Below are 241,326 nucleotides of genomic sequence, written 5' to 3' on the forward strand. Positions count from 1 at the left end.
GCCTGTAAGTCACATCTGGCCAGTGGTGGGTTACGACTGGTACGCACCACTATGGGTGTACCGGTGCCTGCCGGGAGCACCAGGTACCGTTCCGGTATCGTGCTCCAGAGGGCCGGCCTGCCCACCTGCCCGCCCGCCGTCCTTACCTCTATTTGAGCTCTTCGGGGCTTCCGCACATGTGCATGGAGCATCGCAGGCAGTAAGTATCGTAACGCACCGTACCGGTTGCAACGGGATCCGGAACCCACCACTGCATCCGGCCCACAGGCTGCTTAAATCTTGCTCGCGGGGCTGCCCTGGAAACAGTGAAGGACTGTCCCACAATGCTTCTACCAGTGAAAACAGAGCAAGCTCCATTTTCACTGGCAGAGGGTTGCAAAATTACATCACAGCTGAAAACAGCTGGCAAGGGCCGTGTACAGCCCTTCTGAGTTCCGTTTTTGCTGGCAGAAGGTTGCAGGCGGCTGTTGCAGCTGAAAACGGAGGTCGGGAGCCCATTTTCACTGGCAGAGGGCTTGGGCAACCACAGGTGCCCCCAACACGAGTGACAACAACACAAGTGATGTTGAGCAGACCACACCCACCCTGGCCATGCCCACCCTGGCCCCCCATGGTCAAACACAACCCTGAATGCAGCAGTCAATGAAATCGAGTTTGACAATTCTGCTCTAGACAAATAGTAGTTTCTCTAAACCAGGAGTCCTCAAACGTTTTAAACAGGGGGCCAATTCACGGTCCCCTCAGACTGTGAGAGGGGCAGACCAGCTGGGTGGGTGTGGCTAAGTGGTCACATGATTGGCTGGGCACGGCTAGGTAGTCATGTGACTGGGTGCACATGGCCAATATAGTAGTCTATTAAACAATACAATACGAGTTGGAAGGGGCCTTGGAGGTCTTCTAGTCCAACCCCTGCCTAGGCAGGAAACCTATAGAGTTTCAGACAAATGGCTATCCAACATCTTCTTAAAGACTTCCAGTGTTGGGGCATTCACAACGTCTGGAGGCAACTTCTGTTCCACTGATTAATTGTTCTCACTGTCAGGAAATTTCTCCTCAGTTCTAAGTTGCTTCTCTCCTTGATTAGTTTCCACCCATTGCTTCTTGTTCTACCCTCAGGTGCCTTGGAGAATAGTTTGACTCCCTCTTCTTTGTGGCAACCCCTGAGATATTGGAATACTGCTATCATGTCTCCCCTAGTCCTTCTTTCTATTAAACTAGACATACCCAATTACTGCAACCGTTCTTCATAATAATACACACAAATTAAACTTTAATTTGTTATGTTCCTGGGGGTGGAAAGCAGGTTAGTAAAGGAATGTGGCTGGTTTGTGGGGGCTGTGAGGAACTTCTATTTCTGTCTCTCCCTCCCCCCCTCTCTTTCTCTCCCTCCCTCCCTCCCTCCCTCCCTCCCTCCCTCTCTCTCTCTCTCTCTCTCTCTCTCTCTCTCTCTCTCTCTCTCTCTCTCTCTCTGGAGATGAGCTGGGGAGAGCAAAAATGGGCCTGTTTTGGCCTCCTGAGGCCTCCATGTGTCCCGTTTTTGGCCTCCCCGGCCTCCAGAAGGTGGGTGGGAGCTGGCAGGTAGTTGGGACCATATGGGCGAGGCAGACTCATGGTCCTGCCCCGGCCGGATTAATGTCTTCGGTGGGCTATGTCCGGCCCCGGGGCCTTAGTTTGAGGACCCCTGGTATAAACCAAGAAAATTGTGTACTGAAGGTTTCTTGAAACTTATTAGGATATTTTGTCAGACCAAAACTCTTAAATCTAGTATTTCTAGTCCAATATTTGGTGGGAAGTAGAGGGAAGAATTTGTTATTGAAAAGCACACAATACAGAATCATAGGGCTCAAGCAGGAGGTCTTATACCATCTCAGTCAAAAGGTTGTCCAGTCTATTTTGGAAAGCCATTCTGTCAATTAATTGTTCTTACCATCACAAAATTTCTCCTGACTTCTAGGTTCGACCTCTCTTTAATAAGCTTCCCCCCAGTAACTATTAATCTCACCACAGGGGCAGTTTCTTGTCCAGTCTCAGAAGCTAAGCAGGGTTGAGCCTATTTAATACTAGGATGAGGTATCTCCAGGGAACATGAAGTTTATAAGCTAGAGAAGGCAAAAAATATCCTGTTGTAGGTAAAGGCAGACCAGTTGCATACCTTTACCGAGAGAAATCAGAACCAGAATCGGATATAGAGCTTGAAGGGACCTCGCAGGTCTTCTAGTCCAGCCACCTGCTCAAGCAAGAGATTCTAGACCATTTCAAACAAGTTGCCTGTCCAGTCGCTTCTTAAAAACCTCCATTAATGGAGCACCCACAACTTCTAGAGGCAAACTGTTCCACTGGTTAATTGTCCTCCCTGTTAGGAAGTTTCTCCTCAATTCCAAGTTGTCTTCTCTCCTTGATTAGTTTCCCTTCATTGTTTTTTGTCCTGCCCTCTGGTGCTTTGGAAAATAAGTTGACCGCCTCTTCTTTGTGGCATCCTCTCAAATACTGGAATAGTTCTTTCATGTCCCCCCTAGTCCTTCTCTAGATTAGCCATACCCAAATCCTGCAACTGTTCTTCATATGTTTTAATCTCCAGGCCTTCAATTGTCTTAGTTGCTCTTCTTTGCACTTTTTCCAAAGTCTGCACGTGTTTTTGTAATGGGGTGACCAAAACTGGATGCAGGGTTCCAGGTGTGGCCTTACTAAGGCTTTATAAAGCAACACAAATACTTCATGAGTCCACAAGACAACTAAGATATCCGTTCTATAGTTCAAATATTCTATGTGCTTATTGATTTGGGTTAGCCAAATAGTCAGAATGAAATGTCTTATTCTGTACGAGTCGCTTTGAAACAATGAGACCAGATTTTTAAAAAGAACACCGAAGGATTAATTTGAAACCATGACTACTCTGATTTTTTTTAAAATGCTGCATTTTAATTTTTTTAGTCCATGATTTACAAAGGAATATTTTTGCAGCAATAATGACATGTATATAATGCCTCTTTTTCTAAATATCTATATTTTCCTATTCACTAAACCTGTCCATAGATTTGATTGATCTTAATGCTTTCTTTAGAAAGATAAAAGAAATATTACTATATATGCCAAATGGCCATTTCCCCCCATTAATTCCATCAATACTTTGCTAGTATATATGCCACGTTCCACATACTTTGTTTATTTCTTGTCAAAGCTGAGCTCATTCCTTGCACTACAAATTTACTTGCATGGTAAATAGATTATGTTTCTGGGAGAGGGGGGAACAGTAACTGGCAGGACATTGCATTAAAATGCATAAGCATGAACAAATCGTGCAATCCCTTGTACCTTATATTCTTCAGTCAATGCACGTCTGAAAACTGGCCACCTTTGAAATATATCAATGCAGTCACCGAATTGGTAAGCTGATACGAGTTCCAACGGGATAAAGATGAGAAGAAAGCCACAAAACTAAAGGAACTACCGATTTTTATTTTTATTTTTTTAGAATGCAGAAATTCAGGGATGGGAATGGGGGAAGTGGGAAAAAAAATCAAGATGGCACTTGCAAGCGAGTGATCAAAGCCTCGCCCCTTTGTGTCACGGTGCATGCAAAAAAGGGGTGGGGCATTGATGACACACTCATAGCTGCCATTTTGCCTTTTTTTTTCAATCTCCCCCAGGGGATAGCAATCGATGAGAATTCTGCAGAGGTCCTCAACCCTACGGGCTACAGCCCACAAGTGGGCCATGAGCCGTTCAGAACTGGGCTGCTGAAGCAGTGGGCATGTGTGTGTACCAGTGGTGGGTTTCAAAAATTTTTAGAACCTCTTCTGTAGGTGTGGCCTGCTTTGTGGGAGTGGCTTGCTGGACATGTGACTGAGTGGGAGTGGCTTGCCAGCCGTGTGACCGAGTGGGAGTGGCTTGGCAGTCATGTGACTGGGTGGGCGTGGCCAACTTGTAAAATGTGGTGAAACTCACTTAACAACGCTCTTGCTTAGCAACCAAAATGTTGGCTCAGGAACCTTGGCATTGAAGTGTGCAACTCTTAAAGCTGTCAAGTTGCAAGGCCCTTGCACCACGAACCCTTTAGAAAAAAAACCCAGGGGTGTTCAAACTTGACAGCTTTAAGACTTGTGGACTTCAATTCCCAGAATTCCTCCTCCAGTCATGTTGGCTCAGGAACTCTGGCATTGAAGTGTGCAAGTCTTAAAGCTGTCAAGTTACAAGGCCCTTGCACCCCTAACCCCTTAGAAAAAAAAACCCCAGGGGTGTTCAAACTTGACAGCTTTAAGACTTGTGGACTTCAATTCCCAGAATTCCTCCTCTCACTCTTCATCTTGATGATGTGCAGACAGGCGGGGGGAGGGAGCTGGAACCAGTTCTAAACGGCACTGTAGATTTGTAGAACCTCTTCTATAGAAGAGGTTAGAACTGGCAGGAACCCACCCCTGGTGTGCACCCCTCCCCCCCTAAATGAGCAACAGGTGAGCGCAGGGTGGAATAAATGCCCATCTGGGTTCAGTTCCAAGTGGGAAGAAAGACACTGGAAACATGGTGACTGCTTTTAATGGTGGAGAGGACCACATGGTTTGAGGTCTTGGGGGCGGGGGGGAGGGGAAGAGATGCTTAGAGTCCCCTGGTTTTATGCCCTCTCTGGGCTTTTGAATTTAAGCTTGTATTCTGATAGGTTGTCAAACTCCCATGGGCCCATGCAGGGGTAGCTTTGTAGGTTGACCGTGTCCCAGGCTTGGTTGAGCCTTGCTGGGTGATGATGTAATGAAGGTGCTTTGGGCAATTCCTATTATGGCTCTGCTATAAAGAGGTAGATCTTTGTTGTGTAGAATAGACTGGCTCAGGCCTTAATGGTCCATTGACAAAGGTGGGGGGCTGAATTTCTGCCTCCCTTTTAGGGGAAATAATCTGCCCTTTTAATATTTCCTAAAATATCTCATTTTCCTAGGAGAGGGATGGGAGCTAACTTGCGTGCTCCATTTGCACGAGCATTAGACACACATGCCCACTGCTTGCACACTGGAGCTGCATGCACATTGTTGGCCACTCACATGGAATTGTCCCCTCTCCCCTGCCACCCGCCTGTCCACAATGCCAGAAAGATTGGGTAACTCTGGTATAGTGAATCTGTACAGCAAGTTCAAGGGGGGGAGGGGGAGTCAAACAACAAAACACACCATGGCAAATGGTTCCTTAGCAGGAACCATACCTAACCTGGTGGCCAGGTTCAATACAGGCACATTTGCTTGGATGATCCGATTAACCACCGTAACTATTTTGGGAACATCTGTAGGATTATCGTGTGGGCATTTCTTTCTTTCTTTTTGCAAGCACGCTGGGAAAGCTTTAATGCAATGCAGGCTGCTACAACATACCGGCCTATTTTTCTCATGTAGATGGCGTTGCTTTTGTTGCTTCCTTGTTTTGGAAAGACTGGCTTTTTCTTTTTCTTTTTAATTAATTTTTTTTATTTGCAAACATACAAAATACACACACACAGAACTTAGACGTACACTACATTTACACAGTACATTGGAACTTCCTGTTCCTTCTAATAGCAGTTTCAAATCAGTACAATTCTCCTTATGTTATTTCCCCTTCTAATATATTTCATTTGAGTTACACCATTTTTAGCCCTCTTATTTTTACTCATCTATCTGATATATTGGGTGATTACCTCTAATAAGTTTAAACTCTCTTGAATGCATAGATAGATAGATAGATAGATAGATAGATAGATAGATAGATAGATAGATAGATAGATAGATAGATAGATAGATAGATAGAGACATAGACATATAGATATATAGATATATAGGTATATAGGTATATAGGTATATAGATATATAGATATATAGATATATAGATATATAGGTATATAGGTATATAGGTATATAGGTATATAGGTATATAGATATATAGATATATAGATATATAGATATATAGATATATAGATATATAGATATATAGATATATAGATATATGCTGGTTTTGTTGTATTCGGGTCTTTTCCCGTGTAAGGTTGAGATTGTCTTTGCAACGTTTCGGCAGGATCTCACCTGCCATCCTCAAGCGTGGGCTCAAAATGTGGGCCAGCACCCCATCCCCTCCCACCAAGACTTACAGAAAGACGGCAGCTCCGTTCCCATTTTAAGCCCACATTTTGAGCCCACGCTTGAGGATGGCAGGTGAGATGCCGAAACGTTGCAAAGACAATCTCAACCTTACACGGGAAAAGACCCGAATACAACAAAACCAGCATACCTACACCCGTGAAAATCTACGAATATATATATATATATATATATATATATATATATATATATATATATATATATATATATATATATATATATATATATATATATATATATATATATATATATATATATATATATATGTGCTGGTTTTGTTTGTTGTAAGATTATACATACAACATACATACATGCTGTTCAAATTTACAAAAAAGTTACTTACATCCAGTTTTTATGACTGTCACAGCATCCCCACAATTATGTGACCAAGCGGCATATATTTTCCACAGTTGTAGCGCCCTGGGGTAATGTGATCGCTATTTGTTACCTCCCCAGCCAGCGTCTGACAAACTCAATGGGAGATGTCAGATGCATTGAATAACTGCAGTGATTCACTTAAAACCATGGCAAAAAAAAAAGGAGTTTGTTCTGACCCAGCTCCCCAAACACGACAAGCCCTCTGTATTTAAATCAACGATTCCTTTATTAAGAGCTCCAGCAGCCCCAGCAAAAAGTCTCTCTCTCCACGCAGGCTAACATGTCCATTTTGCAGGGGTATTAATAATTGTCTGCCACATCTATTCATCTCCACCCTCTGCCTTTTATCCCCAGAGCTAAGGTGGGGCTTCGCTAGCAGCGGTGGCTCTTCTGTCCCAAGAATCGGCCCATAGATTTCCATTGCTCTCCTCTCCTCTTCCTTCTGCACATCCGTGTGTCAGGCACTGGACCCAGCTGTTCCTCCTCTTCCTCATCAGCCACCTCCAGACCTGGATGGCCCAGGCGCTCTCTCTCTCTCTCTCTCTCTCTCTCTCTCTCTCTCTCTCTCCCTCCCTCCCTCCCTCCCTCCCTCCCTCCCTCCCTCCCTCCCTCTCTCCCTCCCTCCCTCCCTCCCTCCCTCCCTCCCTCCCTCTCTCTCTCTCTCTCTCTCTCTCTCTCTCTCTCACAGCTCCGTTCCCTCTTCCACCTCGGAGCTCTCTCAGGTTACCTGGATGCTAACCCTGACTCCCACATCTCCTCCTCATCTGATTTGGCTGCTGGAGTGGCCAGAGGCTGACAGACCACAGTTGTAAAATTAGGTGAAATTCAGTTAACAACTGCATTCTTTCAGCAATTCTGGTCCCCATTCTAGTTGTAAATCAAGGTCTACCTGTACTAGAACAAAACGTGGTCCCTGGCTTCACACACAGACAGACCTTAGACTGTCAATTTCAGTGTTTTTTCAAACTTGCCATGTTTGGTCCGGACATTTTCAGCCTATAAATAAATATCCAAGCAATGCCAGGTTATCGGCTAGTCAATACTAAATAAAAAGAGTGTGTGGACATTATTGTGCGAGCAAAGTGAGAATTGTGAAATCTTTTACATTCTTAGTTTCTGGAGGGTTGAGACATTTCTTGCATCCTGGAAAGCTAACAGACTAAACTTTAGGCTGAGGTGGGAAATGAGTTAATTTACGGTGGTATGAAAGGTTTTCAAAAAGATGCACTTATTGAATCTGTTGATAACATATAAAGATATCAATATTCGACAACGCAATAGCAGGAAGCAGCCTTCCTTAAATTCATGTCTTTTTAGTAATCTCAGAGCATTTTCTACTTTGGTGAAAAGTAGAATTTTTCATGAGGGGAACTTTTAGGAGGTCACCCTTCTAAAATGGGTCGTTCCTCATTCCAACCTACATCAAACTAAACATTATCTCCATTGTTTTCATCCATTTCAGTCCATGGACCAGTAAATAAACCTCTATGTGGAAGTACAAAATAACGAAAGGGGGGAGAAAGCCTCTTAGGATTATAGTTTAAGAAATTGGCTTTACTCTTTTGGCTGAAAAGTACAGTTCCATCTGTTCGTTTTAAAAACTGAGACCTACTTTGGAGAATATCTCCTCTCTCCCTGGAACTACGCCAGAAATTCCTCTACCATTCTCGGAAAACATTCTTATTGAAAGCAGCATCACACAGTTCATATCTAAGACCCATAAAATTATATGAAGTTGGTGGTTGAGGCAAATGGATTTTACTCAGACAAATGCCTCAGTAATGCCTGAGTAGGGGGCTTGGATTGGAAGACCTCCAAGGCCCCCTGCAATCCGGTTATTCTATGAATTAATTCGGTGGAACGAAAGTTGCCACCAGAAGTTGTGAGAGCTCCAACACTGGAGGTATTTTAAAAGAAGACTGGGCAGCCACTTGTCTGAAATGGAATAGGGTCTCCTGCTTGAGCAGGGGGTTGGACTAGAAGACCTCCAAGGTCCCTTCCAGCTCTGTTATTTTGTTATTTGGTTTCCTAATGCATTAGCGGTGGTCAGAGCCATTCTTTCTGAGATCGCCTCCCACTGTCAGTCGCTTCTGAGCAAACAGGATGGACCATACGGCTTTGTTTTTCCTTGAAGATGTTTCGCTTCTCATCCAAGAAGGTTCTTCAGTTCTGACTCAATGGTGGAGGATGGAAGGATTTATATTCCTTGCAGTCATATGGTCATTAGTACTCCCTCTGAGATTCGTTGAGGCCACTTGGAGGCTTATCTGTACCTTCAGGGGTACACCTGAATATGGGTGTAGAACTTTCTTGAAACTTCTGAAAGGACTGTGTTGTAAACAGGAGATAGGTGGTGTTGTATCCCTCTCTACCTGTAATGACCAGATGACTGCAAGGAATAGAGATGTGGAGACTCTAGAAAGAGTGCAGAGAAGAGCAACAAAGATGATTAGGGGACTGGAGGCTAAAGCATATGAGGAATGGTTGCAGGAACTGGGTATGTCTAGTTTAATGAAAAAAAGGACTCGGGGTGACATGATAGCAGTGTTCCAATATCTCAGGGGCTGCCCCAGAGAAGAGGGAGTCAAGCTATTCTCCAAAGCACCTGAGGGTAGAACAAGAAGCAATGGATGGAAACTAATCAAGGAACGAAGCAACCTAGAAATATGGAGAAATTTTCTGACAGTGAGAACAATGAATCAATGGAACAACTTGCCTCCAGAAGTTGTGAATGCCCCAACACTGGAAGTCTTTAAGAAGATGTTGGATAACCGTTTGTCTGAAGTAGTGTAGGGTTTCCTACCTAAGCAGGGGGTTGGACTAGAAGACCTCCAAGGCAGGTGTGGGTTCCAGCTTCTTCTACTTCCGGTTCGCTCAGGGATGTGCTTTGGGCATGTGCCGCTTGATGTGTGGTAAGTGCACCCGCGCAGTAGGTTAAAAATGAGATGGTGCTGTCTATGCCACCACCCATAGAACAGGCTCGCGGGCATGGCCAGCCAAGTTATTACCTACTCAGCCAAACCAGTCCGAACCAGTAGGAACCCACCTCTGCTCCAAGGTCCGACACTGGAAGTTTTTAAGAAGAGATTGGACAACCATTTGTCTGGAATGGTACAGGAATTCCTGCCTGAGCAGAGGTTGGACTTGAAGACCTCTAAGATCCCTTCCAACTCTTCTATTCTATTCCATTCTATTCTATTCTATTCTTCCATCCTCCACCATTCAGTCAGAACTGAAGAAGCTTCTTGGATGAGGAACAAAACATCTTCAAGGAAAAGCAAAACCCAGTTGCCTTTTGAAAAAGCATCTTTGGGACAACCATGACATGGATGACTAAGGATCTCCATGAATATTTAACCTAACATGGTATTGATTGGCTGATTATATGCCATCTAGTCCTTGTCAATTCTTAGTGGTCAGGTATGTCCCCTGCCTAGTCTGTCCAGTCTTCAGACTGATCACCCATTGCCACTGTGTCTATCCCTCTTGATGCTGGTCATCTCCTCATCTCTTTCCACCCATGACTGGCTGGGGAATCCTGGGAGTTGAAGTCCACTCCTCTTAAAGTTTCTAAGATTGAGAACATACCGTAGAATAATAAGAGTTGGAAGGGAGCTCAAAGGTCCTCTAGTCCAGCCCCCTGTTTGAGCAGAAGATCCAATACCATTTGAGACAAATGGTTGTCCAGTCTCTTTTTGAAAGCCTTCAGTGATGGAGCACCCACAACTTCTGGAGGCAAGTCATTCCACTGGTTAATTGTTCGAACTCCCAGAAAATTTCTCCTTAGTTCTAGGTTGCTTCTCCCCTTGGTTAGGTTCCAACCATTGTTTCTTGTCTTGCTTTAAAACATTAGATGTAATCAATGTGAACCTCACACATTATTGGTGCTACAGTATATTGGTACACTTGTGTATTGTGTTAGCCAGTGACGTGCAGTCAGGTGAGGCAAATGAGGCACAGCCTAACCTCTCATCATCAGGGCAGCGAGTCATTCGATGGGAAACTTGCCTTTTGGGAGGAATGACCCAGCTTGGCTCCCGCTTTTCATCTGCCGCCCAACAACCGAATGGAGAAGCGAAAAGGCAGGAGAGGCAAAGCAGGAGCCAAGCCGAGTCATTCCTTCCAAGAGGCAAGTTTCCTATCGAATGACTCGCTGCCCTAGACTTGAGGCTCCAGTCCAGCCTGCGGTGCTTGCAGCCCCTGCCAGCTCCTCCAGGGACTCCCAAGCTCGGCACCAGTAAGCCGCTGCGAGAGAGGCCGGCCAGGTTGCCCGGGCGGCAGCAGAGGTTCCCTTTGTTCTTTTGGGTGCGGGAAGCGGGGGGGGAGAGGCTTCCTCCGCTCCGTCCGCTCTCCATCTGTTCTGCCCTCGCCCAACAAGCGCGCCCCGGATTCCGCGCAGCTCTGGCAGGCGGTGCCATGGCCGAATCCCAGGGCGGAGGGCGGCAGGTCACAACTGAGCATGCCTGACTGTGGAATTCTGGGAGTTGAAGTCCACAAGTCTAAAAAAATTGCTGCCTCACCAGGTATAAACCTCACCGCACGTCACTGGTGTTAGCTGTACTGTGGTTCTGATGGCCTCTAACTCTGTGACTAATATCTGAAGGTTCAACTCTGAGGCATTGTCTTTTCAATCTAATCAGATGCTTTGTAGGGCAGCTAAGCCAAATTTAGAAACCTGGCACTTCATTCCACTGACAGCTCACAAGGACTCCTTTGGGCAAATTTTCCCATTCATTCTAGCTGTGTCTCCGGTAATGACTTGATTGTCCACCCATGGTGCCATTTTTGGAGATCATCTTGAAGAAGATGCAATTTTCTACCCTAATCATTTATGCTTAGGGGGTACTGATAGCACTGACAGAACATAAACACTCTCTGTGCATACCCTTGCGCATTCAGAGAGGAAAACTTCCTAAAGGTTTGCAAATATGGAACATGGTTGCCTCAGAAGAGATAAGGGACTTTTTCGCCACCACCCCTCCTAGAAGAATGGAATATTTTGAGGAATATTTTTAGAAAGGCAGAATGTTATATTTTCAAAAGGGAGAAATGGAGAAACATGGTTTGTTTTAGAGGCAGAAAGCAACTCCCAACAGCAGATGTCAGCACTTAAGAGATAAAGAGCTTATTGAGAGGTACCGTATTTTCGGAGTCTGAAAATCTGGGTGCATTTTATACACTGAATACAGCAATTTCTTTGCATCCCGAAACCCCGTCCTTTCACCAAAATGGTCGTGCATAGCTTTTAGGAGGCTTTCAGAGAGCTCCTGGGAGCTGGGGAGGGCAGAAATGAGTGAAAAACGGGCAGATTTTTGCTCAGTTTTGCCCCCCCCCAACCCCCAGGAGCACTCTATAAGCCGCCTAAAGGCTATGCATGCCCTGTTTTTTTTACAAAAAATGGGCCCATTTTCATGAAAAAACGGCCATTTCTTGCTCGTTTGGGGGGGGGCACACCCCAGGAACACTCTACAAGCCTCCTAATGGCTAGTCATGCCCTCTTTTTTTAAAAAAAATAAAAAACAGGCATGTTTTCGCGAAAAACAGGCCGTTTTTGGAAGGTCTGCAGAGTGCAAAAACTTTTTTTTTTTTTGCCTCTTCAAAACCTTGGTGCGTCTTATACTCCGAAAAATATGGTAGGTAGCATTATTCATAAGCAGAAACCCTTACCCAGGAGCCAAAACAGGACGAAAGCCATTAAGTCACAAGAGGAATTGCCCTATAACCTTTCGGAGCAGTCCAAACTTCAACCAAACTTAGGTCAGACTAACACCAAGCCTTTGTATTTCCTCTTTGCCTATAGAGCCAGCTATGACCCCTACATAACCCTACATGACGCCATAGGAATCTGGCAACAGCCAATAGAATAAATGTTCTTGCACAGGAACAGGTAGCTCAAGTGCAAAGCCCAAGAGAAGGTATAAAAGCCAGTCACTCTCAATTCCATTTTGTCAGCTGCTCCAGAACTGTGTGCTTGGTGGTTCTGTTCATCGTTAAACCTTCTTTCCAATCAGCCTCCATCTTTCCGGTGTCTTCTCCCAGCTTGGAACTGAACCGGATGGATATTTCTTCCAACATGGCAGCAATCTCTTCTTTCATGCCAAATTTTTTGGTTGAAGTGAATGGTTCAAAGGCAGGTTAAAGTTTGGCAAACTTAAAGTTGAGATGGGCAGTGACAAAGGAGTAATGATGCTGCAGAGGAGTGATATTTTAGCCTTTCAGTGATGAGATTAATGTATGAGGTTGAACACAAATGGTCAAGATAGATACAGGTGATCCTCAACTTATAACCATTCGTTTAATGACTGTTCGAAGTTACAAAGCCTCTGAAAAAGTGACTCATGAATATTTTTCACACTTACGACCCATGCAACATCCCCATCGTCTTGTGATCAAAATTCGGACACTTGGCAACTGGTTCATATTTACCACAGTTGCAGGTACCCCATTGTCATGTGATCCCCCTTTAGGACTTTCTACAAGCCAGGTCAATGAGGAGGCCAGTTTCACTTAACAACCGTGTTACTAAATTCATCACTGCAGCAATTCACTTAACAACTGTGACAAGAAAGATTGTAAAACGTGGCCAAACAACAAATACCTCACTTAGCAACATAAATGTTGAGCTTAATTGTGGTTGTAAGGCGAGGACTACGTGTGTAAAGTTCAAATCAATGCGGGTGTCAGGCCTGTAGTTATGTTCTTTTTAGGATCTTTGGCCTGCCACAGTTTCTTATAATTTCCTATGTGTTTCATTAGTGTAGTAGTTGGGAGGGGGGAATAGAAAGGAGTAGGATTGTGGAATGTTTTGTTGTCATTCTTTTATAGAAGCCAAGGTCATCTTTTGTCTCCGCACCTCGACACCTGACCGGAAGCAGAGGGGTGTAGATGCCAGCGTGGAAGAAGATTGGACCATGTGATGGATTATGGATTATGGGGTGTGGGGATAAGATCATGAACTTTCAACTGGGTGGAATTCCAGGAAGAACATTAGAGTTGGAATTCCATAGACGTGCTAACTTGCCTGTATGAATAAACTGGACCTTTAAGGATGATTCTGCCTTGGTCTCTGATTGATTTCATGCATGGTATTTAGAACGCTGACATTTACACCTCTCTGCTTCCGGTCAGGTGTCGAGGTGCGGAGACAAAAGATGACCTTGGCTTCTATAAAAGAATGACAACAAAACATTCCACAATCCTACTCCTTTCTATTCCCCCCTCCCAACTACTACACTAATGAAACACATAGGAAATTATAAGAAACTGTGGCAGGCCAAAGATCCTAAAAGAAAAATAACTACAGGCCTGACAGCTGGAAATGTTTACAACAAGAAAGGTCATTTTATCATGCTTGGTGAACCTCCAAAAAAGACTAGAAGATTTGGGGTTCAAGTGCATACACTGGTTCAGAGGATTTGAAAAGTTAATATGTCAGGTTTCCAAAAGATGCCCTAATTGATTCATGGGTTTCGAGCCAAGTTTCGAAAGAAAACTAATCATTTATTAGAAGCACCAATTTGGGAAGACCTTATTGCAGTCAGAACTGAGCCTCATTCGAATTATAGCTGAACTTTACCCCTGTTCCTTCCCTTCCCTCAGTCTGTGTCATAAATCACATTCCCCAATGAGGTACACCCCTCCCAAGTCTGCTGCGGTAATCTGAGATTTGACTCTAGCCAAAAGTATGAGTGGAATGCACGCTCCCCTCCCCCTTTCCTTACCACGGCAACGTTATGAGTTGACATAATATACAAGTGAAATCATTTTTTTTCCTCTTGGGATTGATGGATGAACAGTCAGAAAAAAATCATGGAGCTCTGTTTGGCCAAATGTGATTGGATGCACAAGGAATTTGTCTCTGATGCCAAAGCTCTCAGTGTGATGATGATGATGTTTGTCCATCGTGTTCGAAGATGACCTTGACATCTAACAGGTGTGCGCTGCCCACGATGTGTCCACAGGTGACTGATAAGGTCTACATGGGCACAAAATGTTCTGCCACATGTTAGGCAGACATGTCTGGGCACCACTGATGCAGCATTCACAGCTCTGGCTTTGCGGAGTGCTCACTTCTCTTGTGCTGTGGTTGTTCTTCTGTCCTCAGATGACTGACAGCCTTGTTGGATCAGCATGTGCCATATCAATCGATCTTGTGCCAGAGCTCCCAGGAGGTGGTGTCAATTATCCAGGGACTTGAAGGAGGCTTTCAATGTGTCTTTGTATCGCTTCCTTTGTCCCCTGTGCGATCACTTTCCTTGAGACAGCTCACCATACAGGAGCTGTTTAGGGATGCGATGGTCTGGCATCCTTGCAACATGGCCTACCCAGCATGTCTGGGCTTTGATCAGCAGGGTGTGAAGTGATAGCAGGCCTGCTCTGGAAAGGACTTCTGTGTCTGGCACCTTGTCCTTCCACCGAATCCTCAGAATCCTACGGAGGCAGATCATGTGGGAGTGGTTCAATTGCAGGAGGTTCAAGTGCCTCCTGTATACCATCCAGATCTCCCTGGCATACATCAAGATAGTTACTGCTCGGTAGACTTTGAGCTCTGTAGCAAGGCTTATTCCATGTCAATCCCACACCAGTGGTGGGTCCCGGATCCCGTTGCAACTGGTACAATGCAAGGGCAGCCGGCGTCCACCAAATGAACATGTGCAGCAGGTGCACAAATGCGCACAGCATGCGCATGCATCCTTAGCTCCTGCAACACTCCGCAACGCCTCCATGATCTCCAGCTGCTCAGCAGAGCATCGTGCAGGTGCCGGACATTCCATGCACATGCGTGGAAGCGCCGAAGAGCTCAAATACAGGTAAGGAGGGCGGGCGAGTGGGTCCTCTGGAGCACTGTACTGGAACGGTACCCAGTGCTCCTGGCAGGCACCGGTATGCCCGTACCAGGGCATACCACCTGCAACCCACCACTGTCCAACACATTGGTCAGTAGCTTGACAAATGCAGAGCTTGCCTTGGCAATTCTGCAGTTGACCTCAATGTCAATAGTCATTGCCCAGGAGAGGGTGCTGGCAAGGTATGTAAATTGATCCACTGCTTGCAGCTTTTGTCCCTTCACTGTGATGGTGGGCTTTTGGTGTTGGGCTTTCGGCACTGGCTGATGTATCACTTCGGACTTCTTTATGTTGATAAGGAGGCCGAAGCTGTCATTGTACATACCAACAACAAAGCAATAAGTCATAGATCATAAATCATAAGATACCATTATAAATCATAAAATACAATCATAAATCATAAGATACAATCATAAATCATAAGATAACAACAGGAGAAGGTAGTAGGAAAAATGAAAAGGTGAGAAAAGATGAGAAACTTGAGAACATGAGAAGGATAATAGCGCAGCCATACTACAAAATAGTTTTAGGCATAAGACAGTGCTGAAGGGAATTAGGTGTTTAGTAGAATGATGGCATGGGGGGGGGTCTATCTTTGTGCCTAGTTGTTTTGGCATGCAATGCCCTGTAGCGCACAACTTCAGTGAGATCATTTTATGTGCAAAGATGAAAAGATCTGGCATTATCTATAATGGAAGAATGGTTGGTGAAGAGCATAGAACTTGCAGAGATGGATAAATTGACTTCTTTGATTAAAGAAATGACAGTATCTATGTTTATTGCTCATTTGAAAGCCCTTCTCATTTTAAAAGATCTTTTCTTTTAATGACCCCGTAATTCCTTACATCAGGGTGGAGTCGGGGCAACTGAATGGAGTTGAGTGTTTACTGGCCAGATGCCCTTCCTGTCGCCAATGCAGAGTTCACAACAGATAATTGCTCATTGTACCCAGAGAGAGAAATATCTGCCTCTACCTAGGATCGAACTCACAGCCTCCTGATTGTGAGGGGAGAGCTCCACCTCTAGGCCACTACACCATTCAAAAAGCCCTTATGGATCTTTTGCGTAAAACAGGGAAAAATATTTTGTCTAATCTATGGTTTTGTATAAATTATCAGAAGAAGAGAGACACAATATAACTTTAAAGAAAAGGATATACAGTGGTATCATGATACTCAACACATTTTGTGGCGTGAAACTTTTGTCCCCGGTACTCATCATTTGTTGGTACTCAACGCACAAGCTAGAACTTATTTAATGTCAGCTGCCTTGTGACTCACTCCATTATTCCTTAGAGGAAAAAATGGTTTGTTACTCATCATTTTTGATACTAGGCTAGCTTGATTGCTCAACAGTGAGACATGGTGAAGCAGGCATAACTGTGCCTGCATTTTCTACGTCGCCTGAGAAAAGCTGATCTTCCTCCCCCTGTCCTTACCACTTTCTATAGCGGGACTATCAACAGCTTCCTGTCGTATTGCATTACTGTCTGGTTTGGAAGCATTACTGCTTCAGACAGGGGCAGAGAGTGGTGAGGACAGCAGAAATAATTATAAGCCATGCTTGAGGAGAGTCTGTGGGATTGTCTGGGATGATACACATCGTCTTCACCACCTGTTTCCCTTGTTATCTTCCAGGAGGAGGCTTCGCGGTATCCAAAGCAGAACATCCACAGTCATAGTTTTGTTCCCTACAGCATCAACCTTGTGAATTCTCAAGTTTCTGCTTTCCGCTACGTATTCAAGATGGACAGTGATTAATATATGTGTGTCTGAGAGCAGGCAACAAAATGTCCTTTTTAATGTGGGCCGCTATGCTCACAATAGAAAGTGACAATAAAGTTTATCTTATCTTATCTTATCTTATCTTCAGAGGTGGGTTCCTACCGGTTTGGCCTGGTTCAGCTGAGCAGGTAGTCACTCGGCCTGCCACACCCGTGAACCGGTTCTATCAGCCGCGACGCCATCTTGATTTTCGGTTCTGCGCATAGACAGAACAATCTTCATTGCAAAAATGTAATTTTTCCCTTTTCTAAATCCTGTGCACATACACAGACCTTTTTAGGTGCAAATTTTTTGCATGCGGAACTGGTAGTAATGCCAACAGCAACCCACCCCTGCTTCTCTTCTCATCTCATCTCATCTTATCTTATCTCATTTCACTTCATCTCATCTCAACATCTCATCTTATCTTGCCTTACCTTATCATCTCTTATTTCTTATCTCTCACTTCACCGCACTTCACCCTACCCCATCCCATCCCATCCCCTCCCATCTTATCTTATCTTATCTTATCTTATCTATCTTATCTATCTTATCTTATCATCTTATCTTATCATCTTATCTTATCTTAATCATCATTGTGCTTCGCAGAACCAATTAACAACGAGTACCACTGTATCTACAACTGTGCTTATAATTACTACAAAGAAGATAGGAGTTGCTTTCTAAAATCTTTTTTCTTTCTTTTGTATTTTGCCTCTACCTGTTTTCAGTTTGGTTTTTTTTTTCTTTTATCCTTCCTTCTTTGTTTTGGCTGGTATTAATTTTTTACTTTTGTTTTAAAGGCTTTCAATAAGAAAAGGCATCTAAAAAAGAACTGTACAGCAAAAACGACATTAAAGTTTACTAATTCGATAATTCAATTTATTTTCTGCGCTAAATCACTCTGATTATACACCCAAACACATCAGCGCTTCAGCAATTCCGTGCTCTTATTCACTGAGCCACAACATATATTTATCTGTGACTGCCTTGCAAGATTGGGCCAATTTATGATTTACAGCCAATTGGAATTATAATAGCAATTCTGACAGTTCCTGTAAAATATATGGTATCACTGGACGTGAGATGCAAATAACAATCTTCAGAGTGATGAATTCTTAGTTTTCCTATCATCCTAGTGCATTACTTATCTCTATCATTTATTGACTTTGATTCTTCTCTTTATACATGATAATAGTAGGAAATGATCCTGGCCTAGATATGTAGTTAATGGATCTGAAACTGTCAGATACAGCTTTGCTATCCAAACCTCCATTCAAACCTCCGTTCGTGGAGCACAAATCCTGAATAGGATTCATACCTCACAGGGCGTCTGCCAGGACTCTCTGTATAAATTAGATGTTAGTTACTGAAGTCGTGTCCGATCCATCGTGACCCCATGGACAACATTCCTTTAGGCCTTCCTGTCCTCTACCATCCCCTGGAGTCCATTTAAGCTCATGCCTACAGCTTCAGTGACTCCATCCAGCCAACTCATTTTCTGTCGTCCCCTTCTTCTTTTGCCCTCAATTTTTCCCAGAATTAGGCTCTTCTCGAGTGAGTCCTTCCTTCTCATTAGGTGGCCAAAGTATTTGAGTTTCCTCTTCAGGATCTTGCCTTCCAAAGAGCAGCCAGGGTTGATTTCCTCTAGGACAGACCGGTTGGATCGCCTTGCAGGCCAAGGGACTCGCAGGAGTCTTCTCCAGCACCAGAGTTCAAAGGCCTCCATTCTTTGGCGCTCAGCCTTTTTATGGTCCAACTTTCACAGCCATACATTGCAACTGGATAAACCATAGCCTTGACTATACACATTTTTGTTGGCAGGGTGATGTCTCTGCTTTTTAGTATGCTGTCTAGATTTGCCATATCTTTCCTCCCCAAGCTTCTACATTTCTTGGCTGCAGTCCCCATCTTGGATCTTGTATAAATACAGAGGCCTAATATCAAAATCACTTGAAGTATTAGTACTCTTTATGAAACTTTAGTAAGACCACACCTGGAATCCAATTTTGGTCACCACATTACAAACAAGTTGTTGAGACTTTGGAAAAATTGCAAAGAAGAGCAACGAAGACGATTAAGAGACTGGAAACTAGCGGTGACATGATAGCAGCATTCCAGTATTTTAGGGGCTGCCAGAAAGAAGAGGGGGTCAACATATTTTCCATAGCACCAAAGGATAGAACGGGAAACAATGGAGGGAAACTAATCAAGGAAAGAAGCAAGCTGGAATTAAGAAGAAACTTTCTAACACTGAGGACAATTAACCAGTGGAACAGCTTGCCTCTAAAAATTGTGGGTGCTCCATTAATGGAAACTTTTAAAAAGAATCTGTTCAGCCACTTGTCTGAAATGGGATGGGTTGGACTAGAAGGTCCCTTCCAGCTCTTCTTCTGTTATTTATCATCTTAGTTGCTCTTCTCTGCATTTTTTCCGAAGTCTCCACATCTTTTTTGTATTGTGGCAACCAAAACTGGATGTAGTATTCCAGGTGTGGCCTTACTAAGGCTTTATAAAGCGGTGGTAATATGACTTGTGATTTTGATTCTATGCCTCTGTTTATACAATCAAGGATTGTATTAGCTTTTTTGGCTGTTACCACGCACTGCTGGCTCAGGTTTAAGTGATCCACTAGGACTCCAAGGTTCCTATTGAGTAGCAGGCTTTACTAGGCAAGAACCAGGCCAGCATAGCTGTAACAGCATTTATTGACTCAAAAATGGAACTGAGAAACTGAAGGTAAATGCCTATGATTTATAGACTAGGCCCACAGGGCCTTAACCAATCATAAAAATAGAAAAACCCCGCCCAAATATAAATGTTCTAATTTTATCTTCAAAACAGTTACGGTCATCTTAAGGTTAGTTTCACTTTAGCACAGTTAACAGTTAGGGTCATATAAAGGTTAGTTTCACTTTAGCATAGTTAACAGATAGGGTCATCTTAAGGTTAGTTTCACTTTAGCATAGTTAACAGATAGGGTCATCTAAAGGTTAGTTTCACTTTAACACAGTTAACAGTTAGGGTCATATAAAGGTTAGTTTCACTTTAGCATAGTTAACAGATAGGGTCATCTAAAGGTTAGTTTCACTTTAACACAGTTAACAGTTAGGGTCATCTTAAGGTTAGTTTCACTTTAGCACAGTTAACAATTAGGGTCATCTAAAGGTTACTTTCACTTTAGCAGTTAACAGTTAGAGTCATCTAAAGGTTTTGCCTAATCTGTTTTCCTGCCCAGGTGTAAAACGTTGCAGATCCCCATCAGCCAAACAATTCCGACTGGGGGAATGGGGGGTCCAGGAAAAGAACATTATCTGCTGCTGGAAGACTCTCCCTCCCCCCAGGACTCAGGCAAGCCCCCACCCTCCTGGCCTATCATGTAGGTGTAAAGATATGATTCTATGGCCGTGCTTAGGCAACACAAAGAAGCAGGCAAAAACAGAAACATCACATGACCCCAGGACACCGCAACCATCATAAATTTGAGCCCGTTGCCGAGTGAATTTTGATCACGTGACCTGGGGATGCTGCAATGAGGAATGAATTATTCCCATTATTCATAAAGTGCGAATGATGGTCATAAGTTGGGGGTTTTTTTCAGTTGTAACTTGGAACGGTCATTAAATGAACTGTTGTAAGTTGAGGATGACTTGTAATGATTATGATGGTATCTGTGAATTCAAGAGGCTCAGAAACAGCGACGGTCTTAGAAAGGAGAAAAAGCAACACTCAGTCACAACCGCTCAGACAATCTGATCTGTGCAGATGGTCTTTGGATGCCTGGGCTATTTTTAAAGCCTTCAAGAATTACTCATCTATGTTTAACTCTAAGAAAGGAGTGGGGGAGGGACTCCTTTTGCAATATGTCTCAGATGTTCATGTCAGCCAGGCAGCCTAGAGGCTAGAAAATGTTTTTTAAAAAGCCGGCTGTTCAGCCAGCTTCCCCATCCATTCATCCACCCTGGCATCAAGTGAGGGGAACCAACATTGGCAGCAGGACTCATGACTGATAGGAGAACGGTGATCTTGGTTGGTTAGGTCTGAAGACACAAGTGGCCATTTTAAGCAGGCAACTGTGGTGGTGGTGGTGGTGGTGGTGGTGGTGGTGGTGGTGGGGTGTGTGTGTGTGTTTATCTATATCTACATCTACATTTATCAAAATCTATATCTATATATATTCTATATAGAGAAATTTCCTGACAGTGAGAACAATTAATCAATGAAACAACTTGCCTCCAGAAGTTGTGAATGGCCCAACACTGGGAGTCTTTAAGAAGATGTTGTATAGCCATTTGTATAAAACGGCATAGGGTTTCCTGCCTAGACAGAGGGTTGGACTAGAAGACCTCTAAGGTCCCTTCCAACTCTGCTATTGTATTGTATTGTATTGTATTGTATTGTATTGTATTGTATATCTATATCTATATCTATATCTATCTATATCTATATCTATATCTATATCTATATCTATATCTATATCTATATCTATATCTATATCTATCTATATCTATATCTATATCTATATCTATATCTATCTATATCTATATCTATATCTATATCTATCTATATCTATATCAATATCTATATCTATATCTATATCTATATCTATATCATGTCTGTCTGTCTGTCTATCTATCTATCTATCTATCTATCTATCTATCTATCTATCTATCTATCTATCTATGTCTGTCTCTGTCTGTCTCTGTCTCTCTCTCTCTCACTGTAACTAACTCTCTCTCTCTCTTTCTCTCTCTCTCCCTATCTATCTATCTATCTATCTATCTATCTATCTATCTATCTCTATATCTATATCATCTATATCTATATCTATATCTATATCTATGTTTATATGATATATACACAAAGAAGAGGGGGTCAACCTCTTCTCCAAAACACCTGAGGGCAGGACAAGAAGCAATGGGTGGAAGTTAGTCAAGGAGAGACCAAGCCTAGAACTAAGGAGAAATGTCTTGAAAGAATAAGTAATGAGTTGCCTCCAAAAGTTGTGGGTACTCCAACACTGGAGGATTTTAAGAACAGGTTGGACATCCATTTGTTGGAAATCTTATAGGGTTTCCTGCCTTGAGCAGGGGATTGGACTAGAAGACCTCTAAGGTCCCTTCCAGCTCTGTTCTGATGTGATATTCCAAATGGGATTGCCCAGCATTGATTTACAGTGTTATAACATAACTTTAAAAGGGACATGGTGGCTCAGTGGCTAAGACACTGAGCTTGTTCAGCAGTTCGAGTCCCTAGCACTGCATAATGGAGTGAGCCCCTATTACTTGTCACAGCTTCTGCCAACCTACAGTACTTTGAAAGCACTCAAAAAAATGCAAGTAGAAAAAATAGGAACCATCTTTGGTGGGAAGGTAACAGTGTTCCGTGCACCTCTGCCGTTGAGTCATGCCGGCCACATGACCACAGAGACGTCTTCGGACAGCGCTGGCTCTTCGGCTTTAAAACAGAGATGAGCACGCCCCCTAGAGATGGAAATGACTAGCACACATGTGCAAGGGGAACCTTCACCTTATTGGCATCTCACTCTTGGTATCTGCATGGGCAACATATATAAAACAGCCTTCCCTGTTCCGCCTTCATAAACGCCTCTCAGCTATTGTAATATAAAACTTCAGGAACCACTGATGCAGTGGTTGTTGTCCAAGGTGATTATTGTTTCATAGAATCCAGAGGATTAGGAACCGTTAAGTCGTTGTACATTGCTTTGAGTAAGTGTAGCTTTCAAAATCAGATTACAACTAGGGAAGGTACATTGTGTTTCAGGCATAGCCTTGTCAGGCAGAAAGGGGTGGGGCGGGTGGGATTGAAAAAGGGATTTCAGATGAGTTCTTGGAAGAAGGTTTCCACCCTTCTTGGAAAAAGCAGGGAAGAAGCTGAACATCATAGCATAGGAGGAGGTGGAAATTCATTAGTCCCCTTTTAAAGCCAGATAGGACACAAACAAAGAAGATTTATCGTAGGGGAAAAAAGGTTAATGGAACAAACATCTTTTTTTTCCTCCCATTTATTTGAGCTGCCTCTGTGTCACTGTCATTCAGAGTCTGAAAAAAAAGACCCACCTTCTTTGAGTTGCACAAAATATCCCTTCTGCTTATATGTCCTAATTTATACTATTGTCACTCATGGGACGAGGAAGGGAGAGCAAGGCAGGGGAACAGAGAAGATGAGGAGGAGGGAAAGAAGTGGTAAGGGGAAGGAGAGGGGGAGGAAGAGGAGGACAGGAGGAGGGAGAAGGGAGAAGGAGGAAGATGAAGAGGGGAAGGGCAGGAGAAGCAGAAGGGGACAGGGGAAGGAGGAGGAGGAGGAGGAGAAGGAGGGGAGGAGGAGGGGGAGAAGGAGACAGAGACAGAGAAGGGGAAGGGGAAGGAGGAGAAAAGGGAGAAGGGGAACGAAAGGAGGAGGAGGAGGAGAAGGAGGAGGAGCAGGAGGAGGAGGAGAAGGAGGAGGAGGAGGAGAAGAAGAAGAAGAAGAAGAAGAAGAAGAAGAAGAAGAAGAAGAAGAAGAAGAAGAAGAAGAGAGGAGGAGGGGAGAAGGAGACAGAGACAGAGAAGGGGAAGGAAGCGGAGGAGGAGGAGGAGGAGGAGGAGGAGGAGGAGGAGGAGGAGGAGGAGAAGAAGAAGAAGAAGAAGAAGAAGAAGAAGAAAGGGGAGGGAGAGAAGGGGAAGACGAAGGAGAAAGGGGAGGGAGAGAAGGGGAAGGGGATGGAGAAAGAGGAGGAGCGGGAGAAGAGGAAGGAGAAAGAGGAGGAGGAGGAGAGGAGGAGCAGGAGCAGGAGAAGAGGAGGAGGAGGAGACAGAGAAAGAGAAAGAGACCGAGAAGGGGAAGGGAGAGGAGGAGGAGGAGGAGGAGGAGGAGGAGGAGGAGGAGGAGGAGGAGGAGGAGGAGGAGGAGGAGGAGGAGGAGGAGGAGGAGGAGGAGGAGAGGAAGAGGAAGGAGGAGGAGGAGGAGGAGGAGGAGGAGGAGGAGGAGGAGAAGGAGAAGAAGAAGAAGAAGAAGAAGAAGAAGAAGAAGAAGAAGAAGAAGAAGAAGAAGAAGAAGAAGAAGAAGAAAGGAGAGGGAGAGAAGGGGAAGGAGGAAGAAGAAGGAGGAGGAGGAGAAGAAGAGGAGGAGGAGGAGAAAGTAAGACTGGTAGTAGCAGAATATGAAAACAAATGAAAGACATCTTTTTTAAAAATAAGGATAAATAAAGTTACTATGTCCCTGCTGATTGCAGCCTGCAGCAAGAGGCTGTTACATTTTACAGTTTTCGGACAACAGTTATAAAAGAAAAAATATCAATAACTGGCACTTTGCTCATGACACTCCTCTGATTGCTGAAAACACACATGATCTCCCAGCTCTGAAAACGAAAGTCAAGGAGCACAATGGGGGGGAAACTAATGGCAACAGGCACAACAACTTGCCTTAGAAAGGACAAGGAGGAAATTGGGATGGCAAATGGCTTCTGCTTTTTAGGATCAGCTATTAACAGTAAAAGAACAAAAAGAAATACACCCCACACCAGCACTGGGTTGAGCAGCCATGAAGACCTTGGAAAAGGCATGGAGGTGCCAGGATGTGTTGTCAGAGTTTGTTGCAGCAATCACATCCAGAAAGCACACACAGGTAATTGATTCAGCAGGATTCATTAACTTCTTTATATACATAGCAACAGAGAAGGCATATATACAATACCCATGCTCTTTCTTCCAATGTGGTAGAAAGAAGAGATTGTAAGTAGGCAGAGGAGAGAACAGTTTCAGTTCAGAGCAGCAGACTAGTTTAGAGCTCAGCACAGACTCAGAGCTGCAGAGCTAAGCCACGCCCAGGCTCCAAACTGCTTCAGCTCCCATTGGCTGACCCTGTTACTAAGCCTATTCCAGTTCATGAATAAATCAACACTGGCATGTGTCTATGCTTGCAAAGATCAGAATTGTGCAGGCAACCGTTTTTTCCATGGCAGCAAAAGTTTGACTTTGAAGTGGCAGGACAGGAAAAGGATTGACGCTTTTGAACATTGGTGTTGGAGAAGACTTTTGTGAGTACTGTGGACAGGCAAAAAACAAACACATGAAATGTAGAACAAATCACTCTGAAGTTTTCATTCAAGGTCTACATGATCAGACACAGACGAAAGAGGGCTTTGAAAGAGACTATCTACATTCAGATTGAACAGGCATCTCTCAATGGAGGAAGAAGGATAAGACGCCACCGATCTCCTGTTACAGATTAACAGAGTTGGAAGGGATCTTGTAGGTCATCTAGTCCAACCCCTCCCACTCAAGCAGGAGACCCTACACCAGGGGTGTCCAAACTTGGCAACTTTAAGACTTGTGGACTTCAACTCCCAGAATTCCCCAGCCAGCTGGCTGGGGAATTCTGGTAGTTGAAGTCCACAAGTCTCAAAGTTGCCAAGTTTTGACACCCCTGCCCTACACCATTTCTGACAGATGAAAGTCCAATCTCTTCTTGAAAGGCTCCAGTGATGAAGCTCCCACAACTTCCGAAGGCAACTTCTGTTCCATGGGTTGATTGTTCTCACTGTCAGAACATTTCTCCTTATTTCTAGGTTAAATCTCTCCTTGGACAGTTTCCATCCATTATTCCTTGTCTGCCCTTCAGGTGCCTTGGAAAATAACTTGGCCCCCTCCTCTCTGTGGCAGCCCCTCAAATATTGGAAGATTGCTATCATGTCTCCCCTGCTCCTTCTCTTCACTAGACTAGCCATGCCCAGTTCCTGCAACTGTTCTTCATATGTTTGTTTCTTCCAATCCCCTAATCATCTTGGTTGCTCTTCTCTGCACTTTTTCTAGAGTCTCAACATCTTTTTTATTGTGTTGTGACCAAAACTGGGTGCAGTACTCTAGGTGTAGTCTTACTAAGGCTTTACAGAGTGGTATTAGTACCTCACTTGATCTTGATTATATCCCTCTGTAAATGCAATTGTGTTGGTTTTTTTGTTGTTGTTGTTGCTGCTGCACACTCCTGGCTCATATTTAACTGGTTGTCCACTAAGACTTCAAGATCTCTCTTTACAACACAGTCCTTGAAGCACTTCCAAGAAGATTCCACACACCCTTTTGCACTATTCAAAGGCAGAGATAAATCTCCAAGTGGCCTCCATGATTCTCAGAGGGAGTACTAGCAATCAGATGACTGCAAGGAATATGAATCTTTCCATCGCCCACCATTCAGTCCGATCTGAGAAAGCTTCTTGAATGAGAAGCAAAACGTCTTCAAAGAAAAACAAAGTCCAGTTGCCTTTGGAAAAAGCACATTTGGGATTAGGAAGCCCACTGCTTGTTTGTTTGTTTTTAATTAGATGGCTTAACAAGATTGTTTAACTCACATTCCTCAGCCTTCAAAGACCTCTGATGGCTACAGCAGCCAACATTTCCCCCTTTCAAGGCAAGAAACTCAGAAATGGAGCGTACCCAATAAAACGAATGTTAGATTTGAAAACCGAATTAAAATTCCAAGACTCCTCAAACCCAGGACAAAAAGCTATTGTATAATGACTACAATACCTTGCATCCTTTTTTTAAAAAAAGTTTTTTATTTGGTAAACATTAAAAACATTAGACATAGCGTGACATTTCTGGCATAAACATTTCCATGTAGTTTTTGGATCTTACAAGAATTACATTTTATATCCATTACATAGGTATGTAATTAGTCAGATTACTTGTTCATTAATCCCTTCTTTTCTCTGATTACTAACCATACAAATACATATCCCATTCCTACCTATCACACAATCTTGATACCATATTTTTCGATTCTTAACTTGTCTGTGTTTTTCTGTCCTGAAGTTTTCCCCTCATTTCTAACCATTTTTATCCTTTGTCTCAGATTTCGTGATAATCCATCTTGCCCTTGTCTTTGAACTTTAGAGTCAGTCTGTCCATTTCTGTGCACGTCAGTATCTTATTTATTATTTCTTGTTCCAAGGGAGTCTCTTTATTTTTCCATTTTTGTGCAAAAAAAAACAGTCTGGCCGCTGTTAAAATATTTAGCATTAAATATAGTCCACCTTTACCATATTTTTCTTTTGTGAGCCTAATAAAAAATATTTCTGACCTCAACTCCATCCTTTGATTTAGCATCTCTTCCAAATACTTTTTTATCTGGTGCCAAAAAGCCCTAGCTTTCGGGCACACCCACCATATGTGGTGGGAGTCCTTATTGCATCCTTACTGTTACCTTTGTGGACCGTTCTGCTTCCCAAAATGTTATGTGTGGCCTTCGACCATTGAAAGATTGTCAGCTTCTGCTGTAAAGAAAATAAGGATAGAAAATGCATCAGTAAATAAGATTCTCCATGAAAGAATTCTTAACCCCAGGGTGCTAAGTTTTTCGTGGCCTTTAAACTTCGTGCAGCAGAAAGTGTTTTGATAATAATCATAATGTGTCTGCTTGGGTCCCCAGTTCCCAATCTCCCTTAATGGAGATAGCAACCCTTCCCAGTAGATTGTGAAGATAAATTAGCTAATGGTTTTACAAGGGCACAGTATTAATTATTAGGCTGCTGCTAAAGAAAACTTGGAGACTTTTTCCCTGCCTCAGATATTCTCATTGCCTTCCACACAGATTTGTAACGCAAAGTAGAATCTCAGGGGAAAGGAAGAAGGGATTCAAAACTGAATGAACACAAACCAGAAATGTTTGGTTTGAGGGTCCAATATCGATTGATTGATTGATTGATTGATTGATCAATTGATGTCAGGCTCAAAAGAACAAGGCCACACCTTAACCTCCAATTAAACTGATTTATTGCTCAAGTCTAGACACAGGAATTTAATCAACTAATGATTAGTGCTATTTCGGTGCTAGATTTATTTTATTTATTTATTTTATTTCTTGGATTTCTAAACCGCCCCCTCTCCCAGAAAGGGACTCGGGGCGGTGTACAGTCAAATGCAGATAAAAATACAATAGTAAAGATAAAGATTAACGGAAGTGAAGGTGGGTTGGACATAGTCCGTTTGTGTCTATGTACTGATTCTAGGCTTATTCCTCTTTTGATTCCCCCTGCTGTGGCCTATCAGCTGCCAGCCTCTCCAGCAGCTGAATCAGAGAAGGAGTCAAGGTCAGCATCAAGGCAACCTGAGAGCTCCAAGGGGGGAAGAGGGAATGGAGCTGGCGGAGAGACAGACAGAAGCAGAGCCTGGGCCGACCGTCAGTCCTGAAATGGAAAGTCAACATCCCCCAGATCTGGAGGTGGCTGATAAGGAAGAGGAGGAACAGCTGGGTCCAGTGCCTGACACGCAGATGTGCAGAAGGCAGAGGAGAGGAGAGCAGTGGAAATCTATGGGCCAATCCTTAGGAAGAAAGAGCCACTGCTGCTAACGAAGCCCCACCCTAGCTCTGGGGATAAAAGGCAGGGGGTGGAGATGAATAGGTGTGACAGACAACTATTCATCTTTCTGCCAGACTTATTAGACTGTGGTGAAAAGGAAACTTTTTGCCAGGGCTGTTGGCGCTCCTAATAAAGGAATCATTGCTTCAACTACAGAGGGTTTGTCATATTTGGGAAGCTGGGTCAGAGTGCCACCCCTGACTCTGCCACTCCTTCTCCTACAATTAATAATGAATAATCGAGTCAATATTGACTGCTAACATTCCCATTGATGGACTTTTTCAGAAAGATCTGACTCCAACCTGATCCTTCAGGTCTTCCAGACATGCACCTAACATCACTGTAACTAAGTCCATCCTCCTTGCTGCTAATCATCCTCTTCTCTTCTTTCCTTCCAACTTTTTCCAGCTTTACAGGTAGTCTTCAGTTTCGCTTCACTTAATGTATTTTTCGGAGTATAAGACAGACCGGAGTATGAGACGCACCAAGAGTTTGAAGAGGCACATTTAAAACAAGGTTTTGCACTCTGCAGACCTCCCACAAACGGCCCGTTTTTTGTGAAAATGGACCCATTTTTTGCCCCCCCCCCCAAGGGGCATTCATAGACTTTAGGAGGCTTATGGAGTGCTCCTGGGGGTGGAGCAAAAATGGCCCATTTGTTCTCATTTTTGCCCTCCCCAGTCCCCAGGAGCACTCCATAAGCCTCCTAAAGGCTACGCATGGCCATTTTTGCAAAGGGGGCAGTGTTGGGGGGGGGGGCACAAATGTTGTATTCAGTGTATAAGATGCACCTAGATTTTCACCCTCTTTTTTGAGGGAAAAAGGTGTGTCTTATACTCCGAAAAATATGCTACTTTCCATTAGGGACGTGGCGGCTCAGTGGCTAAGACGTTGAGCTTGTTGATCGGAAAGGAGGATAAGGGATATGTTAATAAGATTAATATAGCTATGTACGATAAGTAGAAATTGTATTTGTTGTTATGCTAAAATGTGTATGGAAATGACAAAGCCAGAAAGATCGCTCTGTGTACAATGTTCTTAATGTTTATTCAATAAAAATGTTTTTTTTTAAAAAGAAAGGTCGGCAACTCAGTGGTTCGAATCCCTAGTGCCTCATAACAGAGTGAGTTCCTGTTACTTGTCCCAGCTTCTGCCAACCTAGCAGTTCAAAAGCATGTAAAAATGCAAGTAGAAAAATAGGAACCACCTTTGGTGGGAAGGTAATAGCATTCTGTGTGCCTTTGGCATTTAGTCATGCCGGCCACATGACTACGGAGACATCTTTGCACAGCAATGGCTCTTCGGCTTAGAAATGGAGATGAGTACTGCCCCCTAGAGTAGAGAATGACTAGCCCATATGTGCAAGGGGAATCTTTACCTTTTTACTTTCCATTCCATTGCTTCTTGTCCTGCCCTCAGATGCTTTGGAGAATAACTTGACTCTCTCTTCTTTGTGGCAACCCCTGAGATATTAGAACACTGCTATCATGTCTCCCCTAGTCCTTCTTTTCATTAAACTAGGCATACCCAGATCAGTGGTGGGTTCCTCCCGGATCGCACCGGATCGCGCGCGCTCCCTTTCAGCGCTCCACCTGGCTTGCGCGCTCCCTTTCAGCGCTCCACCTGGCTTGCGCGCTCCCTTTCAGCGCTCCACCTGGCTTGCGCGCTCCCTTTCAGCGCTCCACCTGGCTTGCGCGCTCCCTTCCGGCGCTGAAACCGGAAGTACAGTTTTGCCCGGCCCTGGCGAAGCAACGACGCCTGCCTGCGCTCCACCAGCTCGGCTGGGAATGGAGATGTTTCCTCAGCGGAGCGGAGCGCCTGAAAAGTCTTTTCAGGCGCTCCGCTCCGCTGAGGAAACATCTCCGTTCCCAGCCGAGCTGGTGGAGCGCAGGCAGGCGTCGTTGCTTCGCCAGGGGCGGGGCAAGACTGTACTTCTGGTTTCAGCGCCGGAAGGGAGCGCGAGAGCCAGGTGGAGCGCTGAAAGGGAGCGCGCAAGCCAGGTGGAGCGCTGAAAGGGAGCGCGCAAGCCAGGTGGAGCGCTGAAAGGGAGCGCGCGCGATCCGGTGCGATCCAGCAGGAACCCACCACTGACCCAGATCCTGCAACCGTTCTTCATGTGGTTTAGCAACTTTGCAGCCAAAAAGAGTTTTGGAAGAGCTGAAAACAATTTTCCCAAAGAGAATCCAATCATGCCAAATATTATTTCCCACTTTCAAGTATTTATTTTTCAAAATTGTCTCGACACAAAAAGGTACTAGTCGAACCTCAGAAGTATTGACTAATATGGTTTGTAGAATCAATTTTCCTTTCAATGAACCTGGAATATACATTCACTCCATGAATATTATTGAGTCAAGTCCATTTTGCTCACTCAGGGTCTCAAAGAGTTTGAATGTTCATGGAACTGCAGTGATTTCAACTCCTGCTGCATTTAAAAGAATGGAATGGGAATGGGAATGGGAATGGGACTGGAATAGAATAGAATGGAATGGAATGGAATAGAATAGAATAGAATAGAAAATATGGAATGGAATGGAATGGGATAGGATAGGATAGAATAGAATAGAATAGAATAGAATAGAATAGAATAGAATAGAATAGAATAGAATAGAATAGAATAGAATAGAATAGAATAGAAAATATGGAATGGAATAGAATAGAATAGAATAGAATAGAATAGAATAGAATAGAATAGAATAGAATAGAATAGAAAATTTGGAATGGAATGGAATGGAATGGAATAGAGTAGAGTAGAGTAGAGTAGAGTAGAATAGAATAGAATAGAATAGAATAGAATAGAATAGAATAGAAAATATGAAATGGAACATGATAGGATAGGATAGGATAGGATAGGATAGGATAGGATAGGATAGGATAGGATAGGATAGAATAACAGAGTTGGAAGGCACCTTGGAGGTCTTCTAGTCCAACCTCCTGCTTAGGCAGGAAACCCTATACCGTTTCAGACAAATGGCTATCCAACATCTTCTTAAAGACTTCCAGTGTTGGGGCATTCACAACTTCTGGAGGCAACTTCTGTTCCACTGATTAATTGTTCTAACTGTCAAGAAATTTCTCCTCAGTTCTAAGTTGCTTCTCTCCTTGATTAGTTTCCACCCATTGCTTCTTGTCCTGCCCTCAGGTGCTTTTGAGAATAGCTTGACTCCCTCTTCTTTGTAGCAGCCCCTAAATTTTTGGAACACTGCTATCATGTCTCCCCTAGTCCTTCTTTTCAGTAAAGTCCTTCTCATTAAATTAAATAAGACAACGTCTCCTTTGAGTCAAACTTTACTTCTAGAGACTTTGGGGACAGATCTCTGTGGGTTTCTTGGCGGATGCTAGAGGAGTGATTTGGCACTGTTTTCTTCCATGTTTCTCTGGTTGTCTGCCATCCAAGTGTTAATTATGCCCACCCCTGTTTAGCTGCTTAATTCAAGCAAGGACAGCCAGGTGCTTCAACTTCCTTAAAAGGTTTATTTTAGGTAACTTCTCAAGCAGCTTGATTAGGGATAGAAAACTAATTGTACGCAATGCATTTTCCTTTGGCATCCATTCGCCCTTATGTCAGTTTTGTATAGAGTTTGGAGGTGTTTTTTTTAAAAAAAAATACTAACTGAGAGGTACCTTCAAAAATGCATCTTTAAAAAGTTCCTTGAAGTCCTTCTTGAGTAATGAGCTGTATCAATGCATTGGGGAAGCACAAAGGGCAACAGATAACTCAATTCCAGTTGACATATCAGCCTGAGAGCTATAAAACGGATGATCTGACATTGGAATGTATCAAAGGCCAAATGCCTCAAAGAACTCTGAACTTGGATAATTCAGACCCATATAATTACTGAGTCATTGGTGTGCCAGTCTCAAGCTAACATCAATAATTTGAGAAACAACACTGCAGCAGTGTTTACTGATTGTTACGTGGGATAGATATGTTAGTGATCATGTTTTATATCCTCGAGTATGTCAAATTAACTAACTATCCCAGCAGCTACTTTCATAACATTTTATTATTTTACTAGCTGGATACCTGTGCTCCCCAATGAAACTATGTGATCAGCCTTGATAAATTGACGCTTACAGTTTGAAAATTAATGAGTAGTTATGATCGGCCTCTCCTCTCTCCTTTTCCCCCTCAGGCTGGTCCCACAGAAGCCTCTCCTATCTTATCCTCTTCTTTCCCTCAGGCAGGCCCCATTGATCCTCTCCTAATCCCTTCTCCCCCTCAGCCTTGCCCCACAGATGCCTCTCCTATCTTATCCCCTTCTCTCCCTCAGTCTAACTCCTTAGCATTACAGGTGGGGAGGGGGAGTAGAATGTCTAAACTCCCAGCCCTCAGGCCAGATGAGTCATGTGCTGACCACACCCATGCCCAAGTGGCAGTTGGAACAGAATTATTTTCATGTGGGGAGGGGGAGTAGAACATCTAACTCCCTAGCCTCAAAGTGTGTTAGTAATAATATGAGAAATAGTAATGATCTGATGGTCATTTGGAAAAAATCTTTTCTTAGTGAGCACCTAGAAGCCAGGAAGAAAATACGTGCCCAATTACAGGTTTGTAGGCTTTACGGTTCTGGAGATTTTGTGATGATGTGTGTGTGGTATTTTGCTTTTATATATATATAGATTTTATATTATTACAAGTTTATATGGCTGCTCAACTCATACATGGGTGATGCTAGGTGGCTTATATATTTCATTTTATCCTGATAGCAGTGTTCCAATATCTCAGGGGTTGCCACAAAGAAGAGGGGATCAAGTTATTCTCCAAAGCACCTGAAGGCAGGACAAGAAGCAATGGGTGGAAACTCATCAAGGAGAGAATCAACTTAGAACTTAAGGAGAAATTTCTAAGGAGAAATAACTAGAGCAAAACTCAAACCTCTCAGCAAACTGGTAGCAAACCAGTTAGGAACCCACCACAGGGACAGATGTACATAAACAATATTGAGTATCTGAATTTATTTCCTTGGGCTTTCTGGAGGAATATAGTATTGGATCTGCCTGGGGGTTAAGATAGACCAGCAACTAGATAGCAAGGGGAACCCTACTAAGTCTTCTGGCCTTCATTTAACAAACTGCATCACCGTTTGGTCTGGTGGCAACAGTGTCTCAAATAGAAAGTCCATACAGAGAGTAGTGACAGCCAAGAAGATTATAGGAAGCTTGTTTCCTGTTAGTCAGGATGCTGCTTATAAGCGCTATGTGCTTAGAGGCCAAAGCATTGTTGGAGACCCCACACCGGCGATGTAATCCTCTGAAGTCTTCTACCCATTCAGTGGATCTGCTACCGAGCGTGTGCTTTGCACAAATGCACGCTTGAGGCATGCCTGTGCAGCGCTAAAATTTGAAGCCTCTTCCGAATCTACAAAGGTAAATAGAACAGCGGGGGGTGGGATCTGCTGGTCCACATGATTAAAATTAGCTAGAAAGCAGGAAATCTGATGATTCTAGCTGATATAAATCATGCGTCGCAGCTGATCATCGCCCAGCTGATTGTCGGAAATACCGCTTTGCCCGAACCAGTAGCATTTTTTACTACCAGTTTGGGCGAAATGGTTCGAAACAGTAGCATTTCACGCCTGCCCCACACACTGTTGCTCCCCTCTGGGAGGACAAAGTATCTATAGCGGGGCTACTAGATTCTGTAACAGCTTTGTTCTCTATGCCATTCATTTGGTAAACTTGCAAGATTTGTTTTTCTCACCATATACATGTCTACGTGCGAACTGGATGGTGCTGTTTCTCCGTGTCATGTAATATATCTGTCAGGGTTCTAAGAAACACACCGATAGCACGGAAAACTTTGAGGCAGGTAGATTCCTCAAAGAATAGCTTTGTTGTGTTCCAGAATATAGAAGAAGAAAAGGGAGAAAATTTGGCAGAAGTAATGATAGAAATTCTGGCAGAAGCATCAGTGATAACCAAAGGGAAGATGATGGAAGGAACAGACGAGAGGTTTCGAGTCTTTACAAGATATGCCGTGAAAAACAAGTTGCCAAGAGAAGTCCATATAAGATTTACCAAGAAAGCAGTTAGAACACAAATACTACAAATGGCAAGAGATAAAAGATGGATACAGGATGATGTAATGAAATGCTATAATAAAAATGTATTTAAATTTAGAATATTTCGCATAAAATGAAATAATAATAGTTATAGTCAAATAAATGATTAACAATGATGATAATGTATACATATATACTAGATTGATAATATGAGATTTTATATAAATTGTAAGTGAGGGCTATGGAGAGGATGCGCAAAAGTTTTGTAACCAAAGAAACAATTTTATACAGAATATAATATAAAGATGTACTACTGCTGGATGGCTTTAGGATGATGTAACGAAATGCCATAATATAAATTTATTCTGAATTTAGAATATCTCACATAAAAGGAAGTAATAATAGTTATAGTCAAATAAATGTGTAACAATGATAATGATTGTATACACATATATTAGATTGATAATATGAGATTCTATATAAATTGTAAGTGAAGGCTACGGTGAGGAAGCACAAAAGTTTTGTAACCAATCGACACACTGTATGTAACTGGAAGATGGTTTTATGTTTGTTGGTGTTTGTTTCTTTAAAAATAAAAAAAATAAAAAAAGAATAGCTATGTTGGATATATCATATTGGCACAGCCCTGGTGAAAACCAACTCTGAAGGGTCAATCACATGGTCTGATCAAGGTGCCATCCAACTGACGGGTAACATCACTCCTCCTCTCTCTCTCTGACCATGTGTGAGAAAGTCCTTGGTTCCCAAGAGAGTCTTTTGTTTTGGCTACAAAACCCCAGCTATCTCTATTCCTCCCCCACCCACCCCCAGCCCTCAGCAAAATGGCTTTGGTCAGGTCAGCTTCAGGGTTGACAATATGTGGGTATATACATAATTTCGTATTTATTTATTTTGTCATGTTTATGTAGTGCTTATTGGAAGTGGTGACCCTTTGAGAGTTGTAGGCAACAAAATTTCATTTTAATGTATGCAGATTATTGTACAATAATAATTAATGTTTAATTACATTAATTGTAATTAAAAGTGGCAATAAAGTTATTATTCTGTTCTATTCTTCTGCATTCCTATTCTATTTTGCATTTCTGTTCTGTTCTGTTCTACTCTACTCTACTCTCTAAGTAGCATTTAATACCATTAACCATGGTTGGTGTGTACACTCTGGTAGGACTGAATCTCATGGACAGCGTTTTAATGTTTTTCATTTCAATTAGTTTTCAATTTCAATCAATTTTCAATCTTCAAACTCATTTGATTAACCTCCATGTGAATAATGCTAAGAGTCCCTAAAAGGCAAAGAGATAAAAACCACTTTCCTTCACTCCAAAACGGGAGTTCTCTAGCATTAAAATCCCTTTTTTCCCCTTTTGCTTTTCTTTTTATCTCTGTAGATTTCTCGGTTCCCTTCTTGCCACAAAGACTGGACTGACTGTGGGGCTTAGGAAGAGCCTGCCTTCAATTTCCTTGCTGTTTTTTTCAGAATGATTCATTCAGCCTAGCTTTTATCTCATTAGACTTACTCTGTCAACTGAGGTTAATTCCTGCAGGGACTTGGGAAAAGTGTTGGCATTTTTGCTGCTAACTGGGAGATAAAAAAATACACTCTCTTTTAGTCCCCCCAAAAAACCCCAAAGGAGTTTCAAAGCACCTGACTCTCTCTCTCCTTTTGGTGTGAAAGGAGATAGAATAAGCTAGTTCATGATACAATCCAATCTTGCGAATGATTTAACGATGTCCAGGTCTATCTGTCAGGGTTCCGACAGATGCCCTAATTAAATCATGAGCCTCAAGCCGGGCTTCAAAAGAAATCCAGTTATTTATTAGGAGCTTCATGCAGGCACGTTCCCAAGTGAAGCCAGCTCTGACCCCACATAATTTACGGCCCCAACCATGATCTTATTTCCCCTCTTCCCCCCCCCCCAGGGTGCATCATCAATCGCATTCGCCAACGGGGCAATTTCGTGGGTTGCAGAGATCACTCCCCTCCAGCTGTTGTAAGTAACCCTGGGATACAGCCTTGAGAGAGATAAGTCTGGAATGTGCATCTGTCTTTTGCTGCCGTGCTGTTTCATCGGTTTCCCGTCCCCCCCTTTATTATGGCAACTCGAGAGCAGGCCAGGGATGCTTTTCGAGCTGACATTATCTCTGTAACAGTGAAGGGCACAACACGCTCTGAGCCACTATGATGTTGTTTATTTGTGTCACAAGGACCACATTTAAAATACGGCATACTATACGACATAAAATTTATGCTCCAGCACGCACAGGCATGCACGCTCCAGTTTGAGCACTCAGTGCCGAAAAGGTTTGCCACCATGCTCTAGAGACAACTATAAAAGAAAAGGACCACAGTTCAGCCAACTTCAGGGGTGACACTAGTTTTGGTATGAAAAGGACTGGATTTGCTAATGTTTGACCAGTTATCCATTTCTACTTATTATATACTGCCTTACCTGGTGTGATTAAATGAAATGGATGTTCTCTGGTTTGCCCTGACTATCCCAGGTACAGGACTATGGTCTTTGATGAAGGTGTTGACCATAGATTATTTCATCCTTTGTTTACCCATGCTACAGCTTCTGCATGTCCTTGTGGTGGCACAAAGACTGGGAATTCAAATTTGTGAATGATAAGGCTTCAGCTACGTTACTAAGTGGCTCTCCATCAGTTCTTCCCCACTGTGATTGGCTGATCCAACATGGAATGTTCATAACAATGTCAAAACTAATCAAGGGGCGAAGCAACCTGGAACTAAAGAGAAGTTTCCTGAGAGCAAGAACAATTAATCAGTGGAACAACTTGCCTCCAGAAGTTGTAGATGTTCCAACACTGGAAGTTTTGAAGAAGAGATTGGGCAATCATTTGTCTGAAGTGGTGCAGGGTTTCCTGCCTAGGCAGAGGGGTTGGACTAGAGGACCTCCAAGGTCCCTTCCAATTCGGTTATTCTGTTATTAAAGAAAACATTTCAGTTGCCACTGCAACTCTCATGAATGAATTGAATAGGTTCCTTGGAAGGGCCAGCACCAAAACTAGAGGGAAAACAACCCTGATGCCAGGTTGAGGAAAAAAATTAAGAACACGAGAGAGAGAAACAAGTGCAGAACCCAGCTAATGAAGGCTAAACATAAAGGAAAGTTACAAGAACATATCGAATTTTTCAGAGTATAAGACACACCAGAGTATAAGACGCACCAAGGTTTTGAAGAGGCAAATTAAAAAGAAAAAGGTTTTGCACTCTGCAAACTTCCCCAAAATGGCACATTTTTCACAAAAACAGATCCAGGTTTTTTGCAAAAAAAAAAGGTACAAATAGCCCTTAGGAGGCTTGTAGAGTGTTTCTGGAGGGTAGTGGGCCAAAAACGAGCAAAAAATGGCCCGTTTTTTGCTAAAACGGATCCGTTTTTTTTGGTCAAAAAAAGGGCATTAGGAAGCTTATAGAGTGCTCCTGGGGGCTGGGGGGCAAAATTAAGCAAAGAATGGCCCATTTTTTGCTCATTTCTGCCCGCCCCAGCCCCCAGGAGCTCTCTGATAGCCTCCTAAAGGCTATGCATGGCCATTTTGGTGAAGGGGTGGAGTTTCAGGAGGCAAAAAAATGCTGTATTCAGTGTATAAGATGCACCCTGATTTTCAGCCTCTTTTTTGAGGGGAAAAGGTGCATCTTATAGTCCGAAAAATACAGTAAGCATAAGGAGGGTGAGTTGAAATCTGGTGTATTTTTAGCATCCAGAAATGCCTGTCAGCCAAATTTAAACATCTCACTTTTAAGCATGAAAAAAGGCATTCGACTAGAAATATAATTTGTTTCATCATCTATTGCTGTAGATAGGATGTTTTAGCAGGCCCAACTTCTTTGTTTATTTGTCAAGCTTACATGCCTAACGTAAAACATGGAATAATAGGGTTGGAAGGGACCTTGGAGGTCTTCTAGTCCAGGGGTCGGCAACCTTTTGGATCTCAGGGACCACTAAATTTATAATTTTAAATCCCGTGGACCGCCAATATGTATTTTATAAAAAGATAAATAGTATTTAGTGCATTATTAAAAAATGCAAATAATTTTTCTGGGGACCACCAAAATTTTCTCGTGGACCACCGGTTGATGAACGCTGTTCTAGTCCAACCCCCTGCCTATCTGCAGATGACTCTATACCTGTGATGGCAAACCTATGGCCCGCAGGCCACAGGTGGCCTATGGAGCCATATTTGTCGCACATGAGCTGTTAGCTCCAGCATGCATTCACGCAACAGCCAGCTGATTTTTGGGCTTCCGGAGGGCTGGGAGATGCCATTTTCACCCTCCCCAGGCTTCAGGAAGGCCTCTGGAGCCTGGGGAGAGCGAAAAACAGGCCCAACTAAAGTAGAATAAAATGTGGATTAAAATATAAGAATGAAGACGTGGCATAAAAGGAACAGTTAGAAGCTTGCTTAAAGGGACAGGGAAATGTCATCAGCCTTCAACCACAACATGTTCCAGCAAACGTCCCTATGTCAAAAGTCCAAAACCACAAGGTTCAATTAAAGTTTGTTAATGGCACGTAGTCCATACCTGCAACAAAAGGAGAAGTAAGACCCCCATCTCCTTATAAGGCTTTCTCCTCAAGGTAACCAATAAGAAATGAGTGAAGTGTTTCCGTGTTACACTGTCTTTGAGAATGTATAAGAATGCGTGCATCAATAATAAAGATGGTTCAGAATTTGCAATGTTAGCCATGGGCTAATGCTTCTGAACCTGGCTGCCAAATAAACTTTTCCTGTATCCTGAGAAGTCTAATGCCTGTCATTTTCTGCAACACAACGGCCAACTGGAAGTTTGGAAATGATCTGTTTCCGGCTTCCCAAGGGTCTCCAGGGGACAGGGAGAGCCCGTTTTCACCTTCCCCAGGCTGAAAACTCCCCCCGTACAGGGTGCAGGGGTCGCTCGCATACAATTTTGGCATGCCTTGCCATCACTGCCCTCTGCCATTGTGGACTTTCTCTGAGCTTGATGGGATGGATAATCATAGAAAGAATAACAGAACAAACTAAGGAAATTGGAGAGGATGCCGGAGATCTTCCAGTCCCAACTCTCCACCCAAGGAAGAGATTCTTTGCTAATTTAGACAGGTGGTTGCCCAATCTTTTCTTGAAAACCTTCAGGGAAAGGAGGGCTAGGCGGGGACATGATGGCAGTATTCCAGTATTTGAGAGGTTGCCACAAAGAAGAGGGGGTCAATTTATTTTTCAAAGCATCAGATGGCAGGACAAGAAGCAATGGATGGAAACTAACCAAGGAAAGAAACAACACAGAATTAAGGAGTAACTTCCTAACAGTGAGGACAATTAACCAGTGGAATGGCTTGCCTTCAGAAGTTTTATGTGCTTCATTACTGGAAGTTTTTAAGAAGAGACTGGACAATCACTTGTCTGAAATGGTATAGAGTCTCTTCCTTGAGCAAGAGGGGGTTGGACTAGAAGACTTCCAAGGTCCCTTCCAGCTTTATTCTGATTGGATTGATAACGGTTTCCAGTCTTAAGACTCATTATGTCATCTGAGGCAGTCCCCCGGGCAATCCGAAATTCCCAAACGTGAAGTGTTAATGCCACTTTATAAGGCCTTGGTAAGGCCACACTTGGAATACGGCATCCAGTTTTGGTCGCCACGATGTAGAAAAGATGTGGAGACTCTAGAAAGAGTGCAGAGAAGAGCAACAAAGAGGATTAGGGGACTGGAGACTAAAACATATGAAGAACGGTTGCAGTAACTGGGTATGTCTAGCTTAAGAGAAAGAAGGACTAGGGGAGACATGATAGCAGTCTTCCAATAGCTCAGGGGTTGCCACAAAAAAGAGGGAGTCAAACTATTCTCCAAGGCACCTGAGGGTAGAACAAGAAGCAATGGGTGGAAATTAATCAAGGAGAGAAGCAACTTAGAACTGAGGAGAAATTTCCTGACAGTTAGAACAATTAATCAGTGGAACAGCTTGCCTCCAGAAGTTGTGAATGCCCCAACACTGGAAGTCTTTAAGAAGATGTTGGATAGCCATTTGTCTGAAATGGTATAGGGTTCCCTGCCTAGGCAGGGGGTTGGACTAGAAGACCTCCAAGGTCCCTTCCAACTCTGCCATTGTATTGTATTGTAAATTGGTTGAAGATCTCTTGTTTGTCATTCCTACCAGCCGAATTGAACTGCCAACTACTTCTTAACGTGGACATTTCATATGGTGGTCCTGACGTATCCATAGACTGAATTACAAGTAGTCCTTGCCTTACAACAGTCCACTTAGTGGCCGTTCAAAGTTACAACATCACTTATGACCACTTTTCAAAATTATGACTATCGCAGCATCTCCATGGTCACATGGTCATACTTCAGACGCTTGCCAACGAACTCATATTTATGACGGTCGCAGTGTCCCGGGGTCACATGAACCCCTTTTGCGACCTTCTGACAACCAAAGTCAATGGGGAAGCCAGATTTACTTAGCAATCATGTTACTAATTTAACAATTGCTGTTGTGGTCCGCCAGTTGCCAGTAGGGCTGGCAGCAGATTCGGACAGTGAGGAGGTTGGGGAGGAACATGGGCCAGTCCTTGAGTCTGGGGAAGGCTCTGATGAGGGCTCTGCATTGGAAGCAGAGATGGGGCCAGGGCCATCTGACAGTTATCAGCTGCCTTCGGAGTGAGACATCAGTGAGGCAGAAGAACAGCTGCAGCCTGTTCCCAGTGTGCGCATGCGCCAGACGAAGGGAACAGCTAAAGAACAAGGGTCAACTTGGGAGTAAGACCACAAGTGGATGATGAATGGCCCCTCCCAGAGGGAATAAAAAAGGAGCGACAGGGGAGTGGAGTTTGCAGGAGACAATTAGTTCATTCCTGCATTCTTGCCAAGTTTTGCGGTGTCTGAAAGATATCGGCCTGGCTGCTCTCCAAGCCTGATAAAGGTCGGTAATTATAAACTATCTTGAAAGATTGTGGAAGAGGAAAGACTTTGCTGGAGTGGAATTCACTGTAAACTAAATAAAAGGACAAGGACTCGGCTTCGTGCTGCTGGGGGGAAGCCTATTTCAGAACAACTGCAGTGCTTCACTTAGCAACAATAAAATGTGTAAAATGTGGCAAAACTCACTTAACACATGTTTCACTTAGCAAGAGAAAATTGGCGCTCCACTGTGTAAGTTGAGAACTACCTGTATCTAATTAGGAGCAGTGTCATATTCTTGAAGCCAGAAAGCTTCATATATTTGGCTATGAAAACAATAGTAGGGATGCCTTTAAAAATGCAAGAGTGTATTGTCTCCTCAATCTTACTATGAATCATTCACGGAGAGCCGCTGGAGGAGGCTATGGTTTTTCACTCCCTGCACCCCTCAGCTTTGTCATGTAGATCTCATCGTAACATTTTCATTACTCCAAGGAAAATAGTTAATATTTCTTTTCCCAGCATCTATTCTTGGTACCACACTGGGACATTGCCATGGTAACAGCGATAATCTGGAATTAAAGGCACGCTTGATGTTTCTTATTCTGGATGTTCAGAAGATTATTTTTGTTCACTCTTCCAGCTGTAGGCAAAATTCCACAGTACAATTTCGGGTCATAGTCAATGAGATGTGAACTGTACACACCTTGCCACAAAGCGGATAACATCCAGTCCAAAATAGCCAGAATAGAGGGAATAACAGAAAAAGGAAAGCCTCCAGAGCCTGGGGAGGGCAAAAACTCCCTCCCCTTGTGTGTGGGGGTCACCTGTGCATGCACAGGGGGGAACACATACATGTGCAGGTCGGTGGGGCACACGTGTGCACACACACAGTTTTGGCACACCTTTAGAAATAGGTTAGCCATCACTGCCCTATATCATTTCAGGTAAATGGTTGCCCAATCTCTTCCTAACAACTTCCATTGTTGGAGCTTTCACAACGTCTAGAGGTAAGTTGTTCCCCTGATTAATTGTTCTGTCTGTCAGGAAATTTATCTTTAGTTCAAGGTTGTTTCTCGCCCTGATTAGTTTCCATCTCTTGTTTCTTGTTCTACCCTCAGGTGCCTTGGAGAATAGCTTGACTCCCGCTTTTTTGTGGCAGCCCCTGAGATTTTGGAAGACTGCTCTCATGTCTCCCCTCGTCTTAGTCCTTCTTTTCATTAAACGAGACATACCCACTTCCTGCAGCCAATCTTCATATGTTTTCGTCTCCAGTCCCCTAATCCTCTTTGTTGCTCTTCTCTGCACTCTTTCTAGAGTCTCCACATCTTTTCTAACATTGTGGCTGTTCTAGCTTGCGGAGAACACAGGTGGACAAATGGAGGCGAGCCAGGACTTAACAGAATGCTAACAGTTTATTGCTAACAGGTTGCCAACGCGGCAATTCACAATACACGCGCTTCGCTAACAGGCAACAGCCGAGCTCTGCTCTGACAGCCTTTATATATGCCGCTGTCAGAGCAGTCAGCCAATCAGCGCTTAGCACAGCACCCCCTAGCGTAGCGGACCAGAGGGAAAACTATATACACAACAGTGGCAACCAAATGTAGATGTATTATTCCAAGGGTAGTCCGTTTTCTGAACCAAGGAAGTCTGAATTCTACTCAGGAAACCACAGAAATTACACCAATTCAGTATGAAGCTGGTCCATTTACATATTCCATTCCTAACCGCCTATTTGAATTTACAAAATTGGGCAATGCATGCTTTTAACTTATTGTAGAGAACTCTGCAAGGCTGGAGGTCAGTAATTTTAGTAACCCTTTCATTTTTTCTTGATTTTTCCCACCCTTTTACCCGAGTTGTCGGAAAGCTGATGGAAACTACATTATCTTGGCTATACACTTTGTTATCATGTCAGGTTCTTCTTCATTATTCACTTCTGATATAATCTAATAGGACCACATGACCTGAGCTCCCTTGTCAAAGAAAAAGTTGAAATGAAGCAATTAACATTCTTCCTACGCCCCCCCCCCAAAAGGTCTCTGAATATCATGTTTGACATTTTAGGTTTGGACTTTGGAGTTGTATATGGCCCAGAAAGAATGCCAGTTTGGTGTGTCAATTAAGCTTTCAGGCTAGAAATCAGGAGATCTTGGATGCTCTCCAAAAATCGAACATAGAATAGTAGAATTGGAAGGGACCTTGGAGGTCTTCTAGTCCAAATCCAACCCTCTGCTTTAGCAGGAGACCCAACGCTATTTCAGATAAAGGTTGTCCAGTCACCGTTAGGAAATTTCTCCTTAGTTCTAGGTTGCTTCTCTTCTTTTTAACAGAGATTAACAGATTAACAGAGTTGGAAGGGACCTTGCAGGTCATCTAATTTAATTTTAATTTAATTAGCACTTCTAGACCGCCCCCTCTCCCAAAAGGGACTCGGGGCGGTGTACAGTCCATATCAAAAACATCATACATAATAACAATTAAAAATTATTAAATGGATAAATACATAAATAAGAGGAGGATAAAATAGACAGAACTGTAATTGCTAAATAAATAATTTAAAATATACAAAGTTTAAAATCCCAGTGTCTTATAAAATTAAGTCCCCTAAAAAACCAGTAGGAAATATATATGCCAGGAGGTAGACGTTAAGAATTATGCCAGACCAGCCAGTCGGAACAGGTGAGTCTTCAGTTTCTGCCGGAAGGAGCGGAAGTCAGTGGTGGTTCTAATGTCGGGGGGTCCCTTCCAATTCTAGTCCACCCCCACCCACCCCACTCATGCAGGAGACCCTACACCATTTCTGACAAATGGCAGTCCAGTCTCTTCTTGAAAGTTTCCAGTGATGAAGCTCCCACAACTTCTGAAGGCAACTTCTGTTCCATGGGTTGATTGTTCTCCCTGTCAGAAAATTCCTCCTTATTTCCAGGTTGAAACTCTCCTTGGTCAGTTTCCATCCATTGTTCCTTTTCTGACCTTTGGGTGGTTTGGAGAATAGCTTGATCCCCTCCTCCTCTCTGTGACAGCCCCTATCTGCTATCATGTCTACCCTGGTACTTCTCTTCACTAGACTAGCCATGCCCAGTTCCTGCAACCATTCATTGTAGCTTTAGTCTCCAGTCCCCTAATCATCCTGGTTGCTCTTCTCTGCACTTTTTCTAGACTCTCAACATCTTTTTTATAGTGTGGTGACCAAAACTAGGTGTGGTCTTACTAAGGCTTTATAGAATGGTATTAGTACAGGTGGCATGCGGAGCCATTATTGAGGGCACGCAAGGCGTTCCCTCTCACCTCCAGTGTGCATGTGTGCGCTGGCCAACTGGTTTTGGGCCTTGATTTTCAGCCATTTTTCACCCTCCGGAGGCTTCCCTGTAGCCTCTGGAGGGTGAAAAACCGGCCAACATGCAGACCAGAAGTTCAGGAACTGACTTCTGGTTTGTGCGTTGGGCCTTGTTTCGCCCTCTGGAGGCTTCAGGGAAGCCTCCTGAAGTCTCCAGAGGGAGAAAAATAGCCCAACAGGCAACCTGGAAGTCTGTTCCCAAACTTCTGGTTTGTACGTTGGGCCATTTTTTGCCCTCTCCAGGCTCCTAGAAAGCCTCAAGACCCTGGGCATACCAGAAGTCAGAAAATGGACCATTTCTGGCCTTTGGGGGGCCTCGGGGGGGCATTTTCACCCTCCTCATGCTCCAAGAAAGCCATAGGGAGGCACCAAGAAAGCATGTGCACGTGGGGCATGGCACGAGGGGCATTAAATTATGCGGGAGGGCACATGTGCAGGATGGTATGTGTGCGCATGCTTTTGGCACCTGAGGCGAAAAAGGTTCACCATCACTGATCTTTGGTTTCCTGTCTAAGTAGGGGGTTGGACTAGAAGACCTCCAAGGTCCCTTTCAACTCTGTTATTCTGTTCTGTTCTGTTCTGTTTTACTCTACTCTACTCTACTCTACTCTACTCTACTGAATGGCATGACTGGGACCATACTGAAAAAAAGTAAGGTCAGGTTAGTGGGAGAAGGTAAAGGTTAAATTCACCTTCATGCCTAACAAATTTAAATTCAATCAGTGAAATTGAGACCACAGCTTTGCTTCCTAGGTGATTAATAATTCTCTCCTCATGTGTCTTTTTTTTTAGATCACAATTATTACACTTGGAAGGTCTCTGAAGGACCAGGTGGGTGATCTCTTTTACAGATTCTTTAATCACAAAGACCGCCAAACCTTCTCTATCCAAAGAGCTGATTGACTCAGGAACCTGCTCCATTCTCAGCCCTCAAGACTTCAACTCATTCCGTTCCCTCCAAAGAAAAAAACCAGGCTCCAAATTGGCTGCTGGCTTCTGTACCTTTTGCTTCTGAGGCTCTCTGGTTCTCCCTATGCCCTGACTGCCCTTTCAGCTATCCTTTCTCTTCTAACCGTGTAATCAGACACTGACACTAATATTCAACCTGTTTGGTTACTGCAAGAACAAAATCCCCCCAAAAAAGAACTTCTGTACTTTCTGTCATTGGTCACTGAAGTCTGGAATGATTCATACTTGTCCAACTTATGTTTTTCTACGAATAAAATGCAAAACCACCTAAGGGGGGATTTTTCTGTGGCAAGGAAAAAGGACTTGTCCTGGTACCATAAAGGCACAAGGTGGCTGATCCTAAAACAGTACAGTACTAAAAAAAAACAACCCCCAAAAAGAAGGGTGTAACTAGAATAGACCATGGAGATATCTCAATCACCCTCGTCACGGTTGTCCCAGAAGTGCTTTTTCAAAAGGCAATTGGACTTCCTTGCTTTTTCTCCTTGAAAACATGTCACTTCTCATCTGAGAAGCTTCTTCAGTTCTAACTGAATGAAGCAGGGAATGGAAACGATGCAAAGAATATAAATCCTTCCATTCCACACCAGTCAGCTAGAACTGAAGAAGCCTCTTGGATGAGAAGTAAAATGTTTTCAAGGGAAAAAAACCCCAAGGAAGTCTAGTTGCCTTTTGGGAAAATAGCTTTGGAATATCTGGGAATTACAAAGGTTGGAAAACACCTTCAGCACTTCCTGTCGCTGAAGTCTTGTCCGACTTTTTTTTTTCTACGAATAAAATGCAAAACCATCTGAGGGGGGATTTTTCTGTGGCAAGGAAAAAGGACTTGTCCTGGTACCATAAAGGCACAAGGTGGCTGATCCTAAAGCAGTACAGTACAAAAAAAAAACCTGAAAAAGAAGGGTGTAATTAGGATAGACTTGAGAGACCACGACATTCCTTGAGATCTAAGTGCTACTTCAACTGTTGCTGGTAGGGAATGACTGGGTTTAGTTTGGGAGATATTATATTGAGGCAGCCTTAAGTATATGGGGGCGCAGATAACTACCCATTCAATTCGATCTAGAAAGAGTGCAGAGAAGAGCAACAAAGATGATTAGGGGACTGGAGGCTAAAACATATGAAGAACGGTTGCAGGAACTGGGTATGTCTAGTTTAATGAAAAGAAGGACCAGGGGAGACATGATAGCAATATTCCAATATCTCAGGGGTTGCCACAAAGAAGTGGGAGTCAAACTATTCTCCAAGGCACCTGAGGGTAGAACAAGAAGCAATGGGTGGAAACTAATCAAGGAGAGAAGCAACTTAGAACTGAGGAGGAATTTCCTGACAGTTAGAACAATTAATCAGTGGAACAGAAATTGCCTCCAGAAGTTGTAGATGCCCCAACACTGGAAGTCTTTAAGAAGATGTTGGATAGCCATTTGTCTGAAACGGTATAGGGTTTCCTGCCTAGGCAGGGGGTTGGACTAGAAGACCTCCAAGGTCCCTTCCAACTCTGCTATTATATAGGTTGGGCATGCTGCACATCCTCTCAGCCAAAGACTCTGGGACCTGGAAGCAGGGCCTTTTTAGCAGTGCCCCCTGCTGTGTGGAATATTTCCCTCAGAGATTAGAATAGCCCTAACCCTGTTGGCCTTTCCTAAGGCTTTAAAACCCTGGCTCAGGCAAGAAACCCTATACTGTTTCAGGCAAATGACTGTTCAGTCCAGTGGTGGGATTCAATTTTTTTTAACTACCGATTCTGTGGGCGTGGCGTGGTGGGCGTGGCATGGCTTGGTGGGCGTGGCGGGGGAAGGATATGCAAAATCTCCATTCCCTCCCATCTCCAGGGAAGGTTACTTCAAAATCCCCATTCCCTTCCGATCAGCTGGAACTCGGGAGGCAGAGAATAGATGGGGGTGGGGCCAGTCAGAGGTGGTATTTACCGGTTCTCCAAACTACTCAAAATTTCCGCTACTGGTTCTCCGAATTTGGAGGTTCTCCGAGCTGGACCTCACATTAACTATAGGTTCTCCCAAGCCCAGGTGACCCCGTGGCAGACCACCTCTGAAAATAAGGCCTTCTGGCTTTAGCTTGTTGACATCTGCTTTAAATAATTTGTTCTCGGACAGAGAAAGGTGTAAGATAATGTACCTTTTTTTCCCTCCAAGCATTTCTGTGGATTACAGTTTGCACAAACACAGTAGAGCAACTTATATGCATTTTTGCAGTAGGTTCCGTGAAGCATTCCCCAAGTGACCTTTGTTTTATTTCAGAATAAATATGATTGAAACAGGCAGGGTCAAAGTGTGTATCATCCTATGTGGATATGTGTCCCAATGCATTAAAAACACACACACAAAATGGGATACATAAGGCTTAATTTTAATTCGGTTTCTGCAGATCTCTTCCATCGGAGAGGATATTGCCAAAAGCAATGTTAATTTGCATGAGAAAATGTGTCCTAAATTAGAGATTGCTTTGCCTTTTAGCTCCCCTAAGGTATCCTGTTCATATTAGAAGTTGGGAGCCATGCCATTTTTGTTTCCGCATCTCTGTTGACACACGGAAAATAAGGAAGATTATTTCAGAGGACAAGATTATTTCAAATGCCATGACATGAATGTCAAAAAGCTTTCAGGGGACATTGATAACTACATGTGATGGATGACAGCAAGTCAGTTCATATAAGGGCTGGACAGATTAATTGACAGTTGTCCTTTTTAAGCTCAAGTGCAACTTTCTCTGCACTGTGCCACTCACTCCACTCGGCCAGTCTCTCCATTGAACTTGTTAAGAAAAAAAAAATCTCTGGTTTTATGAACAAGGTACCACATTGGGAGAGTTGTTCTGACCGAGGCTTCCCAAGAGCCTGAAGCAAACTCCTTGTCCATACAAAAACCCCTTTTATTAATTGGCTGTGAATTCTGCTCATTCACATCCAGCAAAGTCTTTCAAGGGAGGATTTACAGTCACAGATCTTATCTGGCTTGGAGAGCTGACAGGCCGATATCTGCAAAACTTGGCAAGGAGTCTCAGAGAGTCAAGAAATCAATTAAGCGAACTAATGGTCTCCTGCAAACTCCACTCCCCTGTCGCTCCTTTTTTATTCCTTCTGGGAGGGTCCATTTATCATCCACCTGTGGTCTTACTCCCAAGTCGACCCTTGTTCTTTAGCTGTTCCCTTCGTCTGACAACTCTGCGCATGAGCACACTGGGAACAGGCTCCAGCTGTTCCTCTGCCTCACTGATGTCTGACTCCGAAGGCAGCTGATAACTGGCATATGGCTCTGGCCTCCTCTCTGTCTTCGACACAAAGCCTTCATCAGAGCCTTCCCCAGACTCCAGGACTGGCCCAGGTTCCTCCCAACCTCTTCACAGTCTGAATGTGCTGCCAGCTCCACTGGCTGCTGGTGGGCAAAAACAAGAGTTGTTGGAATCATTCAAACACTAAAAGGGATGTCCATAAGATGTGACCAAAAGAAAATCAAGATGATACCCATAATAGAACAGCCAAGTGTCTACTGAGATGCCCTTGAAAATAGGCCAAGCTTCAATTATACACATCCTGATCTTTTCAGTATCACCTTGTAGACATCCCTGAGCAAAGAGGTGCTGAACCATTGGCTATCAATGCTGTATTCCCCAGGTCAAGATTTGTCAAAGATTGGGGTGGCAGGTGTTCATCCTTACTGTCAAGATTTGAAGCGGGCATCTGCTGTCGCAACCATTATCCCTTCTAGGCTTGCCAATGAAGCAAGGGGAAGATGGAATGTAGGCTCCAGACATCAAGAAGAAGAGCGTGGGAGCCAAGGACACTTCAGCAAGTGTTTGCCAAAGCCAAAGACTTTTTCTCATAACAATACAATGAGACCCAATTGGACAATGTGAGCTGTACTAATAGTGGGAGGGAGAATCCTTTACTTTAATTATGTGGGTTTGTGCAGGAATTAGCTAGATCTGGTTTTACCCTCATCAATAATGAAATGATGTACTCAATAAAAGTTTGCATTCAGAGATTGGATTGCCTCAACCGTGCTAGCTTTGTTTGGGTTCATCCATCGGAACGTCAACACTTACCTTCACTCCATATTTCAGGGGGCCCCAACCTTGTCAACTTTATTGTCCACAGTTCAGTTCCAATCATGGCTGAGGAATCCTGGGAGTTGTTTTTCTTTGAAGACATTTCACTTCTCATCCAAGAAGCTTCTTCAGCTCTGACTGGATGGTGGGGAATGGAAGGATCCTTTGGGACAACTGGATGACTGAGAATCTCCATAGACATTTTCCATGTTAAGGTGAAGGAACAGTGATGGGTGGACAGGTGAGAGAAAAAAGGAGACCATTTTTGTGATATCCATCCATCCATCCAATCAGTTAATCCTAAAGGAAATCAACCCTGACTATTCTTTGGAAGGACAGATTCTGAAGCTGAAGCTTAGATACTTCGGCCACAAAATGAAAAGAGAAGACTCAATGGAAAAGACTCCGATGTTGTGAAAGATTGAGATTATTAGATGATGTCATTGATGCAATGGACATGAGTTTGGGCAGATTCATGGAGACAGTGGAGGACAAGCGGGCCTGGTGTGCTATGGTCCATTGGGTCCATCCATGAAGTGATGGACATGACTTAGCAACTGAACAGCAACAAGCAACAGTCCTCACCATAGAACAAACACTGGGAGTTTGGAGATACCAGAATGTATCCATCTTCTGACCAGCAACCTTTGAGTTTCAGGTGTACAAATCACTACGTTAGTGTGTAACAAACATCATGGCACAAGTATCTGTGCAGATTCTCTGTCATCCAGGTCATGGTTGTCCCAAAGTTGCTTTTTTTCCAAGAGACAACCCGACTTTCTGATTTTTCTTTGAAGATGATTCGCTTCTCATCCAAGAAACTTCTTCTTGATGAGAAACATCTTCATAGAAAAGCCAGAAAGGCCAGGGACCTCTTGAAAAAGCACCTTTGGGACAATTGTGGCACAAGCACCACAAGCACCTCTTCAAAAAGAGAAACATTTTTGTGTGTCTCTCTGTGTGTGTACGTGTTTTCATGTGTGTGTGCAGACGAAATGCATCATTTTCTCCCAACAGAAGAGTATATTTTTAAAGCAGTTCTCCTTGAGATACACGCTTCCTCTTTCGCATCCCTGTTTATAAAATAAGCCCATATGCATTTGAAAACGTGCCATAAGATTTTAATGAAAAAATTAGAAAAAGTGCATTTATTTTACAACACTACAGTATGTGATTCTCTCTCTGCATTGGTTTTTTTTTTCTCTTGTTTTGTAAAGACATTGTAAAATATATACAGGGTTGCTTAGTGCATTCGTTACAAGAGAAAAGAAAGGAAAAGGAAAAAAGAGAAACGAAAAGAAAATATCCAATCCCTTGCATAAATTACAGATATTTTACAGGGGTTTACTGTCGACTCGGACTTTGTAAACATTGGTCTGGTACAGTTTCCTTTCTTCAAATAAGCTGAAAATACATTGTTGTCTGCTCATCTGCCCAGGAAGTCATTCTGCTGAATCAAGTATGGCATTGGAAGGCCATGTGTTAGGTCGAGATCTCCCAAAGTAGAGATGACCAAGAAAAAAAATGAAAGCAAGACACAAGAATTCATTGGGATCAACACAGTAACACAATTCAACTGGTTGCAACTTGATACATTTCACCCAACTCTTAGTTCATTGACAGCAGATTTAGTCATTCAAATCATTTTATCCACGTAGATCAGGTTTTTGTCAACCTCACCAACTTTAAGACAGTGGACCTCAACTCCCAGAATTCCCCAGTCAGCACTGCTGGCTGGGGAATTCTGGGTGTTGAAGTCCACCCATCTTAAAGTTGCCAAGGTTGAGAAACACTGATGTAGATCATTCACAGTAAAAACCAACCAAGAATGTTATGGCATCTCAAAGACTCATCTTTTAATTGGGTTCTAGCACGCCACGGCCTAGGGATTATATGCAGAACTCCATGGACATTTTGGAAGTTTCATTGAAATTTCTCTTCCCTTTCTTTGTATGTCCCACTTCGATCAGGAACATTCATATTTAAAATAAAATATTTCATTTATTTATTTTTTGATTCACATTCAACCTCTCTTTTAGAAACTCAAGGCAGCACAGCTAGTACATTTTTATCTAATTTTTTCTCCCCCAAAATGAGAACACTAACTGGTGGGTTTTTAACAAATCAGTGCTTGGAAAACAGACTGTCAGGCCTGCCACACTTTCTATTATTCTACTATGCATTTTCTATTATGGGAAAATGGGGGGGGGGGTTGTACGGAGTTAGATGATAGGTAGCCATAACCACATTCTTTCTAGAAAGCCAAGGTCATCCTTTGTCTTTGCACCTCTGCACCTGATCGGAACTGGATGAGTGGAACTGCCAGCATGGCAGTGGAAGATTGGACCATGTGATGGACTTGTGGGTGTGGGGACAAGATCTTGAACTGTCAGCTGGGTGGGGAAAACCGGGAAGCTTTCAGATTCGGGTTTTCCCCAGATGTGCCAATATGGCTCTCTTAATAAATTGGAAATTTGAGAAATACTTTGCCTTGGACTCTGATTTACTTTTGGATGCTATTTGGAACCCTGACACAGACAATGTTTCCTGCAGCAGTCCAATTTTGCAAAATTGTTATTACCATTAAGGAAGCTAATAATTTAGATTTTTTTAAAAAAAAATAATTATGTTTTGCATCAGTGTTTCTCAAAACTTGGCAACTTTAAGACATGCTGGCTACATGTTGAAGTCCACATGTCTTAAAATTGTTTAGTTCAAGAAACAATGATTTAAATGTTTATTTTCGCCATGCTCTGAATAGGAGTAATTAGTACCTACTTTCCTTCTTTTTCATGTTTTATTTTGTCTCTCTTCAATTGCATGTTATTTTTCCTTCCCCCCCCCCCCCCCTCTGCTGGGTTTTATTTCAGTTAGCTTCCATGGCTCATGGTGGAATTCCTAGCCCACATCCTGTCCCATCACTACAACACACAATTCCTTTGAAGCAACAGTTTGCATGGAGTTCGGGAGCATGCTCTGACTACCACACTTCAACTGTAGTAAGTTCTTGATTTAACTGGCCCTGATTTAGTGGACTTTGAATTGACAAAATTTACCTGTACAGTATATGCTTTTGAACATACAAAAAAAAATTCCTTCCAGTTTGCCAGACATAAAATACAAATGTAAAACTCTGGAATCATTTTTTATGCATGGGTGAAATGGATCATCATCTTCATTTAATGACCACATAATCCCTTGCAGGGTGGAGTCTGGTCAACTGAATAGAGCTGAGTGTTTACTGGCTAGATGCCCTTCCTGACGCCAATGTGGAGTTATATTCAGCAGATATATTCTCATTGTGGCCAGAGAGAGAAATACCTGCCTCTACCTAGGATCGAACTCACAGCCTTCTGGTTGTGAGGCAAGAGCTCCACCTCTAGGCCATGTGTGAAATGTGTAAAACGTACAAAATGCACCTGTTTTAAAGCCAATTCAGATATCAAAGGCATTCTCTTTTTAACAGACACCTTTCCATGCCTTTCTTGATTAAATCAAAAGTTTTCTGCACGTACTTTCTGATACTTTTGGAATTGACATCAGGCAAAATTGTATTTTCACACTTCTGGCTTTTAGTACCCAATTATTCACGTCGTGTAGAGTTGGAAGTCTTTTAGATGCCATGGGATTACACCCCATATTTGCTGTGCAAATCGCAAAAGCAGGGTTGTGTTTGACATGGGGAAACCATTATAAATATCTCTCCAAAATGTGAGTCTCTAGATGTTACAGATGCAGAATTCTGTTCATTTCTATTTTCTCTGTTTCTCATCATCTTCTTCTTTTTTTCTAAGCTCATTTCCACCAGATTTCTGCATCTATTTTAAGGCGGTTTTGAAAAAATACATAGGAAGCTTTATACTCATTTTCAAAGTCATATAGGCGATATGTTCATTGATTCCTTTTCCTGATACAACATTTTTCCCTAGTAAATAAAATTTGGTACACCTTGTTTTTTTAAAAAAAAAAACCTGGAGAACTAGATTGCAAAATTTAGAAAAATTCAGTACAACTGTATTGATTCCCATCAATACAGAAATAATGATGAAATATGTTTGCATTGACATATGAAATAGCTCACCTGGACTTAGCTAAAAAGTCAACAAGCAATTAAATCCATTTCTACCCAAAGTTCAGATAACTCCATCACCTCCTCGTTTGTGTTATTGGCTCATATGGTTATATTTCCAACCTATCTTTCCCCAACCTGGTGCCCTTCCAGATATATAAGGGTAACAAGCTCTAGAATTCTTAGCCAACATGCATGGAAGCTTGCAGAATACAGAGGTTTCATGAAAACGTTGAAACATGCATTATGACATCTGAACACATCTGGAGGATACCGATTTAAAGGAAGGTTGTTTTAACCCCTAAATTTACCTACATTGTGTTGCAGGCAAGGAAAGTCCACATCAGCATTTCAGTGGATGGTGGATGGTGTCTACAAGCTCCAGAATGGAGGTAACACCTTTTGTTCAGGATGGGGTCCTTTCAAACACAAACTTGACACAAACTTTGATATCTTTCATTGGATCCACATGGGAAATCATTTGATCTCTGCTTCTCCTGGATAGAACGAGGCGCTGAGACAAGAGATGGCAAACCAATAATTGGGAGCCTGCTGGATAATTTAATCCAGTCAATAAATGTCAGTAGATTTAATGGGTTCACCATCTGATGTGTCAGAAGCAACCCGAAGTTCTGTGGTGTCTTAAAACATAAAAAATTGTCGTTTATGAAATGAGCTCTGGACTTCAGGCCACCAATATTTATCCTGGGAAGTCGCAACAGGTCACTCAACAATGTCAGTACATTCACAATGCCCATCAGTTTTTCCTGTCTTCGCTTTCTTTCTCCGTTAAAAAATCTCACTTATTTGTTTTGTTTTTTTTAAATTTGGTTTGTTGCAAAGGAAAACATCGCCCTTGTCTTTATTTCTAAGAAAGTCTCCAGATGCCCAATGGGCATTATAAGAGTTCTTTAAGATTTTAGTTTGGAAATATTACCGTGTTTCCCCCAAAATAAGACAAGGTCTTATTTTCTTTTGACCCCCCCCCCCCCCCCGAAATTAGCGCTTGATCTTATTTTCGGGGAGGTCATATTATTTTTGAGGTGCAGGAGGTAGCGAGCGTGGTCACCTCATGGCTGCTGTTGTGTTGCAATATTTTCAGGGAGGGCTTATTTTAGCACATGCACTCAAATGGATGATTGGGCTTATTATCTGGGGAGGTCTTATTTTCAGGGAAACGGAGTATCACCTATTTGGGGGGGCGGGATAACAAAAAGAAATAACCTGATGATTGAAAGGATAAGGTAGGCAATCCATGCTTTGTAAGAACTGGTGGTGTCAAAATGGCAGCCATTTTGTGAGTGGAAGGGCACACAATACAGGTGGTCCTCGAGTTACAACAACTCATTTAGGGACCGTTCAAAGTGACAACGGCACTGAAAGAAGTGACTGACAACTGTTTTTCACACTTACGACTGTTGCAGCATTCCCCACCGGTCTTGTTTATGATGACTCACGTTTATGACGGTTGCAGTGTCCCAGGGGGTCAGATGGTTGGCTTTTGCAACCTTCTGATGAGCAAAGTCAAGGGGGAATCTAGACTCGCTTAACAACCCCGTGACTAAGTTAACAAATGCAATGGTTCACATAACAACCGCAGCAAGGAAAGTTGTAAAATGGGGCAAACTCAGTTAGGAAATGTTTCACTTAGCATCGATTTTGGGCTCGTTTGTGGTCGTAACTCAAGGACAACCTGTATGTTCATCCAAACGGCCAAATAGATGAGAGAGAGACAGAGACAGAGACAGAGACAGAGACAGAGGGACAGATGGACAGAGAGAGACAGAGAGAAACAGAGAAAGACAGAGACAGAGACAGAGAGACAGAGGCACGCACAGAGAGAGACAGTATTTAAGGTGCCACAAGACCAATTGGTTCTTCCATTCCTTTGTCTATCTGGATTCTGTGATGACTCCACTTGCCCTATTTAATGACAGGAAAATAGAGTGAACCCCATTGTTTGTTGGGTAAGGATGACATGAAAGATCCTCAATCCAACAACAAGCTGCATCAACACAAAAACCATCTCAGCTTTCTCCAGCTTGGTGCCTTTGAACTCTAACTATTCCAGTGTGGAATTTAGTTTGGACATCCTAAAGGGGAATTCCGGAGTTTTACACTACCACCACCACCACCCTCAATCAAATAAAGGAATAGATTGGAAAGGTGATATCTAACACATCCCTGCTCGGGGCAAGAATCCAAATTCAAGAATCCCTAATAGGTGGCCGTCCAGTCTCTGTTCTACATCTCCGACGTGTGACCCAATCTGAATCCAACAGATCACAAAGATGCTAGATTTAAAAAAAACAACAACACCCAGTCTCCTACTCTGGTTTATCAACAATGGTTCAGGATGAAGAATAGTGAATTGTTTAATCAAGAATTCCTTAAAAAAGAGCTTTGGCCATATCGATCCTTCCTCCTCTCCAGCATGGAGAGAATTTTTAAATATTTTGGTCACCTGGAGTAAAAACTAAGGCTTGTCAGTGCGCCCATTAGTGGTATGTGCTCTTGCAACTGCCTTCTCACCAGACAATTTTTGGAAGGTAGAAAGTTGTACATCTAATATTTAAGACTTTAAGAGCCTGAGTCAATGATAATATAGTAGCTAGATTTTTTTTCCTTTCACTGGAATTACAAGATAGGTCAACTGTGAATGGCTTTTTTTTTTAATAGAAAAGTAGAATATAACAAAGGGCAGGACAACAGACCAAATATGAACTCTCACCTCCTCAGTTCAGGGGACAACCTAGTGTTGTGGCCCCTCTAGCAGCCGAATCAGAGGAGGAGGAGGAGGAGGAGGAGGAGGAGGAGGAGGAGGAGGAGGAGGAGGAGGAGGAGGAGGAGGCGTGGCAGTCAGGGTCAGCCTCAAGGCAACCTGAGAGCTCCGAGGGGGAAAAGGGAGTGGAGCTGTCAGAGTGAGAGAGACAGACAGACAGAGGCAGAGCATGGGTCAGCCCTCAGATGGAGAGTCAACAATCCCCAGGTCTGGAGGTGGCTGATGAGAAAGAAGAGGAATAGTTGAGTCCAGTGCCTGACGCACAAATGTGCAGAAGGCAGAGGAGAGGAGAACAGTGGAAATCTATGGGCCGATCCTTGGGATGGAAGAACCACCGCTGCTAGCGAAGCCCCACCCTAGCTCTGGGGGTTAAAAGGCAGGGGGCGGAGATGAATAGATGTGGCAGACAACTATTTGTCTCCCTGCCAGACAGACTTGTTAGCCTGTAGTGAGAGAGAACCCTTTTGCCGGGGCTGCTGGGACTCCTCATTAAAGTAATCTTTGAGTTCATTTCAGAGGGTTTGTTGCATTTGGGGAGCTGGGTCAGAACACCTCATTTCTCTTAGTTCCTTCCCAAATAGTTGTTTGGGCCAAACTGGTAAGTAGTGAGATCACCAAATAAAATATGCTTTAAACACATGAGATGAGGAACGAGGTTGGACAGTGATTACTAAACTTTCACCTTAATTCATTGCTAGATCTAGGAAGAAATACGGAAGACAAGGAGAAAGGCTAACATCATCTGTGGCTTGCTGGTTGGTATCTACCTTGATTTTCGGAGTATAAGACGCACCTTTTTCACCCCTAAAAGAGGCTGAAAATTTGGGTGCGCCTTATACACTGAATGTAGGCCCACCCACCCAAAAGCCCTAACCCTTTGGCCTCTGCCTCCCAGCAATTTACCTCCTTGTAGCAAACCGGGGCTTGTGAAGGCTGCAATAGGCTATAGCAATCCCTGCAGCCTGAAACACCTGGTGATTGGGAGAAAGTGAAAGTGAAACTTGTTCTCTGCTCCAAGAGGCAAATTGCTGGGAGGCAGAGGCAGATTTTTTTTCTTGTGCTAATCAGGCTGTTTGCTGCAAGGAGGTAAGTCAATAACTATAAATGCCTATAGAATGTTCAAATTATTAGACTTGTTTTTTAAAGACTGCTTTATTATTATTCTAGACAACTTAACAAAATGAAGAAGCTTTTTAAAATAAATGCTTGACCTGAAGAGGCCCAGTGCTATTGTATCTTCTTTTAAATAGCAGAGAATAACTATACTTCCAGAAAGCCGCATCAATTTTAACAGCATCTGTACAAGTATAGTCTGAAATGTAACACTAGAAACAGTGTATATTGTCTGTACTGTTTGCTGTTTGTTGCAAGAAGGCAAATTGCTGGAAGGCAAAGGCAGATATTTTTCCCTTATTTTCCTCCCCAAAAGCTAGGTGCATCTTATACTTCGGAGTATCTTATATTCCGAAAAATACGGTACATACATCTGTTGTGTTGACATTAAAGGAGCACATTGGCTCCAGTGGTTAGGACACTGGGTAGGAGTTTAGCAAGCCTGCATTTGAGACCCAAAAGCTGCCATGTGGTGAAGTTTAGCTCCTGTCCTTTGCTCCAGCTGTGCCAGGGACATGAAAGGAAACCTCAACTGAGCATCTCTGGGGCAATGGTGTTACCACCGGCTAATCCTTTGAACCCGGAAGTGCCTCGGAGCTTCTGACACGAGTGCAGTAGTATTGACAGCAGAAATGTAGCTGATATATTGTATATTGAGTCTCTGCTTCAACCAGCAAATATGTTGTGGCCCACTGGCGGCCAGCAGAGCTGACAGCAGAATTGGACCGTGAGGAGGTTGGGGAGGAACATGGGCCAGTCCTGGAGGTTGAAGAAAGCTCAGATGAGGGCTCTGTGTCGGAGGCAGAGACGGAGCTAGACAGAAGAACATTGGAGCCTATTCCCAGTGAGCTGCCAGAAGACAAGAAAACAGGGTCGAGAAAACTTAAGAGTAAAGCCACACATTGGAGGTGATTGGCCCCTCCCATAGGAAATAAAAGTGGAACAAACGGGGAGTGGGCTTTTGCAGGAAACAATAAGTTCATTTGGTCCGAAAAGTTCTGTTTGTGATTATAAGAGACTCTGTGTCAAGTTTTGCTTTGCCCTGTGTTTGGAAACTAATTATCTGGCAGCGCTCCAAATGAGATAAGGTGCGTGTGGATAAACATTCCTCTGAAAGACTGTTTGCTAAAGCCTTGCTGACTGTGAATGAAAGGAATCCACAGTCGTGTAAATAAAAGAGGTTTTGTCGGGACTAAGACTTTGCTTCTTGCTTTCTAAGGAAGCCTGATTCACAACAAAATCATTCCTAGTTCCTGATAGACAAGGAAATCTACAGTCCAGGCAGGTTTTCATCACCCTTTGATTAAGAATGGAACTTCCCCCAATTTGGCGAAGAGGATTGAAAGACCATTCGTGGGAGTCCTGCTTTTCTTTGCCTCGGCTGGGCAAATTCATAATAAGTCCCGGATCAGAATCCAAATGAATTTTTTAAAGAGTAGAATTCAATTTGAAGAATTCTGTTGGGAAATTCATCGGCCTGCTTGGCCTGCAGTGAAACCTGAATGAATTCCAATCGTTACTTCAAAATGCTCCTCTAATAACATAAATTAGCAAGACAGCTTTTAAGCATCACATGTAGCTGTTTAAAGGGTTCTTTTTAATGCCTGACTGTGGCTTGCTTCCTCACCCTAATTCACACAAAACAGGTTGTATTTCTCTGCTATTCACAGCCTTCCTGCTTTCTGTAATAATGAAGATTTGGGCAAGGAAGTCACCACCCTAACATAATTGCTAACATTCCAAGAAGGTGAAGCCAGAAGAAAGACAGTTGACCCAACAGTCAGGAAAAAGAATCACTCAAGAAACTGTCACTGCAGCTTCTTCACTAGAACAGAATAACAGAATTGGAAGGGACCTTGGAGGTCTTCTAGTCCAACCCCCTGCCCAGGCAGGAAACCCTATACCATTTCAGACAAATGATTATCCAATCACTTTGCCATGTTGGAGCATTCACTGAGCAGTGGCTAGAAGGCAGCACTGCAGGCTACTTCTGCTGACCCTGGCTGGGCTGCAGTTCGGCAGTTCAAATCTCACCAGTTCAAGGTTGACTTAGTCTCCCATCCTTCCGAAGTCGGTAAAATTGAGGACCCAGATTGTTGGGGGCAAGAGGCTGACTCTGTAAACTGCTTAGAGAAGGCTGTAAAGCAGTACATAAGTCTAAGTGCCACTGCTATTCGAACTTCTGGAGGCAAGGTAAAGAATTCAATTCAATCCAATCCAAATAGAGCTGGAAAGGACCTTGAGGGTGTTCTAGTCCAACCCTCTTCTCAAGAAGGACACTCTATGCTATTTCAGACTATTGGCTGTCCAGTCTCTTCTTAAAATCCTCCAGTGGTGGAGCACCCACAACGTCCGAAGGCAAGCCACCCCACTGATTAATTGTTCTATCAGGAAGTTTCTCCTTAGTTCTAGGTTGCTTCTCTCCTTGATTAGTTTCTATCCTGCCTTCAGGTGATTTGGAGAATATGAATGAATAGAGTGAGCTGGAAGGGACCTTAGAGGTCTCCTAATCCAGACCCCTGCTCAAGCAGGAGACCCTATACCATTTCAGATAAGTGAGTGTCTAGTCTCTTTTTAAAAACCTCCAGTGATGGAGCGTCCACAATGTCTGAATTCACAACAATCCCTTCGATTGATTAATTGTTCTATCAGGAAGTTTATCCTTAGTTCTAGGTTGCTTCTCTCCTTGATTAATTTCTATCCGTTGCTTCTTGTCCTGCCTTCTGGTGATTTGGAGAATACGTTAACTCCCTCTTCTTTGTGGCAACCCCTGAGATATTGGAACTTTGACCTCTCCATAGCTACAACATTGAGATTTTGATAGACATATTCCAACCACCGGTTCTCCAGCCACATTTGTCCAAGCCTGTAGATGAGCAGGAACAGAGGTGCAGGAAGGAGAGGGTGGTGGTGGAATACATCTCAGCGTTTATTTTTAGTTACCGTAACCATTCAATCCAGTCAGAAAAAGCAGCAGTGCTAAATCCCATCTGACTCCTTGAACGAATTCTGCTTCCTCAAACAGAGCTGAGACAGGCGAGGGATTGCAATGCTGAATGTTAATTACTGAGGGGACTGCACCGTTCATCTTTCTTTGGATTCTCTTTTCTTTAATTTTTTTTTATAAAGAACCCCCACAGTATGTAGGTGTTGACATATAGGTTTGGGCCTCCGAGGTAGGAAAAGGTTGACAAGGCAATTAAGTAAAAACAGAATGCCCTGGGATTAGATCTTGTTAATCAGAATACCCATTTATCACCAGCCAAAGAGGAGGAGGGAGGAGCGGGGGGGGGGGGGACCTGAATGAGAGATGAACTGAGAAATAAATTTGATGGGTATTTTTCCCAAAACCACTGAAAGCCAGCGTGGAATAGACGGGGGCTAGGTTTGAAACCACCACACACACACGGGTTCCATACGATTTGTCAACTGGATGAGCTAATCAGCTCAAACCCAAGTAATCGTATCATGGCTGAATGGGGTGGCCAAATTCACATGGTAGTGTAACTCTCTTGCCCACTGGAACTGGCTTGAGCCAGCAGAGTAGATACGGCATGGACCCTGTCAGTCAAGGAATTCTCATGTGGTCCAGAAAAAGGGCCTTTTCTGCTGTGGCCCCTTCAAGATCATCTATCTACAGTATGTATGTATGTATGTATGTATGTATGTATGTATCTATCTATCTATCTATCTATCTATCTATCTATCTATCTATCATCCATCATCCATCATCCATCTATCTATCATCTATCATCCATCCATCCATCCATCCATCCATCCATCCATCCATCCATGTATCTATCATCTGTCTATCTATCTATCTATCTATCTATCTATCTATCTATCTATCTATCTATCTATCTACCATCCATCATCTATCTATCTATCTATCTATCTATCTATCTATCTATCAATCAATCAATCAATCATCCATATCTATCTATCATTTATCATCCATCCATGCATCCATCCATGTATCTATCATCTATCATCCATCATCCATCCATCCATCATCCATGTATCTATCATCTATATGTCTGTCTGTCTGTCTATCTACCAATCATCTATCTATCTATCTATCTATCTATCTATCTATCTATCTATCTATCATCTATCTATCTATCTATCTATCTATCTATCTATCTATCTATCTTCCATCATCCATCGCTCTCTCTATCTCTCTCTAGCTATCTATCTTCCATCATCCATCTCTCTCTATATCTATCTATCTATCTATCTATCTATCTATCTATCTATCTATCTATCTATCTATCTATCTATCTATCATCTATCTATCTATCTATCTATCATCTATCATCTATCATCTATCTATCTATCTATCTATCTATCTATCTATCTATCATCTATCTATCTATCTATCTATCATTTCATCTATCTATCTATCTATCTATCATCTATCTATCTATCTATCTATCTATCTATCTATCTATCTTCCATCATCCATCTCTCTCTCTCTATCTCTCTATCTATCTATCTCTCTATCTATCTATCTATCTATCTATCTATCTATCTATCTATCTTCCATCATCCATCTCTCTCTATATCCATCTATCTATCTATCTATCTATCTATCTATCTATCTATCTATCTATCTATCTATCTATCTATCTATCCTCTATCTGAGGGGGGCTTGGTGCTCTCTGAGCTTTCTCGTTTTCTTGCAGACATTGTATTACCCTAACTAAGTAACATCATCAGTGCTAATAAGGAGTACTGTTCAACAGGTTAATATGGTTTGCCAAAGAATTACAGAAGCCTCATTTGTTATCATCAAAGTTTAGTTTTTTCCGTATTCTGATGTTTGCTTTGTTCCTTCGGATGTGCTGTAAATCATTTTCTCTGATTGCTATAATCAACTCTTTGGAGACGGAGCAATATTTCTAATCAAATTTGAGGCATCAGCTTCAATAATCAATTTAGCATATCCGCTGCCACCCTGCAATAGAAATTCCATTGTATTGTATGCTTTAATTGCACTTTAATTATTTGCAAATCCCACTCAGAGAATTGGAAGAACTTTTTTTTACTTTAATTTAGTGAACAAATCATAAAAGTAAATAACAAAAGGAATCCCATGGCACACTCAATCATTAATTAATTTTATGCACCACTCAAAATCTCATGAAGTTTTAGCTCCTCTAATTTTCAAGGTTATGGGTTTTTTAAAAAAATGATGCTGCCAAAAAAAGTGATTTCTGTTCTTCATCATCCTAAAATGAAGCTGTGTTATACCTTGCTGAAATCAGCAATGTGTTGATTGATGTTTCCAAGGTGCCTTGAACATCAAAGCAGTATTAAAATATACATTTTTAAAGTCCATAATATTACTGGAAGACGTGTATTCCAGCATCTCCAGAAGTTGTGAATGCTCCAACACTGGAAGTTTTTAAGAAGAGATTGGACAACTATTTGTCTGAAATGGTATAGGTTTCCTCCCTGAGCAGGGGGATGGACTAGAAGACCTTCGAGGTCCCTTCCAACTCTTATTATTCTGTATTCTGTTATCTCTTTCTAAATGGCTTGCCATTGTGAAAATGTTTAATGTCTTTATTCGGATATTAATATAAACACAATAAAAGAGACATGATGGCAGTGTTCCAATATCTCAGGGGCTGCCACAATGAAGAGGGAGTCAAACTATTCTCCAAGGCACCTGAGGGTAGAACAGGAAGCAATGGGTGGAAATTAATCAAGGAGAGAAGCAACTTAGAACTGAGGAGAAATTTCCTGACAGTTAGAACAATTAATCAGTGGAAAATTTTGCCTCTAGAAGTTGTGAATGCCCCAACACTGGAAGTCTTTAAGAAGATGTTGGATAGCCATTTGTCTGAAACGATATAGGGTTTCCTGCCTAGGCAGGGGGTTGGACTAGAAGACCTCCAACGTCCCTTCCAACTCTGCTATTGTATTGTAAAAGAAAAATCTATTGTAAATTTCAGGTTTCTACTATATCTTTTATCATTCTTCTCTTTTATCTTTTATCATTGTTCTATGGCCCTCTCTTTTCGCACTACAGACAGTCCTCGACTTATAACAGTTAATTTAGTGACCATCTAAAGTAACAATGGCACTAAAAAAGGATTGTTTTTCACACTTATGACCATGGCAGTATCCCCTCAGTCATGTGACCAAAACTCAGACCCTTGGTAACTGGCAACTCATATTTATGACGGTTGCAATATTCTGGGACCGTGTGATCCCTTTTTGTGACCTTCTGACAAGCAAAATCAACGGAGAAGCCATATTCCCTTAACAACCCTGTGACTAACTTAAGACCTGCAGTCATTCAACTTAAGAACTGTGACAAGAAAAGTCGTAAAGTGGGACAAAGTTCACTGAGCCACTGTCTCGCTTAGCAACAACAATTTTGGGCTCAATTGTGGCCGTAAGTCGAGCACTCGCTGTAGTGGAAAATGCTACCATTGTCTTCAATAATCTCTTGTTTAATTTTATAAACCATATTCTTGCTCTCACCTGCCCTGCCTCCAAAATAAGTGGATAATCAAAACTACGGGATTAGATTCTGGAAAAGGCAACCTTCAATTTATGATAGAGAACAGCACAACAGCAGAGGTGGAGAAGCATAATTCGGAAATACAAATAAAAAGCACAGAGTAATGGAATAGCAAAATAAATGCTTTGCATAGTCAAAGTCAGTGAACTTGCCTCCAGAAGTTGTGAATGCTCCATCACTGACTGTTTTTAAGAAGGGAATGGACAGTCACTTGTCTAAAGTGGTATACATCAGTGATGGCGAACATTTTTTGGGTCGCATGCCAAAAGCGGGGGGAGCATAGCGAGGGTGTCGTGCGCAGGCGTGCCACACCCATAATGCTATGCGCATGACCACAGAGTGCATGCGCGAACAACCAGTGCTCCTCCCCATTTTTGGCATGCTTTTTTCGCCCTCCTCAGGCTCCAGAGGCTTTATAGGAGCTTGGGGAGGGCGAAAACAGCCTTCTCTGCCCCACCCAGAGGTTTCAGGAGCTTCCCTGAAGCCTCCGGAGTGCGAAAAACAATGGGCAAACTGGAAGTTCAGGAATGGACTTCCAGTTTCTTCGTAGGGCTGGTTTGAGCCCTCCGGAGCCTTCAGGGGCCTTCAGGAGGCTTCCCTGAAGGCTCAGGAGGGCAAAAAACTACCGTACGAGCAACCTGGAAGTGACTTCCAGTTTGTCCGTAGGGCCGGTTTTAGCCCTCCGGAGCCTTCAGGGTGTTCAGGAGGCTTCCCTGAAGGCTTCAGAGGGGAAAAAACAACCGTACGAGCTACCCTGACAAATGGCTCCGCATGCCACCTGTGGTACACATGCCATAGGTTCGCCATCATGGGTATAGGTTCTCCTGCTTGAGTAGGGGGCTGGACTAGAAGTCCTCCAAGGTCCCTTCCAGCTCTATTCTATTCTATTCTATTCTAACAGCAATGCTGGACTTCTTCAGACTAAGGAAGATCTTCAGAAGGAAACACATTTCTAGATGAAATTTGAGAAGCTTTTTTTGAGGGGGGTGTCAAAAGATCCCCTCCCTTTAAAAACCTAATCTCTGTAGGGAAATGTTTCTTGCTGAGATTTTTCCAATCAGTTGCTTGTACATAAGAAGGAAGAGGAAGCTTAGCTAGTAATATCCTCATTACATGCTGCTCTGCGTGTAGTTGTGGAACAAGGCGACTGTGTGAACAGAGAACCTGAGGATCACAAGGTAGTCTAATGTGAACCAGGACTTATTTTCCAAATATCTACAAGTAAGACCTACTCTCTCTCACGTGTCTGTTAAATTTCTACACCAGGGGTGTCAAACGCTCAGATCTGGCCCATGGGACCGCCCTGGAAACAGTGAAGGATTGGCCCATGGTGCCTCTGCCAGCAAAAACAGGGCTCCGGAGGGCTGCGTGTGGCCCTCGCAAGCTCCGTTTTCACTGGCAGACGGCTGCAAGAGGCTGTCGCAGCTGAAAACGGAGCTCGGGAGCCCATTTTCGCTAACAGAGCACTCGGATGACCACAGGTGCCCCTGACATGAGTGATGTCAAGCTGGCCATGCCCAGAGGACCCCCCAGGTCAAACACAACCCTGATGTGGCCCTCAATGAAATCGAGTTTGACACCCCTATTCTACAGCATTCAATTTGATAGATGCATTTATTCTGGTCAGCACAACCTGATTCATAGGTATTTAGGTGAGCAGGCCTCAGGGAGACTAATTAGCACTTAGTGCACCCAGAAGTATGATTTATGAGGAGCTACCATAGAGAAATCCCTCTTAAACTAGTTTATGGCTGCATCGGTTGAGTGATCCAGTCCAGACATACTGAATTACCCACCTAAACAAGAACAGGGATTCCTGCAGAGACCCAGGGGGGGAAGCTTCATCTTGTGGGTTGTGTATTTAGGACTCACTCACGTTTCTCCTTTCTACGTTCATTTGTTTCTCACTGTGCCCTCCCTGACAATCTTCTTGGGTTGGGGATCTTTGGATCACGACAAAGTCTCCTCAGAGGTATATTTTTGTGAAGGGAATTCTAAGGAGAGTCTGGCATTATGCTCATCTAGCTAAAGCAGCTCCATGTAAAATCAGTCGTTGGAAGCAGAATCGTTCTGGCAATTGCCTATATTAACTGAGCCAGGGAAGGAGGGAAAGAAGGAAAGAAGATGGATAGGAGGAGAGAGGAAGGAAGGAAGGAAGATGAATAGGAGGAGGGGGAGGGAGGAATGTGAATACGAGGGGAGAAGGAAGGAGGGAGGGAAGAAGATGGATAGGAGGATGGAGGGAGGGAAGGAAAGGAAGGGAGAGAGGAAGGAAGGAAGGAAGGAAGGAAGGAAGGAAGGAAGGAAGGAAGGAAGGAAGGAAGATGAATAGGAGGAGGGAAGGAGGAATGTGAATAGGAAGAGAGAAGAAGGGAGGGAGGGAAGAAGATGGATAGGAGGAGGGAAGGAGGGAAGGAAAGGATGGAAGGGAGAGAGGAAGGAAGGAAGGGAGAGAGGAAGGAAGGAAGGAAAGGATGGAAGGAAGAGAGAGAGAAAGGAAGGAAGGGAGAGAGGAAGGAAGGGAGAGAGGAAGGAAGGAAGGAAGATGACTAGGAGGAGGGAGGAAAGACACCTCCCTCTCCTAGAAGAATGAAATATTTTGAGTAATATTAAAAAGGCATAATATTATATTTCCCTGGATGAGAAATGGAGAAACATGTTCTTGGCAAGCAGCTCCCACCTTTCTTAATAAACCTCAGCAGATATCAACTAGCTCTATTCATAAGCAAATTCCCTGCAGCAGAGTCTGAACAAAGATAGAGTTAGCCCTCAGCCACAACAGGTATTTCCCAACGAGCCCCTTCATTGCATCAGCCAAACTTCAACCAAGCTTGTCTCAGACAACCTGCAGAGCCAGCTATGATCCCTACCACAGCCAATAGAATACATGTTCTTACACAGGAACAGGAAGCTCAAGTTCAAAACTCAACGAAAAAAGTATAAATACCCCTCACGCTCAACTCTGTGTGGTCAGCTGCCCAGAACCATGTGCTTGGTGGTTACGCTTCACCATTAAACCCTCTTTCCAATCAGCCTCCGGCCTCCCTTTTATCTCCAGTGCCTTTCTCCCTGCTTGGAACTGAACCAGATGGATATTTCTTCCAATAGGAGGGAGGGAGGGAGGAAGGAGGGAGGGAGGGAGGGAGGGAGGGAGGAAGGAAGGAAGGAAGGAAACTTGGCCTACATACATATCTTCAGCAAGTCAAAGCACAAAGCATTGGGAAATCCTTCCTGAGACCAAGTAGCATTTTTTCCCTACTAGTATTAGTATTAATATCAGTTTGTATTCTTATTAAAAACAAGGGATACCCTGTCTTCTTTTGCGAGGAAATAAAAAAATATTCATCCACTTCCATGTGCCAGTCTTGTTCAAGCATTCCCAGGTAGAATTCCTGTGCACGTAGGTACAGCTAGTTCACCGACAATCACACAAAAACACCCTGTCGGGCACACTTAGGACATTCGCACCAAGGAAAGTTAACACCGAAACCCAACGTTTGTAACACAAAGGCAAAATAAATAAGACACACCCACCCCTTCCAATAAATAAACAAACAAACACTCATTCATTCTGACCGTTTCACACCGAGAGCTGTACGAAGCCTGGTGGATATTGGATATATCAACAGAAAGTGAAAAGAAAAATCATTTTAAAAATCCATACTTTGCTTCCATTCGAGCAGTGCTTCCATCATTGTTTTCCTCCCTTATGTTCATAATGCATATCCGTTTTTACAAAATGCATGCTTGTATTTTTTTTTCCCCCAAATATATATATGTATATATTTATATATTTTCCATAAGGATTTGACCCGGCAAGCAAAAAAAAGTAACCTTCCTTTTCCTGCCTTGTTCTTAAAGAAGAATTTTTTGTAAAATAAAAAATAAAAAAAGTGAACGCGATCTAATACACTTCTAGCATTTTAAAAAAACAGAAAGAGAGAGAACTGACAATGGTTCGCTCGGTATATGGACCATTTATGGTGCATGCTTGATTCAGCAAAAAGAAAAAGAAAGAATAGAAAGAAATCGAGAAAATTGCGGCTCTTTCTTACCGCCTCCGTTTTTATTTCCCCTTTGGGATCCAAGAAAGCAGGCCTGGAAAAAGTAAAACAATTTCTCCAAAGGAAGAAGAGATAGAAAATCAAATCGATATAATACCTGATGCTTCGATAGAGATACCGTTTGTTAGAGGCATGGCACTAGCAGTGGAATTGTGCGCGTGCACCCGTACCCACACACTCAAGACTCACATACACAGCCCCCAGCTCACACACATCACGACCTGCTTGTGAAGGAGAAGAAAGAGGTTTTGGGGTTTTTTTCTTGTTTGTTTTTTTTAGGTCAAGTGTGCCAAAGGGCACGACAAAGCTCACAGGTGCGTAACTTTGGAATTGAAATACCCACTTCCCATCACCTCAAAATCCCGGACCGCGGAGGGAAGGTTAATTGTAAGGCATTAATTTTTGCTGGAAAAAGAAAGTCTGTCCATGCTTCGTGCGCCAGAGCTGAGTCCAGAGGAGTGCTCTCCTTCCCTTGAATATGTCGTTTTCTCTCCCTCTCTCTCTGTCTTGAATTTAGGCTAGCCTCACTCTGGTTCACTCGAGGAATTGTTTTTGTTTTAGAAAATAATAATCTTAGGAAACAAACGTCACCCGTCCGCCCGCCCCCCACAAAACCCTGCAAAGGAAATGCCTTTCAGATAGATTTGCGTCGTCTCATCAACCTGTGATGGTCCGTAAAGCTGTGCAATCCAGGGGAGATTGAACTGATGGGGGAGGGAAAGAGGCTGTTTTTTAATGTGCTTGGTGAGATCTCCTCGATCTTGTAGGAGATGGAGTGAAAGTATTGGAGGTTCAGCTTGGAGCTGAAGGAATTTTGGTGGGAAACCACCCGGCTGGTGTATTCGTGGGACCTGTAACACATGCAGGTACAATCGGACTGAAGATCCGTCACCTCGGCCTTGTACCGTGGGCGGCCATGTTGAGAGTCTTCTTGAATGTGGACCACCATGCTGCTCCGGTTTCCCGCCAGGGAGGCCCTCTCCTCGGCCTCCCGCCTCTCTTCCTCGATGTTCATGAACAACCTGAGAACCACCAGGTTGAGAAAGGCTCCGATGACAGTTAACCCCACCAGGATGTACATAAAGCTAAAGGCCACGTAGAGCGGCTTCCTCTGAAGGGCTCCTTTCGTCTGAAGGGCCACGTAGTCCCCGAACCCGATTGTAGTCAATGTGATGAAACAGTAGTAGAAGGCCTGGAAGAAAGTCCACTCTTCGCAATGAGAGAAGGCAGCTGCTCCGATGCAGAGGGTGCCGATGCAAGAGAAGAAGCCGACGGCCACCATGTTCTCCATGGAGACGTCGGTGGTCCTCATACGGCAACACTTTTTCATCCGTTGCAAGAGGTACTTGACAAATGTGTTCATGCGTTCGCCAAGGCTCTGGAACATAACAAGGGTGAGTGGGATGCCCAAGGCAGCGTAGCACATGCAGAAGGCCTTCCCAGCATTCGTCCCAGGGGCGGCGTGTCCATAACCTGGAGAAGCAAAAGGACAACACAGATAAGTGATGGAACAGAGGGACAGGGATAATTGCAATCAAGGGGTGGGCCAGAAGGATGAGGATGACTAGGGCCCTTGAGATATGAGGAAAGTACGGAATGTCTGGGGCTCTTTGTTGGGTGGGAAAGAAGTGTTCCAATGTCTCAGGGGTTGCCACAATGAAGAGGGAGTCAAACTATTCTCCAAGGCACCTGAGGGTAGAACAAGAAGCAATGGGTGGAAACTAATCAAGGAGAGAAGCAACTTAGAATTGAGGAGAAATTTCCTGACAATTAGAACAATTAATCAGTGGAATAACTTGCCTCCAGAAGTTGTGAATGCCCCAACACTGGAAGTCTTTAAGAAGATGTTGGATAGCCATTTGTCTGAAATGGTATAGGGTTTCCTGCCTAGGCAGGGGGTTGGACTAGAAGACCTCCAGGGTCCCTTCCAACTCTACTATTGTATTGTATCGTATTGTAAATGAAAGAGTTTACTCCCTTATTCCAAAGGTGTTGGTTTTTTTCTCTCCAAAAGGCAACTGGACTTTCTTGGGTTTTTCCCTTTGAAAACATTTTGCTTCTCATCCAAGAAGCTTCTTCTGTTCTGAAGAACTAAAGAAGCTTCTTGGATGGGAAGAAAAATGTCAAATTGTCCAGCTCATGGTTGTCCCAAAGGTGCTTTTCTTCGAAAGGCAACTGGACTTTCTCGATGTTTTCTTTGAAACTCTTTCGCTTCTCCTCCAGGAAGAACTAAAGAAGCTCCTTGGATGGGAAGCAAAATGTCAAATCGTCCAGAACACAGTTATCCTAAAGGTGCTTTTTTTTGCAAAAGACAACTGGACTTTCTCGGTATTTCCTTTAAAAATGTTTCGCTTCTCCTCCAAAGAAGAACTGAAGAAGCTTCTTGGAGGAGAAGTGAAACATCTTCAAAGGAAAACCAGAAAGTCCAGTTGCCTTTTGCAAAAATCACCTTTGGCATAATAAAACTCAGAAAGGACCTCTTACTTCTTGCATACCTTCAATTTAGGATTGCATCACTGAGCGATGAAATTCTGGTTGCCACTGTTAAGTTGAGGTCTACCTGTATAGGTGATGTCATTGCAGCTACTACCATGTTTCCCCAAAAATAAGACAGGGTTTTATTTTCTTTTAACCCCGAAATAAGCCCTTGTCCTTATTTTCGGGGAGGTCTTATTATTTTTGAGGTGCAGGAGGCGGCGAGCGTGGTCACCTCATGGCTGCTACTGTGTTGCAATATTTTTGGGGAGGGCTTATTTTCCGGGAGGTCTTTTTTTTAGCACATACGCTAAAAGCCCGATTGGACTTATTATCCAGGGAGGTCTTATTTTGGGGAAAACAGGGTAACAGATATTTATGTGTATTGTAGTCCACAGAACTGGTGGGGGGTGATCACGGTCCAAAATATAGCTGCCATCCTGGCCACAGGAAGTTGTCCAGTTCATTGCTTAGGGCCACCCCCGTCTAAGTGACACTTTTTCCTCAAAGGAGCAAAATTCCTCATTACCTGGAAATGCACTTTTTACAAATCATCAGTTACTCCATGCACAGTTTCCCGGGGCTGGCTTCAAGCACATCAAATCTGCCCAGATTAATTTCCTACATGGAGCATTTTTTTTGAGAGAATACTTGGCGTACATGGGCTACCTGAAGTGATTCGCATCGGGAAAATGCTGAATATCGGTTTTTTTTTTCATCCTGCAATCCAGAATTAGAATCACTGGGAGTCATGGGGTATATAAACGTAAATTATTATTGTTAATAATCTTTCATTAATAATCATAAAATTCAAGGTTAACGGCCTTAAATGGATTATTAAAGGCAGTCAGTTGATCTGAAAAAAATGGAAGGGTTGTAGGGTTTCCTGCCTAAGCAGGGGGTTGGATTAGAAGAACTCCAAGGTCCCTTCCAACCAGAGGTGGTATTCAGCCAGTTCTGACCAGAACCGGTAGCGGAAATTTTGAGTAGTTCGGAGAACCAGCAAATAGGCTGGCCCCACCCCTGCTGCCTCCCAACTGATCTTATTTTGTTGCCTTGAACAGGAGAATGGAGCTGGGAAGCAGGTTAGTGGGGAGGGGAAGGAATGGGGATTTTGCAGTAACCTTCCCCTGCCACGCCCACAAAGCCACACCCACAAAGCCACATCTACAAAGCCATGCCCACAGAACCAGTAGCAAAAACAATTGAATCCTACCACTGCTTCCAACTCTATTATTCTGTTTACTGTTTACTGTTTATTTTGGATTTATATGCCGCCCTTCTCCAAAAGGACTCAGAGCAGCGTACAACATTAAAAAAAACACCCATCCCAAAAGTTAAAAAAAATTATATACATATCCAAAAAAAACAACCAAATTTAAAAGACGATACATTTAAAATAAGTTAAAATTAACAGGCCAGGCCGGCTTGCTGGAAAAGCCAACTTTTTAGGGCGCGTCGGAAGGACTACAGGTCAGGGATTATGCGAAGCTCCGGGGGCAGCTCATTCCAGAGGGAAGGCACTCCCACAGAGAAGACTCTCCCCCTGGGGGTCACCAGCCGACACTGTCTGGCCGATGGCACCCTGACGAGGCCAACTCTGTGGGATCGTACTGGACGGTGGGAGGCTACCAGTGGCAGTAGGTGGTCTCGCAGGTACCCTAGTTTGTTCTCTTCTGTTCTCTTCTGTTCTGTTCCATTGTACATGCTACACTTGAGGGAAAATACTACTATGGGTAGTTCTCGACTTATGACCACAAATGAACCCAACATTTCTATTGTTAAGTGAAACATTTGTTAAGAAAGTTTTACCCCATGAATTTTCTTGCTACCGCCATTAAGCGAATCACTGCAGTTGATAAGTTAGCAACCCAATTGTTAAGTGAATCGGGCTTCCCCATTGAATTTGCTGGTGAGAAGCTTGCCACAAAAGGGGATCACGTGATCTTCGGATACAGCAATGGTCAGACGTATGAACCAGTTGCCAAGCATCTGAGTTTTGATCATGTGACTATGCTGCAAAGATTGTAACTGTGAAAAATGGTCATGCGTCACATTTTTCAGGGACATTGTAACTTTGAATAGTCACTAAATGAACCCTTGGAGGAGGAGGAGGAGGAGGAGGAGGAGGAGGAGGAGGAGGAGGAGGAGGAGGAGGAGGAGGAAGAAGAAGAAGAAGAAGAAGAAGAAGAAGAAGAAGAAGAAGAAGAAGAAGAAGAAGAAAGATAGATAGATGAGGGAGAGAAGGTGAAGGAGAAGCAGGAAGAGGAGGAAGAGGAAGGGAAGGAGGGGGAGGAAGGGAAGGAGGGGGAGGAAGGGAAGGAGGAGGAAGGGAAGGAAGAAGAGGAGTTAGACAGAGACAGAGAAGGGGAAGGGAGGGGAGGAGGAGGAGGAGGAGGAGGAGGAGGAGGAGAAGAAGAAGAAGAAGAAGAAGAAGAAGAAGAAGAAGAAGAAGAAGAAGAAGAAGAAGAAGAAGAAGAAGAAGAAAGGGGAGGGAGAGAAGGGGAAGGAGGAAGAGGAGGAGCAGGAGAAAAGGAAGGAGGAGGAGCAGGAGGAGGAGCAGGAAGAGCAGGAGGAGGAGGAGGAGGAGGAAGAGCAGGAGGAGGAGGAGGAGGAGGAGGAGGAGGAGGAGGAGGAGGAGGAGGAGGAGAAGGAGAAGGAGAAGGAGAAGGAGAAGGAGAAGGAGAAGGAGAAGGAGAAGGAGAAGGAGGAAGAGGATAAGAGGAGGAGGAGGAGGAGGAGGAAGATGCCACATAACATCCCAGATTTAAACAATTGTTGAGAAGAAATAAAAGTCTAAATAGTGGACATGGCAATAACCTGGAGACAGCAGAAGAAAAGAGAAAGAGTTAGGGAAAAAACCCCACATAATACAAAATACAGTCCAAAGATCTTCAAATAGAAGTAGAAGTAGCAAAGATGGCACTAATTGTTATAGCTGCCTTGGGTGCAATCCCAAAATATCTGGTCAACCACTTGAAGACTATTGACATTGACAAACTCAACAACAGTCAATTGCAAAAGGCTGTTTTACTTTACATCCTGCAAGGATACCTCTGACGTGCTTTGGAGAATAGGTTGCGCAGCCTTTCAAATATTGTAAGGCTACTATTTTATCACCCCAATCCTTCTCTTCATTAGACTAGAGATACACAGTTTCTGAAACCATTCATCATATCTTTTAGCCTCCAGCCCCCTTTGTTACTCTTCTCTAATAATCCAGGTAGCAGTTTCCACATGCCAGTGGAGGCTTAGTTATGGTAATTCAAGTTTTATTTATTTATGAAATTTATTTGCGGCTCATCTTCTGTCCAATGACTCTAGGAAGCTTACAACATAATTCCTGCCCCCCACCCCCAGAAATTATAACCAAATATGACTTGTCTATGGAGATTCTCAGTCATCCAGGTCATGGTTGTCCCAAGAGTGTTTTTTCAAGAGCTAACTGGACTTCCTGGTTTTTCTTTGAAGACATTTGGCTTCTCGTCCAATAAGCTCTGAAGAAACTTCTTGGATGAGAAGTGAAACATCTTCAGAAAAAAACCAGAAATTCCAGTTGGCTCTTGAAAAAGCACCTTTGGGACAAGTATAATTTGCTTTGGTCAATGCAATGTAAAACTATTTTACATTACAATACAATACAATAGCAGAGTTGGAAGGGACCTTGGAGGCCTTCTAGTCCAACCCCCTGCCTAGGCAGGAAATCCTATACCGTTTCAGACAGATGGCTATCCAACATCTTCTTAAAGACTTCCAGTGTTGGGGCATTCACAACTTCTGGAGGCAACTTCTGTTCCACTGATTAATTGTTCTCACTGTCAGGAAGTTTCTCCTCAGTTCTAAGTTGCTTCTCTCCTTGATTAGTTTCCACCCATTGCTTCTTGTTTTACCCTCAGGTGCCTTGGAGAATAGTTTGTCTCTCTTCTTTGTGGCAACCCCCGAGATATCGGAAGACTGCTATCATGTCTCCCCTAGTCCTTCTTTCTCTTAAGCTAAACATACCCAGTTCCTGCAACCGTTCTTCATGTGTTTTATCCTCCAGTCCCCTAATCATCTATTTTTGACTCAAACCAAAGAACTCCCTTGAAAAAGTTATCCAAGAAACAGCTTCTGGTAGGCATACAAAGTTTGACTGTCCCAACCTACAGATTTTCTCTTTCTTTCCTATTCTAAAGAAGGAAGATTCTTTGTGTTGTGTTTGTTTCGAAAATTTAAAATAAAATAAAAATTTATTTTAAAAAATGTGCCTTAATAAGACAGCATAGAACCGGGGCGGGTGGGAGGACCCAGACCCATCTGGGATTTCCGCTACCAGTTCAGACAAACCAGTGCAAACCGGCTGAATACCACCTCTGATAGACACATGTTCAGAATCAATCAACATTTGGAGCAACAGAAAAGCCTAACATGAAACAGTTGATCAATCAGCCAACTCCAGCTAGACAACCACTAAAAACGATGCTGGAGTTTTAGCAGTAGGGGAAAATATTTGTAGCTCAGAGATTAACTGTGGAGCCCTTGGTGCTCTCTGAGCTGGGTTGTTTCATTACTCAACTAAGTAATGATGCACTGATGATATTATCTAGTTAGGTAATGAAATGTCTACAAGAAAACAAACAAGCTCAGAGAGGACCAAGGACTTCACAGTTTTTAGCAGTGGAATACAGAATAAAGCAGTTGGAGGGGACCTTGGAGGTCTTCTAGTCCAACTCCCTGCTCAGGCAGGAGACCTCACAGCATTTCAGAACAAATGGTGGACCAATCTCTTCTTAAAAGCCTCCAGCGATGGAGAACCCCAACTTCTGAAGGCAAGCCCTTCCACTGGTTAATTGTTCTCACTGTTGATTCTCACATTGATTCTTAGTTCTAGGTTGATTCTCTCCTTGATTAGTTTCAATTGTTTCTTGTTTTGCCTTCTGGTGCTTTGGAAAATAGGTTGACCCCCCTCTTCTTTGTGGGACTGCCTCAAATATTGGAACACTGCTATCATATCACCCCTAGCCCTTCTTTTCTCTAGACTAGCCATACCCAATCTTCATACTAGGTGGTCAGGATCTACAGACCCAAGGCCTGAGACTGCTGTTATGCAATGCGAGGTCCGTTGTCAATAAGGCCCCCCTCATCCACGATCTAATTTTGGAGGGGGAGCCGGACCTCGCCGGAATAACCGAGACCTGGTTGGGCCACGAGGGAGGTCTACCCCTTGTGGAAATGTGCCCGCCAGGTTATCGAGCATTTCACCAGCCTCGGGCCCAGGGAAGGGGCGGCGGGGTAGCAGTGATTATCCGGGAAGACTTAGAGCCGAGAGAGTTCACCGTGCCGCAGACATCCGGGTGTGAGTCCCTCGTCGTGAGATGGGGCCCAGGGAGGCAGTTGGGCCTGCTGATAGTATACCTGGCTCCTCGCTATACCTCAGCGGCCCTGCCCAAACTCCTTGAGCTGATCTCATCGGTGGCGGTTGAGACCCCCAAACTTTTAGTGATGGGGGATTTCAATCTGCCGTCGATGGGAGAAGCGTCTGAGGGGGTGCGGGAGTTCATGGCTTCCATGACAGCCATGGACCTGACCCAGTTAATTCAGGGCCCTACTCACGAGGGAGGCCACACCCTGGACCTTGTTTTCGTCTCTGGCCAGTGGATGAGTGATCTGGGAATAGGGGATCTAGACATTATTCCCCTGTCATGGTCGGATCACTCACTTCTCCGGCTGGACTTCCCTGGTGCTACCCCCCGCCGCGAGGAGGCGGAACTGGAAGGTATTAGATGGTTCCGCCCCAAGCGCCTGATGGAACCAGACAGGTTCCAGACGGAACTTGGGCCACCTCCTGTGGACCTGACCCGCCCCCGAGTGGAGGACCTGGTAGACGCATGGAATAGTGCGACTACCGGGGCCCTAGACCGGGTGGCGCCTTTGCGGCCTCTCCTGCGGCGACGAACCACCCTGGCACCTTGGTTTACCGAGGAGCTAAGGGTGATGAAACGCCACAAGAGACCCCTAGAGAGTCGTTGGAGATCCTCCCGTTCCGAATTTGACCGAGCACAGGCACGAGCCTATTTGAAGACGTACCTCGTGGCATTAAGAGCGGCCAAACGTCAACATTGTGCCGCTCTTATTGCGTCTGCAGATAACTGCCCTGCCGCCCTGTTTCGGGTGACCCGCTCCCTCTTGTTTGAGAGACCACGGGAAGCCCCATTACAGGGCAGAGCAGAGGAGTTTGGGAAATATCTACAGGACAAAGTCGCTCAAATCCGGATGGGATGGGCCCCTTTCAGTGGTTCAGTAGAGACGCCCATGGCGAGTCTTGAGGGACCGCTTTGGGAGGAGTTTGACTCGGTTGCCATCGAGGATTTGGACAGGTTGCGTGGACGTCTGCGACCCACCACATGTTTATTGGACCCGTGTCCCTCCTGGCTTGTACTGGCATCCTGGGAGGTTACGCGCGACTGGCTCCTGGGCCTGGTGAACGCCTCGTTGGGTGAGGGGTCTCTACCGGCCGCCTTGAAAGAGGCGGTGGTGAGGCCCCTGCTCAAGAAGCCTTCCCTGGACCCAACGGACCTAGTCAATTATCGTCCAGTCTCCAACCTCCCTTTTTTAGCGAAGGTTGTAGAGAGTGTGGTGGCACAGCAGTTCCCACGTCACCTGGAGGAAAATGATTATCTAGACCCGCGCCAGTCCGGCTTCCGACCCGGGCACAGCACGGAGACGGCCTTGGTCGCATTGGTTGATGATCTCTGGAGGGCCAGAGATAGGGGTTGTTCCTCTATCCTGGTCCTGTTAGATCTCTCGGCGGCGTTCGATACCATCGACCATGGTATCCTGTTGCACCGGCTAGAGGGGCTGGGAGTCAGGGGCACTGTTTTACGGTGGTTTGGCTCCTACCTCTCTGATCGGACGCAACGTGTGTTGGCAGGGGAGCAGAGTTCGACCCGGAGGCCACTCACATGTGGAGTGCCACAGGGATCGGTGCTCTCGCCTCTCCTGTTCAACACATATATGAAACCGCTGGGCGAGATCATCCGTGGTTTTGGGGTGGGATATCATCTGTATGCTGATGATACTCAGCTATACATTTCCACCCCGAACCACCCCAATGAGGCCGTCGAAATGATGTCCCGGTGTCTGGAGGCCGTACGGGTCTGGATGGATGGCAACCGACTAAAACTCAACCCTTCCAAGACGGAGTGGCTGTGGCTTCCGGCCTCCCGGTTCAACCAGGTGCTTCCATCTCTGGCCATCGGGGGCGTCCAACTAGCCCCCATGGAACAGGTGCGCAATTTGGGCGTCCTCCTAGATGCCCGGCTGTCCATGGATGACCATGTAACAGCCGTGGCAAGGGGGGCGTTCCATCAGGTCCGCCTGATGCGCCAATTGCGCCCCTTATTGGACCGGGATGCCCTACGCACAGTCACCCATGCGCTAGTGACGTCTCGCCTGGATTACTGCAATGCTCTCTACATGGGGCTTCCCTTGAGATGCACTCGGAGACTACAGTTGGTCCAGAACGCGGCCGCGCGGGTGATTATGGGGAGGACTAGATACTCCCCTGTAACACCTCTCCTGCGCGAGCTGCACTGGCTTCCTGTGGTCTACCGAGTGCGTTTCAAGGTTTTGATTATGATCTTTAAAGCGCTTCATGGCACAGGGCCTAGTTACATGCAGGATCGCATCCTGCCCCACACATCCCTACGACCAATTCGCTCACACAGAGAGGGACTTCTCCGGGTGCCGTCCGCCAAACAGTGCCGGGGGGCGACACCCAGGAGCAGAGCCTTCTCTGTGATGGGCCCAGCCCTGTGGAATGACCTCCCCCGTGACATCAGGATTACTTCCGATCTCCGCTCCTTCCGTGTACAGCTGAAGACCCACCTCTTTCAATTATCTGGCCTGGCTCAATCGCAATCGTAATCTCTCTTATTCCTCCTACTGTTTTTTAAATTGTCTTTTAAATGTCAAATTTTTAACTGCATATTGGGTTTCCTACAATTGGGGTATTTTAATGCTGATTTTTAACTGCCTAAATGATGTAATTTGTTACCTCCTCCGTGTATGTGTGTTTTGTATGTATGTACGTTTATGTGTTTTGATACATCTTCTATGTTTTATATGCTCCATTGTACGCCGCCCCGAGTCCTACTTGGAAAGGGAGCGGCTAATAAATTCAAATTATTATATCTTTTAGTCTCCTTAATCTTCTTAGTTGCTCTTCTCTGCACTCTTTCCAAAGTCTCACCATCTTTTTCATAATGCAGTGACCAAAACTGGATGCTACAGCAACGTAGTTATACTACTACAGTAATTGCACTACTGGATACTGTAGTTGCAGAAACCAGTTGGTTCTTCCTTTACATTGCTAGTTGCTTCAGGTTTGATGTTCTCCTACTTTGAAATAATGCATTGGCGTTTGATCAATCTGAGATGTGAATAAAATAAAAACTCATTTAAAAAAAACCAAGCCATCCATGCATTTTGGCTCCATGGAGAGTTGAATTGACAGTACTTTCCCCTTAGGAATTCATGGAATTCCATTTGCAGAACAAGACAATTTGAAGTGGCATGAGATCATCTGCCTTGACATCATCATGCATATTTGTCTATCAAATGCCTCCATCTAAATGTTGGCCTGGGTGGCCAAGCCAACATAAATAGAACTGATGTAATTAAGAACTTCATTAAGAATACACTTCAAGGCACATTTCCACAAGAGGCAAATTGAACCGAGCTCCAGGTGCCTTTAATACACACACACACACACACACACACACACACACACACACACATTGTATTTGTGCTGATAAATAAATAAAGGGAGACATATTTGGGCATACCAAGGGTTGTAACACAAAGATAGATAGATAGATAGATAGATAGATAGATGATAGATAGATAGATAGATAGATAGATAGATAGATGATAGATAGATGATGATGATGATAGATAGATAGATAGATAGATAGATAGATAGATAGATGATAGATAGATAGATAGATAGATAGATAGATAGATAGATAGATAGATAGATAGATGATTGATAGATGATAGATAGATAGATATGAGGGGTTGGATGACAGCAGAAGCTAATGAGGTCAGGATTATATATTCAGTATCTCATGTCTTGTCTTGTCTCATCTAAGTCTGCCCTGATACAACCCAGCAGCTGCTGTATGAAAGGAATTCACATGAGCCTGAACATCAGGAACAAATGTGAGGCTGGATTCGCATCACATGGCAGGCAAGATCTGAACAGAGCTGACAGGTTAGTAGAGCAACATCTAACCAAGGATGGTGATTTTGGGGGGAAAAGCAAATGTTCAGGCTTTGAATGACAGGCTATTGGGAAATCTCTTGAGTGGTAGGCCAGACTACAAAGTCAACACCTCAAAATAAGAAGATAAGAATTAATGACTTCCATGTTATGGCCAAGAAAACTACAAGAAGACTTGGTAGCTGAGTTTTGGAGTCAGCTGGTGTTGAGCTGAACTCAACAGCTTTTGTCGTTGTGGTCCAGCATCCAGGTGCTCTTGACTTATGGGCAGTTGCTTAGCAACCATTCAAAGTTACAATGGACCTCCCCAGGTGATACTTCTGGCCCAGTTGTCAAGGCTCCAGCTAACAGACCCAACAGATCAGAACTCTGAGACTTGGCTCCTTCTCAAAGATCTTCTTTATTGAGAACATCATATCAGCACAGCTTCAAAGGAAAACTAACTCTGAATCTTTCCTGCCATTACAGTATAATTAGACTAGGAAATAAGCCCATCCCCAAGTGTTACAGGTCACGTTGGCCAATTGGGTAAATTGGTGGGCTCTCCAGGCACTCCTTCCCCAACCTTATCCGTTGCCGGTAGAGATGACCTTGATTCTCACGAGAAAGCTCTCTGTTGTATCTAGTAAGGCACTCCAACCTCCTTCCCCACTTCCCTCTCTGTGTGGCAACTGAGGAACAGAAAGAGGGCTGCTGCCAGGTTCAGTTCGAAGTTGACACCAGTTCCAACAACCACCCCATTACGCTGCAGACACCTGATTAGGGGGCACGTGATAACTGCTCCATATTTTACAGGCTATCATGAGCAGGTTCTTCCTCCAGACAGATGGAGTTTTCATGGCATGTGCAATTGACCCACCTGTAACCTGAATTTAATAACGGGGAGAAATATAATAGCGATGGTGATTGGGCACTATCTAATAAAATGAAATTCAATGGTGAAAAAAGTGAGGTTCTACATTTAGGCAAGAAAAACGAAATGCACAGGTACAGTATAGGTGGCACCTTGCTCAACAGTAGTAATTGTGAAAGGGATCTTGGAGTCCCAGTGGACAACCATTTAAATATGAGCCAGCAGTGTGCAGCAGCTGCCAAAAAAGCCAACACAGTCCTAGGCTGCATCAACAGAGGGATAGAATCAAGATCACGTGAAGTGTTAATACCAATTTATAAGGCCTTGGTAAGGCCACACTTGGAATACGGCATTCAGTTTTGGTCACCACGATGTAGAAAAGATGTGGAGACTCTGGAGAGAGTGCAGAGAAGAGCAACAAAGATGATTAGGGGACTGGAGACTAAAACATATGAAGAACGGTTGCAGGAAGTGGGTATGTCTAGTTTGATGAAAAGAAGGACTAGGGGAGACACGATAGCAGTCCAATATCTCAGGGGTTGCCACAAAGAAGAGGGAGTCAAGCTATTCTCCAGGGCAACTGAGGGTAGAACAAGAAGCAATGGGTGGAAACTAATCAAGGGGAGAAGCAACTTAGAACTGAGGAGAAATTTCCTGACAGTTAGAACAATCAATCAGTGGAACAGCTTGCCTCCAGAAGTTGTGAATGCCCCAACACTGGAAGTCTTTAAGAAGATGTTGGATAGCCATTTGTCTGGAACGGTATAGGGTTTCCTGCCTAGGCAGAGGGTTGGACTAGAAGATCTCCAAGGTCCCTTCCAACTCTGCTATTGTATTGCATTGTATTAATGATAATGATAAAATGAAAACAAACTCTACCGCATCATCTCCTTGCCCTAGCAGCGTTGAGAGCTGCGGTCAGAGAACAGCAGCCTTTTTTTTCCCTTTTAAGGAGATTAAAAGAAAAGCATCAATCTTATGATTTAATGATCAATTTCATTAAAAACAAGGGAAAGGATAACCTTCTTGTAGCTTGCATTGCCAAATGCCCCATTACAATAGGATAGAATAAGGCATTTAGTATTGATAAATATCCAAACAGTGTCTCCAATAGAATTCTAAGGGGTGGGGGGGTCTCGGACACAGATCTGATGGGTGGGTTCTGGGCTCCAATAGCTTGAGAGAGCATAATCCAGTGATGGCTAACCTTTTTGTTGTTGGGTGCCAAACATTTGAGCATGCACCTGCAATAGCTGATGCATGCATGTCAGCACCCATATTGCAAAGCATGCTCCACACATGTGCCTGTACGCACAACCCTCCCCCCACGTGTGCCACACTGCTGGTGCAGTGCTCACCACCAAGCTGAGCTTGGTATTTCCTCCAGGGGGCAAAGGGAAGGCTGTTTCCTCCCCAGAATCCAGAAAGCCTCCGCAGCCTGGGGAGGGAGAAAAATGGGCCTACCGGGCATGCACGAGTATGCGCATGCAATAGCGTACAAAGCATGCACAATCCCCCTCCACACATGCGCTGTACTGGCGGTGCACTTCTCACCACCAAGCCGAGCTTGGTATTTCCTCCAGGGGGCTAGAGGAGTCCATTTTCGCCCTCCCCGTGCTCCAGGAAAGCCTCCAGAGCCAGAGGAAGGCAAAATATAGGCCTACTGGAAGTTCGGAAACAGATCATTTCCGGCTTCCAGAGAGCCTCCGTATGGCCAGGGGAGGTTGTCTTCACCCTCCCCAGGCTCCGGAGGCTCTCCTGGAGCCTCGGGAGGGTGAAAACAGCCTCCCTGGCACTCAGAAGAGACTGAAAATCAGCTTGCCAGCACGCACGTACACGCTGGAGCTGATATAGAGCCATGGCTTGCATGCCTGCGGAGATGGGTCCATGTGCCACCAGAGGCATGCGCGCCATAGGTTCAGCATCACGGGCATAAACCACACAAGACTTCAGATAGCTCTGAAATGATACATTTTGAATGCATAAGTCAGAGGTAAAGTCACTGAGACCATTAGGAGACACTTCCCCAAAATAAATTCATAAAGAAATTGGAATTCGTGGAAACAAAGCTATCTGAACACAAATCCTGGAACACACAATTCCGAGTTTGCCTCTGAGATAACGAGAGGTCCCACACACTTCCTTCTAAAGCGAGATGATCCTGACTAATCCTTGATCCTCTGGATTGCAACTTTCATTCCAAGCTCTTATTTGTTTTGTCAAGTTTATCGAGTGTATATTCGAAGTGGTGACCCTTTGAGAGCTGCGTGCAAAGCAATTTCATTTTAAGGTATGCCCATTAGTATACATTCAAAGTGACAGTAAAGTTATTATCCTGTCCTGTCCTATCCTGCATTTCTATTCTATTCTATCCTTATTCTTATTCCTATTCCATTCCATTCTATTCTTTGGAGTACTTCCCTTTAGCTTTCCCAAAGGTGCTTTTTCAAGAGGCAACTGGACTTCCTTGTTTTTCTTTGAGGACATTTCACTTCTCATCCAAGAAGCTTCTTCGGCTCTTCTTGGGTGAGAAGCGAAACATCTTCAAACAAAAACCAGAGAAAGTCCAGTTGCCTCTTGAAAAAAACACCTTTGGGACAATTATGACCTGGATGACTAGAGAATCTCCATAGATATTCACTTTAGCTTCTTTTAATTGAGATGTTTGGGTCACAATCCGGTGCCTCCTGTCCCCTCTCGACCAGATGTATCTGGTCACTACCATGCAAAAAAGATGTGGAGTCCCTGGAAAGTGTGTAGAGAAGAGCATGGAAAATAATAAAGGATATGGCGGCTTTTGATACCATCGACCATGGTATCCTATTGCGCCGGTTGGAGGGGATGGGAGTCGGAGGCACCGTTCTGCGGTGGTTCGGCTCCTACCTCTCCGACCGGAAGCAATGTGTGTTGACAGGGGGGCAGAGGTCGTCCCTGAGGCCACTCACTTGTGGGGTGCCGCAGGGGTCGGTCCTCTCGCCTCTCCTGTTCAACTCATATGTGAAGCCGCTGGGTGAGATCATCCGTGGCTTTGGGGTTGAGTACCACCTGTACGCTGATGACACTCAGCTGTACATTTCAACCCCAAACCACCCCAACGAGGCTATCGAAGTGATGTCCCGGTGCTTGGAAGCCGTGGGGGTCTGGATGGGGGACAACAGACTCAAACTCAACCCCTCGAAGACCGAGTGGCTATGGGTACCGGCACCTCAGTTCAGCCAGCTGACACCATCGCTGGCCATAGGGGGCGAACAACTGTCCCCTGTGGAGCGGGCGCGCAATTTGGGCGTCCTCCTTGATGCCCAGCTGTCACTGGAGGACCATGTGGCAGCCGTGGCAAGGGGGGCGTTCCACCAGGTTCGCCTGGTGCGCCAATTGCGCCCCCTACTGGACCGGAGTGCCCTGCGCACGGTCACTCATGCGCTGGTGACGTCTCGCCTGGACTACTGCAATGCCCTCTACATGGGGCTTCCCTTGGGACGCATCCGGAGACTGCAGCTAGTTCAGAACGCAGCCGCGCGGGTTATCATGGGGAGTACACGTTACTCCCACGTAACACCGCTCCTGCGCGAGCTGCACTGGCTACCTGTGGCCTTTTGGGTGCGTTTCAAGGTATTGATCACTATCTTTAATGCGCTCCATGGCATAGGACCTAGATATCTGCAGGATCGCATCCTACCACACACGTCCCTGCGACCTATTCGCTCACACAGGGAGGGACTCCTCCTGGTGCCGTCCGCTAGGCAGTGTCAGCGGGCGACACCTAGGAGTAGGTCCTTCTCTGTGATGGGCCCAACCCTCTGGAATGACACCCCCCCCAACATTCGAACCACCACCGACCTCCGTTCCTTCCGTCAAAAGTTAAAGACTCACCTATTTCAATCAGCTGGCCTGGCACTTTCTTAGTTTTACCTCCCAGGGATTTATTCTAATTGGGTTTGGGTTTTTAATTGGGGATGTTTTTAGGGTTTTAGAATATATTTATTTCTTGTACAGCCTATCTCCTCCATCCAAATGTATTTAATTGTTTTATGATTGTATTTTTATCTGCATTGACTGTACACCGCCCCGAGTCCCTTTTTGGGAGAGGGGGCGGTCTAGAAATCCAAGAAATAATATAATAATAATAATAATAATAATAATAATAATAATAATAATAATAATAATAATAATAATAACCCTTATGATGAACAATTGAGGGAGCTAGGTATGTGTAACCCAAGGGTCACCAACCCACGGCTCTGGAGCCACATGTGGCTCGTTCATCCCTCTGCTGTGGCTCTATCACTCACAACCGTCAATGGGTGATACCTACCAGTATGTGATTTATTGAGCTTTTCGACCCCGTGGATAAATCCAAGAAAAGAACAGTTTCAGAAGAAAACAGAACATTTAATTCAACTACATATGCTAGTTTTGTGGCCGCTCAGGAAATAGTCAGGCATGGTGTTAAGTAATTAAGCTCCCCGTTAGAAGAGCGAGTTTGCAGAAAAGCGTAATGAGAGTGATATGGAATAACACGCACAAACCAGCATACAGAGACACTGAATAGTATAAAAATATAGTAGTTTACTATGTAGAAATATAGAAGTATTCAGAGTCCGGTTAACAGTCCAAGTCATACATGGTTCAGTAATTCAGTTATCAAAATAGTCAGTCTAGCAAACAAAATATAGCTAACAGTAGCAAACCACAATACCTCAGTATACACCGATCAGCTTCTAACAAAACAGAGAGCTAACAGCCATTCCGGCTGCCTCTTATGGCTGCTTGAGGTAACAAGCCAATTACATATCTTAAGCATTTAAAGTAACAGTAAAGTAATCATAGCTTATATACATTGCCAAGCCAAGCCTAGGGTTACATCCCTAACACATGGGAAGAGTTTTGTGGCTCCCGGTGTTTTCTTTTCTGTGGGAAATGGATCCAATGGCACTTTGAGTATTTAAGGCTGCTGAGCCCTAGTCTAACCTATCAAAGAGAAGGATAAGAGGGGGAATGTTAACTGTCTTCCAGTACTGGAAGAACTGTCTCTAGAAGAGGTGGGTCAACTATTCTCCAAAGAACCAGAGGGCAGGACAAGAAATAATGGGTGGAAGCTTGTTAAAGAGAGATCCAACCTTGAAGTAAGGATACGTTTTCTGATAGTAAGAATCCACAGAATAGCTTGCCTCCCATACTTGTGAGTGCTTCATCACTGGATGTTTCCAAAAATAGACTGGACAACCATTTGACTGGGATGATATAAGATCTTCCTTGACCAGGGAGTTGGACTAGAAGACCTCCATCATCACCTTCCAGCCTCAGGATTGTATGTACATAGCCTTGTACTTTGTAGCCTTGCAAATCTAGACAGCATACTAAAAAGCAGAGACATCACCCTGCCAACAAAAGTGTGTATAGTCAAGGCTGTGGTTTTCCCAGTTGCAATGGATGGCTGTGAAGGTTGGGCCATAAGGAAGACTGAGCACCAAAGAATTAAGGCCTTTGAAATATGGTGCTGGAGAAGACTCCTGCGAGTCCCTTTGACTGCAAGGTGATCCAATCGGTCAGTCCTAGAGGAGATCAACCCTGGCTGCTCTTTAGAAGGCCAGATCCTGAAGATGAAACTCAAATACTTTGACCACCTAATGAGAAGGAAGGACTCGCTGGAGAAGAGCCTAATGCTGGGAAAGATGGAGGGCAAGAGAAGAAGGGGATGACATAGAATGAGGTGGCTGGATGGAGTCACCGAAGCAGTAGGTGGGAGCTTGAGTGGACTCCAGAGGATGGTAGAGGACAGGAAGGCCTGGAGGAACATTGTCCATGGGGTCGTGATGGGTCAGACATGACTCCGCAACCAACAACAGCGGCAAGCCTTTTACTTCCTGTGCATTCAGGTAGGACACTGTCCATTCAAATTTCTGCTCCCCGAAGGCACTCTTCTTCTCCTGCAGTCACAAAAGTGTGCAGCTTCACTCCTAACACAGTTCTTCTGGGACCAAAACATGTGTTTTCCACACACGCCAAAATTGATGACATGCACACAGGATCATCAAGAAGTCATTTCAGTAGAAATAATTGCATTCTTCCCAAGGAATGGAATGTTTTTCCACACTTTGCCTTAAGTTTGGATAAATCCAAAAAATGAAACATTGATCTCTTTTTTTTTTAAAAAAAAGGAATGAAACCTGAAAATTTCATGCAAAGGCATGAAATGTTTTAACACCTTTTGTCTCCTTAAGAGCGGAGCCGCTTCTCAAAGTCATTTCTCTGTCTCTGTTTTGCTTCGTTTGGCCTTGTGCTGATCTTCAGTCCTGTGGTGAGACATCTGTTTTGGTATACAAGCTTGCCATGACATCACTCCCACCAAATTTAGCACTGTCTCATCCTCAGGAAAACTGTGTGAATCACCAGATCTAGCAGGACTCGGTGGAGGTGTGAGCAAATGAGGGCAAGATTTTCAAGGGTGAGAAAGGCAAAATGGTCCAAGGTGAAGACAACCAAAGAGAAGAAATGTCATCTAGGTTTTATTTATTTTTTTCATTTCAACCTTGGCGTAAATATTTCCTTTTTTATGTCTCAAGCAACAACCTCGTCTGCATGGCTAATCATCAGAGATTAGGGCAGCTTTGGTCTATAACGTTTGAAAGGATCCACAATTGGAAACTTCAGCTAGACTTTTTGTCATTAGTGGTTTCTGCAGGAGCCAAATCTGGATTGGTCACCGGGATGAGAAGTTTTATCTTCTGAGCTTTTGGACTCATGCTGGAGCCCATCTACAGGGAACTTCTCTCTAGTGGCTAGAGAGAAACTTCCTGAAGATGAGCTCCAGAATCAGCTGGAAAGACAAAACCTCTTGACCCCGGTGACCGACCAGATTGGCTCTTGCAACATTATCCTGGGATACGTATATTCCAGCAGTGGGTTTCACTTATTTTTACCACCGGTTGACTGTGCGCATGCAAGCTTGCTTCGCACACATGCCTTCCGTGCATGCACCCAGCTTTCTGCACATGCACTTTGCTCACATGTGCACCTTCTGTGCATGTGCTCAACCTGTTTATGGCCCAAAAAACAGCCCAGAAAACAGTCTGTTTTTTGGCTGGTTTTGGGCCATTTTCCGGGATATTTTGGGGGGCATTTTTCAAGGCATATTTTGGGCCAGAAACAGCTGGAAAATGGCCCCAAGATGGCCCAAAAAACAGCCTGAAAAATGGCCAGATACACACCAGAAACCAAAAGAGCAGCTGGTGATGGCACATGTGCCAGATAGGTTCACCATCATGACCCTATACCATTTTGGACAAATGACTGTCCAGTCTCTTCTTGAAATGAGATTGTTGGAGCCTTTATAACTTCTGGAGTCAAGTTGTTCCACTCATGAATTCTTCTAACTGTCAGGAAATTTCTCCCTAGTTCTAGGTTGCTTCTCTCCTTGATTAGTTTCCACCAATTGCTTCTTGTCCTGCCTTCTGATGGTTTGGAGAATATGAATAGTCTATAACGTTTGAAAGGGTCCACAATTGGAAACTTCAGCTAGACTTTTTGTCATTAGTGGTTTCTGCAGGACCCAAATCTGGATTGGTCACCGGGATGAGAAGTTTTATCTTCTGAGCTTTTGGACTCATGCTGGAGCCCATCTACAGTTGTTCCACTCATGAATTCTTCTAACTGTCAGAAAATTTCTCCCTAGTTGCTTCTCTCCTTGATTAGTTTCCACCCATTGCTTCTTGTCCTGCCCTCAGGTGCTTTGGAGAATAGCCTGATTCTTTCTTCGTTGGGGGCAGCCTCTGAGATATTGGACTGCTATCATGTCTCCCCTTGTCCTTCTTTTCACGTATTACAACCAACCTTAGAATGACAATAGAGACGTTGAAGTGGTTGGCACTTTGAGTGAATATCAACAATAAATGAACCTTTAGTTAAGAAATAGACTGCAGACTAGCACTCGGTAGGATAACAATGACAGCTTTGGAAAAGATACTCAGATGCCAGGATGTGTCTATGCTTAAAAAGATCAAAATCATGAAGGCAGTGCCTTTCTCAGTGACATTCTATAAAGTGAAAGTTGGACTTTGAAGAAATAGGATACAAAGAGTATTGATGCTTTTGAACTTTGCTGTTAGATAAGGCCCCTGTGAATACCATGCATAGCCATTAAAACACACAAACGGATAGCAAAATGAATTGATGCAGAGACACTTCAGGCCGGCTCAAACGAAAAGGTTCCAATTATCATATTTTGGACATGTTATGCAAAAACACAGCTCCCTAGAGAAGTCCATAGTGCTGGAAGGGAAGGAAAAGTCAACTGGCAGAAAAGAGAGTGAGTTAGATTACAGAAATGATGAGTACACCTTTGGAAGACCTGGAGAGCCAGGTTGGACAGAGGTCATCCCGAAGAAGATCTATCTATATGAATAGAAAATAGAGTAGAGCAGAGCAGAGCAGAGCAGAAGAGAAGAGAAGAGAAGAAAAGAAAAGAAAAGAAAAGAAAAGAATGAAGAGAAGAGAAGAGAAGAGAAGAGAAGAGAAGAGAAGAGAAGAGAAGAGAAGAGAAGAGAAATTTCCAGTGTTGGATCATTTGCAACTTCTGGAGGCAAGCTGTTCTGCTGATTAATTGTTCTAACTGTTAGGACATTTCTCCTCAGTTCTAAGTTGCTTCTCTCCTTGATTAGTTTCCACCCATTGTTTCTTGTTCTACCCTCAGGTGCCCTGGAGAACAGCTTGACTCCCTCTTCTTTGTGGCAGCTCCTGAGATATTAGAGTACTACTATCATGCAACCCCTAGTCCTTCCTTTCCTCAAAATGAATATGGTCACTAAGAGTTGATGATGCGTTAATGCTACACAATCAATCAATCAAGGATGGGGATGATTTCCCTCCCAAAGCTTCCACATTCCCATGCCTAGCCTTAATTTTTTATATAAAGAAAATATCCCTTCCCTAATATAGGAATGTCTCTTTCGTATCCCAACTCCTACTGAGCATTTTAGGAAATTAGATGCACTTAACAGAGAGGGAAGATCCATAAGGATCAAGGCAGTCCCACAATGGGATTCTCAACAGTGAAAGGGGAAATAGTTCATTTAATGCAACACAATCCCACCCCAAACAACCTTTGGCTGGAGGGCAGAAGACATGTGAGCCTTTACATCAGGGATGTCAAACGTGCATTATTCCGGCGACACCACATGACGTATTGGGACATTTTCCCCCTTCGCTAAACCAAGCAGGCGTGGGGCATCCAGGTTTGACACCCCTGTTTCACAGGAACTTGTCAATCTGGGTATCTTCCCACCCTTTCAACACAACGCTTTACAACAGAGGTCCCCAACCAGTGACTGGTTTCATGGAAGACAAATTTCCCATGGATTGGGAATGGGGGGAGAAGAGAGGATAACCTATGTCCTTTGTATGCAGAGTTTATAGTAGGATTCGTGTCGCCCCAGCATAGAACCTTTATATACTGTTGTTGCTCTCTAGCTCCATCTAGTGACCGGAGGATAAATATGCCCTAACATACAATCTTTATATACTGTTGTTGCTCTCTAGCCCCATCTAGTGACCGGAGGGACAAATATGCCCTTACATACAATCTTTATATACTGTTGTTGAACTCTAGCCCCATCTAGTGACCAGAGGACAAATATGCCCTTACATACGATCTTTATATACTGTTGTTGCACTCTAGCCCCATCTAGTAGCCGGAGGACAAATATGCCCTAACATACGATCTTTACATACTGTTGTTGCTCTCTAGCCTCATCTAGTGGCCGGAGGTACAAAATACCAAGTATATTGTTTGACAAACCCACACCCCACACACAGAGCATCGCTGGTGAGATTTAAATTACTTGTATTTATTAATTGTTATGTTCAGCAGTAACTCAATACTGTTTATTTTGTATTTGGTTCTCATTGTATGTATTCCTATTTTCCCCAGTTTCACCATATCCTGTTCTTTCAATAAAGCATTCAGATCTATGCCCATGGTCTGTTTTATTGGAGGATAAGTGGGGTTAGCTGCATGTCGAACTGCACACAGACTAAAGTGGAGGGGGGAGAGAACAGTTGGCACACCTATGAGAATCTAGCATCTCATCTGAGATGGACCTAAGGTTAGTGCTAGTGCTGGAGAGCAGCTGCAAATACAGATGCTTGGCTCACTTGTCCACCACTCACCTCCAGCTGTGGGGCTAAGGTCCTAACAGGCCATGGACTCGTAGCTTCCTACCAATAGAGATTCTTACACATTTGTACTTAATGGACATCCTCTAAACTTGTTAGATTCATGAGATTAGTGACTATACCTCTTATGTCCGATTATTTTGGGATTGGAATGCTTTTGGTTTGGAAAGTAGAATAATGGCAATGTTAGGAAAGATTAGTTCAACTCCTGAATCAATGTTAGTATTAGGATAATACCCCACAACTTCGCATGGATGATAGCACATTATACTCAAAGCTAATCAAGTTAATAGTATGTATGGGTCCTGCTATCTTGAAAGCCCTTTATGAGATGGATCTCAAACATCTCCATGAAGAAAATAGAACAGAGATGGAAGAAACCTTGGAGGTCTTCTAGTCCAACCCCCTGCTCAAGCAAGAGACCTTATACCATTTCAGACAAATGGTTGAACAGTCCCTTCTTAAAAGTTTCCACTGATAAAGCACCCACAAGTTCTGAAAGCAAGCTGTCCCACTGGTTAATAGTCTTCATTGGTAGGGGTGGGATTCAAACATTTTAGCAACTGGTTCTCTGCCCAGTTGCTGGGTGGGCGTGGCCATGGTGGGCGTAACCTACTTGGCCTCCTACACCACAGGGGGGTGTTTACACCCTCCCCAGGTTCTGGAGGCTTTCCTCGAGCCTCCAGGAGGGTGAAAATGGCCTCCTCCGGGCTCTGGAGGCCCTCTGGAAGACGGAAACAGACTCATTTTTGCCTTTCCAGAATTTCTGGGAGACCCGTTTTTCATCCTCCCCAGGCTCTGGAGGCTTTCTTCGAGCTTCCGGGAGGGTGAAAATATCCTCCCCTGGGCTCCAGAAGAGCTCCAGAGTCTGGAAATGGGCCTGTTTTCAGACTTCCAAAACTTCCAGGAGGCCCATTTTTCACCTTCCTCGGGCTTTCCCTGAACCTCCAGGAGGGCAAAAACAGTCTCCCCAAAAAGGTGCCTGTTTCTGGACTTCTGGAACTTCTGGGAGGCCCGTTTTTTTGCCCTCCCAGAGTCTCCCTGCACTTACCTGGCATCCAAAATGGGCCACATGGAGACTCCTGGGTTGGGCAGGGCCAGCCAGTCCTTGCAACTACCAGTTCAGCAAACAAAGATGTAAAATTAGCAGTTGGTTTGCCCGAACTGATCCGAACCAGCTGAATCCCACACCGGCCAGGCCTCTCCACATCTTCCGATCTTGCACTGCTTCTTTGAGTTGTTCTATGCTCTGGCTGGTGTCTCCTCCCTATTATTTAAGCAATTATAGCCATGTCTTTCCTGGAGTGGTAATGGCCACCTTAGATTAATGCATTCATTCACTATTAGTCCCAAATTATCCTTAGCTGCCAGCTCAGCTATGAGTCTGCTAATAATACTTCAACACCTGCTATGAGACGATCTTTTTCTGAATTCAGAGGCTCGTCCAGAAGGAAATCCCTCCAATATCAAAGAGATTCAATGCATTAGGAGAGGGTAATCTTGGCTCCGAAAGTCCCATTTGTCTTCCTGATGACACCAGGGAAAACATAGACTGCACTTAACAAGGAAGAAAGGAAAACTTAGGCTCGGTGTGACTAGAGCAGGGGTGTCCAAACTTGGGAACTTTAAGACTTGTGGACTTCAACTCCCAGAATTCCCCAGCCAGCTGGCTGGGGAATTCTGGGAGTTGAAGTCCACAAGTCTTAAAGTTCTCAAGTTTGAACACCCCTGGACTAGAGGCTTTCAATTGTCCTTGCCCTGGCAATACTAATACTTTTCATTTTCATTTGAATCTTCTCCCTGATAATCACCATGCTTTCAAACAAAAGCATGAAAATACTCCAAGCTTATATCAAGGATGGAACTGCTGTTGAAATCCGTCTCTACCATATTTCCCAGGGTTCATGGGAACTGGCCAAATGTCACCCAATCTTGTTCCTTTGGCAGAAGGTGCTGGAACCTTCATTTCCATTTACCCTATCTATTTTTCTTCCTAATTTGATTCTTCCACATTCACATCTTCCATTGTTTGACATCAGAAGGATCCAGTGTGGCATGGTAGGTACTAGGATAGGAAAGAGGTAGGTTCAAGACCACTCTTTGCCATGACAGCTCACTGGGTGACTTAGGGCAAAGCACTCTCTTTCAGCCCAACTCACAAGGTTGTTGAAGTGTGGAGGAGGGGAGGAGGAGAGGAGGAGGAGGAGGAGGAGGAGGAGGAGGAGGAGGAGGAGGAGGAGGAGGAGGAGAGGAGGAGGGAGAAGGAGGAGGAAGAAGAGAAGGGAGGAAGGAGGAAGAGGAGGAGGAGGAGGGAAAGGAGGAGGGGAGGAAGAGAAGGAGGAGTAAGGGAGGAGAAGAAGGAAGGAAGAAGGAAGAGGAGGAGGAGGAGGAAAGAAGAAGGAGGGAGGAGGAGAAAGAGGAGTAAGAGAAGGAGGAAGGAGGAGGAGGAAGGAAGGAGGAGGAAGGAGGAGGAGGGAGGAGGAGAAGAAGGAAGGAGAAGAGGAGGAGGAGGAAGAGGAGGAGGAGGAGAGAAAGGAAGGAAGAAGGAGAAAGAGAGGAGGGGAAGGAGGAGGTGGAGGAGGAGGAGGAGGAGGAGGAGGAGGAGGAGGAGGAGGAGGAGGAGGAGGAAGTTTTATTTCTAAATCACACCTGGACACCTGTTAACCCTTGGTGTTTGACTGGTAATGATTCCCCATCACTATATTGCAGATGTTGTCAGGCACAAGCAACGTGGACAGACCCACTTGCGAAAGGTCCTAGACAACAACTTTATTGTGTTCTGCCTACATTACAAGAGTTGTCCCAGACTCTTAGCATTCCCTTGGGAATAACCAGATACGGTTCCATGAGTTTTAAGGAGGTTCAGGCAGCTGCACAAGGACTCAAGGCTTAGCTCCCTGCTTGACCCCACCTCTCCGACTAGCTGGAGTTTTTTCAACAGGTTTTCATGTATGTATCGGGGAAAAGAAAGGAAAAGGTGATACTACATTGCCAATAAATGATTCAAATGGACCACACAGTAGTTTGAGTCCAGCTCATAATGGACTGGGACATTCTGATCTGAGAAAGTTTGGTTCTGGAGGTGAGGTGTCACTTCCTAAATGGGTTATCGAGAATTCTGGGTCAGATCTTCATCCCAAATGACCAGCTGAGGAACCAAACCAATTTGTTTGTGCCATCAGTTCCCAAAGGGTCTTTGGCTCTGATCAAAACAACACTGATATGTTTTGTGCAAGAGTCACTTGCTTTTAGTGTCTTAAAATAGGAAGCCACCTCTTGTGGGATAGAGATGTGCTAGACAAATAAGAAATAATAATTATCCCCAAAGCCCATTTATAGGAAGAAGAAAAAAAGGCCAAATCCGAGCCAACATTTCTCAAAAGATCTTTTTTCGCTAAGCAAAATGTAGCATTTTCTCCCCGCTCGACTCGACACCCACTGCTTAAGAGCAGAAAACACTCTGCAGAGAATTTCCTGGGCCTTTATAGGAAGAATCAGCGACTGTTTTAAAGATAATTGACTGTTCGGTGCATTTTCTTTTCCTCCAATGCCTGAGGTCTTTGACATTTTATGACAGCATATTGATTTGCAAATGTAGAGGAAGTTATGCTTCTGCATTTCTTATTTGTTAAGTTATGACTTACAGTCAAGGCAACCAACAACAACACACACACACACACACACACACACACCAAAAAACCCCTCCAAATTTTTTGCCTGCGAGCATGTTGACAAGCTTCAGTTCACATTCTGGGGAACACAAAATCCATAAATACAGAATGTCCTTTCCAGATATTGCTTTTCATTCAGTGTAGTTGGGAGGGATCAGCCACAGTAACTCCTATGCATTTTGTTACTTCTCTGATCCCCCAATCTGCTTTATAATTTTGTCTTATAATTTTATGGTAGCCCACCAGGAGATCCATGCAGAGGATATGGTCATGTATCACAAATAAAACACTAGCTGGAGTCAAGCTATTCTCCAAGGCACCTGAGGGTAGAACAAGAAGCAATGGGTGGAAACTAATCAAGGAGAGAAGCAACTTAGAACTGAGGAGAAATTTCCTGACAGTTAGAACAATTAATCAATGGAACAACTTGCCTCCAGAAGTTGTGAATGCCCCAACACTGGAGGTTTTTAAGAAGATGTCGGATAGCCATTTGTCTAAAGTGGTATAGGGTTTCCTGCCTAAGCAGGGGGTTGGACTAGAAGACCCCCCAAGGTCCCTTCCAATTCTATGCTAGGCTATGCTAGGCTATGCTAGGCTATGCTAGGCTAGGCTAGGCTAGGCTATTCTTAAGTCAGCAGTATGCTGCAGCTGCCAAAAAAAGCCAATGCATCATTGGGTTGCATCAATAATGGGATAACACCAAGATCACAAGAAGCAATACTACCTCTTTAGACCACACTACAGGCGACATTTGGAATACTACATCCAGTTCTGGTCATCACAATACAAAAAAGATGCTAGAAAATGTGCAGAGAAGAGCAAGAAAGATGACAAGGGCTCTGGAGGCTAAACCATACAATGAATGATTGAGGGAACTAGGTATGTCAAGCCTAATGAAGAGAAGGGCTATGGGTAGTACGATTGCAGTCTTCCACTACTTGAGAGGCTGTCACAGAGAAGAGAGGTTTGACCTAGTTTCCAAAGCATCTGAGAGCAGGAGATGAAGTAATGGGTGGAAGAGCATTAAAGAGAGATCCAACCTAGAAGTAAGGAGAAAGTGAGAACAATTAACCCATGGAAGTGAATGCTCCATCACTGGAGATTTTCAAAAACAGCCATATGATTGGGATGGTATAGGATCTCCTGCCTTGAGCAGAGGGTTAGATTAAAGATCTCCAAAATCCCTTCCAACCTTCTAAAGGCCATTGCAAAAAAAAAAAATCTCAAAAGCTCTTGTGATGCTAACATCTCTTCAGCTGTTGGATAGGAATACCCCGGCATGACATCTTTCAGCATGGGTGATCAGTGACTGGCAGGGTAAGTTCCCTGATGATCTCAAGATTAAAGGTTTTTTTTCTATATACCAGGCACAGATTCAGTGTCACACAGACACCAAGTAGCTTCATGTCTACTCAAACTAGGTGTATGGAGGTACATCTGCTTTAGAGCTGAAATTATATAAAAGGCAGAGGTATTGAGCAGAGAAAGATGAGATGGTTGGTCATGGCTGGGATCGTTTGCCTGTAGTAAGTGAATCAAGGAGGAAGTAGAGAAGGAATCTCCAGTGAAGTCCTAGCATGACTGAACGACAGAGCTACTGACGGGACTTGCTGGTGGAAAGGACTATGGATTCTAGAGGACATCAGTGATAAGGTGCTGGAACCGTATAAGTTCAAGAAATTGTTATTTTTCTCTCTTCCCCACCACCCAAGACTGAAGTTGAAGCTCAAATATTGTGGCCACCAAATGAGAAGAGAGGATTCAGTGATGTTGGGAAAGATTGATGGCAAAAGTAGAAAGGGACAACAGAGAATGGGATAGTTAGATAGTTTCATTGATGCAATGAAGATGAAACTGGGCGAACACCAGGAGACAGTGGAGGATAGGGAGGGCTGGTGTGCTATGGTTCATGGGGTCACGAAGAGATGGACATGACTTAGTGACTGTGCAACTATAATCACAATAATGCCGCCCAAGAAGACAATCAAGTCAGGAAGAGAAAGGACCAACTATCAGAGTTTGTTGCATCAATCACATCTAGAAAGCAGACACAGGTAACTGATTCAGCAGGATTCATTAACTTCTCTTTATATATAATATAACACATGAAGTAAATATACAATACCAAAACCAGGTTTTCCAAGGAGGTAGTAAATTACTAGCAAAGACAGGGGCAGAGGGAGGAGAGAACAGTTTCAGTTTCAGTACAGAGCAGCAGACTAGTTTAGAGCTCAGTACAGACTCAGAGCTGCAGAGCTAAGCCACGCCCAGGCTCCAAACTGTTTCAGATCCCATTGGCTGACCTTGTTACAAATTGGCAGCAGCCCATCACTGATCCTACAATAACACTGCCGTTCTAGAGAGAAATTGTGTTCCAGAGTCAGTAACTGGTAAGTTCCTGTCCCTTTTTCTCACCCTCTGAAATTGTGACAAAAATCTTTATTACTGCAGAGGTAGTATTCAGCCGGTTCTCTCCGGTTTCAGGCGAATGGGTACAGGCGGCTGCGGGAGGGTCCACCCACCCGTATCGACGAAATGCGTGAGCACTGCGCATACCCAGAAGACAATATGCATGTGCAGAGGTGGCGCGTGCGAGCAAAGCCAGCGTGCACGCACGCTCCCATTTGCAAACCGGTAGGGAAGGGAAGTGAATCCCACTGATGTATTATTTATTTCTTTTTTTTTCCTCCAAAAGAGAGAAAAGAAAAGAAAGAAGGAGCTTTCCATTAATGAAAGTTCACTGACTTTGCTTTTTCCATCGGAATGGATTCTTATTAGCCTCGATGTTCTCTCGCTGCCACATCCCCTCAGGGCTCAGAGCTTTAAAAACTGTTCTGGGATTCATGTTTCTGGGGGTCAAGGAGGAGCTTGAGAAGGCTTCCCAGATGGAGTTGACCCAAACTCTCCCGAGCTTTGCATTTTCCCCTTCGCCGCGTGATCTATTCTTGCCCCGAAGGGGAAAACATTTAGTTTGATAAAGTTTAAGTGCTGAGATGAAGTCACTCCCTGACAGTTCAGGTTTCTATTTCTGTTCGGCGCATCCACAATTTAAGGAGACTGGGAATTTAAACCAAATGCGTCCATTATCCACGTGGCTAAACAAAGTTTGGCTAACCTCCGTTGTTCACCACCATAGGAATCTGCTCAACTGTGTGCACATCTGGTGCCCTTAAGTTATCATTTCTTTTCACAGAGAATCAGCATTAAACTTGAAGGTCTCCTCTGATTCGAGCAGAACTCTTGGTGAAGGTCTCCATGAAGATCTCCAGGTAGTTTTCTTGGCTGCAATACAAACTTTCTTGAGTCTCCCACTTTCTGTCATCTCCCCCTCTCTCCTTCTCCCTTGATCTCATTACCTCCCCCTTTCCCTCTGTCCCTCTCCTTTTCCCTCTCTCTTTCCCCCTCCTCCCTCTCCCTTTCTCCCTTTCCCTCTCTTCCTCTCCCTTTCCCTCTTTCCCCCTCCTTTTTCCCTCTCTTTTCCCTCTCCCTTTCTCCCTCTCCCTCTCTCCTTTCCTTTCTCCCTTTCCCTCTCCCTTTCCCTCTATCCCTCTCCCTTTCCTTTTCCCTCTCACTTTCTCCCTCCCTTTCCCCTCTCTTTTCCCTCTCCCTTCCTCCCTCTCTCTCTCTCCTTCCCTCTCTCCTCCCTTTCCCTCTCTCCCGTTCCCTCTATCCCTCTCCCTTTCCTTCCCCATTTCCCTCTCTCCCTCTCCTTTTCCCTCTCACTTTCTCCCTCTCTCCTTCCCTTTCTCCCTTCTCCCTTTCCCTCTCTCCCTTTCCCTCTATCCCTCTCTCTTTCCCTTTCCTTCTCCCTTTCCCTCTCTCTCTCTCTCCCTTTCCTTTTCCCTCTTTTCCCTCTCCCTTTCTCTCTCTCCCTCTCTCCTTCCCTCTCTCCTTCTCCCTTTCCCTCTATCCCACTCCCTTTCCCTTTCATTCCCCCTTTCCCTCTCTCCCTCTCCCTCTCCTTTTCTCTCTCACTTTCTCCCTCTCTCTTTCCCTTTCCTTCTCCCTTTCCCTCTCTCTCTCCCTTTCCTTTTCCCTCTTTTCCCTCTCCCTCTCCCTCTCTCCTTCCCTCTCTCCTTCTCCCTTTCCCTCTATCCCACTCCCTTTCCCTTTCATTCCCCCTTTCCCTCTCTCCCTCTCCCTCTCCTTTTCTCTCTCACTTTCTCCCTCTCTCCTTCCCTTTCTCCCTTCTCCCTTTCCCTCTCTCCCTCTTCTTCTCCCTCTCCTTTTCCCTCTCTCCCTCGCCCTCTACCTTTCCCTCTCTCCCTTTCCCTATTTATGTTTGTTCTCTAACCCGCATGCAGGTTTTTCTTGTCTTGTGATCAGAGATGATATTCTGCCGGTTCGGATCGGTTTGCCCAAACCAGTAGTGGAAATCGCACCTGGCCCCGCCCACCCACCCCGGCTCTCTATGGCATTTTTTTTTAGCCAAAGCGCATGCATGGAAGGCTGAGTGCATGCATGGACGTGGTGCGTGTGGGTGAAGCGAGTGCATCAGCGAGCACTCTCGTTTGAGAACCAGTAGGGAAAGTAAGTGAATACCACTCCTGCTTGTGATGTCGAGCATGTAGCTTCCCATGACTCTTTGCATTGCTCGTGGCTTTTGTCTCAATTGTGAGATTAGTGTCCATGTTTTGCCAGCATATATTAGAGCAGGTAGCACACACGGATCAAAAAGTTTTCTTTTCAGGCATAGGGGGAGGTTGTTCTTGAAAATTATGTCTAGCTTGCCAACTGCCTGCCAACCACATTTAACACACCATTCAATTGCCTTTATTGTATCACTTTCCAGTGAGATCTGTTGGCCAAAATCTATGTAAAGGTAAAGGTTCCCCTCATGCATATGTGCTAGTCGTTCTGGACTCTAAGGGCGGTGCTCATCACCGTTTCAAAGCTGAAGAGCCAGCACTGCTTGTGGTCACGTGGCTGGCATGACTAAATGCCGAAGGCTCATGGAACACTGTGACCTTCCCACCAAAGGTGGTCCCTGATTTTCTACCTGCATTTTTATGTGCTTTTGAACTGCTAGGTTGGCAGAAGCTGGGACAAGTATCAGGAGTTCACTCCGTTATGCAGCACTAGGGATTCGAACCACCAAACTGCTGACCTTTCTGATCAACAAGCTCAGCGTCTTAGCCACTGAGCCACTGCGTTCCTTTCATAAAGTATATGTAGTGCTCTACTGTGTCTCGTTGTTCTCCAGATATATATTTTTTTCTTTCTCTGGTGAATTTATTAAACATAACCTGGGTCTTCGTCAGGTTTATTTTTAAGCTTCACAGTTCTCCTGCTTTGTGCAGCTCTTGTGCGCCTTCAGAAGTAAGATGAAGGAGATTATTGATAACTCCCAGCTGCCAATACTAAGCCACGTGGCCTGCTTGGAGTGAAACAGGCTGAGATCTAGAAACCCAGACATTTCTACTCATAAAGCACTTGTGAAAAATGATTTTATACAATAGCAGAGTTGGAAGAGACCTTGGAGATCTTCTAGTCCAACCCCCTGCCTAGGCAGGAAACCCTATACCGTTTCAGAAAAATGGCTATCCAACATCTTCTTAAAGACTTCTAGTGTTGGGGCATTCACAACTTCTGGAGGCAGTTTCTGTTCCACTGATTAATTGTTCTAACTGTCAGGAAATTTCTCCTCAGTTCTAAGTTGCTTCTCTCCTTGATTAGTTTCCACCCACTGCTTCTTGTTCTACCCTCAGGTGCCTTGGAGAATAGTTTGACTCCCTCTTCTTTGTGGCAACCCCTGAGATATTGGAACACTGCTATCATGTCTCCCCTAGTCCTTCTTTCTCTTAAGCTAAACATACCCAGTTCCTGCAACCGTTCTTCATATGTTTTAGCCTCCAGTCCCATAATCCTCTTTGTTGCTCTTCTCTGCACTCTTTCTGGAGTCTCCACATCTTTTCTACATCGTGGCGACCAGAACTGAATGCAGTATTCCAAGTATGGCCTTACCAAGGCATTATAAAGTGGTATTAACACTTCATGTGATCTTGATTCTATCCCTCCATTTATGCAGCCTAGAACTGTGTTGGCTTTTTGGGCAGCTGCTGCACACTGCTGGCTCATAATTAAATGGTTGTCCACTAGGACTCCAAAATCCCTTTCACAGTTACTACTACTGAGCAAGGTACCACCTATACTGTACCTGTGCATTTTGTTTTTCTTGCCTAAATGTAGAACCTTACTCTTTTCACCATTGAATTTCATTTTATTAGATAGTGCCCAATGTTCAAGTTTGTCAAGATGTGGAAGAGGGTGGAAACAATGCAGGATAGAAAATGCCCCCCCCCCCCCAAAAATTGAAGCTATCCCTGCATCTTGGAAAAACCACCTGGATTTGACCAGCCCCTTACGATATGGACAACACTGAACTGAATTTGCAGATAAGTGGTGCAGTGGCCTAGAGGTGGAGCTATCGCCTCACAATCAGGAGCTGTGAGTTCGATCCTAAGTAGAGACAGATATTTCTCTCTCTGGCCACAATGAGAATATATCTGCTGAACAAAACTCCGCATTTGCAACAGGAAAGGCATCTGGCCAGTAAACACTCAGCTCCATTCAATTGCCCACCCTACACGTTTGCTTCCTGCTCTTGGGAAGCCTAGGTCAGAACACAAAGATGAAAACGAAGGCGAGAAACACAAGCAAGCTACAAATACCTAAAGAGCTTCACACGCAAAAGGCAATGGTACAGTTCTTAGTTGAAATTACTAGCAAAAGAAAGAATAATGGGCTGCAACTCCAATAAACATAATTTGGGCTGAATATCTATGGTGGTGGTGGGGGGGAAAGAAGTCAATATGGAATAGAACAGCATTCTTTATGGGCCAAGTGTGATTGGACACACAAGGAATTTGTCGCCTGTTCAGAAGCTCTCAGTGTGCATACAAGCAACAAGTAATAAATTGTGATCATAGTCATCATAAAATACATTCATCGTAAATCATGGGATACAACACCCCGTGATAGTCCTAGGAGACTAAATAAGCAGTCAACATAAATCTTATTAGGATGCTGAATAAAACTCTTAATATAAATCGTAAGATACGTACAAGCAACAGAGTCGTAGTCATAAGAAGATAAGGAATAAGTAATAGAAAAGATGAGAAGACTATTGCTCTATTAGGTAGTTTGACAGTGTTGTGGGAATTAGTTGTTTAGCAAAAGGATGGCATGGGGAAAAAGACTGTCTTTGTGTCTAGTTGTTTTGGTTTATGGAGCATCAATTGAGGGGGAAAAATTGAAACAGTTTATGTCCAGGAAGTGAGGGGTCTGTAGATATATTCCTAGCCAGTAGTGGGTTGCAAATATTTTTACTACAGGTTCGGTAGTAAAAATGCGCACACAATGCTTCTGCACTTGCACAGAAGCTTTTGCGCACGCACAGAAGTGTCCTGGCAGGTGGGCATGGCCTCCCGCTGCCGCTACTATTGGTTATTTACTACTATTTACTATACTATTGGAACCCACCACTGTTCCCAGCCCTCGTTCTGGCTTGTGCAGTATACAGATCCTCAACTGAAAGCAGACGGGTAGCAATTGTTTTTTCTGCAATTCTAACAATCCATTGTTATCAGTGGTGAAATTCATTTTTTTTTTACTACCGGTTCTGTGGGCGTGGCTTGGTGGGCGTGGCAGGGGAAGAATACTGTAAAATCTCCATTCTCTTCTGATCACTTGGGACTCGGGAGGAAGAGAATAGATGAGGGCGGGGCCAGTCAGAGGTGATATTTACCTGTTCTCTGAACTACTCAAAATTTCCGCTACCGGTTCTCCAGAACTGGTCAGAACCTACTGAATCCCACCTCTGCCTTGGTGGCCATGGCAGGGGAAGGATACTGCAAAATCCCCATTCCCTCCCGATCAGCTGGGACTCGGGAGGCAGAGAATAGATGGGGGCAGGGGCAGTCAGAGGCGGTATTTACTGGTTCTCCAAACTACTCAAAATTTCTGCTACCAGTTCTCCAGGACTGGTCAGAACCTGCTGAATCCCACCTCTGATTGTTATATGATGGCTTGTGTGCAACGCATCTAAAGTAAAATGATGGAGCTTCGGTATTGTGGGGTCCTTGGTGCTGTCTGAGCTTGCTTGTGGGATTTTTGCAGATGTTTCATTACCCAACTAGGTAATAATGCGCTGATGATGATACATAATGAAATACAATACAATACAATAGTAGAGTTGGAAGGGACCTTGGAGGTCTTCTAGTCCAACCCCCTGCCTAGGCAGGAAACCCTATACCGTTTCAGACAAATAGCTATCCAACATCTTCTTAAAGACTTCCAGTGTTGGGGCATTCACAACTTCTGGAGGCAAGCTGTTCCACTGATTAATTGTTCTCAATTAAATGTCTGCAAGAAAACAACCAGGCTCAGAGAGTACCAAGAAGTCCCGTGTTTTTAGCAGCAGTTACCTCGGGGGTGTCAAACTCAAGGCCTGCAGGCTGGATCCAGCCCGCAATGTGGTCACATCTGGCCCACGTGAAGAAAAAACTTACTGGAAAGATACAGGTTGACAATGAAAGTTGATAATAAAAAATTAGTTAATTTTGGTTGAGCAATAAGTAGGAATTTAATAATTTTTAGATTGTTTTAGATTGTTATTAAATGTTTATTTGTCAATAATTAAATAACTATAATTAACAATAATGGAATGATAATGGATGTAACTTAATGATGTATACTATGCACTATTAAACTAGTAAAAGAAATCTGGATATAGATTGCAAATTGTGACCTGGGAAAAAGACCTATAAATTTTACCAACAAACTTCTATTTAGGTTCTATTTTTCAAGTTGCTGGCCTGGCTCAACTTTGATCCAACTATATCGCTCCTGACGGGTTTTTTATTTGGGGTATTTTAATTGCATTCAATTTATTTAGGGGTTTTTAAACATTGTGTTTTTACTTGTTTTTATCTATCAGTTCACCTCCTCCTTGTATATGTCGTGTATATGTCTTGGTATATGTTTTGTTATATGTATGTCGATATATTTATTTCCTATGTTTTGTTGTACGCCGCCCCGAGTCCTTCGGGAGAGGGTGCGGCTAAGAAATAAATATTTATTATTATTATTATTTATAGGTTTTGTCATAAAGGTATAATGTTTTGGGGGGGATTGACGAGAGGAGTTGGGATATAAATAGTAAATGACTTTTAGCTAATTATAACAACAAGGAAATGTTGATGGATATTGTTTAATAATAATATATATATATATGTTCTGGTATTGGTAAAAGCAACTTGGATATAATATTTTAAACAGCGGGGGGGGGGAGCTTAGAAACTTTATCAATTGATTTTTACTCAGAATATCTCATAAAAGTGTAATGTTATTGGAGGATTTTTGAAATAGCTAACAAGTGCCATTATGTGGTTGTGGTTTTTAAGTATGAATAAGTTCAAGCAGAAGCACGTTCAAATAATTGTAGCCAAATGAGAATTGTGATATATTGATGGTCAGATATATAAAGATTTTTGATTTAAAGTGTATAATCTATTATGAACTATAAGTAATGACTATGGAAGAAATGCACGAAAGTTATTTGTAACCAATCGATACGCTTTCTATAAGATGTATTGAAGGATGATTCTTTTTTGTGTGTGCTTTTGTTCAATTAAAATTTTTTTAAAAAATTAAAAAAAAAACATGCCAGCAGTTTGGGGAGTGGTGTCAAGCTGGCCACACCCACCCAGTTTGCCACACCCACCTATTCTGCCATGCCCCCCCCCCAAGGTCAACCACAGCCCTGATGCAACCCTCAATGAACTTGAGTTTGATATCCATGAGCTACCTCATCGGTACTGGACGGGAAAGGAGCAAGTTACTGCATATAAGCGGAAAGCAAACACCACTCGCTTCTAGCATTGATGATGTTACCTAGTTGGATAATGAAATGTTTGCAAGCAAACAACCAAGTTGAGAGCACAGCAAGGGCTCCCCCGTTCAACGTTGTGCTACAAATATTCTCTTTTATTTGGTTCAATATTGCAATTGTAGCCACCATGCTTTTTTTTACATTCTTTCATCCCAATAAATGATCCCGATGCCAGAACAAACGACTACTTAAGCAGCAGTACAGCCTGCCTCAAATAACCGTGGAGTCTTTTTACTGAGGTTTTGCAATTAGGTTGCCTACTGCCTGCTGGGGATGGTTGAGTAGCTTCCTACCTTGAGAAGGAATTTGACTAAATGTCTTACAAAGTCCTTTCCTGACAGTTAGAACAATGAATTGCAATTTATAAGAATAAATATATATATATATACGATTAATTTATATAATTCGTAACAATTAATCCAGACAAAATTCCTGACAATGGGAACAATTCATCGGTGGAGCGACTTGCCTCCAGAAGTTGTGAATGCTCCGACACTGGAGGTTTTTAAGAAGAGACAACCATTTGTCTGAAATGGTATAAGGTCACCTACCTGAGCAGGGGGTTGGACTAGAAGACCTCGAAGGTCCCTTACTCTGTTATTCTTTTTTTTAGCTTTCTTTTTTTATTGTGTTTCTCTTTTCAGCATATGTTACAGTCATTATGTCAACCTTTTGTACATTGTCACATCGTCTTATCTATACATGTTTATAATATTCCGCTTCTATATTTACATACTTTTATACACAGTTCTATATGTATTTATATATATATTGTTTTTGGCTTAATTATTTTTCTTGTTTTCTAACCATTCATACCAATTTTTCCAGATTTCATAATATTCCGATTCCTCTTTATCTTTTAATTTTAGAGTTAATTTGTTCATCTCTGCGTAGTCCAGTGTTTTTTTATTATTATTAATTCGTCCGAGGGGGTAGTAGTTTGTTTCCAGTATTGGGCGAAAGCAATTCTAGCTGTAGTTAGAAGATGTGTTAGTAAATATTTGATTTTTGTGTGTGTGTATTTCCCATTGATTATTCCCAGCAAGAAGGTTTCGGGTTTATATTTTATTTGTTATCTCGTGATTTCTTGCACCCATTTCCAATTTTTTTCCCAATATTTTTGTGATTCCGGGCAAGACCACCTTACTCTGTTATTCTATTATTCTTTCCAATCTATAAATTCTATGATCTTTGTGTTTCAATCCAAAAGTAGCCACTCTGTGCTATAGTGAAATGCAATTGAAAAGTGGGGTACATGGTCTAGTTTGGCATCAAGATAGATGCTGGGAGATTGTGAGTTCTAATCCCACTTTAAGAATGTAAGATGGCTGGATATCTTTGGGCCAGTGAATCCAACCTACCTCCCAGGATTGCTGTTGCAGAGAAAATAAGAGGGGGAAGGAGTATTGGGTATGTTTGCTGCCTTATTTATTTAAAAAAATGAATCAATCTGAACAGAATTCAATCAATTCAATCAGAATAAAGATGGAAGGGACGTTGGAGGTCTTCTAGTCCAGCCCCCTGCTTAAGCAGGAGATGCTATATCATTTCAGGCAAGTGACTGTCCAATCTCTTCTTAAAATCCTCCAGTGATGGAGGACCCACAACTTCTGAAGGCAAGCTCTTCCACAGGTTAATTGTCCTCAGCTGGAGGTCTTGTAATCCAACCTCCTACTCAATCAAGAAGAAGACCCTTTCAGACAAGTGGCTATCCAATCTCTTCTTAAAAACCTCCAGTGATGAAGCAACTTTCGAAGGAAAGCTGTTTCACTGGTTCTCACTGTTGGGAAGTTTCTCCTTGATTTCAGGTGGCTTCTGTCCTTGATTGGAATGGAACGGAACGGAACGGAACAGAACAGAATAGGAAGGAACCTTGGAGGTCCTCTAGTCCAATCCCCTGCCTAGGCAGGATACCCTATACCATTTCAGACAAATGGTTATCCAACATCATCTTTAAAACTTCCAGTGTTGGAGCATTCACAACGTCTGGAGGCAAACTGTTCCACTGATTAATTGTTCTAACTGTCAGGAAATTTCTCCTCAGTTCTAAGTTGCTTCTCTCCTTAATTAGTTTCCACCCATTGCTTCTTGTCCTACCCTCAGGTGCCTTGGAGAATAGTTTGACTCCCTCTTCTTTGTGGCAACCCCTGAGATATTGGAACACTGCTATCATGTCTCCCCTAGTCCTTCTTTTCATTAAATTAGACATACCCAGTTCATGCAACCATTTTTCATGTTTTAGCCTCTAGTCCCCTAGTCATCTTTGTTGCTCTTCTCTTAAGGTGACCAACTTTTTTACAATGAAAAGGAGGACAAAACACGTTCTATTGTCCAAAATGCTAAGGTGACCCACTTTTTTACAATGAAAAGGAGGACAAATAAATTGCAAAAAATATATCGTAAATAAAAGAAATATTTTATTCATTGCAACAATAATACACTAAAATATGATATATGCATAATAAAAACATTTGCAACATTTTATATTGTAATTATGCTTACATGCCTGTTAATTATTATTTGAATGAGTACTTTTCCATTGAATTAATATTTTTTGTCAATGTATCATCTTCTGACAATATATTGGAAATATCTGAACAAGAAATATCCTTCATATTGAATTTTACGGCAAGTGCTGCAGCTAGAGTATCAACATTCAATCTCGATTTCTCACTTGTCGAAAAATCATTGGCAATTGAAAAAAACTCTTTCAACTGCTGCATTAGTTCCAGGGCAGCACAACGTAAATTGAACAAGTATAAATAAATGTTCACATGGAATATGTTCATTTTTGAAATGGCTGAAAATATCCACCCATCTTTTATCAATTTCAACATGTTGATTTTCCCATTGTATTAATTTTTCAGAATTTAAATATACATTCAGTCTTCTAATTTCTTCAAAGAGACAATTGTCGTCTATTTTAATGTCTAGCATTTCTTTAGATAAAAATTCAACACAAGATTCAATATCTGTTCAATATACTTGCGATGAAGTAAAAAAAAAACACCATTAAAAACTGTTTAATAAAATACGTCACATAACGCACAACAGATTAGCCTTCAAATATCAAAAAGGAGGACATGTAGGAGGACACTTTTCGAGGAAGGACAGAATTTACAAAAGAAGGACTGTCCTCCCTAAAGGAGGACAGTTGGTCACCTTACTTCTCTGCACTCTTTCTAGAGTCTCCACATCTTTTCTACATCGTGGCGACCAGAACTGAATGCAGTATTCCAAGTGTGGTCTTATCAAGGCCTTATAAAGTGGTATTAACACTTCACGTGATCTTGATTCTATCCCTCTGTTGATGCAGCCTAGGACTGTGTTGGCTTTTTTGGCAGTTGATGCACACTGCTGGCTCATATTTAAATGGTTGTCCACTAGAACTCCAAGATCCCACTCACAGTTACTACTATTGAACAAGGTACCACCTATACTGTACCTGTGCATTTTGTTTTTCTTGCCTAAATGTAGAATCTTACCTTTAGATTAGTTTCCATCCATCGTTTTTTTGTCTTGCCTTCTGGTGCTTTAGAAAATAAGTTGACCCCCCTCCTCTTTAGGGCAGCCCCTCAAATACTGGAATACTGCTATCATGTCACCCCTAATCCTTCTTTTCTCCAGAGTAGACATAACCAATTTCCACAACTGTGTCTTCATATGTTTTAGATTCCAGGGCTTTAATCATCTTAGTTGCTCTTCTCTGCACTTTTTCCAAAGTCTCAATATATAAAATAATAACAAAGGAGGAAAATAACAAAATAACTCAATGAAGAAAATAAATCAAATAACAGAATAACTCAAAAGGACAAAGGTAGAACAAAAACAAATCCAAAATCAGATAAATAAATAAAATGGAGGCAATTATTAGTTTGCAACTTGTTTAACCAGGGAGTCCTCTTGTGAGGCCGGCAGCCATCTTTTCTTTTGGATCTTTGGCCTGCCACACTTTCTATCATTCTACTATGCATTTTCTATTGTGGGAAAATGGGAGGGGGGGTTGTACGGAGGTAGATGATATAAAGCCATAACAAAATTCTTTCTAGAAAGCCAAGGTCATCTTTTGTCTTTGCACCTGACCGGAACTGGATAGGTGGAATTGCCAGCATAGCAGTGGGAGATTGGACCATGGGATGGACTTGTGGATGTGGGAGGAAGATCTTGAACTTTCAACTGGGTGGGGAAAACCGGGAAGCTTTCAGATTCGGGTTTTCCCCAGATGGGCCAACATGGCTCTCTTAATAAATTGGAACTTTGAGAAATACTTTGCCTCGGACTCTGATTTACTTTTGGATGCTATTTGGAACCCTGAAACCTCTCTTGCATTCTTCATTTAAAGCATCATTTTTAATCAAGCACTCTTCCTACCACCCACCCTAGGCAATCCTTTAAAGTTCGGCTCCTTAATCAGCCAACGTGCAAGTGTTGGCCACTATTCATAGCACTGATTATTCTGGTAATTAAGTGGCATTATTATTAGCAGCAGCAGCAGCATCCCACGTTCCTTGCTTAATTAACTGGTCAGTAAATGAGGTTTTAAAGATCATTAATCAGATCTGTTACTATATTGCTTCTTCATCTTCTTCTCCTGCAGTGAGCTGCTACAACTTGGGTCTGACACTTGGCAAAGGATAATACTTAATTTTCAGTATGAATATCCCGTACCAGTAGTCTCCAGCTTATGACCACAATTGAGCCCAAATATTCTCTTGCTAAATGAAATGTTGGTTAAGTGAGTTTTGCCCCATTGTACGGCGGTCAGGGTTCCAATGGATGCCCTAATTAAACTATGAGCCTCAAAAGATTCAAAAGAAATCCAGTTATTTATTAGGACAACATGTCAGCACGTACCCAAGTGAAGCCAGCTCTGACCCCATGTAATTTACAACCCAATTATGACCCTCTTTTCCTCCCTTCCCCCAGGGTGTGTCATAAATCACATTCTCCAACAGAGCACTTCCGCAGGCTGTAGAGATCATGCCCCTCTGGCTGTTGCAGGTAACCTGGGATACAGCCTTGAGAAAGGTGTGCATGGAATGTGCTTCTGGTTGTGGTTGCCATGATGCGTCATCAGTCCCCCCCCCCCACAAGCCTATGGCAATTCAAGAGGGATGCTTTGCGAGTTGACAACGACCTTTCTTGCCATGGTTGTTAAGTGAAACCCTGCAGTTGTTAAGCTAGTTGTTAAGTGAATCTGGTTTCCCCGTTGACTTTGCCTCTCAGATCACATGACCCCGAGACATTGCAATCGTCGTGAATATGAGCCAAGCATCTGAATTTTGATCATGTGACTCTCCTGGGGATGCTGCAATGGTTGTAAGTGTGAAAAAGGCTCAGTGCTGTTGTAACTTCAAAGGTCACTAAATGAACTGTTATAAATTGAGGACTACCTATATACATGTGCTTCTAGGGTCTGTATTTCCCTGCTCTCCAAATAGAGAAGACTTAAAGAACAAACAGAAGAAAGAGCTGCTACCAAGGAAATGCCAGCAGTTTGGACTTCCCAGATTCTGTTACTAATGTTATTAGAGGAAAAATAATCCTGACCTATACGACATTGATTTCCTCATCTGATCTACCTTGTTGGGCTGACACAAAGACTAATTAAGCCAATTCGGTTTCGTTGGTCGATATACTTCACTACACTGTTGGGCACAAAGAATACAATACAATACAATAGTAGAGTTGGAAGGGGACCTTGGAGGCCTTCTAGTCCAACCCCCTGCCTAGGCAGGAAACCCTGTACTGTTTCAGGCAAATGGCTATCCAACATCTTCTTAATGACTTCCAGTGCTGGGGCATTCACAACTTCTGGAGGCAACTTCTGTTCCACTGATTAATTGTTCTCACTGTCAGGAAATTTCTCCTCAGTTCTAAGCTTCTCTCCTTGATTAGTTTCCACCCATTGCTTCTTGTTCTACCCTCAGGTGCCTTGGAGAATAGTTTGACTCCCTCTTCTTTGTGGCAACCCCTGAGATATTGGAAGACTGCTATCAGGTCTCCCCTAGTCCTTCTTTCTCTTAAGCTAAACATACCCAGTTCCTGCAACCGTTCTTCATATGTTTTAGTCTCCAGTCCCCTAATCCTCTTTGTTGCTCTGAATCGGGACCGGACATCAAATTCCGGTTAATTTATTCATCATGCCTATTCATAAGTATTTATGGTCAACACAGAAATGGCACTAGATAAGAGTCAACAGCATTCAAAAGGGGCTGCACTTAGACAGATGGTGGGAACATAATGAGTCTAGGCTGATGACTTGCTTGACTCCACCTGCCCTTCTCCTACATCATGCTTGCTAATAGCTCACATCATAATTTTGCTCATGCCAATTTATGTTCACCCAACAACACCAGCACTAAGCTGGGCTTTTTAACATTATTACCACCATCTGAATATTTGTTCAGGATGCCACCAGTTTTGTCCCTCTCCCCCTAAAGTTATGCTTTTTGATGCTAGTTATACAGGTCAATGTATGCCCATTTGGTTAGAAATTGCTTAAAGTTCCAGTGCAGGGAGATGGGGTACTTATAACCCAGATTTGATATTGCAGTGGTCACTCCCCCTGCTGCTATGTGACTAAGCTTTGGGTGCTCAGTAACAGAACCATATTTGCAGTCCATATTCCATTATTTGAACAATAGAGGAATCATCTACAACATATAATAAAAGGACTGCAACAGCCACCATGTAGGACAAAGAAGACCAGTCTCAGGTTTCCGAAAGATGCCCTAATTGATTCATGAGTCAACTAGCAGAACACATCCATGAGCACCAACTATCCATCAGAAGACATGATGAAAATGCTTTAATTTTACAACATACAGACAGAGTCATAGTTTCAAATGGAAAACTGTGACCATCCTAGATCAAGCCTAGTCCAAAGATGTTAGAGAATTCTTGGAAGCCTGACAAATTGGCCATCAATAGACGCATAGAGGAAAACAACATTTACATACCATAAAAAGAGACAATCAATAAGGGGGCAAAAAGACTGAAACACTTCACCAGCAATCAACACTCCGATGAGCATAGATGAATACCAACATTAAACAGCCCAACCAAAGAACCTCCAAGGCGACTCCCACCAACCCTGACAGGGAAAGCCATGGGAATATAAAGAGAGAGCAAACCCCACTTCCTTCTAGCACTGATGATGTTCCCTAGTTGAATAACAAAACATCTGCAAGAAAACAACCAAGCTCAGAGAGCACCAAGGGCCACTCACAGTCTTTCCCATCCATCCATCCATCCATCATCTGTCTGTCTACCTATCTACCTATCAATCTACCTATCTAATCTATCCAGCTATCCATCGTTTGTCTGTCTGTCCGTCTGTCTGTCTATCATCTATCTATCTATCTATCTATCTATCTATCTATCTATCATCTATCTATCTATCTATCTATCTATCTATCTATCATCTATCTCTATTTCTATTTCATCTATCTCTATTTCTCTCATCTATCTATCTATCTATCTATCTATCTATCTATCATCTATCTACCTACCTACCTACCTACCTAACTAACTACCTAACTAGCTAACTAACTAACTACCTATCTATCTAGCAATTGCAATAGCAATTATACTTATATATTGCTTCATAGTGCTTTACAGCACTTTCTAAGTGGTTTACAGAGTCAGTATATTGCTCCCAATATATGGATGGAAGACTGAGTCAGCCTTGAGCCTGGTGAGATTCAAATTGCCAAATTGCAGGCAGGCAGCAGGAGCAGAAGTAGCCTGCAGTACTGCATTCTAACCATTGTGCCATCTAACTATCTACCTACCTACCTACCTACCTACCTACCTACCTACATACATACATACATACATACATATATAATCTATCTATCATCCATCTATCTTTCTATCTCATCTATCTATCCATCTGTCTATTTATCTATCTATCCCCTCTTTTTACAATAGTTTTGCTGAAAAAAGCATTTAGTTCTATTTTTCAGCAAACCATTGGTGTCCTTAACAACTGTGCCATTCACTTAATGATTGCCACAAAAAAAATGTGACTGGCACATTATGCAATTGTCATGACTTATGACTATGATTGGCAGATCCCATTACATTCATAAGTTGAAGACTACCTGTAATTACACTTTTAGACAAAACCATCAAGCCTATTCCCCTTTAGATATCTGGCATGTTATTTTGTCCAGATGCAAAGCACAAAGTCATTTATTGATTTTTTCAATGTTTTCTAAGAAAAAAAACTCAAGAGTTCCCCCCCCAATCTACTTACTATGGGGGGGGGGGGAGAAATGAAGTGAATAACCGAATCTGACCATATGTTACCGCTTGTTGAATTTTATGGCTTAACTGAAGTTATTAGTTCTCAGCTGCAGCTTCTCTGTGCTAATTTTATATATTGCGGGGATTATATTGACTTTATTGGTCTCCATCGATCATCCTTTTGACAGCTTCACACTGAAAGTGCATTGTAAAATAAGTCATTGCGTAAATATAGGACAGGTTTGGTTAATTGCACCGAGCCTCAAAGTCTTCTAAGTCTAAAAATTTGGATACAAAAAAAGATGAATTGAACCTAATGGAGAAGCTTATTCGTGTTAGGGAAATTAGGTGACTCAGGTACATGAGTTTAATATCCAGAATCTGCATGCCAAAGTAGTTTGGGAGGAGTCCTTGATGCTCTCTGAGCTTGTTTTCTTGCAGACGTTTCATTACCCAAACTAGGTAACATCATCAGTTTGATGCAAGAAAACAAGCTGTCAGAGTTCCAAATAGCATCCAAAAGTAAATCAGAATCCGAGGCAAAGGATTGCTCAAAGTTCCAATTCATTAAGAGAGACATGTTGGCACATCTGGGAAAACCCGAATCTGAAAGCTTCCCGGTTTTCCCCACCCAGTTGAAAGTTCAAGATCTTGCCCCCCACATACCCACAGGTCCTTCACACGGTCCAATCTCCCAAATGCCATGCTGACAGTTCCACTCATCCAGTTCTGGTCAGGTGCAGAGGTGCAGAGACAAAGGATGACCTTGGCTTTCTAGAAAGAATTTTGTTATGGCTACATATCATCTAACGCCGTACAATCCCCTCTCCCATTTCCCCACAATAGAAAATGCATAGTAGAATAATAGAAAGTGGGGCAGGCCAGAGATCCAAAAGAAAATAGGGCTGCAGGCCTGACACAAGAAAGCTCAGAGAGAACCAAGGATCCCTCCTGTCAATCCTCAGCTACAAATATTATCCTTTATTAAAGTAGTTTGTTTTGCCTAAAGATGCAATTTTGGAATTGTAGCCTCAAGAAGGACTTTGGAGGTCTTTTAATCCAATTCTGCCCAAGGCAAAAATCCTCACCTTTTTATCTGAAAGCCCCTAAGGATGAAACACTCTCAAGTTGATGAACTAGTCCTCATGCAACTTTGTGATAAAATAAATGTAAGACAAAACACATGCACGAAGACACACACACACACACACACACACACACACACACATCTGCTGATTCTGAGCTACATCGTGGACTATTTATAAATAATAGACTGCAAAAACTATAGATTGCAAATTATAAACTAGATAAAGGTAAAGGTTTCCCGCGCACATATGTGCTAGTCATTCCCGACTCTAGGGGGCGGTGCTCATCTCCGTTTCAAAGCCGAAAAGCTAGTGCTGTCCGAAGACGTCTCCATGGTCATGTGGCCGGCATGACTCAATGTCGAAGGGGCACCGTAACGCTGTTACCTTCCCACCAAAGGTGGTTTTTATTTTTCTACTTGTATTTTTACGTGCTTTCGAACTGCTAGGTTGGCAGAAGCTGGGACAAGTAACGGGGGCTCACTCAGTTACGCTGCGCTAGGGATTTGAACGCTGAACTGCCAACCTTTCTGATCGACAAGCTTAGCCACTGAACCACCGCGTCCTTAAATTATAAACTATAGATTGCAAAAACCTATGCCTTAAGAAACTTTTGAAACTCTTTGTTGTTTCTGCTACCTTATAGCAACCTCAAAGAAAACAGCATTGTACTTCAGCATCTTTTTTAAAATCAAGCAATACTAGACTCTTTCAGTTTTTTAATCTAACAAAGGTCTGGCCCCGGAGGGATACTATTAAGATATGGGAAAAGAAAAAAATAGGGGAAAAAAAGAAAACAGGTCTAAAAGAAAAGAGACTTCACGGGGAATATCATCGTGCTTAGAACAGAACTGTTCCAAATCAATAAGGCTTAAATTCAACCTACTCCAAATAGGATTAAATCCAAAATTTGATTTTATTGCCTGCCCATGATCCAATCTGAGTTTTGAAGCATGGTTTGCTTTCTTTAGTTTACTTAATCTGAGCAAAAGCAATTCTCTCAAGCTTGCTAAAAGCTTAAAAATCAGAACTGGTCCCTTCTATGGATTGAAATGAAAAACAGCAAGCAGATGAAGAGCAGGTGGCTTAGTTGGACTGCAGCTGTGGCAAGCCACACCTGCTATAGAAGCTAGCAAATGTATTTGTTCTGTTATTCCTGGTTTCCATTCTCTTTTCTTGCTTTCCTCCACCCCCATCTCAAATACCGTATTTTTTGGAGTATAAGATGCACCTTTTTCCCCCTAAAAGAGGGTGAAAATTTGGGTGCATCTTATACACTGAATGCACCCACCCACCCAGTCACCAGCCCGAATTCTTTGGCCTCTGCCTCCCAGCAATTTACCTCTTTGCAGCAAACAGGGCTTGCAGAGGCTTCAATAGCCTTTACTTTACTTTACTTTACTTTTATTTAATTTATAAACCGCGCCCTCTCCCAGAAAGGACGGGGCGGTGTACAGTCATATTAAAACAACAATATAAATACATAAATATAGATAAATATAGATAAATATAGCCTATAGCAATCCCTGCAGCCTGAAACACCTGGTGATCGGGAGAAATTGAAAGTGAAACTTGCTCTTTGCTCCATGAGGCAAATTGCTGGGAGGCAGAGGCAGATTTTTGTTTCTTGTGCTAATCAGGCTGTTTGCTGCAAGGAGGTAAGTCAACAACTATAAATGCCTATAGAATGTTCAAACCATTAGACTTATTTTTAAAAAACTGCTTTATTATTAGTCTAGACAACTTAACAAAATGAAGAAGCTTTTTAAAATAAATGCTTGATCTGAAGAGGCCCCGTGCTATTGTTTTAAAAAGTGCTTTTCTTTTAAATAGCAGAGAATAACTATACTTCCAGAAAGCCACATCAATTTTAACAGCATCTGTACAAGTATAGTCTGAAATGTAACACTACAAACAGTGTATGTTGTCTGTACTGTTTGCTGTTTGTTGCAAGGAGGCAAATTGCTGGGAGGCAAAGGCAGATATTTTTCCCCTTGTTTTCCTCCCCCAAAACTAGGTGTGTCTTATACTTCGGAGCATCTTATACTCCAAAAAATACAGTACTTGAAGAGGAATTCTTCTCCTAATCCAACCGTCAAGACAACGTATTCGTTCGAAATGAGCTGAACCCCCTTTCCTACTTCTAGTGCAGGGGTGACAAACTCGATTTCATTGAGGGCCACCTCAGGGTTGTGTTTGACCGAGGTCAGTTAGGCGGGTGTGGCTAAGGGCCTTGGTTAGTTCAATGTCTCTCATCGAGGCTCCATTTTTGGCCACAACCACCTCCTGCGGCCTCTCTGAACTCTGTTTTTGCTGGCAGAGGGTTGCAGGAGGCTGTCGCAGCTGAAAACAGAGCTCTGTTTTCACTGACAGAGGCCCCATGGGCCAGCTCTTCACTGTTTCTAGGGTGGCCCCACAGGCAAAGATCTAAGCACCCCGTGGGCTGGATGAGAATCTCTGTATACATTTAGTCATGCAGTTTGGGATGAATCCCCTTTGAATGGTATGGGAGAATGAATGGCTTTCCAGAAAAATTGCAGACTATGGGAAGCATGTGTGCTTCAGTTTGAGAGACAGGCAACACGGACTCATCCCCAACGCCTGTGCCTGTCTTCATCCGTGATGGGAAAAAGGGCAGAAAAACATCCTGCAGCCAATGGGGGCTCCACACACCCATTTGCACCACTCAGGTGACCCCGAGGACACAGACAAGCCTCCAAGTGGCCTCAACGACCCTCAGAAAGGATGCAGATGACCAGCTGTCTGCAAGGAGCATCAATCCTTCTATTCCCCACCGTCCTGTCAGAGGTGAAGAAGCTTCTTGGAGCAGAAGTGAAACGTCTTCAAAAGAAAGAACAAGAAAGTCCAGTTGCCTCTTGAAAAAAAGCACCTTTGGGACGATGCTATTGCTATCTCACCTCGGGGGAGATATGGGAGGGATGATGTTCCAGAGATTGGGTGCCACTCAGGGGTGGTTTTCACTTACCTTCCCTACCACTTCGCAAATGTGCACGCGCACGCACACACACACATACTCCCTTCAGAGGTGGGTTCCTACCAGTTTGGACCAGTTCAGCCGAGTAGGTAGTAACTCAGCCTGCCGTGCCCCCTTTTCTGCAGACCTTTTTAGCTGCAAATGTGCACACGTGCAGAGCATTTCTTTTGCACGCTGAACTGCTGCAAGTAATGCCAGGAGCAACCCACCCCTGACTCGCTTGCATGAGCCCCATCCGTGCATGCGCCTGGACTTGCTCAAAAAAGTCCCTAAATAGGACAACATAGAGGCAGGGCGGGTGGTTGCACTCAATCCACCCGCAATTTCTACTACCGATTCAGGTGAACTGATCCAAACCGGCTGAATACCACCTCTGATGCCACCAGTGGTGGGTCAGAGGCGGTACGCCCCGGTACGTGCATACCGGAGCCTGCCCGGAGCATCAGGTACCATTCCGGTACGGTGCTCCAGAGGGCCGCCCGCCCGAGCTCCTTACCTGTCCTTTAAAGCCTTTGGTGCTTCCACGCATGCACATGGCATGTACGGCGCCTGTACGATGCTCTGCTGAGCAGCTGGAGCGTCACCGAGGCTTGCAGAAGCGTCGCAGGCAAGTATGACACATGCATGCGCCACGTGCGTTTGCGCCCGCACTGTACGCGTCCATGTGGGTGACGCTGGAGCCGTTCCAACTGGTACCACTGGATGTCACTGAAGAAAAGTGAAATTCTTTGACCAGCAGGTTGGCAGTGTGACCTTTCTTCCTGTGCAGGTGGGTTAGACTAATCCTCAGTTCCTCAGATAACTTTGACTCTGTTGCCGCCGAGGATATGGACAGGTTACGCGGGCGACTGAGGGCCACCACATGTTTACTGGACCCGTGTCCCTCCTGGCTTATACTGGAAGCCTGGGAGGTTACACGAGGCTGGCTCCTGGGACTAGTGGACGCTTCATTGAGTGAGGGGTCCTTGCCAGCTGTCTTGAAAGAGGCGGTGGTGAGGCCCCTACTTAAGAAGCCTTCCCTGGACCCATCAGAGCTTGCCAATTATCGTCCTGTCTCCAACCTTCCCTTTTTAGCAAAGGTTGTAGAGAGTGTGGTGGCGCAACAGTTCCCTCGTCACCTGGAGGAAATTGACTATCTAGACCCGCACCAGTCCGGTTTCCGGCCCGGTCACAGCACGGAGACGGCTTTGGTCGCGTTGGTGGATGATCTCTGGAGGGCTAAGGATGGGGGTTGTTCCTCCATCCTAGTCCTATTAGATCTCTCAGCGGCTTTCGATACCATCGACCATGGTATCCTGTTGCGTCAGCTGGAGGGATTGGGAGTGAGGGGCACCGTGCTGCGGTGGTTCTCCTCCTACCTCTCCGGACGGACGCAATGTGTGTTGGCAGGGGAGCAGAGGTCGACCCTGAGGCCACTCACTTGTGGGGTGCCACAGGGTTCGGTCCTCTCACCTCTCCTGCTCAACACATACATGAAGCCGCTGGGTGAGATAATTCGAGGTTTCGGGGTTGAGTATCATCTATATGCTGATGATACTCAGTTATACATCTCCACCCCGAACCACCCCAACGAAGCCGTCGAGGTGATGTCCCGGGGCCTGGAAGCCATACGGGTCTGGATGGGCGACAACAGACTCAAGCTCAACCCTTCCAAGATGGAGTGGCTGTGGTTACCGGCACCCCGGTTCAGCCAGTGGGCTCCATCTCTGGCCATTGGGGGTGAGCAACTCCCCCCGTGGACCGGGCGCGCAATTTGGGCTTCTTCTTAGACACGCGGCTGTCGCTGGATGACCACGTGACGGCCGTGTCTAGGGGGGCCTTCCACCAGGTCCGCCTGGTGCGCCGATTGCGCCCCCTACTGGACCGGGACGCCCTTCGCACAGTCACTCATGCCCTGGTGATGTCCCGTCTGGATTACTGCAATGCTCTCTACATGGGGCTCCCCTTGAGATGCACCCGAAGGCTACAGCTGGTCCAGAATGCGGCCGCGCGGGCAATTATGGGGAGTACCAGGTACTCCCATGTAACACCTCTCCTGCTCGAGCTGCACTGGCTACCTGTGGCTTTTTGGGTGCGTTTCAAGGTGTTGATTCTCACCTTTAAAGCGCTCCATGGCTCAGGACCTAGTTATTTGTGGGATCGCATCCTACCCCATACATCCCTGCGACCAATTCGCTCTCACAGAGAGGGACTCCTCCGGGTGCCGTCCGCCAAACAATGTCAGCGGGCGACGCCCAGGAGTAGGGCCTTCTCTGTGATGGGCCCGACCCTCTGGAACGACCTCCCCCCTGACATTAGAATCATTACTGATCTCCGCTCCTTCCGTAAGGAACTCAAGACCCACCTGTTCCAATTAGCTGGCCTGACCCAATCGCAATCATGATCTAATCCCTTGACTTTCCTGGCCGGTTATTTTAAATTTTGGGGTATTTTAATTTGGTTTTAATCATTAATTAATCTTTGCACTATTGTACAGACTTGTGTTTAATTTGTTTTTATGGGGTTTTGTAATTGTTGTACATAATGTTTTTTATAATGTTTTTATTCTGTCTGTACACCGCCCCGAGTCCCCTCGGGGAGAGGGAGCGGTTGACAAATCCAATAAATGTAAATGTAATGTAACTATATTGCCAAAAGTATTCGCTCACCTGTCTTTACTCGCAAATGAACTTACTGTAAGTGACATCCCGTTCCTTATCCATAGGGTTCAATATGACTTCGGTCCACCCTTTGCAGCTATAACAGCTTCAACTCTTCTGGGAAGGCTCTCCACAAGATTCAGGAGTGTGTTGATGGGAATTCTTGACCATTCTTCCAGAAGCGAAATTTGTGAGGTCACACAATGATGTTGGATGAGTTTACGTGGCCTACCGCTTCGTGGCTGAGTTGCTGTTGTTCCCAAACACTTCCACATTCTTATAATACAGCTGACAGTTGACTGTGGAATATTTAGGAGCGAGGAAATTTCACAACTGGATTTGTTGCCCAGGTGGCATCCTATCACAGTTCCACGCTGGAATTCACTGAGCTCCTGAGAGCGACCCACCCTTTCGCAAAGGTTTGTCAAAACAGCCTGCATGCCTAGGTACTTGATTTTATACACCTGTGGCAGGGGTGGGTTCCTGCCAGTTCTAACTTCTTCTATAGAAGAGGTTCCACAAATCTACAGTTAGAACCGGTTCCAGCTCCCTCCCCCCGCCCGTCCGCACATCATCAAGATGAAGAGCGAGAGGAGGAATTCTGGGAGTTGAAGTCCACAAGTCTTAAAGCTGTCAAGTTTGAACACCCCTGGGTTTTTATTTTCTAAAGGGTTAGGGGTGCAAGGGTCTTGTAACTTGACCGCTTTAAGACTTGCGTGCTTCAAATGCCAGAGTTTCTGAGCCAACATTTTGGTTGCTAAGCAAGAGCATTGTTAAGTGAGTTTCACCACATTTTACAAGTGGGCCATGCCCACCCAGTCACATGGCTGGCAAGCCACTCCCACCCGGTCACATGGCTGGCAAGCCACTCCCACAAAGCAGGCCACACCTACAGAAGAGGTTCTGAAAATTTTTGAAACCTACCACTGACCTGTGGCCATGGAAGTGATTGGAACACCTGATTCTGATTATTTGGATGGGTGAGCGAATACTTTTGGCAATATAGTGTATGTGCAAAGGGCCATTCAAAGTTTGTCCATCCCCTCCCCTCCCCCTGTTCCCTAAACCCTATTGTAAAATGTTTGAAGAACGCTGTCATTCATTCCTGCTTTACATCAACACCCTCTTAGCATATCATAGCAACCTGTCTGGAAAAAAGCAACATCCATCGTTAACCAAAATTCGCACGGAGAGCCTTATAAATAGCAACAATCTTGGGAGCACCCAAACAACCAGCCTCCCACACAAGGAGCATTTGAATTTGATGTGGGATCTCAAGACTGCTCACTTCTTCCTGGAGGAATATCCTAAGCCTCGGCTGTAGTATACCTCCTGTTCCAACGGGTTGCAGCCCAAAACACAGTTGGCAGACAGAAGTCAGTTTACAAAGGCTGCCGTTGCCAGTTATTTCTAAGCCATAAAGCACCTAGGAGAAAGTGGATTAACTAGGGCTGTGATGGTGAAGCTATGGCATGTCAGCAGGCACACAAGCCATCGCCCAGCTAAGCTTCACCACGCATGCATGCATGCCTCCCACCGGCCAACTGATTTTCGGGTCTCTGCCACACATGCATGTGTGGAGGGGGAGGGGGAGTCACACATGCATGCATGAGCATTGTGGGGCATGGGGGGCAGTGCCCCCCCAACCCATTTTTGGTTCCAGGAGGCTTCAGGGAGGCCTGCTAGGTCAAAATGGGACACGGGGGGGGAGGAGTGTGGGAGGTTTCACGTGCATGTGGGGGGGAGTGCATGGGTGTCTTGGGCACATGCACAGGGGGGTGCATTGCATTATGGGTATGGGCACACATGCACAGCGATTTTGGCACGCCAGGAGAAAAAGGTTAGCCATCACTGATCTAGGCGGTGACATGATAGCAGTGTTTCGTTATCTCAGGAGCTGCCACAAAGAAAAGGGAGTCAAGCTGTTCTCCCCTAGTTAATCGTTCTCACTGTTAGGGTGTTTCTCCTTAATTCTAGTGAAAAGTGCAGATTGGTTTTTAGTTAGGCATTAGAGTTGGCTCTTCCCAAATATTTTAATCAGTTATCAATCAATCAATCAGAATAGAGCAGGAAGGGACGTTGGAGGTCTTCTAGTCCAACCCTCTTCTCAAGCAGGAGACCCTATACCCATGATGGCAAACCTATGGCACGAGGAGCCATTTCTGAGGGCATGCAAGGCGTTGCCCTGTCAGCTCCAGCGCGCATGTGCATGCTGGCCAGCTGATTTTCAGCCTTGATTTTCTGCCGCTTTTCACCTTCCAGAGTCTTCCCTGAAGCTTGCGGAGGGCGAAAAACCGCCTAACGAGCAAACCAAAAGTTTGGGAACAGAATGGGGTGGAAGGGGAAAAAAGGAGGAAGGAGGAGGAAGGAGGGATGGAGGAAGAAGTAGAAGGGTTAGGGGGAAGAAGGACAATGAGGAGGGGAAAGGAGGAAGAGAGTGGGAGGGGAAAGCGGAAAAAGAAAAAGGAGGAAAGCGAAGAAGGAAGGAGGAGGAGAAGGAGGAGGAGGAGGAGGGGAGGAGATAGAGAAAAAAGGGAGGAGGAGGAAAAAGGAAATAGAAGAGGAGGAAGAGGAGGAGGAAGGAGAAGGGGGAGTAATCTGTTTGCTAAGTATAAATGTGCTTGAGAGAATTCAGTTTTGCAAAACAGTGAGTGCCTCTTTCAACATTCAGACATGGGAGCGTAATACTGTCATCTTGACCTCTGTCAACAACGCCTTCCGTAAGCCAGTCTCTCTACGGTCATAATTTAGCTCCTGTCATTATTAAAATGCCAGGAAAGGAATCCGCTCCTTGACCTGTACAAAGGTGATCTCGTTTGGCAAGGTTGAATCTCAATAAAAAAGAAAAGCAAGTTTCAGGAAACGGTTCTCCACCCTTTTAATCAGGTGAAGTATGCCAGGCATGGCCGCTTCCCAAGGGACCGAGCAACAGCCGGGCAAGAGACCGAGACTAGACTGAGCAGCGGCATGAATCCCAGCCTCTCCTGCAATCGAATGTCTGAGTCTGACGTCAAGCCAGAATAGTCTCCTTGTTGTATACTCTGCCATAAATAGCCCCCCAAAATTCCCCCGAACTGCACAGTGAACTCAGGAAAACTCAATGCCTGTCCTGCATTTTACCATCTCTGCACGTCTCATCCATTTACTACACACTGCCTTTACTACTCACTGTTCTGACCTAGGTTTCCCAAGAGCCTGATGCAAACTCCTTGTTTCGACAAAAAACCCTTTTATTAATTTGCTGTGAATTTGGCTCATTCACATCCAGCGAAGTCTTTCAAGGGAGGATTTACAGTAACAGGCCTTATCTGGCTTGGAGAGCTGACAGGCCGCTATCTGCAAAATTTGGCCAGGGGTCTCGGAGAGTCACGAACCAATTAAGCAACTAATTGTCTCCTGCAAACTCCATTCCCCTTTCGCTCCTCTTTTATTTCCTCTGGGAGGGGCCATTCATCGTCCTCCTGTGTCCTTACTCCCAAGTCGATCCCTGTTCTTTCGCTGTTCCCTTCGTCTGGCAACTCTGCGCATGCGCACACTGGGAACAGGCTCCAGCTGTTTGTCTGCCTCACTGATGTCTGACTCTGAAGGTAGCTGATAACTGGCACACGGCTCTGGCCCCGTCTCTGCCTCTGACACAGAGCCCTCATCAGAGCCTTCCCCCAACTCCTCTCCAACCTCCTCACTGTCTGAATCAGCTGCTGGTGAGCCACAACACTCAGAAAACCAATGCATCTCCCCACAAGCAATCAGCCCCTAGATGGGCATAAATTAACTCCAAGATTTATGTAAGACCAACCATCCAGAAGTAAGCAATGCCCCAATCAAGGAACTGACAAACATGCTAACAGTGAACCGTCCAACCAAATAATCTCCAAGACCACTCCCACTAAAACTGACAGGGCAACCACTAGGCCTGTCAAACTGGTGGCCCAATGGCCAGATGCATCACATGCAGACCACGCCCACCCCAGCTCTGCTAAGGCAAAAATCGATCAGACAGGTTGGCAGTTCAGCAGATCAAATCCCTAATGCCCCATAATGGAGTGAGCTCCCGTTACCCGTCCCAGCTTCTCCCAACCTACCAGTTCGAAAGCACATAAAAATGCAAGTAGAAAAATAGGAACCACCTTTGGTGGGAAGGGAACAGTGTCCTGTGCACCTTTGGCATTGAGTCATGCTGGCCACATGACCACGGAGACGTCTTCGGACAGCGCTGGCTCTTCTTTGAAGCTGCTCTTCCAGTTTCTGGTGCTCCCCCATGCGTGAAGACTAACTAGCCGGCACGCCAGAACCTGAAAGAGCAATGGGAGACAGCTGGCATGTCCAGAGAGATGGCTGTGAGTGCCACTTCCGGCACGTGTGCCATGGGTTTGCCATCATGGGTATAGGGCCTCCTGCCTGAGCAGGGGGGTTGGACTAGAAGACTTCCAAGGTCCCTTCTAATTCTACTGATGTTCTGTGTTCTATCCTAACTCCAACCGAGAAAGGAACACACTCTTACAGCCAGCTATAACCAAAGCTACTCTAAGTGTTCATAAAGAGGTTTTAGCAGCTGCCTTGGCAAGCAATAACAGTCAGAGAAACTGGTGTGGATCCACTATCATCTTCATCTACGTTGTTGTATAAGTCCTTCAGGCCTGCGGGAAATGCTTTAAAAGCAGAGAAGTGGGGAAATTGAGCTCTATGTAAAACAGAATGGATAGAGAAAACAATTGCTTGATTGCATTAGTCGAGGTTGACTTACCAAATACAAAAGAGGGAGAAAACTCTGAAACACAAACGCAAAAAAACCTATCACCGAACCTTTGCGGTTGTGTTGCTCAACAACAACAATGCTTTATTGATTCCCTTCCCCCCCCCTTTACCTCAAGCGACCTTCAGATCGTTCCTAATCACATCTTGTTATCCAGGGAAAGGGGGCAAAATACGTATATCAGCCAGCAATTTAGATAATAATTGAATAGATGGCTCTTCAATCAGTTAAAAATTTAGATTCAAAGATTTGTTAAAATGCCCTGCTCTTTTTCACTTTGTTCAGGTCTCTGCTTCCTGAAAGACTATAGAAATTCTCACTCATCCAGATCGTGGTTGTCCCAAAGGTGTGTTTTGAAGAGGCAACTGTGTCAGAGTTTGTTGCAGCAATCACATCCAGAAAGCACACACAGGTAACTGATTCAGCAGGACTCATTAACTTCTCTTTATATATAATATAACACATGAATTAGATATACAATACCAAAAGCAGGTTTTCCAATGAGGTAGCAAACACAAGCAAACACAAGCAGAGGAGAGAACAGTTTCAGTTCAGAGCAGCAGACTAGTTTTCAGCTCAGCACAGACTCAGAGCTTTAGTACAGAACAGTTGAGCTGAGCCACGCCCAGGCTCCTTGCTGTCTCCTTGTTGCTTACACAGCAAATATGGTTTCAGTTTCCAAACAGCCCACACTGGCTGACTTAGTTGCTATGCCTCTTCATTGGCTGACCTTGTTACCATGTCTTTTCCAAGTATGAACTCCTAAATACACTGACAGGCTGGGCTTTCTTTGTTTTTTCTTGAAGATGTTTCGCTTCTCATCCAAGAAGCTTTTTTCGTTCTGGATGAGAAGCGAAATGTCTTCCAGGAAAAAGGAAGGAAGTCCAGTGGCCTCTTGAAAAAGTACCTTTGGGGCCCCTTCCCGAAGGCTACTTGAACATTTGGTGTTGCAACCAACACGGTCCTAGCTAGCATGGCCAATAAGGAGAGGACAATGGAAGCTGAAGTATCTAGAGCAGGGGTGTCAAACTCAATTTCATTGAGGACCACATCAGAGTTATGTTTGACCTTGGGGGGCCACGGTAAACATGGCCAGGGTGGGGATGGCCAGTTCAACATCACTCATGTTGGGGGCGCCTGTGGTTTTCCCTGTGATCTGCCGGTGAAAATGAGCTCCCGAGCTCCGTTTTCGGCTGTGATGGCCTTCCGCAACCCTCTGCCAGTGAAAATGGAACTTGGGAGTGCCACTTGTGGCCCTTGCAAGTTCTATTTTTGGCTAGGATGGCCTCCTGCAACCCACTGCCAGCAAAAACAGAGATCAGAAGCGCTGCAGGCAGCCCTCTGGAGCGCCATTTTCTTCTGAGATGTTTGCCATGCCCCTATTCCTCCTGGGGGCTCAGCTGTTTCTTATCTGCAGTTCCTCCTGTCTCCCAAGGCCATTCACACTTACCATTCCAGGCCAACAGATAGAGAAAGGAGGGGCTGGAGTTATGGCATGCTGACTCCAAAGATTACCCCAAAATAATGTGTGATCATCCCCATGTGATCGCATATAATGTGGTCATATGGGGATGGTCTCCATATGATGGGGATCATCATATTTAATGTGATCATCAAATAATATGCTTCCCCAATAGAAAAGGATTCCTATTGTACCCTATCGCCTTCTCTTGACCGGTCAATATCAGGCAAGAAATGCAAATGATATAGGACTTCTGTTCTTCATTCATCCCTTTCCTGATTTGTCTCCTTAGTCACTCTTTACTCATCTCTTACTCATACAATATTAAACTATTATTAGGAAGAAAGTCACGTTTGTAGGAAAGTGACCCTTGTTCCAAGCCAGTGTTTCAAAATCGTCTGGGCACATTGAGAAATATTGATTTTGTTTAAGGAGCAGAAGGTTCACCAACCTTCAGGATTGCTTTCTGCCCATTTCTTCTGTGTTTGAAGCACAAAACAAGAGACCTTCCTCAAATGTTAACATTCGAGGAAAGCTGAAATAGCTTCTCAAGAACTCCTTCGTGGCTCTTGTATGAAATTCCTCTTCTAACATTGCAACAGAAGCCCAGAAGATTAAAATGAAGATTTCATTGTCGTCGTCACCATCGCCATCGCCACTGCCATCATCATCTTCATCACCATCACCTTATAAGGCTGTTTAAGCTTCATACTACATTTAACCTATCTATCTATCATTGGTGGCTCAGTGGCTAAGATGCTGAGCTTGTTGATCAGAAGGGTTGGTAGTTCGGCGGTTCGAATCCCTAGCACCGCGTAACAGAGTGAGCTCCCGTTACTTGTCCCAGCTTCTGCCTACTTAGCAGTTCGAAAGCACGTAGAAATGCAAGTAGAAAAATAGGGACCACCTTTGGTGGGAAGGTAACAGCATTCTGTGCGCCTTTGGTGTTTAGTCATGCTGGCCACACGACCATGGAGATGTCTTCGGACAGCGCTGGCTCTTCGGCTTTGAAACGGAGATGAGCAGCGCCCCCTAGAGTCATGTGTGGAGTATGTGGAGTAGAGTATGTGCGAGGGAAACCTTTACCTTCACCTAAGTGCAACAGCTTCAGGGATCTGGATAAAACCACTAATCTGAAGTCCTTGGTCTTTACTGAGCTTAGTTGTTTACTTACAGATGTTTCATCGTGAGACCAGGTAACATAATCAATGCTAGTTATCACTGATCATCACTTGCACTGATGATGTTATCTAGCTGGTTAATAAAAAGTTTCCAAGCAGATAACCAAGTCAGAGAGCACCTAGGACTCCACAATCCTTCTCCTCGTCGACCTACTTCCTCCTTCCCTCCACAAACTCCCCTCCCTTCTAGCACTGATGATGATGCCTAGTTGGTTAATAAAATGTCTCCAAGCAAATAACCAAGTCAGAGAGCACCTAGGATTCCACAATCCTTCTCCTCGTCCACCTACTTACTCCTCCCCTCCACAAAATCCCCTATCTTCTAGCACTGATGATGATGCCTAGTTGGTTAATATTTATTATTTATTTATTTATTTATTTATTTATTAGCGCTTATAGACCGCACCCTCTCCCAAAAGGGACTCAGGGCGGTGTACAGTCCATAGCAATAATACAACAAGTTAAAATTATTAAATAAATAGATACATATATATGTATATGTGAGGAGGATAAAAGATATGCCAAACTGTACAGCTAAATAAATAAATAAGAATATACAAAATTTAAAATCCCAATATCCTGTAAAATTAAATTTAAAAGAGACAATCCCTCTAAAAACCAATAAAAGTGTGTATGCCAGGAGGAAAACGTTATAATTATGCCAGACCAGCCAGTCGGAACAGGTGAGTCTTCAACTTCTGTCGGAAGGAGCGGAGGTCAGTAGTGGTTCTAATGTCGGGGGGGAGGTCATTCCAGAGGGTTGGGCCCATCACAGAGAAGGCCCTACTCCTCAGTGTCGCCCGTTGGCATTGCCTAGTGGACGGCACCAGGAGAAGCCCTTCCCTGTGAGAGCGAATTGGCCGCAGGGATGTGTGTGGGAGGATGCGATCCCGCAGGTAGCTAGGCCCTATGCCATGGAGCGCTTTAAAGATGGTAACCAGAACCTTGAAACGCACCCGAAAGACCACAGGCAGCCAGTGCAGCTCGCGCAGGAGAGGTGTTACGTGGGAGTACCTGGTACTCCCCATGACTACCCGCGCGGCTGCGTTCTGAACTAGCTGCAGTCTTCGGGCGCGTCCCAAGGGAAGCCCCATGTAGAGAGCGTTACAGTAGTCCAGGCGAGACGTCACCAGTGCATGAGTGACCGTGCGTAGGGCATCCCGGTCCAGTAGGGGGCGCAATTGGCACACCAGGCGAACCTGGTGGAACGCCCCCCTTGCCACGGCTGCCACATGGTCATCCATTGACAGCCGGGCATCTAGGAGGACGCCCAAATTGCGCGCCCATTCCACAGGGGGCAATTGTTCACCCCCTATGGCCAGTGATGGAATTAACTGGCTGAACCGAGATGCCGGGAGCCACAGCCACTCGGTCTTGGAGGTGTTGAGTTTGAGTCTGTTGTCCCCCATCCAGACCCCAACGGCTTCCAAACACCGGAACATCACATCGACAGCCTCGTTGGGGTGGCCTGGGGTTGAGATGTACAACTGAGTATCGTCAGCGTACAGATGGTACTCAACCCCAAAGCCACGGATGATCTCACCCAGCGGCTTCACATATGCGTTGAACAAAAGGGGCGAGATGACCGACCCTTGCGGCACCCCACAAGAGAGTGGCCTCAGGGTCGACCTCTGCCCCCCAGTCAACACACATTGCATCCGGCCGGAGAGGTAGGAGCCGAACCACCATAAAACGGTGCCTCCGACTCCCATCCCCTCCAGCCGGCGCAATAGGATACCATGGTCGATGGTATCAAAAGCCGCTGAGAGGTCTAATAGGACCAGGATAGAGGAACAACCCCTATCTCTGGCCCTCCAGAGATCATCAACCAACGCGACCAAGGCTGTCTCTGTGCTGTGCCCGGGTCGGAAGCCGGACTGGCGTGGGTCTAGATATACGGATTCATCAAGGCGACGTGGAAATTGCTGCGCCACCACATTCTCAACAACCTTCGCTAAAAAGGGGAGGTTGGAGACTGGACGATAATTAGGGTCAAGTGAAGGCCTCTTGAGTAGGGGCCTCACCACCGCCTCTTTCAAGGCAGTCGGTAAGGAACCCTCACTCAATGAGGCGTTCACCAGGCCCAGGAGCCAGCCTCGTGTCACCTCCCAGGATGCCAGTACCAACCAGGAGGGACACGGGTCCATTGAACATGTGGTGGGTCACAGCCGTCCACGCAACCCGTCTAAATCCTCGGGGGCAACATAGTCAAACTCCTCCCAGCAAATAAAATGTCTCCAAGCAAATAACCAAGTTAGAGAGCACCTAGGACTCCACAGTCCTCCTCTTCCTCTCTCTGTTCCTCTTCCTCTCTACAAACCCCACTCCCTTCTACCACTGATGATGTTACCTAGTAGGGTAATGAAAAGTCTGCAAGAAGATAACCAAGTTCAGAGAGCACCAAGGATCCCTCATTTCAACGCTGAGCTCCAGGTGCAAAAACAGGTCCCATAAACTTCTTTGGGGAGGTACATTTATTGGAGAGGGTGGAGATGGGAATTCCTGAGGCCAAGTGGGATACCCCAAAGTTAGCTTACGATATCTATTTCACCTCTTTAAACCTCTTCAAAGCTCCTCCCCATTAAGTGGATTTGTCAACCATTTAGGGAAGAGTTTAAGACCGAATTTCCCAACATTTCCAGCTTTGCAGACTGGTGGGGCAGAGGATTAAGAGGGGATGGTTCTGTGCAAGTGCTCAGCAAGCATGTGGGCACGCAGCTCCGTTTGTGCGAGCGGTGTGCACTTGTGCCTGCTGCTCACTTAAATGGAGCACAGGTGTGCCCGTGTTCGCCCACTTGCTTTGCACAAGTGAGGCTATGCATCAGGGGTGGGAGTCAATATTTTTTTGCTAGCAGTTCTTTGGGCGTAGCAGGGGAAGGATACTCCAAAAACCCCATCCCCCCCCCACTCTCCAAATTTCCACTACCAGTTCTCCATCACCTGTCAGAACTGGCTGAATATTACTACTGATGTGCATGCACGCGCATTCGCTGTCCATTTCTGTCCTGCCATCTCCTTCACCTTTGCAGTATTCTGTCATGTTCGGAATGGATTATTTCAACAAACCATCATCCAGGAGTTTTGGAATCCAGGGGCCCATAACTCAATGGGAACATTTTTATTTGTGTCATTTGCTTAAATTGCTTCCTTCAGGTTGGGATGGCTTACACTCCTTTATGCTGAAGTATAGCAGCCATTAAGTTGGCAATCCGTAAGGTTTTATGAGGTCTTTCCAGAGTCCCTCCGATTCACTTTCCTCCCCTTAACGATGTTTAAAATTGTGAGCATTTTTCTATTAACCTCATCTCGGGTTGGAATTGAACCATTTTTTTTATATATGTAATATTCATTTCTTGCCTCGCGGGATGAGGCTGAAGCTGCCGTACCTAAAGATGAAGCAGGAACATAAGCAGGGTTGACAAAAAAGCCAGAAATCTTATCTAAAAGATCCCTTCGGGAGATAGATAAAAAAGGACACAAGGACAGTTTTCCCCCATGCCATCACGCTGCTAAACAACTAATTCCCAAAACACTGTTAAATTATTTAGTAAGGCCGTCTTAACATTGTTCTTCTCATCTTTCCTATTACCTATATCCTTTTCTACTTATGACTATGGCTACTTGTGCAGTGGGTTGCACATTTCGTTACCCACTGGTTCTCCTCACACACACGTGGAGTGGACACACAAGCACCTTCCACACATGCGCTCGGCCTCAAAAATGTGTCTAAAGTAGGGGTGTCCAAACTTGGCAACTTTAAGACTTGTGGACTTCAACTCCCAGAATTCCCCAGGGGAATTATGGGAGTTGAAGTCCACAAGTCTTAAAGTTGCCAAGTTTGGACACCCCTGGTCTAAAGAGAACAGCATGGAGCCAGGCATACTGGCCAACAAGGCACACTGAGAGCAGTTTTAAATATTTGATGAGAACTGAGTGTTATGCTTGAGCAGGCAGTTGGACTAGAAGACTTCCAAGGTCCTTTTCCTTTCTATTCTGATTGAATAGCCGATAACCCGGCTTTGCCCGGGTGTTTATTTATAGGGGGAAAATGTCCGCACCAAATGTAATCTCTAATGTTGGATTTTCCTCCTTACCACAGGGAGCCCCCTTGTGGAATACTGTGAAACCGTTTCCATGGCAACTCCACTGCACTGTACAGCCATTTTAAAGCAGTACAGTAGAAGCCATTTTAAGGCACAACAGGCTGTATCTTAGTGGAACACCCCCCAAGGGGGTGTTATGGGTGTCTTCCCCCCACCACAGTATTTGTTTCCAGAGAGTAAGTCATCTGTGTGCCAAGTTTGGTTGAGATTGCTTGAGGTGTTCCAGAGTTATGCTGGAACATACACATACACAAACACATACACACACACAGCAATTTTAATATATATAGATTTATTGTGGTTGTTTTCTTTTCTAAGTCACCCAGATCTATGGTGTTCAAGTTGAGTGGCCATATAAATTCAATAGATACACAGATATCTGCCAGCAGCAACATGATAAAAAGCATGCTTCTCTATTCTTAGCTCACAGCCAAGGTCGGACTACATAAAACAGAATTCCCCAACTTTTCTGGGTTGGCAGCCCACAGCAGGGGAAGGTGGGAAAGGGGGGTTGATTTTGTGGGAGGAGCAAGCATATGCATGTGGGCATACAGGATAGCAAGCACCCATGATGCTCACAGCAATGGGAGCGTGAGTAGGGCCAGGAGTGCCCACGGTGAGGCTCGCGCAAGTGGGGCCACAGGTACCCATGACAAGGCTCACACAAGTGGGGCTGTGCATCCAGAGGTGTGTACTACTCTGACCCAGGCTTCCCCAGCACAAAGCCAAGTCCTTGTCCTGATAAACCCCTTTCATTTAATGTACAGTGAATTCATATACAGGCCAGCAATGTCTTTCCTCTCCCACAGTCTTTCAAGATAGTTCACAATTACCGACCTTTTTCAGGCTTGGAGTGGGGCCAGGCTGATATCTTTCAGACACTGCAATGCTTGGCGAGAATGCAGGAATGCACTAATTGTCTCCTGCAAACTCCACTCCCCTGTTGCCCCTCTTTTATTCCTTATGGGAGGGGCCATTCACCATCTACCTGTGGCCTTACTCCCAAGTCACCCTTGTTCCTTAGCTGTTCCCTTCCTCTGGAAACTCTGCACATGCGCCCACTGGGAACAGGCTCCAGCTGTTCTTTTGCCCCACCGATCTCCGACTCCGAAGGCAGCTGATAACTGTCAGACAGCCCTGGCCCCATCTCTGCCTCCGACGCAGAGCCCTCATCAGAGCCTTCCCCAGACTCCAGGACTGGCCCATGTTCCTCCCCAACCTCCTCACTGTCTGAGTCTGCTACTAGCTCTGCTGGCTGCTGGTGGGCTACAAAATGCACAGCTTGCCACTCACATGGCCCAGTGATGATTAGCCCATGACCCAAGATTGATTCAACTGCAGCGATTCACTTAATAACTGTGGTAAGAAAGGTTATAAAATGGAACAAAACTCACTTAATGCATGTCTCGCTTAGCAACCAAAATGTTGGACTCAATTGTGGTCATAGGTTGAGGATTACCTGCATTGGTTATTACTGTATTTTTTGGAGTATAAAACATACGTTTTTCGCTCAAAAAAGAGACTGAAAATATGGGTGCGTCTTATACACTGAATACAGCATTTTTTTTGGCCTCCAGAAACCCCGCTCCCTTCACCAAAATGGCCGTGCATAGCCTTTAGGAGGCTTTCAGGGTGCTCCTGGGGGCTGAGGAGGGCAGAAATGAGCAAAAAGCAGGGCATTTTTTTGCTCAATTTTGCCCCCTTAGCCCCTGGGAGCACTCTATAAGCCTCCTAAAGGCTATGCATGCCATTTTTTTTTAAACAAACGGGCCCATTTTCATGAAAAATGGGCCATTTTTGCTCGTTTTTAGGGGGACACCTCCAGGAGTACTCAACAAGCCTCCTAAAGGCTATTCATGCCCCTTTTTGAAGAAAAAAAAACGGCCCACTTTTGCGAAAAATGAGCCGTTTTGGGAGGTCTGCAGAGTGCAAAACCTTTTTTTTTTAATTTGCCTCTTCAAAATCTTAGTGTGTCTTATACTCCAGTGCGTCTTATACGAAAAATACAGTAATACATATCATTATTAAAGGACCTGCGAGGAAAAAGGTCAGATATGCTTCTATCCTTATAGATTTAATTTTGCTTTCTTGAGAATTTCTGGTGTTTTTTTATCTGAATCCCACCAGTATCTCTCTCTATCTAGGATAGAGGGGCCAGTTACTAGCCTAGATTTTAAGTTAAAAAGGAAGTGTCCAACTTCTTCGGAACCCCAAATGTGCAGACAGTTTCACATCCAGTCACCCTGTGAGAAATAAATGCTCTTCTCCTTTTCAGTCACAGCATGGCGGGCAAATTGCAAACGCTACTAGATAAGGGACAGAGTGATTCAGAAGAATTTCCCAATTTGTTCTCAAGTCACGTTTTAAACTTTCTTAGAGCAGCGGCTCTGACTCGGATGAAAAATTCAGAATTTTAGAATACAGGTCGTTCTTGGCTTACAACATATTCCTTTAGAAACCATTCAAAGTTACCACGGCCCACATAAATAAGGTACAGGAAGATAAGGTGGAAAAAAGAAGAATTGAAATTAAAATGCAGATAGACGATAACGCTGGGATTTACAATCACAAAGTAAAAGGGGGAGAATCTCCCAAAAAAGAAACCACAAAATAGTAAGGAAAGGAGGAGAACAGGGAAAATCCTGGGGAAAGTTACTAGAAAAATAAAAGTAAACATGCTGAAGTAAAGATACAGTAACTACAAAAATAGGGGAAAGAAAAAGAAGAAGTATGGGGAAAGGGGGAGAAGAAAGAGAAGAACTAAAACTAGGATTTTGGGGAGCCCAAGAGAAAGTGGCTAAAAGAGGAATAAGGGGAAAAGAGCTATATCAATAGACTAAAGAGAATAGTAGTAAGATTGTTATTGTTATGTAACTAATTAAGAAATAAAAAATGATAGTATATTGTTAACGGTAGAAAAAAAATGAAAGAAATGCTCTCTATGTTTAAATTGAATTAGAGGATGTATGCTGTTTATATCAAAATATACCAATGGAGAAAATAAGAAATGAACATTTGGTGTAATTTTGAAGGGGCAATTGAAGATATTGTTTATGTATTAAGAAAAAAATAACTATAAAGATGGAAAATAATGGAAGAGAATAATTTGGCTGAAAGTGAAGACAAAACTATGATGTAAAAAGGACTATGTAAATGAGAGGATGTAAAAGAAAAAACCAGGATAACTCTTTGTTCCTATAATATGTATAATTTGTATTAAAAAATAAAAAATCTTGGGGGGAAAAAGTTACCACAGCCCTTAAAAAAGCAGCTTTTGAACATTTTTCACACTTATGACCACTGCAACGTTCCTATTTACATTCAGATGTCTCACAACTGACTCACATTTATGACGATTACAGTGTCCTGGATTCCCTTTTGTGACCTTCTGGCAAGCGAAGTCAATGGGGAAGCCAGATTCACTTAGCAACGGGATTATTGGTTCCCTGCAATGAATCACTTAACAAACACGGCAAGGAAAGTCGTAAAACAGGGCAAAACTCACTTAACAAATTTCTCACTTAGCAACATACATTTGGGATTGTGGTCGCAAGTAGCAAACCCAACTCAAACCACACAAGAAGACCAAAGGCAAAGATTTTTTCAGAGTTTCCCAAGCTTTTTTGAGTTGTTTCCCTCTTTAAGAGTTTCATCCATGGAATCTTTCGCAAACTCTCTCTGAGTTTGTTAAAATCAGCTCTAGGGGACAACTTTGACACCCAAAAAGTAGAGGAGGGTACTAAAAGGACAGCTATACTGTATTAATACTTCACGTGATCTTGATTTTTTGTTAATGTGTTGCTGTGGTGGGTTCCGGATCTCATTGCAAGGAGTACAGTGCAACGGGGCCAGGTGTCCACCACATGAATGTGCGCAGCGCACGCATGCGTACTTATCGCCCGCAACGCTCCACGACGCCTCCATGATGCTCCAGCTGCTCAGCAGAAACCTCAAATACCGGTAAGCCCCGGCTCCAGCCCCAAAAACCTCAAATACCAGTAAGGCGCGCGGGCAGGCGGGTGGGCACTCCAGAGCACCTTACCGGAACGGTACCTGGTGCTCCCGACAGGCACTGATACGCCCGTACCTGGGCATATCGGTCCTAACCCACCACTGATGTGTTGGCTTTTTTAGCAGCTACAATACACTGCTGGATCATATTTAAGTGATTTTCCACTAGGACATTCTTGGTGATCTTTGTAGATGTCAGATTTTTCTGAAGAACATCACATTATCTTGCATGATGTGTTGATATGCATGGGCATGTGTGTAAATGGGCATACATGGTGGGAATTCAATCAACCACTCTCTGGAAGAATGGAATGGAGGACATATTATAGTCTTTCTGTAACTGGATGGTGGATGTTTAGCATTGTAACTTCTATCTATCAACTGGATTACAATACAATACAATACAATACAATACAATACAACACAATAGCAGAGTTGGAAGGGACCTTGGAGGTCTTCTAGTCCAACCCCCTGCCTAGGAAGGAAACCCTATACCCTTCCAAACAAATGGCTATCCAACATCTTCTTAAAGACTTCCAGTGTTGGGGCATTCACAACTTCTGGAGGCAAAGCTGTTCCACTGATTAATTGTTCTAACTGTCAAAAAATTCTTCCTTAGTTCTAGGTTGCTTCTCACCTTGATTTAGTTTCCACCCATTGCTTCTTGTTCTACCCTCAGGTGCCTTGGAGAATAGTTTGACTCCCTCTTCTTTGGGGCAGCCCCTGAGATATTGGAACACTGCTATCATGTCTCCCCTAGTCCTTCTTTCTCTTAAGCTAAACATACCCAGTTCCTGCAACCGTTCTTCATATGTTTTAGCCTCCAGTCCCCTAATCATCTTTGTTGCTCTTCTCTGCACTCTTTCTAGAGTCTCCACATCTTTTTTACATCGTGGCGACCAGAACTGAATGCAGTATTCCAAGTGTGGCCTTACCAAAGCATTATAAAGTGGTATTAACACTTCACGTGATCTTGATTCTATCCCTCTGTTTATGTAGCCTAGAACTGTGTTGGCTTTTTTCAGCAGCTGCTGCACACTGCTGGCTCCTATTTAAATGGTTGTCCACTAGGACTCCAAGATCCCACTTACAATTACTACTACTGAGGAAGGTACCACAAATACTGTACCTGTGCATTCCGTTTTTGTTGCCTAAGTATAGAACCTTACTCTTTTCACCATTGAATTTCATTTTATTAGATAGTGCCCAATGTTCAAGTTTGTCAAGATCCTTCTGTATCTTAAGCCTATCTTCTGGAGTGTTGGCTATTCCTGCCAGCTTGGTGTCATCTGCAAATTTGATGAGTTTCCCATTTATTCCCTCATCCAAATCATTGATGAAGATGTTGAAGAGTACTGGCCCCAAAACAGATCCTTGGGATACTCCACTGCATATTTCCTTCCATGAAGATGCAGTTCCATTGAGGACTACATGTTGAGTGCGGTTGGTCAGCCAGTTACAAATCCATCTGGTGGTGATGCTGCCCCACCCACATTCTTCTACTTTATCTAGTAGTAGGTTATGGTCTACCTTATCAAATTACCATCTGTACAGCAGATTGTTGAGCTTTTCCCAAAGCTTTACCAACTGGTTTTCAACATGTCCCAAGGCAATGAATCAATGTGAGATCTAAAAAAGTTAAATTATGTCAGCTGGACCAAAGTTTATTAAACTGAGATGTTTCATCCAAGAAACATCAAAATGAAAAATTTACCGTATTTTTCAGGATATAAGGTGCTCTGGACTCTCAGACGCACCTAGCTTTTGGAAAGGAAAACAAGGGGAAAAAATCTGCCTCTGCCTCCCAGCATCCAGCCGGTATTCATTTGCCCTGCTTGCCACAGCCCATTCTCTGCCACCACCCATTCTCCACTGCCTGTCTGCCACAGCTGCTGCCCGTTTAGCACAGCCCATTCTCCGCCACCTGTTCGCTGCCTCTGGTTTGCCGCAGCCCATTTGCCGTGGCCTGTTCACTGCCGCCGTGACCCGTTTGCCGCCGCAGCACATTCTAGAACAGCTGATCAGCATTGCACCAACCCCGCCCCTCCCCACACACTGCAATATTCGGAGTATAAGACACACAGACATTTCCACCCATTTTTTTGGGGGGGGGAGTGCATCTTATACTCCGAAAAATACAGTAAGTTAAGCAGAGGGTCAGAGAGTCATTGGAATGTATCATGTCGACTGCAGGGGTTTCTCTCCAAAATGTATTGCAAATAAATGAAGACTCAACCATCCAGTCCAAAAGCATCTAAAAGGTTAAATCGTGGCAATTGATTTAACCTTTTAAATTTAAACAAGATTGAGTCTTAACATGGAGCCTTGAGAAATGCTGGACTAGAGGAAAAGGTTTTGGATTAACACATAATTCAGTTCAATTGTTTTAAATAAATATATATGATACTTTCCTTTCCTTCTGTTTCAGACTAAGCAATCATGCATAAAAACATACCCCAAGGCACAATCAAATGAACAAAACTATCCGAAATTCCAAAGCCAAATTACCCAAGATAAACTTTCAAGCCAGATCATGCCAACAACAGGAAAAGTACACTCAATGTCAGAGCAGCCCATATTTAATTAAAGGGAAATTCATTTCTGTTTAACGTGCCCATTTTGGAATCTTCTGAAGTGGGCAGATAGATACAAATTAACAGAGTTGGAAGGGACCTTTTAGGTCATCTAGTCCAACCCCCCACCCAAGTAAGAGGCCCTGCACTATTTCTGACAAATGGCGGTCCAATCTCTTCTTGAAAACTTCCAGTGATGAAGCTCCCAACAACTTCCAAAGGCAACTTCTGTTCCATGGGTTGATTGCTTTCACTGTCAGAAAATTTCTCCTTATTTCTAGGTTGAATCTCTCCTTGATCTGCTTCCATCCATTATTCCTTGTCTGGCCTTCAGAGGCTTGGGAAAACAGCTTGACCCCCTCCTCTCTGTGGCAGCCCCTCAAATATTGGAACACTGCTATCATGCCTCCCCTGGTCCTTCTCTTCATTAGCCATGCCCAGTTCCTGCAACCGTTCATCATATGTTTTAGCCTGCAGTTTCCTAATCCTCTTGGTTGCTCTTCTTGGTGCCCTTTCTAGAGTCTTAACATCTTTTAAATAGTGTGGTGACAAAACTGGATGCAGGATTCTAGATCTGGTTTTGCTCAGTGGTGGGATTCGCTTACCTTCGCTACTGGTTCACAAATGTGAGCGCATGATTGATGACTGATCAAAACCTTTGGGAAGAGCCAAATCTAATGACTAACTAAACCCAATCTACACGTTATACCGAAATGTAAACAGTCCCACCATCGATCAAATTCTGGAAGCATTGAGATTTTGTGTTGTTCTTTTTGACCACAACGGGCCATGAATGAGTTGTAAATCAACTTTTGACAGACAGCCAACTCTTAAATAAACAGAACCGCAAGCAAAGCGGTCAAGCAGCACTATTTTAACAGGCGTTATGAAATGTCTATACCCTATTTCGCTAATAACTGTATCTTTCCAGACTTCTGAATCCTGAGACAGAAGATGACAGAAGAAATTAAGTTGATGCCTTCCCGGCAATTGATATGTGTGTAATCTTTTCTTCCCAGGCTTTCATCTTGTCAAGGATGGGGCAGAATAGGTCCCTTCTGTTCTTACATCCCTGCCACAACAGAATTGTCAAATCAAAGCATAAAGGGAACGAGGATCTTGTTGGTAACTTCACAAATATTTCAAGTGCGGAGATCCGTTTCGAGGGGTAATAAATCCCATTCCAGGAAAATGTTGTGAATTGGTACATTAGCAAAACAGCAACAAACGTCATTTCACTGAGCATTGATGTTGGGGAAATTGACCCAATTACAGGCAGTGCACAACTTACAATAGTTCGTTTAGTGACCACTAGAAGTTACTGTGATGACTCAGGGCGTGGCACAAAGGCAACACAGCCAGAGAACTGGTATGAGTCCCTTTATTGGCATGTCCTTTTCACTCTCCAGCCTGGAGAAAAGCTCTTCCACAAACCTGTAGCCCAAACGCTGTAAGCCAGGGGTGTCCAAACTTGGGAACTTTAAGACTTGTGGACTTGTGAAAGACTTGTGAAAGAATTCTGGGAGTTGAAGTCCACAAGTCTTAAAGTTCCCAAGTTTGGACACCCCTGCTGTAAGCAGAATGATGGCAGAATCACTCCAGCAGGGCAAGATAGGGAGTCCCAGGAGCGAAGGATAATTCCAGCAAGATGAGATAAACACACAGAAAAGTTGTAAATACTTCAAACAGTCGGGAGGAATGCCAGGAATGCAGGCCACAACTCTACACTAGGTGAACCCGGTGTTTGTTCCTGACAAACACCCCTCCCAACTGCCTCTCCTTTAAACTCCATCCTCCTTCTCTCCTTTAAACTCCATCCCCAGGTGTGCCTTGGGAAGGGAATGGGGACCTTTTCCTTCCTTGTAAGCCACACAACCTGCATTGCTCTATTCTGTGTTCTTCCCTGTGCTCCCTAGGATGAGGAGGGGGTGGGCCTTGGTCTTCACCTGAACCCCCTCTCCCTTGTTCTATCTCTCCCCTGCTCTGCCCCGCCTGACATTGCTCTTCCTCAGTTTCCTCCACCTAACAGAGCCACTCTCCTGCTCTCTGCCAGCTGTTCGTCTTCCATCTCAGAGTCAGACTCCAATGGGGGTATGACAGGCACTGAAAAAGGTGGCTTATGATCATTTTTTACGCTTATGACCATTGCAGAATCCCCATGATTATGTGATTGAAATCCCGATGCTTGACAATTACTTCATAGTGATCTAGGATCACATGATCCCCTTTGGGGGCCCTTCTGACAAGCAAAACCAACGGAGAATCCAGATTCCCTTAACAACCGTGTTACTAACAACAATGGCAGTGATCCACATAGCAACCGTGGCAGAAAAGGTTGTAACATGGGCCAAAATCTACTTAACAAATGTTTCGCTCAGCTACAGAAATTTTGGGCTCACTTGGGGTCGTACGTTGAGGACGAATCTGTAGAAGGAAATAAAGCCTTTGATCTTTTTTCTCTGAATATTAGGCTTTTTACCCCCTCCGGATAATAACACCAGTATTATAAAGTTTAATGGTGTAAATTCGAATGAATAAAAAAGCAGACTTAGCACTTAGCTTTTAGACTTGTATACCGCTTCACAGTGCTTTACAGCTCTCTCTAAGCCAGGGGTGTCAAACTCAATTGCATTGAGGGCCGCATCAGGGCTATGTCGACCCTTGGAGAGCTGGGGGGCAGAGGCGGGTCCATACCAGTTCAGACCGGTTCAGCCAAGTAGGTAGTAACTCAGCCAGCCATGCACCTGAACCGGTTCTATTGGCAGCCCCATAGATGCTGCCACAAATTTTTTATTTGTCCGCATAGCAGGTATCAAGCGCGGACATGCACCCAAAGCACATCCCTGAGTGAAATCCGCAGTAAAGGAAGCTGGAGCTCCCCCCTGCCAGGTGGGCATGGCCAACTTAGTGGGTGTGGTTAACTGGGTGGGCATGGCCAGCTTGATGCCATTCACTGGGTGTGGCTGACTGGGTGGGTGTGGCTGACTGGGTGGGTGTGGCCATCTTGATGCCACTCCCCGAACTGCTGGCATGTTTCCTGTTCGCACTGGGTAGACCAGGCCCAAGCCATGCTGGCCCAAAGTTTCCTCTTTGCATTAGGTAGACGTAGACTGGGTAGACGAAGTGATGTGGACTGGCCCCTTACATTTTCCAGGATGACCCCCGGAGCCAGATCTGACCATATCACAGGCCGGATGTGCCTTGTGTTTGACACCCCTTTTCTAAGCGGTTTGCAGAATCAGCCTCTTGCCCCCAAACAATCTGGTTGCTTATTTTACCAACCTCGGAAGGATGGAAGGCTGAGTCAACTTTGAGCCTGGTGAGATTCGAACTGCCAAATTGCAGGCAAACGGCAGTCAGCAGAAGTAGCCTGCAGTACTGCATTCTCACCACTGCGCCACCACGGCTCAATCAAATGAATAGCATTTCCATATACTCCAGCCAAACTTAGTTCTCATTAAAATGCTGATGCCACAAATCTTGCAGCACTGAATAAAACAAAGATATTTAACCTGGGGGGGGGGGGTGAAACTTAACCAACAATACAAAACCTAACTAGAGTTTAAGGCTCCAGGCTCCTTGGCTTGCTTTAACTTTCTTGCCTGCCCTTTGGTTTCACCTTAATGCGCCTGCATTAAAGTATAAAAGTTATAAATGTCCGTCCCCCCCAGCCAGCCTGAAGCTGTAATTATTTTTCCACTGAAAGCATCTTTTAGAGTCATCCAAACATCACTGTGCCAAAATAAGGGTAGCGAGGACAAGCGTTACATCACTTCAACGAAGGCCAGGTGATGACATGAAGAAACATGAAGTCACCAGTGCAGAAATGGCCCAGAGGTCAGTTTTCCTTTCGGTACTATAAATTACAGCTTTAACAGGGCAAGACAAAATTTATAGGGCTGCCATAAACTGCAAAGGAGAAGGTATTCTGAACGGAGAGTGCAATCTAACCAACCCTAATTATAGCAGTAGACTAATTATAGCAGTAGCACTTAGACTTATATACCGCTTCACAGTGCTTTACGACCCTCTCTAAGCAGTTTACAGAATCAGCATATTTCCCCCCCCCCCCGAACAATTTGGGTCCTCATTTTACCGACCTTGGAAGGATGGAAGGCTGAGTCAACCTGTAAAGTTAAAGAGCTAAAGAATTCAATCAGAATAGAGCTGGAAGGGACCTTGGAGGTCTTCTAGTCTAGCCCCCTGCTTAAGCAGGAGACCCTATATCATTTCAGACAAGTGTCTGTCCAGTCTCTTCTTAAAATCCTCCAGTGAAGAAGCACCCACAACTTCTGAAGGCAAGCTCCTCCACTAGTTAATTGTCCTCACTGTTAGGAAGTTTCTCCTGAATTTCCGTGAAAAGTGCAGATTGGTTTTTAATTAGCCATTAGATTTAGCTCTTCCCAAAGACTTTGATCAGTCAGCAATCAATCAATCTGAATAGAGCTGGAAGGGACCTTGGAGGTCTTCTAGTCCAACCCTCTTCGCAAGCAGGAGACCCTATACTATTTCAGACTAGTGGCTGTCCAATCTCTTAAAAACCTTCAGTGATGGAGTACCCACAACCTCTGAAGGCAAGCCCTCCCATTGGTTAATTGTTCTAATTATTAGGACATTTCTCTTTAATTCCAGGTTGTTTCTCTCCTTGATTAGTTTCCATTCATTGTTTCTTGTCTTGCCTTCTGGTGCTTTGGAGGATAGGTTGAGCCCCTCCTCTCTGGGGCAGCCCCTCAAATACTGGAACACTGCTATCATATCCTCCCTATTCCTTCTTTTCACTAGACTAGCCAAACCCAAATCCTGCAACCGTTCTTCGTATGTTTTAGTCTCCAGGCCTTTAATCATCTTTGTTGCTCTTCTTTGCACTTTTTCCAAAGTCTCAACATCTTTTCTGTAATGTAGTGACCCAAACTGGATGCAGTATTCTAGATGTGATCTTACGATGGCTTTATAAATTTTATAAAGGCTCACTAAGGCTTTATAAATTCAATGGTGAAAAAAAGAAGGTTCTACATTTAGGCAAGAAAAACAAAATGCACAGGTACAGCATAGATGGTACCTTGCTCAATAGTAGTAACTGTGAGAGGAATCTTGGAGTCCTAGTGGACAACTGCTTAAATATGAGCCAGCCATGGGCAGCAGCTGCCAAAACAGCCAGCACAGTTCTAGGCTGCATAAACAGAGGGATAGAATCAAGATCACACGAAGTGTTAATACCACTTTATAATGCCATGGTAAGGCCACACTGCATCCAGTTTTGGTCGCCACGATGTAAAAAAAAATATGAAGACTCTAGAAAGAATGCAGAGAAGAGCAACAAAGGTTATTAGGGGACTGGAGGCTAAAATATATGAAGAAAGGTTGCAGGAACTGGGTATGTCTAGTTTAATGAAAAGAAGGACTAGGGGAAACATGACAGCAGAGTTCCAAAATCTCAGGGGCTGCCTCAAAGAAGAGGGAGTGAAACTATTCGCCAAAGCACCTGAGGGTAGGACAAGAAGCAATGGGTGGAAAATAATCAAGGAGAGAAGCAACTTAGAACTAAGGAGAAATTTCTTGACAGTTAGAACAATTAATCATTGGAACAACTTGCCTCCAGAATTTGTGAATGCTCCAAAACTGGAAGTTTTAAAGAAGATATTGGATAACCATTTGGCTGAAGTTGTGTAGAGTTTCCTGCCTAAACAGGGGTTGGACTAGAAGACCTCCAAGGTCCCTTCCAACTCTGTTATTCTAAATGCTAATTCATGAGACTGCAGCTCCCACGTTGTTCCATTTTATCAACCTGTTATAAACTTGAACAAATGCCTTACATGACATCAACATCATTTTCTTGGTCTTTTAATTTAACCCACTTTGTCAAACGGAAAACGCAGTAGGCTTTGTCTGGCATAAGCTATTTTAACAAGCCCATTCTGGTTTCTAGTAATTAGTTTGTTCCTTTTTAAATGCTTACAAATCCACTGCTTGTTTGTCTTCTTTAGATTTTCTGAGGATTTGATGTCACGTTGACTGGTCTATAGTTTCCTTTCCTTAAAGATGGGAAAGTGTTAGCTGTTCGCCAGTCTTCTAGCACTCCTGCCGTACTTCAGAAATGCTCAAAGATTACTGTCAGTAATTTGAGATGACATTCAGGAAGATCGCATTTACCAGTTCCTTAAGCAGCAGAAATAACTACAAAATTCTCCGTTTCTTTGTTCTCTTGACCCATTCCGTATTTTCATTCATTCAGTCACTTCATTTATATAACTGCTGTAAGCTCTCTGGGTTGCTAACAGCATTTAAAATCAAGATAAAATATAAAGTATCAGTGCGTATAACAGCAACTGAGGTAGAACCAATTTGCCACAAGTAAAAATTTTATGGGCTCCCCCTAAGAGACTGAACCTCATGCGAACCTTTTCTTTATATATTTATTTATTTATTCAATTTGTTTTAAGATTAGATCCTCGTTCATTTTCTCTCTACAACCACCTCAATGTACTTTTTTTTTAAACAACGTTTTATTGGTTTTTAAAAAAAATTTACAAGGAAAAAGGTAATGGGTAGATACAAATTTTGACGGTTGCAATGTGCGGTGGGTGTCCCCTCCCTCCATACTCAAGGTATACATTTGCAAAAAATTTCATTACTAAATAGTTACATATAGTCAGCATGTAAATTCAATTAATAAATTCGGTCAACTTATGTCAAGCAAGTTTTCTTGTTCATTTTTGTGATCTGAGTTTTCTCAGTGTCGCCCCATCTCCCCCCGCTGGCAGAGCTCCGGCCCTTCCCGTGTCCTGTATGTCTGGTGTAGGATCATCTGGTTTTTCTAAGAGTGTTTTATTTTTGTCCATAAAGGCCTGTGCCTCTATGGGTGTATTAATTCTAACTCTTGTGTCCTCCCAGAATACTAACATACCTTCAGGCATCTGCCATCTAAACCACACCCCCTTCTGGTATAGTTTCTTCACTAACTGCGAGTAACTTTTTTTTTTCCCTTACTTTCTTGGGGATCTGTTTTAGAATGGTTATATGCCTATCCTGATATTTCAATTCTTGCCCCCTTTGTGCACTCAGAATCTCATCTCTTGTATCTCATCTCAATGTACTTTTATGAATAGTCACACATCGTTGTCTTCCGTCCACATTCATTCAGCACCCATTATTCATCTATATTTACTTCTTTCAACAGGATGACACAAAGTGATGGGAAAACATGGGATTACCTATCTGTAAAGCAATCCTTAAGATCTCTTTCTGCTCATCCCACAGATCTGATAAGGCAGGTGCATTACAGGTCCACTTTATTTGTCAAGGCCAATTTGTGAAACCAAGGTTGTGTCTTCTCCATGATGGTGCCTGTGTCCTTCAAGAAGGTTGAGAAGATCTGACTTGTCCTCCAGGCTGGATCAGAATGCTAGATGACCCCAGCATAGGTGTGGTATGGATTGAATTTTGTGGTACTTGGGTTACTGCACTATGTTCACTTCAGTTTTGTCTTTTCGTTTGAGTAATATTTTATTATATTGTTTTCATTTTCTGTAATTAGCTGCTCCAAAATTGTGAGTAGAGATGATAGGTAGGTAGGTAGGTAGGTAGGTAGGTAGGTAGGTAGGTAGGTGGATGGATGGATAGATGGATGAATGGAAGATAGACAGACAGACAGACAGACAGAGATTATTGATTGACTGAATGATTGATTGAATATAGTAGGTAGGTAGGCGGGCAGGCAGGCAGACAGACAGACAGATAGATGAGAGTATTGATTGATTGACTGAATGATTATTTGAATAGATAGATAGATGATAGATAGATAGATAGATAGATAGATAGATAGATAGATAGATGATAGATAGATAGATGATAGATAGATAGATAGATAGATAGATAGATAGATAGATGATAGATAGATAGATAGATAGATAGATAGATAGATAGATAGATAGATAGATAGATAGATGATTGATTGGTTGATAGAAGATAAATCACAGATAGATATGGTATTGATTTATTGATGATAGATACAGTAGATAGATAGATAGATGATAGATAGATAGATGATAGATAGATAGATAGATAGATGATATATCTGTGTCTTTTCTAAATAAAGTGAATAAATCTGAATACAATAGTGCACATACATTCACATCCCTACAAGCACACCTTTAACATCACAAACATTCCTTATCAATTAAATACACTACCTGTAGTACACTAAACACCCTAACCCACACATATGTTACGCAACCCCCGGAGGCATCATGTCCTTGTTTTATTCCCTTCTCAAAGATGACTCTTTCTTTGCTAAGCCTTTCACTTCTTCTCATCTTGCTTATATCTCCATTATGTCCCACTCAGCACTTGCTGTAACCAATTCCACGCACTTCTGCGGCATTCTAAAATGTAATCCTTTTCACTCTGACCGAAGTAGTTTCCACTCTCTCTCTCTCTTCATGCCCATGTCCTATTCATTGTCTGAAGAGATTAATCTATCTTCTAAAATTGTTTCAAGGTGGGCTTGCATTTTCTTTTTCTGCAGTTGATCTGTATCCCGCTCTGGTTTTGTTCCATCTCCTCCTCCTTCTTCTTCTTATATATCTAGTTAGCTAGTACTTCAGTGTCTACCAAATGGTTCATCCCACAATCTTCCATCTAGATCCAAACAACCATGGTTTGAAGCCAGTGGTGGGATTCAAATAATTTAACAACCGGTTCTCTGCCCTAATGATTCCTTCCAACAACCTGATAGATTCCAGACGGAGCTTGGGCCAATACCTGTAGCCTTGTCCCGCTCCCGCTCCGAGGACCTAGTGACTGCCTGGAATAGGGCGACGACTGGGGCCTTGGACCGGGTTGCGCCTTTGCGACCTCTCCTGCGGCATCGACCCACCCGGGCTCCTTGGTTTACTGAGGAGCTTAGGGTGATGAAGCGCCACAGGAGACGTCTAGAGAGCAGGTGGAGGTCCTCACACTCCGAATCTGACCGAACACAGGTAAGAGCCTATTTGCGGACTTACCTTGTGGCAATAAGAGCGGCCAAACGTAGACATTGTGCTGCTCTTATTGCGTCCGCGGATAACCGCCCTGCCGCCCTGTTTAGGGTGACCCGCTCCCTTTTATCGCAGGGGGCGCGGGAGACACCCTTACAGGGTAGAGCAGAGGAGTTTGGGGAATATCTTCAGGACAAAATCGATCAGATCCGGAGCGGGTGGACCTCCGTCAGTGGACCAGACGAGCCGCCAACAGCGAGTCCTGAGAGACCATTCTGGGAGGAGTTTGACTCTGTTGCCCCCGAGGATTTGGACAGGTTGCGTGGACGGCTGCGACCCACCACATGTTTAACGGACCCGTGCCCCTCCTGGCTGGTACTGGCAGCCTGGGAGGTGACACGAGGCTGGCTCCTGGGCCTGGTGAACGCCTCATTGGGTGAGGGATACTTACCAACCGCCTTGAAAGAGGCGGTGGTGAGACCCTTGCTCAAGAGACCTTCGCTCGACCCAATGGAGCTAGCTAATTATCGTCCAGTCTCCAACCTCCCCTTCTTGGCGAAGGTTGTTGAGAATGTGGTGGCGCAGCAATTTCCACGACACCTAGACAAATCCGACTATCTAGACCCACGCCAGTCCGGCTTCCGACCCGGGCACAGCACTGAGACAGCCTTGGTCGCGTTGGTTGATGATCTCTGGAGGGCCAGAGATAGGGGTTGTTCCTCTATCCTGGTCCTATTAGACCTCTCGGCGGCTTTTGATACCATCGACCATGGTATCCTGTTGCGCCGGTTGGAGGGGATGGGAGTCGGAGGCACCGTTTTGCGGTGGTTCGGCTCCTACCTCTCCGACCGGAAGCAATGTGTGTTGACAGGGGGGCAGAGGTCGTCCCTGAGGCCACTCACTTGTGGGGTGCCACAGGGGTCGGTCCTCTCGCCTCTCCTGTTCAACACATATGTGAAGCCGCTGGGTGAGATCATCCGTGGTTTTGGGGTTGAGTACCATCTTTACGCTGATGATACTCAGCTGTACATTTCAACCCCAAACCACCCCAACGAGGCTGTCGAAGTGATGTCCCGGTGTTTGGAAGCCGTCGGGGCCTGGATGGGGGACAACAGACTCAAACTCAACCCCTCCAAGACCGAGTGGCTGTGGGTACCGGCACCTCGGTTCAGCCAGCTGACTCCATCGCTGGCCATAGGGGGCGAACAACTGTCCCCCGTGGAGCGGGCGCGCAATTTGGGCGTCCTCCTCGATGCCCGGCTGTCAATGGAGGACCATGTGACAGCCGTGGCAAGGGGGGCGTTCCACCAGGTCCGCCTGGTGCGCCAATTGCGCCCCCTACTGGACCGGAGTGCCCTGCGCACGGTCACTCATGCGCTGGTGATGTCTCGCCTGGACTACTGCAATGCCCTCTACATGGGGCTTCCCTTGGGACGCATCCGGAGACTGCAGCTAGTTCAGAACGCAGCCGCGCGGGTTATTATGGGAAGTACACGTTACTCCCACGTAACACCTCTCCTGCGCGAGCTGCACTGGCTACCTGTGGCCTTTCGGGTGCGTTTCAAGGTATTGATCACCATCTTTAAAGCGCTCCATGGCATAGGACCTAGTTATCTGCAGGATCGCATCCTACCACACACGTCCCTGCGACCTATCCGCTCACACAGGGAGGGGCTCCTCCTGGTGCCGTCTGCTAGGCAATGCCAGCGGGCGACACCTAGGAGTAGATCCTTCTCTGTGATGGGCCCAACCCTCTGGAATGACCTCCCCCCAGACATTCGAACTACCACCGACCTCCGTTCCTTCCGGCAAAAGTTAAAGACTCACCTATTTCAATCAGCTGGCCTGGCACTTTCTTAGTTTTACCTCCCGGGGATTTATTTTATTTTAATTGGGTTTGGGGTTTTAATTGTGATGTTTTTAGGATTAGAATATATTTATTTCTTAGTACAGCCTATCTCCCCCTCCAAATGTATCTTAAATGTATTTTATTATTATGACTGGTTTTATTTGTATTGACTGTACACCGCCCCGAGTCCCTTTCTGGGAGAGGGGCGGTCTAAAAATCTAAGAAATAAATAAAATAAATAAATAAACCAGTTCACCAAACTGCTCAGAAAGTTAACAAACTGGTTCTCCCCAAGTGGTGCGAACCGGCTGAATCCCACCACTCTTTGAGGCTTATATTCACCCCTTTACCATGTAAATCTGTTCTGACCTAGTCTTCCCCAAAAAGCACGAGGCAGAGTCCTGTTCCCAACAAAACCCCTTTTATTAAACGAATGTGAATTCAATGCAATACAATAGCAGAGTTGGAAGGAACCTTGGAGGTCTTCTAGTCCAACCCCCTGCCTAGGCAGGAAACCCTATACCGTTTCAGACAAATGGCTATCCAACATCTTCTTAAAGACTTCCAGTGTTGGGGCATTTACAACTTCTGGAGGCAACTTCTGTTCCACTGATTAATTGTTCTAACTGTCAGGAAATTTCTCCTCAGTTCTAAGTTGCTTCTCTCCTTGATTAGTTTCCACCCATTGCTTCTTGTTCTACCCTCAGGTGCTTTGGAGAATAGTTTGACTCCCTCTTCTTTGTGGCAACCTCTGAGATATTGGAACAATGCTATCATGTCTCCCCTAGTCCTTCTTTCTCTTAAGCTAACCATACTCAGTTCCTGCAACCGTTCTTCATATGTTTTAGTCTCCAGTCCCCTAATCATCTTTGTTGCTCTTCTCTGCAGTCTTTCTAGAGTCTCCACATCTTCATATGTTTTAGTCTCCAGTCCCCTAATCCTCTTTGTTGCTCTTCTCTGCACTCTTTCAAGAGTCTCCACATTTTTTTTACATCCTGGCGACCAAAACTGGCCTCAACACAGCAACTCATAAAGACCATACTTAGCCTCAGGCTTTAGCTTGCTTAATCCATAGTCAAGATCCCAGGCAGATCGTCAAATCCCATCTAATAAAACCCATACAGTGGTTGGCAACACAACTGAGAATAGAAAGGGCTTCGCCGGAGGCTGCAAAATCTACAATGGAGATTTAATTAAGTCTCTCCAGGCAGAGCCTGGGATGCAACTGGGATGTCATCACTGAAAAGGCTACATACTTAATAGACATCTACCCACTACTCTCTGTAGAAGGGAACAGCAATCTTGGCTTTGTTCATAGGCATCTCTCCTAAGTTTTTATTAGGTACGGCTAGAAGAGTGAACTAGTGATCTCCTTCATCCAAAAGATATTTTTTAATGTTTTTTTTTCCTGGAGTAGTCAACACATCTATTATTTAGTTTTATCGATCTTCCACCTAATGGAAGAAATCTAAGCAGAGTAATAACAGCAGGAGGAGAAGAAAACTGAAAATAAATGAAGCGAAACCACCTCGTGCCTTCTCACATGGCAAATAAGACTTGGCAGTGGAGCCATAAAAGTTTGTTGGGAATGGGTGCAACGCTGAATTATAATTGATAGTGGATGGTGTGACTGTGTGTCCGGGTGTCTTTTACAGGTACCATATTTTTCAGAGTATAAGATGCACCAGAGTATAAGACGCCCCAAGGTTTTGAAGAGGCAAATTTAAAAAAAGTTTTTACACTCTGCAAACCTCCCAAAAACGGCCCATTTTTTGTGAAAATGGGCCCATATTTTTTTTCAAAAAATGGGCATGAATAGCCTTTAGGAGGCTTATAGAGTGCTCCTGGGGGGAGGGGCAAAAACGAGCAAAAAAACTGCCCATTTTTTGTCCAAAAAAAGGACATGGATGCCTTTAGGAAGCTTATAGAGTGCTCCTGGGGACTGGGAGGGGGGCAAAATTGAGCAAGAAAAAGCCCATTTTGTGCTCATTTCTGCCCTCCCCAGTCCCCAGGAGTTCTCTGAAAGCCTTCTACGGGCTCTGCGGGGCCATTTTGGTGAAGGGGGCGGGGTTTCAGGAGGCAAAAAATGCTGTATTCATTGTATAAGATGCACCCAGATTTTTCAGCCTCTTTTCTGAGGGAAAAGGGTGCGTCTTGTACTCCAAAAATATGGTAGTTCTCGATTCACAGCAGTTTGTTTAGTAACTGTTCGAAGTTGCAACAGCACTGAGGAAATGACTTACCATCATTTTTCGCGCTTATGACCGTTGCATCAGCCCTACGGTCATGTGATCAAAATTCAGACTCTTGGCAACTGACTCATATTTATGACGGTCACAATATCCGGGCTCACGTAACCCCCTTCTGGGGACTTCTGATAAGGAAAGTCAATAGGGAAGCCCCATTCACTGAACAACTATGTCACTCCCTTAAGAACTGGAGTGATTTGCTCAATAACTGTGGCAAGAAAGTTTGTAAAATGGGGCAAAGCTCCCTAAGGAAATGTCACCAGCTATAGTTAAAACCAAACTAGATAGGGCAGGGGTGTCAAACTCGATTTCATTGAGGGCTGCATCAGGGTTGTGGTTGACCTTTGGGGGGCAGGGGGGCGTGGTCAGCTCACCATCACTCGCATCAGGTGTGTCTGGCCTGAGGTGGTCTAGGTGGGTGTGGGGATCCATTGTCTCCAGAATGTGTCCAGGAGGTGGTGCGGGGGCATGGGTGGCCTATGGATCTAAGGCTGACCATGTTCTGGCCCAGATGGGCATCACCAAGGCCTGCGCCAGGGCCAAGGCACTGGAGGCTAGTATTTTGCCATTTTCAGGGCAAGCTTGTGGGCCAGATCTAACTACATCATGGGCCACATGTGGCCCACAGGCCTTGAGTTTGACACCCTTGAAATAGGGCTGTAATGGTGAACCTATGGCATGCATACCACAGGTGGCACGTGGAGCCATCTGTTAGATCATGTGAGGCATTGATCTGTCAGACTTTGGTCTTCATTTTTGGACATTTTTTACCCTCCGTAGGCTTCCCTGAAACATCCGGAGGGCAAAAAACAACCCAACACACAAACCGGAAGTTCGGGAACGGCCTTCCGGTTTGCACATTGGGCAGTTTTCCACCCTCCGGAGGGAGAAAAATGGCTCTACAGGAAACTTGGAGATTCAAGATCCCAGGTTGCCCCGAGGGCCATTTTTCACCCTCCGGAGGCTTCAGGGAAGTCTCCTAAAGCCTCCGGAGGGCCTCCGGGGGGCAGGGGAGGTTGTTTTCAAGGGAAAGCCTCTGGAGCCTGGGGAGTGCAAAAACTGGGTCCACCATGCTATCGTGAGCAAAAAGAGCGGGGAGGGTGTGGGTCACACATGCATGCACGGGGGAGTCACGCATACCTAGAATTATGGGTACGATCATGCCCACGCACGACTCTCCTGCGCTCCCCCCACTTTTGGCACACGATGGTGAAAAGGTTAGCCACCACTGAGATAGGGCATAACTTAAGGCAACCTTATTAGGAAGAACGATATGTTTTATTGTACAAAACAAAGTATATACCTGTCTATTACTGTTCCAGATCTGATGGTTGAAATGAAAAAGAGCCTTCCTCACAAATCTGGAGAGTTCATCTCAGCCAAAGTCATAAGTTTGGGTGAAGTGGACCTTGTACTGATGATATCAAAGGTGTAACACACTGGACGTCAGAAATAAAAAAAACCTCTGCCGGGGGGGGGGAGATGGGGCAATACCAAGAAAGCTCAGATCACAAAAATGAATAAGAAAATCTCTTTGACATAAACTGACCGAAAGTAATAATGGAATTAACATGTGGACTATATATTACTATGTATAAAATTGATTGAAAGTAACAATAGAATTAATATGCTGATCATATATGACTATGTATTAATGACTTATATTCAGATGTATACTATGAGTTTGGAGGGAGGGGGTGCCTACCACACTTTGCAACTGCCAAAATTTGTATACTTTTCCACTACCTTTTTCCTTGCAAATTTTAAAAAAAACAATAAAACTTTGTTTAAAAAAAAAAGAAATTAAAAAAAACCTCGTGAGCCATCATTTAGCAATACTTTAGAATTACATTTATACCAGAAAATACTTTGGACAGTCTGCCTTAGCCCAATCTGGCATTATTTGTAAATGTATATATTGAGAATGTATTACTAAAGGAGAATATGTGAGCTCAGGGTCCTTGGTGGTCCCTCAGCTTGGCTGTTTTCTTACAGACATTTCATTACCCAAACTGGGTAACATCATCAGTGTTCGTTTGCTAATGCTAGAGAAGTGGAGTTGTAGGAAGTTAAAACCCAGCCCTCTCCTAGAAAATGAAATATTTCAGGAAATATTAAAAGAGCAGAATATTTCCCCCTAAAAGGGAGGCAAAAATTTACACACACACCCTTTGTCAATGGGCCATTAAGGCCTGAGCCAGTGTATTCTACATAACAAAGGTCTGCCTCCTTCAGGGAGAGCCATAGTAGGAATTCCAAAGCCCTTTCATTACATCATCACCCAGCAAGGCTCAACCAAGCCTGGGACTCAAAAGACAACCTACAGAGTTGTCACCAATCAGGATACAAGCTCAAATTCAAAAGCCCAGAGAGAGACTCTTAGCATCTCTTCAAGATCTTCGAGGCATGTGATCCCCATTTTGCCCAGGACCTCAAACCATGCGGTCCTGTCCATCATCAATAAACCAGCTTCTCAAACAGCCCCCCCACACACACACCATGTTTCCAGTATGTTTCTCCCCATTTGGACCTGAACTCTGATGGGCATTTCTTCCAACAGAGACATTCAGTATTTCAGTGTACTCTTTTCCTCAATCCTGGTGGTGCCTAGATTATAAAACTACTAAAAATACTGACTATTTTTTTTTTAGCTTGTTCCTTCTGAGGGATCCAGAACATCAGGAAAATTCTCCTTAAAATCTCTTCTGCCTGCAAGGCAGGGAGGGGTTGCTACCAGTGTTACTGCTGGTTCGCTTCGCATGCGCAGAACATTATAAAATGACTACGGAACATGTTGGCACCAGAATGGGTGATCGGGAAACCAGTTCGGGGGCAACCAGTTTGGGATATATATATATCCCAAAGGAGAAGGAGGTGGAGAAGGAGAAGGAGAAGAAGGAGAAGAAGAAGATGATGATATCAAGCATTTCCAGAGCCAAAGCATAAGTCCCATCTCTTCTGCAATGCCAAATCCAGGGAAGAGAAATAGGATTTGCAGGGATTTATAATTGTGGATAATCAGCTGGCTGTGGTGGGCCTCAACTTTTCATTTCCATCTAAATCTGGGCTGTCCAACTTTGGTGACTTCAAGACCTGTGGACTTCAACTCCCAGAGTTCCCCAGCCAGCATGGGGAATGGCTGGCTGAGGAATTCTGGGAGTTGAAGTCCATAGGTCTTGAAGTTGCTAAGGTTGGACACTCCTGATCTAAACAGAAAGGAAAGGACATAGTCAAGGATAAAGGCTACCCCTCTTCTGCAGTCCCAGCTACACACAAACACGCAGCTGCTACTTCCCTTCCACTTCGCTGCCTCATTGCCTTGGCTTCCAGCCTGCTCCTCAGCACCTGAGTCAGGCTTGTGAGTCAATCATGGATGAAGGGAAGGACAGATGGAGGATGAGATAGGAAGGAAGGGATTGTTTCATTCCTTCTGTCTAAAAATTGGCTCCCTGACATGATTTAAGGTCTCTCAAAAGGGCATTCTTTGTGCCCGGGTCAAACGGCAACTCCAGATTCACAGAGGAGTCATGCACTATTAATTAAAGATTCCACAGAAGCAATTTACACATATACTGGTGATATTACTGTTTCTCTTTCTGTTTTTATCTTTCTACCACTTTTTCAAGATGGGGAGGGTTATGTGTCGACATCATGATACACATTTCGTCCGTTCCATCAACCCAGGTTTGCTAAAACTGTTGTCAACTCAAAATTCCGAGTAGGAGGTCAAGCAGGGGTGAGTTTCAAAACTTTTTACTACCAGTTCGGTGGGCGTGGCTAGATGGGGAGGGGCGTGCGACTGAGTGGGCGTGGCCAACTTGACATCACTCATGCTCACTCAGTCACATGCCCCCCCCTCACCAAGCCATGCCCGCCAAAACAGTGGCAAAAAGTTTTGACCGTGGGGAGATGGGACTCCAGCCTCGCCAGAGCTAAGGGAGTGCCTGCAAACTACCCAGTAAGGGGGGGGGGAGTTTTTGTCTTCCCTGGCCCCCAGGAACACTCTGCAGGCTTCAGCAGGGCTGGGGGAAGAGGGAAATGCCCCCATTTTTGTGAAAAATGGCCCATCTCTGGAACTGGCATGCACACACCATTAAATAAGGGTGGGGAATTGTATTTTTCAATAAAGATTGTTCTGTGCATGTGCAGAATAGAAAATAAAGATGGCAGCGCTGAGGATAGAACCGGTACGGTCCAGTGTCTGCTGGAGTTACTACCTACTCGGCTGAACTGGACCGTACCGGTAGGAACCCACCTCTGAGGTCAAGGTCTACACTTCCCAAATGGGTAGGACCAACTTTTGGAAATGGGGGATTCCAGACTCTTAAAGTCATAGTGTTGGAAGGAGCCACTGAAGCCATCAAGTTCAGCCTGGCTGGGTGCAGAGATCCAACTGAAAGTAGCTAAGAGAGATCTTGATGAAGATTCACAATCATCCATGTAAAGTTGTCTGGAGGTTGCCGGTTGCTCTGATTCAACCTTCAGATATCTAAGACAGATGGCTGTCAAGCTATACAGATTAAAAAAGATTTTTTTAATGACCTTGAAGCCTCTGTAGCCTAAATAAATGAAGTTTAAGCATTTTTAAACCCAGAATGTTCATAACAGTGGTGGGATTCAAAAAATTTTTACTACTGGTTCTGTGGGCATGGCGTGGTGAGTGTGGCATGGTTTGGTGGGCATGGCTTGATGGGCGTGGCTTGGTGGGCATGGCAGGGGAAGGATAGCCTAAAATCTCCATTCCCTCCCCAGTCCAGGGGAAGGTTACTGCAAAATCCTCATTTCCTCCTGATCAGCTGTGACTCGGGAGGCAGAGAATAGAGGGGGTGGGGCCAGGGGTGGGTTCTTAACCGGTTTACTACAGGTTTGCTCAGACACATCTGGGAGGGTAGGTGGAGCCTCCCGCCACCACTACTACTGGTTCAGCTGAACCAGACCAAACCGGGAGCAATCCACTTTTGGGCGGGGCCAGCCAGAGGTGGTATTTACCAGTTCTCCGCAGTACTCAAAATTCAGGTTCACAAGCAACTCAATCACACCTCCCTAACTGATTGGAATTCAGGTAGTCCTTGTTGTAACCACAATAGAGCCCAGAATTTTGGTTGTAGGTTGCTGCAGTCCTACATTGAGGCATTACCTCAGGAGTGTCAAACTCAAAGCATGGGGATGGGATCGGGCCTGCAAGGTGCTTGGATCTGGCCCATGGGGCCGCCCTGTAAACAGCAAAGGACCAGCCTGCGGTGCCTCTGCCAGCGAAAATGGAATTCAGGATGGCTGCATACAGCTTTGCCGAGTGCCGTTTTCACTGGCAAAGGGTTCGAAGAGGCCGTCACAGCCGGAAACAGAACATGGGAATTTGTTTTCACTGGCAGAGTGCTCAGACCGCCACAGGTGCCCCCAACATGAGTTATGTCAAGCTGGCCATGCCCACCCTGGCCACGCCCATCCCAGCCCCCCGAGATCAAACACATTGAAGGCTGCCTGATGCAGCTTTCAATGAAATTGAGTTTGACACCCCTGCACTACATGATCGGACTCAATTTTGAGACCAATGTTACAATGGTTATAACATGAATCACCAAGATCCTAAAGAGAATCATGTGGTCGTTGAGAAATTCTTGAACGGGTCGGTTTTGTCCAAGCATGGGACAGTAGAACCAGCCATAAACTTGGTGTGGTGGCGCGGTGGTTAGAATGTAATACTGCAAACTACTTCTGCTGATTGCTGGCTGACTGCAGTTCGACAGTTCAATTCTCACCGGCTCAAGGTTGACTCAGCCTTCCATCTTTCCGAGGTCGGTAAAATGAGGACTCAGATTGTTGCGGGCAATAGGCTGACTCTGTGACCCTCTGTAGAGAGGGCTGTAGGGCACTGTGAAGCAGTATATAAGTCTAAGTGCTATTGCTAAATGTGAACCGATTGTCAAGCCCCCCAAATGTGATCACAAGACTATAAAAGGCAGTGACAGTCATAACTTTGAGGATAGGTCATAAGTAGGTTTTCTAAGTCCATTGACATTTGGAATCATCATTAAATGACCAGCATTAAGTTGACGCCTACCTGTCAGATTTGTAAGATTGAGGTCAACTATATTAGACAGTCCATACCATGAAATCAACTGTATAGGATGCCTAGATGTACTTTTATTGAGATTTATTTATTTGCTTGTTGGCTTGCTTACCATATTTAGAAACTGCACATTTCCTTCATACAATGACTCTGGATGGTGAAGAATTAAAACTGAATCTTTCAATTCTGACTTCTGGTTCTCGGTGTGTTCTCTATTCTGCTTCAGAAATACCATGTTTTCCCGAAAATAAGACCCTGTCTTATTTTTGAACCCAGAATAAGCACTTGGCCTTATTTTGGGGGAGGTCTTATTATTTTTGAGGTGCAGGAGGCAGAGAGTGTGGTCGCCTCATGGCTGCTGCTGTGTTGCAATATTTTTGGGGTGAGCTTATTTTGCGGGGGAAGGCTTATTTTAACACATGTGCCCAAAAGCCCGATTGAGCTTATTATCAAGGGAGGTCTTATTTTCAGGGAAACAGAGTAGTTAAAGAACTAAACAGGTGTTCATGGAAATGTCCTTACTTTAATTTGATTGATGTTTATTCGGACTGAACAAAAAATTCCTTGGTTTTAAAAAATGGAAGGTGGTATGTTTTGAAGACAATGGCTCAGGGATTAAGGATGCTGGAAATGGATTCTGTTCTAGCTGTTTGAGTCCTAGCACTGCCTTGAGGGGTGAGTGCCTATCATCCACCTCAGCTTCTCTCCACTTAACAGGTCAAAAGCCTTTTCTATGTGAATAGATAAATAGGTACCACTTTGGTGGAGAGATGAGTTGGTGCTCTGTGCAGGCTGTCAGATTACTGCTGGCTCTGAACCTTCCCAGCTGAGACACTTGTTTGTGAAGGGAGGAGGGGTCTGAGGAGGGGAGGGGGCCTTAGACGCTCTGCAGGAGGAACCACTAATCTTTCTTTCTGGTGCAAAGCCAGCTGGCCCTCCTATGGTGCACCTTGGGAAGTGCGCAAGAGTGTCCTGCAACAGAGCTGGTAACTTGTCAGCCAAACTACTACCCTTTAATAACATTGTGGTCTCCGACTAAAAACTCCATATGCTAGTAACAAAAGCAACCCTAATCGTAATACAGTAAGGAAGCCACAATGTAGGAGAATCGGGTTAGACAGAAGAAAATAAAGCTTCTGTGGGATTATTTAATTGGGGAAGTTTACAGTACCAGAATTTAATCTGCAGGCTACTAGTTGATGGTTTTGATGGGGAATTGGAAAAACATAAGAGTTTGAGTTTGATTTTATTAAATTTATAAACTGCCCCCTCTCCCCGCAGGGACTCGGGGCGGTGTACAGACATCGCATACATAAAAACAACAAAGCACAACACGAAAACCCAGACAAACAACGTAAACATACAGTCTGTATATTATCCCAAACTAATTAATAGTTAAAAACAATCTAAAACCAATTAAAACCCCAAAATTTAAAATTTAAAAAGCCATCCAGGAAGGTCAGTAATAGATGTTACTTATGATTACAAATGGGCCAGGCCGGCTAGTCGGAACAGGTGGGTCTTGAGATTTTTACGGAAGGAGCGGAGATCAACGGTAGTTCTAATATCGGGGGGGAGGTCGTTCCAGAGGGAGGAAAGCTATCAGTGGTTTGTGGTTCAGATAACTGTTAACTCCAGCTATTAGGTCTCTTAAAATTGTTGGTTCAAAGGGAAAAAAATCATTTTATTAAAAATTAGCAATTGCAAAAGTAAAACGAATACAAACTAAAAGAACTGAAAGGATAGAAGGAAAAATAGAGAGCGCAGAAAAGAAAAGTAGAAAGAAAAATAGAAAAGAAAAAATTAACAATTTAATAAAGGAAAAGAAAATAAATATATAAAATGACTTCCCCCTTAATCAGAAGTATAAACAATTGTAGTAACTCTACAATGTATTATCTCTTATTTATAAATCAATCCTTAAAGTCTTGTTGTTTCAGTCCTTATCAAAAAAATGCCTAGTAAGGGATACAAACGTATCTGTTTTAACCTTGGTCAAATAAACCAATTTTTTATTCCTTCCTTTTACTTTTAATGATCTTTATTCCCTTCAAATAATGTCCTAGAACTTGATTTCTTTCCATTTTTTTCTTTGTCCTTTCTCACAAAATTCTTCAAAACTTTAACAAGTCTCTTTTATAAATCCAATACAGGAAATTTATTCAGGTCATTGTCTGGTTTGTTATTTGTATATCCCTTTTAATTATTAAAACATCATCCGGTTTCTTTGGTACGTCCATTGTGGCATCTTTTTTCCATATCATGATTGTAGCTTATCATTTTTAAATTCACTTTCAGATCAGTCTCAATCTTGTCTGATATAATTTGTTTCTCTTCCAAAACTTCTTTGAATCACCATCTATCTATAGCAGCAGACACTCTTAAAATTAACTTCTGGGTTCTTTGTTCAAAAATATCCTTCAATATGTTTAACACTAAAATATTTTGCTTCATTCTATATTTGTAAGTCAAATTTAAGTGATCTTCTCCTTTGATTGTAATTTTTAGTACTTTCTGGTTCCTTCAAGGATCCAGCCTTCAGAGTCTCATCCTATCATGTAGTCAACAAAATTACAAACAAAAAAAATCATGAGTCCAAGTACCATCTTTTCCAGCTAATATCACTTTACATAATATTTATTTTGGGCAGTCCTGAATTTACAAACACAATTGGAATGGGAATTTCCATTGCTAAACAAGACGGTTGCTAAGCGAATCATTCCCAATTTTTATGTCCCTTTTTTTTTGCTCCAGTTGTTAAGCAAAGCATGCCATTGTCTGGCAAATATGGCTTCCCCCAATGACTTCGCTTATCAAAAACTGGCTGCAAAAATTGCAAATTGTGAATGTGTGACCCTGGAACACCGGGACTGTTGTGAATACACGCCAGTTGCCACATGCCCAAATTTTGATCGTTTGACTACGAGGACGTGGTGACGGTCATGCCATTCTCAGCTTTTTGTACTCTTGAGCCAACATGAGATGGCTGTGACTAGGAATTTACCGTATTTTTCGGAGTATAAGACGCACCTTTTTCCCTCAAAAAAGAAGGTGAAAATCTGGGTGTGTCTTATACACTGAATACAGCATTTTTGGCCTTCCAAAACTTGCCCCCCTTTTCAAAAATGGCTGTGCATAGCCTTTAGAAGGCTTACAGAATGCTCCTGGGGGCTGGGTTGGGCAAAAATGAGCAAAAAATGGAGTGCTTTTTGCTCATTTTTGCGCCCCCCCCAACCCCCAGGAGCACTCTATAAGCCTCCTAAAGGCTATTCATGCCCCCTTTTTTGACAAAAGATGGGGCCGTTTTTGGGAAGTCTGCAGAGTGCAAAAACTTTTTTAAAAAATTTGTCTCTTCAAAATCTTGGTGTGTCGTATTTTCCAGTGCATCTTATACTCCAAAAAATACAGTAAACCAGAATTTAAATCTTGGTGTTTTGTGGCTTGCAAGATTTTTTTTGTTTTGTTTTGTTTTGTTTTTGGAATCTGTTAAATGCAAGACTGCCTCCTTATTTTAGAAACCGGTATATTTTTATCACCTTGGCTTCTTGGGTAAGATTTTTTTTTTCTTCAAAGAAGGGATGTCTATATTTGCACCTGGATCTGTGATGTGTGGTTTTTCAGAAAAGGGGGGAAAAAAACAACCACAACAACAAAGAAAAGACAATTCAGCCCATGTTTACACAGCTGAAAGGGATGTTCTGAGTGTTTATCAGAGTCTTGTTATTAACCCTTGAACTATTTTTAATTAATCAAGACCAAAATAGAACAGCAGGGACAGCTGCGAACAAATTCCAGTGTGCAAACCAGCAAAATCCTACCTTTTCTCCTAAAAGAATACAATTTTCATGAGTTGATTTTCTTTCTTTTTTTGAAGGTGGCAAATTATTCAGTGCCAATGATTGTACACAGAACTTGAGTAATGTACGCAAGTAAATAGTATATGAACTCAACAATCCACACATTCACTCCAGAAATTATAAACTCTTACTGTAAGTGTGTTTCTCTCTCTCTCTCTCTCTCTCTCTCTCTCTCCCTTCCTTTTTTGTTTCTCTCTCTTCCTTCCTTCCCTTTTTCTTTTTTTTCTTTCTCTCTTTTGTTCTTCCTTTCTCTTTCTTATTTTCTCTTTCTTTCTCTATCTCCCTTCCTTACTTTGTTTTTCTTTGTCTCTCTTAGTCTCTCTCTTCTTTCTTTTCTTTCTCTTTCTCTCTTTTGTTCTTCTTTTGTTCTTCCTTCCTTCCTTTCTCTCATTTTTCCTTTTTCTTATTTTTCTTTCTCACTTTCTCTCTTCCTTCCTCTCTCTCTCTCTCTCTCTCTCTCTCTCTCTCTCCCTCCCTCCCTCCCTCCCTCTCTCTCTCTCTCTCTCTCTCTCTCTCTCCCCCACTCTCTCTCCATAACTTCTTTCAATCAGAATTGAGTTGGAAGGTACCTTGGAGGTCTTCAAGTCCAACCCCCTACTCAAGCAAGAGACCCTATACAATTTGAAACAAGTAAATTGAAGCCTCTGAATTATTTTATTATTTTGATTGTTATTTTTTATTCATCTTTTATGCCACCCAGCCCCCCTATAAAATGACTCTTATTCAACTGGGCATCCACTGCATTGGAAGAATTTAAGAGAATTTAAGCTTAAGATACAGAAGGATCTTGACAAACTTGAACATTGGGCACTATCTAATAAAATGAAATTCAATGGTGAAAAGAGTCAGGTTCTACATTTAGGCAAGAAAAACGAAATGCACACGTACAGCATAGGTGGTACCTTCCTCAATAGTAGTAACTGTGAAAGGGATCTGGGAGGCCTAGTGGACAACCATTTAAATATGAGCCAGCAGTGTGCAGCAGCTGCCAAAAAAGCCAACACAGTTCTAGGCTGCATCAACAGAGGGATAGAATCAAGATCACGTGAAGTGTTAATACCACTTTATAATGCCTTGGTAAGGCCACACTTTGAATACTGCATTCAGTTTTGGTCACCACAATGTAGAAAAGATGTGGAGACTCTAGAAAGAGTGCAGAGAAGAGCAACAAAGATGATTAGGGGACTGGAGACTAAAACATATGAAGAACGGTTGCAGGAACTGGGTATGTTTAGCTTAAGAGAAAGAAGGACTAGGGGAGACATGATAGCAGTGTTCCAATATCTCAGGGGTTGCCACAAAGAAGAGGGAGTCAAACTATTCTCCAAGGCACCTGAGGGTAGAACAAGAAGCAATGGGTGGAAACTAATCAAGGAGAGAAGCAACTTAGAACTGAGGAGAAATTTCCTGACAGTTAGAACAATTAATCAGTGGAACAGAAGTTGCCTCCAGAAGTTGTCAATGCCCCAACACTGGAAGTTGTTAAGAAGATGTTGGATAGCCATTTGTCTGAAACAGTATAGGGTTTCCTGCCTAGGCAGGGGGTTGGACTAGAAGACCTCCAAGGTCCCTTCCAACTCTGCTATTGTATTGTATTAATTTGTCCAACAAAATCCCCCAAGATCTCAACATTTTGGCAAGTCAACCAAGTAGAAGAGGACAACAGGTAGTCCACGACTTACAGGAGTTCATTTAGTGACCATTCAAAGTTACAACACAGGTCAGATTCTTGTAGAGACCTTAAGCTTTCAATAAACCTTAATAGTCATTTGAACAGCCTGGATTTCCCAATTTCCCATGCTTGACAAATAAAGGAGAAGCCAGATTCATTTAATAACCTTGTTACTAACTTAACAACTGTAGTGATTCACTTAACAACTCTGTCAAGAAAGGCGGCAAAATAGGGGAAAACTCAATTAACGACTGTCTCGCTTAGCAACATAAATTTTGGGCTCAATTGTGGTCATAAGTCAAGGATTACCTGTGCTTCATGAGCTGTTGTTTTTCACTAAGGCAACACATTACACTCTAGGTAGTCCTTGACTTCCAACAGTTCATTTAGTGACCCTTTGAAGTTACAACATCGTTGAAAAAAGTCACTTATGACCGTTTTTCACACTTACAACCACTACAGCATCCCCATGGTCATGTGATCAGAATTCAGACACTTGGCAACTGACTAATATTTATGACGGTTGCAGTGCCCCGGGGTCATGTGATCATTTTTTGCGACCTTCTGACCCGCAAAGTCAATGGGAAATCCACTTAACAACCTTGTGACTCACTTAACAACTGTGGCAAGAAAGGTCGTAAGATAAGGCAAAACTCACTTAACAACTGCCTGGTTTAGCCCCAGAAATGTGGGGCTCGGTTTTCATCATTAGTCAAGGACCAACAGTTTCTCAACTAAGCAGCTCCTGTCAACATATCCCAACTCCTAAATTGCTAACGTCTTCTCGTCCTTCTTTCCTTCCTTCCTTCCTTTTTTTTTCAAATTAAGAGATGCACACCAGGCTTAAATTCCTTAGCAGTTTATTTTTAGCACAACCGCGTCAGACATCCTTGGGGCCTTTTTTGTGTGTGTTTTTGCATGAGTTAGCGGGAAGAAAAGCTGCCCAGAGCCCCTTCTTATGCACAAGAGGCAACAGACCTTTTGGATGGTTAAAAGAGGGACGGAATCACAGCCCGATAGAAAGAATCAGCTGGAGCAAATCCACCAAATTTTCCACACCAGAGAACAATTATCCTACAAGCATCCGGTGCGTTTCCTCTATTCCTCCAGATACTTTCGGCTCGCCAGGAGCATCCTTGTATTACCGCAGGTTAACCAAATCGCACAATGGAAGGGAAGATTGATTTTGAATGTAAGTAGGGGCTGGAGTAAGGACGGAGGGCAGAGCCAGAATTTAAAAACCTGGCAAATGTCTTCCTGGCAAATGTCTTTCTTTTTTATTGTTTTATTGTTTTATAGACTTATATCTTGCCTGTCCTCCAGGGGCTCAATCCGCATCTCCTCAACAAAACCCCTTGAGTTGTGTCAGACAAAGAGAAAGAATAGAATAGAATAGAATAGAATAGAATAGAATAGAATAGAATAGAATAACAGAGTTGGAAGGGACCTTGGAGGTCTTCTAGTTCAACCCCTGCTTAGGCAGGAAACTCTACACCACTTCAGCCAAATGGTTATCCAACATCTTCTTTAAAACTTCCAGTTTTGGAGCATTCACAACTTCTGGAGGCAAGTTGTTCCACTGATTAATTGTTCTAACTGCCAGGAAATGTATCCTCAGTTCTAAGTTGCTTCTCTCCTTGTTTAGTTTCCACCCATTGCTTCTTCTTCTGCCCTTGGGTGCTTTGGAGAATAATTTGACTCCCTCTTCTTTGTGGCAACCCCTGAGATATTGGAAGACTGCTACTATGTCTCCCCTAGTCCTTATTTCTATTAAACTAGACATACCCAGTTCCTGCAACCGTTCTTCATATGTTTTAGTCTCCAATCCCTTAATCATCTTTGTTGCTCTTCTCTGCACTCTTTCTAGAGTCTCCACATCTTTTTTACATTGTGGTGACCAAAACTGGATGCAGTGTTCTAAATATGGCCTTACCAAGGCATTATAAAGTGGCATTAACACTTCGTGTGATCTTGATTCTATACCTCTGTTGATGAAGCCTAGAACTGTGTTGGCTTTTTTGGCAGCTGCTGCACACGGCTGGCTCCTATTTAACTGGTTGTCCACTAGGACTCCAAGATCCCTTTCACAGTTACTACTGTTGAGCAAGGTACCACCTACACTGTACCTGTGCATTTCGTTTTTCTTGCCTAAATGTAGACCCTTCCTCTTTTCACCATTGAATTTCATTTTGTTAGATAGTGCCCAATGTTCAAGTTTGTCAAGATCCTTCTGTATCTTAAGCCTGTCTTCCAGAGTGTTGGCTATTCCTGCCAGCTTGGTATCATGTGCAAAGAGGTCAGCCCAAAGCCACCTGGTGAATTTCTGTCACTGGGAAAGGCTTGAACCTGCGTTTTCCTAATCCGAGTCCAACCCTTTAACCACTAGGCCACATTGTCAAGTTGTTCCAATGAGCTGTTGTTGGAAAAATCAGGTTGAAGTTCCAGGAGCTAAGAAATTAGACCGGGAGGGGAGTTTAAGATTTCAAACCAGAGCACCCCAGTTACTTTGATCTAGTGGTTAAGGTGCTGTCATAGAAACCAGGAGATGATGAGTTCTAGTTCCACCCCAGACATGGAACAGGGTGATTTTGGGGTCAATTGGCAGAAGACTATGAGTTCTAGTGTTGCCTTAGGCATGAAAGCTGACTGGATGAGTTTGGGTCAATCACCAGGTGACAGTGAGTTCTAGTTCCAACTTAGGCATGAAAGATGGCTGGATGACTTTAGGCCCATCACCAGGAGATGGTGAGTTCTAGTCCTGTCTAAGTCATGAAAATTGGCTGGGTTGCTTTAGTTCAATCACTAGGTGACAGTGAGTTCTACTCCCAGTTTAGGCATGAAAGATGGCTGGATGACTTTAGACCAATCACCAGGAGATGGTGAGTTCTAGTCCTGCTTTAGGCATAAAAGCCAGGTGCGTGACGTTGGGCTAATCACCAGGAGATGGTGAGTTCTAATCTTAGCCATGAAAATTGGCTGGGTGGCTTTGGGGTCAATCACCAGGAGATAGTCCCATCTTATCCATGTAAGCAAGCTGAGTGGCTTTGGGCCAGTCATTCTCAGGAAAATAAGAGGAGGAAGGGAGTATTTGCCATCTTGAGTTGGTTATAAAAAATTAAGATTGTATATAAATAAATGAATACATTCTCTCTCTCTCTCTCTCTCTCTCTCTCTCTCTCTCTCTCTCTCTCTCTCTCTCTCTCTCTCTCTCTCTCTCTCCCTCCCTCCCTCCCTCCCTCTCCCTCTCCCTCTCCCTCTCCCTCTCCCTCCCTCTCTCTCTCTCTCTCTCTCTCTCTCACACACACACACACACACACACACACACACTTTATACTATATTTAACGAATCAGAATGAATTATACAAAAGGAAGCACATACCATAGGGAAAAATAGTAGTAATGGGTTCAATATATATAATTCATTCAGGCTGCAAGTATATAATTTGGTTGATGTTTGCAGCCAACAATTTTTGCGTCCTTTCACTTCACACAGGAATCAACCCTGGATAGTTTGTTTCAGAGCAGACTCTTCTAACGGATGACCTGATCCAAACATTATCCTAATGTGATTTATCCACTTTCCGTAAATAAATATGAGGTGCATTTTGCAATGTGAATTACTTGCTTTATACAAAGTGCAGTCACCCCTATTGTGAATCTGCATGATGATGTACCAGCAAGGTCATTATGATTTATTTAGTTAACCATTTAAAAAAAAATTATGAAAAGTGCCATTAGTAAAGGTAAAGGTTCCCCTTGCACATGCGTGCTAATCGTTCCCAACTCTAGGGGGCGGTGCTCATCTCCGTTTCAAAGCCAAAGAGCCAACGCTGTCCGAAGAAGTCTCCGTGGTCATGTGGCCGGCATGACTAAATGCTGAAGACACACAGGACGCTGTTACCCTCCCACCAAAAGTGGCCCCTATTTTTCTACTTGCATTTTTACGTGCTTTCGAACTGTTAGGTTGGCAACAGCTCACTCTGTTCTGCGGCACTAGGGATTCGAACTGCCAAACCGCCGACCTTTCTAACCAACAAGCTCAGTGTCTTAGCCACTGAGCCACCACTTGAGATTAGCAACGATTGAAGACAGAAGAAGCAGTGATGGGTGGAAACTAATCAAGGAGAGAAGCAACCTCGACATATGAATTACATCTCAGATGAGATCTGGGGGCGGACGGGAGAATTAATAACTCAGCTAGTCTGTATGGCCCTTGAGTGAACATAACAGTATGGAGGCTATCTCTAAAGTTCATATAGAGAATAAATGATACTTTTGTGGCCCGTGAGTGGCCAGCATTGCTGGCAGCAGATTCGGACAGTGAGGGGGGTGGGGGGTGGGGAGGAACATGGGCCAGTCCTGGAGTCTGGGGGAGGCTCTGATGAGGGCTCTGTGTTGGAGTCAGAGAGGGGGCCAGAGCCGTATGCCAGTTATCAGCTGCCTTCAGAGTCAGACATCAGTGAGGCAGAAGAACAGCTGGACCCTGTTCCCAGTGTGCTCATGCGCAGAGTTGCCAGATGAAGGGAACAGCTAAAGAACAGGGGTTGACTTGGGAGTACGGCCACAGATGGATGGTGAATGGCCCCTCCCAGAGGAAATAAAAGAGGAGCGAAAGGGGAGTGGAGTTTGCAGGAGACAATTAGTTCGCTTCATTGGTTCGTGACTCTCCCAGACTCCTTGCCAAGTTCTGCAGATATCGGCCTGGCAGCTCTCCATGCCAGATAAGGTCTGTGACTGTAAATCCTCCCTTGAAAGACTTTGCTGCAGGTGGATGAGCAGACTTCACAGTAAATTAATAAAAGGGGTTTTTGTCGGGACAAGGAGTTTGCTTCATGCTCTTGGGAAGCCTCGGTCAGAACAGACACAACAATGGTGCACCCTTTTGCTCTCCCTATCACTCTTTCTACACACACACATACACTGAATTTCTGCTCTAAACCCATTTAGCAAATTATCTATTATCTCCCTTGGTGGTGGAGGCAAGTAATCTCTCTCCCTTTAATGGGTGATTTTATGGCTACTAATAACATTTGTAGCTAAGATAATGAGAAAGATAATCAAACCACATGCTTTAAGGCAGACGCCAGTAGCCGCAGGCCCAGTTCGGCGAGAAAGCTGCACCCTCCTTCATACTGTGCGGAGTTTCCTGTGGAGTTGCCGCATGAAGCTTTGAAGTCGAACATGTATTGGACACCCAGCTGAATGAATGACTGGAGCCTGGGAGCTTTAGGACTGAGTCAGCACTGCATAGTAGCTTTTGAAGTCAGACTGCATTTCTTTTCTAGGCTGATTGATGGCTTGCTCCTTCTTCAATGTGCTTCCAGCCAGCCCTGGAAGCTGAACATGGGGCAGGAGGACATGGTCAGAGAGGCATTTTGCTCTGCCACCCAAGGTTCTTCCAGGTAGATCAACACACACCACACCCACAGAGCAGTTTTCATTCATTAAAATCACATGGCATTGCTGTCTTTTATAGCCTTATCAAAGTGTATATCTTAGAAAATCAGAAATAAACCAGTGTGCCAATGAATTTTTAGTAAGGGAGGGAGGGAGGGAGGGAAGGAAGGAAGGAAGAAAGGAGGGAGGGAAGATGATGTGGTATGAAGGAAGGAAGGAAGGAAGGAAGGAAGGAAGGAAGGAAGGAAGGAAGGAAGAAAGGAAGATGATGGGGAGGGATGAGGGATGAAGGAAGGACGGAAGGAAGGAAGGTGGAGAGGAATGAAGGATGGAAGGAAGGAAAGAAGGATGGAAGGAAGATGATTGGAAGGGATGAAGGATGGAAGGAAGGAAAATGGTGGGGAGGGATGAAGAATGGAAGGAGGATGAGAAAGAGAAAAAAGAGGAGGGAGGGAAGGAGGAAGAAAGGAAGGAAGGAAGAAAAAGAAAGAAGGAAAGAAGGAAGGAAGGAAGAAAAAGAAGGAAGGAAGGAAGGAAGGAAGGAAGGAAGGAAGGAAGGAAGGAAGGAAGGAAGGAAGGAAAGAAAGATGAAAGGAAGGAAGGAAAGAAGGAAGGAAGGAAGGAAGGAAGGAAGGAAGGAAGGAAAGAAGATGATGGGGAGGGATGAAGGAAGGAAGGAAGGATCATATGACTATGGGGATGCTGTGATGGTCACAAGTGTGGGAACTGTTTGTAAATCATTTTTTTCAGTGCTGCCATAACTTTGAACAATTGCGAAATAAATGGTTGCAAGTTGAGGAGTACCTGTAACCTAAGTCTCCCCTGAGATCGTCTGTTTCTTATATCGGAATTGATTTAAGTGCTTCCGATTTTTTCAATGTTTATCATAACTCCAACCATTAGACAGTGTGTACAACATCAGCTACTCCTGGGGTTGCAATTCCCCTTCCCTTCTTGCGTATCCCGTTGCTGGGCAGGCCTTCCTCTGCCCCCACCCCTCCACCCATCCCCAGCTTGTCAGTCCCATCTACTCAGCATCTCTCCAGGCTGAAGGCTCTTGATTCACAGCCTTCTCTTCTTCTCCCCATGTTACAAAGGCTTGAACACTTGAAGTCTGCCCCCCCCTCCCCACCCCCCATCCTTTTCATGCCTGACATAATTCATTTTTCAACTCAGTCCTTTCTGGGAGAGAGGAGCCTTTGACTCTGCAAATCGGAGCATCTACTCTGTCAGGAGAGAAATCGGGACTGACATGAATGGATTTACTGATATTCCTGGATTTATTTCACTTGGGTAGAAATTCTACGGTGGGCTGAGACGATCTCAAGCAACGAGAACGCTTGAAGAAACAAAAATGGCAGGAATCGCAAAACACCGGAGAAAAAAAGAAAGCTGAAACCCAGTCCTAATTTTACAATTGCACTGCCCATTGCAGTGTCCAGGGGTCGTGTGATCCCCTTCTATGATCTTCTGACAAGCAAACTCAATGTAGATGACCAGGCTGAGTCCGAAGGTGGGGTCAAATGTGTCATTTGTCTCAAGTGCTTTCATGCCCACAAGAAATCCAAGTCCAACCCACCTTGCATTCCTTCCACTAGTTTTCCTTGACTGTTAGTAGTTCAGATTCTTGTAGAGACCTTAAGCTTGCCCACAGGAAATCCAAGTCCAACCCACCTTGCATTCCTTCTATTCTCATCTTCCACTAGTTTTCCTTGACTGTTAGTAGTTCAGATTCTTGCAGAGACCTTAAGCTTGCCCACAAGAAATCCAAGTCCAACCCACCTTGCATTCCTTCTATTCTTATCTTCCACTAGTTTCCCTTGACTGTTAGTAGTTCAGATTCTTGTAGAGACCTTAAGCTTGCCCACAAGAAATCCAAGTCCAACCCACCTTGCATTCCTTCTATTCTTATCTTCCACTAGTTTCCCTTGACTGTTAGTAGTTCAGATTCTTGCAGAGAATCTTAAGCTTGCAATAAACCTTTATGTTCATTTGAACTGCCTGGATTTCTTGATTTCCCACCCCTGACAGATAAAGGGGAGGCCAGATTCACTTAACAATTGTCCTACTAACTTAGCTCACTTAACAACCGCCGTGATTCACTTAACAACTGTGGCAAGAAGAGAGAAGTAGAGAGAAGTCATAATTCAGGGTGAAAGCGATGTTCTCGAGTTAAATGGTGAAGGAAATAGAAGTGGATGCAAAAAAACAACAACAACCATGCACTGTCATCTTAGATATCAGCTATATTTCTGTAGCAAAAGGGATATATAAATGACGGCACTACTGTTACATTGAACTGTTTAAAACTAATAACTGTGAGAGGGAATTTGGAGTCCTAGTGGATGATCGCTTAAACACGAGCCAGCTGTGTGCAGCAGCAGCCAAAAAAGCCAAGACAATCCTTGGTTGTACTATAAACAGAGGCATAGAATCAAAATCACGTGAAGTATTAGTAGTACCACTTTATAACGCCTTAGTAAGGCCACACCTGGAACACTGCATCGAGAGTGCACACTCTGACAGGTCACCACATTACAAAAAAGACGTTGAGACGTTGAGAAAGTGCAAAGAAGAGCAACTAAGATGATTAAAGGCCTGGAGACTAAAACATATGAAGAAGGATAGCAGGATTTGGGTTTGGCTAGAGAAAAGCAGGAATAGGGCGGATATGATAGCAGTGTTCCAGTATTTGAGGGGCTGCCCCAGAGAGGAGGGGCTCAACCTATCCTCCAAAGCACCAGAAGGCAAGACAAGAAACAATGAATGGAAACTAATCAAGGAGAGAAACAACCTGGAATTAAAGAGAAATGTCCTAATAGTGAGAACAAGTAACCAATGGGAGGGCTTGCCTTCAGAGGTTGTGGGTACTCCATCACTGAAGGTTTTTAAGAAGAGATTGGACAGCCACTAGTCTGAAATAGTATAGGGTCTCTTGCTTGAGAAGAGGGTTGGACTAGAAGACCTCCAAGGTCCTTTCCAGCTCTATTCTGATTGATTGATTGCTGACTGATCAACATCTTTGGGAAGAGCCAAATCTAATGGCTAACTAAAATCCTTTGGCTAGTTTAGAGAAAAGATGGATTAGGGAGGACAGGATAGCAGTATTCCGGTATTTGCGGGGCTGCCACGAAGAAGAGGGGGTCAATCTATTTTCCAGAACACCAGGACAAGAAACAATGGATGGAAACTAACCAAGGAGAAAAGCAACCTGGAATTAAGGAGAAACTTCCTGACAGTAAGGACAATTCACCAGTGGAACAGTTTGCCTTCAGAGGTTGTGGGTGCTTCATCACTGGAGGTTTTTAAGAAGAGACTGGAGAGCCACTTGTCTAGAATTATATAAGGGTTGGACTAGAAGACCTCCAAGGTCCCTTCCAGCTCTATTCTGATTGTTACATTATACATATATTTCTGTACCAAAAGAGATAACCATAATTTACTGTCAAGCATTAGGATATTACATCAATGGCTACACTAAGGTTCCATTTAACTTATGTTTCAAAAAGAGTGATCCATAGAAACCAACAAATCTTCCTTATATGCTTCAACATCGAACCTGTTTCTCTGCCACATTCACGGGCTTCTCAGAACACAATAGATTTTAGAGAGTTGTGTCCACGAACAAGGTAGTCCTCAACTTACAACCCTAACTGAGCCTAGCAATGACCATTGTAAATCATGATGGTGTAGGAGATGACCAGGCTGACCCCGAGGGAGGGGTCAAATCAGGGGTGAAATCCATCAGGTTCTGATAGGTTCTGGAGAACTGGTAGCAGAAATTTTGAGTAGTTCGGAGAACTGGCAAATGCCACCTCTGGCTGCCCCAGAGTGGAATAGGAATGGAGATTTTATTATTATTATTATTATTATTATTTCTTGGATTTCTAGACCGCCCCCTCTCCCAAAAAGGGACTCGGGGCGGTGTACAGTCAATGCAGATAAAAATACAATCATAAAACAATTAAATGCATTTGGATGGAGGAGATAGGCTGTACAAGAAATAAATATATTCTAAAACCCTAAAAACATCCCCAATTAAAAACCCAAACCCAATTAAAATAAATCCCCGGGAGGTAAAACTAAGAAAGTGCCAGGCCAGCTGATTGAAATAGGTGAGTCTTTAACTTTTGAGTCTTTAAATTTTGCAGTATCCTTCCCCTGGAGTGGGGAGGGAATGGAGATTTTGCAGTATCCTTCCCCTGGAATGCAGATTTTGCAGTATCCTTCTCTTGGAGTGGGGAGGGAATGGAGATTTTGCAGAATCCTTCCCCTGGAGTGGTATGGGAATGGAGATTTTGCAGTATCCTTCCCCTGGAGTGGTATGGGAATGGAGATTTTGCAGAATCCTTCCCCTGGAATGGGGAGGGAATGGAGATTTTGCAGTATCCTTCCCCTGGAATGGGGAGGGAATGGAGATTTTGCAGTATCCTTCTCCTGGAGTGGTATGGGAATGGAGATTTTGCAGTATCCTTCCCCTGGAGTGGGATAGGAATGGAGATTTTGCAGAATCCTTCCCCTGGAGTGGTATGGGAATGGAGATTTTGCAGTATCCTTCCCCTGAAATGGGGTGGGAATGAAGATTTTGCAGTATCCTTCCCTTGCCACACCCACCCAACCATGCCCACCAAGCCACACCACGTCCACCAAGCCACACCCACAGAACCAGTAGTAAAAAAAATTCACTGGGTCAAATGTGTCTTCAGTCTTGAGTCCCTTCGCACGAGAGATCTAAGTCCAGCCCACCTTGAATTCTTTCTATTCTTATCTCCCGCTAGTTTCCTTTGACTGTGAGTAGTTCAGATTCTTCTAGAGAGTTGAAGCTTGCAGCAAATCTTTACACTCATTTGAACTGAGTTATTGCAACACTGCTATCATGTCACCCCTATAATTTCTCTTCATTAAACTAGGTGGGATACAAATAAATAAATAAAACACTGCACCTCAGTTCCACCTCCTTAAAATTTGCTACAACTCATTGGGGAGCAATGAAGAAATACACTCTTGACACATCAACAAGTATACAAGAAATAATTATCCAAAGAGGGGGAAATTCATTTTTAAAACCGTGTCGTGTTTTTAATTTTTTTTTAATAAAAGCAGATATTTGGTATATTTGATAACGCCGTTTCAGTTCTAAGATGCTCTGCTATATCCATTCCTTTTCATTTACATAAATAAGGCGAAATGCTTAATTTCCGTTTCTCATTTTAATTCTCTCTTCAAAAAAAAAAAAAAATTTTTTGCCATAGTTATATAAACATTTTGTTAATGTTTGGAAGTTTGCCATCGGAAGATTATGCAACATTAAATTGGCTAGAGGACTACAACTCACTATCTCTTCTGAAACTGCTTACTTTACTGAGATGGTAATGATATTTCCACCAAAAAAAAAAAAGAGGATAACTTGCATTTATCTGTTAATTGGGTGCATATAAAGGAAAAGAATTGCTGATACCTTTTGGATTTACTCCAGTATTGCAGTGGTGCATTTTATAAGACATTTTATAAGGCCTTGGTATGAAAAAGATGTGGTGACTCAGTGGCTAGGATGCTGAGCTTGTCGATCAGAAAGGTCGGCAGTTCAGCGGTTTGAATCCCTAATGCTGCGAGTGAGCTCCCGTTACTTGTCCCAGCTTCTGTCAACCAAGCAGTTCGAAAGCATGTAAAAATGCAAGTAAAAATAGGGATCACTTTGGTGGGAAGGTAACAGCGTTCCATGCGCCTTTGGTGTTTAGTCCTGTCGGCCACATGTCCACGGAGATGTTTTTGGACAGCGCTGGCTCTTCGGCTTTGAAATGGAGATGAGCACCGACCCTTAGAGTCGAGAATGCCTAGAACATATGTGTGAGAGGAAACTTTACCTTTACCTTATGACCACATTTGCATCTGTTTTTGGTCGACATGATATAAAAAAAAGATGTTGAGATTCTAGAAAGAAATGATTAGGAGGCTAAAACATATGAGGAACGATTGCATTAAACTATGTCTAGTTTAATAGAAAGAAGGACTAGGGGAGACATGATAGCAGTGTTCCAATATCTCAGGGGTTGCCACAAAGAAGAGGGAGTCAAGCTATTCTCCAAAGCACCTGAGGACAGGACAAGAAGCAATGGGTGGAAACTAATCAAGAAGAGAATAAATGGTGAACTAAGGAGAAATTTCCTGACAGAACAATTAATCAGTGGAACAGCTTTCCTCAAAAGTTGTGGGTGTCCCAACATTAGAAGTTTTTAACAAGAGATTGAACAACCAACTGTCTGAAATGGTATACAGTCTCCTGCTGGAGGAGGGTTTGGATTAGAAGAGAGGTCACCAAGGTTTCAGATCTCAGGCACCACTAAATTCATAATTTTAAATCCCGTGGGCCACTAATATGAATTAGTGACGGGATGGGGTCCTTCAGGCACTTAGCTTGGCCATCTGTTAGTGTAGAGAAGCACCTGGGGTCACTCCTAGGTTTGCTGTCCATTGCAGCTAGGAATCTCAAATGCAACCAGGAATGAATGTTTGGCTTGTAGCCAGCCCGGGCGCTAGATTGGCCCCCTGAAAACTCTTTCAAGGTGCCGGGCCAAAGTTTTGCACATCGCACACTGAAGCACCTGGACTCCCAGGAAGGGAGGGAGGGAAGGGCTGGACCTACTAAACAGTTAGCCAAGCTAAGTGTCTGAAGGACCCCATCCCATCAGTGAGTGGGAGTAATTGCTTTGGCAAGCCATATGTGGCCCAGGGGCTATAGTTTGTGGATCTCTTGATTTAGTGCAATATAAAAATTGCAAAAATGCAAAGATTTTTCTCCGGACCACCAAAATTTTCTCTTGGGCCACCAGTGGTCCATGGACCACCAGTTGATGACCGCTGGACTAGAAGACCTCCAAAGTTCCATTCCAACTCTTATTTTGATATTCTGATCCAAAAATTATCCAAGAGAACTTGGATTTGAGACACCAAAAGAGCTGGCCTTCCTTGCAAAATGTCAGCATTGCTTAAAGGAATAATTTAAGGTGCTTGTGACATCTTTTGGGGATCCTACACTTCCATTCTTGCAAAAGAAAATATAAAAACTTACAAGAACCTGTAATCCTCGCAACGTTTTTGTGTATGAGAGAAAGAGAAACGTGCATTACCCTAGCAATATGTCATTCTGAACAGCTGTAGCCCAGGGCATTCTTTCCTGACTTGGATCAACAAGGATTACCTCATATTGTAGGCTATTAATGTCACAGTCTTTCATGGATGATATCCTTGGCCACATAGGATGCTTGTTTTTTTCCTCAGCTATTATGTCATTCCGTCAGAGACATCATTGCATTTACCTTCCCAGCAAAAGCCTGGTTTTGTGTTTTCCCTTCTGTAATGCAAAGAAGCTTACTTCAAAAAGTGCAGTGTCGACTTTGATAGTAGATCGATCCCTCAGAAGTGATCAAATAACACAACTGGAGGGTTGCAAATATCCTATTTCCTTGAAAATAAGACCCAAGTCCTAGTGTGATTTTTCAGGATGCTCGTAATATAAGCCCTACCTACAAAAATAAGCCCTGATTACAATTGTCAGCCAGGTGTATGCATTTAGTACCGTATTTCCCTGAATATAAGGCCTAACCAGAAAATAAGCCCTCATGCATCTTTTGGAGTAAAAATTACATAAGACTCGGTCTTATTTTTGGGAAAACGTGGTATATCACTATTATCACTATTATCTCCTGGCAGGCACAAAAGATCAGATCCACACATGAAGGTCCAATTAAACTGATCATGCCTACATACAAAACTGTACTCATCTAACATCTAGCACAGTGGTGTCAAACTCAAGGTCCGCGGGCCACATCCGGCCCACAATGTGGTTGGATCCGGCCCATGGGGCCATCCTTGAAAATGTAAAAGGCCAGCTCGTGTCTCTTCAGCCCAGTCTACCTACGTTGCTTCGGCCCGGTCTACCCAATGTGAAGAGGAAACATGCCAGCAGTTTGGGGAATGGCATCAAGCTGGCCATGCCCACCCAGTTGGCCATGCCTACCCAGTCAGCCATGCCCAGTGAGTGGTGTCAAGATGACCACGCCCACCCCGTCAGCCACACCCGCCTGGTCCCCCAAGGTCAACCACAGCCCTGATGCGTCCCTCAATGAAATGGAGTTTGACACCCCTGGTCTAGCACTAGCTTGGTGTTAGATAAAAGTCAACAGAATTCAAGGGGGGTTGGATTTAGTTCACTTGTAGTTATATAGAGATTCTAGGTTGATCCAGGGTTAAAATGCTACCGGTTTGCACCACTTCGCATGAACCAGTAGGGATGATTGTTGCTGGTTCTGGGAACCGGTAGTAAAAAAAAGCTTCCAAGGATTGTGCGGCTCACATGTGATTGTTGAAAGCTTTTTTTCTGTTTTTTAAAGCATATTTTTTTGCTGGTCAGGGCAAATAGGCAGGAAAAAAATGCTTTAAAAAGTGGGGAGTGGGGGAAGCTTACAATACAATAGCAGAATTGGAAGGGACCTTGGAGGTCTTCTAGTCCAACCCCCTGCCTAGGCAGGAAACCCTATACCATTTCAGACACATGGCTATCCAACATCTCCTTAAAGACTTCCAGTGTTGGGGCATCAGGGATGGTTCTAACCTCTTCTAACCTCTTCTATAGAAGAGTTCCACAAATCTACAGTGCCGTTTAGAACCGATTCCAGCTCCCTCCCCCTGCCCGTCCGCACATCATCAAGATGAAGAGCGAGAGGAGGAATTCTGGGAGTTGAAGTCCACAAGTCTTAAAGCTGTCAAGTTTGAACACCCCTGGGGGTATTTTTCTAAAGTGTTAGGGGTGCAAGGGGCTTGTAACTTGAAAGCTTTAAGACTTGCACACTTCAATGCCAGAGTTCCTGAGCCAACATCACTGGAGGAGGAATTCTGGGAGTTGAAGTCCACAAGTCTTAAAGCTGTCAAGTTTGAACACCCCTGGGGTTTTTTTTCTAAAGGGTTAGGGGTGCAAGAGTCTTGTAACTTGACAGCTTTAAGACTTGAGTGCTTCAAATGCCAGAGTTTCTGAGCCAACATTTTGGTTGCTAGGCAAGAGCATTGTTAAGTGAGTTTCACCACATTTTACAAGTTGGCCACTCCCACCCAGTCACATGGCCGGCAAGCTACTCCCACAAAGCAGGCCACACTTACAGAAGAGGTACTAAAAAAAATTGAAACCCACCACTGTGGGGCATTCACAACTTCTGGAGGCAAGCTGTTTCACTGATTAATTGTTCTAACCGTCAGGAAATTTCTCCTCAGTTCAAAGTTGCTTCTCTCCTTGATTAGTTTCCACCCATTGCTTCTTGTTCTACCCTCAGGTGCCTTGGAGAATAGCTTGACTCCCTCTTCTTTGTGGCAACCCCTGAGATATTGGAACACTGCTATCATGTCTCCCTTAGTCCTTCTTTCTATTAAATTAGACATACCCAGTTCCTGCAACTGTTCTTCATATGTTTTAGTCTCCAGTCCCCTAATCATCTTGGTTGCTCTTCTCTGCACTCTTTCTAGAGTCTCCACATCTTTTCTACATCATGGTGACCAAAACTGAATGCAGTATTCCCAAGTGTGGCCTTACCAAGGCCTTATAAAGTGGTATTAACCCTTCACGTGATCTTGATTCTATCCCTCTGTTGATGCAGCCTAGAACTGTGTTGGCTTTTTTGCACACTGCTGGCTGATATTTAAATGGTTGTCCACTAGGACTCCAAGATCCCTTTCACAGTTACTACTGTTGAACAAGGTACCACCTATACTGTACCTGTGCATTTCATTTTTGTTGCCTAAATGTAGAACCTTACTCTTTTCACCATTGAATTTCATTTTATTGTCTTTGCCTCTTTTTTTAAAATATTTTTATGCTATACCCCCCCAACCCCCCCCCCGCACAAAAATTCACTTTCAAATATTATACCAAATACTATGCCCCCTCCCCTCCCCCATCTTAAAATAGATTACTCGTAGAAGCTTCTTGGATGAGAAGCGAAACGTCTTCAAAGAAGAAACAAGAAAATCCAGATGCCTCTTGAAAAAGCACATAAATAACTTGTTCTTGAATGGATGGCTGAGTTGTATTGAGTTTTTAAAAAGATTGATTCATGTTGGAGATTAAAATGTATATAATTGGATAACTCGTGTCCCCTTTCTAATGCATTCTTCCTCACCCAATACAGGAAGATAAGAGTTTGCATGCTCTGAATCAGCTGTGGGTTTCACATTTTGTTACCACCGGCTTTGCGGGCACATGCCCCCCCCTTCTGCACATGTGCCCGGCCTCAAAAACATGCCAAAATAGAATGGCATAGAGCCAGGGCGGGTGGGCAGGCTCACCCGCAATTTCCGCTACTAGTTTGAGTGAACCGGTCCAAACCGGCTGAATACCACCTCTGCTCTGTTTGCATATTAGTAGTAATAGTTAACAGTAGTAGTAGTGGTTCAGGGATGGGTTCTGGCTTCTTTTACTGCTGGTTCTGTTAAGGATGTGCTTCGGGACCATGTGCATTTCAGATGCACTTGCACAAATTCCTTCTGTGCAGCAAAAAACAAGATGGTGGCGCTGATAGAACCAATCTGGGCGATCCAGCCAAGTTGCAACCTACTCAGCCAAACCGTTACGAACCGGTAGAAACCCACTTCTGTAGTGGTTAGGTCATGTTTCATGACAAGAGTATGCAATTAATCACACAGCGTTGGTCCCTTCCGCCATGAGATAATTCATATGAGATGAATGAGATGAAAGTTTCTATAGAAGATCTCATGAAGTCTATAGAGACCTACATCATCCGTAGTCTTTAAGGGCAAAGAACTTGCCTCCAGAAGTTGTGAATGCCTCAACACTGGAAGTCTTTAAGAAGATGTTGGATAGCCATTTGTCTGAAACAGTATCAGGTTTCCTGCCTAGGCAGGGGGTTGGAGTAGAGGTCCTCCAAGGTCCCTTCCAACTCTGCTATTGTATTGTATTGTAAATGCTAATGATCTGATGGTCATTTCAAAAAATCCTTTCTTAGTGAGCACCTAGAATCCAAGACTTATACGTGCCAAATTTCAAGTTTGTAGGCTTTACGGTTCTGGAGATTTCATGATGAGTGAATGATATTTGGCTTTTATAGAGAGAGAGAGATTGTGTCAAGCTGTTTCAGATATATCTGAATCTTGGTTATTCTATGGACCGAGATCTCTCGATGTCTTCTGATCTTGCATTATACTTTGAGTTGTTTCATGCTCTAGCTGGTGTCAGCTTTGCATAGGGCAGCCAAGCTAAAAATTTCAGGAACAGCTAGGGAGGAGAGATAATTTGCAAGAGTAAGACCTGTGGTCTCCTCCATTAAATTAATTGCTTTCAGGAAAGTTTGATAGCCCAGAAATATAAGCCACATGGGAAACTTTAAACTGAGTACCATAGAGCCTTCTTGCAGATGGAGAGTCATATCCTCAAGAGTTAATACCTTCTGATTAGTTACAGGTTTCAGAATATCATTTGAACACTTTCCGGCTGTATTAGGAAAAGGCATTTCAGAACACAAGGAGAATGGCCTAGAACAGTGATGGCAAACCTTTTTCTTACAGCGTGCCAAAATTGCACTCAGTCTCCCCGCCCAACTGTGCATGCACGCAAAATCCCCCCTCCTTCCAGTGCATGCGTGTGCAACTCCTCCCCAGACTCCGGTGTTCAATTTCTTTCACTATCTCCAAACCATCAGTCATCTAATCCATTCAGGATACAGTCCAGTTGTTAGATGACTACAGTCCCCTCCTTCTGGACACTTGGTGAGAATGCCCTTGGTTCCCAACAGGAAGTATTTTATTTTGGCTACAGCACCCCAGCTATCTCTGCTTCCCCCCACTCCCTTTCCCACAGTGGCAGCACTGAAGCCCCCAAATGGCCACAGCCAGCTCAGCTTCAAAAACAAGTCTGTATAATAGGAGATGTGGTGGTGTAGAAGCTTAAGGATGCTGGAAATATCAGCCAGAAATGGTCTACATCAGGAGTGGGATTCTACCCATTTGGCCCGATTCGGGCATACTGGTAGCTCCAAAGATCAGCTGAGAGTGAACCAGTTCACTCCGACCTTCAGGTAGGCCCAAACCTATCCCATTGCTTCTCTCCTTGATTAGTTTCCATTCATTGCTTCTTGTCCTGCCTTCAGGTGCTTTGGAGAATGTGTTTGGCGAACCGGTTATTAGACCGGTTGAATCATACCACTGGTCTGCACTCCAACGGTTCGAGCCCTGTGGGCAAGCTCTGAATAGATTGAACTAGCAATCTAGTTGGTCAGGAGCTCATTGTGTGTCTAGCTTGTGTACATTTCCATGGCATCACATGTAATGCACTAAATAAATAAGTCAGGCTGAGAAATATTTGGGTGATTTTGATAGTAGGAACACAATTTGACAGCGCTGTTTGCTCACTTCAGAATGAAGAGGGGGGCACACCGATATATTTTAATTGCATCTATAAGTAGGTTTGTGTCAACTCGGCTTCCAAAATTCTCTTTATCCCCTGGTAGCAAAACTGGATTTTGTGGGCATTTATAAGCCCACAGATGTTGCAATCAGAATAAATTATGGAAATTGCAAAATTAAACAGTCCAAATTGGCAGTCTCTAACCTTAGGAAATTTAGGGGCTGTCTGCTTTGAGCCCTAGCATGCATAATGGCATAATTTACGTATTATACCTTCTCCTGATACTGTATTTTTCCATTAGCAAATAAGCACTCAGTACAGTAGATAAATAAATAAATGTTTTTTTTAAAAAAAAACAATGAAGGCATGATTAACAAAGGGCTTCATTAAAACAGATCTGAATACCTTTTCTGAAAGTGGAGAGGAGGGGAAGCACTGAAATTGCAAGGAAGTGAAAGAGACAGTTTAACAGATTAACAGAGTTGGAAGGGACCTTGTGGGTCATCTAGTCTAATCCCCCATCCAAGCAGGAGACCCTATACCATTTCTGACAGATGGCAGTCCAGTCTCTTCTTGAAAGCCTCCAGTGATGAAGCTCCCAGAACTTCCAAAGGCAACTTCTTTTCCCTTTGGTTGATTGCTCTCACTGTCAGGAAATTCCTCCTTATTTCTAGGTTGAATCTCTCCTTGATCAGTTTTCATCCATTATTCTTTGTCTGGCCTTCAGGTGCTTTGGAAAATAGCTTGACCCCCTCCTCTCTGTGGCAGCCCCTCAAATATTGGAAGATGCTCTCATGTCTTCCCTGGTCCTTCTCTTCACTAGACTAGCCATGCCCAGTTCCTGCAATCGTTCATCGTATGTTTTAGACTCCAGTCCCCTAATCATCCCAGTTGCTCTTCTCTGCACTTTTCCTAGAGTCTCAACATCTCTTTAAAGTGTAGTGAACAAAACAGGATACAGTATTCTAGGTGTGGTCTTACTAAGGCCTTATAGCAGTGGTTCTCAACCTTCCCAATGCCACAACCCTTTAATACAGTTCCTCATGTTGTGGTGACCCCCAACCATCAAATTGGTGTCTCGGTTCCTAAGACCACTGAAAATATGTGTTTTCCGATGGTCTTAGGCGACCCCTGTGAAAGGGTCGTTCGACCCCCAAAGGGGTCCTGACCCACAGGTTGAGAACCACTGCTTTATAGAGTGATATTAGGACCTCACGTGATGCTGAGTGAATCACTCTGTTAATGCAATTTAGGATTGCATTGGCTTTTTTGGCTGCTGCCACACACTGCTGGCTCATATTTAGCTGGTTGTCCACTGAGACTCCAAGTTCCAAAAAAACTCAGTGTTTTTTTGTCACATGTGACCAACAGGCCATTTCCTGTAAAAGACAAGTCCTCTCCTACACAGGTAGTCCTTGACTTAGAATAGTTCATTTAGTGATCGTTTGAAGTTAAAAACAGCACTGAAAAAAGTGACTTTAAAAAGTGACGGCCATCAGCGGACGTGATCCACACCTGACCCCTCACAAGTTTTATCACAAGACCCGTCACAAGACCCTTACCTGATGTGGCCCACACATGGCCCCTCACCTCTTCATTCTCCTGTCTTCTTCCTTCCCCTCTTTCCTTCTTTTTCCTCCCTTGCTCTCTTCCCTTCTTTTTCTTTGCCTTTCCTCTTCCCCTTTCCCCCTTCCTTTCCTGCCCCTTCTTGCATACTCCAAAGCAAAAGGGGAAACATTTCTCCTCTGGTTTTGTTTTTAGCTTGTTTCGTTTTTAGTTTGTTTTCAGCCGCGATGGCCTCCTGCAGCCCTCTGCCAGCGAAAATGGAGCTATATGCCACACTCACTCTGTTTTTACTGGCAGAGGGCTGCAGGAGGCCGACACAGTGAAAACGGGGTGCAAGGGGGACACGGGCAGCTCCCCCCACTCCTTTTTCGCTGGCAGAGACATCACAGACTAGTCCTTCGCTGTTTCCAGGCCGGTCCCACTGGCAGATCTAAGCACCCCAAGGGCCAGATCCAGCCTGTGGGCCTTGAGTTTGACACCTCTGGGGTAAAGCCTTACCAGTCATTGGAGGCCTATAGGCTGGAATATTTCTTGAGAGAAATAAAGACCTCTCAAGAGACCTGCCTTGCCTTGACCACCTGGGCAGTGGTAGGATTCAAAAATATTTTACTACCGGTTCTGTGGGCATCGCTTGGTGGGTGTGGCATGGCTTGGTGAGCGTAGCTTGGTGGGCGTGGTTTGGTGGGGGCATTGCAGGGGAAGGATACTGTAAAATCTCCATTTCCTCCCGATCAGCTGGGCTCAGAAGTCAGAGAATAAATAGGGGTGTGGCCTGTCAGAGGTGGTATTTACTGATTTTCCAAACTACTCAAAACTGGTTCTCCAGAACTGGTCAGCATCTGCTGAATCCCACCTCTGCACCTGGGTCATAACAGAGGCAAATGTCAGGGTTCCAAGTAACACCCCCAATGAAAGAAGACTCCCAGGCGTGGCCCCCTCGCACTCTGCTTTTGGCTTGGACAGCCTCCTGCAGCACCCTGTCAATCAAAGCAGGCCAGGGGGGGCACGCAAGCCCCCCTGGAGCCCCGTTTTTAGCCTGGACAGCCTCCTGCAGTACCCTGCCGGCCAAAATGGGTGGGGGGCGCCACTCACAGCCCCCGGTGCCCCATTTTGGCTGCCAAAAGCACCATGGGCCAATCATTTGCTATTTCCAGGCAGACCCCATGGGCCAGATCCAGCCATCTGGCAAGGAAAATGGAGCAAAACTCATTGAACAAATGTCTCCATTTTGGGCCTCCATTGTACGGGTAGTTCTTGACTTACAGCAGTTCATTTAGTGACCTTTAGTAGTTTCAGCGGTACTGAAAAAAAGCTATTAATGACCGTTTTTCACACTTATGGCCGTTGCACCATCCCTTTGATCACATGATCAAAATTCAGAGGCTTGACAATTTGTTCATATTTATGACGGTTGCTGGGTCCCAAGATCACGTGATCCCCTTTTGCGACCTTCTGACAAGCAAAGTCCATGGTGGGGATTCACTACTAATTTAGCAACTTCAGTGACTCGCTTAACAAAGAGGGCAAGAAAAGTCATAATATGGGGCAAACTCTCTTAACAAATTTCTCACTTAACAACATAAATGTTGGGCTCAATTGTGGCCATAGGTTGAGGACTTCCAGTACACAATTTCAATGAGAAACAGACCAAAGTTGGTCAGACCTAGCAAACCTAGCAGACAACTTTGTTTTCCAAAAAGTAGAGAAGGAAACAAGGGGATCAGCCATACTGGACTTAATTCTCACTAACAGAGAGGAAATGATAGAAGGTGTTGAAGTCATAGGAACCCTGGGGGCAAGTGACCATGCAATATTAGAATTCAACATTATCCAAACACAAGTAGTAGAACAAAGTCAAACTAGAGTCTTGGACTTTAAGAAAGCTAATTTCAATAAACTTAGAGAGAGCTTGGGAAAAATTCCATGGATGAGAATCCTCGAGGGGAAAACAACTCAAGAAGCTTGGGAAATTTTGAAAAATGAGATTAGAAAAGCCCAGTCTAACACAATACCAATGAAGAAGAAAAACAACAGCTCCCAAAAGAAACCAGCATGGCTGCATAAACAACTATCTGACAAACTGAAAGACAAAAAAAGTAAGTATAAAAAGTGGAAGGAGGGGGACATAACTAAGGCAGAATATCAGCAAATAGCCCGAGCCTGTAAAGATGAAGTGAGGAAAGCTAAGGCTCACAATGAAGAAAGGCTTGCCACAAAAGTAAAAATTAACAAAAAAAGCTTCTTCCAACATGTTAAAAACAAGAAAAAAGTTAAGGAAACAATTGGTCCATTGCTAGGAGAAAGTGGCAAGAAGGTGACAAGCAACAGGGAGAAAGCAGAACTATTTAACTCATGTTTTGCATCTGTCTTTACACAAAGGGATAAAACAGTCCAACCTATCAAAAGCAGCACCACAAAATTAGGAACACAAATTGAAATAGGGAAGAAAATGGTAAGTGAGCACCTGTCTACCCTAGATGAGTTCAAATCACCAGGACCAGATGGATTACACCCCAGAGTTCTGAAGGAACTAGCAGACGAGATCTCAGAACCACTGAATTATATCTTTCAGAGATCCTGGAACACTGGGGAACTACCAGAGGACTGGAAAAGAGCTGATGTGGTTCCCATCTTCAAAAAAGGGAAAAAATTAGATCCAGGAAACTACAGACCTATCAGCCTAACCTCAATACCAGGAAAGATTCTGGAAAAAATAATCAAGCAACGAATTTGCGAACACCTAGAAGCAAACAAAGTAATAGCCAAAAGCCAACATGGATTTGTCAAAAACAGATCATGCCAGACTAATCTTATTGCATTCTTTGATAATGTGACAAAATTAGTGGACCAGAGGAATGCCGTTGATATAGTTTACTTGGACTTCAGTAAGGCTTTTGATAAGGTAGACCATAACCTACTACTAGATAAAGTAGAAGAATGTGGGTTAGACAGCATCACCACCAGATGGATTGGTAACTGGCTGACCAACCGCACTCAACGTGTAGTTCTCAATGGAACTGCATCTACATGGAGGGAAGTATGCAGTGGAGTACCCCAAGGCTCTGTTTTAGGCCCAGTACTCTTCAACATCTTCATCAATGATTTGGATGAGGGAATAAATGGGGAACTCATCAAATTTGCAGATGATACCAAGCTGGCAGGAATAGCCAACACTCCAGAAGATAGGCTTAAGATACAGAAGGATCTTGACAAACTTGAACATTGGGCACTATCTAATAAAATGAAATTCAATGGTGAAAAGAGTAAGGTTCTACATTTAGGCAACAAAAACGGAATGCACAGGTACAGTATAGGTGATACCTTACTCAGTAGTAGTAACTGTGAAAGGGATCTTGGAGTCCTAGTGGACAACCATTTAAATATGAGCCAGCAGTGTGCAGCAGCTGCCAAAAAAGCCAACACAGTTCTAGGCTGCATCAACAGAGGGATAGAATCAAGATCACGTGAAGTGTTAATACCACTTTATAATGCCTTGGTAAGGCCACACTTGGAATACTGCATTCAGTTCTGGTCGCCACGATGTAAAAAAGATGTGGAGACTCTAGAAAGAGTGCAGAGAAGAGCAACAAAGATGATTAGGGGACTGGAGACTAAAACATATGAAGAACGGTTGCAGGAACTGGGTATGTTTAGCTTAAGAGAAAGAAGGACTAGGGGAGACATGATAGCATTATTCCAATATCTCAGAGGTTGCCACAAAGAAGAGGGAGTCAAACTATTCTCCAAAGCACCTGAGGGTAGAACAAGAAGCAATGGGTGGAAACTAATCAAGGAGAGAAGCAACTTAGAACTGAGGAGAAATTTCCTGACAGTGAGAACAATTAATCAGTGGAACAGCTTGCCTCCAGAAGTTGTGAATGCCCCAACACTGGAAGTCTTTAAGAAGATGTTGGATAGCTATTTGTCTGAAACGGTATAGGGTTTCCTGCCTGGGCAGGGGGTTGGACTGGAAGACCTCCAAGGTCCCTTCCAACTCTACTATTGTATTGTATTGTATTGTATTAGTGTGACTGTGGATTATGAGAGTTGGAGGTCTCTTCGGCCACCCAGTTCTCACCAGATGTTTTTTATCTACTCTCATCCATAGCCAGCAGAACTAATCACATCTGGAAGAGGACTATGTTTGGGTCTATTGGGCCCCATCAATTAAACATCTAAGATCCAGGAGAATCTTGAAAGTCCTCCTTGTCTATCGCAGAGACTACATGCAAGAATGAGCATGCAGTCCAACTCATGATTAAGGCATGATGTCATTATGCAAATAACATGAGGCATATAATTAGCATCAAGGCTATCATGTCCCACTTTCTCTCCAGTTCCCACACACTCCACTTTCACACAAGCCAATATGGTGTCTACCATGGTGTCTCAATGATAGGGAAAATTTAGGAAAGGGTTCACTAAAAAAGGAATATGGTACAAAGATGAAGATCGCTTACCTTTCCTTAAATTTATGTTTCAGAAGGAAGGGAGGAAATAAGGGAGGGAGGGAGGGGAGGGAGGGAGGAAGAGAGAAAGGAAGAAAGGAGGTAGACAGGAAGGGACGTAGGGAGGGAGGGAGGGAAGAAAGAAGGAAAGAAGGAAAGAGAGAGGGAGGGAGGAAAGTAAGGAGAGAGGTGAAAGGAAGGAAGGAGATAGAGGAGAGGAGGGAGGGAAGGAAGTAGGGAGGGAGGAAAGAAGGAAAGAAGGAGATAGAGAGGGAAGTAAAGAGGGAGAGAAAAGAAAGGAAGGAGATAGGGAAGTAGAGAGGGGGGAAAGGAAGGAGATAGAGAGGAGGGAGGAAGAGAGGGAGAGATGGAGGAAGAGAGGGGGAGAGGGAGGAGAGAAAGAAAGAAATAGAGAGAGAGGGAGGGGGAGGAAAGAAGAAGGAAAGAAGGAAATAGAGAGGAAGGGAAGTAGGGAGGGAAGAAATAAGGAAAGAGAGATAGAGAGGGAGGGAGGGAAGTAGGGAGGGAGGGGAAAAGCAAGGAAGGAGATAGAACAGAGGGAGGGAGGAAGAGAGAGAGGGAGGGAGGAAAGAAGGAGATAGAGGCGAAGGGAAGTAGGAAGGGAGGAAAGAAGAAAAGAAGAAGGAAAGAAGGAAAGAAAGATAGAGAGGGAATTAGGGAGGGAGAGGGAAAAGAAAAGGAGATAGGAAGGGAAGTAGAGAAGGAGGGAAAAGAAAGGAAGGAGATAGAGAGGAAGGAGGGAGAGAGAGAAAAGAAAGGAAGAAATAGAGAGGAAGGGAAGGAGGAAAGAAGGAAAGAAGGAAATAGAGAAGAAGGGAAGTGGGGGGAGGAAGAAAGAAAGAAGAAGATAGAGAAGGAGGGAAATAGGGAGAGGGGGAGGGAAAAAGAAAGGAAGGTGATAGAGAGGAGGGAGGAGGGAAGGAGGAGGAGGGAAGGAGGGAGGGAAGGAAGGAGGGAGGGAAGGAAGGAGGGAGGGAGGCAGAAAGGAGGGAAGTCCTTCCACCCAGAGAGGCACAGTCACATAACATTGTTGGGAAGAAGTGCGCATTAAGCCTTGATTTTCCATATTCTTAATTCCTAGGAGATTCATAATTTCCCTCAATAGAGTCACCCCTGGCAGTCTATTCCTGGGCAAGTTCGCAAGCTGCCTGTACCCGTTGAACCAAATCATTCATAAGGCAAGCAGATGCATTGGCACATCTGGCACACCTGATTAGGCTTCCTGAGTAAACTTCATGTTGATATATTTTTTCCCCTGACTTAGCTTAATGCACAAGTGCCAGGCTGCTTGACTAGTTTAAGGATCAATTTCAATGGAAATGCAGAAATGGTGTTAATTTGGAAATCAAATTAGATGTGTTGTATAAACATTGTTGTATAAACACATCTACTAGGTGTAGTGTAACAGTGCCCCTGTCTTTGGAGAACATGAAAGGAGAATCTGAAGGTATTGGGTAAATCAATTCCTTCCTTCCTTCCTTCCTTCCTTCCTTCCTTCCTTCCTTCCTTCCTTCCTTCCTTCCTTCCTTCCTTCCTTCCTTCCTTCCTTCTTCTCATGCCCATTTCCTTCCTTTCTTCTTTCCTTCTTTTCCTGCTACTCATTTCATTCTCCTTCCTTCCTCCCATCTTCTTATTCCAATTTCCTTCCTTTCTTCTTTCCTTCTTTCCCTCCCTCTATTTGTTCCCTTCTCCTTCCTTCCTTCCTTCCTTCCTTCCTTTCTTCCTTCCTTCTCATCCCCATCTCATTCCTTTCTCCTTTCCTTCTTTCCCTCCCTCCTTCCTTCCTTCCTTTCTTCCTTCCTTTCTTCTTCCTTCCAGCAGAAAAAGCAAGCTCCAGGTCTCCTCCACTACAGAATTATGAATTTGAGATGAGCATTCATATAAGCTGAAATAACTATAAATAAATATTACAGATCTTATGTTGGTTATGGTTCTATATGACTATACCGCCATTTAAAAACTGTTCGCGTAAAAATAGGAATTCATTAGGTCCAGGAAACTTTCTGGAGGTAAGTTGGTGCACATCCAATGAAATCTTCAGAACAATTTATTCACTGCTAACTAAAGTCTCATGGATTTCCTTCCTTCCTAAATCTGATCCAACTTATTAAGATTTAAGCCTTCCGAATATTATTATTATTATATACTTTATTCATTAAACATGAAACTCAGTCAACTGAACATTCAAAAATGTGTCACAAATGCCAATGATTGGTACTGATGGCTGATACGGGTTGCTGCCAGCGTCCTACGTATCAACCAAGTATCTTCTTAAAATATATGCTGTTCCTAGTAACACAGTTTTTTGCAGTTCCGCTGGTGTTATTGTAGGAAGATGCTATTCCTTTATGTGTTTTGTAAAATTCTTGGACATGGTGCCAAGTGCCACAATGACAATGGGTATCACTGTTACATGCTTCATCCATAGCCGTGTAGTTTCGATGGCCAGGTCGTGATATTTCATTATTTTTTCTTGTTCTTTTTCTTCGACTCTGGCATCTCCAGGAACAGCGATATCAATAAACTGCACATTTCATCCTTCTACAACCATGATATCTGGTGTGTTGTGCTCCAAATTAAGATCTGTCTGCATTCAAAAGTCCCACAAGATCTTTACCTTCTCATTTTCGGTAACTTTTTCCACTTTGTGCTTCCATGACTTTTTAAATACAGGTAAGTTGTATTTTTTACATAATGACCAGTGGGTTAATTTAGCAACTCGGTCATGTCTAGCTTTGTAATCAGTTTCTGCAATTTTGTTGCATTCACATATTAAATGTGAAATTAAATGTTATTGCAAAGTCGGCAGTTTGGACTGTCAGTGGATTTTTGTATCTTCAGTTTCATGGCATTCGCTTTCATGGCATTGTTTTGTAGTGTTTGTTCTTGAGCAGCCAGGATTAAACCTTCTGTTTCTTTCTTTCATTATTGTTGTTGTTGTTGTTATAAACTTTTATTCATTAAACATGAAACTCAGTCAGCTGAACATTTAAAAATGTATCACAAATATCATTGACTGGCACTGATGGTTGATATGGGTTGCTGCCAGCATCCTAGGTATCAACCAAGTATTTTCTTAAAATGTATGATTCATCATCATCATCACCATCACCATCACCATCACCATCACCATCACCATCACCATCACCATCACCATCACCATCACCATCACCATCACCATCACCATCACCATCACCATCACTATCATTATTATTATTATTATTATTATTATTATTATTATTATTATTATTATTATTATTATTATTATTATTATTATTATTATTATTATGCGGTTAATCTTTGGTGAGATTCACAGCCTTTCGGGCTGGTTGATAACTCAACAGCTCGAGTCCTAACCAAGGACCTAGGAACTGTTAATGTAACGTCGGATGATATAAATTGTTCCAAGTAGGGTGGTTTTTGTAGAGTCAGAATATTCAAGTCCAATAAATTTAGAATTTCCAAATAGCAAGGTAACCCTTTAGGTATTGCTCCAAGGGCTCCAATTACAATTGGGACAACACATGATTTCTTTTTCCACAGTCGCTCAACCTCAATTTGCAAGTCCCGGTACTTTGTGATTTTTTTCTTGCTGTTTATCTTCAATTCGTGCATCACCAGGTATTGCAATGTCAATGAACCATACTTTTTTTCTTTTCAACTATTGTTATGTCAGGTGTGTTGTAGGCCAAGTGCCTGTCAGTCTGAATTCTGAAGTCCCACAAGATCTTGACTTTCTCATTCTCTAAAACCTTCTCAACCTAATGTCCCAGTGGTTTTTCCTGTACTCAAATCCAAACTTTTGGCACAATTTCCAGTGAATGATCTTAGCAACGCAGTCATGGCGTTGTAGGTAGTCAGTTTGTGAAATTTTGCTGCACCCACTGATTAAGTGGTCGACTATCTCATCTTTCTCATTACAGAGGCGACATTTGCTGTTGGTGGGTAACATGTTGAATTTTTGCCTTCATGCAGTTTGTGGCTAAGGCTTGTTCTTGAGCTGCCAAAATAAAGCATAATGTTTCTTTTTTCAGTGCTCCTGATCTTAACCAGTTCCAAGTTAGCTTTTGGTCCTAGGTATCAATATATTATTGTTGTTGTTGTTGTTGCTACTGTTGTTGTTGTTGTTGTTGTTGTTGTTGTTATTATTATTATTATTATTATTTCATTCCTTTCTGCTCCTAATCTTGAATAAGAATCAGATCTAGAAACTACAAGTAGACGTATTCATAGATGAGACTTAAACTTAAATTCTAGTGTTCCAACACAATGAAATGCTACATTTTTTCTCATTAAGCCACAAAATGTTTTTTTTTATTCTGAATTGTACCCAGGGGGCTTCTCAACTGAAAAACTGAGAGCAAACAATGTCTTCAAGGTGAGTTTAAAAATAGAAACATTTTTTTTTAAAACCCAACAAAGCAAATACTCAACAAAAGCAGCATCCTTCATGTCAACAACTAGCTTTTTTCAACTTGAAAAGTGTTTTTTTTTTCTCCTAAAGTCAAAAAAGAACACAAGAAAAACATATAGGAAGGAGGGAGACATATCCACCCATGAAAGCTAATTTATTTCAGTTCTTCTTAAATTGACTTCATTCACATAGCAATAAATGAAGATCTAGCACATACATTCCCACAGCTTGGCTAGTTGGTTAATGTTGGTTAGTTGTACAAACCTAACCCATTTCATGTGTGTATGCCACCACGAACCTGGGTGTTGTTCAAACAGAGTCATGGATTGTGAATTCTGCAGGACTGGAAATTAAACCATGATTACTTCACCGTTGATTTTGATAGGTTCTACAGGCAACTAATTTCACAATGAGGATGAATGCCTCCTCATCGCAAGGTTGACTCAGCCTCCCATCCTTCTGAGGTGGACCCAAATGAGGACCCAGATTGTTGGGGGCAAGAGGCTGACTCTGCAAACCACTTAGAGAGGGATGTAGAGCGCTGTAAAGTGGTATATAAGTCTAAGTGCTATTGCTAGTCCTATCCTTGGCCAACAAAGAAGTTATGCATTGATTTAAGGCAGAATGATGTCACGCACCACCATGTGAATGTTCAAGGCTTATATTGGTTGGTCCAGCATTTTGGACTCCCTGGAGAAGAGCCTAATGCTGGGAAAGATTGAGGACAAAAGAAGAAGGGGATGACAGAGAATGAGGTGGCTGGATGGAGTCACTGAAGCAGCCAGCGTGAGTTTAAATGGACTCCAGAGGATGGTAGAGGACAGGAAGGCCTGGAGGAATGTTGTCCATGGGGTCGCGATGGGTTGAACATGGCTTTGCAACTAGCAACAACAACCAGCATTTTGTATCACAGGAATATTCAGACAGTTCAGAAGCCTGGACAGAAAAGCAAATATATCAATGTTGCTTCCTAAAAACCATTATACATAGCAATACTGCCTTGATTTGGAAGGTGGAAGCCATTGGTAACTCTTTCTATCAAGATTTGGCATTTCTATGTCCATCATAACATCTGGTGGCCAAGGGACCTACTCTCTCCTATTATCAATCAGTCATATCTGGGAGACTTGGGATGCTCCATTTTGCAGCTCTAAAGCAGTGACATCCCAGGGAATTTAGGAGACATGTCTTCTCTCTAGCTATGTGGTCCATATTCAGGATAGAGTTGGGGCGACTAGATGGAGCTGAGCATTTACTGGCCAGATGCCCTTCCTGACACCTATATGGAGTTGACAGCAGATATTTTTTTCTTTGCATTCTAGGAGAGAAACATCTGCTCCTACCTAGGATTGAAGTCTCAACCTTCCAAGTGGAGGCAAGTATCTTCACCACTTGGCTACTACGCCACTCAATGGATAAATAGACAAAGAATGGAATTCCACAGTTGGATTCTATATTGTGTACAGAAAAGTCTTCCTTTTATCATTCCGGTTTTCCGCATTATTTTTCTACAATGAAGGACTACAAATTCCACCCTGAGTGAGAGAACAACATATTTCCAGTCCCTTTTCTGTATGGCTTTATAGATTTCAACTGTATTTCCTTTCAAAATGTATAATTACCTGCAGGAGTTACCTTTTCTATCAATTGTTTTAAGTTCCCATCTGTAACATCCACTGAAACTATCTAGACTTTTAAAACTTACAGTTAAAATGTTGGATGGCTAGGTATATATATACGCCGTATATTATTCGCACCCTTGATGGAGCCTTGCCAAGTTGTGGCATGCAGGATTACTTGCAATCTTGGCCACTTTGGTGAGTTTGATTTTGTGGTTAACGCAATGGGAAAATTCCAGCTACATTCCAGAGGCACAGAAGCTAAGCATTTCACGTCTCCTGCTAAAATGAACAGCTCAGAAATGTTGAGGACAGCAAGCTTCCAACAAATAGCTCGATCGGCACAAAAGATTTTTTTTCCCCCTTTCGTTGTTCAACTCTTATTATCTGCGTTATTAACTTAATAGCCAACCCAAATGAAAGCAAGCTACTGGATAAACACTTTAGTGAGAGGCGCTCAAAAAGAGCCACTTACTGGAATTAATAGAAAAATTAAAACACCATAAAAAGAAGCAGCTGGGATGCTTATTTTTAACTTGATCTTCTGAGCCTTTCCACTAATAAACACACATTGAGGCCAGTCCTCAACCATTCAGACCGCAAATTCACAGGGAACTATCATGATAAGAGAAGAGAGGCACTGCTGTGTAAGAACGAAGGGAATCGACACACACGTGTGACACAGAGAAAACTTTCTCGCCCACCCCCACCCCCACCCCCAATGAAGACACCAATTACAGAAGTGTGTTGGATCGTCCATCCGGTTAGCGGTCCGTTGCCGCCGGTAAGAACATCAACACGTAAACCTAAGGAAAGTGGCAGCTGTGTTGTTTGTCTCACTGACAATTCTAATTAAGATGAAATGGACCTTCTGCTCGAAAACAGGCAGCGTTTCCATGTATTAATAACCTTGTTGGTGCAACAAGACCAAACAGTCATATGATAACTTCCATCTTGATTAATCACACAATTCTATTTGTTCACGTCCCGCCCAATAGAATCCAGCCGAGGAATAATTAACCAGTCTTATTTTGGGACTGCCACAGGTAGCAGCAATATCCTAATAAGACATATCTGTTGGTTTTTAAAGCATACGCAGCTTGTAATGGAGCCACTGCAAAAATGGTTAGAGAAGGCATCCCGACCACTTCAATATTTTTATGCTCTTTTGCCAACTTCTTTTTAACCGGGAGTTTCGGGTGGATGGGGTTGATAGACCAACATTTACTTTAAATTGAGAAAGGGAAGTTTGCCTGGTGCCAACTGCCAATTCTACGGCACCAAAAAGAGTTTATTTAACTCTTTTTTAGAGTTCAACTGTTGAAAAAGAAAATATTCCCGGTGTTGTTATATTGCTTGAGGGCTGACTATTTTCTTTTTCACAAGAAGTGATAGAAATTATGAGGCTGTAATTTGGATAGTCGTAAAGACTTTCTAGACAATTCACCGCCTTCCCAAAATAAGTGATCAGAAGGTGCAGTTAAAAGTATAACACTGAGTAAGTTCTTTGTATCCCAACAACCCTTCAGCTCAGATATAACATCTTCCAAACTATCCATTTGTAAAGACTTTGTAGTTAGCTCATTGAAAATGAATTTATACTGTAGTAATAGTCCAGGAACAATCAGGGAAGTTGGCAAATGTTTTCCCTAAGATGTTATCAAGTTTAAACCAAAAAAAAAAAACCTTGCAGCTCAAATCCTTCTAACACCTGTCCCCCAAATCAAGGGAGTTTGAGAAGTAGTTCCTGGGGTTTATGCGTAGGAATAGCAGGCCTAATTGTTTTGAAAAGTTGCTGTGCTGACATTCTTCTCTAAATAAGTATTTTTGGGTCAGGAATCCATGCCAATGAATAATGCCAGAAGCATTTCCTTAGCATTTCTGAGGAAGCACGGTTCTTGATTCATGTTGCTTCCCAGACATGGGTGGGGAGAGACGGAAGCAACAGTTAATTTCCCCTGAAAGCTTTCTGGTCCCTGTTTTTACTCCCCGCTTAGTTCTTTTGCAATGGAGAAAACGGAATATGGGCAAAGTGGGAAAGACTCGAGCATCAATTTGGGAAATTCAAATTGTGTGGCCGTTTTAAGAAAGGGAAAGACTCTTGGTGGTAACCCCAGAACTTCAAGGAAGGGTGAAAACTTCAGCCTCGCATCCAAGGATTTCCTTGCCTTCAATCCTACAGTTGGCCAACCCTTAATCTCAGCTTGAAGCGCACCTGCCCCTTCTGATTTCTTCCTTGCCTTCGGCTCCACCTGTCCATTGCTCAGACAAAACTTGGCCTCCTTCCCCCTTCCCCAAGGCCATCCCCAACCTCCCACGAGAAGGGGACTTACCGATGGTGGTGATGACTGTAATGGCAAAGTAGAAAGAGCCGGCAAATTTCCACTGGACGCCGGCCCGGTGGGGCTCCGACTGCATGATGATCTCTTCCAGTTGCTGGTAGTCGTCGCTGGTGATGTTGTATTTCCCCTTCAGCCGGGTCTCCTCGGCTTTCAGCTGCTCCTCCTCGCGCAGCTCGTGCTCCGACTCGAGGGCGTCGAAGACCGCCGCCCCCACCAGCAGGTAAGTGAACGTGCAGACGATGAGCGAGAGAGTCCGCACGTTCTGCCTCTTCATGGCCGCCAGGAAGGGCCCGCGGAGGGGACCATGTCCCCCCCTGGCCGCTCGCGGATCCGACAGGGTGGCCGCGAGGCAGCCGCCCCGCCAGGCGAGCAGCGCGGGGCGGCGGCGGCGACGTGCAATAGGGCTCCCTCGGCACGGCGGCTGTCCTTGGTGCTGAATCGGCGGCGACTGCTCCCCGCCTGCGCGGTCGTCTTCCTGCGAGGCGGAGAGGCAGAGGAGGCTGCTGGAGCGTCTGGCGAGCGGGAGGCGCAGCCGGCGAACCCTGCGCAAGAGCTGCGCCAAGCAAGCCGTCCCGGCGCGCAGGGCCATCAACGGCGCCTCTCCTCAACAAGCCAGCTTGGAGCCGTCGGGAAGGGGAAGGAGGGAAGCGCCGGCCGGCGTGGCCCGCAGCCTGAGCTACAGCTTTCTCTCGCCCTGCCTCGCCAAAGACGCCCACTCTTGGCAAACTCCCGGCCCCCGTCGAGCCGGGGTCGTGGAGAACTCCCGGACTCTACTTCTGTCTCTCTCTCTCTGTCTCTCTCTCTGTCTCTCTCTCTCTCTGTGTCTCTGTCTCTCTCTGTCTCTCTCTCTCTCTCTCTCTCTCTTTCTTTTCTTTTCTTTTCTTTTCTTTCTCTCTCTCTCTCTCTCTCTCTCTCTCTCTCTCTCTCTCTCTCTCTCTTTCTCCTCGCTTCTCTTTCTTGCCTTTCCGAAGCTTGGCTATTCCAGGGCAGCTCTTAAGCCCCGGGAGGGGTGGAAGGATGCGGAGGTCCCATCAGAGGGGCTTAAAGGAGATACTCCTTGATTGGGTGGGGGGAGAGGCAGAAGGGAGAGGAGACCCATCCGAAAGAAGGCCGAGAGGCACACCTCTTCCAGCCCCGGCACGGCTGGGCTGTCTCTCCAGAAGCGGCCGGCGGGTGACCAGCGGTTGCCCACTCCAATGTGATTTTTTTTTCTCCCCGAGGAGGCCTCCCCTGCATCGGGCAGGCTGTTCCCGGACCTCGGGGGGTGGGTGGACGGAGAGAGAACTTCCGGGACTGACCACAGCTTGCAAAACCCGCGACTGCCTTAGATCCTCCTCCTCCTCTTCCTCCTCCTCCCGCCCCCCGAAAAAGTGTTGGGGGAGCGAGATGCAAATGCTCGCCAGGCAGGAGCACAGGAGCCGGAGATCAACCCACGGGAAACGCCGGCCTGGGGCAGCAGCTGCTATTCCCAAGGAGTCCTGCGCTCAAAGCTTTGTGGAAGCGGAGCATCCTTCTACAGACGGGGAAGCTCCGTTCTCCAACCTGACCTCCTTCTGAATCCCCCAAATCTGGTCTGGCCTGGGGGGGGAGGGGGAGAGGCAGTGGCGGAGTATGAGGAGCGCCCAATCCACCGGGGCAGGTGTTGGGTTCCCTCGCTCTTTGCTCTTTCCTCCTCCTTCCCCCCTCGGTCCGTTCAACCTCCCCTCTGTCTTAACCCAACTTTGGAGAGACTTGCTCCACTAGGGAAGAAGCTGGAGCGGAGAGGGGGGCGGGGGCGGGGGGGAAGAGAAGGGAGGCGGGAGAGCCCGAAGGAAGAGAACCGCCCCTCTCGGCCGGCCCTGGCTGGCGCTGGGGCCGCTGAACAAAAGAAACGCTCTCCGGAGCTCGGGGGGAAAAGCGACTTCGGCGGAGCTGAAGGGAACGGACTCCGCCCGGGGGCCGCCGCTCGGCCTGCCTGCAGCCACCTCGGCGGAGGGCGAGGCAACGCTCATCGATCAGAACGGCTGGGGCGTCCGCGGAGACAGGTGTGCGTGCGGGAGGCTCGGTTCGGGAGGTTGCATTCTGCAGAAGGGCTCGCCCCCTCCCTCCCCAAGGAGAGAAAGGGAGGAGAGACAGAGAGACAGAGCAGTGAAGAGGAGGAGGAGGAGGGTGGCCGAGCGATCCCTGGCTTGAAGTCGCTTGCAAAAGCGAGGGATCGCCCGTTGTCACCACCCTTCCTGCTGGCTCCGCCCCTTTGCTCTCCTCCCCTCCCCTCTCCTTTCCTTATTTCCTTTCCTGTCCTCTCCTTCCCTCCCCTCTCCTTTCTTTTCCTTCTTTCCTTTCCTTTTCCTTTCCCTTTCCTTTCCCTTTCTCTTTTCCCTTTCGCAGGCAACAGAAACGAGGGAAGGTCTGGTCTGAATCCCGCAGCAGCTTTCCGGGGCTCCCTGCTGGGGGTGGAAAGAGAAGACACCAACATTAGGGGCGCGGGGGAAGAGGGGTTCGCTGGCCCTTCTCCCCACCTATCCATCCCCCGACCGCCCTCCCCTCCCCTTCGCCCGGGAAGTCTGGAGGAATCCGGGCATTTGCAGGAGTGAAGCTTCCTAGGAGCGAAGGGAAGACTCTCGCCTTCCCTTTTCCACCCTCGGCGGCCCTTCCAGGATGGAGACCGTGGGGCATGAAGGGGGCGGGGGGGGGACAAGCAGCTGGGGAGGAAACCGCCTCTCCCCTTCGGGGTCGACTCAGTCTCAGAGTTGAGATGGAGTAGGGAGGAGTAAGCCGTGGCTTGATTCAGGGGACACACCGCCGCCGCCCCCCTCCCCTCCATCCTCCCCGGCTCACCGAACCCAAAGCCGGGGGGAGGAAGAAAGAAGAAGGCACCCCCCCTCCCTCCCTCTCGTCTCCCATCCACCCACCTTGTCTGGATGGGGGGTGGGGGAGAAAGAAAGAAACTGGACGCCTCGCCTGCCGTGTCTCCGGGTTGCTTGGCTTGCGATCCGCGGCCTCGTTGTCTCAGTCTCTGGCCCCTCCCCCACTGAGGCTGCCCCGCCCCCTCTGTTCTGGGTTTCAAATCCGGCTCGGATGGCGAAAGGCACCTCCCAGGCTCATCCCAAGGCGTGGTCCCGCCTTGTTAGGTTTTGGGGGGGACGATGTCCTTTCTCCCTTCATTGCCTGCCGAGTAGACAAATGGACAAGGGGATTTTGGCTGGCCGCTGGACAAAAGATCTGCAGAAGGTGGGCCACCTGGTCTCCTTGACCTCCGCTGCAGGGTCTTTCGCAGCCCCGAAGCGGAAAGTCCATGGCGCTTTGCTTACTCCGTGCTTAAAACTCTGCCAATGTAGGATTGGCTGCAAACTCATCGAACCGGGCCCATAGAGTAAATCTGAAGTTGTCTGCTTCGAGAGAAGTCCACTTTCCTTTTTTGAGGGGCTGCCACAAAGAGGAGGGGGTCAAGCTGTTTTCCAAGGCACTTGAAGGCCAGACAAGGAATAATGGAATGGAAACTGATCAAGGAGAGATTCAATCTAGAAATAAGGAGAAATGTTCTGACAGTGGGAACAATCAACCCATGGAACAGAAGTTGCCTTCGGAAGTTGTGGGAGTTTCATCACTGGAGACTTTCAAGAAGAGATTGGACTGCCATCTGTCAGAAATGGTGTAGGGTTTTCTGCTTGCTGGGGGGTTGGACTAGATGACCTACAAGGTCCTTTCCAGCTCTTTTCTGATTTATTTATTGATTAAGTGATTGATTGAAGGACTGATTTATTGATTGATTGGTTAATTGATTGGTTGAGTTATAATCCATCTTGAGGATACCATGATGGTGCAATCAACACAAGACTAGATAAGCCAGTGATGTGACTTGGTGGCAGCCTCAAAGCTGGTCGCAAATCCTGGGGGGGGGGGGGGTGCTTTCCACCACATCTTCCTGCAATGAAACCCTAAGATGAAAATTTCACACCTAGCATTACTCTGCAACCAGCATGGAAGCTTTCAAGAAGAGACTGGACTGTCATCTGTCAGAAATGGTGTATGGTCTCCTGCTTGGGGGGGGGGGGTTGGACTAGATGACCTACAAGGTCCCTTCCAACTCTGTTAACCTGTTAAAGGACCTAGACAATCTGTCTATGGAGATTCTCAGCCATCCAGGTCATGGTTGCCGCAAAAGGTGGTTTTTCAAGAGGCAACTGTACTTTCTTTGAAGACTTCTCACTTCTCATTCAAAAAAAAGCTCCTTCAGCAAAGTGTCTTCAGAGAAAAACCAGAAAATCCATTTGCCTCTTGAAAAAGCACCTTTGAGATATGTAGACTATCTGAAACTTCAGGCTCAAGGAATGGACCAGAAGGACCTACTGTTGCCCTGGATGAACTTCAGATCCAGTTTCCTCTCTTCCGCAGTAGAGCTGGTGTGTTCAGTCACACTCACACCTCAGTTACAAGGGGGACTTTCATTTAAACCACCACCAAAGAATCACCATTATTGCAGAGAAAGTAGATCCAAAATTATTTATTTGCATCTCACTTTTAGTTTTACGGGACACGGTGGCTCAGTGGCTAAGACGCTGAGCTTGTCAATCAGAAAGGTTGGCAATTCAGTGGTTCAAATCCCTAGTGCCACATAACAGAGTGAGGGGCTCTGAGTTGTCTACATTCTACAAAATAATCAATAAAAATTTTCCAAAGATTTGCATCCTTCCTTTCCAAGTTAAGGCATGAAAGCAATTGTGTGTGAGAGAAGGAGAACGCAAAAGTCAGCAAGAGGAGGCAAAGAAGCTGCAGCTCTATCTGATGTCGCAAAATTAAAGCACTGGACAAGACAAATTGTCACTTCTTAGGATTACATACAAGGGAGGGAGGAAAACAAGGCCAGACAAGGAAGAATGGATGGAAACTGATCAAGGAAAGATTCAATCTGGAAATAAGGAGGAATTTCCTGACAGTGAGAGCAATCAACCCATGGAACAGAAGTTGCCTTCAAAAGTTGTGGGAGCTTCATCACTGGAGGCTTTCAAGAAGAGACTGGACTGCCACTTGTGTGAAATGGAACTGGGCCTGGCTAGTCTAGAGAAGAGAAGGACCAGGGAAGACATGAGAGCATCTTCCAATATTTGAGGGGCTGCCATAGAGAGGAGGGGGTCAAGCTATTCTCCAAAGTCCCTGAAGGCAGACAAGGAATAATGGATGGAAGGAGAAATTCAACCTGGAAATAAGGAGAAATTTTCTGACAAGGAGAACAATCAACCAGGAGCAGAAGTTGCCTTCAGAAGTTGTGGGAACTTCATCACTAGAGGCTTTCAAGAAGAGACTGGACTGCCATGTGTCAGAAATGGTGTAGGGTCTCCTGCTTGGGCTGGGGGTTGGACTAGATGACCTACAAGATCCCTTCCAACTCTGTTAATCTGCAAAAAAAAGAAACAACTGAGCTAATTTATGTGTTTCTTTACATGCATGTGTGATCCTGCTCCATGAAAACACTTAAGAGACTGAACAGCCCCCTGTCTGAACTGGATCTATAGGGCTCCTGCTCGAACTGGAGGTTGGTCTAGAAGACCTTCAAGGTCCCTTCCAACTCTGTTATTCTATGTTTTACATGGGTTTCTGTATGTGTTCACATGTGTGTTAGAGACTCTGCTCCATGAAAACAAATAAGTAAGATCTATTTTAATTTGCCTTATAAAACAGGCGAGTGGGTGTTATTTCAACTGTACTGTGGCTCATGCAGACATGATATTTTAATCCCGGGCTAGGTCAGCGGGATTAAGTGTTTCCAGATTTGGCCATTTTAAGACTTGTGGACTTCAACTCCCAGAATTCTGTGGACATCATAATTCTGTCAACTCCCAGAATTCTGTGGATTTCAACTCCCAGAATTCATGCTGTCTGGGGAATTCTTTGAGTTGAAGTCCACAAATCTTAATGTTGTCAAGTTTGGAGGCCCCCAGAGTAGAGACAACCCACTCTGGGGGATCTTCCAAGTGAACAGTAGAATAATGTTTCACTAATGAAGGCAAAGTTTAGAATAATGTTTGAACCAATCCAACAGAATGATCTGAAAGAAGTAATTTTCCCCATGCAGTACAAAGATTATAGTTCCAGAGAGTGGATTTAGGATGCCATTAAGCATGACACCAAGGTTGTGTTTGTACACCATGCTTAACGAGGCCAGCTACACACCTCAGAACTGAATTGACACAACTTTTAATCATCTTCATGCTAGGTATGAAGTTCAGTTGGTTGGGTGAATGGCTCCCTTGCTTGCATTAGAGTTCTGGATATCGTGCAACTCTAGGAAACGATCCACAGTGCAAACACATTAGTCACCCCTCTTGTTCAAGGACCATCCCAATGAACAAGATCACATGAGAAATGTTGTCTGGCATGGCGGTTTTGCCCACTTCTTGGCATGTTAATTAATGAAAACTATCTGTATTTATTATTATTATTAAGTTGTAAGTCCCTCAGATTCGCCTGGAACCATGACACAAGTGGCATATCCATTTGCTAAGCAAACATAAGTAAATGAAAGGTCCATTTCTGAAACCAAAAAGTTATTGGGACATTCTTGAAGTCGTGAAGTTGAAGGTGCGTTCTTGAAATTGCAGTTGAGTTCTGGAACTTTTGAACTTGCCTCCAGAAGTTGTGAATGCTCCGACACTGGAAGTTTTTAAGAAGAGATTGGACAGGCATTTGTCTGAAGTAGTATAATAAGGTCTCCTGCTTGAGCAGAGGGGTTGGACTAGAAGACCTCCAAGGTCCCTTCCAACTTCAGATATAGTCTTCCTGCAGGAATCTGAGGCCATGGAGTGTATAAATATAATATCCATCATAATACTCCTTCCTTTGCTCCGTATCTTTAGTCTGTTATGCATTTGGTCTTGGCTGCAGCTCAAAGAACAAAAATGGAGTGCTTTATAGGAAATTAGTTGTGATGCCAACATTGTTCCCAATTCTATGCAAATAGCATCCCAGTCTGAATTCTTGCATCCCTGTTCCTTTTTCTGGCTTCCACACAACAAGTTTTTAATACTGGAGATTTTTATGTAAGCGCATAGAACAGGCACCAGTCTGTTCTATGGATAAAAGGATCAGATCACAAAGTTGCAAGAAACCTTAGAGGACCTTCATCCTCTGCCCAATGCAATAACTTTCATAACCTTATAAAGGGAATTTTAAGTGTACACCTGGGATTTACTGTTTTTCTCCTTTTTTTTTACATGGCTAGGACAATTCACCAACATTTCCTCATTAATTATCTCATGCAATCAGTCCAGTGTCTACTTTTTTATATTATTTCCTAGTATGATTTGATGGCTTATTTCCTACCCTATGGCTATCATTAAGTGTTGTATCTTATGATTCGTGATGAATGTATCTTTTCTTTTGAGAGCATCTGCACCAAAGACAAATTCCTTGTGTGTCCAATCATGCTTGGCCAATAAAGAATTCTATCCTGTCCTGTTGCGTTGCGTTGCGTTGCGTTGTGTTACATTCCATTCTATTCTATTCTTATTTCGATTCTATTCTACTTTATGATGGTGTTGCTGTGATAACAAGAAAATTAATGGAGAGAAGTATAGATTGACTGCAGAACAAAGAAGACTGGGAAAAATAAATGCATGGAAAGTAAATAAATAAGCAAATTACCCATGTTCAGGCCAGCATCACTAATTAAGTCGTTTTGCGAAGATAAAATTAGTTGTTCTATATGCTGGGAATGTTTCTTACAATTCACATGTGAAACTGTGCCACACTCAAATTTTGATTTTTAGAGCTCCTGTTTTAATTTGTTCTATACCTCATAGAGTTAGTGGAATGCATTATTTACTGTTTACAGTTTCTCTTAATGATGTGAACTGTGATAACCAAGTGTGTTTAATTTAAAGCTCAATGGAGCTATGTAGATTTTGAACAGAAAATGAAAAATGAATTTCTAATGAGGTTTTGGAATATGTATTAGTTAATCTCAGATTTGTTGTTTGTCTACCTACATTGTGCTCTCTGTGCTTGATTTTTTTGTTTTATGTTACTTATTTCTTACATTCTTTAAAAATATACAGTATAATAAATAGCTAAAAAAACAATGTTTCTAACATTCTCATCCAATTATGCTTTACATTTCCATGACTGATCTTGTTTCCACAGTTAAACCAATGCTTTTCCTTGGGGGAAAAAAAACAAGAATGTGAAATAGAATGTATCATCTTCATTCATCATCTTCATTTAACGACCCCATAATCCCTTGGAGGATGAAGTCTGGGCAACTGAATGGAGCTAGCAGAGTGTTTGAATGGCCAGATGCCCTTCCTGTCACCAATGCGGAGTTTTGTTCAGCAGATATATTTCCAGTGTTCCCAGAGAGAGAAATAGCTGCCTCTACCTAGGATCGAACTCACAGCCTCCTGATTGTGAGGTGAGAGCTCCATCTCTAGGCTACCGCACCACCCCATGAAATACAATGTATATACTACTAAAACTCTTGTGTCTGTACGTAACCTTTAATTGAGTGCGTCATAAAACTATTTTTGAACCAAGGTATCTCAAAAGGGTTGACTTACAAAATGCACCCAAAATACAGGACCTTTTATTCACATGGGATGGTAATTTGGAAACACAAGTAAGGTTTTATATTTAGGAAAGAAAAACAAAATGCACAGGAACTGGCTGTTAGGCCTGACACCTAGCAGACAAGTTTGTTTCCCAAAAAGTAGAGAAGGGAACAAGGGGATCAGCCATATTGGACTTAATTCTCACTAACAGAGAGGAAACAATAGAAGGTGTTGAAGCCATAGGAACCCTGGGGGCAAGTGACCATACAATATTGGAATTCAACATTATGCAAAAACAAGTATTAGAACAAAGGGAAACTAGAGTTTTGGACTTTAAGAGAGCTAATTTCAATAAACTTAGAGAGAGCTTGGGAAAAATTCCATGGATGAGAATCCTCAAGAGGAAAACAACTCAAGAAGCTTGGGAAATTTTGAAAAATGAGATTATAAAATCCCAATCTAGCACAATACCAATGAAGAAGAAAAATAGCTCCCAAAAGAAACCAGCATGGCTGTATAAAGAACTCTGACAAATTGAAAGACAAAAAGGTAAGTATAAAAAGTGGAAAGGGGGGGACATATCTAAGGCAGAATATCAGCAAATAGCTCGAGCATGTAAAGATGAAGTGAGGAAAGCTAAGGCTCACAATGAAGAAAGGCTTGCCACAAAAGTAAAAAATAACAAAAAAAGCTTCTTCCAACATGTTAAAAACAAGAAAAAAGTTAAGGAAACAATTGGTCCATTGCTAGGAGAAAGTGGCAAGAAGGTGACAAGCAACAGGGAGAAAACAGATCTATTTAACTCATGTTTTGCATCTGTCTTTACACAAAGGGATAAAACAGTCCAACCTATCAAAAACAGCACCACAAAAATCAGATTAGGAACACAAGTTAAAATAGGGAAGAAAATGGTGAGTGAGCACCTGCCTACCCTAGACAAGTTCAAATCACCAGGACCAGATGTATTACACCCCAGGGTTCTGAAGGAACTGGCAGACGAGATCTCAGAACCACTGAACTATATCTTTCAGAGATCCTGGAGCACCCGGGAAATACCAGAGGACTGGAAAAGAGCTGATGTGGTTCCCATCTTCAAAAAAGGGGGAAAATAACAGATCCAGGAAACTACAGACCTATCAGCCTGACCTCAATACCAGGAAAGATTTTGGAAAAGATAATCAAGCAACGAATTAGCGAACACCTAGAAGCAAACAAAGTAATAGCCAAAAGCCAACACAGGTTTGTCAAAAACAGATCATGCCAGACTAATCTTATTGCATTCTTTGATAATGTGACAAAATTAGTGGACCAGAGGAATGCCGTCGATATAGTTTACTTGGACTTCAGTCAGGCATTTGATAAGGTAGACCATCTACTAGATAAGGTAGAAGAATGTGTGTTAGACAGCATCACCACCAGATGGATTTGTAACTGGCTGACCAACTGCACTCAACATGTAGTCCTCAATGGAACTGCATCTTCATGGAGGGAAGTATGCAGTGGAGTACCCCAAGGCTCTGTTTTGGGCCCAGTACTCTTCAACATCTTCATCAATGATTTGGATGAGGGAATAAATGGGGAATTCATCAAATTTGCAGATGACACCAAGCTGGCAGGAATAGCCAACACTCCAGAAGATAGGCTTAAGATACAGAAGGATCTTGACAAACTTGAACATTGGGCACTATCTAATAAAATGAAATTCAATGGTGAAAAGAGTAAGGTTCTACATTTAGGCAACAAAAACGAAATGCACAGGTACAGCATAGGTGGTACCTTGCTCAACAGTAGTAACTGTGAAAGGGATCTGGGAGTGCTAGTGGACAACCATTTAAATATGAGCCAGCAGTGTGCAGCAGCTGCCAAAAAAGCCAAGACAGTTCTAGGCTGCATCAACAGAGGGATAGAATCAAGATCACGTGAAGTGTTAATACCACTTTATAATGCCTTGGTAAGGCCACACTTGGAATACTGCATTCAGTTCTGGTCGCCACGATGTAAAAAAGATGTGGAGACTCTAGAAAGAGTGCAGAGAAGAGCAACAAAGATGATTAGGGGACTGGAGACTAAAACATATGAAGAACGGTTGCAGGAACTGGGTATGTCTAGTTTAATGAAAAGAAGGATCAGGGGAGACATGATGGGAGTGTTCCAATATCTCAGGCGTTGCCACAAAGAAGAGGGAGTAAAACTATTTTCCAAGGCACCTGAGGATAGAACAAGAAGCAATGGGTGGAAACTAATCAAAGAGAGAAGCAACTTAGAACTGAGGAGAAACTTCCTAACAGTTAGAACAATTAATCAGTGGAACATCTTGCCTCCAGAAGTTGTGAATGCCTCAACACTGGAAGTCTTTAAGAAGATGATGGATAGCCATTTGTCTGAAATGGTATAGGGTTTCCTGCCTAGGCAGGGGGTTGGACTAGAAGACCTCCAAGGGCCCTTCCAACTCTGCTATTGTATTGTATTATTGTATTGTATTGTATTTTTATTATTATTAAAAAGTTTTTTTTATTAAACACACATTAAAACATTGGAGACAGTGTAACCGTCCTGGCAATGTCTTTGCCATACATACTAGAATATACAGTTAAATATTATAACCACCATTCTTATTTACAATTGGTCTATTCAGTATTTACAAATATAAGGATATCGTATTTCCATCCATGTTGCTTTGTTCTTGTCTTATACATTTTCACTGTTACGATTTCATACATAATTCTAATCTCCACTCTATAAATCTTAGTCATTGCTTATTTGGGGTCTTTCCTTTTTTGTTCCAACCATCGATAAAATTTATCCCAGATCTTATAATATTCTGATTCATCTTTGTTCTTCAATTCCCACGTCAATTTATCCATTTCAGCACAAATCAGAATTTTCCTAATTACTTCCTCTTCTTGTGGAATTTCCCTGTTTTTCCAGTTTTGGCCAAAGACCATTCATGCTGCCGTAATAATATGTATGTTCGCATGTTCAAAAGGCACACCACCTGGGCCCATGACATAGTTAAATGGGTTGTGGAAAGAGCCAGTTAATACCCAATGCATATTACTGAGTCACAGTTGTGCAAACTGTGTGACAGGAAGGAAAGTTAACCTCGTGCCTCAAACCTTTGCTAGGTTTGCCATATGGCAATGTTTTCGGTGCCTCGAATTATTTCTCTTCCCCATTCCTCTGCTACTAGATAAGGGTGCATTAATAAAACATTACAAAAGCATCTGTTTGGGTGTTAATTGTGGCCTATCTTTTTCACTTAGTTCTAAACGCCGGTGTATTTCTCATCGATAAATGCAGCGCATTTATCAAACACCGCACTATAAATAAAAATCCATTACAATAACGCACAAAATAATAGCTGTTTGGAGTGACTTTTGCACAGTGTTTTAACAAGATATGCACGTTACTAAAAATACTATACTACCGTTAATCCCGCAGTAGCAATAGCAACAGCACTTAGACTTATATACCGCTTTGCAGTGCTTTTATAGCGGTTTACAGAGTCAGCGTATTGCCCAACGATCTGGGCCGTCATTTTCCCAACCTCGCAAGGATGGAAGGCTGAGTCAACCTTGAGTCTGGTGAGATTTGAACTGCCGAACTGCAGCTAGCAGTCCAGCTGAAGGAGCCTGCAATAGTGCACTCTAACCACCGTGCCACCTCGGCTCTTAAGTGGTAGTTGGATATACCATCACTTTAACTGCGATTTTTAGAGTGAGCAGACCTGGAACATAGAATGTGGAATAATAGAGTTGGAAGGGACCTTGGAGTTTTCTTTTTGAAACCCTTCAGTGATGGAGCTCCCACAACTTCTGGAGGCAAGCTATTCCATTGGTTGATTGCTCTCACCATTAGGTAATTTCTTCTTAGTTCTAGGTTGCTTCCAGGTGCTTTGGAAAATTGTTTGACTGCCTCATCTTCCCATGTGCCCATCCCTACAAGATAGACACATGGGAAGAGGGGAAGGATAAATGAAGGGGGGGGCATGTTAATTCAAATTCAGGGATAGAAATATGTTAAGCTGACCCAAAATTCATGGTGTAGGCCAGAATCCAGGGCTGATAAAAGAATTCAAAGAAATGGACTGTGAGGATGACTCTTGTTAATACCACTTTATAATGCCTTGGTAAGGCCACACTTGGAATACTGCATTCAGTTCTGGTCGCCACAATGTAAAAAAGATGTGGAGACTCTAGAAAGAGTGCAGAGAAGAGCAACAAAGAGGATTAGGGGACTGGAGACTAAAACGTATGAAGAACGGTTGCAGGAACTGGTTTAGCTTAAGAGAAAGAAGGACTAGGGGAGACATGATAGCAGTCTTCCAATATCTCAGGGGTTGCCACAAAGAAGAGGGAGTCAAGCTATTCTCCAAGGCACCTGAGGGTAGAACAAGAAGCAATGGGTGGAAACTAATCAAGGAGAGAAGCAACTTAGAACTGAGGAGAAATTTCCTGACAGTTAGAACAATTAATCAGTGGAACAGAAATTGCCTCCAGAAGTTGTGAATGCCCCAACACTGGAAGTCTTTAAGAAGATGTTGGATAGCCATCTGTCTGAAAAGGTATAGAGTTTCCTGCCTAGGCAGGGGGTTGGACTAGAAGACCTCCAAGGGCCCTTCCAACTCTACTATTATATTGTATTATTGTATTCTGCCTAGCATGTACATTGCTCTCTATTTTTAACTCAAAAATAATACAAATGAGACTCGTGGATTAGATTATCTTTCATGCCCAATGCTTTTACATCTGTAGTCTTCCTTGCTGAAAAGGCAATATTGCTCATTGTAAACCATTAAATGAGCCAATGGGCAAATTTTTGATTGACACAGCTAATGTGGATCTTGATCATCTTTTGACATTGATTGTTGCTGTGGCGGAAGAAAATATATTCCCAAGGTATGCTGTGTCAGGCTTGCAGGCATCTTTTCTTTTGGATCTTTGGCCTGCCGCACTTTCTATTATTCTACTATGCATTTTCTATTGTGGGAAAATGGGATGGGGAATTGTACGGAGTTGGATGCTATGTAGCCATAACAAAATTCTTTCTAGAAAGCCAAGGTCATCCTTTGTCTCTGCACCTATGCACCTGATCAGAACTGTTTGGGTGGAAGCTGCCAGCATGGCAGTGGAAGATTGGACCATGTGATAGACTTGTGGGTGTGGGGGCAAGTTCTTGAACTTTCAACTGGGTGGGGAAAATGGGAAGCTTTCAGATTTGGGTTTTCCCCAGATGTGCCAACATATCTCTCTTCATAAATTGGAACTTTGAGCAATCCTTTGCCTTGGACTCTGATTTACTTTTGGATATTATTTGGAACCCTGACATGCTGTATGCACTTGGATAATTGTGTGCCATGCCACTTTTATGGAATTGCTTGCAACTACTCATGGGTAGAAAGAACATAAGAATAAACTGTCCAGAGTGAAAAATGAGGCTTTCTTTAGTCTAATTCAGTGTTTCTTAGCCTTATCTGCTTTAAGATGAGTGGACCATAGAGTTATCATTAGAGGCATAGGATTAAAATCACCTGAAGTATTAGCAATGCTATATAAAGCCTTAGTAAGACCACAGCTGGAATCCTGCATCCAGTTTTGGTCACCCCATTACACAAAAGATGTTGAGACTTTGGAAAAAGGGCAAAGAAGAGCAACTAGGATGATTAAAGGCCTGGAGACTAAAACACATGAAGAAGAATTGCAGGAATTGGGTATGTCTAGTTAAATGAAAAGAAGGACTAGGGGAGACAGGATAGCAGTCTTCCAATATCTCAGGGGTTGCCACAAAGAAGAGGGAATCAGGCTATTCTCCAGAGCACCTGAGGGCAGGACAAGAAGCAATAGGTGGAAACTAATCAAGGAGAGAAGCAACCTGGAATTAAGGAGAAACTTCCTAACAGTGAGAACAATTAACCAGTGGAACAGCTTGCCTCTAGAAGTTATATGGGCTTCATCACTGGAAGTTTTTAAGAAGAGACTGGACAGTCACTTGTCTGGAATGGTGTAAGGTTTTCCAAAGCACCTGAGGGCCAGGAAAGGAATAATGGATGGAAACTGAACAAGGAGAGATTCAACCTTGAAATAAGGAGATGTTTTCTGAAAGTGAGAGCAATCAACCCATGGAATAGAAGTTGCTTTCAGAAGTTGTGGGAGCTTCATCACTGGAAGCTTTCAAGAAGAGACTGGACTGCCATCTGTCAGAAATGGTGTAGGGTCTCCTGCTTGGGCTGGGGGTTGGAGTAGATGAACTACAAGGTCCCTTCCAACTCTGTTAATCTGTAAAAAGGGTCTTCTGCTTGAGCAGAGGTTCGACTAGAAGACCTTCAAGGTTCTTTCCAGCTCTTTTCAGATTGATTGGTTGATTGATTGATTGGCTGATTGATTAATTGATTGGCTGATTGATTGGTTGGTTGATTGCTTGATTGGCTGATTGATTGGCTGATTGATTGATTAATTGATTGGCTGATTGATGGAGTTACAATCCATCTGGAGGATACCATGATGGTGAAATCAACACAAGGCTAGATAAGCCACTGATGTGACTTGCTGGGAAACTCAAAGATCTTTGGCACAAGCCCTTTTTGCTCGCCTAGTCGCAAATCCTGTGTTTTTTATCCACCTCACCTCCCTGCAATGAAACCCTAAGACGGAAGTCCCACGCCTCACATTCCTCTGCAACCAGCATCTCTTCAACTCTTTCCATGCAGTCAATTTCTGATTTATGTCGGCTCTTTCGGGTACCCGAGAAGGAAGCGCGCGAAGGGAATTGCAGATCGCGGTTTCTATAAATAGCCTGCGACGCCGGGAGTAAAAGTTGTGGCACAGATCAATAGCCTGTCGCAAGGAGAGCTTGCGGCTGACATCTCCCCTGGGGGCGGGTGGGGGATAAGAGATGCTGAAGAGAATTGATAAATGAGTTGCAAATCCTGTGGCTGTTTGTGTCTATCTAATTAACAAAGGGTGACTGGGATCAATAGAAATGAAGGCGCTGAGCTAAAAATAGAGCTCACGCTGGAGATGCAACCTGCGGGCAGCCGCTTGGAATAAAAATGTCCTCTTGAATGATTATCCGTTTTGGCCAGAAAGGGATGCTAAATGCTGCAAGGAAGCATTGCAGCCCCCCAAAGAAATTGTTAGATACTTGTTCTAACTACAGTGGTTTAATCCTATTGGTCGAAGGGTCTGACAGCTCCTTATAAATGGGCTGCTGTTGGACTCAACCTTCGCTGGATTGTTCTCACTTGTTGTACTTAATAAAGAGCTGTTGTTACCCTTAAGCCTGTGTGTGCCTATCCATGACCCAATCTAACAGAAATCTAACAGAAAAGTAGAGAAGGAAACAAGGGGATCAGCCATACTGGACTTAATTCTCACTAACAGAGAGGAAATGATAGAAGGTGTTGAAGCCATAGGAACCCTGGGGGCAAGTGACCATGCAATATTGGAATTCAACATTATCCAAACACAAGTAGTAGAACAAAGTCAAACTAGAGTCTTGGACTTTAAGAAAGCTAATTTCAATAAACTTAGAGAGAGCTTGGGAAAAACTCCATGGATGAGAATCCTCGAGGGGAAAACAACTCAAGAAGCTTGGGAATTTTTGAAAAATGAGATTAGAAAAGCCCAGTCTAACACAATACCAATGAAGAAGAAAAATAACAGGTCCCAAAAGAAACCAGCATGGCTGCATAAACAACTATCTGACAAACTGAAAGACAAAAAAAGTAAGTATAAAAAGTGGAAGGAGGGGGACATAACTAAGGCAGAATATCAGCAAATAGCCCGAGCCTGTAAAGATGAAGTGAGGAAAGCTAAGGCTCACAATGAAGAAAGGCTTGCCACAAAAGTAAAAATTAACAAAAAAAGCTTCTTCCAACATGTTAAAAACAAGAAAAAGGTTAAGGAAACAATTGGTCCATTGCTAGGAGAAAGTGGCAAGAAGGTGACAAGCAACAGGGAGAAAGCAGAACTATTTAACTCATGTTTTGCATCTGTCTTTACACAAAGGGATAAAACAGTCCAACCTATCAAAAGCAGCACCACAAAATTAGGAACACAAATTGAAATAGGGAAGAAAATGGTAAGTGAGCACCTGTCTACCCTAGACGAGTTCAAATCACCAGGACCGGATGGATTACACCCCAGAGTTCTGAAGGAACTAGCAGACGAGATCTCAGAACCACTGAATTATATCTTTCAGAGATCCTGGAACACCGGGGAACTACCAGAGGACTGGAAAAGAGCTGATGTGGTTCCCATCTTCAAAAAAGGGAAAAAATTAGATCCAGGAAACTACAGACCTATCAGCCTAACCTCAATACCAGGAAAGATTCTGGAAAAAATAATCAAGCAACGAATTTGCGAACACCTAGATGCAAACAAAGTAATAGCCAAAAGCCAACATGGATTTGTCAAAAACAGATCATGCCAGACTAATCTTATTGCATTCTTTGATAATGTGACAAAATTAGTGGACCAGAGGAATGCCGTTGATATAGTTTACTTGGACTTCAGTAAGGCTTTTGATAAGGTAGACCATAACCTACTACTAGATAAAGTAGAAGAATGTGGGTTAGACAGCATCACCACCAGATGGATTGGTAACTGGCTGACCAACCGCACTCAACGTGTAGTTCTCAATGGAACTGCATCTACATGGAGGGAAGTATGCAGTGGAGTACCCCAAGGCTCTGTTTTAGGCCCAGTACTCTTCAACATCTTCATCAATGATTTGGATGAGGGAATAAATGGGGAACTCATCAAATTTGCAGATGATACCAAGCTGGCAGGAATAGCCAACACTCCAGAAGATAGGCTTAAGATACAGAAGGATCTTGACAAACTTGAACATTGGGCACTATCTAATAAAATGAAATTCAATGGTGAAAAGAGTAAGGTTCTACATTTAGGCAACAAAAACGGAATGCACAGGTACAGTATAGGTGATACCTTACTCAGTAGTAGTAACTGTGAAAGGGATCTTGGAGTCCTAGTGGACAACCATTTAAATATGAGCCAGCAGTGTGCAGCAGCTGCCAAAAAAGCCAACACAGTTCTAGGCTGCATCAACAGAGGGATAGAATCAAGATCACGTGAAGTGTTAATACCACTTTATAATGCCTTGGTAAGGCCACACTTGGAATACTGCATTCAGTTCTGGTCGCCACGATGTAAAAAAGATGTGGAGACTCTAGAAAGAGTGCAGAGAAGAGCAACAAAGATGATTAGGGGACTGGAGACTAAAACATATGAAGAACGGTTGCAGGAACTGGGTATGTTTAGCTTAAGAGAAAGAAGGACTAGGGGAGACATGATAGCATTATTCCAATATCTCAGAGGTTGCCACAAAGAAGAGGGAGTCAAACTATTCTCCAAAGCACCTGAGGGTAGAACAAGAAGCAATGGGTGGAAACTAATCAAGGAGAGAAGCAACTTAGAACTGAGGAGAAATTTCCTGACAGTGAGAACAATTAATCAGTGGAACAGCTTGCCTCCAGAAGTTGTGAATGCCCCTACACTGGAAGTCTTTAAGAAGATGTTGGATAGCTATTTGTCTGAAACGGTATAGGGTTTCCTGCCTAGGCAGGGGGTTGGACTAGAAGACCTCCAAGGTCCCTTCCAACTCTACTATTGTATTGTATTGTATTGTATTGTAAATACTGCGTTAACACAACTCCCCAACAGATGAAATTGACCTAACCCAAAAATCAAGCGGGGTACTAATACCACTCTATAAAGCCTTAGTAAGACCACACCTAGAGTACTGCATCCAGTTTTGGTCACCACACTATAAAAGAAGACATTGAGACTCTAGAAAAAGTGCAGAGAAGAGCAACCAAGATGATCAGGGGACCGGAGGCTAAAACATACAAAAAACGGTTGCAGGAACTGGGCGTAGCTAGTCTAGTGAAGAGAAGGACCAGGGGAAACATGGTAGCAGGCTTCCAATATTTGAGGGGCTGCCAGAGAGAGGAGGGGGTCAAGCTATTCTCCAAAGCACCTGAAGGCCAGACAAGGAATAATGGATAGAAACTAATCAAGGAGAGAAGCAACCTAGAAATAAGAATATTTCTAACAGTGAGAACAATCAACCCATGGAACAGAAGTTGACTTCAGAAGTTGTGGGAGCTTCATCACTGGAGGCTTTCAAGAAGAGACTGGACTGCCATCTATCAGAAATGGTGTAGGGTCTCCTGCTTGAGTGGGGGGTTGGACTAGATGACCTACAGGGTCCCTTCCAATTCTTAATCTAAATGTCCAACTGGAGAGAGAAAAAGTATGCAACAGGAGGCCTTGGTAGGGTTAATAACAAACCAGGACGACTTTGTTTTTCTGGGAGAGTTATAATCAACATTGGACATTTCTCTCCCTTTCAGGAACTGGATTTGGTTTTTTTTTTTTTTAAGGGGGATTATTTTTTTCTGGAATGAAATGTAGAAAGCAATCCATCAGCATCAGACATCTAAAGCACCAAGTTGGCAACATCAGCAGGGACTTCTTGAATCCCTCCTCTCCCCCCCCCCCCCCCCCAATCCTGGTCCTGTCCATTCTTTGTTCTTTTCCTTTGCGGGAAAAACATCTGAATCTATATGCCACTTCGTTGTCTTTCTCCCACCAAGGTTAAGCTTTAATTTACTCATTCTATTTATTTAATTAAATTTGTTGGCTGCCTGTCTCTCTGCAAAGGTGACTCTAGGCACAGCTTACAACCTCAAAATAAAACCATGAGTGGATGGATGGATGGATGGATGGATGGATGGATGGATGGATGGACAGACAGAGAGACAGACAGAGAGACAGACAGCAATGTATAAAATTGCAGTCAAATCATAATAAAAATACAGATTATAACTAAAAGATAAGAGGGAAAGGAGCAGAACGTACAGGGGGAGCTGCTCTTAGCCAATCAACCACTTCCTGTTCTGACCTAGGCCTCCCAAGATCATGAAGCAGACTCCTCATCCTGATCAAACCTCATTTATTGAGGTTAAAGGGAATAATTCCTCCCCAGCAAAGTCCCGGCAAACAGTCTTTCATGAGATTTCACAACTACAAACCTTTATCAGGCTTTGAGAGTTGCCAGGCCGATATCTTCCAAACACCATGCTGTATCAGCAATTACTTGGCACGAAGTCAGGAATAGAACTTTACCCTAATGAATTGAACTAATTGTCTCCTACAAATTCCTCTCTCCTTTCGCTCCTCTTTATTCCCTATGGGAGGGATCGTTCACTGTCTACCTTTACTCCCAAGTCAGCCCTTGTTCCTTAGCTGTTCCCTTCTTCTGGCAGCTCTGCGCATGCACACATCTGGAACAGGCTCCAGCTGTTCTTCTGCCCCACTGATGTCTGACTCTGAGGGCAGCTGATAACTGGCGTACGGCCCTGGCCGCCTCTCTGCCTCCAACACAGAACCCTCATCAGAGCCTTCCCCAGACTCCAGGACTGGCTCATGTTCCTCCCCAACCTCCTTGCTGTCTGAATCTGCCACCTGCTCCACTGGTCACTGGAAGCACTCCCCCATTGGAACCCCCCTCCTGGTCAATTGGTGAAGCAAGGTCTTCAGATTCTTGCCAAATGTCAGAAGGGATGAAGGAAAAGCGCCACATCCATATGACTGCTTGAGCTATCCCCAGTTGCTCCCTAATGCTGACACTGCAGTGCTCACTACATATAGAAATGACTGACCAGTATGCTCTCCCACCAGAACTATTCTTAGCAGTTGAGAAGACACTGGCTATTTTTCCCCCAATATGTTTTGCATTAGCTGATAGCAATAGCAATAGCACTTAGACTTATATACCGCTTTACAGTGCTTTCCAGCCCTCTCTAAGCAGTTTACAGAGTCAGCTTATTGCCCCCAACAATCTGGGTCCTCATTTTACCCACCTCGGAAGGAGGGAAGGCTGAGTCAACCTTGAGCCTGCTGAGATTTGAACTGGCAAATTTCAGGCAGTCAAGAGAAATAGCCTGCAGTACTGCACTCTAACCACTGCGCCACTGCAGCTCATATGGACTCCAATTCCAAATCTGAACATCTTTCCTTCCCTTTTTTTTATCTTGGATATTCTTCTGTCTGAGATCAGATTTAATCTGGGGAAAGTCTACAATCATTTGATATTTTGAGGTTTGTTGTTCTTGTTGCTATTGCTTAGGATGAAATGGTAGGAAAAGGAGTGGCGGAACCTGGGGGTGGAGTGAAAAGGGGCATCAGCCTGGCATCCATACATAGCCACAAGTGAATTAAGTCCAACTCCCCATGAGTGCCAGTGAACCTTATCTAATCTAAGCAGATGCCAACTGTTAGTTGAGAAGAAATGAGGAGAAATTTCCTGACAGTGAGAACAATTAATCAGTGGAACAGCTTGCCTCCAGAAGTTGTGAATGCCCCAACACTGGAAGTCTTTAAGAAGATGTTGGATAGCTATTTGTCTGAAACGGTATAGGGTTTCCTGCCTAGGCAGGGGGTTGGACTAGAAGACCTCCAAGGTCCCTTCCAACTCTACTATTGTATTGTATTGTATTGTATTGTAAGGTGCCTATATAGAGCAATAAAGGTAAATGTAAAGGTTCCCCTTGCACATATGTGCTAGTCGTTCCCGACTCTAGGGACTCCGTTTCAAAGTCAAAGAGCCAGCGCTGTCCGAAGACATCTCCGTGGTCATGTGGCCAGCATGATTAAACACCGAAGGCGCAACAAATACTGTTACCTTCCCGCCAAAGGTGGTTCCTATTTTTCTACTTGCATTTTTACGTGCTTTCAACCTGCTAGGTTGGCATAGGCTGGGACAAGTAATGGGAGCTCAATCCGTTATGTGGCGCTAGGGATTCGAACCGCTGAACTGCCAACCTTTCTGATCAACAAGCTCAGCGTCTTAGCCACCTATGTAGAGCAATAAATCAATTCAATTAAAACCGACTTGGTCTTTCAGGCCTGACAAAAACATTGCAAACATTCAATCAGTTTTGGTGGTGAATTCCCTCTCCCCTTCTACTTTTATTCGATTGTATTGTGTTACGTGTTTTAATTATTATTCCACAGAGCTGGCATGGGGCAGCCGGGATGACATCATGTCACAGCTCTCGAGCCAACTGTCTCTGTGAGAAGCAGCATGTCAGACCTGAAAGACTTCATTTTTCAGAGATGAAAAGGGAAGGGGGGTCTAATCAGAGAGCAGCATGATTTTTCTCGCGCTCTCTCCATCAGAGATTCCGCCAAAACTTTCCATGACTGCCGCTGGTATCTTTCTCACCAAATTAATCACATCAACTCATTTCCCACTGGCAAGCAAATACTGAATGTGAGCGTGAAGGCAAAACAAAACATCGGTTGGGTTTGTACATTAGTCGAAAGTAAGCTGGGGTTGGATAATGTGTGATTTGGTAATCTTTTGGGAGCTGTGCTATTATTTGAGTGGGTCATGTGAACGGGTCCTTCACACCGACTTAGAATCCTAAGACATAGAATCACAGGCTGGAAGAGACCTTCAAAAGCCTTTGAGTCCAACTCTCAATACTTAAAGGTAAAGGTTCCCCTCGGACATATGTGCTACTAATTCCGACTCTAGAGGCCGGTGCTCATCTCCGTTTCAAAGCCGAAGAGCCAGCGCTGTCCAAAGACATCTCCATGGTCATGTGGCCAGCATGACTAAATGCCCAAGGTGCACAGAATGCTGTTCCCTTCCCACCAAAGGTGGTTCCTATTTTTCTACTTGCATTTTTTACATGGTTTCGAACTGTTAGGTTGGCAGAAGCTGGGACAGGTAAGGGGAGCTCACTCCGTTACGCGGCACTAGGGATTTGAACTGCTGAACTGCCGACCTTTCTGATCGACAAGCTCAGCATCTTAGCCACAGGAGCACCGTGTCCCTATCTACCAATATTTACATCTTCCCAATTAAACTGTTGCCCAGTCTTTGAAAACGGTAGTGACTTACAAATCCAGGAGGCTACAATATAATGGGTCTCATCAATACCATTAGGTGGCAACTCCTTTTTTGTAACAGCTACAATAACTAACTCTTGAAAGTCTTTATCTTCATGTGAACTAGAAATGCCCTCAAATTACTTTCTTGGCCTGGGCTACAGCTCTATTTATCTTGCCTTGGTAGCAGAATAACAGAGTTGGAAGGGACCTTGGAGGTCTTCTAGCCCAACCCCCTGCTCATGCAGGAGACCATCTACTATTTCACACAAATGGTTGTCCAGTCTCTTGTTAAAAACCTCCAGTAATGGCGCACCCTCAAACTCTTCAGATGGTTAACTGTGCTCACTGACAAGAAATTTCTCCTTGGTTCTAGGTTGCTTCTCTCCTTGATTAGTTTCCATTCATTGCTTCTTGTCCTGCTTTCAGGTGCTTTGGAGAATAGCTTGACTCCCTCTTCTTTGGGGCAGCCCCTGAGATATTGCAACACTGCTATCATGTCACTCCTAGTCCTGCTAGATGTAGCCAATTCCAACTCTTCCTCCTGTTCTTCAAGGCCATTTCCTTAGTCCTATCCCGATCCGCCCCAAAGGTGCTTTTCCAAGAGGCAACTGGACTTCCTGGTTTTACTTTGAAGACGTTTCGCTTCTCCTCCAAGAAGCTTCTTCAGCTCTGACTGGATATAAACAAATGAATAGCACTGAGACATCTCGAACACAGGTTCTCCGAAATCTACACTCCATCTCAGCGCAATGGAAACTTTTCTGGATCCATTCAGAGTCGGTCACTGGGACCAAAGCTTTAATTCTTCCAAGTTTTTGGGCTCACACCACAGCCTATCCTTAAGCAACTGCTCTCTCTCTCTCTCTCTCTCTCTTTCCAGAATATGTACACTGGGCTATTCTATGCGTTGTATTTATGTGGTTCCAGGTTGGGTGTAGCTTTTAGTTTAGAAAGCTTGGAAGAATAAACCTCTGGTGCCTGTCACTGATTCAGATTGGATCCTCTGCAACATTATCTCAGGACACGTAGATTCGCCTTCATTCACGGGAAACTTTTCTGCACATATATATTTGAGTATTACACATCTTCTAGCAGCTGTGCTTTAAAGAGTGTGGTGGCAGGAATACCATTAACTTAGGTACTGTTTAAAATAAAATGATTTGCCTTATCCTTCACTGATCTAAATTCTTTCAGGCTCCCAGGGACTAAATGGCGACTCTGGGGTATTTCAAGGTCTTGACCTGCCCTATGTTGATTTCCATTTATTTACCCCTGGTGTTTATGGGGCACTGATACAGTAAAAAGTACACACTTAGTCCCCAAAACCCTCTTTTTGTTTCAAAGGCTGTGAATTATGTTCATTCACAGCCCACAATGAGTCCCAAATAGTTGTAAAGAGTTCTACAGTAGGCGGCCAGAGTCTTTCAGGATGAGGCTGATAAGCACCCACCTTTATCTTCCTTGAAACGCTGCCATTGGTAATTAGCTTGCCAAGGCCACATGGAGCAAAGAGTCAAAACGGAGTTTCAGAAGGTAAACTCACCAGCATGAACCAAGTTGCATCCTGCAAAGGCTCACGTGCCTTTGCTCCTCCTTTATGTCCTATGGGAGGGACCAATCACCTCCAAGCCTTACTCCCGAGTCATCCCTTTTGTCTTAACTGTTCTTGTCTTCTGGCAGCTCTGCACATGTGCACACTGGGAACAGGGGGAGCCTGTTCTTCTGCCTCGCTGATGTCCGACTCTGGAGGCTGTGGAGGCAGCACATAACTCCTAGACGGCCCTGGCCCCCTCTCTGCCTCCAACACAGAGCCCTTGTTCGAGCCTTCCCCAGACTCCAGGACTGGCCCATCTTCCTCCCCAATCTCCTCACTGTCCAAATCTGCTGCCAGCTCCGTAGGCCACTAGAAGATCACAACACTGATCTTTCTGAGAAAACCACAGGCTTGGTTTTAGAGAAATTCACATTTAGTCATTCCAATGCAGTGAGTTGCTGAATTTTTTCTCTCTAATCCAGTTGGGCTTTGGAGCCCAAATTGCTTCCTTATTGCCGCAGTGGTGCAGTGGTTAGAATGCAGTACCGAAGGCCGCTTCTGCTGACTGCTTGCAATTTGCCAGTTCGAATCTCACCAGGCTCAAGGTTGACTCAGCCTTCCATCCTTTCGAGGTGGGTAAAATGAGCTAGTGTTCTGAGTAGGATTTCCTGTTGGGTATTACAGTTGAGCAGTTAAGCAGTAAAGCACATGGTGACTGTACTCTTTCTTTGTTCTGTAATACTATATATAAACAATTTCTAACATAAACAATGCTGCACCTCAATGGTTAGATGGCCTAGATATTGGTATTTGAGCATAGATCTTTTTAACATTTATATTTTATTGTGTTTCATTAATCTAGGTGAAATGCTAATATATATCAGTAGTCCATGTATGATATGCCATACAGTAAATAAATAAATAATGCACATATATGAATACATGAGAACATCAGAGAAGAATGTATCCTGCTCTATGCCCCATTGACTTCTCATAGCAATGTTTCCACATTGCTGGCTGAAGAATTTTGGGAGTTGAAGTCCACAAATCTTAAAGTTACTAAGGTTGGGAAACACTGCCTCATAAGGATAGGACTTTAACCATCTTTGCGCTGCATCCATTCACTAGCCAGGCAGAAAATACATGGAAGAGACAATCCCTAAACAAAATTGATTTGACTTTAATCAAGAGTAGCAGCTAGTAATAAACTAAGGAGGAAAATTTTCTGGATGAAGTCAACGCAAATTAATGACATTAAACCTACCAACATTTTACCATTTTTATTCTTACCTTTATCTTCAGCATACAAAAAAATAAAGGAAAAAATAGCACGCCATCAAACATTACTGCCAGCCTGCCTTCCATTGAGGACCTGCTCACTGCACGAGTCAAAAAGGGGGCCGTGAAAATATTTACAGACCCCTCACATCCTGGACATAACATGTTTCAACTCCTACCCTCAAAACAACACTATAGAGCATTGCACACCAAGACAACTAGACACAAGAACAGTTTTTTTCCCGAACACCATCACTCTGCTAAACCAATTATTCCCTCACTACTGTCAAACCATTCACTAAAACGTCATTACTATTACTATGAATCTTCTCATTGCTCCTATCACCCATCTCCTTCCACTTATGATTGTATGACTGTAACTTTGTTGCTTGTATCCTTATGATTTATATTGTTGCCTGATTAGTTATTTGTACCCTATGACTATCATCAAGTGTTGTACCTTATGATTCTTGACAAATGTATCTTGTCTTTTTATGTACACTGAGAGCATAGGCATCAAAGATAAATTCCTTGTGTGTCCAATCACACTTGGCCAATAAAAAATTCTAATTCTAATCAGCTTTTATGCCTCTGAATGTTGCAACTTAATTTGGGGGGAGATTGCAAAAGAAAAAAAAAGCTGTAGGTGACTCAGACCAAATTTCACCTGATTTTTATCTGCACAGGAAGAGCTAAGGCAGGTCCGAATTAACCCTGAATTTTAGTAGAATTACAATATCAGTTATTTTGGACCTGAGAAAACGTTTGGGACCTTCATCTAAAGAGATCTGCTTAGAATCAAGATGTGAAAGCAATCGTGGGTTTATTTACAATCTTGGCAGCTGCGCCAGGCTCTAAAAACCAATTCCATAATTGGTCTGTTGCATGTGGGCGAGAAGCGTAGTAAAAACAGAGAGACATCAACATGATTTAATAAGTACACTGGTCCAGGAACAACTTAGCCCGCAGAAGTCACTCCGTTCCTAACGCTGAAGACAAGTTGTAAACACCCAGGTTGGGGTCTTCTCAGATTATTGGTAAAATCAAAATAATATGGACAGAAAGTGAAGTGATGTAGAAGAAGACGAAGAAGAAAGATTACCAGTGTAGGAGAAAGAGATTTCATACGTAGAGGATCCTCAGCTTATGACAGCGGCCGAACCCAAAATTTCCATTGCTAAGCAAGCAGGGATGGGATTCAGCCAGTTCACGCCAGTTTGGCTGAACTGGATGTTAATTTTACATCCGGTTTGGCGAACCGGTAGTTCCGACGACTGGCTGGCCACACCCTGCCCCTCCCAGGAGTCCTCACGCACCCAGTTCTGGTTCTCAGGAGGCTGTAGGAAGGCCTCCTAGGCCCAAAACAGGGCACAGGGGTGCAGTGTGGTCCCCCACATCCCATTTTTAATCCCAGGAGGCTTCAGGGAGGCCTCCTAGGCCCAAAACGGGTTCTATTTTGCTCCCGGGGGGTGCAGGAGCTCAAGTGCTGCCATGGCGCCCACCCAGCCGGTCATTAGGGCAGAGAACTGGTTGCTAAATTAGTTGAATCCCACCACTGTAAGCAAGACAGTTGTTGGGTGTTCCTCCATTTTTTCCACCTTTCTTTCTTGCCACCATCGTTAAGTGAATCCCTGCAGTTCCTAAGCTCCTAACACGGTTGTTAAGTGAATCTGACTTATTGGTTTTGCTCATTTGAAAGTCGCAAAAGTAGATCCCATGACCCCGAGACACTGCAACGGTGATAAATAGGAGTCAGCGGCGAAGCATCTGAATTTTTATTCCTGTGGTCATGGGGATGCCGCAACGGTCATGTCATAAGTCACTTTTTCAGTGCCGTTGTAACTTCAAATGGTCACTAAACGAATGGTGTCAAGGACTATCTGTGCAGTAGTATAACTTTTCCTTTTAATTGTACTACCAAAAATAACTGACAGCTTTGTAACTGTTTGCCTATTTACTAAGATTTGAGAGTTGTTAAAGACTGAGAGGGTGGAGAGGACACCATGGTGGTTCTGTCTGAATTATATAGGTAGTCCTCAACTTAAGATCACAACTTCTTTTAACAACCTCATAATCCTTTGCAGGGTGGAGTCTGGGAAATTGAATGGAGCTAGCAGAGTGTTTGAATGGCCAGATGCCTTTCCTGTTGCCAATGCGGAGTTTTGTTCAGCAGATATATTCCCAGTGTGCCCAGAGAGAGAAATCTCTGCCTCCACCTAGGATCGAACTCACAGCCTCCTGATTGTGAGGCGAGAGCTCCACCTCTAGGCCACTGCGCCACTCAATTTAGGACTACAACTGAGCCCCAAATTACTGTCGCTAAGTGAGATTGTTAAGTGAGTGTTGCTCCATTTTACGACCTTTCTTGCCACAGTTGTTCAGTGGATCACTGCAGTTGTTAAGTTGGTGACATGGGTGTTCAGTGAATCTGGCTTCCGCCGTTGACGTCAGAAGGTTGCAAATAGGGATCACGTGACCCCAGGACACACTGCAACCGTCATCAATATGAGTCAGTTGATTGCATGTCCACATGTCCACGGATATGCTACAATGGCCGTAAGTGTGAAAAAAAGTCATAAATCACTTTTTTTCAATGATGTCGTAACTTTGAACAATCACTAAATGAACAATTTTAAGTCGAGGACCACCTGTATTAGATTCCCTTACCGGAGTCAGTTTTGGTTCCAATTGTTGTTCTTCAGATTTTAGATATTCCACCAGGCACTTGCTCAGTTCCAATCTCTCTCTTCTCTCCCTCTCTCTTGCTTTCTCTCTCCCTCCCTCCCTCTCTTTCCCTCTCTCCCTCTCATTCCTCTCCCTCTCTTGCTTTCTCTTTCTCTCTCTCCATCTCTCTCCCTCTCATTCCCTCTCTCTCTCTTGCTTTGTCTCTCTCTCTCCGTCTCTCCCTCTCACATTCTCTCATTCTCTCTCTCTTGATTTCTCTCTCCCTCTCTCTCCCTCTCATTCCCTCTCTCCCTCTCTCTCTTGCTTTCTCTCTTTCTCTCTCCCTCTCTCTCTTGCTTTCTCTCCCCCTCTCTCCCTCTCATTCCCCCTCTCCCTCTTGCTTTCTCTCTCTCTCTCTCTCCGTCTCGCTCCCTCTCTGTCTCATTCTCAGTCTCTCTCTCTTGTTTTCTCTTTCCCTCTCTCTCTCATTCTCTCTCCCCCTCTCCCTTGTTTTCTCTCTACCCCCCTCTCTCCCTCTCCCTCTCTCTTGCTTTCTTTCTCCCTCTCAGTCTCATTCTCTCTCACTCTCTCTTGCTTTATCTCTCTCACTCTCTCTCTACTTCTCTCTCATTCTCTCTCTCTTGCTTTCTCTCTCCTTCTCTCTTTCTCTCTCACTCACTCTCTCATTCTTTCTCTCCCTCTCTCTCTTGCTTTCTTTCTACCTCTTTCTCTCATTCTCTCTCTTGCTTTCTCTCTCCTGTTTTCTCTCAATCTCTCTCATTCTCTCTCTCTCTTGCTTTCTCTCTCCCTCTCTTTCTCTCTCATCTCTCTCACCCTCTCTCTTGTTTTCTCCCTCCCTCCCCCCTTCTCTCTGTCTTTCCCTCTCTCCCCTCCTTTCCCCATGCCTCTCTCCCTCTCTCTCATTCTCTCTCCCTCTCTCTTGCTTTGTCCTTTCCTCCCTCTCTCTCATTCTCTCATTTCTCTCTCCCTCCCTCTCTCTCTCCCCCTCTATCTTGCTTTCTCTCTCTCTCATTCTCTCTCACACACTCTCTCTTGCTTTCTCCATCCCTCTCTCTCCCTCTCCCTCCCTCACTCTCTGTCTCTTCCTCTCTCCCCCCTCTTGCTTTCTCTCTCTCTCTCATTCTTTCTCTCACACTCTCTCTTGCTTTCTCCACCCCTTTCTCTCCCTTTCCCTCCCTCCCTCTCTCTCTCTCTCTTCCTCTCTCCCCTCTCTCTCCCACTCTCCCACTCTCCCTCTTTCCCTCTCTCTCCTTTTCTCTCCCTGCTCTCCCCCTCCCTCCCTCTCTCTTTCCTCTCTCTCTCCCTCTCTCTCTCTTCCTGTTTCTCTCCCTCCCTCCCTTCTCCCTCCCTGTCCTTCTCTCTCTCTTTCTCTCTCTCCCCTCTCTTCCCTCTCTCGCTCTCTTGTTAAAACTGAATGCAGCTGCCGTTTCACTGCTGCTCGTTTTTGTGGTGGATGATTGAGTCATTTCTGTGGGATTTTTATTATATTTCAGACACTCGTACAACCGCCGTTGGCATTGCCAGAGCCGTAGAAGGGTGGGACATAAACATTTTAAATGCAGACTTTTGCTCCTATCATGACAGGGAATATGAATACAGGCTGAGCATTGCGAATGCACGAGAGGAATTCTGGCACAGCCGCTCTGTGATTATTTCCATCAGTCTCCAGCCTAACAGAGAATATTGAGAAGAGGAAAACCAAAATCCCTTTATTACATGAAAATTGTTTGGCCCAGCAGCCGCTGAGGTCTTTCTCCAAGGGACCACAAGAAATCCTCGACTTACAGCAGTTCATTTAGTGACTGTTCAAAGTTAAAACGCCCTTGAAAAAAGTGACTAATGACCGTTTCTCACGCTTACGACCGTTGCAGCATCCCCACAGTCACGTGATCCAAATTCAGACGCTCGGCAACTGCTTCCTATTTATGACGGCTGTGGTATCCTGGGGCCACGTGATCCGGTTTCGCGCCCTTCTGGCAAACAAAATCAATGGGAAATCCAGATTCGCTTAACAACCAGGTTACTAACGTAGCAAATGCAACGATTTGTCACCACGGTGGGGCAAACTCACTTCACCAATGTTTCACTTAGCATCATAAAATTTGAGGTCAATTGTGGTCGTAACTCGAGGACTACCTGCATTTTAGAGAAGGACTACCAGACAGCTCCCCTTAATAACATGACAGTCACTTATCTCAAATTGTGTAGGTTCTCCAGCTTGAGGAGTGGGCTGGACTAGAAGATCTCCAAGCTCCATTCTATTCTATTCCATTCTATTCTATTCTAGAATAGGTTTTACCTATTCCACTTGTTTAATTGATAAAACAATTCAATTTATTTTATGTCTGTAAGCTGTCTAAAGTCCCCTTTGGCAATATGGGCAAGATACAAGTTTGATAATAAATAAACAAATGTCGGTTTTTATATTTATTTAGTGTGGATGTTTTAATCCACACTAAAGAACCTAGAGAATCAGAATCAGAATAGTGATGGAAGGGACTTTGGAAGTCTTCTAGTCCAGCCCCCTGTTGAAGCAGGGGTCCCTATACAATTTGAAACATGTGGCTGTCCAGTCTCTTCTTAAACCCCTCCAGTGATGAAGCACCCAAAACTTCTGAAGGCAAACTGTTCCACTGGTTACTTGTCCTCACTGTTATGAAGTTTCTCCTTAATTCCAGGTTGCTTCTCCCCTTCGTTAGTTTTCATCCATTGTTTCTTGTCTTGCCTTCTGGTGCTTTGGGAAATAGGTTGACCCCCTCCTCTTTGTGGCAGTCACTCAAATACTGGAATACTCCTTCTATGTATCCCCCAGTCCTTCTTTCCCCTAGACTAGCCAAACCCAAATCCTGCAACCATTCTTCATATGTTTTAGTCTCCAGGCCTTTAATCAATTCAATCAATTTAAAGTAGAGTTTTGTGCTGAATTCTAATGCACAGCACTGAGAGGTAGTCATCCACATTTTAAGTGGCGTCAACTTCCCTGCTTCCTCTGGCTTTTACTTTAAAACTTTGTTTTGCATTTAAACGAGGTAGAGATACGTTTCTTGAACCTGGAATGTTCCCTGGCGGCTGGGGAGGGTGGAATTTGCGATCTAGACATCTGGATGGGACTAACAGAAAGAAGACTCCCTATATATAGCATAGCCGTTAACTTTGCATGTTTGCCTCGATAACATTCGCTGAAGCAGAGCAAATTGCCTAGAAAATATGGTTGGAAAGCAGAGAAAAATAGAATCCATCAAACTGGAAAAACAAAATTGGAGAACTTGTGTACCAGAGGTGGTTTTCTACTGATTGGGTCCGGTTCACCCGAATAGGTAGTAGAAATCTGGCATACCTTTCCAAACTGGTAGTAATAGCAGCCTGGCCACGCCCCTGAACCATGTGTGTGTTTGTATGTGTGTGTTTGTGTGTGTGTGTAAGGGGTCATGGATCGTTTGGTGCTGAGGGGAAAGTGAGCCTTCTTTGCCAGCCTCCCAGCTGGCAACACATAAATTTTCATTGGTTTCGCTGGTTCTGTGGGCGTGGTTAGGTGGTGGGGAGCATATGTGTCAGGCATGACTCCATCAATAACCAAAAAAGAAAACTCCCAACTCCATTGTTCATGGAATTAGAATACTTTGACTGGTTATGAAAAGATAGCAGCGAAAGTAAAGCAAGATCTGAGCCAGAAAGGTGCGAACAAGCACATATCAAATGATAGCCCAGCCTCCTCCCTCCAATGACCCCACCCCAGTGTCCAATCTGCAACTTCCTTAGGTGTCATGTGGATTGCATCTCCAAAAGGCCTCATCATGTTGGTATGCAGGATGGTTGGCCTTGACCAGGTCCAAACCCCGGCCACTAGCATGCGCAAAAGATGGTGAGAAGAAAAATCCCTTTTCCATATCACCTCCTGTACCATTTATTCCCATCCCAAATACCATGCCCCCCACCTTCCCCGTTTCTATGGCAGCCGATAGCAAGTAAGCGAAGCAGAGGTTGACAATATGACTGAATGGGTGTGAGTGATGTTAAGTTGGCCACACCCACTCAGTCACATGCCCTTTACCTAGCCACACCCACAGAACCGGTAGTAAAAAAAATTGAAACCCACCCCTGTTGTGTATATATATTTTTGGGGATGGCTAAACACCATCAAAGTTGACCCCAGCCAGAGCGTAAAACAACTGAAAGAAGTAGAGCAAGACTGGAAGAGTTGAGGAGACATGGCCCATAAAATCACCAAGACTCATACCAGTTTTTAAAGCTCTATAATAGAGCTGAGGAAAAAAGGGGAAATGTCTGCAAAAAAACAAAAGAAAATTTTGTGGATGAGTGTTCAAATAGCACAGCAGAAAGTGACAAAAAGTGCTCAAAAAAGAAAAGTTAGTAGGTATTTAAAAAAATCAAAAAGAGATGCAAGATTTTAAGAAAGAAAGTGAAAATGCTGATTAAAAAGTTGGTAGACGATGGAATTTCAAACAGATGATAGATAATGAGAAAATATATTACTAAAAGGGGAAGATATATATAGCTAATAGTATATACATTAATAGACAATATATATTTGTTATAAACCCAATAAGTAAAGATTAGTAGTTGGGAATTTAGAATTAGGCGATTTAATTGTTTTAATAACTTCCATAATGTGTTAAAGTATATTGTGAAATTAAAATAGTAAAGATTAGACATTATGGGGAGATGGAGATATATTCCGGAATTGATCATTATTGTTAATAGTTGACGTTATTAGCAAGCCTACACATTTGAAACATTGAAGTGATGGTGGAATAATGAGTAATTTTTTAAAAATATTAAATGATATTATTTAGCAGGGGATAATAAATATGGGGCAAAAAGAAATGTTATTTATGTTTAAATAAACTATTGGAAAAATGATCAAGGATTATGGAAAGAGACCAATATTGTTGAAGTTTGAAGATATGAAGTACACATACTTATTTCTATTACTACTATTTATGTGGTTTAAAAAAGACTTAACCCAGTCAATACACTGTCCGTTAAATATGTATGTTTATATTGGAGGAAAAAACTTTTTATTAAAAAAAAAAGAATCACCAAGACTCAGACATGACTGAATGGATAACATCATCATCTTCATCACCATCATATTTGGGATGCCAAGAGGAGGAGGAAGTAGCAACAGGTGAGAATAATTCCATCTCCATTTCAAACCAGTCCCAGGTCCTTTTAAGATAGGCCCAGCATCGAATGAAGTGTACCTCAAGAGTGATGGGAAGGACCAACCTCTTCAGGAATAATCCAAGGGCTCTTTAGCTCAACTAATGGTGGACTTCAAGTCCCAGAATTCCACACATTTTGAATTTGCAAACCTTGAGAAGCACCACTTTAATTACTAGGAAATAACTTTTGGCAGACTCTGCGGGCTGTATTGATGGCAGCTGCAGACAAGAATTATTAGATAACTTAGATGAGGGAATAGAAGGGGAACTTACCAAATTTGCAGATGATAGTAAGCTGGCAGGAATAGCCAACACCCTAGAACAGTGATGGCGAACCTATGGCACGCGTGCCACAGGTGGCACGTGGAGCCATTTGTCAGGGCATGTGAGGCACTGCCCTGTCAGCTGGCCAGCGCGCATGCTGAGTTCACCCTTTTTAAAGCCATTTTTTGCCCTCCCCGGGCTCCAGAGGCTTTATAGGAAGCCTGGGGAGGGCGAAAAGAGCCTCCCCCACCCACCCCTGGAGGACCTCCGGGAGCTTCATGAGCTTCCCTGATGCCTTCGGAGCGCTCAAAACGACGTCCGAGCAAACCGGAAGTCACTTCCTGTTTGCTCGGAGGATTGTTTTAAGCGCTCTGAAGGCGTCAGGGAAGCCCCCAGACAGTCCCTGAAGCCTTCGGCGTGCTCAAAACGATCCTCCAAGCAAACAGAAAGTGACTTCCGGTTTGCTCGGAGGGTCATTTTGAGCGCTCCGAAGGCTTCAGGGACCGTCCGGAGGCTTCCCTGACGCCTCCGGAGGGTGTCCGGGGAGGCGGGGGAGGCTGTTTTCGCCCTCCCTAGGCTCCTATAAAGCCTCTGGAGCCTGGGGAGGGCGAAAAAAGCATGTAAAAATGGGGGTCATGCCTGTAGTGCGCGCATACGCACTGGGGGTCGCGCATTGCATTATTTGTGCGGCACGTCGGCACACGACCCCCCTGCACTCCCCCCACTTATGGCACGCGAGCCAAAAAAAGGTTTGCCATCGCTGCCCTAGAAGATAGGCTCAAGATCCAGATGGATCTTGACAGACTTGAACCCTGGGCCCTCTCCAGTGGTAGGATTCAAATAATTTAACGATCGTTTCTCTGCCCTAATGATTTCTTTCAGCAACCAGTTCACCGAATTGCTCAGAAAGTTAAGAACTGGCTGTCCCGAAGTGGTGAGAACTGGTTGAATCCCACCATTGGCCCTATCTAACAAAATGAAACTCAACGTAAAGAAAAGTAAAGTCTTAGGCAAGAAAAACCAAAAGTGCACATATAGACTGGGTGAAACCAGGCTTAATAGCAGTAACTATCAGAGGGATCTTGGAATCTTAGTGGACAACCAGCTAAATATGAGCCATTAGTATGCAGCAGCAGCCAAAAAAGGCCAATGCAATCCTAAATTGTATTAACAGAGGGATATATTCAAGAACAAGTGAGGTACTAATACCACTCTATAAAGCCTTAGTAAGGCCACACCTAGAATACAGTTTAGGTCACCACAGTATAAAAAAAAGATGTTGAGACACTAGAAAAAGAGCAGAGAAGAGCAATAAAGATGATTGGGGGACTGGAGGCTAAAACCTATGAAGAAGGACCATGGATGACATGATAACAGTCTTACAATACTTGAAGGGCTTCCACGAGGAAGAGAGGGCCAACTTGTTTACCGAATCACATGTGGGCAGGACAAGAAACAATGGACAGAAACTAACCAAGAAGAAAAGCAATCTAGAACTAAGGAGAAAATTCCTACAAGTGAGAACAATTAACCAGTGGAACAAATTGCCCACGGAAGTTATGGGCGTCCCATCCCTGGAGGCTTTTAAGAAGAGACTGGACAGCCATTTATCAGTATGGGTCTCCTGCGAGAGCAGGGGGTTGGTCTATAAGACCTCTAAGATCCCTTACAACTCTGTTATTCTGCAAAATAAATAGAGCTTTAGCCCAGGCTAAGAAAGAGCCCTTCGAACTGTTATCCAGTTTTGGTCACCAAACTATAAAAAAGATGTTGAGATGCTAGAAAAAGAGCAGAGAAGAGCAATAAAGATGATGGGGGAATGGAGGCTAAAACATATAAAGAACGGTTGCAGGAACTGGGCATGGCTGGTTTAGTGAAGAGAAGGACCAGCAGAGACATGATAGCAGTGTTCCAATAGCTGAGGGGCTGTCACAGAGAGGAAGGGGTCAAGCTCTATTTTCCAAAGCACCTAAAGGCCAGACAAGGGATAATGGATGGAAACTGATCAAGGAGAGATTCAAGCTAGAAATAAGGAGAAATTTTCTGTCAGTGACAGCAATCAACCTGTGGAATAGCTGGCCTTCTGAAGTTGTGGGAGCTTCATCACTGGAGGCCTTGAAGTGGAGACTGGACTGCCATCTGTCAGAAATGGTGTGGGGCCTCCTGCTTGGGCAGGAGGTTGGACTAGATGACCTACAAAGTCCCTTCCAAATCTGTTAATCTATCTATCCATTAAGGTTCAGACTAGTATTGAGGTCCAGCCCTAGAAAGACCAACTGACTATACATGCTTTTTCAAGAGGCAACCGGACTTCATTTTTCCTTGAATACTTTTTGTTTCTCACCCAAGAAGCTTCTGCAGTTCTGATTGCCGTTGATGGGGAGTGGAAGATTTTAACCCCACTATTCAGTCAGACATGAAGAAGCTTCTTGGATGAGAAGTGAAACATCTTCAAGGAAAAACAAAGTCCAGCCTGGGCTCCAAGATCACCGCAGATGGGGGGACTTGCAGCCAAGAAATTAAAAGAGGCTTGCTCCTGGGGAGGAAAGCTATGGCAAATCTAGACAGCATACTAAAAAGCAGAGACATCTCCCTGCCAACAAAAGTGTGTCTAGTCAAGGCTGTGGTTTTCCCAGTTGCAATGGATGGCTGTGAAAGTTGGACCATAAGGAAGGCTGAGCGCCAAAGAATGGAGGCCTTTGAACTCTGGTGCTGGAGAAGAAGACTCCTGCATTGAGTCCCTTGGACTGCAAGGTGATCCAACTGGTCAGTCCTAGAGGAGGTCAACCCTGACTGCTCTTTAGAAGGCCAGATCCTGAAGAGGAAACTCAAATACTTTGGCCAACTAATGAGAAGGAAGGACTCACTGGAGAAGAGCCTCATGCTGGGAACGATTGAGAGCAAAAGAAGAAGGGGATGGCAGAGAAGGAGGTGGCTGGATGGAGTTACTGAAGCAGTGGGTGTGAGCTTAAATGGACTCCAGAGGATGGTAGAAGATAGGAAGACCTGGAGGAATGTTGTCCATGGGGTCATGATGGATCGGACACAACTTTGCAACTAACAACAACAACAAAAGGAATATGAAGTTGCTGGGGAGTTGGGGGGAGACTGTTCTGTTTGGTGTTGTTGTTCAAACCACATTAAAGTGTTCACTACCGCAGGAACTTTGCTTTACTTAACAAACTTCCTCACGCTGTTCCAAGAACACCCCGCTGAAAAAGTTGACCGACTCTTCTGGATGCCGATCAAAACCAAGACCTCCTATTGAGTAATAAGTTGGCTTCCTTGCGACGCCTCACCTGGGGGTTACAATGTGTGCTCGCTAGTTAATGATTGCCTGCAGGTAGCTAATAGAAGAAGATACTAAATTCTGTGCTTGTGTTGATGTTCTTCCTTCTTTTACTTTCTACTTTATTTTTGACAGCGTCAAAGAAAAGGTACCTCAAAAGTGATGGTGAAGGATCAGCCTCTTCGAGAATAATTTAAGGCCTTTTTAGCTCGACTCAAGATGGACTTTAAAGTCCAAGAATTCCACACAACTTGAATTTGCCAAGCTTGAGAAACACTGTTTTAAAGTATTAAGGGAAAGGTTCCCCTTGCACATATGTGCTCATCATTCCCGACTCTAGGGGGCAGTGCTCATCTCCATTTCAAAGCCAAAGAGCCAGCGCTGTCTGAAGACATCTCTGTGGTCATGTGGCCGGCATGATTCAGCGCCAAAGGCTCACGGAAGGCTGCTACCTTCCCACCAAAGCTGGTTCCTATTTTTCTACTTGCATTTGTTTACGTGCTTTCAAACTGCTAGATTGGCAGAAGCTGGGACAAGTAACGGGAGCTCACACCCGTTACATGGCACTAGGGATTCGAACCACTGAACTGCCGACCTTTCTGATCGACAAGCTCAGCGTCTTAGCCACTGAGCCACCGTGTCCCTAAGGTAAAGTATTATTGTTTAATGTGGAACAACAGAAGCTTCAGGAAGAGCAAGATCCTTGACATCTAGAGATGGCACTTGCCTTGTGATGTTGTCAAAAGGACACAACTTAGAACTTTGCATCACAATGCTTGTGTTGGGACTCTCCAGCTGCCAGCAGAGCTGGTGGTAGACTCGGATGAGGAGGAGGTTGGGAGGAACTTGGGCCAGTTCTGGAGTCTGGGGAAGGCTCTGGTGAGGGCTCTGTGTCAGACAGAGAGATAGATCCAGGGCCGTCTGACATTTCCCAGCCACCGGAGAGGCAGCTTCCTTTGGGGGCTTGATATGAGTGAGGAGGAAGGAAAGCTGGGGCCTGTTTCAGATGTACGAATGCGCAGAGCTGTTAGGAGAGGTGAACAACGCAAGACAAGGAGTCGACTCAGGAAGCAAAGCATATGTGGATGCTGAATGGCCCCTCCCCAGCTGGGGAATGAATAGAAGGAAAGGGGAGTGATTGTCGTAGGAGACAACAGTTCATATTTCTGAAGATTTTGCTCATTGTGTTTCGAGCCACAAAGACTGTTTGCCAGAACTTAATTTGCAGCCTTTCAGATGGGAGCTTGCAATTATCACAAGGAACTGATAAGGTCTGTTACTGCAGTTAACTCCTTGCAGGACTCTTGCCTGGACTTTTCGGTGGATGAATGCAATTAATTCACAAGAGATAAATTCACAAGACAGGGTTTTAGTGACCAGGAGTCTGTTTCTTGCTTCTGCTAAGGCTGGGTCAGAACAGCTTGATGCAGAAATGCAATTATGTCAACTAGAAACTAATATTCTCCTGCACACATGAACACACCACCACAGAAATAAAGACAAGGATCGAGAAAGCTCGAACACCATTCTTCAAAATGGAAAAGGCCTTCTGCAGTCACGACAGAAGCCTTAGATTGAAAAACAGGCTTGTCAGATGCTACATCTTTTCTATCCTGCTCTACGGAGTGGAGAGTTTCTTGCTTCTGACAGAAAGCCACTTGAAGAGAGTAGAAGCATTTGAAATGTGGATTTACAAGGCATCTGTTACGTTATAAGCTGGGTTGACAAAATCAGAAAGGAGGAGGTGATAAGCCACCTGGGAAAGCCAAGGGGAATCATCACAACCATTAAAAAGCGAAAGTTAGAATATTTCGGACATGTGAGGCGACACCCTGAAAAATATGGCATCCTTCACTTAGTCCTCCAGGGGAAGATTGAGGGCAAATGAGGTCCAGGCAGACGAAGAGCATCATGGCTTCAAAATCTAAGGGACTGGTTCAATGGTGAAATCTAAAAAAAAAATTACTACCACTTCTGTGGGTGTGGCTTGTTGGGCGTGGCTTGGTTGGGTCATCTGACTGGGTGGGCGTGGCTATGCAGTCATGTAACTGGGGGATCAAAAGACAGAAACTCACTTTAACAATGTCCTGCTGGAGCAGGGTTGGAATAGATGACCTCCAGGTCCTTTCCAGCCCTGAATCATCCTCTGAAGCTGCGCCTAGTGCCCGGTTTGTAGTCCTTCCTTCCTCTCCTTTTTCCCTCCCTCCCTCCCTCCCTCCCTTCCTTTCTTTCTTTTTCTTTCTTTTCTTTTCTTTCTTTCTTTCTTTTCTTTCTTTCTTTCCACCCCCCCCCACTCCCTGTTTTTGGCCTAGCAGGCTTCAGGGAAGCCTGCTGGGAGCAAAAATGGACCCCACCCCACCTCCATGTTTCCAGAGAACTTATAGTAAAAAAAAATGCTTAAAAAGAAAAGATCAGCTATGCGACAAGCGATCGTCGGAACTTTTTTTAAAACTTCTTTTAGTATTTTTTTACTACCGGTTCAGGCAATCCGGCCTGAACCGGTAGCATTTCACCCCTGGACTGGTTTGGACAAAATTCAGCATTTTTTTCGTGTGGCTGTTGATAAAAATAGGATGGCCAACATGATAGCCAACATCCGGTGATGGATATGGCACAAGAAGATACATCATCATGAGTCTCCAGTCCCCATGTAGTTCTGATGTTGAGGAGCTAGTTTACCTTCCCAGATTTATTAAATTGAATTCTACAAACACCTATTTAAAGGGAGAGATATTAATTTAAAAGTCTGTTTGAGTTCTGGGGTTTCTGGGTCATTTCCTAAGAACCCTTTTTACTTCGAAATAGTTGGCTCCTCCGTCATTGGAGATTTTGAAGGAGAGACTGGACAGGCCTTTGTCTGGAATGTTATACAGTCTCCTCCTTGAGCAGAGGGTTGGACTAGAAGACCTCCAAGGTCCCTTCCAACTCTGTAATTCTGTACAATTAGTCTTGGATCTACCACCACAATAGACCCCAACATTTCTGTTGCAAAGCGAGACATTTGGGAAGTGTGTTTTGCCCCACCGTATGACCTTTTGGGCATAGTTGTTAAGGGAACCACTACAGTTGTTATTAACATGGTTGTTAAGTGTATCTGACTTCCCCATTGATGTTGCTTGTCAGAAAGATTATCACATGACCCCAGGACGTAAATATGAATCAGTTGCCAAGATCACGGGGATGCTATAATGGTCAGGAGCGTGAAAAAGAGTCCTTAGTCCCATTTTTCAGTGTTGTTGTATGTCACTTTAAACCCGCCATCTTTGGTCCAGCTGGCCCAGCTGGCCCAGCTGGTAGCACCTTGTAAGGACCCCTTTCCAGGGTTACAAGAGAAGACGGTCAACGGTTTTGAAGGCGGAAGAGGGCTCTACGCCCCAATGGCAGACAAAGCAGCAGAACCATCTTCAAGGAGAAGGGAAACTCTGATTCCAAACCTCCACTGCCTTGTGGCTCTATCCACTACGGGAAAAGGCTTCAGGAGTCAACCTCCAGGCAAAATCTGGAGCCGGAGTCCCAGAAGCATTTCGTGACTATGTACAGCAATTTTTTGGTAACGCCTGTGATGCAGCTGGAACCAATCGTATCAGCTCTGCCATTCCATTGGACTATTTCAGAGACCTTAAGAGGAGGGACTTGCTGCTTGGGTAACAGTCTATCCTCCATATTAACCTACCCAGGCCTCATGGTCTGGAGAGAACACTAGCTCTTTCCAGGGCATGATACAATAGTCTTTTGAGACTGATGGATGCCAATGCATGTATGTCACTTTGAATGGTGACCAAAAGAATAGTTGTAAGTCGAGGACCACCTGTATTCTGTGGACAGTCTTTACATTTACCAGGATGGTCCATCTCATTTTATTGCCTTTCTTGCTAGGACCCATTGATTCCTTAAGCTCTTCTCCGAAAAGGAGGACAGCAGCTGAATAAAAGTTCTCACTACTAAACCGAATCTTGCATCAATCTTTCCCTACTGAATGTAGGAAACTTCTGTGGAAACTTCAGCATCTGTTTTAGCTGATGGGAGATCTTGAAGTACATGTGTACAAGACAGTGCTGATGCTCCAATCCCCCATCTTCTTGCTCCGTGATTTCCTTGCGTCTAGTCCTCAATGGAACTGCATCTACATGGAGGGAAGTATGCAGTGAAGTACTCCAAGGCTCTGTTTTGGGCCTAGTACTCTTCAACATCTTCATCAATGATTTGGATGAGGGAATAAATGGGGAACGCATCAAATTTGCAGACGACACCAAGCTGGCAGGAATAGCCAACACTCCAGAAGATAGGCTAAAGATACAGAAGGATCTTGACAGGCTTGAACATTGGGCACTATCTAATAAAATGAAATTCAGTGGTGAAAAGAGTAAGGTTCTACATTTAGGCAACAAAAATGGAATTCACAGATACAGTATAGGTGGTACCTTGCTCAACAGTAGTAACTGGGAAAGGGATGTGGGAGTCCTAGTGGACAACCATTTAAATATGAGCCAGCAGTGTGCAGCAGCTGCCAAAAAAGCCAACACAGTTCTAGGCTGCATCAACAGAGGGATAGAATCAAGATCACGTGAAGTGTTAATGCCACTTTATAATGCCTTGGTAAGGCCACACTTGGAATACTGCATTCAGTTTTGGTCACCACGATGTAGAAAAGATGTGGAGACTCTGGAAAGAGTGCAGAGAAGAGCAACAAAGAGGATTAGGGGACTGGAGACTAAAACATATGAAGAACGGTTGCAGGAACTGGGTATGTCTAGTTTAATGAAAAGAAGGTCTAGGGGAGACATGATAGCAGTGTTCCAATATCTCCGGGGTTGCCACAAAGAAGAGGGAGTCAAACTATTCTCCAAGGCACCTGAGGGTAGAACAAAAAGCAATGGGTGGAAACTAATCAAGGAGAGAAGCAACTTAGAACTGAGGAGAAACTTCCTGACAGAACAATTAATCAGTGGAACATCTTGCCTCCAGAAGTTGTGAATGCCCCAACACCAGAAGTCTTTAAGAATATGTTGGATAGCCATTTGTCTGAAACGGTATAGGGTTTCAGTGCATAACTTTAGACTGTCAATCTAACATATGCATTTGTTTTAACTGAATAAATTATTGAAGGTCAATAAGAGATGCTGATGCTACAGTTTTCTGGGTGAAGAAAACTTTCAAACTATTGACTGGAATAAATCTCTATAGCTGAATTTCTTCTCCAAAGCTCAGATTTAACAGATTTAAGTTGGAAGGGACCTTGTAGGTCATCTAGTACAACCCCCCACCCACCCAAGCAGGAGACCCTACACAATTTCTGACAGACGGCAGTAAAATCTCTTCTTGAAATCCTCCAGTGATGAAGCTCCCACAACTTCCGAAGGCAACTTCTGTTCCATGGGTTGATTGCTCTCACTGTCAGAAAATGTCTCCTTATTTCTAGGTTAAATCTCTCCTTGATCATCACATCCTCTTTCAATTCCAGCTTAAATGTATTTTTGTGTTAACATTACACATTTTTCCCCGATGCCATAAATATGATTGATTATCAAAATCCATGGCACTCATTCTTACGAGTAACAGAGAAAATTCAACCTGGTAACAAACAATCCTAATGTCGTTTGTGATGCTGTCCATGGTGCTGATATACAGAATTGGCCGGCTGCACTTGACACAGTCGCCTTCGCCATTTTAAAAGAGCACAAAAGATAAGCCACACAGTTCAAGTTATTTACAATCTGCTGGATTGGTTAGTGGCTGATTGCGATGCACTTTTATTATATTCCTCACCAAGCAAATGACGTTAAAGAGCCACGTTTAAGTGGAGCAAAATGGTGTTAGGCACATGTGATAATCAAATTGTTTCGTTTAGCAACACATATGGATGTATTTTATCAGTTCATCTGCTACCGACTAGTTTAAATGATAGTTCTAATTCAACTATGCATAGCATCGTATGAACTAATGTTAAGATATTTAAGGACATGAATATTGATATGAGGCCCACATGAATATTCATCAGCCCCATCACATAGCCTTAGTACAACATCATCCCTATTTCTCTGATGATGCTCAAACACTAACAGATTTGTTGCGATTCCCAAATTCCCAATGAACATGGGCAGGTCTCAGGCTTTATTGAAGGCACCAGATTGAAGAAGGATGATATGAGTTCATCTGAACTCCCTGGAACACAGATGGGTATAAGAATGCATCAAATAATTACTGCTCTGATATGCACGATGGCCACAAGATACAAGCTATCTCCGTTCTATTTTTGATGTTCTCCATCTGAATCCAATAACTCTCAGATTCCATTATTCCCATTTAATATTTTGAATTTTTCCTTTTTTTTTTTACATGAAGATTTTGGGCCAATTTTTTTTTTAAAAAATCCAGTTGATACACAGTCACATCGTACACCCATACCATTTCTGGTCTCCATAGTAATCACTGAATATAAATCAGATTTGAATTGGAAGATTCAAATTTAAAATAATTCCTTGTTGCCATGGTTATCACCAAAACCACATCATCTCTAAATTCAGGGTTCTAACCAATACAATGTCCAGCTGGAATTAATAGGATCTTACTAGATACATTTACCTATGATAAGAATTTCCGAGACCTTCAATCTCCACAATAATCACCAAGTGATTATACCATACCTGGGAGTTTAGAAAAGCTAAAAGACTTTCTGCTAGAGAAATTTGCTTTATTTAATTAGTTTAAATCAAATCTCTTGAAGGAAGAATTCTCTTCCCACTCACATATTAGATTCCTACGATTGAACTCAATTAAGCTGCACAAATATAAATAGATTATCTGGCACGAACTTTAAATAAATTCAATTTAGTGCACACACATTCTTAGGAAATTATAAATAATGCTATTTTTAAACTTACTGGATTTAGCAAATGAATGTTGATGGCTGAGTATTTATTTAACACAAATAGGGCATTAGTTTTATTTTATTATGTTCAGTAATGAGTGACTTGATGACTTGTTCTTTGAGAGCAAGTTTTTAATCAGCAGAATGGTTGAAGGATAAGTCTTTAATGCCATGGAAAACCTGAGTTTGCCAAAGTCTCTGACTTGACCAGATGTCCCATTGCCTAATGATTCTTCAGACTGATGGTCTATCTGGTTTTCATCTTCATCTTCTGAATCAGATGATTCAGAGGAGACCATAATACTTGTCTCCAGTTTATTCCATCAAATTTCTGAATTTCTGTTTGACTCCATATTTCTATGATTGGGTTGTCTTGACCTATATTGGGGGGGAAAGTTGATTGAAATTTTGACTTCTTTGTATGTCTTTCCTTGGCTAGAAACATTTCATGTGCTCTTCATCTTGGCTTCCCCAAACTATGAGCTCTTTAATTTGTGGACACTTTTTCTCTGGTATATAATGTTTTCGTCATAGGAAAATGAACCAGGAGCCTAAATCAGCTCTTAAGACAATGCCATCATTTAAAAAAAAAAACATGACGCAGAATTTGCGAAAAGATATTAGCCTGGAAAATTCGATGCTGTAGGAGATGGCCAGGGTGGAACCTGAAGGTGGAGTAAAATGTGTCATCAGTTTGAAATCTTTATGCAGCCACAAAAAATATAAGTTTAGTTAAAGTGCTAATGCCACTTTATAATGCCTTGGTAAGGCCATACTTGGAATACTGCATTCAGTTTTGGTCACCACGATGTAGAAAAGATGTGGAGACTCTAGAAAGAGTGCAGAGAAGAGTAACAAAGAGGATTAGGGGACTGGAGACTAAAACATATGAGGAACAGTTGCAGGAACTGGGTATGTCTAGTTTAATGAGAAGAAGGACATGGGGAGACATGATAGCAGTCTTCCAATATCTCCGGGGTTGCCACAAAGAAGAGGGAATCAAACTATTCTCCAAAGCACCTGAGGGTAGAACAAGAAGCAATGGGTGGAAACTAATCAAGGAGAGAAGCAACTTAGAACTGAGGAGAAACTTCCTGATAGTTAGAACAATTAATCAGTCGAACAGCTTGCCTCCAGAAGTTGTGAATGCCCCAACACTGGAAGTATTTAAGAAGATGTTGGATAGCCATTTGTCTGAAACAGCAGAGGGTTTCCTGCCTAGGCAGGGGGTTGGACTAGAAGACCTCCAAGGTCCCTTCCAACTCTGCTATTGCATTGTATTGTATAGTTCCCCGTGAATTATAGTGGACTCTTATCTGGTCCCAATTTGCCTTGACCATTAAAAGATGAGATTCATTTATAGAGGGAGCATGCAATAAACTTTTAGGTTTTTTTTAAAGATTAACAGAGCTGGAAGTGACCTTGAAGGTCATCTAGTCCAACCCCCAACCATCACCACCCAAGCAGGAGACCCTACACCATTTCTGACAAATGGCACTCCAATCTCTTTTTGAAAGCCTCCGGTGATGAAGCTCCCACAACTTCCGAAGGCAACTTCTATTCCATTGGTTGACTGTAGGTTGAATCTGTCCTTGGTCAGTTTCCATCCATTATTCCTTGTCTGGCCTTGTGAGGGGGGGGGGCTTTGGAAAACAGGTTGACACCCCCCCCCCTCTTCTCAGGCAAGGAAGATTTGATCTGGAAGAAATATAATCAAAATTGGTGTGAAAAGCAGATCCAGCATGACGGAAAGTAACCACAATTGAAAGTAACCAAGGAGATAAGCAACCTAAAACTAAGGAGAAATGGTGAGAGCAATCAACCAATAGAATAGCTTGCCTACAGAAGTTCTTGGTGCTCCATGACTGGGGAACTTCAAAAAGAGACTGGACAAGCACTTGTCTGGCATCATATTGGGTTCCTGCTGAAGCAGGGGGTTGGACTAGAAGATCTCCAAGGTTCCTTCCAACTCTATTATTCTACGTTCTATGTTCCATGTCTCTCCTGGTCCTTCTCTTCACTAAACTAGCCATGCCCAGTTCCTGCAACCTGAGCTTCTTTTGAACTCAACTCCTGCTCCCGATTACCTGTGCTTGACAAATGTAGCTTTAAAGAAAACTTTTTTAAAAAAATCCACTTTAAAAAAAAAACTGCTTTTTTTTCCTTTTTCCTATTGCACAAAAATCTGAAAAGTATTGAGCTGCTTTAATTAGTCACAAAGGTGCCCTCAAGATGGGCCCAAAACACTTACTCTGAAGCATGCAAAGCTTTAAAAAAGAAGAAGAAGAACCTGAAAGAGAGACGGGGTAAAATCCATCCTTACCTCATACGTAAAGATTCCCCTCATACATATGTGCTAATCGTTCCCAACTCTAGGGGGCGGTGCTCATCTCCATTTCAAAGCCGAAAAGCCAGCGCTGTCCAAAGACGTCTCCTTGGTCATGTGGCTGGCGTGACTCAATGCCGAAGGCGCACTGAGCGCTGTTAACTTCCCACCAAAGGTGGTCCCTATTTTTCTACTTGCATTTTTTACGTACTTTTGAACTGCTAGATTGGCAGAAGTTAATTACCTTACCTCCTACACTTGATTAAACTGGAGGGCTCATTAGTACATCGCATGTTCCTTTTCACACTATCTCACTTTCATTCTCAGTAGGGCTGAGAAGCATTGCTGTTTCAAACCCACCTCTGGTACTTTTAAACAGGCTCATAATCTCACTCCATATAAGGCCAAGAAGAATATTTGTTGGGAGGCTGCAATATCGGAAGTTGGGCCACTTTCTTTGGAAGGAAATATCTTGGCATGAGAATCTAATTTGGCTCCCAGCCTTCCTAGGAAGACTAGACAGGAAACATAACCGGATAAGCTAATTCTACTTTATTGTAAGGCTCCATGAACAGAATTTTGCAAGCCTGAAAAGTACAAATCTTCCATCATCTCACAAACGGATAAGTTAGGGAGTTTATTTCTCTTCCCATTGTGCGGTTGGGGTCTCCTCCCTGCTCCTTATCTGATTGTTCCCTAGATTGCATCTTTCCCCCTTCCTTCCCCACCTCCCAAGGTCATCCTTACATACTGTACCATTATATGGGCCGAATGCAGGGGTGGGTTCCTACCAGTTCTAACCTCTTCTATAGAAGAGGTTCCACAAATCTACAGTCGTTTAAAACCAGTTCCAGCTCCCTCCCCTC

General features: G+C 43.9%; 1 protein-coding gene across 1 annotated transcript; it reads right to left on the reverse strand.

The window, feature by feature from the left end:
• Positions 1–68,325: 68,325 nt before the first annotated feature.
• Positions 68,326–195,172, reverse strand: KCNK9 (potassium two pore domain channel subfamily K member 9; the record flags this gene model as incomplete). The annotated part of the gene is made up of 2 exons (XM_081951058.1): positions 68,326–69,793; positions 194,575–195,172. The coding sequence occupies 2 exons, from the start codon at positions 195,170–195,172 to the stop codon at positions 68,955–68,957; spliced, it is 1,437 nt and encodes a 478-aa protein (XP_081807184.1). The 3' UTR covers positions 68,326–68,954.
• Positions 195,173–241,326: the final 46,154 nt, after the last annotated feature.

The sequence above is a fragment of the Natrix helvetica genome, assembly GCF_964273705.1.
Source record: "Natrix helvetica genome assembly, chromosome: 4".
Lineage (NCBI taxonomy): Eukaryota > Metazoa > Chordata > Lepidosauria > Squamata > Natricidae > Natrix > Natrix helvetica.